General features: G+C 51.1%; 10 protein-coding genes across 16 annotated transcripts; 8 read left to right on the forward strand and 2 right to left on the reverse strand.

Annotated features, from left to right (window-relative positions):
* Positions 1-4486: 4486 nt before the first annotated feature.
* On the forward strand, positions 4487-9483 carry GINS3 (GINS complex subunit 3; the record flags this gene model as incomplete). The annotated part of the gene is made up of 3 exons (XM_084294657.1): positions 4487-4666; positions 4845-5078; positions 7973-9483. 3 exons carry the CDS (start codon positions 4487-4489, stop codon positions 8201-8203), a joined length of 645 nt encoding a protein of 214 aa, XP_084150783.1. The 3' UTR covers positions 8204-9483.
* Positions 9484-21806: 12323 nt separating this feature from the next.
* On the forward strand, positions 21807-38710 carry NDRG4 (NDRG family member 4; the record flags this gene model as incomplete). Of its 4 annotated transcripts, XM_084294628.1 has the most annotated exons (17): positions 21807-21902; positions 25835-25926; positions 26358-26402; positions 33555-33660; positions 34056-34176; positions 34363-34425; positions 34614-34674; positions 35004-35090; positions 35224-35280; positions 35620-35723; positions 36004-36060; positions 36148-36199; positions 36750-36797; positions 37039-37074; positions 37269-37320; positions 37790-37828; positions 38556-38710. In XM_084294628.1, 17 exons carry the CDS (start codon positions 21866-21868, stop codon positions 38708-38710), a joined length of 1212 nt encoding a protein of 403 aa, XP_084150754.1. The 4 variants fall into 4 exon arrangements, with proteins under 4 accessions (XP_084150754.1, XP_084150755.1, XP_084150756.1 ...); XM_084294629.1 differs by lacking the exon at positions 37790-37828; XM_084294630.1 differs by lacking the exons at positions 21807-21902; positions 25835-25926; positions 26358-26402 and adding an exon at positions 30579-30599.
* Positions 38711-45414: 6704 nt separating this feature from the next.
* On the reverse strand, positions 45415-47437 carry LOC311214135 (uncharacterized protein). Its single transcript, XM_084294585.1, has 5 exons — positions 47335-47437; positions 46779-46832; positions 46273-46377; positions 46073-46119; positions 45415-45863 (listed from the first exon to the last, which is right to left on the reverse strand). Exons 1-5 carry the CDS (start codon positions 47381-47383, stop codon positions 45753-45755), a joined length of 366 nt encoding a protein of 121 aa, XP_084150711.1. The 5' UTR covers positions 47384-47437; the 3' UTR covers positions 45415-45752.
* A 3261-nt stretch (positions 47438-50698) lies between these two features.
* On the forward strand, positions 50699-61911 carry GFOD2 (Gfo/Idh/MocA-like oxidoreductase domain containing 2). Of its 2 annotated transcripts, XM_084294909.1 has the most exons (3): positions 50699-50825; positions 53705-54048; positions 59706-61911. In XM_084294909.1, the coding sequence occupies exons 2-3, from the start codon at positions 53790-53792 to the stop codon at positions 60602-60604; spliced, it is 1158 nt and encodes a 385-aa protein (XP_084151035.1). In that variant the 5' UTR covers positions 50699-50825; positions 53705-53789; the 3' UTR covers positions 60605-61911. The 2 variants fall into 2 exon arrangements, with proteins under 2 accessions (XP_084151035.1, XP_084151036.1); XM_084294910.1 differs by lacking the exon at positions 50699-50825 and having other exon boundaries at positions 53864-53993.
* A 4789-nt stretch (positions 61912-66700) lies between these two features.
* ENKD1 (enkurin domain containing 1) lies at positions 66701-75640 on the forward strand. 3 transcript variants are annotated; one of them, XM_084294422.1, is made up of 11 exons: positions 66702-66745; positions 67737-67799; positions 68338-68456; positions 69000-69047; positions 70238-70338; positions 70651-70875; positions 71751-71923; positions 72713-72874; positions 73215-73384; positions 74166-74302; positions 74819-75640. In XM_084294422.1, exons 5-11 carry the CDS (start codon positions 70254-70256, stop codon positions 74977-74979), a joined length of 1113 nt encoding a protein of 370 aa, XP_084150548.1. In that variant the 5' UTR covers positions 66702-66745; positions 67737-67799; positions 68338-68456; positions 69000-69047; positions 70238-70253; the 3' UTR covers positions 74980-75640. The 3 variants fall into 3 exon arrangements, with proteins under 3 accessions (XP_084150547.1, XP_084150549.1, XP_084150548.1); XM_084294421.1 differs by lacking the exon at positions 68338-68456 and having other exon boundaries at positions 66701-66745; XM_084294423.1 differs by lacking the exons at positions 68338-68456; positions 70651-70875 and having other exon boundaries at positions 66701-66745.
* Positions 75641-77243: 1603 nt separating this feature from the next.
* Positions 77244-81575, reverse strand: PARD6A (par-6 family cell polarity regulator alpha; the record flags this gene model as incomplete). The annotated part of the gene is made up of 3 exons (XM_084294868.1): positions 77244-78031; positions 80688-80910; positions 81513-81575. 3 exons carry the CDS (start codon positions 81573-81575, stop codon positions 77244-77246), a joined length of 1074 nt encoding a protein of 357 aa, XP_084150994.1.
* A 1077-nt stretch (positions 81576-82652) lies between these two features.
* On the forward strand, positions 82653-88565 carry HERPUD1 (homocysteine inducible ER protein with ubiquitin like domain 1; the record flags this gene model as incomplete). The annotated part of the gene is made up of 8 exons (XM_084294563.1): positions 82653-82790; positions 83011-83088; positions 83174-83248; positions 84241-84362; positions 84689-84811; positions 85439-85786; positions 86888-86993; positions 87583-88565. The coding sequence occupies 8 exons, from the start codon at positions 82653-82655 to the stop codon at positions 87751-87753; spliced, it is 1161 nt and encodes a 386-aa protein (XP_084150689.1). The 3' UTR covers positions 87754-88565.
* Positions 88566-93306: 4741 nt separating this feature from the next.
* On the forward strand, positions 93307-101304 carry CETP (cholesteryl ester transfer protein; the record flags this gene model as incomplete). Its single annotated transcript, XM_084294582.1, has 16 exons — positions 93307-93463; positions 94222-94342; positions 95093-95227; positions 95752-95822; positions 96788-96875; positions 96976-97045; positions 97279-97339; positions 97980-98071; positions 98230-98409; positions 98843-98893; positions 99247-99414; positions 100298-100365; positions 100491-100533; positions 100618-100687; positions 101038-101123; positions 101230-101304. The coding sequence occupies 16 exons, from the start codon at positions 93307-93309 to the stop codon at positions 101302-101304; spliced, it is 1536 nt and encodes a 511-aa protein (XP_084150708.1).
* Positions 101305-103625: 2321 nt separating this feature from the next.
* On the forward strand, positions 103626-151839 carry NLRC5 (NLR family CARD domain containing 5). Its single transcript, XM_084294733.1, has 48 exons — positions 103626-103694; positions 108079-108269; positions 108736-109036; positions 110032-110094; positions 113047-113112; positions 114145-115900; positions 117853-117936; positions 118261-118344; positions 118425-118508; positions 119767-119856; positions 120698-120748; positions 121682-121747; positions 122807-122890; positions 123834-123917; positions 124311-124400; positions 124697-124759; positions 125795-125872; positions 126847-126930; positions 127723-127806; positions 129032-129121; positions 129248-129295; positions 129597-129671; positions 130714-130797; positions 131771-131854; positions 133199-133288; positions 133398-133460; positions 134436-134519; positions 134987-135070; positions 135638-135727; positions 136468-136533; positions 137158-137241; positions 137327-137410; positions 138030-138116; positions 138741-138821; positions 139405-139488; positions 139884-139967; positions 140640-140723; positions 141343-141426; positions 141519-141602; positions 142295-142378; positions 143110-143193; positions 144827-144910; positions 145068-145151; positions 146083-146166; positions 146344-146427; positions 147560-147643; positions 148680-148763; positions 149680-151839. Exons 2-48 carry the CDS (start codon positions 108264-108266, stop codon positions 149759-149761), a joined length of 5586 nt encoding a protein of 1861 aa, XP_084150859.1. The 5' UTR covers positions 103626-103694; positions 108079-108263; the 3' UTR covers positions 149762-151839.
* Positions 151840-154440: 2601 nt separating this feature from the next.
* On the forward strand, positions 154441-207599 carry CPNE2 (copine 2). Its single transcript, XM_084294599.1, has 16 exons — positions 154441-154510; positions 166567-166763; positions 174076-174255; positions 177767-177841; positions 180739-180810; positions 185669-185752; positions 187635-187724; positions 188061-188159; positions 190937-191023; positions 191298-191357; positions 193508-193641; positions 194181-194235; positions 198940-198991; positions 200369-200502; positions 204954-205190; positions 205809-207599. The coding sequence occupies exons 2-16, from the start codon at positions 166596-166598 to the stop codon at positions 205914-205916; spliced, it is 1635 nt and encodes a 544-aa protein (XP_084150725.1). The 5' UTR covers positions 154441-154510; positions 166567-166595; the 3' UTR covers positions 205917-207599.
* The last annotated feature ends 1260 nt before the right edge of the window (positions 207600-208859 follow it).

Consider the following 208859-nt stretch of genomic DNA (forward strand, 5'->3'; position numbering starts at 1 on the left):
GTGCCAATGGCAGAGGGGCTGGAGAGGTGTGGTAGCACTGGAAGCACAGTTCAAAAAGGACAGGCAGTTGAAAACTTGAAGCACAGGTGCCTGTGCCATCCTCTCCAGCTACTGATCTTGGGTCACTGGTGCAGAAAACACAGTGGATAAAGGAAACCAAACACACGAACAAAAATCCAGACACAAGAAACCACGAATTAAGGCAGTGGAAAAATTGTTGTTGCTTATGTTTGGGTAACTCACTGATTGCACAAAGTGAGATGATACAGATGGACTCTCCCTGCAATCTGGAGCTCAAGCTCTTAGATCCCAAGAAACAAGTAAAGTTGCCTTTGTTTTCAGCAACTCACTAAAAAAATTCTCTCCAGACAGAATAAGAGTGAGAACCTAAAATGAAGGAAAAAATTACCATCAAAGAAGACATTACCATATATAAGAAAATCTTAAAATTATACCTAATCGGATATTACAATTGCTTATTTTAGTCTGAAAGACAAAAGCTATTTTTTTTTCAGGGGTAAAATTTGCAAATTTAGCTCTAGCTTGCTTTACCTTGCTTTAGTTTGCTTTTAACAGAAATGCCCATAATAGCTGAGAAAAAAGCTCCCACCACCATTATTTCATTTAGAATGTAAGGCTCATAGAGCAACTCCCTCCCCCTCCTCCTATCTTCCTTTCCAACAAGTCATCAGATTCTACTTTTCATGTAATTTCTGCAAAGCAATTGCTTTTCTCTATGCACAAAGATCGATTCATTAGATCATATATATTTTTTTTTGTCTCTGGGCATTGAGTACCCTTTGTTCAATGGACTTAGACTGCATGCAGCTAAATTGGAAAGGCACTTTCTATTGTTTCCTTATGACATTTGCTGGGAATCGTGAGACAAAACAAAAAGAAAACTGCTGATGCTTAATGTTTGATACAGTAGAAAGGATTCATTGCCTTGCTCAGTTGCTTGTGTACCTTTCAGGTAGGAAAGGGTCTCCCTCTCAAGAACAAGCACAGCATTTTTCTTTCATCCGTATCATGTGAGTGTTCTACTTATAGCACCCACAGTCACCCGGAGACATCAAAAGTTGCAGAGATCTCACTCCTTTGGAACTGACTGCAGATACACAGTCCTGTCTGATTCCCTTAATTTCATAACTGCTGAAGGCAGGTATCACAATTACTGTTTTTCCACATTTCTACACAAAAACAATAATAAATTACCATCTAGGGAACTCCAAATGCAAGAAAAACTAACAATATTGGTGGTATTCCCATCTATGTCATAAAAAGTTTTAGCAATATTGCACTATTCCTTAAAACAAGAAACCTTCTTGAAATGCTTGCTGCTGATCTGAGTGTGACTTTTCACTTACCAGAAGAACAACACAGCAGTTAAAAATGCCTTGGAAATTGCTGAATCCACTCCCACATGATAACAGGAATTCATGCAGTGAACGACAGCCGGGAAAAAAATAATGAAAAGTTCTAGAACTGCTTCTATTTTCACTGTGGTTGTTAAAAATGCTGTTTGCAACAGCAACTATAGCATGCATTTTATCTTATCACTTCAGTGTTCCTTTTTAGTAGGTACTTAAAATTTTTGAAATTAATATTACCAGTTGGCCAGAGACCTTGCTGACATTGCTGACTTCTGTCTGGGAGATGCTGGCTAGAAGCTGGAAGCCAGAAATGCTGTTTTTACTTTCCCATAGGATATTCAGTAACCCTACATCCCTTTGCTTGTTCTGTGGCTGTTCTCCTACCCGCAACATGTGACACAATCCTTCTTCATTCCTCTAAGGAAGGAATGATACCCTGAGATGCAAATATTAATATATTCTTAATACAATTGCAAAGCAAGCAAGCAAACAAACAAACAAAAACAAACAAGCAAAAAACCACCTCTCACATTTGCAGACAAGCTGAACAGAAAACTGACTATCTTATTGGTTTAACCAATGATTTATGCCGCAACCACTTTTCCTTTAAAAATTAAAGTTGTCCTAAATTGCAGAATTTGCCTCTTCAGGAGTGGTACTTATTCATATGACTTAGCATTTAACTCTCTTACGGGTAATCCTACTGAAGCCAATTGGTTTACTTGAGTTATACGCCCGCATTTGCACAACAAAGGCTTGCAAAAGCTTGTATCAAAGATCCAATAGGCATTACTTGCAAATAAGAACTCCCACTGCCACAGGCAATTCAACTGATTAGGAAATGCAAATTTGTTCCCGAGTGGAAGTTCTAGGAGGGAAAGGAATGATACAAGCAGTATCAGAAAGAACAGGGATTTAGGGCAATGACACACGCCGTCATGTGTCTGTCAGCCAGACAGCACCAAAGAGGAAGCTCCGCTTAGAAGCGTGCACACCGCATGCCTGTGTGCTGCTTAGACATGCTGGATCCTTGGGCAGGATCCGTCAATGAGATTCTGGCTCACTGAAGCCAGCAGTTTCATCTGAGGCTCCCAACTTAAGACAGCCAGGAACCCTGCCAGCGCTTCTGATTGCTTGATAACAAGCACAAACAAGAAAGGCAAGTCATGCTGTAATCTCATACAGCAGCGAAGACCCTAAGGGATGGGGACAAAAGGCTCAGTATCAACCCCAGTTTGTGGCATGCTTTGGTCCATGATGTTTTTTCTTTCACTTTGACCTTAAAATGTAAGGTGAGGAGAAATCACAGGGAGTGGTACTTCCTGCTCCAGCCCTTCCCCTGCTGCTGCCATCAACATCCCCAGTTTTTCATTTGTCTTGCTTCATGTTCTTAACACTATTTAAATTACCCAAGAGGGCAGCATCAGCTGACTCTCTCACAGAGACACATGGTGTCATGACACGTCTCAGCAACTGTACAGATATCACAGGTTTCGGTTTTAACCATCACAGCTGAAACTTACTTCTGTAGTATTTTGCTTTGTTATTCCTCAGGTTTTGGAATTTGCCTTCCCCTCCTGCCTCTTTTATCTCCTCCACTGCTTTCTCTCAACTGTTTTCCTTTCTTCTTCTTACACACTTTCACTCCGTTCCTTACTCTGGTTATTAAAGGGTTCTGTTATTCTTTGTGTCTGTAAAGGTTCAGTGTCAGATCTGTTAGTGTAGCCTCATGAGATGAAAAGTTTTGACTTCATAGAAATGCAGCAGGAGGCTGAAGTCTCCAGTTTATAAATCCACAAGTACAAGGAGGCTCGGTTATGACACAGGCCATTCCTTTTCTTCCAGGGAGGTTCTGAAATCTTATGTATGAAAATATAATATGGTTTGGGATGTTGGGCTGATACGATATATTATTATAATAAGATTCATTCACAAGCATTCAGGGATAACAACCTGCTTAGTAACTTTCTCAGGATGAGAAGACAAATGTTATAAAAAGGGGTGATATAATTTTGGTTGTCAAACACCTGTAATTCTTTAAATTCTCATAAAAGAACAAGTCTTCAACTGATTTTATGAGTGCGAACATCTTTTCCTTTGTGTTATCTTTCAAATTTGCTCAGTAACTTAGGCTCTCCAGATCCCTGTGCCTTTACTATCACACACTACAGACTGAGATACAAAGAAACAATGATTTTCTTCTTTTGGCAGATGCCTGACTTCTGCAACCTATACAAACAGCAGGTTCTATATACATTATTCTTTCTTCTAGCTCACAGTGCAAGCTTTTATATTTAACGTAGCAATTTGTTCCATAAACCTGATTGAACAGGGAATGTTTTTACTAATCCAATTCGGCAAATTATAATTTTATCAGAACTGCCCTTTAGAAAGAGCTTTTGGAAATTGCTCTGTAACTCACTTGGAATATGTGCAGAGATGGAACAGTTTGTTTTTCAAAGAGAAAGACTTCATCTCTCATTAAAGCCCAACAACATAGTAAAACAATTGAGGTTGCTGACTCTAATTTAGTTGGTTTTCTCTACTGTAGATAAAAACTCAGCACCTTACAAGAAATGACCTTTATCAGTGAGCTTTCTTTTCAGGACCACGCACTGCTGTCAGGATTTAACGTGCCTGATAACGGGGAAAGGGACGTTCTAAAACCAGCTGTGTGGGGGCATCGCGTTTACAAACACGTGGCTTCTTCTGCTTTTTGGTCTCTGCTTCTTGTGCTCGTATAACAAACCATCAGCATTTAGATCGCCACAAACCCCTCACACCGCAGCTCACAAACAGCTGCTGTTTCTCTGTTGGCTTGCTCCATTTTTATAGCACACACTGCTACGGTACATAAAGAGTGTGTGAGTGATGGAAGTACATCATTGCAAATTCCCAGTCTCTGTGGATTGTGCTTTATTTTTCCCAGTAAAAGCTCAAATAGTACAAGATTCAATAAACTGCTACACGTTTGGTTTTGTGCCTCAGTCACTGCAGACGCCATTACGGTCCTGAGGCGCCAGGGGCGGGCTCGGCCGCCGCCGCAGTGCGCATGCGCGGCTGTCCGGGGGGCGGCCGCTGCTTCCCCAGCTCCGCCGCCTGCTGTGGCGGCCATGTCCGAGGCGTATTTCCCCGTGGGTCCCGGGCTGGGCCCGGAGGAGAACTTCTTGTCGCTGGACGACATCCTCATGTCGCAGGAGAAGCTGCCGGGCCGCGCCGAGAGCAGCCTGCCCCGCCTGGCCTTCGCGCTGGGCCAAGGCGCCGCCGGTGGCTCGGGAGACTCGATCCCGGAGGTGAGTTTGCGGCGGGGACTACAACTCCCGGCAGCCCCCGCGCGGGGTAGCCCATAGCGGGCGGTTGGCGTGGCGGCGCGGGGCACGCTGGGAAGTGGAGGCGCGGGCGTCCTGCAGGTTTTAACTGCTTTTTTAAAAATTATTTATTTATTTTTCTGCCTTTTTCCCACTTGCGCAGGGCTCAAAGCTGGAAATACCGATGTGGTTGGCTAAAGGGCTGCACGACAGCAAGAGGAGGATAATTTCGGTGGAGCTGCCGAAGATCTACAAGGAAGCCTGGAGGACGGTGTTCAGCGCTGACGCCAACGTGGTGGATTTGCACAAAATGGGGCCCTACTACTACAGCTTCGGCTCCCAGCTCCTCAACTTTGACAACCCGGAGAACCCCGAGATAGCTCAGACTATCCTGCTGGCGAGTATTAGAACCGAATCTTGAAATTTGGTTTTATGTTTTTCCATCTCCTTGTTCCCAGCGGCTCAGCGGTCTCCCAGAAAAATACCGTGTTTTAATCCAAGTGACTTATAAATTGGTTAGGGATTCCTAGATCTTGGTGTAGGACCCTTGTAGGCAACTACGCAGCCAGTGATGGCCTCGAGCTGCGCCAGGGGAGGTTTAGGTTGGAACTTAGGAGAAATTTCTTTACCAAAAGGGCTGTGTGGTGTTGGAACAGGCTGCCCAGGGAAGCGGTTGAGTCACCATCCTTGGAGGTCTTCAAGAAACGTGCAGATGTAGAACTTAGCAGCACTGTTCAGTGGTGGACTCCAGTACCAGGTTAAAGGTTGGACTAGGTGATATTGGAGGTTGTCTCCAATTGGAGTGGTTCTGTGGTTGTAGTGATGGCAGTGCAAGCCCCAGGTGTTCATCCAGGTGTGGAATTTTAGCTTGGAGTTTCCACACTGTAAATGTGTTTTTTCAGAAAATCCTGTAAATCAGGCGTAGTGAACATGCAATTTTAATTCTGCCTTGTGGCAAGGGTACAAATTAAATAATTTGCCTTCTATTGTTTTTATTTGTTCTAAACTGTTTTTGAAACTCTCTAATGATAAGACTTCACGCTGTCCTGGGCAATTGTTCCAGTGCCTCACTGTCCTAGTCTTAGGAGGTTTCCTAAACTAAACTACACTAAATCTATTCCACAGCAATACAAGCTCTGTTCTGTTTGTCTCACACAAAGTAAATGCTGAGGACAGATGATTCTTTCCCTTCCTGCATCAGGCTATTATGTATTTGAACACTAGTTTACTTCAAACTGGGATAAACAGTCCCCAATTCATTTGATACCTTATTGTGGGTCTTGCTTCCTGACCTCGGATCTGTGCACTGCTGGTGTTTTTCCAGCTGATCTGCTTCTGCTTTGACATGCAGTGTCCGGAACAGCACACGCTCTGCTGCTCAGGACCTGCCTTGTGCTCTTGAAAACAAAAAGATTACTCTGTGGGTTTTCTAGACCATGATGATCAAACACTCATTGTGTCACAGCATACTCATTTTTCTTAATAGTGTGACATTGACACGAGTTTGGTTTGCAGTCCACAGTGAGATGGTACAGACTGCGTATCCAGACAATCGTTCCTCATGCTGCATTCATACAGTTCTCCTTTCTGCTTTAATGTAGACCCTTGCGTTAATCCCAGCTGTATTATATCCTGTTTTCAGACCATGTTTCTGTTCTGTCAGGATCACTTGTGAATTACTGTTCTGCCCCACAATGTGCTTGCAGTCATCCCTCCTATTCCTGCATGTTGCTTGCTAATCTAATCGATACACGTTAGTGAGCTCATTAATGAAATTGTTAAATACTGCTTGGTTCCAGTTAGATCCCAGAAGAACTCCACTCAGTATGTTCTTTCTTCCTGACAGGAACTCTGAACAATTGTCTTTACCAGCCACCTCGGGGCAGTTTAGCTAACTCTTACAAGAATGCCCCCTGACTGGCATCCTGCCACAACAGGAAACTAACCCAGTCTGCCCAACTCTCTTGGCAAATCCATGCTGGCCGTTACACTTCTCTTTATTTTCTTGCAGAGTTTTATGCATTTTATTTATTTGTTCCAGTATGTTTCCAGGAATTGATGCTGATGAATTTATAATTCCTTGGCTCATCCTTCCTTCCTCCTTATCTCCCCTTTCTCCTTTAAAAAATAGATAACATCTTTGTGTGTTTCCGGACTTTTGCAAACTCTTCTCTGAGCATTTACTCTCACCCTGAGCTTTTAAAGGTAACCACTAACAGCTCTGAGCTTCCTTCAGCCAGCTCTCTTAAGTAGTCTGGGATGATTGCTGTTGGTTTTTCTTCCTCTCTCTTCCTCTTCCTTCCTTTCTTTCTATAAAAGCTGGTGCACAGATGCTTTCAAACACTGCTGCTTACTGGGAGTGGTCCATCAAAGGCTTGCTTTCTGCACTGAGGAGGTGACCACACCTTTCCTCATCTTTTCTCTTGCTTCTAATGTACATCTTAGCAAAAGACAGAGTTTAGCTTGGTATGATTTCACTCTGTTAAAAGTAAACAAGAGGGGAGTTGTGCTGTTGGATGTTAAAAAAGAGGAGGGGGAAAAAAAAAAAAAACACAAAAAACCCTCCCCCAAATATTCAAGAACTAGCAATAGAACATGTGAAAGAGCTATTTGGTGCTTACAAAGCCAAAGTGAGAGTTACAGAATAAATGTGTTTCTAAAACCCGCTACTGAAATACAGAAGTACAGTTTTCAAAGAGTTCTGACTTTTTTTCTCCTCCCTCCTTATATTTTGTGTATAAAATCTTTAAATCCATTTGGGTGTAAAATCTTTAAATATGTCTTTTTGCTTTTTAAAATATTATTAGAGATTTGAGGTTTTCTGTGTGTGTGTGTGCGTTTAGTGTTTTTCCAGCATGCTGAACGTGTTTCAGTGACTTTAGCATAACTTCTGGTCCATTCACAAGCTGCAGCTGGTAAGTTCCTACAACAGCTGCCATGGCGTGAGATCCATTCCACCTGCACTAGTCAGAAGAGATTGTAATTGTGTTATACCCTGTGGACTGCGCAAGCCTGTCACTAGAGAGCAGCCAAAACTGAGCCCATTTCAATTCCCACCCAGGGTATCAGATATTTCCTACACGAGCTGGGAGAGCAAATGGTTTATCTTCACACCCCAGGTTAACAGGTGCTGCGTGCAAACAGGCTGCAGCTGGCAGACCCCTCACCAGCTGCAGGCAGATGGGAAGAGCTTCCAGCTTCGGCTTCCCTGTCTTGAAAGCTCGCACCGCTAGAATTTGATCTGAAGGAGCCTCTGCTTTACCTGTCAGTAATTCTGCTTTTCTTCTTTAGACATTTATTAGCCGTTTTCGTCGTATCATGGACTCCTCTCAGAATGCTTACAACGAAGACACATCGATGCTGGTGGCTCGGCTGGATGAACTAGAGCGAGCCTTGTTTCGAGCTGGCCAGAAAGGGCTGAATGACTTCCAGTGCTGGGAAAAGGGACAAGCTTCACAAATCACAGTTTCCAGTCTGGTCCAGAATTATGGGAAAAGGAAGTTTACGGATATGGATGGTTGAAACCCTGAAGAACATGCAGCTGCAGTGAGAGACACTGAGAGGTTTACAGTCTGTCTGTCACAGAAAAGGAACATGAGTCAGCTTTGGGAAAGGACAGAATCCTTGTCCATTAATGGGAATTCTTCTCTCTAATGTCTTTGTATTAGTCTAGTGTGAGTTTGAAAGGCAGACAGCAAGAATATGAAAAATAGATTGCATCACATCACCTGATAGCTTTACAGCTTACTCATACCACTCCTGAGGATTTGCAGCTCTAGTGTTTAAGAGGCTGAAAGGATATGAGATGATTTTCTAAAAGGGTAATTGATATTTAGTATTCTTTATCCTCCAAATTGATATTTACAGTGTCAGATCTGTTTGGAAAAACATGTAATTCTGTGTATTTCTTCCTTCCCATTCCATCCTCCTAGGAACACGTTTCCAGCTTTCCCATTCTTTGTAGAGCCCCAGTGATGCAAAAAGCACATAGTACAAACCACATGGAGTTTTTCCCATGTCCTGTACATTGAGTTCTAACAGGTGCTCTCCATGAGGCAGGGATTCTTATCGCTGGGTTTTGTACACAGTGCCTTAGAGAACAGAGTGCTCAGAGCACTGTTACCCACCCAGCAAGGGCAGTGGCCGTGCAGTTCTCATGCTGTCTTGTTCTCTCTCTCCCTTTCAGAGCGAGTGAGTTGAGTTTCCTTATTTCTGGTCTGTCTGTAAAATGAGCCTAGAAAATGTCATTGCTGCAAGTAGGAGCAACTGCAGTTGGCACTTGCTAAACAGCCTGGTGGTTACCATCCTGCGTGCGTGTCCTCAAACCTCACATGAAGTCACATTTTTATGGGTGCTTCTGAGCATTTCTAGAAGGTGGCCTTTGGAGGAACCAGATCATACTGGTACAGAGTGCTCCCTGCTCCGGGAATTGCTGGGAGGTGGCAGCAATCTGACACAAAACCTTCAGGATTTGATGTGCCAAGTCTTGCAGGAGTTGTTTCTGTACTTGCAAATGTGCCTGGATATCAGATATTTCAAACTGGAGATCTCAAACACAGTGTGTGGTCATTCTGTGGGCCAGAGGAGTGAGAGCTCTGCCTGTGGAGGCTGCAAGAGGAGATGTGGAGCTTCACAAACACCTGGACACCTGCCTGAGCAGCGCAAGGCTGGCTGTCCTGCTGCAGGAGGCTGACTGGAACCTGTGCCTGACAGAGTACATCAAATATGGGCAAGACTGTTGCTGCACTTAATGGCACGTAGTAGCCTGGGCATTTTATTGTATCACTTGTGTTATTTTCTACTTCTGGATTATTATGCTGAATAAATATTTTTATACATTTTTCTTCATGTAACGTGTCCACTGTTAACTGTCCTGCAGCACTAAAACAAGTCACAGATAGGGAAGCGCAGGTCTGTGCAAAATGGTGGCCATGAGGGACATTGCAGTTCTGCTCGTATCATTCCTCTTTTTTAGGTAAGGTGGTTGGGAGCTGTATTCGGGCAGTCAGGCAGGAACAGAAGTTGTTACTCACTAACAAGGGCGTTAGGAGTTTGTTCAAGTCTTGACAGGGACACTGCCAGCCTGATACAAGCTATTGATTTTGCAAATCTACGTTTTTATGAAACAGGAGGTGGATGGAGGTGATTCCGTGTTACCTCAACTCCGCAGCAGAGCAGCGGGCAGCAGGTAGAGGTTGGCTGTCCCTGTGTTCACACCCTGCTGCTCCAAGTGTTGTAGCACAGGCTTCAAGCGATGTGTCAAAGCCCCAGTCAGTGCTTCAGCTGCAAGGGAAGCAAGTTCAACTCCATCTGTGATGAAAAGTATTCAAGATTCAGAAAGATTATTTTAAGAAGATGATGCCTTTGAGATTTAGTTGGTTTATACCCCCAATGAGTTCCTCGGTTTCTGGACTGGTTTTGGTAACTATCCAGACTCATTCTCCTGCATTTGTAAGAGCGTTTTTCTTTGTTCTTGCTGGGAACAAAGTCCAAGCAGATGGTTTACACTTGCCAATGTTTTGTGCAGCCAGTTTCAGAGTGGGGAGAAAAAAACCCTTTTCCTTGAAGTGGTCCTTAATGCCACTGGCTTTTTGTAAGTAGGCAATGTCACTTTTAGTAACCCCAAGTGGTTGGTAACAAACACCATAAGATTCTTTAAAAGAAAATATCTCATTTTTAAATATCTTTAAAAATATATATGATTTTAAATTGCCATATTTCATTAGTAGATCTGATGTTCTGTTTTTTTGTTTGTTTTAATTATTTTCTTACTTGCTGGAGTGCTTTATTCTGTCTGGAAATACTTTGTTGTAACTCTAGACACCCACTGCTTCTGAAAAGTCTTCAGCAAAACTAACAAAAAACTGCTCTGTAATTTTATGAACACAAACCATCCTTTGTGATTGCACAGCAGCAAGCTATGTTAGAGGAATTTAAACTTCTGTATTATCAGAATGGAACAATAAATCCCCATTACAGAGCCATACAAACGAGGTATGAAAAGAACTTCTAAGTGTCATTGCTTTCCATGTCCCTCAGGAGCTGCAAGGCTACTGAAGTTTATCACAAAACAGTTCACAGACAAATTTTACAGTATTGCCACAGTGGTTTTCATTGCTATTTAAACAGGTGACATTTGGGATGCTGGCTGTGGGGTGTTCCCATAAGAATGTTTCATTGGGTTTTGGTGACTGTTTCCAAAGACCTGTGACCCGCCACGGATCAGTCCTTTCCCGAGGTGAGGGTCAGTCCTGCCTGACCCATCCCAGGGGGAGGTTTGGCCAGCCAGGCCCTCAGAAGCTGCCTCTGCTGCCCAGCCGGCAGCCTCCCAGGGCAATCTGTGCCAGTGCTGGGCTGTGAGCCTGGTGAACAGAGGGAGCTCTGTGTGCGCTGACACTGCGCAGTACCGGGGCACTCGAGCTTCCCCAACTCCTGTTGGAATGGTCACTGAAGCTGAAAAGCTTTCTTCACTGAAGTTTCACATGAACTCTCAGCTGCTTTTATTTCTCTCCTCCGTGTACTCTTTCAAGCAGGTGACACAGCCATGGATGTTTGATGCCCAGCTAAAAGAAAAAAGAGCTTTGCAACTGTGCGTGTGCAAACTTTCTCACCTATCCAAATTGTTTCATAAAATGTTCACTTTTCTTCTTCGGCTCCCTTTGCCATGATATCTCAATTTGTCCCTTGGCTTCAATTTATTTTTAGTTGGTGGAAAGAAGCTGTCGATTGCGTCAGCCAGCACAGAAGCTATAGGTGTAGTCGTTCAGCCCAAGAGCATCCAGAAGTGGCAGTAAGAAATATTTCAAGAATGGGCACACTTGAACACCACATACTGTTTTTATCAGGGAGACAATGGCACCAAGCTGAGTTAAGAGCGTGAGCCTTTTTGACTTTGATCGGTGATTTTCCGGCCATTTTTGGTGACCAGCTTTTATAAGAGCTTTCAATCAAAATTTTAATTGAACCGCTTGCTAAACAGAGGGTGATGTAATCCAGCAAAGGGACAATGGTGAATGCTTTCTTCACACAGAGCTGCTTCTGTCCCCAGACGTGCTTTTTATGAAAACACATTGTCTGGTAGCACATCATATGGCTCAGGAAGTCGTGGCTTCATTTAAAAGTCCAGCTATCTATCTAGCACTGCCTCCCTGCCTGGCAGTGGGTGACTCAGAACTGCTCTGTGCCTCAGTTTCCTTGTCTGACAAATGAAGATAACGTTCCCTTATTGGAGTGTGTTTTCTCATCTGCCAGCCAGATTTTCACAGCTCTGCAGTGTGTGCCAGAGCTCAGATGGTTGCGTGATAAGTGCTTGACAGAGCTAAAAGATTCCCCTTTTCAGAAACCACCCTCTTTTCCTTGCTCAGTCAACTAAAGCCCTACTGCTAAGCTTCTTCAGGGCTGCCACGTACCTGATTAAATGTAAGGTAAGTCCTTTCCCTGCTCTCCAGCCTTCTCTCCTACCTAAGGAGCCAGTTGGCCCTGCAGGCGGGTGGCCAAGCTGAGCCTGTGTTTCTGCTCTGGTGCCGGATTGCTCCAACTCAGAACGACTTCTACCAGAGTCGATGGCAGCCTGATCACGAAACGCTGAGCTGAGCTGTCAGGGGGACGTCGCACGAACTGGAGGAAGGATGACAGGCTGCTGTGACTGCATCGTGCCACACGAGCGAGGAATGAGCGGCAGCTTACGGCTGATGGTTTGGCTTTGCAGGACTGGCTTTGGGAGCTGATCTCCAGTGGATATAGCATGTTTTTTTTTTCTTTTTTCTTTGTTTCATGCTGACCACGCAATGTGATTCAAATCTAATTCTGCTTTTGAAAGAAGCCGTGCCAGTTTGGGTTTATCGTGCCCTCTGTACCCATGTGCACAAATCATTTAATTTCTTCAGAACTAAGATGCTTCCACAACGAATCAGGGCAATGAAACTGGAAGGTTCACGCTTGTGTTCTTTGCTCAAGCAATGTTAATTCAGCCTGTGTTGGGTATGTGGTCGGGTTGAAGCTTTATGTGTGGTTGGTGTTATCCTGCTTCAGAGACACCAGCACAGCTAAAGTGTGCATTTGGGGTTTTCCCAGGAGTTGCTGGGGGAGTTTGGACAAACGACCATGAGGAGGCCGTGGCCTGGCAGGGCCTGTGTGCACTGCTCGTCAGTAACCAGGAGAGGGGGCACCGAGCTTAAGGCATTATTTTTATGGGAGTCCTACCAAAAGTGCTCCTTTCAGCGAAGGGAGTGAGAACCCTATTGACATTCTTGGCCTTGCAGGCCAAACCAGGTGTCCGAGTGACTTGCTGTTGCCCCTGCAAGGCAAAACCACGTCAGGTGAGGCTCAAACGGAGTTGGGGTTGCACCACCTTGTCCTCTGTTTGAGCATGCAACGAGCACGGACAGCGAGGTTGGCGCAGGATTGCCACGGAAGGAAGGAGGTGGTGAGAAAGCTGCCAAGAAAGAGCTGCGAACAGAGGAGGAGACGGACAGGCACTTGGCTGTGCCACCCGAGTCAATTTGAGGTGTGCTGGATGGTACCTGAGCAGGCGCAGGGCTCTGTGCGGGCAGGGCAGGGCAGCGTGGTGCCTCCTTGTTCCAAGGGGTCCTTCTGCCCTTCACCAGCATGTCAGGGTGTGACGGCGGGGTGCTCAGACCCTCAAACCACGAGGCTCCTTCCAGGCCGTGCATTGTTATGTGCTTTGTGGGGGACCTGTGGAGGGGCCTGGGGACGTGTGAGGAGGAGGCAGCAGCTACAGAGGGACCTCAGGGACTGGAAGAGAGCCCAGAGGGAGCTTGAGAGAAGGATGGGGATGAGAGGGAAGAAGACAGTGAGGACTCTTGGAAGGCTGTTGTGGAAAATTACAAGGGGCAGCACAGCCCCAGAAAGCCAAGGCATTTGTTCTGGTTTTCGAAACACTTCATTAATGTCATTGACAATACCAGCAGGTTCCTGAGATTAGCACGCTGCTATTTTTGAAGAGTTATTTCTAATGGCAGGCTGCCGAGCAGTGCCACTGGCCTTCGCAATCTTTCTATCTGGCCTGGCAGGACATGCTGTGGTCTTTCGCCTCTCGTTAGCCTCTGTGAAACCGAACAGCCCCAGCTCCTCACAGAGCACCCTGCGGCTGGAGGAAACGTGCTTCCTGCAGGATTTCTCACCCCATGCCAAGGCAGAAACCACTTGTCTGTGGACAGAAATCACTTTTTTTCTAGATAAGACTCAGGATGAGCAGGGTTCGGGGCGCAAGGAGCGTGTCCCAGCCACAGATGCCTTTTGCAGGGTGCAGTGCATGCTGCCTGGCCTCGCTGTCTGGCCAGGCCAGGTCTTGCTGCGTTAATTGCAAGCCCAGTTTCATGCTGGTGGAGGAGATGACAAACGTGGCTGTCTCAGTGCACCTTCCTGGGCTCCAGCAGCACATCCTGCATTTGCAGAGAAGCAGCTGGCGTTCCTTGGGGGGAGGTAAAGGTCCTCTGCTCAGCGTTGGCTCAGCCCCCTTGGAAAAACAGGCCCCGTGTGCCCCAGGTCCAACCCCTTTAATACCGGTGTTGTGATAGCAGAGCTATGCTTGAGCTGTGGGACTCAAACACGCCGTGTTCTGCCCTTGCCCCCTGTTCCAGGCTCAGGTTCTCTTTGACAAATGCATTAAAAGCATTTCACTTTTTATTAGCCTGTGACACAGAGGGGGGACCCCAAGGGTGAGGATTGCCTTAAAGCTTGGAACCTGCCTTCTGTTCATGCTGGGATCATGTAGGATCATAACAAATAGCTTCGGTGTAAGAACTCCCAGTTTGCCTGCAGATGAGTTTGAGAAACTGTGGCCCTGAAGACCATCCCAGGGTAAACCCTGCCAGATTGCTCAGAGCCTAGAAACAGTCTGTGTTAAGGGGATGCCTCTTGAAAACCGTGCCGATGCTGTTCCATCACGTTGTGACACTGATTAAAACAACAACCAAAGTGGCAAGAAGCAAACTGGAGTTGTAGGAGCCCAACCTGAGCTCCCAGCTCATAAGGCTGTGCCTATCTCCAGGCTTTCTTTTGGTCCCTCGAGGGCTCTGGGGTGCTCCCCAGGTAAAGCAGAAGCATGGGGAGGAATACAAAAATAGCTTTCAAACGCTCACCAACACTGTTACGCTGGACAAATAAGGCAAAATTGTCCCTGACTTCAGGACAAAAAAATTGCTGAATGCTAAAGATGCAGCATGGCTTTTTTGTTTTGTTTTTCCTTAGGCATTAGAGCAAAATGAGACTGAGGAAACAACCACACAACAGCACAGTCCCGTGGCTGGGGGGCTTGGCAGCAACGTGTGTGAGAACAGATAGCAAAGCAGATACAGAAATAAAGGCACCATCAAAACAGCCCTCAGAGGTTTGTCTTCCAGCCCACAGCCAGGCTGCACAGGCTTTGTTCCTCTTGTGGGGGGAGGACATTAATGGTGCTTCAGACAAAAGGGCAGCCTGTGCCTCCACGGAGCTCCTGGTGGAGCAGGCTGCTCAGATAAGCTGCGGAGGAAGGAGCAGAAGGCAGGAGGTGAGACATGCCCGAAACACCGATCAGGTGGGACCACAGCCCTGAGGAGCGCTGCTGCAAGCTGGGGTCTGTGGGTGGCTGCTCCTCGCACTGCGGGACCTTTCTCTGCAGGGTGGGTGTGTTTTGGAAGCAGGCTTCTGTCACGGCTGGGGTTTGAGATGAGTTTCTTGCTTTTGCCCTGCTTACAAGACCGGCAGTTTGGGTGTTTAACTGGCAGCCAGGGGTGGGTGGGAGCTGGCAGGTCCTGCTGCCAGGACACAGGCATCTTCTTCCCCGAGTGCTTTTCATGCTTGCGGGGGACTGAACACCCCATTTTCCCTCTGCAGCTGGAGTCAGGGAATGGAGGGCTGAAGGGAGCTGCGAACAGGCCCCAGCTGCCATGAACAGGGTGCATGTTTAATCGTGGAGGCTTCCAGAGGAGAATCCCTGCCCGCTTGTGCTGCTGGAGGTTGGGGAGCAGTGGTGGTGGAGTGGGGTGGAGCAGAGCCAGCCTCAACTTGCATTTTCCTGGGCAAGGCTGTGTCCCGTGCTGCTGCCCCTCTGACCCACCTGAGCCTGGGACGGGACAGAGGTGGCTGCCACCCACCGGACCCCTCACCCTGCCTCGGCCCTGGCCCTCTGGCCTGCAGCCAGCTCCCCCTGCCTCCGCCTTGAAAACCCACAAGCTGATTAAGCCCGGCGTGTTAATTGGCTGCGACAGCTCATTTTGTTGTCTTGTGTTTGGTTATTGACTGGGTGCGTGTGACCGGATTCGCAGCGAAGGTCAGTGCCAGGCTGGGCTGGAGCCTCCCTCCCCGCAGGAGGGTGCAGGGGATGGGTGAGAAGTAGGTTAGAAGGGGCACTGGGCCCTCACTGCTGACCACAACCCGTCCCAGGGCATGTCCCACATATTTAAAGCCCCAAAATGGGAGGATGCACAAGCAGGGTGACCGTCCCCAAACCCCAGTGAGTGATTTCATCTCGGTTTGGTTGCTTTCTTCTCTAAAGATCAGGATTAAAGTTAGCAGGGGCAGGGAGGGAGATGCGCACGGTCGTGTTGCAAGGTGATGGTGCCAAAATTAACCTGCTGCCCAAGGACAGCCCACGGTGCTGCCTTTGGCTGGCCCTCTGCCTCCCTCTTCAGCATCTGCTGGGTCCGTGGCCCAGATGCAGCACGACAAGACAGTGCATTAGTGAGGAACGGGATGAAATCGTTAGGACCAATGGATCCCCCAGAGCAAGAGGTATCGACCAGCCACAGGTCAAGGGGAAGGTCGAGGGCAGAGAGGCAGGCTGCAGGCACGGGGAGCTGAGTTGTTGGCTGCTCCTCTGAAGGCTTCCAGGCTAAGGAAGGAGCAGGGGCTGCGAGGGCTGCTCGAACCCCTCCAGGCACCTTGTGCTGCCAGAGCAAGGACTGACCGGGCTGGCAGCTGCTCTCGTGCTGCTCTGCCCCACCGCATCCCCCTCCTTGCCTCGAGACCCCAGCAGGGAGCCAATACCTGCCAAACCCCAGGTGAGTTCCCTGCCCGAGAGCAGCCAGCAGAGAGGCACTGCCTGGCTCCTGTGTCCCGAAACACCACTGGTGGCAATCAGGGAGCTGTGGAAACTTCAGGAGCAGTCAGGTCTTCCACTGCATCGCCACCCCTTACACCACCACAGCACCTCAGAGCCAGAGAAGCTGGGAGTGGCTTCCCAAAGAAGCCTTGGGAATGGCATTAGCCCACTCCCCGGGGGCAGGTAAGAGCAGGCATTGCTGTTCCATCACGATGAGCGCTGCGTAATTGGAAATGCTCATTAATGCTGCCTTTGAGAGCGTGCCAGTCTCTGGGCTCTGAGGAGAGAGACCCCGCTGCCTTCGCTCTACCTCTCGCCTGTCAGCTTGTTGGGCAATCGCCCTCGGAACAGCTCTGCTCTGCTCTGCTGACAGGTATTTATCTGGAGCCTGCCTTGGCTCCGAGCAGGGGCTGTCACACAGGCAGCACCACGGGGCTGGCACCGCTGCTGCCCCTCATGCGCAGGGAGGAGGGATGGAGGGGGAGGCAGAGCCTGGCTCCGAGCCCAAGGAGCTAGGGCCTGGGAAATGGCTCTTCCCGACGAGGCAGCTGTTTTCTCTCTGCATTTCGAGGAACCTCTGCCCCAAAACAATGTGCTTGCTGTGCTGAGCCACTTGGTGCCCAGGTTGCTCTGGGAGGCTTTCCCTGTTTCCCCCTGGAGCAGCCCCAGCTGTGAGGGGGTGTTGCACCCCCCATACTGCATGCAAAGCCCAGGCGAGATGGGTGAGTCCTGAGCTTTCCCTGTGTTTTAAAAAAGGAGTTCCTTGAGGTGGTTTGAGGCCTTGGACACACGACTCTTGTTCCCCAGGGACCCTGCATCCTCTGCCCAGCTGCAAGGCAGTGAGTGCTGGAGCAATGCAGGATCCCACAGGTGCTGCGGGGCTGGTGGATGACTGGGGACTCTGCCTCTCACCTTCTGCTTCCCTGGGAGTGTGTGTAACGCACCCCGGCTCACCAAACCCACACACTGCAGGGCCTAAACCTAGCATTTATGAAAGCACACTCACTGTGGACATGCTGAACTGCAGGGCCAGGTCCCTCCCTGCACAGATCAGCCTTGCTTTGCCATACACTGCGTGCTTGGCCACCCAACGCTGCTGGCGGAACCAGGCATCAGGTCCAGAGCCGTGCCTGTGTGGGTGCAAGGCTCAGAAACGAGCTGACAGCAAGGTCCTGGGGGCTGCTGCCCTCCTGGCTTCACCCCAGGGACATCACCCCTGGGTGCAGCTGACCCATGGGGATTCTCCTTGGCGGGTTGCCAGGTTTCTTGTTTTTCTGGCTTTTGATAAAAATCTTCCTGTTTTGCTGAAGAAGGGCTGCGAGGGCAGGAAGGGGCGGAGGGGACCCTGCTCTGAATGGAAAGAGAAACCTGAACGGGGCCCATCCCTGTCAGAGGGAGGCAGGAGGACATCTCACCGGGGCCCTTGGGCTGGGGCAGAGCTCGCAGGCAGGATGGAAAATTACTGCTGGCCACAGGCTGCAAGGCCAGGAGGCAGCCAGGGGGCTGGAGGGCTGCCAGCGCTGGCACATGCTTTGTGCTGAGGTCGGGGAGAAGACAGGGCACTACAAATCCCCATCCTGGGCTCACGGGCTGCGCTGCAGGGCTCTCCAAGGGCTCCCACGATTTGGGGGTCCGAGGCAGGGTTTGAGAGGGTCTCTTCTGATGTGCCTGAGACCCACGCGCTCCGCTGTCCTTCTGCTTCTCGTTAGTTTGGAGCCAGCGAGTCGTGGGCATCTCACTGCCCCGTGGATGCAATCCTGGGGTGGATGGCCCTGCCCCAGCTGGGCAGGATGGAGCCCATCACCTGCTGGTGTTCCAGCACTGCTGCTTCAATCCTCAGCCAGCCTGGGGGTCCCTCGGTGTGGCCATGGCTGCCGAAGGGCTGCTAGCCACAGCACATGGCCCCACACCCACAGAGCTGCTCGTGCTGTGGATTTAAGGGTGGCAATAAAAAGCATCACACTCACGCACAACCTGGGCTAAATTTAGCTCTGAGGCCCCTGCACATCGTCACAGCACTGCGTGTGCCTTGGGGCCGTACCCGGTCTCCGTTAAACCTCCCGACACAGGCACATTGAACGCACCGATCCTCCCCTAAATGCTGTGTGCAGACATCGTGCCCGCCTCAGGCTGCCTCTCTCCTGCCCCAAATCAGCCCGGCTGCAGGGCAGGGCCGATGAGGCAGCTCAGCTGCTGGGGATTTGTGCCGGACAGGCAGCCTCCAGCTGGGCAAGGCAGTGACCCTCAGGGAGGGAGGTGGCTGTGCTGGGAGCAGCAGCACTGGAAACACCTGAGCTTTCCCTAGCATTTTGCTTTGGTGCCAGCAGCCTGGTAGCACGCACATCTTAGCTCCCCTTTCCCCATCCACCAAGGAGCACCAGAAAGCCCTCAGGTGGGTGTTTCCAGCTTGCAACGATGCAGGATACAGGTGTAAAACCCACCCTCGCTCCTGCACGTAACCCTGGGCTGGAAGGGAGAACTGCAAGCCCAGGGGGTGCGGTGGGGTCAGCCCTGTCCTAGGGTAAATGCTGTGCCTATGAGCAGCTCGGGCTGGGGGACAGAAAGGGGCTGCTGCTTCTGCATCCACAAGGAAAGTCCTTGCTCCCCGTGCTGCTGCTGGCGTTGGCAGAGACGTGGAAAATTCCTCTGCTCTGCTGGTGGAGGAGTCGATCCATGCACAGCAGAAGGAGGGGGCTGCAAAATGATGCCAGCCAGGGTGTGTCCTTGGGAAGTGCACCAGCCAGCCGGGGCAGGGCACAGGATCACTGCAGGGAGCGCTCACGGCTCCTTTTGTTTCTGTGGACCCACCTGCTTCAGGGGGCTGAGGGCTGGGGCAAGGTCCCGGTGGCCAGCCCGTGGCTGGTGGGGCACCTCAGGACCATGGCACAGCCCAGCTGGGAGAGGCTGAGGGGCTCGGCTGTGGCAGCAGCTGCTGGGTACCCCTCTCCTGCCCCCCCTTCCATGGGGAACATCCCCAGCACAGCCCCGCTCTGTGGCACAAGCCTCCTTCGGCGTGGGGATGGGATGCCCCTCAACGAGCTGCAGCCCAACTTCAGCATCACCACCAGCAGCAATGCCCCAAAGGGCTCCTGGGTGCCCCAGCAGGAAAACAGCAGGAAATGTCACCATCTCCAGGCACCCAGCAAAGTGTGGGGAGTCTTTGTCCACAGCTGTGACCTCCCCGATGCCATCTCTGCAGCCAGACCTTGGTTTGACTGCCTGGTGTCACATGGCTGAGCTAAAAGCACGTGGAAAGCCATGTGGAAAATGCCACATTGACGGGCATTACAAACGCCATGGGAAGTAATGTGGAAAAATCCATGCTGTAAAGCTTCCTCGCTTCCCGTTAAGCACGCAATTCAGGGTGCAGGCGGTTTCTGAACCCCTGCATGGGGTTATACACCGCTGCCTCCACTTCAGTGCATGGAGAGCTTGTGCTCTTTCCACACCTGATTAATTGTGCAATTATTCCAGCCACGTGGCCCTGCTCCTTTGGCAGGGCAGCCATCTAAAACCTGTTATTTGATAAAGTCGGGCTGCTCGCAGAGATGAAAAATTCCTGGTGTGAAAACCATTTATTCCTGTAGAAATCCCTGGCGGTTGGAGAACGTTTAAAGTTGCGGTGTCAAAAGGACCTGAAACCAACCCCAGCTCATCCCTGCCCAGTTCAGAGGAAAACTCGTGGCTGCTGGGAGGGAGGATAAAAGGCAGCCCTGAAGGCGTGGAAGAGCTGATGCTCAGACAAGCATTAGCTGGCTCCTAGCTTGCACGGTCACCATGCTGCCTGACATCCCGTGCGTTTCCTCCCATCAGAGTGAGAAGGTGACAGCCTGGGATGCAGAGCTACTGGTGACTCAAAAGGAGAGGCTGAAATCAGCTGAGAGCTGGTTGCTGTCCAAAAAGCCCAGGACAAGCTGTTAGAACAGACGTACCAGGGATGGAGATGGCTGTGTGTCCCAGCAGCACGGCTCTCTGCAGCCCCTGGGCAGACGTCTGTGGGACGAGCCGTGCTCCTGACCCAGCCATGCAGGAGGAGGGCCTGTGCGTGGCCACTGGCCCCCACGGCTGGCCAGGGAGAGATGAGGCTGATGCTGGGATGCCTGGTTCCATGCGGGTGCTGGGAGTAGCCCGTGGGTACCTCCTGCAGCCCAGAGTTTATGTTTAGGAGCAAACTTGGATCACGGAAGGAAGGTGGCATTAGCAAGGCTCTGATCGAGCCCCTGGCACCTTGGGAGTCCCTGGCTCCTCCAGAAGCCTGGACAGTGCTGCAGTGCTGGTGGGTGAACCTCCTGCAGAGCCCAGTGGTCCCTGATGGGGCTGGATCACAGCCGGGGCAGAGGGAGGCAGCACCAGCTGCCTTGGACCCCATCTCCCCAGTCCCTGGCCATCGTGCCCTGCTGTGGGGGTGCCATTTCACAGCTCCCCCTCACCCCAGGAACTGCCGGGTCCCTCGGCCGTGGCTGTCAGGGCTCAGGGATTGTTCCCCAGCCTTGCCCATCGTTGTCCTGAGCTCCTGGGGACCCCCAGCTCTTTGTCACCCCTTGGTCTTATTCCCAGGCCTTCATGTCCCCACTCCCAGGGCCTCCCCAGACCTCTTGGCCATTGTGGCTCTATTCTGGGTATCTCTGCCGTTCAGATCCCCCTTGTCCAGGGATCCTCCCCAGTCCCCTTGAACACCACCATCCTGGGGACCTCTGGGCTGCTCCACCTTTACGGGGACTCTGAGCCCCCTTGGGCACGGCCCCATACCCGGGGGATCTCCCCAGGGACCCCCTGCACATCCTCCCCACCCCAGAGCCGCTCGGCACCCGCAGCCACCCCGGCCCCACTCCGGGTCCCCCCCGGCTCCCCGCAGGCCGCTGTGGGTTCCCCCCCACCCCCGCAGCTCTCCATCTCCCCTTTCGCTCCCCCCGTTCCCAGCCCGGACCCATTGTCCACCCGTTCCCAGCCCCGTTCCCGGCCCCATCCCCATCCCCGTCCCCTCCTCTCCGGCCCCGCTAAGGGGAGGAACCGGCCGGCCGGGGCCGTGCCCAGCCGCGCCCCTGCGCCGCCCCGTGCGCTCCGGCTCCGCCACCGGCACCGGCACCGGCACCGGCACCGGCTCCGCTCTCTCCCCACGCCGGGGCCGCCGGCCCGGCATGAAGGTGCTCCGGCACAAGATCGAGCTGCTGACAGGTACGGCCCGGCTCGGCCCGGCTCGGCCCGGGGGCTGCCGCATCCCCCGCTCCGGGGCTGGGCTCCACGCTGCGCCCTCGGGGGGCTCCGGTGGCCGCGGGGCGCTGGGGGCCGGCTGGGGAGGCCGGAGGGGCGAGGAGGGGGGAATGGGGCCGCTGGGGAGATGGGGCGGGGGGCTGAGGGGCTTCCAGCACCCGCCTGGCAGCCGGGCCCCCTCCCCAAGGGGGGCTGCTGGAGGGGCCGCGCACACGCGCGACGTTTTTGGGGTCCGGGAGGCGGCTCCTGGGCGAGGCGTGAGGTACCGGGGGGTACAGAAGGGGGCACGAGGGGCCTGTAGAAAGAGCCCCCAGCCTCGCCACCGCGGCCCCCAGCCTGGGGGGCGCAGCCCCGGCTCCCCAGGGCCGGCAGATGGGGGTCTGCGGGCTCCTGAACTCCCCCGGGCAGCCCCGCAGCCACCGGGCGGCGAGTGCGGGTGCTGGGCTGCGGGACTGTGCCCCGGGGGATGCGGAGGGCCGAGGGGTTCATCCTGCATCGGGGGGGACACGGGAGGTGGTGGGGGTCTCCTCAGCCCTGCTGCTCAGCAGGAGATGCCGGGGAACCGCTTCCCTGCCTGCAGTCCCCTTCCTCCCTCTCCCTGCCTCGCTGGAGGTGGTTTTTGTTTCGGTGCCTGGCACCCCTCAGCCCATGGGTGCCATGCTGGCATTGCCGGGGTGCCGCAGCCACCCCGGGCAGGACGCAGGGCTGCGATGGGGAAGCTCTCGTGGGGCCGGTGCATCATCCAAGGGTCCCCTGCCTTCTGGCTGCGTGCCGCCCGGTGTCAGACCCTGCCCGCAGCCTCGTCACGGTGATAATAATAATGATAACGGGCATGCGTTTCCTTGCCATAAGCTGGTTCTCCTCCAATAAGCAGCCATGGGGCTGCGGATCCCCGGGGAAGGTAAGCCAGCGTGGCTGTTTCCATCTGCAGGCACACAGGAGATGCCAAGGCAGAGCCCGTGGGGCTGTCTGCAAGAGCCCAGCCAGAGCTGGGTGCTGCTGGGCACGCCATTGCCCCACACCTGCCTCCTCTGTCCCTCACCCTTCCCCTTCCCACCACCAGCCATTCCCATTCCCTGCAGGACAAAGTTTTTCTTCCTTTCCTACTACTCAGTTTGAGCTCATCCCTGGGAGACGCAGGGGCAGGGCTGGGAGTTTGTGAGAGCTCGAGCTGGTGTGCTACAAGAGCCTGGGAGGTGTGGTTGCTGGCTCTGGGCACGTCTGGCCCGTTGCTAAAAGGAATTGCTTACACTGCTGCTCTGTGACAGCCTAGGGGGATTAGGGAGCACATGTTGCAGCACTGTCCTCAGAGGAGCGCCAGCTCGCTGAGGTCCTGGTGCTCGGCTCTTGTTTGGGTGTGCAAGTGAATAATAACATGCTTGGTTTGGGGTTAGGGAAGGAGACAGCTCCCAGCTGGGCCCAAGGCAGAGCAAGAGCACCTGGGGCAGCATGCTGGGGATGGGTGCTGCTGGGGAGCATCGGGATGAGCTGAAGGGAAAAGGGTTTGCAGCCAGCTGTGTTGGCATCTCCCAGGCCATCTCCATGTGGCGTTGCCAGCCCCAGTACCCCAGCATGTGGCGGGGGTGCTTGTGCCCCACAGTTTCACTGCAGAGCACCCCAGCCACCGCAGCACTGGGCCGACCCCTGCAGCCTCTCCACTGGGCTCACTGGGGCTGGCAGCGGGGCAGCTGAGGGCCTGTGGCTGATCTCACACCCTTGGCTTCCTCACCAGCCCTCTGCAGTGACGGTGACACTGTTCGCTGCCCCGCTTCTGCGCTCGGGGAGCAGGGGCGAGGGTGGCTGTGGGCTGGCCGCAGCAGCCAGGCCCCCGTGGCAGCCAGCAGCGTGGCTGTGATCCTGCGGGCGGGCTGCTGCACCCATGGGACGCCCTGTCACAGGACAGAGATCCCCTTCGGGGCTGGCCTTTACATCCCTGCTCTGCTCCCAGGCCCAGCACCGCTCTCGGTGGCTGTCCCTTGCGCGCTGGGGCTGCTGGTTGGTGCCCCTCATGGGCTGGGTTCCCCCCGCCACACAGGCAAGATCACGGGGCCTTTCCTCATTGCCTGGCCACCCTCCCTCCGATATCAGCTGCAGGCTTTAATTAACGAAGGCACTAACCACACGCTAAGTGCTGGCCCCACGCACCCCAGGGCTGTGGCTGTGCGGTGTGGCGGGGCGGTCAGCGTGTGACACGCCGCTCTCTTCCAGACCCAGCTGCTGGTGAGGCTGATTTTTCCCCAACTTTTTAACCCTCCCTTCCTGAGATCAGGCGCTGGGCTGCTAGGCTGGAGCCAGCACAGGCTCTGTGTCGTCTTGGCTGTGCTGGCGGGCTGCAGGAGCAGGCTGGCTCTGACATGAAGCTGCATTGCCAGCGGCAGCCTGGCAGCCCCCTGTCCCCGCTGCGGATGCCCCAGCGTGGTGGGACCCTTGCTGCTGGCCACGGGCACGAGGACTCCCAGCACTTGGAGCCGTGGCTATTCCAGGAGGCTCTGTGCTGGTGTTTCTCCCTCAAAACTCTTCTGGTTTGTTGGATGGCTCCAAAAGGGCAAGGCAAGGCGCGGTTTCTGCAGAGAGCAGCCAGGTGGCAGAGCTTGCTTGCTTTTCAACTGAAAACCCGATCGGATTAGGAAAAAAAAAAACCACAAACGGTTTTGGAGGGGAGCTCACAACCAGCTCCCATGTTCCGGGCAGCTGGGGCAGGGGTGAACGCGCCTTGTGATGCTCTCGCCCTGCATTTCTGCATCTCCAGCCTTGGCTGCTCAAGGCTGGGAGGTGGGCAAAGCGTGGAGGAGGCCTGGCTGAGACTGTGGAGGGAGCAGGAGCTGTGTCTGCTCGGTGCTGGCATAGCCCCATACTCTCCCCAGTATCCATGGGGAGCTGGCTGTTTGGAGCAGGAGCTCCTCTGGAGGCTTGGTGTCTGGAAAGAGGTAGCAGGAGCGGGGCGGGGGGGAAAGCTGTGAGGGTAAATGCTGGGGGGGCTGTGTCTGACTGAGCAGGGACACTGCCCTCGCTCTGGGACCTGCTGGTTGCCCACCCTGCGCATGCACAGGGGATTTGGGGTTGTCCTCACCCCTGTTCTCCCATGTGTCCGTCACCTTCCACGTGCAGCCAGCTATGTGAGCACCCCCTCGCTCCACTTTGCTTTCTGAGCTGGGCTCAGTTCTGGGGCTATTTTGGAGATGCCAGTGCCGGGGCGTGCAAACTCCTAGTGCCCTGGTCAGCAGGGCAGTCCCACGCCTCTGCTGAGCAAGGGCTCTGCAGTGAAGTCTGTTCCTGCGAGCCCTGGGGCTGAGCTGCCAGCTGGCCGGGACCTGCTCTGCAGGCGAGCAGGCTGTGGGGGTAAATCGTTGCAATAAAAGCTTCAGGCAGGCTCCCTGCTCCCTGCTGGGGCCATGCCAGCTGCTCAGAGCAGCCCTCTGCCTCCCTGCATGGCTGGGAAACCTCGCCCCTCGGTCTGGCTGTGCAGGGAGATCTCCCTCAGTCCTACCCTTCTCCGCCTGTGCCCTAAAACTAGCCAAAACCTGGACTTTTCTTACTCTGGTTGATGCTGGAAGCTGGAGTGTGAGTTGGCTAAGGGCTTGCAGGGGTGACCAGCATGGACAGACCAAGCTGCTCTCCCAGTTTGCCTGAGGCAGCCCTGGAGCCAAGTCTGTTCTCAACTGGGAGAACTGGACAGGAGTGGGAGCTGAGCTCCACCAGACGCTGCCAGCCCTCTGCCCGACTCCCAGCCCCCAGCAGGGGGACGAGGCAGCACACCAGGACCCTGGTGGACAGGGGGACTGAAGCTGATTTGGCTCTCTGGGAACCCTCTCCATGGGCAGAAAGGCTCAGGGAGGCCTAGGAGGCAGCGGGGGCAGGACCCTGCAGGGCACTGACATCTCCCTCCCCCCGGGCAGGGCTGCTGCTGCAGGAGATGACCATGGCAGGGCTGCACGAGCTGCGCTTTACGGAGGAGAAGCCACTGCTGCGGGGCCAGGACACCGAGCTGGTGAGTTGGGAGGCAGCTCTGGCTCTGGCCTCATGCATGGGGTGCTGGGAGGGGGGCGTTGTGGGGTGGTAATGCCGGGCGTGTGTTGGCACTGGGGTTTGTGGGGTGCGTGCGGTTATGCTGGCAATGGGTGCGGGTTTGCACGGATATTGGGTGCGTGTGTGTGTGAAGGGGAACGGCTTTTGTCTCGGTGTGATGACGTGGGGAGATTTTGCACACACGGTGCCACAGTGCTGGTGTAGCTAAGTGTGTCTGCACACATTTGGGTGCGTGCCCACGCGGCCACTTTGCACATGGGGGTGACCCCACAACCCTGTGCACCGCAGAGGGTCCTTGTAGTACCGGGGGGCTTTGCGTGCCAGCTGGGCAGAGGGAGTGTGAGGGGCAGCAGGGCAATGCCTCTGTCCCTAACAGCTGCCTTTCTCCCCCAGGAGAACTCAGAAGTCTTCCTTTCTACTGTGGACACAGACTGGAAGGTAGGACCGGCTGCGGGGAGGGGACAGGAGGTGCCTCGTGCCCCTGGGCTTGGGGACCCACAGGCCAGCGTGGTGGGTCAGTGCAGGGCACTGAGTGGGCCCTGGGGATGGGTGGTGTTGGCTGCACCGGCCCCAGCTTGCAGGTGGTGGCCGCTTGGTGTCCGTGCATGGGGCTGTGTGCCACGGCCCCTGTAGGGAGGGGACATGGCCACGGCTTTGCAGTCTGCCTGGCAGAGCCTCTGAGGATGCTGGCTGCTGCCCTTAGCGCTGGCACTCAGATGTGTCTGGTGGGCACTTGGCAACACTCCGGGGACAAAAGCTTTTTGAAAGAAGCAAAACCGAGCTGCTTCTCCAGCCCCTCTGCCATTGCCATGGTAATGGTTCCCTGGGCGATGCCAGCTCCCCGGTTACACGAGGGTGGCTGAAAGTCTCTTTCTCTTTCGGAGTGCCAGGGCACTGCCCGCCTCTCCTGGGGACCGGGGCCCCTCCACTCACCCAGCCCGTGAGCTGCTGCAGCCAGCCCTCGTCGCAGCAGCAGCCACACTGGGCAGCGCTGCACCAACTGGGGCTGCCGGGCAGAGGGAGGCTGGTAGCCGTGAGTCCCTGATGGTGGTCACTCTCTGCAGAGCCAAGCATCCAGCAGAGAGCTTTGCAATCAGCCTCCCACTGCCGTCTTGACCCTGGCACTGTGGGAGCAGAGCCAAGGTGCTGGGCTGCCCTGCCTCTGTTTCGCCTGTTGGAAAAGGGGATACGTGCTGTCAGGGGGCAGGTGGCTGTCCTCTCTCAGCTCCCTGTGAGCAGCAGGGCACAGCTGGACAGAGAGTAAAGAGCTTCACCGGGGTGCTGGGATATGCTGGTGTGATTCACAGAGAAGGTGGCAACGTTCTGGTGTCACCGCAGCAAGGGTGAGGCATGAGAAGGAGGTGGCGGTGCCAGGGGCATGGTGAATGGCACAGCCCTGCACCCTTGTTATATTGAAAAGTTAACTGGGAAAGGATAAAGGTGGGCCCAAGCCAGCTGGGCCCTGCGTCGTCTTGGTTCCTCTCCAACAGCCTGTGAGGGATGAGCTTCCCAGGCTGTGCTGGGACAGCTCTTGCTTTCCCCCAGCCTGGTGCTTTGCAGGCTGGGCCCCTGCAAAGGTTGGGGCAGACAGAGGCTGCCCTTCTTTGGGGAGATCTTACTCCATTTTCTAGTCTCATCCCCTTGGGGTTATTCATTCCAGCCCCCAGCTTAGGTCTTCGCTGTCCCTATTTTCCACCCCAGAACTAGTTGCTGTTGCAATGTTGAGATGCTCTCATCTGGCTCAGGGGCTTTGCCAGCACCATGGCCAAAACGTCTGGTGGAGAAGGGCAGCACAGGTGGCTGCTAATGATGTGTGGCCCTGTGCAGGCAGTCCCCAGAGGTACCCATGGCAGGGCAGCCATCACCCACCCCTGAAATCCCCAGGAGTAGGCATCCCTGGGCCTGCCAGTCTCTGTATTGGCTTCACCACGGTTCCAGGGTTATTTTTTGCAGTGCTGTGGGCTGGCTGGGTGCACATTGCTGTGCAATCCGCTCTGCTTGCTCTTCATGGCTGCAACTGCTTGTGCTCTCCTGTAGCAGGTTTTTCCCTTTCCCCAGCGTGCTCTCCTGAGGCACAACCAGTGGTGCTGGTGGGCTGCCCCTCCGGAGCTGGCTGTACTCTAACATGGGGCAGCTGCGGGGCTGTTCTCACAGAAGCCACCCCTCATTGCCACCAAAACCTTGCCACGTAAACCCAATACAGGGATACTTCCTGAACCCTGTCAGGGGTGGTGCCATGACCACTTTCCTGGGGAGCCTTTTCTGGTGCCCGGCCACACTCTCAGTGGAGAACCTTTTCTTATATTGGATCTGACCCTGCCCTGTCCCAGCTCCATGCCGTCCCCTCGGGTCCTGTCGCTGTCCCCAGAGAGCAGAGCTCAGCACCTGCCCCTCCGCTCCCTGTGAGGGAGCTGCAGGCCGCCATGAGGCCTCCCCTCTGCCTGCTCTGCCCTGGGCTGAACAAACCAAGGCACCTCAGCCGCTCCTACATCATTGTCCTCCACACCCTTCACCATCTTCATTGTGCTTCTTTGGCCACATATACTTTAATATCCTTCTTATATTTTGGTGCCCAAACCTGCACACAGCCCTCAAGGTGAGGCCACACCAGAGCAGAGCAGGACAATCTCTTCCCTCAGCAGCCAGCAGTGCCGTGCCTGAGGCACCCCAGGACACGACTGACCCTTTGGGCAGCAGGGCACACTGCTTCAGCTGGTTGTCGGCCAGAACCCCCAGATCCCTTTCCGTGGCCGTTCTCCAGCCTCTTATCCTCCAGCCTGTACATACAGCCAGGGTTGCCCCATCCCAGGTGCAGAATCTGGCACTTGCTCATTAAATTTGGTGTGGCTGGTGATTTCCCAGCCCTCTAGCCTGTCAAGATCTCTCAGCAAGCCCTCTGTGCCCTGAGGCAGTCAACACCTCCCAGCTGACTGGGACCTCTCTGTATTCCCAAGACGATTGCAGAGTAGTTGAGAGGAGTCTCACATCGGCCAGCTTTTTGAGTACCCTGCAATGAATCCCATGAGGCTGGTAGACTTATGTGCGTTCAGCTGGCAAAATGGCACACAGACCTGTGAATAGCTTTGTTTCTGTGGTGGAATTCACTCAGCACCTGGGCTTCCCCCTCTCATGTGGTCCTTCATTAGCAGAGGGGTCATCTCTGTGGGGTTAGTGTCAGAGAACCTGCAGGACAAAACACTGCAGGGGAAAGTTTCCTTGCTAGCCTGGTTTGTTGTCCCTCCTCTCTCCTTTGGGTGGAGGAAAGAGATGTTCCCAAGGTAAAGTGGCTCGGATCTGTTGTTCCACATCAGAGACTCAACGGGAGCAAGCATCACCAGTGGGTGATGCTGTGGATACACAGTGAAGCCTGGGCTTCTGTTGCTGGACCAGACTCGTGGGCAGATGGGTTGTCCTCTTGTGAAGCCTCTTGGAATCGTGGCAGAAACAAAGTGCACATGCACACGGAGGGACACATGCATGTGTGTGCATGTGCTGCATGCATTGGCCCAGGGATGGTGTCCTTCCCATCAGGGCTGCTGGGTTGTTGTTCCTCCTGGTTTATTTACCTGCCATCAGTGATGTCCAGGTTCAGGCTAAATTGAGTTCCATGTTCCCATTGTGTGCCAGCATCCTGCACCAGGCAAGGCTGGGGGGATTTATGTCAGTGCTAGCATGTCCCGTGACATGCTCCATGTCCACGCAAATGCACTGTGTGCACCCTTCATTGCATATGTGCATATTCCTGCCTTGAGTGCAGGCCTTATGTTCCCAGGTAAAGTAACGGGGCAGCATTCATCTGTGTTCTCACAGAGGCATGAGGTTCTGTATGTATGCAGCTCATTGTGCATCCGTGGGCACGCGTGCTGGCCTGTAACCTCGCGTGGGTTCAGTGTCAGGCACCTCATTTACTTGTCCAAAGGTTGCATGCACAGACACACGGGGCATGGACTCACACAGTTTTGCCTGGTCCCTGCGTGTCCGTGCTTGTATGTGTTCCTGTGCATGTGTGTGCACGGTGACGTGCATACACGGAAGCACCACCGGCAGTGCCTGTGGGTGTGTGTGCACTACTGCAGGGCTCTGGGCGGCTGCAGACCCGAGCATGACTCTGCGTGTTTGCGCGTGGCACAGAGCCATGTGTGCATGCATGCCTGGGTGTAGGTGTAGGGTGCTGGGCTCTGCCCTGATAATGCTGCGTGCGTTGGGGGGGTGTCAGCACAGCCCCTTCTGGGCGCCTGTACCTGGCTCAGGCTGCCAAAGGAGGGAAGATGGAGCGGGTACCGCGCGGCGCCAGGCGTTTTTCTTCATAAACAAGGGTATTTGGGGCCAATTGGAGCATGAATAATTCCCGTGGCAGCCAATGGCCGAGAGCCGGCTGCATCGCAGCACTCGCCTGCAATGGAGGCCAAACCTGCTGGGGCTGCGCCTTGCGCCGAGGGGGAAGGGAGAGGGAGGGCTTAGCGCAGGGCTGGGGCTCCGCTATAAATCGAGGCGAGGGGCTGAGCTAGCACAGAGCTCTGCTTCGCCCCAGCCTGCTGCAGCACCGTGCCCTGCGCCAGGACCCTGTGCACGGTCTGCCCTGCCTGCACATCCTTGCCTGCCCGGCTCCTCGCCATGCCTGAGTGCTGGGATGGGGTAGGTACCGCTGTCCCCGTGCTACCTTCCCTTCCTTGCGGGTTTTGCCCCAGTTTCTCTCCCACTGGCTGAGGCTGGGCGACTGCACCAAGCAGAGCTTGCTGCGCATCAGGCAGATGTTGGTGTGGGGGCAGCTGCCGCCGGGGAGCCCTTCCTCCCTTCCTTCCCCCAGCTACAGCACTGCTGCATCCCCGATGTGACGCAGGTTTTGGGGCTGCATTGTCCTTGAGCGTGTCCTCCCCAGGCCCGGCGGCGATGGTGCCCCAGGCCGTGCTGAGCCAGCGCAGTGCCTGCAGCTGCGGGCTGCACGGGGCTGGCTGTGGGCACCCAGGGCACAGCGGGGACAGGGGAGACGGGAGGACTATAGAGAGGTGACCTCCGGACGTTTTGGATGTCTGGGATATTTTCCAGCCTCCGCAGTGATTGCAACACCTGGTGGCAAAGGGCTGGTGTGGAGGGGTGGCACTGCAGTGCAGAGGAGGGGTGAGCAGGTGGGAGCACTGCAGTGGGCGAGTGAGAGCCTTGCAGTTCCCCAGCCCCACATGGGACTGGGCTCTCCCAGGCACCTATGGGTGCTGTGGCCCAGGATTGTCCATGCCCCCCTTCATCCTGGCTTCATCCCTTCCTCCCAGCCTCTCCCCTGAGCGAGAGCGAGTGTTCCTGCAGCAGAGGGCAGGGCTGTGGTACCCAGCGATGCTGCAGAGGCTGTGCCACAGCCAGGGATGTGCCTGGGCTCACGGGTGGGGGTCACAGCGCTAGGGAAGGAGCTGCCACCTTATTTTGGTATCACAGACTGAGCTGTAAGGGAACCACAGCTGTGTGGGTGGGAGGGAGGAAGCCCTGTGCTCAGGATCAGACCACAAGGACACCTCCTACACGGTCACCTTGGGCCAAGCCTTTCCTCTGCCTTGACCTCCCTGTCTGTTGCCTGCTCATCACCTGCAGAGGTGGGTGGGGAGAGAAGCAAAACCCAGCTCGACCCTGGGGAGCAGAAGGATGGCTGTGGCTGGCGGGTGGGGTGGGGGCACTCCTGGGGAGCTGAGCATCATCTCCAAGGAGCCCTTGAGCTGCCCTCGAGCGCCGTGTGCCCACGGGTATGGCTGCCCTTGGCGAGGGGAGGCACTGCAGGGAGGAGGACCCGTCCTCAGGCTGCTCCTCCCGCCTGCCGGAGGCCCGTGTCCTTCAGAGTCCTTGGTGGCGCGTCGTGGCCTGTGGGAGCACCCACGTGGGGGTGGAGGGCCCCGCTCTCCTCGCATCTTCCCATCCGCAGGGCTTGCCGGTGCCTGCAGTGAGGACCGCTCCGCATCAGGCACCGTGCCAGCATCCCCTGCCTGGCCCCACTCGGGACGTGATGCTCCCGAGCCTGCTGCATCCCAGCTTTGAGGTCACTGCCACCAGGCCAGCTGGCAGGCACGGGCATCAGGAGGGGACCCCTGTTATTTTGGGCAGCAGCCAGGCTCACAGCCTCAGTTTCCCTTGGGATGGTGGCCATGAAGGTGAGGCTGGAGCCTCAGGGTCCACAGCTGTCAGGGATTGAGCATCAGGATGCAGCTAGAGGAGCGTGACCTTGCAGGCCAGGGACAGCGGCACCGGTACGCACTGTGAGAAGCCCTGACGGCAGCATGTGGGGGCTGGAGGTCACCTGTGCCCTGAGACAGTGCCGTGACACTGAGCTCCTCCCTGCTCCCTCCTCCTCCTCAGCAGGGCTGGGTGGGGGTCAGAGGATGGACAGGTAGGAGCTGGCTCGGTGACAGCCCCCACTCCCACCCCCGTCCCCTGGAAGGCAGGGAAACTGAGGCATGGGGCAGTCCTGGTCCCTGTATGGGGCACAGCCGTTTCAGACCGATGGGTTCTGAGGTTATTTTCACTGTCATTTGCGGCTCAGGATGCGTCATTTCCTCGGGCGGTGTGTGAGGTCTGCCCTCAGCCTGTTTGCGCCACGCACGGTGAATCCAGGCCAGCTGGGCCGTGCTGCTCTCTCTCATCCTGTTGCCAGAACTCTCCTGGTCTCAGGTCCTCTAAGACCTCCTGTCCCACCCTGTGAGCCCATCCCATCCCAAACCTCTGTCCCTTGACACCATCCTGTGCTCCCACACCATGATACACCTCTCAAACCCTAAATCTTCCATCCTAAATTCCCATCCCAAGCACTCCATTTTTACTCCGTGCTCCCACACCACCCCAAACCTCCCTTCCCATCCTGCGATCCCTCTGTCCCATCTCAACCCTCCTGTGCCATCCCTGATGCCCCAACTTTCTCAGATCACCTTTCTGGGGCATGGCAGTACCTTTGCCAGTCACTGGCTCCTGGGCAGTGTCCCGTGCCTCAGTTTCCCTGTTGGAAGGGGTTTGCACAGACTGTTCACAGCCACTGCCAAGTCGGGGGATCCCGAGCTATCCATGTGGGTGAAATCTGCTTATGACCACACTGAAGGCAAGGGTGTAGCTGGCACATGGGTCCCATGAGAAGCCACAAAGAGGTGTTTGAGCCTGCAGAGGGACCGTCCAAGGGCTGCTATTAAATATGCAGATGCTATCAAATGGATATAGTTGCATCCAGCTTGGGAAAATCCCACCCTGGGGCGAGTCGGTGGAGGCCGGGAGTGTTTACAGGGGCTTGCTTGCTCTGCCCTCTGCTGCCAGCCAGGACCTGAGGCTGCCTGGAGCCTGGGGTTTTCCTGAGGCAGCTGCTCCCCTGCCTCCTGCGCACCCAGGGGCCCATCCTGTGCCAGGTCCCAGCCTGGGGGCTCTCAGCCCTGCTTGCTCCAGGCATGGGGCTGCAGGGGTGCATTGGAGGCATCGCTTCTCAGCCTTTTGGCTAAGATCAAGGGCAGTGTGTAGTGTACGGGGCTGTGTGTAGTGTACGGGGCTGTGTGTAGTGTAGGCAGGGATGGTGGGACAGGAGGAGGTGTCAGGGGCAGGGCCAGCGTCACCCCATCTCTCCTCGTCCCCCAGGAACACGACATCGAGACACCCTACGGGCTGCTGCACGTGGTCATTCGGGGCTCACCCAAGGGGAATCGCCCGGCCATCCTGACATACCACGACGTGGGCCTCAACCGTGAGTGCTGGCCTCCAGGAGGGTGGGGAGCAGGGCAGGGTAGGGGCAAGCCAGCAGCTGGGACATCAGCCAAGGGCCCTGGCTTGGTGTCAAGGTGCCGAGGGCTCCCTCATGATACGGAGGGTTTCTGTGGCATCCAAGAGAGCCGGGAGTCCCAAACTTCTCATCCTCCTGGCTGCGCCCGTCCCTCCCCACGTCTCCCATCCCCATAAGGGTCACAATCCTTGCTAACAGCGGCCACGGTCTCTGTGGAAGGGTACGGAAGGGCTTTGGTGGCACATCAGCTCCGGGACAAGGGGCAGTGGGACAGCAGTGACCCCTCTCCATGCTCCCCTGGCCCACCAGGCCCTCATGCCGGGGTGCTTGGTCTCTGATCGCTGCCTGCCCTTTGACAGACAAGCTCTGCTTCAACACCTTCTTCAACTACGAGGACATGCAGGAGATCACGAAGCACTTTGTGGTGTGCCACGTGGATGCGCCAGGACAACAGGCAGGAGCCTCGCAGTTCCCACAGGGGTAGGTGCCAGCCCTGGGGACATCCTGATGGGATGTCACCTCCCTGCCCACCGGGATGTCACTGCCCGGGCCATCACCTGCCTGTGGGCCCCTCAAAGCTGTGCCAAAGCCCAGGGCTGGTGGGTGAGCAGGCGGGTGGTGTTTCCCTGCCCCACATCCACCTCCCCGTGCCTCCCCATGCTGCAGGTACCAGTACCCGTCCATGGACCAGCTGGCTGCCATGTTACCCAGCGTGGTGCAGCATTTCGGGTGAGTCACCTCTCCTCCGAGGGGCTGGGAAGGACCTGGGGCTGGGCATGGGGCTGAAGGACTTACCCCGGGTAGCTGGCACCCTGCATGGCCTTTTGGGCCCCGTCCTGGTTGAAGGCAGAGGGGTGCCCCAGGGGAAGGTGTCCTGGAGCCCACCGTTTCCCCATCCGCGCCTCTCTGCTTTCCAGGTTCAAGTACGTGATCGGGATCGGCGTTGGGGCAGGAGCCTACGTGCTGGCCAAGTTTGCGGTGAGCCTGGGGCCGGGATGGAGTCACCTGGGCCTCCTGCCAGCCTGGGGCCTGGGGCAGAGCAGGAGCTGATGGCCTGGGCACGCCGTGCCGCTGCAAAGTCTCCTGGAGAGAGGGGCAGGCCAGGATGGCCGTGCTGTGGTCATGGGGCTGGGCAGTCCCGTGCCTGCTGCAGCTGAGCCGGGTCTCCTGTCCCACCACGTCAGCCCCCTTTGCCCAGGACTCCCGGGGATGTCCCTGGCCTGGCTGCGGTGCCCACGCGGTGGGCAGTGGTGCTGGTGGGCGCGTTGCCCCTTCCCGCTGAGCATCACCCCTCTTGCTTGGTGCAGCTCATCTTCCCTGACCTGGTTGAAGGGCTGGTCCTCATGAACATCGACCCCAACGGCAAAGGCTGGATTGACTGGGCAGCTGCCAAGGTGGGCACGGCCCCAAACCCCTCCAAGCCCTGGCGGCTCCCTGGGGCTCAGGGTCCCCATCCTGTGCCGCCCTGCGGGGCCAGGGCAGGAGCCAGCCACGGTGGGACAATAACTCCCCGTGTTCCCTCCACAGCTCTCGGGCCTCACCAGCACGCTGCCGGACACAGTCCTGTCCCACCTCTTCAGCCAGGTAAGGACTGCCTGCCCTGCCCTGTCCCCCACTGTGCCCCCTGCCCAGCATCCTGGCCACGTGGCTGTGCCCTGACCCCTGTGCTGGGTGCTGTGGTGCCACCAGACCTGACCCATACCTGGGGATGAGGTTGGAGAAGTCCTGTTCATGTGCCTCCTGCTTGATCCAGGGCTCAGCCCCAGCTGATGCCATGTGCAACCTGTGTCCTGCCCAGGCACACTGCCCACAGCATCCTCTTGCTCTGCTCAGTGGGCAAGGCACGGGCAGGCCTGGGAGAGCAGAAGGGCTCCACAGCACCTCGCAGCCTCTGCCCTGATTTTCTGTCCTCTGTTGGCGCAGGAGGAGCTGGTGAACAACACAGAGCTGGTGCAGAGTTACCGGCAGCAGATCGGCAGTGTGGTGAACCAGTTCAACCTCCAGCTATTCCTCAACATGTACAACAGGTGAGTGGCCCCAGGCAGCGTGGCCGCCTTTGCCATGCTGATGAACTGCAGCAGCGGTGTGCCTGTGGAGGGAGTTGCTGCTCCACTGAGTGCTGCATCCCATGGTGTGGGCTCTGCTCAGGGCACGGGGGTGCAGCAGGGATCGCAGGGTGCTGGGATGCTGGGGCTGAGAGACTCTTTCCAGAGCCATTCCCAGAGCAGTGCCCCGGCTCTGTGCTACGATGTCCGTGGCAGTGCCTGCCTAAGGGCTCACACTGGCTCTCTCCTTCTTCTCTGCCAGCCGCAGGGACCTGGACATCAACAGGCCTGGGACCGTGCCCAACGCCAAGACTCTGCGGTAAGAGTCGCTCTGGCACAGCACAGGGGATGCAGGGTGGCAGAGCCCAGCACCAGCCCTGACTGTGCCCTTTCCTCTCATTTCCAGCTGCCCCGTGATGCTGGTGGTGGGGGACAATGCTCCTGCTGAAGAAGGGGTGGTGAGTGAGGGTGTGGGACTGTGGTGCCTGCAGGGTGGCGCAGGGATGGTGCCCCTGTGTGGGCACGCTTGTGTGCACTGCTCAGACATGGAAACTGCCACATGCAGGAGCACTCCGTGCACCTAAAATGCTGCTCGCACACGTGTGTGCTCGCATGTGCCCACATGGTCAACATTTGCACAAATAGCTGCAAGTAGTGTACAGGTGGCCCTGCTTGTACACGTGTGTAACTGTGTGCACACTCCCCTCCAGCACATGTACGTGTGCGTATGTGCTTGTAGACACGTGGGCACACACGGATGCCTCATGAGACACCTCTCCCTCTCCAGCCCCTCACCTTGAGGTGGGGATGGTCCATCCTGCCCAGACACTGTGGAATTGGAAGGTCCCTTACGTCCCACAGCAGGCGGTGGTGGTGTCGGGGGGCTCAGGGCCCACCTAGTCCTGGATGTGCCACTCACAGTGTCAGGGATCAGTGGTGGAATCCGTGGGCAACTTCTGCCAGGCTCAGGGCACCCCAGGGTGCTCATACCGTCCCTCTCACCCACAGGTGGAGTGTAACTCCAAGCTGGATCCCACCAACACCACCTTCCTGAAGGTAAGCGGGTGGCAGGGGGGCAGCAGGGTGGCTCCCACTGCATGTGCAGTGCCCTGTCACCCTGTGCCCCAGCACTGCGGGGTGTCCCCGTCTCCCTGTCACAGGTTTGTCCTGGCTGTGAGGCTGGGGTGAGTGGGGAGAGCGGGGTGGCCTTGGCAGTAGCATCCTGCCAGTGGTGGACAGAGGACAGGGTGGGGGGAAGAGGCATCCCCCCAAACTAACCAGCGCCTTCTCTCTGCAGATGGCAGATTCTGGTGGGCTGCCCCAGGTCACACAGGTGAGCCTCCCCAGTTTCCTCAGTCAGCTGCGTGTACTGGGCCCTGAGGCACGGACTGGTGCTGTCCCTGGCTAGCAGGGAACGGGCTGACGTGGGCACAGGAGTCCGGCGTGGGGGATAGAGGAGGTGGCTTGGGCCTGGGTGGGGATCTCAGCCCTGCTGCTGCCTCAGCTCCTCCTGCTCTCTCCCCGCAGCCCGGCAAGCTGACTGAAGCCTTCAAGTACTTCCTGCAAGGCATGGGCTACAGTGAGTGCCAGGGCTGGGCACAGGGCTGGCCTGGGCGTGTGCGTGCACATGCGTGTGCGTGTGTGTGCAGCCCCTGCCGCAGAAGAGCCTGGCACCCGCGCGTGCCCTGCCGGAGGGCTGCGCGTGCATCGGTAGCGTTACACGTGTGGCTGCACAAGGTGCCCGTGCGTGTGCTCGGGGTGTGGAGCACGCAGTCTCTGCGTGTGCCAGGGCTGTGTGTGTAGGTGTGTGAGCAGGGTCTCTATGGATGTGTTCCTACATGTGTGTGTGTGGATGCGTGAGCAGGGGCTGTGTTTGCACAAGGATGTGGAGAGTTCCCGTGCGTGTGTGTGTGTGCAGGTCCATGTGCACACCTACAGGTCTGTGTACACACATTTGTGGGGCCAGGCGGGGACTCCTGGCCCCATGGAGCCACCGGCATGGCTGATGTTCTTTCTCTGCCCTCCCTGCCCCTGTCCTGCCCCGCCAGTCGCCCACCTGAAGGATCGGAGGCTGAGTGGAGGCACAGGTACCGCTCAGTGCTGCTCGGCCCGTGCCCACCACTGCATGGTGCCCTCCTGGCCCTGAGCCCCCCGTGGCAGGACACTCCTGCTGGCCGGTGTCCCCAAAGCTGCCCGGGCACCTTTGGGAGCAGTCTGGGTACAGAGCTGGCCCTTCCCAGCCAGGCATCTTCTGTCTCGCTCTGCTTTGCTCGAGATGATGGGCTGTCCCCACGCTCTGCCTCACACCCTGAGCCGGGGCTGAGAGCTGAGAAATGGCATTCAGAGAAGTATCCCCATGCAGGCACGGTCTCAGCAGCATGCCCACCGTGCCCTCTTCCAGCTGGACAGGAGCTGTGCCACCCTGCCTGGAGGAGGGCCTCACGTCCCCCAGCCACCCTGGGCAGCCAGGAGAGCTCCCATCCCCACTTACACCCTCTCTGGAGCACAGAGGCCTCTCGGGGCTTCCTCTGGCCTCCTTCCCGGTGGCCACCCGCCCAGGAGCTTTACCAGCTGTGCCTGGTTTGCAGCCTGCCCCAGGGCTCCCCATCCTGCCCCCCGTCCTGTCGTCAGCCTGGAGCTTCTCCTGTTGTAGCACTGCATGCCGCGAGCTTGTGCCGGGGGCCGTTTGCATTGGGGAGCGGGACCTGCGTCCCCACCAGCGGCTTTGCTTGCGTGAGGTAATGTCAGCTCTGTTTCCTTCTGGACCTCGGAGCAAGCCGAGCACCCAGGCCCTCTCTCTCTGTGCCCGTGCAGTGCCATCCGCCAGCATGACCCGCCTGGCACGCTCCCGCACAGCCTCCCTCACCAGCGCCAGCTCGGTGGATGGCGCCCGCCCACGTGCCTGTACCCACTCGGAGAGCACCGAGGCCATGGGGCAGATCAACCACACCATGGAGGTATCGTGCTGAGGCCCACGGCCGCCGCCGCCGTTTCCTCCAGAGCCATCTCCCATCCGTCAGCATCCCGCCAGCACTCACCCGCCCCGCAGACGACCTCTGCCAGGGCCCTCACTCCCTTGGGGTGGATTCATCTTCTTTGCTGTTGGCCTCCCCCCACATCGCTGGGCACCAGAGAAGGAGAGGGGCTTCGCCTTGTCACCTCCAAGCTCTGGGTCCTGGCTTCGCCCAGCAGTCCCACGTGGCTCTGCCTCAGTCCTCACCCTCCCCAGCACCGGCTTGGCCCTGGCTTGGGAGGGAGGGTGGTGGAGGGATGTGGCCGGGATGGGTGAGCAGGGTCGGGGTGGTGGGATGGGGGCAGGATGGTGGGATGGAATAGGACAGCCATACGTGGGCAGAACGGTGGGACACGGAGAGCACCCTGGAGGTAGGTTGGTGTGCCAAGGTGATCCGATGGCTGGCCAGGCTGGAAGGAAGCTGGGGCTGGGAATGGCACTGGCTCTGCCTGTGGCATGCCTGGGCGCTTGGTGGGGGGGTGGATTTGTCGGGTGCCTGCAGGGTTATCACTGCCCTCCCTGCGGCAGCAGCTCCCATTTGTTTCCCTGCTGCTATTCCTTGGGGACCACAGGGGATTCCCTGGCACAGACAAGCCCTGGCGCAAGGTGGCCGTCATGAGAAATCACACACCACACCAAGCCCTCACCCTGGCCACGCATCCCGAGGGCTGCCCCAGAGCAGGGGGAGAGGCCCTGTCTTGCTCTGCTCCAGGAGCCATCGGGGCAGAAGGGGGGTCACGGGCATCCCTTCCCCAGTCCTGCTGTTGTTACAAGAATGACGATCACTGCCTGTCACCAAAATCGCACCCAGGGGCAGGTAGTCCCTGCACCTTGGCTTGCCCATTCCCTGCCGCTCTGGCAGTCTCACTTCAGCTTGGGCTGAGGCCACCAGGGCTCGGAGGCTGCTGTGTCTGGGGACATTGTGAGGCAAAAGATCCCAGAATCCCTCCAGTTTCACCGCAGCCCACAGGTGTCCCCGCAGCAGAGCCATTAGCAATAAGATGAGACACCCCTCGCCCCAGGAAGCCCCCAGCACCCTCTGCCCTGCAGGGCGCCCCAGCCACAGCATGCGGCGTGACCCATGGGACATGAGGAGCATCCCCGTGTCTGGCTTTGTCCATGGGGGTGCACAGAGCAGGCCAGTCCACCCCACACGCCCCCATAGCCACTACAGTTCCTCCCACACTCTACCTGTGCACTGAGCAGGCCATCTCTCAAGGGCTTGGTTCCCCACGAGCTGCAGGGCCCCATCCAGCCACCGGCTGCGGGTGGATTTGACCTTGCTCTCGGCACGGAGAGCCCCGTCATCGTGTAACCCTGCCATCGGCTGCTGCCCCCAGCCCATCCCGGGCAGCAGAGCCCAGCTCTTCTTGTACGCAGGGTGAGGGAGCTCCCCGTTCTGGCAAGAGGGGCTTGGGACTGTTTGGGTAGCCCCTGCGCAGGGTGGCAGCAGAGACCCATTGAGGATCCACCAGGGGCCATCACCTGGGCGAGCAGCACCCCAGTGGGTGCAGGGACAGCGGCGCTGGGCTGTGCAGCCCCACGGGGAGCAGGTCCCACGCAGCACCCTTGAAACAGTCCCCCTGCAGGCCCTGGCCCCACACCTTGTTCCCCCTCCATCAAGGGCCTCCAGGGCTCCCAGCAGGTGTTCAGGGGCTCCTGGCCCTGAGGCCTGAACCCTGGTCAGCACCCCTATAACGAACGGCCACCCTGAACGTGGCCAGTGTCCCCATTTTCCCCCCATTTGTTCTGCCGTGTGCTTCCTTCTCGGTGTGACTCTGAAAGCTAAGTAGATCCTTTTTACTGTAGATACCGCTGTGATCACCTGTTTTCTCAGCGTGTCCTTCCAGATGATATATATATAAATGCCTATACATATTATATATATGGGGTTGTCCAGTCCCGGACCTTTTGGGTTTGTTCTCCACGTTTTCTCGTACAAGCGGTGCCGTGTGGTTCCCTTTGAGGTGGTCTGGTCATGCTTGCCTTTGGTTTCCCACCTGGGTTTTGTTGGTTGGTTCAGTTTTCCCTGTGGTTCGTTCCTTTGAGTTTTGTTGGTTTTCCTCTTTTCCTGGTCACAGCAGAATTTAATGGATTTCCCCCTTTCTCTGTCTGAGCGCAACCTGGTTTTGTCACAGTGGTGTCGAGGCCACAGTACTCACACAAGATGGCAATATGTAAACCAGATTTAACTAACCTGTCACTGTAGAGAGGATTTACTGTATCAAAATAATAATAATAAAGACAGCAAGAACCTGCTGTGCTCTTGTCATATGCTGGCCTAACAGCAGGGGGAAACACGTCCAAGCTCTTCCCAGCACGGCCTGTGGAGATGTGGTGTGCAAGGAGGACAAGACGACCACCATGGCCACTGACCTGCACCCAGGTGGTCCACCACTGTGGTAGGGGCACGTTTGGGCTGGGGGCTGCACAACTGGGCTAGGGGAGCCAGGGAGCACATGGAGGGGAACTGAGGACTCCAAGGTGCACATGGAGGGGAGCAGTGGGGTGCTTTGGCATCACGGCAACGGTAGGCCCCATATTTTTGGGGTGGATGGAGACTAAAAGTCACCAGCTGTGTCCCAATAAAACTGGATCCAAGGAGTGCCCACTGGGGAAGGGAAGACCCATGGCTGCGTGTGTCTGGAGATGGGTCACTAGGGGTCCATAGGACAGCCATCGTCCCTGTCCTGCTCCAGACCCCATCAAGATCTGAACTTCCCAGGCCTCCCCCTGCCCACGTGCATGATCCTCTCCTGGGGAAGGATCCCCTCCCTGTGTCCTAGCCTTCATCTCTGCTCTGGGGAGACAGCGTCTGCTTTGTATTAAGCTTATCCAGACTGGTCCCAGACCCAGAGCATGGTCCACTGCATGGTCCATGGTTGCCTGCGGTGCAGGAAGAACCCAAACGTGGGGTGGGAATCCAAAGCCATGGGACTAAGCTGAGATCTGAGCCAGCAGCCTGGGAGCCTTTCTTGGCTGGCTGGGATGGAGGTGTCTGCTCATCTCCCTGCTTTTGGTTCTACTTTGGGCCTGCTCCAGCCTTGGGTCTTCCCCCTTGCTGCTCTCTCTTGCACATGAAGCTCCGCTTGGGAATTTCTGGACTTCTGGATTAAGATTAAAAAGTTGAGAGGTAAAGGAGGTATAGGGGACCTTATAGTGGGTGTCTGCTGCATGCCACCGTACTGGACCTCATGGGGGACTTGAACCACCCTGAGATCTGTTGGAGGGACAAGACAGCAGGACATAAGCAATCGAGGAAGTTCCTGGAATGCGTTGATGAGAGCTTCCTTCTCCAAGTGATAGAAGAGCCCATGAGGAGAGGTGGTCTGCTGGACCTCATGCTCACCAAAAATGAAGGGGTTGATGGCAGTCTGAAGGTATGACACACCAGGACAGGGTTGTCCAGGGTTTCTTTCAGATGTGGGGACTAACCAAGCAATTGACCAAAGGAAGCATAAATCAAATTAAAAACAGGGAGGAAAAAAATGTTGCAGGTAAAGGAAAAGGGGATGGAAAACAAGAGTTGTGAGGAGCCACTGAGGGCACTGGGGTTGTTTAATCTGGAGAAGAGGAGGCTGAGGGGAGACCTCATGGCTCTCTGCAACTCCCTGGAAGGAGGTTGCAGTGAGGAGGGCTTCAGTTTCTTTTCTCAGGTACAAGTGACAGGACATGAGGAAACGGTCTCAAGTTGCGCCAGGGAAGATTTAGATTGGACATTAGGAAGAATTTCTTCACAGAGAGGACGGTCAAGCATTGGAATGGGCTTCCCAGGGAAGTGGTGGGTTTCCCATCCCAGGAGGTATTTAAGAGACACGTGGCCATGGCATCAAGGGACGTGGTTTAGTGATGAGACTTGGTAGGTCAGGTTGGCTGTTGGACGTGATGACCTTGAAGGTCTTTTCCAACCTAGAGGATTCTATGATACTATGTTGGTAGCTTCCTTGGCCTGGGTAATTTTTCTCCCTCTTCTCCTTCTTCTGAACCTTCTGGTGTCTCCTCTTCTCTTTCTTCACTACACCTTCCTCTTTGATCTTCTTCCCCTAATTCTCTTCTGTTTTCTCTCTTCTTATGTGCTAGCCTTTCTCTTCTTATTCTTGCCAGCCATGTGTACTACTGTCCTCCTACTCCTCACCACATCTTCTACCCTCGCTCTTCTCCATCCTTTTCTGTTTCTTCTCTTCTGCTCTTTGGTTTTATTTTCTTTTTCCCTTTGCTTTTTTTCTGGATTCTCTCACTGCAGTTTGGCTCCCTTCCCTGCTTTATCCCATGTGGTCTCCCACTGCCCTTCCTATTCCTGGTAATGGAGAGTCTGCAGAGGCCAAGCCTCTGTTGTGTCTTCTTCAGGCCCCGAGGGTTGTGTTTTGTGGTTGGGGATGAGGAAAGTGACTGGTTCTTGTGGAGCAGCTGATGGGAATGTCGGTCCTCATAGCCTGGGTTATGGTCTCCCTAACGCCCCCACCACCGGTATGGCTGGGGTGGAGGTTTGGGAGAGACCTTTAGTTGCATCTCATGCATCCAGCATGACTACAGCTTTGCTCAAGACCTTGTATCCTGCTGAACTCTTTCTGCTGGAGATTTTACTGAGGAAAGTGTAGTAACCATGGTTACAGCAACTGCAAAGCTGAGTAATACCAGGGTGAACCAATTCAGCGGTGCCCACGTGCCCAAAATCACCATTGCCAGCTGCAGATGTGATGAAGGACCCCATGCATTAGGGATAAAAACTGTCAGCTTGGTCCAATGAGAAACAGGCATTGTTGTGAGACTAGCAAGGTGCAACTCTGACCTTGCAATGACACATACTGCTTGTTCAGCAATATGTGGAATCTAACTAGAACACCCCAAACCCAAGTGCTGGTCTTCACAAAACAACCTTCACCAAGGATGGTGGAAGCTGAGTGGCTCCTCTGTCACCAGAGTCCCCAGCCACTCACTGGTACAATTCTGACTAAAAAATAATGGGAGAAGCAGCACTTTCAGATCCCTTTCCCAGTATGACTCAAGCTCCCTCTGTGCAGGGAGCAAAGACAGCGGTGCAAGGAGGAAGTCCTTCTGCTCCTGGTCCTGAAACCCGGCCTACTAAGCACGGATGTCTCACCCACCAGGCTTGAGAGTACATGGCTTGGATGTGGGTCCCAGGGAGCCAGAGGGAACCATGGGGCAGGCTCCCAGACACCAACAAGCAGGAGGGGACAGGGAGGCAGCAATTACATGCATGGGGAACATTGCATTTGTTATCACTTGGTCTCTACACAGGCACTTGTGCACTTGCTAAATCACCTGTGATAACATCTTTCTGAGAACTGAAATTCTGGCACTCAGCTCCGGACATGCATACTTCACATCTCTAAAAATAGCCAATCTACAAAGACGTTTCCCCACGCTTCCTGTACGCCCTTGCAAAAGACCCAAAGATCTCAAGAAATTATCTCAGCCAGTTCCTTACGTGCTCATGGGTAACTTCACCACTTGCTCACTACTCTCATTGTTTCTTTTCTGGTTCTGGCTTGCTGCTGGGTGTCCTTCCTAAAAACGGTGTAACAGGTCTGATCCCACTAACCTCAGGTGCAGGGCAGGATGCAAAGATAGTGCTGTGAATGCTTCCACTTCCCTCTGGTTGTGTGTTTATGATTTCTTCTTCTTGGTGAAACAACAAATCAAACCTTTCCTCTTCCTTCCTCTTGTGTCTTTTGTGCAGTGACACAAATACAGAGCCTTTTGCACCACTTGTTAGTTCTAACTCATTTTGTACCTTAGCTTTCTGATTCTACCTCAACAATTCAGCAGTTGTGTTATTCTGCCCACGTCATCGGTATTTCTCCTGTCTTTGTGGCCATTTTGTTCATCTGTGGGATGTTAAGGAGGTCCTCTGCAGCCCTTTTTGCCTCCTCTGAAGCCTCCCCTCTTGCCTCTCCAGCGTGGCCAGTAGACCCCTCGCTGTCCTCTTGCTGGGCTTCATCCCCTCCAGGCTCCCTGCCTGCCCCAGCAGGAGGGAGCAGGGTGGCTGGTGCTGCATTTCGTACCTCCCCACGTAATTTCTGCCTTCTCCTCAAGCTGCAGCACTCCCAGCAATCCTCCTCTTCCTCCAGGTCTATGAGTGTCCAGGAGGAGGCTGGTGAGGAGGTTCTGTGGTTGGTGGAGCCTATTTGTGCCCCTCATTCCCTGGCTATCTCAATGCCTTTATTAGCGTCCCTCCCCACTCCCTGGCAATTCCTCCAGTGCTTCAGCTCAGTCCCCACCAGCAGTAGTAGGTAAATGGCAACACTGACAGCAAAAAACTTCATCTTTTATTTTTATTTTTTTCAGATTAAAGACAGTATTGACAAATATATATGTGTCAATTCCCGGTATAAAGCAAATCACTTCAGCTATAGCCACATTGGACCTCTGCAAAGCAAACTAGTCCTTTCTGTCCCTGCTTCTTGTGTTGCAAGCGAGTGAATCAGACAAGGGTGAAATTCGTCACAGAAGATGCCTGCTCTGGACATAGCAAGGAAATTTAGAAAACTGCTTCAGGGCTTTCACAGCGCATACATCACCCAGTGCTGGCAGGAGAGCTTCCTAGAGGGCCACTTGCTCCAGCCCTAATGGGACACTGAGTGCTTCCCAGGCTGGGGCAGCCACACGGTGCCTGCTGCTGCTACTGAGGCACGGCACAAGTTGCTAGAAGCGGTCACCAGCAATAAGCTGCTGCGGCCTTTCTGTGGGAACACAAGGGGGACCTGTCCCAGCTGGAGAGCTAGCTTCTACCTGGGAATGTAAAGTATATGTACAGCCAGCTGGGGGGAAACAGAAGGTTTTGTGGTTTTGTTGGCCAAGATGGCACTGCCTTAGAGCAGTGGTTTCAGATTGTGAAAACCAGATCCCTGGTTTTCAGGGGTTGCAGCTGTGGCAAGCATGTGACAAGCTGTTTGTCCCTCCCTTCGCTCTCACTTGCCCTGTCCCCAGCAGGAGAACCTTCCCTTTGCATCAGCAGCACCGGCATTCTCAGCTCGCTACTTCTGTTGTGATTTTATCTCAGCGTAAACAACTTCTGAGGCAGCAGCAGGTTTTGTCTCCGTCTTTTCAAACTTCAGCTTCGCGTACATCACCTCCTCGTTTTGAGGCTGCAGAGGAAGACAGCAGTGAGCAGGCCTTTGGCTGTCAGTTCTGTACATATCCAGATACTGGCACAAGTTATTTCCCACTGACCAAACACTGTACGGGAGGCCCTGGCTTGCTCAGAAACTGTTGCTCTGAAGCCCTTTAAAGGGGCATTCAACTGCTTTTTGTTAGAGAGAACAGAGCAACGCATGAAAAGCTCTCCTCAGCTTACCGTGCTGAGCTGACTCATCTCTTCCACATGCTTGCTTTCAGATTTTCCTGAAAAAGAAAATGTCGTTGACTATCGTTAATTTTAATGCAGAAAACACCTGCACAGCAGGCGTCTCCCACGTCTCAGTTCATCCAGAGGTTGTGAGACAGCGCTCACCAGCTCCCACTGGAGATGGTGGTGTAGCCCAGGCTCAGCCTTACCTTTAGCATTCCTTTGGTTCCTTCTGCACAAACACATCAGAACACAAATCAGGAAGAAAAGCGACAAAACCACTGACCCAGGGATGATACATGTGTGGATGATTCCTGTGCAGCAAGCACAGAATGCACGTGAGCTGCTGTCCCCACACCGCAGCTTGCAGCCCCGCAGCAGGAGAGCTCCCAGAGCACCCCGCTGGCTCACGGTCTGCACCCCAAAACACCCACCAGCCTTGCTGACAAAGCCTTGCTGGGGAAGGTCCCCAGAACCTCATCCAAAAGGCTCTGCCAGCTGGGGGCCGTGCGCGGCAGCCCCTTCCCCACATCGCTGGTGCTCGTGGCCTGAGACTGGCTGGTGCCCACACCAATTTGCCAGCAGCTCAGACAGGAGAGAACAGCAGGAGCCATTCCCCACCTTTCTGCCCCTCTTTCTCCCTAAGAACTCCTGCAACCCCCTCATAGCTGCGGACAGTTCAGGCTCCAGCACCTTCGGGGCCGTGGTGCCTCACCTTCATAGGTCTTATTCTCAGGGCTGCTGGTCGGAGACGTCTCAGGGCCCGATTCTGGAAGGCAGAGACACAAGTGAACGCCCACATGGAGGCAGCAGGTGCTATGCTCATTGCTCTGCTTTCGGCGGGGACTCCTGCAGTGTCAGATCAAAAACTGCAGAGGACCTGGGGAGACACCTGCTCCTCCTGCAGCCTAGGCAGAAGGGTCTGCAGGAACCTGCAGCAGGAGGTGCTGCCAAAGCCCTGGGCTCAGTCCCTGTTGTTTTCCAGAGCCACGTGCATTGGGACCGAGGGCTGGCTGTAGGGAAGCTGTCAGCCATAGGGAAGCAGAGATAATGTAGTAGTTGTCCCGTCCCGTCCCCCCCCAAGCCTCCATGACTTCATTCCATCCTCCAAAGCTCACTCTGGCAAGGAGCTTCTGGAGTAGCTTAAAAATTGCTCCTGAACCTCAGAGCTGAAGTCACTTCCCACCTACCAAGCGAGGCCCCCTCTCTGTCTCTGCCTCACCCCTTCCCCTCTGTGCTGCCGTGGGTGTTGGTGGCCTTGTGGCTCTTACCCTGCTGGGTCTTGTTGGTTCCATCTTCCACCCCAGATGTGTTGCTCATCTCACACGTGCATGTTGCTGTTTTTGTTTCATTCACACTTCCAACGGCAGAATGTTTTTCCTCATATAACATACGTATCTCAACTATCTCTACCTTCTCCGTCATGTTTTTGATCCACTCTACAAACTGTTTCACTTTCTGGTCAGTGCAGTTTGACACCATCTGGAACAGACACTGCAAGTGGAGCTCTGACACATTGATTCTCATTGATGCTTGATGCTGTTGAGTGAGTCCTGCAGAAAAAGAAACACGGAGGGCTGGCTTTGTGTTAATACCCACTTCCTGCATGTGAAGCCCTGAGGATGCCAGCTGCCCCCCTTCCCAGGCATCAGGCTTAGGGACATCTCCAATTCTTTCTTCCCCTGCCTGTTTTCACAGAACAGGATCAGAGAATCACTTTGGGTTGGAAGAGACCTTAAAGACCATCCAGTTCCAACCCCCTGTCGTGGGCAGGGATGCCACCCACTAGATCAGGTTGCCCAGGGCCTCGTCCAGCCTGGTGTTGAAAAGCACCAGGGATGGGAAAAAAAAAAAAAAAAAAAAAAAAAAAAAAAAAAAAAAGAAAAAAAAGCACCGAGTACCTCAGCCTTTTCCATATCCTTTTCACTGTGTCTTCTGCCTCTCTCTCACATGAGTTAACTCAATCTCCTTTAGCTTTACTTTTTCTCTCAACGTACTTACAAAAATTCATTCTCTCTGCCCCTTCATGTTCCTCACAAGTTGGAACTCCAGGTGGCATTTGGCTTTTCTAACACTTCCTGGGTGTGTTCAGGCAGTGTGTCTGCGTTCTCCCAGGCAGTCTGTCCTTGTTTCCACCTTTGGTGGACTCTTGTTTGGGATGAGTTACGAGCACACTGTTTATCCATGCTGATGTCTTCTGCATTATGTAAGGTGTTTCCTACTTGAAAGAGCTTTCAATTTCCTGCTCTGAAGACAAGGCTGTTCTGAAGCCTGGCGACCAAAACTGGGGCCCTGCAGGCAGCTCCTGGAGCCTATGCCCAGGCAATGGCAGGGGGGCACTGCCAGGCTCCTGGGGAGGTGCTGGTGCAAAAGGGGTGGTAGATGCTGCAGGAAGAGCAGAGCCCAGAGCAGATGGCAAAGCTCTGTCCCAAACCTCTTGCAGGTGCATCACCCACACACAGGGTTCAGAGAGCGGGCAACTTTCCTGCAGGCACTGGGAGGGACTGGTGACAGCCCTGCGATGCCCTCCAGCTGCCCACAGGCCACGGTCCCCAGTGCTGGTACTGCCCCTCATCCTCATCCTCCTCATCCTCACACCCCTCCCCAAAGCGAGGACTCACCTGCAGGCAGCCAGGCGAGGAGCAGCAGGGGCAGAAAGGCTCTCAGCAGCAGGGTGCTCATGTCTCCTTCCTCGGGCAGCTCTCCAGAAAGCCTCCCAGTGCTCGGGGCGGAGGGGCTGGGGCCACGTCTTTTCCTGCGGCACCGGGGCGGTTGCTCTGCACCGCTCACCCGTGCTGTGCAGGCAGTTCCTCTTGCACACCAGGGCTTACCCTCTCCTCAGTTCCCTCACTTCAGGCTGATGTTATCTCCTCTCTTTGCTGCTTGATTCCATCTCAGCTCAGCCACGCGCTCTGGGCTCTGACGCAGCACACCACACCCATGTGTGTTGGTGCTTCCATGCTCTTTCCTATCCCACCCTGGTGGCTCAGTCACCAGCACAGGTGGGTGAAGTGGGTCCCCATGGGTACAGGGGAAAGGGCTTCCCAATTTCCCTTGCCCCTGGAGCCCTTTTCACAGCGGGGGACAGACCCCTCTGAGGAAGCAGTGCTCCCGCTGCTGGGGGACCAGGCGTGTGTTGGCCCTGCCAACCCCAAAACACTGCGGCCACTCTGTGCACGGTTTGACATGGGGATGGGTTGACCGGATGTCACCGGCTGCCCACACGTGGGCTGCCAGCACAAGCTTCTGCCTGGCCACGACAATGCTTTCTGGGTGGCCTCTCGTGCTACCCGGCTGCCTCTGGCTGCAGGGATGCCAGGACAAGATCCCTGGGGCACCACGATTGCCCCTCTCCTCCCCAGAGCTGCTCCCTGCTCCCGAGTGCCAAGAAAGCCTGCAGCTGCAGAAGAGCAAGAGCAGGCACTGCCGAGTGGCCATGAGGAAGAGTATCCACAGCATAGGTATCCTGCACAGCCCAGCTGCCTTTCGGGGTGTGTTGCTGAGAATCCCAGCTGGGTCTTGGGAGAAATCATTGGCATGGATGCTGGAGCAGCCTGCCTTGCCTCTGGACATGAAATGGTCAGGGCTGGATCTCTCCGCACCGATAGCATTTTTTGTGACCCTTGGGTCCTGACTGATGCTGAGTGCTGCTGCAAAAGTGGACGCCAGCGACTCGGTGTGATGTGTGACAGAGCCCACTCAGCAACACGCCTCTATCATCTGAGCTGGTGTTGCGTTCATGGGCAGAGCCTGCAGCACCTTTTCACAGTCGGTGTTTGTGTTTTCTACCGCCAGCTTTTGTAGCAAGGCATCTTTTGCTTCCCAATCGGCAACCTGCTCCTCTAGCGCATCGTGAAGCCGATCAATAACCTGCACGTACGGCTCGGACAGCCCTTGCTGGACCTCTGTAAAGGGCTGTGCAGGGTCTGCAGTCTCTGGAATTGTTAGCACTGCCTGGAGGGCCAGGGTCAGGGTCAGCCAGAGGGTGCCTGGAGCTAGAGGTGCCTGAAGGCATGGATCTGCCATTGGGTCTGTGCCCAGCAGGTGAGGTATAATGACCCCAAAAAGTGGATCCCCCAGCTGCCTTTCTGAATTTCGGAGCACTGCGTGTTTGCTCCACTCTCTCCATTTCTGTTCCCATAATAACTTTTGTGTCAGAGTTAATATCATCATCACCACTTGTCATACATCACAGGGGCTTAAAAGCTCATGGCATTCTCCAGCAGGGACTGCGTAAGTGGGGCTGACAACCCGTAAGCGGTCACCACCTTATGTAGTTCTTTAATAAGATCCCAATGAAAGGGTTTCCAGTCATTCTGCCCACGATCCCCAACTTGGACTGGAAAATCGAGCCCTGTGGGCCCCCTCCCTCTTTTATTGCTTCTCTCTGAAGTTGTTTCCAACGATCCCGGGGCTCACAGGGACGCGGCCTGGCCGGGCAGCTCCCAGCCTCGCTGCCTTCACCCCTGTGCCCGCCCAGCCTCAGCCCAGCCGCCGCGCCGCCCTCCGATTGGTTGCTGGCGCTGCCCATCAGCAATAGACCCTCCCCCTCCCTCGAATCCCGCCTCACGATTGGCCGCGCCTCCCTGAACCTCCGAAGGCGCTCGGGGCGCCGCCATTTCAAGAGCCCGTGCCCGCCCCGGCTCCTGAGGAGGCGGCGGGGCCGGTCAGGGCGTCGCCGCCGCCGGGAGCGAGCAGCGGCCGCCGCCGGGATGGAGGCGAGGCGGTGCCGCCGGGCCCCTCGGCGAAACTCCGGCGGCAGGTAAGGGCCGGGGGGGACCCTCAGGGGCTGGGAGCCGCGGTGCCCGTCGCATTTTCCGTCACGGAACCCCGGGGCCTCGGGCACGCCGCGGGGTTGAGCGGGGCCGTGAGGCGCTGAGGGGCGGCTCGCCTCAGCCGGGCTGTGCCTCTTGTTGCAGCCTGGCTGCCCCTCGTTTCCATGCGAGGGCTCTCAGGAAAGCGTTGCCCACTCCCATGACTGGGGATACTGGTGTGCGAGGGCTCTTCTTTCCAGAAAGATTGGCCTCTAAAAGGCTTTTTATGATTTTCATGACTGATCCCCTCAGGCTCCGTAGAAGCTTTCAGGCTTGCTGTGACCTGGTGTAAATGGCACCAGGCTTCTGGCTGGCGCTGAGGGTGCTGCTCGCAGTCAGGCCTCTTTCCTGTGGCCAGGAGCGCTGCCACATGCTCCGGCTGCAGCCTGCTGTCAGGATGGGACCGGCTGACCTCCTGGGGACACCCGGCCCCGTGTGCCCCCTCATACCACTGCCACTCTGCGTGCCCAGACCTCAGTGAGACCCTCGGAGAGACCACTCAGGCTTCCCAGGCCTCCAGCCGGCACGTGCTGGCCTCCGCTCCAAGTCATGTTTCCAGATCAGTCAAGCTACAGAGGGACAGCACTGCGTTTTCCCTCTCCAAACAGCACAGCTAGACTGTGCTGGCCACGAGCCTGAGGAAGAGCGTGCAAAAAACAGGGCGAGGACATGCTGAAGCCCCTCTCCATCTCTTGTGCTCTGCTACTTACTGCACTTGGTATGACCTGTGTGTATTTCACACCCCTTGAGGCGTGCCTTGAGCTTGTCTGGCCTCCCTTTGACTCCTCATTAATGGTTAATCATGGCTTTATTACCATCCATGACATCCTGCAGCGATGGCTTTTTTGGGTGGAGGAATCTTTGCTCGCTCAGGTCTTCCTTGCATAGATGTTGCGTGCTTTTTGTCACCTTTTTCTGAGTCTTTTTTTCAGCTCTGCTTTTTTTTTTTTTTTTTCTTCTTGGATGAGAAGCATCAGAGAGGTTTGCAGTGTTTCCAAGAAAGGTGCTTTGGGGACTTCTGCAGGGTGACAGCGCTGTTCTCCTGGGGCTTCTGTGTGTTCTTAGTGGATGTAAAGACAGCTGCCTCTTGCGGCAGCAGTGGCTGCATCCTGACGCAGTGGGGTTTGGACTCCACTCCAACTCCAGCTGTGCAACCCACATCTTCACGTGCTGGGAGTGTGACTGCATTGTGACAAGTTACTGCTGAGGCTGGGTTTGCTAAACATTGATGACACCGGGCTTTTGCCATGGTGCTAGTGGTGAGCAGGTGTCCTTGTCTGGTACCATCCGGAGCTGGTCTCTGTGGAAGTAAAGCACGGGGATTTGTGGTTGTGTCAGTATCTGTTAGCAACAGTGATGCAGCAGCGCGTTTTGGGAATACGACATTTCCAAAATCTGAAAATGAATTCCACCTCCCTGAGATTTTTGAAGAGGTAGTTGGATGGGAAACAGGAAAAAAAATAAAGCTTAGAATAAGCAAGTGTTACGGAAGTCAGCTTATCTGTTGGGTGTGTTACGTGCTGCAATGTGCTCTTAATAGCATTCTGAAAGATTTCATCCTCTTCTAAAGTCTTGCACTGCTGTGTAAATTTGCCATTGCTGAGTGTGGCTGTACAACCTGGTGCAAGCATGCACGTACCTGGTCTGTGTTCTGCATTGTTCAGTTCATGTCTGTTCAAAAGAACGTGGTGCTCACTGTGAGTGGTTTTTCTTCTAGCCTGTAAACCCCCGAATCTGTATGTGGGGGGCTTCAACGTGTATCTTTGCATTTTGTCCAGTGGCAGGATCTTATTCTTCTTCACATTATTTATAAAAGCCTGACTAGAAGCCGTATTTCCCGTCAGTACGTTACCATTTCATGCAGAATGATAAATACTGTCTAGATCGTCTCAGTTCTGTCCTTATTTGTGTGTGCCTCTAATTGTTGAATAACAGGGAGTTAATTTCAAATGGCAGGCAGCAACGGTACGACAAACCTAACATCACACTGAACATGGAAAAACATACGGAATTAATTCAGTGAATATTTCATGAGATGACTTACAGCATCTGTAAATATTTGTCACGAATATAAAATCAAGCAAACTTTCCGTAGAAGAAATGGCTCGCTGCCGGGGTGCAGGAGGTAGGGTTCCCAAAGGTATGACACGTCGAGGGCCTCTGACATCCTGGGTTAGCGCCACAACCATGCGAGGAAATTCAGCCAGATGTGGTCAGTGCAGTCCTGAGACACTGGCAAGCAAGGATCAGAAGGGATTTATTTACCAGGAAATACTTGCAAGAACAAAAGTGTGACTTAACCAAATGAATGCGAGCTTTCCTCACAGGACGTGTTTTCTAGATCACCTCTGTAGTGGCTTAACTACCTGCCGTAAGTTTAAGCTCCCAGTAGCTGCTTTCAGTTCGTATATTTGGGTAGGAAGAAAGACGTGTGCACCCACAAGCTTGCTACACTTTCCCCCCAGTATCTGTTTGTCTAACAGAAGGTACCACCTCATCTCTCAACCCCTTATCTCGTTTAGGGGCTTGCGTCATCACGACGTGTGCTCCTGTGTGAGCATTTCCTGCATTTCGAGGCTCAGGAGGGCCCCGTGACTTGTCAGGCTGCTTGCTATCCATCCTTCCTGCCTTCTGCAACAGGGCTCTTTGGCTTGTCCCTTAAAACTATTTCTCCAAATATTACAAGGTGTTTTTACATGTAATTTTTTTTTCTTCAGGAGAATTTTTTAAAATTTTGAAGGATAAATGCCAGCAGTCAGGCTATACATGCCTTTGACTTCAAAATACAGTTTTTGTTTGCATTGACTTGTAACTTTCTGTGTTTTAGGAACTGTGGATGGAGCGGAAAGCTGAGGAGCTGAGCACTTCCTTGGAGGCGCACGTGTTAACCCTGATGCTTGAATGAACGCAGAATGAAAATGCTTCCTGGAGTGGGTGTGTTTGGGACTGGCAGCACCGCCCGGGTCCTGGTCCCCTTGCTGCGAGCAGAAGGCTTCTCTATTGAAGCACTCTGGGGAAAGACTGAAGAGGAAGCAAAGCAGCTGGCAGAAGAAATGAATATCTCCTTCTACACGAGTCGGACTGATGATGTCTTGCTGCACCAGGACGTAGATTTGGTTTGCATCAATATCCCTCCACCCCTAACCCGGCAAATTGCTGTGAAAGCTCTAGGTACCTTTTCGTTTTTAGAGTTGGACCAAAAATTCATAACTAATTGGCAGATTGAAATCTGAAGCTCTGCACGATTCTGGTTGTAGCAGGGTGCAAGTATGGTACTAAAGGTTTTGCTTGGAATTGGTAGCACCATCTGCAAGAAAGGTTACCTAGATTTTTATTTCTTTTCAGAATTATAGCATTGAAAATCTTGAATCAATTGGGCTAAAATTCTCCATGTATTCTTCAGGCTGAACTTGCAGTGGGGAGATTTTTATTAAAGTAAGCTACTTCCAAAAACATGCTGAAGTAGAAAAATCTTGTTCCCATTTGGGGAACAAAAACCAAAACAACACCAACCTTGTTGTTTAATTCATTTCAGATCTTCCCGTGCCTTGGAATGGGAACCTGAAATTTGTTGTGGGGAGAGGGGGAAGGGAGGGGAGATTTTCATCTCTGCTTGTTCCTCCACAGAACCAAACTTGAAAGGTAAAAGCCTTTGAATAAAAACTGTGTGTACACGCTCAGCAGGACTGTGTGAGTTAAGACCCAAATCCTCTGCGGATGCTGTGCTCAGCATGCGTGCCGTGCCCCTTGCCACCTCTTGGTGATAATTTTCTCAGTGTCTGTAACAGGCTGCTGTGGTCCAGGGTGCAGGCTTGCTGGAGGAATCCTTCACCTGGCGTGGAGGAGAGGGTAGGTGACAGCTGGGGACAGCAGGAGGAATGCAGCCAGGTGAGCTGGGCGAGAGCGGCTGCGAGAGAAGGGAGAATGGGCAGGAGGCAGCCGCCCGGGCACCCCGGCGTTCCTGGTTCTGCAGGGCACAGCTTTGTAGTGCTAATGTGCCTTCACCTCACCCAGCGTGGGGTGTGCTTGTGTGTAATTCCGTAAATAACGAGTGTGAGATTTTTATTGTGTTTACAGCAGATCCCTGTGAGATAATTTCAGGATGGGTAATATCTCAAACCATGCAGGCGAGGGCGGTTTGTTGTTCTTAGCCTCTTTGCTCCGCAGTAATTTGTTTTGGAAGTAAACAACTCCTTACACATTTGCAATGCCATAATGCTGCTTAGATATGCAGAGAGAGATCTTAGGTTTTTTTGAGTGTTAGATTTCTTTCTTTACAAAGAACTACTGTTCTCTGAATATAAGGTATTTTAATTTTTGAACATTTGAACTGTAAGTTAGAATTTATCTTTAAATATGCTAGAAATTCCTTTAAATGGTAGTAAGCATTTCAGTAGTTCTCTTGGCTCTTGATGGTCAAGCATGAAGTGTGCTAAAAGGAGAGGGTGGCACCTTCTCTGGTGGATTTTTAACTAAAATGAATAGAGAGTCTTTGAAAGCTGACATTGAACGGTGGAGGCAAGGTGGTTAAAGCTGCTGCAGAAGTACAGAGGTGAGGTGTGTGCTTGACTGCAAGTATAGAGAAGTTGGAAAGTTGGAAGAGCGAGGGAAATCACTGGGTGAAGTTGTAAAGGGCTATTTATTCTTTGCTTCTGTTTCCCAAAATATTCTGATCTGCAAAGTGATGCAGGCAGCTCAGAGCAGTATGATTCTGGCCAAGTCTTTCAGCTTTCCCGGTAGGTTAGTGGCAGCAGTGTTTGTGTATCTGCTACCAAGGATGTTGTGGCGTATTTTTAGCAGATGTTGGATAGCTGGCTATGATTCAGTGCTCTGGAGGAACAAAAAGTGAGGGGAGTGCAGGTGGCAAGTGTGTTTTTTCTGAACATTCAGGCTGATGCAGTGATATTTGCAATTGGAAAATCCTTGGCTGCAAATTGTGATAATAGATGAATAGCTTGATGTTTCACTAGCTGAGACTGGGCTTTGGGAGAGATCAGATGTGGTACAGTGGGAAGTCTTTTATTCAAAAGAGGAAAAGAATGTACACTTTTATTACTTATTCGTATACTTTTATTTATAATTTAAAAATGTGCTTAGTTTTTTAGTACTAGCAGAATGGAGAGAGAGAGACCCGGTGTTTCCTGCCTGTGCTATTTGTTTAAGTTCCTTACTGACAGGCATCCAGAAAGAAGCCTCGGTACAGCCTTGGCATGACAGAGATGAAGTTGTAACGCTGGATTGAGTTCATGAACCAGACATAACAGATCAAAGCCTAGAGCGTAATTCAAATTAAGATGAGTGTAATCTTAGGGTTTATCTCACTAACAGGTAAAGCAAGAAGCTATTCTAAAATTTGTGCTTCCTTTGATCTCAGGGGAACTAAATTAACTTCACAAAATGCCTGTTCTGTGGTTGATGTCCCACAGCTGACATGCATCCACCTCTGTGTGAGGTGTGCCCGGCGCCGAGTTACTGGCTGGCTCGGGCTGTGGAGCGTGAGGTGTGAGTGAAGTGAAGGTTGGGGAGGCAGAGAAGTCCTCAGAGGAGGATTTCCTTAAGACTTTAAAGGTAATGCTGCTGCACGTGCTGAGCCCAGCTTTCAAGCAGATGTCTTGTGGAGTGGCGACAGAGGAACTTCTTACTAGTCCAAGGAAGCTTGCCAAAGTAGCTTGCTTGGCCCCCTGATTTTGCAGAGTCCATACAAATTACAGCATGTGTATGTTAATTGTGGAGGAAGGAGTCGGGATGGGCTCTATCACGGCCTTGTGTTGTGACAAATGCAGATTTCCTGCTCTTGAACAGGATGAACGAGCGTGCTGTGAGGGCTCTTTGCATATTGTGCTTCCCATGTTTGTCAGGAGTAGCAGGGAGGTCCTCTCCAGCCATATGCAAACGGGACGTGAAATGAAGGAATGCATTTGGGAGTGAGCATCCATTCACTGGGAGGCTCCTGAAGCCAACAAGCTTGAACCAGATGGTTATTTGTGAAGAATCCTCAGACGCTCCCAGCTGCTTGTGATGGACACAGAGATGATCTGGTATGCTTCAGCAGTGTTTAGGTGTACGTGGTCCTAGGTGCAACCTCAGGTTTCTTACATTATGCAGGGGAATCAAGAGCTGGGGCTTCCGTTTGGTGGAACGGGCACAGTTACACGAGCTAAGTAGGTTTAGTAGTTTGAGTCAATGCTGTAATTCATCCGGAGACAGATGGGGCTGAGGACTGCAGGTGTTGGATGGGCAGTGGTGAATACAGCAGCCAGGCAAGAAGCAAGGAAGCAGAGCTGCAGAGCAGTGGCTGTCATCGTGAGGCTCTGTCCCAGCCCAGGCACACTGCAGGGATGCTGCCCTGCACAGGTGCCCCTCCTTGTCACATTCCCGGGGACACAAAGGGGCTTCTCAGTGGGGTGCTGGGCCACTGTGTTTAGTGTCCTTCTCCTGAGTTCAATGTGTCAGGCTGCAGCCCCTCCAGAGCTGCCTCTTTAAGGTTTGTGCTTCACTTCTCCCATTTTTAATAAATATTCCCCTCCAAGAGGGTGTCCTCCCTCCTTCTTGGCCTGACTGCCACCCTCCCTGCTAGGGCGCCCTGGTGTTGCCATCCCCTGCTCCTGCTCATGGCTCTGGGCAGCCTCGATCAGGCAGAGTGGGTTTTCTGTGCTTGTGCTTTGTTATTCCCAGCTGTAAAATACTTTGAGTATGGCAGGTTTGGGATCTGGTGTGGCTAAGCAGCTGCTAGAGAAGCAGAGACCCTGTGGCTGATGGGCTGTGTGGATCTGGCTTGAGATGTAAGATTGCTTTAGGAGACAATGCTCTATTTTATTCTGCTGTCCAGGAAGTGTCCCACCAAGAAATGCTTTCTGAGGAAGCTTACAGGGCTCGCGGAGGCACGGAGCTGGTAACGCAGGGAGCGTTGGCTGAGAAATGGCTTCCAGGACACAAAGGAACACTGGATTCTTTCAGCGGAGCAGGACAGGGCAGAAGTGAAGAGCAAGAACTAGAAGAAAGGCCCTGCCGCAAAGAGGGTGGAGAAGTGAAAGTTTCAACGTTCACTTGGTTTTGCAGCCTGAGTTGGCTGCTGCATTAAATTATGTGCCAGAGGGTGGAGGGTTTGCACAAGGGGGAGCAGCACTGGCTGCAGAGCTGTACCCCCAGCATATGCAGCTTGAAAGTTGCTTCCATTGTACGTTTCCTTTGAGAATTACATGATTTGTTTAGGATGCTGTCAAGATCCTCTTACTTTGACTTTTTTCATCTGTATCTTGATGTAACCTGGCTTGAGATGAATGCCATTTAAAGGTACAGCATAACGAGAAGGCGGGTAACCCCAGCACTGAAATATCTCAAGAGGAGCTCAGCCAGCCCTGGGGAACATTGAACAGAGAGCGGTGCAGGGACTGGTACGGGAGAGTCAGAAGTGGTCCCTGAAATGGGTTTGCTGGTGGGCAGCCAGGAGCACTTGGCAGGCTGAGAGACAGCATCAGGGGAGCGTGACCCTGCCCTTCTCTGCCCATTAAAGCTTCTGCTGACTCTGTGTTCAGGTGCTTTCTTTGGAAGAGGCCACTAAAAATTGTAGTTTTGTTTTCTGAGTGGATTTTGATTTTATTTACTACAAATACATGTTCAGAGCTTCCTTTCCCACTAGTTGTCCCAGGCTGAGCGGGGCAGAGCGATGCATTGCAGGAGCTTGCTGGCCCCTGGACCACTTGGCTGTTCCTGCACCAAGTCTCGCTTGGTGCAGCCAGGAGGTGGAGTGCTCAGTGCAGCAGCTGCTGCTGTGCGGGATCTGGCTTCTCCCAGTAGGCAGGAGTCTGATTTAAACGCTTGTGCTGCTGTCACCTCACCCTGCAGATGACAGAAGCGAGGAGCGTGGTCCAGGAGGAGCTTTAGGTGAGGCACCTGCTGCCGTGTGTTCCCTGTGAGAAACTGCAGTATGACTAGGCTGAGCTTCAGGCCTGACATCCTGAGTTAATGTCTGGAAACTTCTAGGTGTATCCCTAGATACTACATTGAAAAATGCTGTGGAGTATTTTCCCTATACGCCTGTTCTGATAAAAGTAAAGCATGCTGCGAGAGAAGAGTGAGAATGGGGGAAGAGGGAGTACCAACAGAACACTGGGTGTAGGCGTTTGGTTGAATCTTCCATTGAGATGCTCTTTTGGATCATCAGCTTATTTATACCTTTTATCTAAAATAAAGACTATCCACACTGATTCAGGCTGGGCACAAAATAAAGCACGTTACTAATAACCAAAACCACAGCAGGTCATCTTGCGAGTGCTGCTTCACTTGGGTAACTCATGCAGTCGCCTTTGCAGTCTAATTGTACACGTAGCTTGTACGTGCAGACCAAAATGTTTCACTTTACAAAACATTATTTCCAATTTTTTTATGCTGTACACAGGCCACCAGGTACCTTGTATTTCTATCAATCTATTACAAATAATAAATTCGTAGTGATGATGAAATTCAAAATCAAATCTCCCCTTCACTCACTTTTTCCCTGCAGAGTGCATAGATCTCCTCCGTGATTTTTTTCCCTTCTGGCTGTACAGGCATTCAAATAGTTGTATAGCTACAACACTCAATGGGCATGAAAACATGACACGGTTCATCTCTCATGATATGGAAATGCTCTGTGTTTATTTAGAGCTTCTCTCTGTGGGAGTTTGTCAGCTCTGCGATGAAAGCATCTTGGAAGGATTCTTATTTTAGTTCCTGAACCTTTGCCTTTGAGAGCCTGACTCTTAAAAGCTCTACTGATAAACGCTGGGGCCTTGCATCATGTTTTGCTCATGAGTGCTATGTTATTTTTTGGTGTGTTTGTGCTGCAGGAATAGGGAAGAACGTGATCTGTGAGAAAGCTGCTACCTCTGTGGATGCCTTCAGGATGGTCACAGCTGCCAGATACTACCCCAAGCTGATGAGCATCGTAGGCAACGTCCTCCGTTTCTTGCCCGTCTTTGTGAAGATGAAGCAGTTGATAGAAGAACACTACGTGGGCAGCGTGATGATCTGTGATGTACGAGTTTACGGGGGGAGCCTGCTCAGCCACAAGTACAACTGGATCTGTGACGAGCTAATGGGAGGAGGCGGTCTGCATACGATGGGGACGTACATCATTGACCTTCTGACCCACCTCATCAACAGGCGAGCAGAGAAAGTCCACGGTCTGCTCAAGACTTTTGTGAAGCAGAACACGGCTATCAGTGGGATCCGCCATGTAACTAGTGATGACTTCTGCTTCTTCCAGATGCTGATGAGTGAGGGTGTCTGTTGTACTGTGACTCTCAACTTCAACATGCCCGGGTCCTTCATTCATGAAGTCATGGTTGTTGGGTCCGCCGGTCGCCTCATAGCTCGTGGCACGGACTTGTATGGGCAGAAGAACACTGCACTCCAAGAGGAATTACTGTTTACGGACTCTCTGACTGTCAACAAAGGCCTTTTGGACAAGGGGTTTAAAGACATCCCGCTGCTCTACCTGAAAGGAATGGTATACATGGCGCAAGCCTTGCGCAAGTCTTTCCAAGACCAGGAGGATCGTCGGACGTGGGATCACAAACCTGTCTCGATGGCAGCCTCTTTCGAAGACGGTCTCTACATGCAAAGTGTCGTAGAGGCCATCAAGAAATCCAGCAGGTCAGGGGAGTGGGAGGCTGTGGAGGTCATGACCGAGGAGCCAGATGCCAATCAGAACCTTTGCGAGGCGCTTCAGAGGAATAACTTATGAACATTCCTGCTTTGGAAAATAGGACAATTGATACTTTGGGCTGTAACTGTACAAATCCTCCCTGTTTTTAAGATATGTAGATTCTTATTTAATAACGTTTCTTGTTTTTTTCTTTAAACATGTAAAATATGCCATGTTCCGATGGAAACGGTTCTGATTTAAATTGTTTAAAGAGTTTTAAATATTTCCGTTTTTTGTAAATGTTTAATTTTTGTCTTGGAGACTTAGGAAAACTTGAATTGCCCTTTGCACTTGCAGTAGCTGAAGTGAAGCATGGATCTCTGCCATTGCATGGCTTGGAAGTGGGACACAGCCCCTCTTGCACAGGTCGCTTATTTTAACAGTTTTAACAGGAGATTAAGTAGAGCAAGATCAGGGAGCATCTGTTGTTCAGATGCCTTTGCCTTCTCTTGGAGATGGATTTAGTTTCACTCCTCAGTTGGTAAAATTTTATTAAAGAGTTTAGTGATGTAACACGTCTCTAAACTCACATAGGACAGAGTAGAAGAACAGAATAAAGCTTGTAAAATAAGGATCAGCCTTTGGCTTTCTGCACATGTCAAATGTTTTTCAAAGTAATTTAAGCTGGTATTTTATTTAAATGATGCTATGAATTCCCTGTTGACGGTGTCTTGGCAGTTATGAGGAAAATCTTTGGGAAGTCTGTGATGATATGTGTTATTCTTCCATATCTGCAAACATTTTCTTTCTACTCAAGAGACTGACTGCATCCAGCAGGTGTTTTTTTTTTTTTTTTTTTTTGGCATAAGCTCTGTTTCCATCGGTTGTGTTTACTGCCCAGCAGCACCAGGACCATGACTGTGGGGCCACATTGTGATTTCTGTGACTGTTATTAAATGCCTCACAGGCAAGGCACCTTTCCACAACCTTCCAGGGATCTGCAGATGGAAGTAAGGAGGTATCGCCTACCTCTTGCAGCTCCTGTGTGCTGACTGGGAAACTGTCACACTACACACACGCTGATACCTGAAGAGAATGGGGACTGAACTGTCATGAGCAAGTCTGCTTTGAATCTCAAACACTGGATATTAACTCTCTGGTCCTGCCCACCCTTGCACCCTCCTGCAGCTTGTGCCCGGTGGAGATATCTGTTGGCAGATCATGGGTGGAAGTTCATTCCATTTGAGAAGTATTTTTTCTCCAAAGCAGGTATGTGGAAGGAATAGTCCATTTTTACTACATTTATTTTGTGTACTTGAAAGCTTTTTTAATGTATTATTTCCCACTAAGTTGTAACTGTGTATTTATGTATGTTAACATGCAAACCACTGTTTCATAAGCTGGTCCTTCCTGAGAAGAATCTTACTTGTTTTCTACAAAAATAAAAAGTTGTTTGAGGGCATTCTTCAGGCAGCTGTGTGCTTGTGTTCGATTTGGACAAGCTGAAGCCATCACAGTAAATGTCACAGCTGGGGCTAATTACCTGTTGAGTCATTCCCTGCCCCTGTGCTGCCAGCTGGGCAACCTGGGTGTGATAGAGTAGGAGATAACTCTGTGCTGTCCCTGCCAAGGTACTTGTCATCCATTTATCACCAAGGGAAAGTAAGTCCTACCAGAAAGTCTGTTTTCCACCTCATTGCTCTTTTCTTCAGACTACAGCTGTTGAGTAGCTGATTTTGGAGATACTCCTGTTTATCTTGGGTTTCCCACGTCAACTTTTGTGATTAATGGGATCTTTATTTTCTGCCTAACTGGTTGCAGGAAGTTCTGGAAGATGCAAACTAAGAAGCAAAATCCCCGTGGTAAGGATAGGACCATTCTCTAGCCAGTGTATAAATGAGGTATTTACCTTCAACTATTTATTTACTTTCAACACACTTTAACATGATGTATCAGTCCCTTTTAAAGGTTAGGAACTTGGCTGGTTCTGTGCTCTGAACAATCTCATCTCTGCTCTAAGCTGGATGAAGAAAGTGGCACTGTTTTCAGCTCTAGCAGGTGGGCCAGTGAACGCTGTGTCTCCCCACAAACCCTCCTTTCCTGCTAGAAGGCCATAGCTCTGAGCATCCACTGTCTGTGTGCTATGTAAAGCAGGTGAGTAATGTCTCCTGAGCTCACCTGGGACAGTCACTGCCTGCATTCAGATAGAAAGCTCTGGCTTCTTTCATGCCAGTTCTGGATCTGTTCTAAAGCTGTTGTCCCTGAACTGAGCAGCTTCCTTTGTGCTACTGTCAAGCATCTGCCCAGGGCAGAAAATCCTCAAGTATGACTCCTGTAGGAGAAGAAAGCACTGAGTATGTCCTGTTAGGCCTTGATCCCAGTGGAGGAAGGGGGATGCCAAGGCTCCTGGGTGAGCAGGAGCACATCCTGTAGCCTGGCTACAGCCTGCAAGAAGCCGTCCTGCACAGGGGGGAATGGTGCCAAAGGAGCACTGCTTTGGATAAGGTGGGTTCCTGCTGTGGGGTCTAGATTCTCCTATGCAATCCTTGTTTGTCTAAGGCCAATGTGGTGGAAACACCTGCTAATTAACACTATGCACAGAGCTAATGCCTATTCAAGAGGCTTTAGCTGGCCAGCATGAGCGATGCTTCCTGCTGTTGCCCCTTAGCATCTACCTGGGTCTGCTGCAGTGCAAGCACGTCGCGTTTCTCAGCTGGATCTGAAGGGTGAGGCTGTGCTAGATGTTGCCCTGCACCTACATTAAGCCTGTTGCCATGATGGACAGCTCACGCCCTAACTTTCTGTCTTGAAAATCAGTGCAAGGGGTGTGGTGGGATGGGGCCGTGTTCTGCTGTCTGCTGGGATGAGAAGTGGTGATGCAGGGTGATCCCCAACAGCACGGGACATGGCTGGCCCCTGGCTCCTGCTTTTCATAAGTAAGGAAGAAATTATGACGCATGCATCCTAACAGCAAGCAGGTATATTTTATAATAAAAATTGTGGTGCTATTCCCCCACTCCTCAGGTAAATCATCTTCTCTGCAACCAGGAGAAAAAAAAGCAAACCAAACATGAGTGAGGTACTGATCACCACCCTCCAGGCCAGGCTGTAGTGGTAACACAGGAGGCAGACAGCTTGTGAGGATATTTATCCTAAGGAAAGAGTGGTGACACCAGGTAGGCCGTGTAGCCGAGTATCTTCTCAATATCAACCTGCCTGGGTTTGTCATCCAGTGCTTGAGCTGGGACCTCCAGAGCGCTGCTGGCCCAGGTCCCTGCAAGAGGAGGGAGTGGATCAACAGCCTGGCTGCTTCTTTCAAATAAAGCAGATGGCCTGAATCACACCAGCTCTTCTCCCTCTCTTTTCCTTATTTATAGCTGGTCACTGACAGCCCAGAGCAGCAGGACCGCAGAGCCTGGCTGCTGCTGGGTCTGCGAGCAGCAGCGTAGCTGAGGTTAGGAGGGACTGAGCATTTGGGGATTTATAGGAGAGCTGTGTCTGACCCTGCTGCTTTGGGCCCCTGGGAAGCCCCAGAGTGGCACATGAAGGACAAAGCCTCCGTTTCAGGGGAGGTGAGCTGTGGGGACCTGCAGGTCTCTGGTCGCTGGCAGGACAAAGCCAGCTCCCCTCTCCCAGGCCTTCTCAGCCTTTCACCCTCTCCCTGCCTCTCTGTCTGACCTGCCAGCAGGTCATTCCCTTCCTTGGTGGCCTGCTTGGCTTGGGGTCCGCGTTGCCTGGCACTGTACCTTGTGGGTTACGCATGAGAGAGGCCACAAAAGGGCTGTCAGTAAGATGAGTTCTCGATCCTTGGCTCAGCCAGTGTGTTAGTGGCAGATGCTGCTGGGAGCCAAATGCTGCAGAACAATGAACAGAAAGCTCATTTTGTTAATATATACCCCATTCTGGTGCTCTCTCCTGCATCCATGGAAGGCCTACAGCTGCTTAGTGGTGCTGCAGAGCAGCATGGGCTTTGGAGAGGGAGCAAGCTGATGGATCCAACTTGTGCTAACAAAAGTCCCCAGGCAGGAGCTGTGCACCAAGGGGGAGGCAATGCCCTGTAACATCTCAGCAGTGTGCAGACTGTGACCTGCAGCAGGCTGTGCTGTGTTGCCCAAAGCTGGGGATCAACAGCAGAGCAGCAGCCTCTCCTTTGCAGCTATTCGAGCTCACACAAGCGCTCTGCCACAAGGAGCAGGCATACGAGCTGCTAACCCAGCGGGACTCCAAATAAACCAACAAGCACACTGAACCTTGTGGGAGCTCTCCTTCCAGCTCCGGACCAGTTGCTGTCCCTGCCGGCCCTAGGGTTTCCCCTTTTTCTTCTGATGGGCACATCAGCTCCGGCATGTCGAAGTTGATGTACTGGTACAAGGGCCGCAGGCGAGGCAGTCGTCCTGGAGATGTACAAGAAGAGACCAGCACTGACAACCGCTCCCTGCCAGGGCTTTGCTGTAGCTCAGAGGCAGCACTAGTCCTGGGAGGAGAGGGAAGATGATTGCCCCTGCCAGGACAGGATCCAGGGACTGCAGAGGAAGGCATATGCCCTCTAGCCAGGGCTGCCTGGTGGGGTACAAGCCAGGGATCTCTGGCCACATCCCAGGGACAAAATAACAGCTGGAGGGAAGAATGAGGGCAAGTCCGCCTGAGCATCACAGTGCCCAGCTGAAAATTCACCAGTGGCAGAGCCCCTGTCATCACCTGGCCCACAGGGACGTTTCCAGCTCTGGGAGCAGCATACAGGCTGGGGGCCACGCTGACCTACTAAGGATTAAGCCTTAGCAGGGCATTTATCCTGAGACAACTCGGTTAAAATCACCTAAAGCACGTGAGCTGCCAGCCCAGACCGCACAGACACAGACACCCACTGTGCTCACCCAGTGCGTCCCGGGATGCGACCTTTCTGCACGGCTGCAGGCTGCTCCTGCTTCTCCTTTTCTTGCTTTTCTTCTGCTTGGCAGAGGGGCCAGCGTTACCCCTGGGGGCGCCCGGCTCCGTGGCAGTGGGATTCACCCTCTGGAAATCGGTGTGCTGCAGCACAAGGGCAAAGGCTGTGCTCTGCACCAGGGGACAAAGGTTGTTCCCGTGTCAAACACGGCATTGCCCTCACCTCCAAGGCTTTGATGTCCGGGCTCTCCAGGGCTGCTGACAGCTCGGCCGGGATGCCTCCAGGCTCACGGCCTCTGCTCTGCTGCCCCGCAGGGCTGCCCACCGCGGCTGGAGGCTCCATCACGGACACCAACCAGCATCTGTGTGGAGACCAACGTCTGTAAAAACTCACCCCAATCTGTGGTGCTCTGTGGTGCCCGCCACACAGGCCTCTTGTAGGGATGAGCTGGATGTCCTGACACATTAAGGACCGTCCCTTTCTTCTCTAGCCTCCTTCCTGAATTAACTCCTGGTTTACCTTTTAAACAGCCAGACAATCTCCGTTTTGTCATTTCCACGGATTGTCCGTGACCCTGAGAGGCAGCAGGCGCTATCACCTGCCCTGATGAGCAGTGCACCTCAACAGTGCCCCTCGCCACTGCTCCTGCCTGCTCCCTCTGCCATTTCCAGCCACAAAATCCCACATGAGCAGCCCCATGCCCAGAAGGCAGCACAGGGAGGAGCAGTGCAGGCGATGGCTGGGACCTCGGAAGGTGGCAGAAGCCAGTTGTCAGTGTTTTAAGCCATGGTAACCCATGAGCAGTGGTAATTGAGGCCCATCCTTCTTGTGAAGTCTCACCCGAGCCCTGGGCTTGGCTTGGCTCTGGATTTGGTTTTGAAGGTGCCAGTTGGGAAAGAGATTCTGGAAGGCACCGGGGGGGCCGTTACACCCTGCGGGGACACAACAGCTGCCCGCATAAACCAAGAGGTGGAAAAAACAGACGGGGATGAGGCAGAGCTGGGCTGAGCAGGCTGGCTGCGGCAGTCCCAGGTGGCAGAACAAGAGATGGCGTCGGGATTTGTGTGCTGGGAGGTTCAGGACCCCAGGGACACTGCAGGGCTGGGAGGTGGGGGTCTGCGACAGCCCCAAGCTGGGCTCCACCGAGCCTGAACACATCAGCAGCAAAACCATGGAAGGGAAGCTCTCCAGCCACCAAAAAGCACGGGAAAGCTGTGATTATGGGGGAGCACATCCCCGCCACGCAGCCTGCCCTCCTGAGGCACCAAAGCCGCCCCCGGGTCCCTCCCGGCCCGCCCCTGCCGGCGGAAGCGGCCGTTGCCGGGATGGCGGCGGCTCCGTGCGGCCCGGGCCGGGTGCGTGCGGCCGGGAGGGGCCCGGGGGCGGCGGGGAGCGGCGTGGAGAGGCCCCGGGGCCCCGGGGCGGGTGTGCAGCCGGGGAGCCGCTCGGCTGAGGCACCGGGAGCGGCTCCGGGGAAGCCCCCGGGGGGTGCCTGGCGGCCCCGGAGCGCTGCGGGTTTGCCACGCTCCGGGGGTGGGTGCTGGGGCTGCGCGGTTCCCGCTGCGCCCTTCCCTCGTGTGTGGGGGACAAAAAGGGCCAAAAAGTGGTTTTCTGGGCTGCCCAGGTGTTGTGCAGAGGAGGTTGGTCTCGTGGCATGAGGCCCCCGTTGCATGGCGAGTGGCAGTACCTGGCCCCCTTTGTTTTCAGAGACGGGTTTGGAGACCTGCGGGTGGGGTGGAACTGGTTGTTAACTGAGGGAGCTGTGTTGGGAATAGCATTAAAAGGGGAGAATTAATCTTTCCCCTTGCAATTCGCAGCGAGTAGCAAGGGGAAGGTGTTGGCACAGACCTGGGTAGGCTTACGGGACATAAATGTACATTAAGCATCGCCTGGCCTCCAGGGGTGGGGGAAGCTGCCCAGTTCAACCCTGCCCTTCTCTTCTGTCTTCGTTTCCCTTTTTCCCCTTCATGTCAAATACGTTCATGCTGGGTGCTGGACCTGCTCATCCTGGAAGCAAGGAAAGGCTTCGACCCTTGGCTGAAGGAGGGGCAAATTCAGTCCCTCTTACTCTGAAGTGTTTGCTCCTGTGACCACATTTCCTGACCCCTTGTTTTACCTTGGAGTTCCTGTGCTAGGTATCTGCTCAGGGCTGTGTGCCACTGGTTTTAGCACAGCCTTGGGGCCCGGAGGTCATTCCAGTGTTTCTGTCCATTTCAGCCAGAAGTGGATGGAGGAAATAAACAGCCAAGAGCAGCTGAATTGAGGCTAGCCCTTTGATTTATTTCTGACAAATTGCTCTGCTTATCACAGTTCATTGAGGGATTTTTCTTTCTGTCCTTTTTGCAGAGGTGACTTGTAGAAGCATCAAGCTGGTTTCAGCTCTGCGTGTGGCAGGAGCTTCCTGGCCAGGTGAGTACCCACTGAGCTCTTGAACTCTCTGAGAAGAGGTAGGGCTGGAGACTGCATTTTCCTGACTCCCAGGTCAGGATTAAGTTGTAGTCCTGGAGGGAAAGGGAGGGAAGCCAGCTGGGCTCAGACAGGATGAGTAAGGAATGCTGTATTCGCTTGGTTACTTTGGAAACTGGTGACACCTCCTCTGTAGCCATGCTGACTTCAGGTGAGCCCTGTGGCTAGGAGCAGCGTTGCTGCTTCCCTGGCTTGCTCTGCAGTCTGGCACTGGGTTAAGAAGTTGCACTCACGAATTTGTTTACCTGGACTTAATTGGACTGAGTTTGTGGAGTCTGCCTACATTCCCGAGAGGCCCTAGCCTGTGTAGAGGCTCTAAATAGTGTCTTTCTAGTGGCAACAGGTCAGATATTTTTGCTGTTTCAGTTTCCAACACACTGATAGGGATGCTTTTCTGCGTGCAAATCAGTTTGGCTGAGCCAGCTGTCAGGTCACAGCTAAAAAGGATTGGTCCTGTTTTGTCCTCTGTGTTCATACGTAGATGTTCCTGCTGCTTCCCTTGTGCTTGCCCCAGTGCTTCTCTGATCCCCTTGTGGAGGCAACAGCCAGCTTACATTTGGGCAGAAGTAAAACAGACCGAAAACTAAAACAGCAAAAGAAGTGAGTTGTTTTTGCAGGTGTAGTGAGTTAAGTCGGCTCAGCTCAGGACCATCTCAGCTACAAGAGATGAAGCAAAAGGGTGGGAGCAGCAGTGGAGGAGGTCTGCACATCCCCTGCTGGCAGAGGGAGCTGCTTGGTTCTCAGCTCTGTTCGGATGTGCCCATGGTCAGCAGGAGCAGGGCAGCCACATAGAAAGTCTGTGCTTGGGAGCTGGAGGCTTGGCTGCTTTGTCCTGGGGCCAGGTGACACGGATGCTGGTGGCTTGTGTCCTGCATGGGTGGGTGCGCTGGAGGTGCCTGGATGGGCAAAACACTTGCTATTGTAATAAGGCTGTCTGATCTTGCAAGATCCAAATCCAGAGGCGATGTGACTTGCAAATCAGGGAGTGGGTGTCATTTGCAAATTCCCTGCAGCAGGGCAGGGTGCTGTTGGGATGTGAAATGTGACTTGTTTTAAGGTATAAATGAGCCTTCCATCCCCCACCTCCCATCAGCTTGCCTTTCCGCCTTCAATCCCCCGCACTAATTGTCTGCTCTGTTACAGGTCCTGATTCCAGTCTGTCATTCTGTGTGTAAATCACTGTGTTTGAAGGTGAGTTCAGATCGAGATCAGATGTGAGTTTCAAGGCCAGTAGTTATTCTGGAGTAATCTCTTGGTAAACAGATCCTCTAGAATGAGAGAGCCTGTTCTGGCTTAGTTGGATTCATTTTAAAGGATATTAAACAATCAGAAAACAATTTTTTATTGCAGTCTGAGAGTCTGTGTCTGAAGCTCTTCAGAAATAGCTTTTCCAGCGTAGCTGGGCACAAACAAGCCACTGGACATGCTTACTGGTGTGCAGTAGTCAGCATTGCTTACATTGCCTCTGCAGTTGTGTCTGGCAGATAAGTAATAGCTTTTTGCTAATGGGTCTCATGTCAACAAGGGTGATTTAACAGGGAAGACGGCAGTGCATTAGTTGCTATGACTCAGGCTCACTCAGCCTTGTACTGATCATTTATTGGTTTATAAATTAAACTGAAGATGCTGTGTCCCATCAGTGCTGGCATGCTGAGGATACTAAATAGGGGCTCTTTCAGCGGAGTTGTCTCTGAAATCTTTAAATTACTGTCTCAGGAGTCAGGCTCTGCAGGCTGTAACCCCAGCTCTTACAGCAATGACTCCAGTCAAGCTGACATGGCTCCTGTCAAAATTGTGGCATGACTCCAATGACTTATTGAGCTCTAGTGGCATCATCCAAAACACCATCAGCCTGTGCCTGTCCGTGCAGCATCTCAATTTGAATCCTCATATTCTGAGCAAGGAGCAAGTCCCTCAAGTTTATCTTCTACAGGGAAAAGGGGCTATCTGAAAGATCTCAGTGGGCAAGGAAATAGGTGTTGGCTGCTGCCTGCCAATCTACCTTGTGTTTGGTGTGCACTAAAGGCACACGGGGCAGTTAGAAGAGCTTGGCTCATGCTTGTGTATGTATATCAGATTGTCCTGTATAGAAGAGCAGTCAGGAGAGATTTTCCATGCTGAAGATACCGGTGTTACAACAACCACAGACATTTCAGGATCAATGCTGGTTAGTCCCACGATAGTGACAGTGCTGCTCTATCCCTTGCCTCACATGCATGGAGTCCGTTTGGGGTTGTTTTCTACTTGCAGGTCATCTGTGCAGCTGGGTTTGAGCTGTCTAAGGGAGGTCAGAAATTCACATATAGATTAAATGCAGCTTTGCAGTGGCTCCATGAGCCCTCTTCAGATCCATTCTCAGTGACGGTTGGTTTCTGTTGCAGAGACAGAGAGAGCAGAATGTGTGAAGGGCCATCCAAGATTTCTGGGCCCATTCCTCCAGATCCTACACTCTTTCCAAGCTGCTATAGACGCCCTTTCTCAGGTGAGTCCTCAAGTGCTGTGTTATGGATGTGCATTTTTGGACTTTAGCATGATGCAGCTTGCCCATTTTCTGTCCTTATTCTTTATTGTGTTCAATAGTCTTGGCCTCTAACCCACACCAATGCAAGGTGCTTCTGCTGCCTCACCAGTGAAAGTGAGGTGCTCTGTGCAGCTGGTTGAGAGATGGGAAAACATGAGGCAGGGTTGGAGGGGGACCTTCAGCATTGCTTGCAGGCTGCAGTTGAAGAAAAACATGAGGTAAAATCCTGATAATCTGCTTCTCTCCTTCCCTCTCCTCCTTCTTTCTGCGTAGCTCGAGGGAGGCTGGAAGGAAATGCTCAGAAACTGGATTTTAACTCTGCCCCCCTGGACCTAGCTCTCAACTCACATCATGCTTTGAGCAGTGCCCGCCAGCTCCAGCCAGCCCCTCGCATTCGGCCCAGTGGAAAGGATTTTCTGGAGAAGGGGCAGAAGGGGACGCTCAGCCTCCTGCTGCAGCTCGAGGGGCTCTCTCTTGGTGGGGGGCTGCCAGTGAAGAGTAAGTACAGCCGAGCCCTTGCTGGCATGACCTGCACTTGGAGCCAGGGATGATGCACCAGGGATTTGGGTGGATTCCTCAGCTCTGCTGCCCAAGGAGAGCTCGAGCTTCACAGGGCCAGTCACCTTATCTCCTGGTACCCCTGGGCCATTGCCTGTGCTGCCGTGGCCTCCCTCAGTCCAGCCTGGCCAAGGTCTGCAGTGGGAAGAAGGGCTGCAGGCAGACACTGTTTAATTTGGACTGAGCAGCCAGTCGTGGATGAGAGACTGCTGAGAGATGCTAGAAACAAATCCATATTTCCTAGTTTGTTACTAGCAAACTTTGCTGCTAGTTTGCTACTAGCTGGTTTTGAAATCTCAGTGTATGGAATATGTTTAGCCCAGGGAATTCCTTGTTACTGAAGCCAGGCAGGATTCAGGAAGATGGCTCATACATGTGGCTACTGAGGACGCAAAAGGGGTTCCCTTCTCCAGCGAAAACACCTAGAGTAAATTCAGAGGTCCAGAAAGGAGGTAAAGCTGAGCGCTGGCTGTCACTTAATTGGCTTCGTGTCCTGGTGCTGCCCCAAGCTCTACCTGGTGCCAGCGTGGTGTTTGCCAGCTGGTGGCTACCGCAAGTGCTGTGCCAAAACGGGAGGGGAATGCAAGAGGATTTGGTTGGGCCAGTTGAGATCTTCCCAGAACAGGGTCAGCACAGGAGCTGTGTCTAACACTGGAAAAATGCACAGATTGTCTAGTCTGCAGGAAGGGGGAGAGCTTGTTGTTTCTGCGGGCAGCTTTGGAGATGGAGCTGTCAGCTCTGGTGCCATGCTCCAAGAGTCCATATACACTGGCAGTGTTTGAGGGCTGAAGGCTGCATCTCCCCTTGCTGTGCAGGGAAAGAGTCCAAGGATCATGAGAAGGAAAATGTGAGGCGAATAAAGGAGATTCAGAAGAAGTGCAAAGAGAAGGAGCGAGCCCGGGAGCACAGCCAGCCCAAGCCTGTGAAAGCTCTGTGGAAATCCCAGAAATATGAGAATGTGGAGTCAAAGGTGAAGGCCAGACTGCAGGTGGGTACCCAATGAGCTCTTTTTATGGAGGTGGGATGTCGTCTTCTGGGAGTTCAAGTTCTCTACTGCTGCCAGCAAGGGAGACTGGCGTGTCTCTCTCTCATGGTTTTGGCTGGGATAGAGTTGATTTTCTTCATAGAGGCTTGTATGGTGCTGTGTTTTGGATCTTTGGTGAAAACAGTGGTGATAACACACGAATGCTTTTAGCTATTGCTGAGCAGTGCTTATACAGAGACTTTTCTGCTTCTTGTGCTGCCTGGCCAGCAAGGGGGCTGGGAGTGCATAAGAAGCTGAGAGGGCACACAGCCGGGACAGCTGACCCCGGCTGGCCAGAGGGATGTCCCACACCATGTGGCATCATGATCAGCAATAAAAGCTGGGATAGAGAAGGTGGGGGTGATGGTGTTTTTCTTCCCAAGGAAAGATAATGTGTGATGATCCCTGCTTTACTGGAAGTGGCTGAACACCTGCCTGCTGATGGGAAGTAGCAAATTAATTCCTTGTTTTGCTTTGCTTGTGTGTGTGGCTTTCTAGTAAAATGTATTTATCTCAACCCATGAGTTCTTGCACTTCTACCATTCTGGATTTGTTGCCATAAGCAGCCTGGTTTGGCCTTTGCTGGCTGTGATTCGTGTACGGATTGCCTTCTCCCAAGAGCTTCTGCCAAATTGTGGAAGGAAGAGCATGTTATCAGTTGTCAACCGGAAACTCATGGCTGAGCTTGTGGTTGACCACAGCAACTTTGCTCCAGCCTCCCTCCAGTAGCTTGTCTCTTCTCGCCTTTCCCAGGAGAGCTCCCCGCCTCCAAATCCAGAGACTTTGAAGTTCCTGAGGGCGTATTCTCGCTGTGGCCCTGGAATCAAGCCATGCAGACCACTTTCCCCAGACCTTGCCAGAATGAAAGCAGGTGCAGGCACAGAGGCTCCGGAGGCACTCGGTGCTGAAACCAAGGTGAGTTGCGAGCTACCTATGGGCTCCCAGGGGTTTCTGTCACTTGTGCAGTGCTCCTGCTTTGTACACTTCATGTGGGGTCAGCTTTAGGACTTCAAAAAGGCGTTGTTTAGGTTTTGGGTTTTTTTTTGGTGCCTGCCTTCTCAAACCATGGCCATAGCTACTGCCTGTCCATGGCTCTGCCTCCTGAGATGGCACAGACAGGGTGTGGCCATCCTGTAGTTTAGCATCTCATGCAAGTGATTCTGTGATACCTGTTTGCTTTCTCCCTTATGGGGACAAGGGCAGCTCCCTGTGTGTGCTGAGCCAGCTTCTGCTGCCTCCCCCTTTCTCCTTTCAGCTGCAGGTGGAGGGCAGCAGCATCGACTTCATTAAGCACAACGCCCGCAATGCCAAGCGGGCCCCGCTGCGGCGCTCCCAGTCCCTGCAGGCGATGGCTGAGCTGCTGGAACAGAGGCACCGGGAGCAGGAGGAGTACAACGCCAAGCAAAAGGGCCACGTCCCCCAGTAGTATGTATGCCCCTGGCTGGTCTGTGAGACTTCCTGCCATGAGCCCACCTCCCAGTTTCTGTGTGGACAGAGGCCTGGGGACCAGGGACCATTCTCTCGCCATATGCTGGCAGTGCGATTGATTATGGCCTGGGGGAATAAATACAAAACTTTCTGAATTTTTCATTTAACAAGTATCCCGTGGCCGATGTGACTGGACTTGGAAAGAATTTTGTCTCCTTCTTCTTTGCTGGTAACTTGCTGGCCACTGGTACAATGATGCTAACTTGGATGCTCTGTGTGCTCTGAGAAATGTGCTCCTGCCCCTTTGCAGGCCTTGCTTCACGTCATCTTCAGTGTTAAAGGGTTGTTTTCAGAGGCAGATAGTTTGGTTTGCTTTGCAAGCATTCATCCTGCCTTGGACCCAGAGTCTAAGGAGCAACCAAGTAGTGACTTTCAGTTCTGGGGCCCCCAATACCTCCTGGGTGACCCTTTTTTAGGACTGGCCCCTGTAGGAGCCCTATGGTTGTTGGCTGTGTCTGCCCTTCTCTGCCAGCATCCACTTTGTCCAACTTCATTCCATCATTGGCCCACGGGTGTTTTGATAGGACTCCATGTTCGGGACCAGGAGCGAGGAGCAGAAGCCCTGAGCATATTCCAGCAGAGGGGTGTGGGTGCTGCCAGCCTTTGCTTTGCTAGTCCTCTGGCAGCAACACGGAGACCAGCGGGGTTCAAAGGGCTCGATCCTTGGGCAGTCGTTCTTGCCAGATGTGCTGACGTGGGCTTTCATTTGCCTTGACAGCCTGCTGGAGAGGAAGGAGCTGTGGCGCAGACAGATGGAGGAGCAGCTGCGAAGCCTGCCGGATCCTGACACGCCACCTGGCCACACCATGATGCCGGAGGGCCAGCGGCTGGAGACGCTCAGCAACCTGAAGCAGAGTAAGAGGAAAAGAAGCGGGGATTCCAGCTCAGGAAAATAGTTAGGATTAGGGGAAAGCAGAGTTCTGGGGTGCTGGCTTGCCACCTGATTTCCTGCCACTTGGAGAGATGCTGAAATAAGGCACATTTCTGGGATTGATCTGTGTGTGTGGAAGGAGCCATCTCCTTCAGCTTGGTGGGAAGTGCAGGTTACAAGGCTGGCTCCCTGGAGCAGGCTTGGCCCAGGGGACCTCAGCTTAGGGTTTCTATTGCTGTTAAAATGAAAGAAAAGTTTTGTTGGAAGGCCGGAGACCTTCAGAGGTCTCTAGGCCAACCCTTGCTCAAAGCAGGGGTTTCTCAGAACTGTGGCTTTGGTCCTCATCCAGTTGTTTTTTGAAGCCAGGGATGGGTGTTCTCTCAAGGTCTTTGTTCCACTGCTGCCACTGTTTCATGACTGAAAATGAGGGTATAGCATTAGGAAAAAGACAAATTCCTTTCCTCTTCCACTCATCCAGATTTATTTATTTTTCTTTCCAGGCCAGGAGCAGCTGATAAAGGACCTGGTGATGCTGCCAGTGCGTGCAGACACCCTCAGCATTCAGAAGAGGCGGGTAGAGCTTGAGAGGAAGCTCTCCCAGATAGAGGAGGCCCTCAAAATTTTTTCAAGGCCCAAGGTCTTCATCAAGCTGGACTCCTGAGCTGTTGGGGCTAGGTGTGTTGTGCTGCTCTGTGCAAGCATCCTTCGTCCCTGGGACTCCCCTGAGAGTTTGGGAGGGAAGGAGAAAAACACAGGTTCAGGACTTAGGGCCCACAGGGGTGCCCATACTGTGTTGAAATGTGGTTGACACCTCTTGCTCTTGCTTCCAGTGCTGTGTCTCTGCCAGGAAAAAGGGAGGGAGATGAGCTCATTTGCTCTGTTGTGCAGCGTGGAGGAACAGTTGCCTCTGTGCTGCTTGACTTCTCACAGAGATCAGCTGTCTGCTCTGAATCCGTGGCACATATCTCATCACCTCTTCTTTTCCCATCTCTATAAACTCATAGGAGGTCTCCCATGCTCTGCAGTTTATTGTCCCTCTCTTCCTCTGAGGTCATGGCTCATTCTGGGCACTTGCAGACTTGGCTGCACAGAGCAGCCCAACCAGCAGAGCCTTGCACTGCGTGGCTGCCACGTGTACCCAGGGCCTCTGTGCTGACCCATCCCCAGCACGCAGCCCGTGCCTCTGCACTCTCTGACCTGCTGGATGCGCTCAGCAGCTCAAAGACAGCCAAGAGGAACAAAACTCCAGTCCCTCTTACCCATGAAGAGCTGGAGTGGCAGCAGGACGATCTGGTAGGGTGTCTGGAGAAATTTTTGCTGTCTGTGGGGCAGGAGGTGCTCCAATAAAGCATTGGTTTCCCTCCGCTGGTGTGTGTGCAGCTCCCAGTGGGCTCAGCAGAGCCTGAGGGGTGGTGATGGGCGGCAGAAACCAGCAGCATGGATGTGGTAAAATCAGGGGGAGGCCTCCTCACCCTCACCATCCACTGCCCCATGGGGAGATCAGCAGGCCTATGCGGGGATCCTGCTGCATGAAGCGTAGGAAGATTTGGGGTAGAAGGGATTGCTGGAGGGCTCTAGTCCACCTCCTTCCCCAGGAAGGGACAGCTCCAAGGGTGCGGGCCTTGTCCAGCTGGGTTTGGAACATCCCCAGCCATGGGGTTGCCACCACCACTGCAGGGGGTGGGGAGTGAATGCTGTATGCAGCTGCCTTGTTGCAGGGGGTGGCTCGATCCCTGAGCAGGATTTGGGGCTTGTTGGGGCAGTGGGATGTTGCAGGGCAGCCTTGCCCTGTGTCCGCAGCCCTGCAGAGCCCTGGGCTGTCGGGGCTGTTGCTTCTGCCAAGCCCCAAGAAAGCTTTCAGCGCCTGGGGGCTGGAGGAGGCAGGGTGCCAGCTGGAAAATGGCCTCGTGCTCCCATGGGGCTGCTCCTCAGGGCATCGCTGCCGCGAGGCTGAGCTGGCTGGATGAGGGCTGTGCTTAAAGCAGCCCTGGCCCTGCTGTGGGTAGCCCAGGGGCCGTGTGTGCCAGCCCCTGTGCACTTCCCTGCTGTAAACAAGCCTGGCCTAACCAGCTCTGCTGTCTGGCTTGCTGTCTTGCCCGTCTAGGGCCTTGCTCAGTGGCCACAGGGAGCTGCTTCCAGCTCAGCCCTCGCAATCCCAGGGCGCTGAAGGTCCTCCTCCTCCTCCTCCTCCTCCTCCCTAGCTGCTGCTAGACCAACACAGCAGCTTCCCCACAGCATCCCCAACATGGCTGGGGCCTCCTGAGCTCGGGGCTGGAGGAGGATGGAGCTGTGCCATCCCCCACAGTAATTACTGGGGCTGGGGGCGACCCATGTCCCTGCAGGCATCACCAGGGGACAGTGAGGGGACAAGGTGGGGATGTGGCCGCAGCAGGCTGGGAGGACCAGGTGAGGAGGACCAGCGGGACAGAGGGGCGCAGGGAGGTGATGTGCCCCAGCGTCCTTCCAAAACTCCCCACCATGGCCCTTGCCAGGGCCACCCAAGCAGCAGCAATGCCACAGCGCATACCAGGAGGTTCTGTAGGGTTATTGCTGTCCTGGAGGGGGGAGCAGCACCTCAGGGTGTTTGGGGCCTGGTGCTGACCCCTGCGGAGACGCCAACGATGGACAAGCGAGGTGCTTTCTATAAAAGGTTTTACTGTCCGTTGCAATATATTACTCAGTGATGCGTATTCTGATAAAACAAATAAAAAACCCACTCCTTCAGAAGAAGTGGGGTGGGAGGCGGGGTGCTCAGGTAGGGAGCACCCGGCGGGAGCAGCTGCTGCCGTGGGGACCCAGGGCAGGGGCAGAGGGCAGGGGCAGCCCCACTCAGCCCCCGCCATCCCCCAGGTGCCCACAACCAGTCCGGCCGTGCCAAAACCCGGCCGGCTTTGTAAGGGGCAGCACGGGAGCACGGCCCCGTGGCTATAGGGTGAGCAGGGTGCCGTCCTCCCGCACGCTGCCCCGGCCGGGGCTGCCGTCGTGGCTGCCCAGGGACTGCAGGGAGCCCTGCGAGCTGTGTGGGGACGGGCTGGGCAGCAGGGGTCCGTCCGCGGGGCCCCCGTTGGGGCAGCCCCCGGGGATGTAGTGTGGCGCGCTGTCGCTCTCGATGACCAGGTCGCCCTCCTCGTCGCTTTCGGCCGTGCTGTAGTTGCTCAGGTACTGCGAGGCCGGGCTGGGGGTTTGCTGGCTGGGGGTGCTGTCCGTCGACATGCCCGAGCTGCCCGAGGCCTTGCTGCTGCGGATGACGTTGTTGCGCTGGTTGGCCGGCTTGACGGTGATGATGAGGTTGTGGCTGTTGGCCACCATCATGTCCGTCACCTGGTCCAGGGACTTGCCGGCCACGTCGATGCCGTTGACCTCCAGGATCTCATCGCTCACCGCCAGCAGCCCCGTGCTCTCCGCCAAGCCGCCCTTCACCAGGCGGGAGATGAAGATGCCGGGCACCTTCTCCACCCCTTGCGGGGCCACGCGCACGCTGACGCCGTCGCGGATGTAGAAGCCCAGCGGCTTGTCGGAGCCGTGCTTGTGGAGCCGCACGCGGCGGTGTGTCTCTGGCAGGATGTCCACGTCGATGATGGAGGAGATCTGACGGAAATCCTGAGGCATGCCGATGAGGAGGTGAGGCTTGGCCCGGTAGTGCGCGGGGCGCAGCAGGCCCTTCTTCTTCCGCTGCAGGGAGTTGGAGGCGAAGACGCCGGCATCGGACTCCGCTGCGGGAAACAAAGGGGACGTAGTAAGGCAGTGCCCGGCCAGCTGGCACCGTGACCTCCTGGGGACACAGGTAACCGCATGTCCTTGGCCCCAGGTGCCTGAGGAATGGGCAGGAGAAGCTCCCTGCTCCCCTCTCACCAGTTTTTACCCCCCCCAGATCGTTGCCCCCGGCTCTTCCCACAGCTTGTCTCCTCCAGGCCCGTCTCCTCTCCCGGGATTACCCAGCGTACACACAGCCGGGATTAGTGGGATCGAGGCAGTGATTCAGCCTTAATCACGCTTTAAGGCAAACTCTGCAGCTTAACACTGGAGCTGCTGGCTCTAACAGCCCAGGAGCTGGTGCCCTGCCCTGGTTTGGCTTTGGGGAGAGGGAAGCCAGGCGTCAGCTCTCCCAGTATGACCGGGGGATGTGACAGCATCCAAGTCCCCTGTCCTTGTTGGAACCACAACGCTCTCTCTTGTTTCATCACCACCAGACAGGGGTTGGCTCCATCCCCCTCAACCATGCCCTACATGACCACCCTGTGGGTCCCAGCTCCACCACGTCCCCCCTTGGCCATGTCCTGTGGGTGCCAGGGAACATCCCCTGGGCCCTCTCTGGTTTCTCCCCATCCATTTTCATGGGGCAGCCCAGATCTGCATGCTGCGTTGCCAGCACGTCCCTCCAGCTCTGCTCAGGGGGTGACAGCATCCTCAAGCTGCTGGCCACGCTCTTCCTCCTCGCCAGGCCCATGAAATGCTTCATTTGCCAGGAGAGCAATTGCTGGCTTGGATTCAGCCTGGCCCCAGCAGCACCCACCCCAGCCAAGCAGCCCCAGCCCACGGCGGTGGCCAGCACTGCAGCAAAGCACCCCGCTCCAAAACCATCTCCAGAAGGTGCTAATGGGAACAGAGAGCCTGGCCCCGGTGACACAGCAAGGGGAAGGGAGCAGAAACCCCGTGCCACCCAGGTGCAGCACCCACGGAGGGGGGTACCATGCCCCAGGTGCCCCCCAGCAGCACCCAGACCCCGTTCCAGCCACACGGGCACTGGGGACACCCCGCACCCAGGGGACACGGGGTTTCTCCCAGGACAAGCCAGCCTGCCAGGGCTCCTGGGTTATAAATATCTCACTGCCTGGCTTATTTTTAGCTCGGGGAAGGGCGGCGGAGGCTTTCCCACAGCTATTTCAGCATGCAGCTCCTCTCCGAGGGGTGCGGAGCAGCCACACCGGGCAGGTCAGCACCCTGCAGGCAAGCCCTGGGGACGCGCTGGGCTGTGTCCTGCCCTTCCAGCCCGCCCCGGGCCATGCCTAGCCGGGGAGGGGAGCTGTCCCCAGCCAGGCTGACGGCACTGCTGGGACATCTCCACCACCTCTGCGCGTGAGTCTGGCCCAGGAGGCACCCGAAGGGGTGACGGCTCTCTTGCAGCGTTTGCTTTTTGAGCCCCTGCTGCGGGACTGGCTGCTCCCGAGCCCCCCAGCGTGCACACACACACATACACGTATGTGCACACGCGTGTGCATGCTTCCCACACTCAACATGTGAAAGAGGCTCTGCAGCCGCCTTCCCCACCAACCTGGACTGGTTTGACTACAGCCCAGCCCTGGGATGACCTGGATCCATTTTAAATCAGCTGTGACTCACCCGGGGCTTGCTCCCAGCCTCTCCACATCCCTCCCGCAGCCCCTCTGCCGCGGGCACAGCCGGGAGCCAGAGCCTGTGGCACTGCCTCCCTGCCCTCCTCATCGCACTGCCCATGGTGCATGGCCACGGACACCCGCTCCCTGCACTGTGCCAGCTCAGCATGCTCACCCACAGACCCTCACGGACTTTTCCCAGCAGGAGAGGCAGCTCTGGAAGAGGAGTGATGCTCCCACGGAGCACCCCATGGGCTCTGCTCCAACCCAGTCACCAGCCTGGATGGCCTCTGCTGGCCGCGTGCCATATTGCCGTGTGGGAAACAAGTTTAGGGCATCCACCACCAGCAAGGGTCCAAGAAAACCCGGCTCAGCGGCAGGGGCAGGCTGCTGAGACCCAGCACAGCGTCACCCCTCGCCCAGGGGCTTTGCACCAGCAGCATGAGCGAGAGCCAGCGGGGTGCTCCAGGCGCTGCGCCAGGGACGCGGGGACTTTTGGAGCAGGCTCCACCTTCGTGCACTTCTGCTTAATGCTAAAAAGCCTCGGTGCTATTAACTGAGCAGGACGGGACCTCACAAGGAGGGCTTGTGTCCGTCTCCCTGGCAAAGAGGTGACATACCCGAGGCATTTGTCACCGGGAGGCTCTCCAGGTGTGCGCTCCTGCAGCCAGGAAGGGGGCGAGCCCCTTCCCCTTGCAAAGCCCCCGGTGGTGCCCCAAGAGCCCTGACAACACATTGGTTCCCCACCTTGGGGCAGGGAGACGGATGGGCTCCGGCAGCAGCTGCTGTGTTTTCAGGGAGCCCGCCCAAGCCCAGCTGGAAATGCAACCTCAAAGGGGCAAAGCACAAGGATCCCTTTGCGGTCCGGGCTGGGTGGCAGCGGTGTCACCTCCTCCCGAGCCATCCACCAAAGCAGTGGCAGGAGGGAACAGAGCCAGCCCCGTGGCCAGCACGAGAACCATGGGCTGCCGTTCGCCCTGCTCATCTCTTTTCACGGAGGGGACGGATCCAGCGCCCTTCTCCGGCTGCTACTGACCCTTTTTCTGGATGATGACCCTGAGGAGGGGGTTGGCGGAGGACAGGGCCTTGTGGTAGTTGTCGTCATTGTTGATGGGCAGCAGGTCGCCGTGCACGTCCGTGTAGCCCAGCAGCACGTCCACGCGGGGGATCTGGTGCACGCTCTGCAGCAGGCGGTAGAAGTCCTGGAAGGTGCCCACGCTGGAGCGCTTGATGGCGAAACGGCGAAACTCGGCGTCGAACTGTGGGGCAGGAGGAGGAAGAGGAGGGAAAGGCGCTCGCAGGCTGGAGGAAGGCTCAGCGGGACCCTCCGCCTGTCATTAACGGGGCGCTAATTTGGGGACAGGGCAATGGCAGAGCCCCTATCGCCACGGGGGGACCGGGACACCGGGAGGCCGTGCCCGTGACATGTGTGCTGCTGTAGCACACCGCGAGCAGCAGCGTTAATTAATTACCGCCTCCTTTGGTCACGACAAACGAGAAGCCGATTAATTAAGGGAGGCAGCGGGAGGGATGGCCCCGCACCTGCGGGACGGGGGCACCGGGGGGAGGAAAGCACCGGGGCTGCGGGACCGGCTGCGCCCGGCAAAGCCCCGCGATGCGGCGGGACCGGGGGACCCGGGCGCGTCCCGGGGATGCTCCCACCGCCTGCACCGGCGGCTCCGGCCCCGCACGGGGATTCCGCGGCGGCCGCGCCGCTGCAGCACCGGGAGCATCACGGCCGGGCTCCCGCACCGCCACCCGCTGCGCGCTGCTGCCCCCAACGCGCGGCACCAGCACCAACAACACCGGTACCGGCACCGGCAGCAGCAGCAGCAGTACCGGCACCGGTACTGGCGCTTACCTTGCTCTTGACCTCGATGACGGGCTCCGCGGAGCGCGCCGGGGTGCGGTGGTGCTTGGCCATGCTGCGCCGCCACCGCTCCCGCGGCCACGGGGGGATTTTCAGCGGCCGTGACGTCAGCCGGCAGCCGGCCGGGCGGCGCCGCGCCATTGGCCGAGGCGGGGCGCGGGGGCGGGGCGCGGCGCGCGGCCGGGGCGGGGGGAGCGGGGCGCTGACAACGTCGCCATGGCAACGGCACGGGGCACGGGGCGAGGCCCGGACCCGGACCCGGGCCCGGGGAGAGGGGCCCCGGGGGGTGGGGGTCCCGGCCCCGTGAGCCCGGCCCCGTGCCCCCAGAGCTGCCCCCCGTTGATCTTTGCCCCCGCACGGCCCCCTCGGGCACCGCTCCGGTAATTAATTGGCGATTTCAGCCCCCGGTTTGACTCTGAGCTTGACTTTTATTTATTTATTCATTCATTCATTCATTTATTCATTTATTCATTCATTTATTCATTTATTTATTCACTTATTTATTTATCTATTTGCTTATTTATTCATTTATTTATCCCTATTTGTTATCAGGCTACCCGCGCTGAGGTCAGGCGGCTAATCCCGGTGACCGCAGGGCTGACGTTGACGCAGCCGCCCGGTGACGGAGGCCGCTCGGCCGCCCTCCAGCTCGGATTTAGGGGCTAAACCGGAGCTAATTGCCGGGAGCTCATTGAGGTAAAGGCCGCGCGCCGGCCGCGCTCCCGTCCCGAGCGCTGCCCCTGCACCCGCGGCCACGGAGCAAGCCCCGAGATGAGGCGGCGGGGCCGGGGCCGGTGCTCGTTGGCGCTCCGGGAGCCGCCGCCTTTCCCCTCCTTGGAGGCGCACGGAGCCCCCCGGCCCCGCTCCGTGCCCCCGGGGCCCTCGCCCCGGTCTCGCCCCCACGGCCCCGCCGCGCGCCCCCCACGGGCGGGGAGGGGAGGGGCGGGAGGAGCGGTCGCCATGGCAACGCGGCGCTCCGCCCCCTCCTCTCCCTCCCATTGGCCCACGTGTCCTCCTCTCCCCTCTTCTCAGCCAATCGACTGCGGCCAACGAGCCGGGGAAGGAGGGCGGGGCGAGGCGGGAGGGTATAAAAGGGGCGGGCGGCGGCGGGCGCCGCCTTAGGTGCGCGTCATGGCGGAGCGGCCGAGGGTCTCGCTGCTGGTGCGCAGCCCCGCGCGGCGCCACCCCGACCTGCGCCTCAGCGCCGAGCCCGCGTGGACCGTGCGGCGCCTCAAGGCCGAGCTGCGCCGCATCGTGCCCGGGGAGCCGGTGAGGGTCTGAGGGCCGTGGGGGGGGGGAGGACGCTCGGCTGACGCAAGGCCCGGGCGCGGTTGCGGCGGGCCCTGCTCCCGTCAGGGCCCTGCGGTGACCGGGGCCGGCCCCTGTTAATTGTTAACGCCGCGGGGGTGCTGCTGGCGTGGGGCTGCGGTCAGCGGCTTCCAGCTCGGCCGAGCAAAAAAATGATCTTGTTTTTCCTTCTTATTCCAAGCCCGAGGAGGAGCAGAAGCTGATTTATTGTGGGAAGCTGCTGCTCGATCACCAGCATCTCGAGGACTTCCTGCCAAAGGTACAAAAATATTTTATTTTTTGCTGCGCTGAGGTGTGCCAAGTGTGTCACAAGAGATTCAATTTTCCATGTACTTATTTTTTAGCAGGAGGAGTTGCATGCTCTTCATTTGGTGTACAACCTCAAGGCTCCCGTGAATGTGCAAGAAACCAGTTCAGAGGTACTAAGCTAATGCCCTGCTTTGAGTCTCTGGCTGTATAAGTTTGTTGATATTGCAGGTGTTTCCTGCTAATGCGTTGGCAGTATTGCTGGTGATTAGATTGGTTTCGAGTGTGAGAATGTATTTGGATTAAGCTCAAAAATAACCTGTGGTTTGTTGGTAAAGATCAGGATTGCACCTGTTAAGAAATGTCTCAATTGTAGTCTAGCTGTAACAATAGTGCTTAGAGGGAAACTGCTTTTTGGTAAACTCTGTTTTGTTAAGTAGAATGTGACCTGTCATATCCTGGTCTCTTGTAAGGAGGCTTTTCATGGGCAGAAGATATAGTTAATAGAAATAGAATTAATAGAAACAGAAAATAGTTCTGATTGCTCTATTAATGTGTGGGGAAGGAAGACTGTTAGTTGAAGACACTCTTAACTGTTCATGACTCTTCCTATAGAGGAAGGTCAAGATAAACATTAGTAATTGATCTGAGTACTTGGAGTCTTAAGTGCAAATGTGGAAACTTATTTTTATTTTCAAGTATCTTGAAGTGTTTGTTGCCCAATATAGACATTTGAACTTACCTTACCCATGTTTGGAGCTTGCCAGTTGTGAGTCACCCTTTGTCTGAATATTACACAGATGTATCACTGCAGAACAGCTCTTGAATTACATCTGTGTACAGCAAATGTGTAAGCAAGCAGAAACTCTAGTAGCTAAAATTGAAGTGCACTTCTTCAGTGCACTTCTGACAGTTTTTTTTCCAGTTCTTTAATCCCCAGAGGGGACTTGACTGTTGGCAAAAACCGAAAATACACAGTAATACACAGTAAATACGGTATTGCAATGGCACCTGGAGGCACCTGGTGCAGAAAGTGCATGAACTGCGTAACGGTGCTTCTAAATTAAGAGCTGTGTTCGGTGTGAGGTAGCCTTTTTGCATAAGATGTTAATAGTAATTCATCACTAGAATAGTAATTCATCACTAACTGTGTTGATGTCTCTAGGTTAAAACTGGTCAGCCAAGGCTAATGTCAGAAGCTAGTCAAGAACCAGCTGCATCTTCCTCAGATGGCGGAAGACAGAGATGTTCTTCGGGTGGACAGGCTTCAGCGGAAGCCAATACTAGGTGAATACATCACTAAGATCTTTAAAACATTGACCTTTCTGGGGCGGACTAGCCCCTTAATGCCATGTCTCAAGGCAAGGACAATGGAACATAGGCCAAAGGTCATCAGGGTGTATAAGCTTTAGTGGGCATGGAAGAAGTCAAAGGAAAATGCCCTACTGTTAGATGGAAATCTTCCTTTTATTCATTTGGGTAGAGAGAGATGGCTATAATGCATGAGGAAGAATTCATTTTGTTTCAGTGCATGAAATGGTAAAAGCTATTTACACGTGTCCTGTAATAACTGTCTCGTGCAGTATTTGTTAACAAGTGTTTCTTTTGAACAGACCTGAAACACCTCTGAATCCTTTCCAGACTGTGGCCCCAGGGTTTTCTGCTTATACGACCTATAGCATGCTTCAGATGTCCTGGCTTCAGCAGATTTATGCAAGACAATATTACATGCAATAGTAAGTCTTTGTGAAGCTACTAGTAAAAAACAGAAACTGTAATACAAGGAAATGGAGAACTTCTTGTAGTCCTTCCTCTTTTGGTTTAGTATGGTCAGACTTTTTCTGTTGTACTTTGCACTCTGTGGTGTGGAAATGCAGCTCTGTCATCTGGTGCTTGGCTTATTCTTTAGGCTAGTGATTTGAATCTTGCAAATGGCAGATCTCTGCCTGCCTTCACTGGGAGCAGGCATCTCTAGAGTAAATCTAATTCTGCTGATAAGCCTTAGCTCCTTACAAACTTTTTTGACATTTTAAATTATCCTCCAAACTGGAAATCCTTGGCGCATGTAAGACAATCGTGGCAGCCTTCCAGAATACTTCAGATTGCTCCAGAAAATTTTCTTTTGAAGTGTTGAAGTTGCTAAAGTGAAGGTGTGTGGTTTGATTTGAAGTCGTCTTGTAACTGTTTGTCATAGGCAGAGCCCAAACTTGTGTTTTTAACCCATGGAGTCTCTGTACTTACTTGCCACTTTTGTGTGACCTGACTTTGTAGTTCTGTACTCTGAAGATGGACAAGCTTTCGGTGTCTGTTTCACACAATGGGATTTGAGTTAAGCCTTACTCTTTCTGCTTTCTGGTTTTCAGTTTGGCCTCCACTGCTGCATCTGCTGACCAGTCTCACCCACGACGTTCTCAGGAGATACCAGTGGCACAAGTGACACCCCCAGCTCCTCTCCCAGATCCGTTTCCTGCACAAAATCAACCTGGAAACCAGAATGCTGCTCCACAGGTTAATGCAGCAGCCAACCAGAACTTAAGGATGAATGCCCAAGGGGGGCCCCTCATGGAAGAAGAGGAGGAGGGTGGCAATCGGGATTGGTTGGACTGGCTCTACTCTGCAACGCTGTTCTATGTTTTTGTCAACATCATCTATTTCTACTCCAGTATCAGCAGATTCCTCCTGGTTATGGGCGGCACTGTGCTGATGTATCTGTAAGTGCATGGTGTTGATCTCTAGCATTGTCAGAAATGTTTCAGAGAAGTGCTGTGCTCTGCAGGGTGGTGTGAGCTTTCTGGTCTTTGAGCCTAGAGAACTCTTACACCTAGAGAAGATGAACTGCATGTCTCATCCTGGTGTTTAGCAACAATACAACTTCGGCCTATGGGTTCCAAGAAGAATGAATAGGTGGTAGTGGAGCCTCTCGCCCCTCTTCTGTACTATAGCTGTTGTAGTTGACTTGCCTTTTTAGAAAACTGTTGGAAACAAAGAAAAGGTTTTTCTGCTGTGTTGCGTTTCAGAAGAAAAGACAAAAGCAAATGAAATTCAGTGCCCTAAGTTGCTTTTGAGCCTCTAGAGGGGGAAGAAACTTGGGATAAATCTTTTACAAGTAAAATAAAGATAACAGGCCCTCTGAAATGTTTGGGATGTCTGAGAGATGATCTGTCCCCCTTGTACATTTTTACCACCAGTGAGACAAGCGATCTAGACCTACAGGCAGGATTTCAGAGGCCTATCAGTTGAGACTGGAGCAGATCAAATGCTCAGCTCTTCCAATCTGTATGCAGGTTTGGAGGGGGAAGATGGATTGCAACATTACAAGTCCTTAAATTTACTGTTGATAATCCTAAAATGCAACTTTAAACAACTTAGTTTGGGTTACAAGCTATAGTCACTGTAGAGATGCTAATTTTTTAAGTGGGTCTGCATGGCCTGCTGTGTTTTGGTAAGATGGTGCCATTTCTCCTGTTCTTTGTGCCCTTTAGGATCAGAGAAGGTACCCAGGGGTACACATAACGTGTTAAGATGCAGGTTCCAGTTCTGTACCTGTAGCAGCATCTTCCAGCAGGCTTAGTCCTGATTAAACCTAGGTGTAGTTCTGCTTATTTTGAATGCTAGCAGGTGTTCAGCTGTGTCATCCTATTCCATGGCTTGCCTGCTATTAGGAGACTTTAAAATATTTCCCAGGTCAGGGCAAAAATGTTGAATTTGCTGTCTGCAGTGATTAGAGCAGTCAGGTGTTACTGAACTGTCTTGGTGTAACAGGAAGGAGTAGTGGTTAGCCACTATTAATACAAATGTGTTGGCTTCCCCAGGCATCATGTTGGATGGTTTCCATTTAGACAGCGACCGGTTCAGCCCCTCCCAGATAACGTTCCTCCTCAAGCTGCTGTAAACCAGGACCAGAACAATAACTTACAGGTATCGTCTTCTGCTTTTTTTCTAAAATAGCAACATAGAAACCCTGTGAAGTTTCACTTCTAGTTTTGTAATTACAATTTAGTACTAAAAATGACTAACTTTTGTGGAGAAGCATCTTCTGTGGCTGAATAGTTGCCAGCGTGCTGCTTTTGGTGTAGTTCATTCTACAGAATATTGCAGGCTGCATGCTGTTTTCTAGTTACTTGTTTTTTGGGGTGTTATGGTGGAAAATGGCCTGCCAAAGACCATGCGAATTCTGTAACTGGAGACTGATGGCACATGAGTCCTACATTTACGGTTGACACTTGTGGCTGATGTCACTGTTCACAAAGATGTAAATGCATACATAGTTCACCTGATCTGGTGCTTGTGTCTGTCCCAAGCAGTCCTCCTGGACATACAGCATGAGTTAGCTGCAGCATAGTGTGCAGCTTGCTCTTCTGACTTTGTGGTTGTTGGGAGATACTTTGGTACAGAAGTACTGCATGGGTCTCATATTCTGACAGTGAAATACATGTAACAACTGTGCTGGCTACCTGATTCTTCTAATGCATTTCTGCAACGACTTACTGAATATTCTCTATTTCAGCAGGGAGGAAATGTGGACAGAGCAGATGACAATGAAGCGGCACCTGATGAGGGCCAAGCTTTACCAGAACTGCAGCAGGCCAACCCTTCGTTTATGAGCACAGCATGGGTTTTTTTCAAGACTTTCTTTGCATCCCTCCTTCCAGAAGGGCCTAGGGTGACCCGCAATTGACACCTGCCTGCTTGTCTGAAATGTCATTGGGCTTTAGTCTCCCTGAGTGAAATGGATAAGAACTCCGGCACAAGTGCAAATGTGTGGCATTTCTCTGGCCTTCACTGATGAATCAAACTTCTCCAAGAAGCCTTAAGTTGTGGCACAGAGATGAGATGATTCTTCTCATTCCAAAGAACTTTCTGTAGCATTTAGTAGAAACCTACATAGAAGCTTGGCATTGTAAACTTGTGCACTAAATGCACAGGCTCTAAGCAGGTGTGCGAAAATGTTAGGGAAGCAAATTGCTTCTTCTGTGCAATGTGATTCCTGTTGGAATGTTTCAAATGCTATTTAAATTACACTGAGTGTAGTATCTTGAAACAAATTGCTAGATATGCATTAGCAGGTTTTTAGGAAGAATCTATTGTTAAATTGCTTCAACAATATTTTAAACTTCATGTAAATATTTTCCTATGAAAGATGTATTGTGCAATTTCCTTGGCAAAGTGGGGGGACTGTGAGACAGTGACCTCCTGATAAGCAATTATTTCAGTGGAGCTGCAGTCTAAATACTAAGCTGCCAAATTCAGATACTTTAATCTTGAGACGTAATTATCCCCTACTTCCAAATCATGGGAGAAGAGTAAGTGCATTCAACTTTATTTAGCAAGAACTTATGCAAGATGTAAGCGTACCGTTTTCAGATGTAAAGTTAAAGCAGTCTAAAACCTATGTTCAACTTAGTTGGCTCTGGAATGAAAAATGAATCTTTTGTATTTGATTTTCCTTTTGATTTCTGATATGGTTAAGGGCTTTGATTCAATAAAAAATTGCAGGCACGTCTGTACTTGTATATGCTCATTGTGGGCTCTTTTTATTGAAAAACGATTAATTAATTAAGGTAAAAATATGCTTGCAGAAATGTCAACTCCTTAGCTGTGTTCAGCAGCCTTCAGTACTCATTGCCCTGGATAGCTCACTTGCTTGTTGGAAGCTGTTGGCACAAAGGCCATGGGCATCTTGAAGCAGGCAGTACTGTGGGTGTCTGGAAAGTCTGGTGTCTGACCTCTTGAGTCCGGTGGGTGACTGGTGTCTTTGCAATGCGTGATTTTGGTTCAGGGATTTAACTCCTCAAGGTATGCTGTGTCCAGGGACAGTATTCATGCAGCTTCATGTTTTTCCTTGGAGCAAGTTGGTAAAACTGTTTAAGGCTAAAGTGTCAGGGTTCACGTGCATGAGTTTCTGCAAATAGCCTAGCAACCTGGACAGCTCCATCTTCCGCTTCAGGTCATCCTGGTGTTAAGTACAGTTCGGAGTCACCAACTGTAGCAAGTTGAATGTTAGCAGTTTTTTGGCTTGGAAGAAAACCTGTTCAAAGCATTATCAAGTAGCTTTTCTGCCACTGGAGACCTGGGTGGGGAGGAAGGGTAGCACCAGGTGCTAAAAGTTAGCAATAAAGCTGCCTGTACATACTTAGAACTAAGTAATTTGAGAACTGAGTTTTGTTACTTAAGGTGTATATTCTTGCATAAGCCTTCGAGGCATTTTCCCCCTTTCTTTCTCTGCTTGTGGTGAATTGACCTGTGCTCAGCATTTTTTTTTGCAGATTATGGATTTTTTTTTTCTGCTAGATTTATCTTAATTATCATTTGAGTATCTCCAAGTGCCTAAATCAACTGACATGTTGATTTTAATGTTGATTTTAGAGCCTAAACTCAAAAGAAAAGGCTACTTCTCGGCAATGAAACTGTTTTGGTAGCGTGGTGTAGGCAAGCCTCCAGTGCTGGGTTATTTTTGAAACACCTAATACAACAATTTTCAGAGGTATAGAGGGGCCACAAACATTGAGATCTGTAAGCAGTGACTGCAAGGAGGAGGATAGGTATGCCAGCTGTGGGTGAGACAGCAAACCCCAGCTGTAAATTAGTTGAAGTTAGAAATTAGGCAAAGATGAACATTGTATCCTCCACAATAAGGCTGAAAAGTCTAAGAGATATGAAGTTTTCTGGGAACTGATTAAGTATTAATGTGGTCCTGTGCTGGGATGAGAAGAGCGGATGGTTCTTTCTGAGGCTATTTGCTTTCGGCAGCTTCAAGGATACGGGTTTAGGAAGCTGGATTGGGAGAGCAAGTTTGTCTTGGCTCACACTTCCAGCTGAATGAACCAGCTGCTGTTTTACATCATGCTTGCAAGCACAACTGCAATGCGTGTTCAGATGTGGGCAAGCTTTGCAGTTCCTCAAAACCAGGCTGGTTGTGCAGGTGGTGACTGTCCACAGGGTGGCAAAGTGAGCAGCAGAATAAAACCAGCTTCCCTGGTGCTCAGCGACAAAGCCTGGAGTGTGGTGGCTCTGGAGACAAAGAGGAATGTCACCTGTGTGCCTGCAGCAGGTGGAGACATCCCAATGGCTGTGCAGTTCCCCATCAGTGTTACAACCTCCCGTTGCTTTTTGCCCAGGGATGTACCTCTCGCTGTTTGAGGCCAGTGGGATTTGAGGAGCTGGAGCTTAGGGCTGTGGGGCCAGCTGGAGGCCATCCTGTGGCCATTTCCCCACTGTCACAAGCATGCTGACTGCCCCTCATCACCTCATCCCAGCCTCTCTGGTCTGTAAGAAGAGCTTCTGAAATGTTTGCTAGTCTGTCTGGTTATTAAATGTTGTATAAAATAAGCCTGGTCTATAGCCAGGCTTACAAACTTGTGTTGTAAGTGAGGAGCTTGAAGTGAGCTGATGCTCTGCCTGCCAGGGAGGATTGAGCAAATGCTGGAGGATGATGATTCCAGGCATGTTTTGTGATTGCTTCTTGACATGTTGCAGAGAAACCACCCGGATTTCTTATATTAGCACTGAAACTTGTGTCTGATTCCTTTCTCAGCCTAGGTTTGGCAGGGCAGAGTCAGTGCTGAGAGACAGCTGGCTGCTCTTGCAGCCTTCAACCCAGCTGTCCTCAGCCTCGGCTACCTGGGTGCCAGCGTTTGCTTTATGGAGATCTTTGTGGGTGGTGCTGGCAGGAGAAAGTAGGTGGACTTTGGTACAATTTCATGGAAGGCATTCAAGTCTTCATGGTTCAGAAAGTATTAAAGGTTGTTTACCTCCCAGGTGATGGTTTATCTCAATTCACAAATGGGTTTGTGGTTTTATTTCCTGTGTAATGTTCCAGCCTGTTGTGGTACCAATTTGACTAAGTTTTTGAAGCTGAATCTCTCCAACCAAAGACTCCTGCTGCCGGGGACTGACCACAACCCTGGATAATGCAAAAGATGCACAACCACAGCCTCCAAGGGCTGGTGCTGGACACTTTTTGTCCTTTACCTACCCGGTGCTGGATCTGTGTCAGGCAGGAGCAGCTGGGCTTGTGCTTTCCCTCGGGCCATCCTGGGGCTGAGCTGCTGGAGGTGGTGCTGGAACCCGTCTTGCTGACAGCGCAGAGCGTGGCCAGGCTACCTGGAAGGCTATCTCAGGAAGCAGCTGCAGGGTAACACCAAGCATTCAGGTCAATGCAGTGTAAAGATTAACGGCACCACCACAAACCCCTGGATATTGCAGGGGGGGGAAAAACAACCCCAGCGTACAGCCCCCAGCCAGGTGGTGAGTGCACAGCTTCCAGAGAAAACCTTAGGCAGCAAATACTTATCAAAAACATCTTCCACCGTTCCCTTTGCAAGCACTAGAGCGGCAGCTTGGGAGCTTAACCTTTCTTCGGGTTTTTAAACCTGCCCTGCCTGATGCTAGCACAGTGTGGCCTTGTGTAGAGGGCAGGCAGGCTGCTCTGTTCTCCCTGTGCTGGCCTCTGCTCTGGTTACTCCAGGGCAGTGATGCTCATGGCACCGCCACACGCAGCGTGCTTCTGCTGCTGTGGGTGGAAATTGGCTTTTCCCTTCCTGCTGGAGGTCAATGCCCAGCAGTAGCCCCCTGTCCTTGCCTGTCCTCGCTGCAGGAGCCATCGGTTAAGGAGGCTGCAAATGCCTCGGTTACCAGGACCAGCATCTTGGGGCTGGCTCCTTGCTCTTACACACCCTGGGCAGCAGCCCCTGTACCCAAACGCCTGCTTTTTGCAGTTCCTTTTTTGCTGGTAGTGGCTCCTGCCCTGGGTGGAGGGGTGGCTGCTCTGCTCCCACTTACTGTGACTGACTGCATGGCTCCTGCTGTAGGTGTGGAGCAGCAGGGCCTTCCTCTGCCAAAAGCTCAGCCGAGGGTGCAGGCAGTGTGCTGCTGTCACCTCCGACAGCTGAAATCACCTCTGATGGTTTAAGTGTCTCGATGCTGAAGGATTTTGCCACAGTGTGGCTGGAGGAACCCCCCTGTGCCAGCCTTGGCCGCTGTCCTGGTGTCCCCCAGAGCTGCTGTGGAGGCCGTGAGCTGAAGGACAGAAGCCAGAGTCACAGCAGGAGGAAAGTCTCTTGAATCAAAATGACATGTGAGCATGGGAGCTCACCTTGTGATGGGTCCGTGCCTGGTGCAGCTTTGGTTCCCTGTTTATAACACGGTGGCGGGGAGCCTGTCCCAGGCCGCTGTGCTCCTGGGCTGCTCGGTGACCGCGAGTGCCTCCGGCAGGGTACCCAAGGCCGTTCACTTTCTCAACTCAGGAAGAAAACAAAGTGGCAGGGCGGGGGCCGCCGGACAGCAGGGCTCCCCGGAGGAAACGTGCTCACCCGCTGCGGGAGGACGAGGTGTCCGCCAGGGAGAGGAGGGAGGCCGGTGCCTCGCCTCGCCTCGCCTCACCCAGGGGTGCTGACTGCTCCCAGCATCGCTGAGGTCTCGCCTTCCCTTTGCCATCCATCCTGTGGGGAAGCTCCTTTGTGGGAGTCTTACTGGGGAAACAACCAGGCTCTTTTTTTTTTGGCCCTGGATCTCGTTTTGTGGTTGGCCCCAGCACCACAACGAGGTTCGGAGTCCGTGGTGTGCAGGGTGTGGGTGTGCGCAAGGAGCAGATTTGAATGTGGGTTTCTGAAGTTTCCTAAATAGCAGCTGAGGAGCCAGGTACAAGATTCATCCTTACCTGGAAGGCAGCAAACCAGAGGCAGTCCACAAATCCTTCCGAGAGGCAGAAAGCCTCAGCCCTGTGCTCACAGAGCACTGCAGGGATGTGGTCTCAGCACAGCGTGCCTCGATTTCCCCACTGTGTGCCTAAAATCAGGGGGTGGCTGATGATACAGGCTGGTGTCTTTCCAAGAGTGCTTTGCTAAGGCGTTGCTGCGGGAATACAAAACGTGGAATGCTTCTGTGCCAAGAGCAAACGATGAACTGAGCGTGGGGCAGCTCCCTTGGCTTCATCCCACCCCAGCTCCCTACCCAGCCTTCCCCACCACCCCGATGCAGTGTCCCCCGAGCTCTGCAGTCTTGGCAGGAGAGCCACGTCCTGCAGCCCAAGCGCCAGCTGCGGGAGGAAGGCAACGTGCGACTTGACGGGGGCTGAGGAAGCTATAGGCAGATTAGGAAATGTGTGATGAGTTTTGATAACCAGAGGAAGCAGGTCATGTCCTGCTTTGAACGAGCTCCGCTTGGAGGTATGAAAGCAGCCTTGGCCAGGCGAGAATCAGTCACTTCTCAGCGCTCTCTGCTCTGTCTGGGGATGCTCTGGGCTGGCAGGATGAGGCTGGGATCTTCTGGGATCTTCGTCGGGATCTTGCTAGTGCTCGTCCACACAGCAGCAGCCTGTGAGTTTGGGCCAGTCCCTGACAGAGCCACGGGGATCGTCTGCAGGATGACCAAACCCGCGGCGTTGCTGTGTAAGTGCCCGCCGTGCGGGACTGTGTTTTGCCTCTCCGTCAGAAGGTAGAGCCAGGTGAGGGGATTTCTCGCTTCCCTGGCTCTCGTGGAAACTGCTCTTCTGGCAAGGTGCTGCTACCTGCCTGGGAGGTAGGGATGGTGCCCAGGCTGGTGGGACGGAAGATCTGGAGCTAACCAGTGATGGACTTTTTGCCTCACGGGAATCTTGTCTCTTGGGGATCAGTCTGCAGAAGGGGAGAAGTGAGGTTTCACTGCTGTTTTTTTCTTTTTTTCTTTTCTTTTTTTCCCCCTTTGTTTATTCGTTGTTGCTGTTTTTTCAAGGGCTTGGGGGCTCTGTGGGTGGGGGAAGAATTTCTGCAAAAGGTGGACTCAGCTCTATCCCATCCTCTCTGATGATAGTGCATGAATAAGAGTGGGTATTTCTGGAAGGAAAAATGCCTGCCCAAAACTTGTCCCTTAGCTATGTGCCCAAGGCTGGTACAGGCTGGATAATTTTAGGAAAATGGGCGCAGAAAGTTCAGTCTCAGAAGCTTTTCTTTGGAGCCCCAGCAGCTGCCGGTAATCTCTGCAAGCAGCAACAGAACAAAGCCCAAGGGTAAAGTCAATGGCTGGTGCAGCACAAAGAGAAGAACAGCTTTGACCTTGCCAAAATCTGCCCTGATGGCACAGATGTGGCGTGTGCTTTAATCCCAGGTGCAGACCTGATTCTGCAGCTCAAAGGGACTGCACTTTGGCTATCTTTGCTCTTTTCTTCCACCGACAGTGAACCAGGAAACAGCACAGGTCATTCAAGCAGCCTTCAGGAATGCCAACTTCCCAAACATCACCGGGGAAAGGTCCGTGCGGCTCCTCGGCAAGGTGGCTTACGGGCTAAGCAAGTGAGTATCGCTGAGCCCCTGGGCTGGGGCACCGTGGGCTGGTGGAGGGCAGGGAATGTTGGCCTGGGAAGGGAGCTTTGGTTCAGTAATTATGTGAGAAAGCAAAGACAGAGATGCACTTTCTTATCTAGGCCTTTCAGACAAGTCATTTGCACGTGAAGGTTTAGGCTGTTCGTGCGTTTTTTGAGAGCTTTTCCAGCTCCCTGGGAGGACAGCGAGGAAGCAGAGAAGAGCAGGTCTCTGAAAAGCAGGACAGGGAGTGCAGTCCCGGGGCTGGAAGGGGCTGTCCAGCTCTCAGGGCTGTTGTCGATAGGTGGTGCCAAGGGCTCGTCCTTGCTGGAACACCCCTCAGCACAGGACCTGCTCCGCGACAAGGACAGCTGGGTTTCACCGTGTTACCAACAGGGGGATTATTTGGAAATGACTAATGCAATGATGCAAACACGGGGTAGATTTCCTGCTGTAACTGCTACTGAAAAAAAAAAAGAGCACTACAATAAAATAGAGTTTTTTACAAAGCACGCAGCTGTGTGTTCCCAGCTTCAAGCGTTCAAGTGATCCCTAGATGTGTATGGAAGTGTGTAGCAGGGGAGGAGCCGTGCACCGAGGCTGAGCTCCCTGGTGCTTCCCAGAGCTGGCACAAATCCCACAGAAACCTCAGGAGCAAACCTGGTGCACCCAGTCATAAAAAGTGCCCACAGGGAACAATTCATTTTTGTTTGTTTTTTTTTTTTTTTTGGTCATTTTTAGCATCCAGGTCAACGATTTGTCCATCGAGCAGAGTGAGGTGGAGCTCAAGGAGAACGATGCCATCGACATTGCCATTAAAAATGTGACGGCCGTTTTCAAGGGCACCCTGACCTACGGCTATGCTGGGGCCTGGTTGTAAGTACCTGGGGGCTGAGCACCGCAGGATCCTGCCACTGCCCCCAGGCTGAGGCAGCCCACAGTGTGGGTGAAGGTAGAGGGGCTGTGCTCCTCTGGCTCCCTTACAAAGGGAGCCTGAGCAAGGCAGTATGTTATATGCCAGCAGTGCTGCTTGCCCCCATCGCTCTTTTTCTCATGTCACTTTTTGCCTCTCTGTCCTCACCGTTGCCTCTTGCACGAGATGAAAAGGCTAAAATGTACCAGCTGACTTTTTTCCCTCCCCATCGTTGCTCTGTAAATGTCATCTGCGTGCAGTACAAATGGTTTTAATGTTCCTGTTCTCTTAAGTGGTTGCTTGCAATGGTTTAAAGCCAGATTATTTGAGGTGGGCTGCTGCGTGCCAGGGTTTTGCACACCGTGGTGCAAGGAACAATGTAAAAGGTGCTGCGAAAGAAACCTGCCCTGTGGCTAGAGTGCAGTCAGGAAAAGCTGCTCCCACATGCGTGTGCCATTGATGAATGTCCTCTTTTCTGCCCCTACAGTCTACAGCTTTTTCATTCAGTTGATTTTGAAATCGAGTCTTCCATCGACCTGCAGATAAACATTAAACTGAGTAAGTAACAGCTGGGGACCACGAGCCATAGGGACCTTTGCACAGTTGTTTCCACCCAAGCAGGCGCTGGCTCCATGCACCTCAGTGGGGACCAGGTGGCACCTGCCTCTGCCACCCTGCACACCGGGCTGGAGCCAAGCTGGCCCTCAAAATGTTCGTAATCCTAACAGCCTGAGAGGAGGGAGCTGGTACAAACCATTTCAGCAAGGTAATGCTGGGATGCACCAGCAGAAAGTGAAGGACTGCCTGGCCTTCTGGAGTGCCTTCAGGATCAGCCGTTCATCTCCTGCAGTTCAGGATGACTTGGAAAATAAAACACATATTGGGATGTTTCAAATGAGTTTGCCAAATTATAGCTTTGTTGCAGGAGGCGTGCACATCTGTGCAGTCTGCTTTTTCAGATGTCCCTAGGTCAGGCCCAAGGAGTGCTCGGGAATGAAGTGTTGTCTTTGGGAAGGTTGATAGTACAGGGCTTCCACCAAGGGGAACAGGCAATCCATACTCCTCCACCTCCCATAAGGAGTGAGAGGGATTTGGATTGCTACATGTGCATCAAAATGTGTTTTCCTGTCTCTGGTAAACTCCTGGGGAAAGCAGCATGAAGCCACACATATTGCAACATATTGCAATTTCCAAACTTTTTTGTGATATGACTTAACCTGCCCCCTGCCCCCTGGTTGTGGGCAGCATGCAGCTGGCCAGGTCCTGCCGAGTGATGTTAGGACACAACCGAGTCCCCGACTGCATGACTTGGCTGGACTCTAAGAGCTGTGAGCAGAAGCCTCCCTCTGCGTGCAAAGTATCCCCACCTGCCCCTGCTCTGCAGCGTCCCAGATCTTTTGGAAACCTCCAGCAGGAGGTGCAGGGAGCTCTGACAGCCCTCCTGCAGCTCCAGGTCAGCGCTGTCTCGGCACTGTCCCTGGAGTATGCCAGCTACCTCTCTTCTTTTTCCTTATCCCATGCAGTGTGCCAGGAGGACCAGGTGGCTGCTGATGCTTCAGACTGCTACCTGTCGTTCCACAAACTGACACTTCACCTCCAAGGAGACAAGGAGTGAGTCTGGTCCCCTCCAGAACAGGGCCTTGGGTGCTCAGCCACGGGTCCTGCTGCGGGACCCGGGGCTGTCCCTGACCACGCTCCCTGTCTCCCGCAGGCCGGGCTGGTTGAAGCAGCTCTTCACAGATTTCATCTCCTTCACTTTGAAGTTTGTTCTCAAGAGAGAGGTAATATGGAGGAAAGGTTGGTTTGTGCCACGTGTTCCTCTGTTCATATATGCCTGCAAGATAACATCAACACGCTTAATGACAAATAAGAAAGGCAAAAAGGCTGTGCTGATGGTGCAGACCCTGCCTGCCAGCCCCCAGCTCTGCCTCACCTGTCCAGAGACCCCCTCCTGGCAAAGGTGCCCCTCCAAATCCACCTTCCCCCTCAGTTTTTCTTTTCTTTCCTCTTGTAGGTGTGCAATGAGATCAATTATGTTGCCCGGGTGCTGGCCAATTATGTCCATGACCTAGCAGGTAACTGTCCTTGTTTTTCTGCTTGCTTTCTTTACACGTAGCTCTTAATATCCGAGCCCCAGCAGGGCAGTAACCACATCCACCAAAAAAATATATTGAAAGTCTGTATGGGATGCCAACTCCCAGACAGCAGCAAAATAAACCTTGGCTATCTTATGCTATGATTTCCTACATCAGGTTGATGTTATGGGTGATTGCACTGGTCCAAAGACATGTTTCAGTTCCTAATGTATTTCTCCTTCATTATTTAATGATGGCAGATGCAGAATAGCTGCAGGACTGATGTTAGTTCGAATAGGAACATGCTTTGGAAACCAGGGCTGAGATACTGCAGCATCTTTATCGACCTGCAGAAGATTTTTTGACAGTTCCTAGTCCCAAATGTCACAGAAAAGGGGCAAAGTATAAAACTGAGTAACTATCTCTGTGTCCCAGTGGCAAAACTAAACCACAGTGAGCAGTGGAAGGATCAGCACTAGCATTTAGAGGAGTGGGACCCCCATCCACCCATCCCATCCTTGTGCACATTCCTCTTATAACTCCCCAGCCACCTTCTGCAGCAAGCCCCAAAAGAAAATGTTGCAAGTTCTGCTTACAGTTGGTATTTCTGATGTGAGCTTGTTGTGTTTTATTCTGGCAGCAAATTTTGTCCGGGATGAGGATATCAGACTTGATATCTCCCTTGCATCAGATCCTTTAATAAAAGCAAATTACCTCGAATCACACCACAAGGTAAAGTATCCCAGGCTGCTCAGACAGAAGGTTTTCTGCTCGTGGTGTTAGCTGGAGGGCTGGGAAGGGCTGGCTCCTCGCTGCAGGCAGTGCTTCTGTACTGCAGCCAAGGGTATCTGCAGCAGGGGCAGATACCTTCTCCTTGCTTTCTTTTAAAGGGCCTTGTCATGTACAAGAACTACTCTGATGTCTTCAGTGACTCTGTTTTCTCCCCATCACTGCTCTCCGAGTCCCGAATGCTCTACTTCTGGCTGTCCGAACACATCCTCAACTCCCTGGCTTCAGCAGCTTTCCTAGATGAACGCCTGGTGATGAACATCAGTGGGAAGAAGTTGCAGGTGACTTTCAGGGGTGGTTCCCTCCTTACCATTGCATAGCATTGTATTTTGGGGGGAGAGTAAAAATTCTCTGAACTTCAGGTTTTGGTGAGAGCCGATTTTTGTAGATTGAAATCCACAGTCAGTCTCTACACGTGGACCTGATCAGAAACGGGTACCTTCTTAGCTGCAGGCTACCAGGTAGTGCTCTCCCTTAGAGTGATAACATCGGATGATAGAAAACTTCTCTTCTGAGTTGTAAAGTGACATGAATTTATGTAGGAGTACTGAGGTAGAGAGGGGGTGAATTCAGGAGAAACCATTCCTCTGGACATGCTGCAAGCCACACATCCATGCTCTGCCCCATCCAGGCTGGGCTGGGGCTAACCATAACCTCCTCTTCCATTTTTTATTTTATTTTTTTTAACAACCTGTTTCTGGTTTGTTTCTGAAGGCACTGTTTGAAATTGAAGACACTGAAGTACAGCAGAAGGCGGTGCAGTTGGTAACTTTTGATTCTATTCAGAGCATTTTGTCAAGCAAAAAACTTTTCAAATTGATTCATTTAAACTGTAACATCTCGTGTCCTTCCCACAACAATTTATGAGTCTTGGCTGATGGTGAAATGAGGGGTTGACAGAGAAGTTGTGCTTTTTGAGGATTTCTCCACCCTCCGTGTTGACAGAGCTTCACTGAAACCCATCTGAGTTGTTGGGCTTAGAACAAGTGGAGTGGGAGTTGGGAACCATAAAGCGCGTGTAGATGTGTTTTAGATGTGTAGATGTGTGGCAAGGTTTTACGAAATTGGGAAGCAGCATGGCAAAAATCTTACTCCTCTCTTGCTCTTTATTTGACCAGATTTTTCAAGGCACCTCCTATAATGATTCTGTGGCCAAGGTGTGGAGTCTCACCCATCCCGAAATCTCTCTCCAGCCTGAGGGGACAGTTGTGAAGTCCTTGGTAGCAGTGGAGATCAACATCTTTCCCCCAGGAGAAGAGTCCCTGATGGTTCTGTACATGGAGAAGGTCTGTTCTTGCTTCTCCTGACTGTGAAGACCTTTGGAAAAGCTCCGTCCTGAGTCTGTACCATGCTGGGTGCTTGGGGATAGCAACAACTAGGAACACTTTGGGCAGGGGTGGTGGCTAACCCATGGGAAGTGGAGAAGGCGTACCAATTTCTTTCAGCACAGCAGTCTCTTCCTGTGACATTTGGGGCTGGGAATGATGATAGTGACCCTGTTGGCTCAGCGTCTCTATTAGACCAGCCCACTGTTGGTATGCAAGGTGGTAAGTGCAGCACCACAAAGCCCTGGTGTGTCCCTATTAAACACCACATCAGAAACTCCTCTAACTGTGGTATTTTAGGAGAGAATGAAAGCATGAAAGCACCATGGGAATCTATTTATTTTCTGAAGTCTCCTAGCTTCCCAGTTCTATCTCTAGCCCCTGCCTAGAGGATGGTTGCCTCTGAAAGAGAAAATACAGCTGTGAAGGATGCAAAGCTTTTCCTCTGTGTGCCTGTGTGAAAGTTCCTGGTTACACTGGTTTACCCCAAAGTGCTTTATACTGAATATAAGGCGGTAGAAAAAAATGCCAACACCCTTGCTGTAATTGTAACATGACAATAAGACAGCATGGCTTGTGCAGCCTTGTGATTATGGGCTGGCATGGGCACTGAACGCTGCACAAAAGCAAATCAATGTCTGAGGGTAGACCAGACTCTTTTTGAGGAGTTGTGGCACACAAATGGAGAAGGAAAACATAGACCTCCCCTGGTGATATCTGGAGGTGAAGCCAGAAGGATGATAAGCTCTGGCTTATAGCAAGTAAACCAGAAATTCCAGATAAGACCTCTCAGCTGCAAGGCACGTGGAGCTACATCTAAACTTCACTGTTCATCTCTGTGCAGGAAATCACAGTCACTATACAAGCTGCCTATGCAGAAAAGAAACTCATTTTGCAGCCTGTGGATTCCAGGTCAGTACTGAGGTTTCCTGAGTGTTCCATTCCTCCTTTTAGCCCATGTCTGAAAGCAGCACAAAAACATTTCTGCAGCTCTTCTTAACCTTTTTTTTTTTTGCCCTTTTTTCCCTCCCCTTCAGGATAGAATTTAAAGTTTTTAAATGGGCAGCTGATCCAAGTGAGGTAAGTCCTAAGCAAGTATTCTTTAGGACATTTGTTGCTAAACTACAACTTGATTTTTTTTTGTATCAATTTTATGACTTTCAGAATGACCAGTCCATAAGAAACTTCCTGCAGAAAATGATCTCAGTTGTCGGGATCCCAGAAGTGATTTCAAGTGAGTTTTCTCTTCAAGGAAGTGCCAACATACTTTGTAAAGCATCTATCATCAGATCTTCTAAACCCGTGTACTGCAAAAGTCCAGTAATAATCCTTACTGCCTGGGGTACTTGAGGAACATTTCACATCAGTGGTGCAAGTTTCTGTTACATTCACATGGGAAATAGGAAAAATTTCACCTTTGTAAATGGGTGGGATACAGGAAAATCAGTTTTCCATCAGGCTGAAGGTCATGGGGCGTTGGGGCACAATTAACTTTTGGCAACAGACAGACAAGGTCACAGTACATAATGAGCAGCAAGCCAGGAGAGCTGTAACCATAACTGGATGGTTGTACTGATTCCACAGGGATTGAACCAGCTTTGACCTCACTGATGAACAGCAAAGGGCTTCATTTATTTGAGATCAGAAATCCTGAGATCATCACAAGAAAGGTAAGCAGAGTTCTGGCTCTAACCCTTTGTGGGAGTGTGGTAGTAATAATATAATAGTCATATGTGTAATACTTGAATAATACTTTTTTCTCTCCCCTTTTTTTAGGGATACCTAATTGTACAACTTGACTTTAGCTTCCCAAATCATTTGCTGCTTGACTTTCTTCAGAAAGGATTTTAGAACTGGTCTCTTCTTGAAGGAGCGTAGGAAATTGTGTACAAACAGTGATTGCATGTGAAATGATTAAAAGACAAGCTGACTTAAATCAGCTTCTGCTGATTTTTTTTCTTTTCCCGAGAAATGCTCCAGTTTCTGTGCAGTTGTATATCCACTAAGCAAAGATCTTGAAGTCTGCACCTCCACACATGTTGCTGTTTAAGGATCCTTCAGGATCTTTAAAGGAGATTCTGAGGAGCTTACAAGTAAGAGTTGAATTCTTAAAGGCCATTGGCACTGGGTTAGCACTCAGAGAAGCCAGCAGAAACAGGCTTTACCAATCATTTGGTATCTCTCGTTACACTTTAGAAACCTAGCATCTTTTGTGCTGATTCTGTGTTTGTGTTTTTTTTTTTTTTTTTTTTTTTTGGCTCAACTATGAGCCAAAGAGTTCATGATTTTGGCATACTTCAGCCATTCACATGACATTACCAAACTGTAAGTAAGCTCAGAAGCAGTGATATTACAAGACCTGGGTATAGCTGAAGACAGTGGAATGTGAATTTGGAGAGCAGTTTAATAAGAGATCTCATGTCCTGGCTACTTTCTTTACAGAGTTCAAAACATGGTGTAGAGTTCTGGGCAAATCATGTTCATGTTGTGGGGGTACTGGCCAAGCAAACTTAACAAAAGTAATAAAAACAGTAAGGAAGCCAAAGAGATTATAAGAGAAATTATAAGTATCTATTCAGACAGCAGGTTCCTGTTTCTTTCTACTATAATGCAATCTTTAAGCTGAAGTGGCTCAGTCATTTTCCTGTACCGATTCATGCTTCCTTTCTTTAAAATTCATCTTATTATTAGGAAGACAGCTCAAATGACAAATACAAGAATGTAATGATCATATTAACAAAGACAGAGGAAGACTTTATCTTGTTCCAGCCTAGTGTGGGAAAGGAGGCCAGGATATCTTCCATGTACCAATTTTATAGTTTGGTCCATGGCACCCACAAGAGGTTATCATAGAATCATAGAACAGCTTGGGTTGGAAAGGCCATTAATGACCATTCACTTCCAACCCCCCTGCCATAGGCAGGGATGCCATCCACTAGATCAGGTTGCCCAGGGCCTCATCCAACCTGGCCTTGAATATCTCCAGGGATGGAGCATCCACAGCTTCTCTAGGCAGCCTGTGCCAGTTCCTCACCAGGTAAAGGATGTTGATTTTGCAGGTTTTAGCTAATACAGTTGTATGATGTGTATCAACCACAAGGACAGGACTGAGACAGGGACTATGCTGTCAGGATGACCCTAAAGACATGGGAGGAAAAGGCTGCATGCACACAGGTAATAGAACCAGCAAGAACTGGATTGGACTTTTTAAGTCTGTCAGAGAAAGGAAGGGTCAGAAGTTTAGCAGCAAGGAGGATTTCTGGCCTTCATCAAAAGACCACCAGAGTAAAAAGACCACCAGAGTAGGCTGGATGACCACCCAAGGACTCTATGTGTATGTGAACAGGGGTAGGAACCTATGTTAATGAGTCTGTGGAGATGTAATGAATATGCAGGAGACACGAAATGAAATGAAATGAAAATGTTTATATATATGTATATATGCCATTGACATAAGCACACTGCCAGTAACCCTGTGTGTGTTAGGCAGAGCGATCTGCCACGCACCTGGTGCTGTAATAAAGAATACCTGCTTAATTACTTTGGTTATTGAGATTTCAATGTGTCACCAGTAGAGGTGGCAACTTTCCACCTCCCTCCACCCTGCCCACTGCCTCTGCTGGCAGGTTTGGTGCTGGCCAAAGGCTGGTGGTCCGTGCTCCCAGCTTTCCAGAGGTGATGTTTCCCCACTCTCCATGACCAGGGGGAAAAAATTCTGACAAGCTGGAGCCACCTGCTCTTCTTGAATGACAACCCATTAGAGTGACAAGTACTAATGGAAAATAAATGGTTGAAAAGACACTTTTTTTGGAGGTGCCTCGCTCTGCTGCGGTGTGCCAGCTGGGGATATGGGGTGTGAGGGCTGAGCCCAAACAGCCAACCTAAGCAGAGAGCAGGCACTCCAGTGCTGAGGGAAGGAGCCTGAAGCACCCAGACCTCCTTCGCACCACACGGTGGTCGCCGGTGAGGGCTGCGGCCCCTCGCCGCCAGCCCCTCCGCAAAATGGCGGTCCCACGCCGCCGGGGGCTTAGGGGAGCCCGGCCGCGGGCTGGCCGTGAGGGCAGCACCGAGAGCCGCGCGTCGCCGGGGCCGGCCCTGGCGGGGAGCCGCAGCGGCAGCCCCACGTGCTTTCCTGGAAAAGCCTGAGCCCCGCAGCTTTCGCTTTCGGACGGCCGCGGTGGGGCAGCCCGGAGCTCACGGCGCGATGCGAGCCGGCCGGGCAATGCAGGGCAGGCGGCCGGGTGAGTGCTGCGGGAGGGCGGCCCCGGGAGGGACGGGGGGGCTCGCTGGGGTGCTGGATTGCTCTCCCTTTCTTATGGCTATGTGGGGTCCTGGGTGAGGTATCTGCGCCCCTCGTGTGCGGCAGCGTCGTGGCACGGATGTGAGGGCGGAGGTGGTGTGCTTGGTGGGTAGCTGTGGTGTCAAGCTGGGGAAGGGCGAGGGGCTGGTGCCCACTGTGGCTCCCAGCCCGGCTCCTCGCGGCGTTGGCCATACGGAGCAGGGGCGAGTGTCGGGGCGCAGACGTCCTCCAGCAACTCCTGGGCCTTTGTCCTGTCGCAGCATTGTCCGGAAAGGTGTCGGGGCAGAGCTCTTGGCCGGCCGCGGGGAGCCCGGTGCAGCCCCAGCTCATTCCTGGTGGTCTGGGGGCTTGGGGGCCTGGGCTGGCCCCCGGCTTTCCCCTCTCCAAACTCAAGGTCGGACCTGCTGCTAGAAATGTCTTTTGTGCTCGGGTCCTGCCAACCCCTTTGGGCCAAGCTTCCTTGGAGTACATTGTGAGAAGTGTGTCAGAAGGTGATTCATTCAGTAAGCACTGAAATCGGTTACTTCAGTCAAAAAGAAACAACACAATTGCTGCCGTTTTTACAAGCCAGAGCAACGTATCAGAGAAACACGAGAGGAGGAATTTTTAAGCACATAACTGCCAGTTTGCAGGACGAAGGTTTGGTCCCCTTGCACTGCATGGCTGCTCTGCGTGCTGGCAGTCCTGCTGCAGCTGCTGGCCAGGCTGGCACCAGCCACATTTTGTGGGTATTGCTGTGGGGCAGAGAAGGGAGATGGGGCCGTGCACTACCCAGGCTGGCTTTCTTGGGCACGTAGAGGGATTTTTATAGTACCTTGTTTGTCACCATACACGTGGCCAGATCTGTCTCTCTCTGTGCACACTCAGAAACATGGAATTTTTCTTCAAAACATCCATTCTCACATATTATATTCTCACTTAAACCTGGTCCAAAGGAAATACAGGTCACTTTTTTTTCTCTTAGGTACGATGCAAATGTTAAATAAATATTTTTTCCTTATGCCAGAATAATCAGACTAATTTGCTTAAAAAAAATATCTCTATTGTAAGAGCCTTAACCAAACCAAGTGAGAGCTTACTCCAGTGAGAACGTTTGCCCTCAAATCCAGTTTGTTTGGAGCAATCCCTAAATATTTTACCTAAATTATCATCCAGCTGTAGATTTTAGAATAGGATAACAATCCTCGGTTGTTTTTGTTGGATATTTTGCATCATCTGTTGTTTTTTTTTTTTTTTTTTTTTTTTATATCACAGTTGAGAAGAGGTGGGGTTGGGGAATTCCTGTCTCTTTACTTTCATTTTGTACTCTGTCTGTTACTCACCAAGTTCCAAAAGACACTGAAAGACATTGTGCGTTGTGAGAGCAGTGAATTCAAGGCAGTGGACATTGTCCCCCAGCTCCCTTGTTTTTTGATTCCCCCTTGATTTTCGGTGCTGCTGCTGCTGCTCCATTTCTGGGCTTTTGGTAAGTAGCACAAGCTACTCAGGGCACGCAAGAAGTTAGTAGATTTGCAACAGGGAGCTTCACATTTCAGTTTTATTTGTTGTATCTGGGAATGGTGTGAATGCCAAGGTGCGTGGGGGGGTATTTTTGCATTGCGTTTTAGTGGGGTTTCTGCTGATGCATTGTTTTCTGGCTCTTGGGAGGATAGTTTTGTACTCCATACCGAGCTGAGAGGCATTTTACTGCAGGTTGCTGCCCATCTTTTCTGGTGGTCTGGTGATAGTGGTAGAGCTGTGTGGTATAGTATTGGCTTTCATCAGGCTTTTCAGGGTTGTTTTGTCCTTCAGTATGAGTCTATTGTTAATTCATGTGTCTGCTCTGCTTGAATGATTTACAGTTGTCATTGGTGTTAAGGTCTGTTTTTTATTTTATTTTTTAATATGTTGTTAATAAGCAGATAGTTTTCCATCGTATTGGGAATAAAGTCAGGGCATTGCTGTCTACAGATTTCTAGTTTTTGGCCAGAGAACACATAAAATGACAGTCACTAGTGTTAGCTGGTCAGGCTACTGGATTTTAAGTTTGCTGTGCAGGAAGCCCTGTCATTTTACAGTTTGTTTCAAGTTTCAAGTCACGATTTAAATGTGAAGCATTTATATTTTGTCTTTTTAAGCTTTCCAGTTGAGACATGGTTTCCTTTGTATGTTCTAAGTTATAGGAAAAGTGTTCTTGGTATAATCGATAGTGTAAAATAAGTTTCACAGTAAAACATTTTGAACGAAAACTTGCAGGGTCATTTCTAGCAATATTAACGGTTCTTCCATTTTTGGCATCACAGAAATAGTCCAGGAAGAGCGTTGGTTCTAGCTAAGCTCAAGTTTCCTGCCATTTCATCAGGATTTTTTTGTTGTTGCTTTCATTTTTCATTAGAATATGAATGGCAGGCATTTAGGGTATTTTTACAAATCGGTATGTTTGCCCCCATTTTGATGGATCCCAGAGCCTCCTCACATTTTATGTAACACATCTCGAAAGCATGAGCTGGAATGGGAACCGAGATAGTCTTTTTTTTCGGTGATGCTGCATTATCACATTTTACGAGGATATGCACAACAGCCAACCAGTGTCACAGGTGTGACTTGAAGAGTCAGAAATAAGCAAAAGAGCACACAGTATCGTCGGCTCTGCTCTTACCAGGTGTCTGCTTGGCTTTCGGAGCAGAGGAATGGAAGAGACCAGCTAGAGCTTTCCCACTTTCTTAAACTTGAGCGGGGCGAATGTCTTGAGCACTTCGATCTCGCGTGCGCCAGCCTGGAGCCCTGCTCTTTGCTCCTGGGTGCACGCCATGCCCAGCAGCGAGCTGGGAGGTGATGTTCTCCCCGTGCCACGTCCCCAGGGAGCGGCAGGGCTCTGGCACCAGCGTAACTCCCCGATGAATTCAGTTCTTCCCGATGGAAAGAGAGGAGACTCTCCCACCAGAGTAGAGTGCCTTTCTGTCTTCCCCTTCTCTTTGAGTTCCCTGCTCTGCTGCACAGAAATCTCCCACTTTGCCCCTTGGCTGGGTCAAGAAGAAGGCAAAAATAAAGAGCCTGAAACCTGTGGCTTACATTTAACGAAGACACCAGCGTGATCAGAGCGGAGGGCTGAACGCTGGCTAAGGTGGGCTCCCCGGCACGGCTCCCACCTGGTGGTGATGAGGCGCCTGCTTGCTGCTGGGTTGCCCAAGAAGCGACGCCAGGGAATGGCATCGCACGCACCGTGTTGGATTGATGAGGTAAATATTCTGAACTAGGTTGGCCGCTGTCCCGTCCCCACTCCTCTGCGTACCCACTTAAACGCAGACCTCCTGGGAGACACCACTGCTTGTTTTTGGGGCCTTCTCTCAAACCCAGATTTTTGCATGTGCAGAGCGGAAGGAGGATGCTCATCGTGTCAGTGGCTAGAAGCTTTGACTCACTTTCTTTGTTTTGCTGTCCTCAGCCCGGAAACAGTTGCACATGAAGACTCCTTGGGGCTCACGGGAGATGCAGGGCTCCTTGCACAAGGGACATCTATCAGATCTGTCAGTGTGATGGTGCGAGACTGGGCATGGGCCAGTGTCTCATTTGCCCTGACCCAGAGGATGTTCGGCAACTGGGGGTATTTTTCCACACCAAACATATTAATGTGCAGCAGTCTCGGACCTGGAGGGACTATCCCTTCCAGATAGCCAGGGAGTCAGCGGGGCTTCTGCTTCTCGGCCATTCTGCAAAGATGGTGCTGGTACTTGCAGTTGGAGCTGGCTTTAGACTTCAGTGTAGGCAGCTTTCCTGGCAGCAGGTTGCTGGGCATAGTGCAGTGGCATGGTCCTGAAGGTGCCTTAGCCTGTGCCGGGGTGTTTGGAGGCACGCAGATGGTAATCTCTTTCCGCATTCCTTTCCCTGCAGTTGCAGTGGCTGGACTTCAGCCAGTGCCATCCCCAGTGCAGGGACAAACAGCTCCCTTTGCTGGCTCTGCTGAGAGGCCTGGGGATGGCACAGGAGATGGTTTCAGCCCCCTGCACCTGAAATGCTCTTGAGAGAGCTGCGTAGCCTCAGAAATCAGCTTTTCACAAGCGTTCTGGTGTGACCACCTGACTTGAGCAAGCTGTTGCTGCCCTGCGTCACCTTCTGTGGAGGGGCTGACAGCAGCAGGTTGACAGAGATGACCAGCTCCAGTCAGGATAGTAAATCCTGAAATGTTCAGACGTCATGGTCACTGTGGGTTTGGGCTGAGGTTGCAACCCAGAGATGGAAAGCTCCACAGCTATCTCGGGATTAAGACAGACTTTCTAGATTAGTGACCTGTGTGATTGCCTGTGCCTTTTCATATCTACAGACTGACCTCTTGTTATTTCTCCTAGGCATCCCCACCAAGTCAGGCTACAGTGTACAGGCACACACCATGCAGTGGGGTGACGCTGTGTGCTGAAACCCTGCCGCTAACGGATCACTCCTTTGGCATGGTATGAAGCAGAAACCACCTTTGTATTTGAATATGCTGCTGGACTGCACATAGGACAGCTGGAAGGAGGCTGACCACACAGCAATGCAGGTAGGAGAATGTTTATGCATGGCTTTGCTGCTGGAAGGAACAGGAAGAGGTTGGTCACAATGTCACCAAGGCAGAAGTGTTGTTTATCCCCATAAAATGAGTAACAAGAATGACTTCCTGAGCCCTCTGTGCTGGGAGACACCTGGCTCTTAGAGTCAGATCACTGCATCAATACAGGTGTCAACAGAGCTTCTCCCTGGCTGCCTCCAGAGAGACCAACTCTTGTTATTTGGCTCTGACCCTTGAAATACCACAGTGCGCAGGCAAACACTGAGCCCTACCTCACGTCTGGGCTAGGATTTTCCACGTAACACCATCAGGCTAAGGCAGATAAGAAACCCTAGGTGGACCAAGGGGGTAGACAAAGCCAGCAAGGGCCATGCTGGCTGAATAACAGCAGGACCGTGTGGGTGAGCATCTCTTGTTCCCACGCCCATTACTACCCTTTCTGCTTTCATCCCCCTAGCCCCTACTCCAGACTGATGATCTCAATCTGGAAGCAGCCATAGCAAGCATCCGCCCCCAGCTGGTGGAGTTCCTCAGTCACCATCAAGACTGGCTGCTCACGACCTCCCAGCACTTCCTCCCAGGGGCCACGCTGAGGGACTTGGATGGCATCACCGACCACAGAGAAAAAGTCTCAGAGCTCCTTGACCTGCTGGAGAAAGATGGCCCTGACACCTGGAAGCAGTTTGTGCAGCACCTCTGCATGGAGCGCGACCTCCCCCTGGAGCTGGAGATACTGCTTATGAGTTCTGCAGAAGAAGGTAATGGTGCTCAGCCAGCTTTCTTTGTCTTCAGACAGAAACAGCACCTTGGCCCTCCTGAAGCCACCAGACAAGGCTAGGCAGTGATACTGCCAGTGCCTTTGCTTATGCACTCAGTGCTTCATCAGTGAGAGGTGACAGCCCCTCTGTGCTGCCCCAGCTGGCTCATGTCAAGCTTTTCATCCACCAGAACCCCCAAGTCCTTCTGTGCAGGGCTGCTCTCAATGAGTTCTTCTCCCAGCCTGTCCTCCAGTCTGGGATTGCTCCCACCCAGGTGCAGCACCTTGCTCTTGGACTTGTTGAACCAAAATACCAGAGTACTGACCTGCACTCCCAATTGGGAAATGCTGGAAATGAGGTGAAAGGAGCTCGTGTACAAAGGCTTCCCGTCTGATTTTTGGGGAGCCATGCTTCGAGACGTGATTTTGTCTGAACTGGTGTTATGCAGACTCCTGCTTAGTTTGAGCAAGATCTCCCTCTGAAGTTTTGTTGCTGTATTCTGTGGGGCTGCAGATGCTGAGTGGAGGTTCCTGGCAGCTTGAACCTCCTTCTTGCAATACACGTGTGCAGCTGTGCAGTGAGGCAGAAAGGGGTCCTTGGCTGGGCTGCCAACTGACTTCACTGAGGGTTTCATCGCAGAAACACCTCCTTTGCAGGATCAGGGATGAGTAGGGCTTCCATTTTTGGCTGCAGTGTGGGTTTAGATCAGCCAAAGATGCTCACACTCCACGTTTGCATATATCATACAGAAGAGCTGTTTCACACCTCCCGTGAAAGTAGAGGTTAACTGTATTTTGGGGCAAACTGTGAGGAGATCAGCCAGGGAGCATGAAACCTGGCTGTGTTGCATCAGCCTTTATACTGAGTCTTGTTATAAACCGCTCTATGTGTTGCAAGCTGCTTGCTGTTTGATTTCATCAGGTCAGCAGCACCTCAGATCTCAGAAGCAGGATGCTGATTATAATTGTGTTTAATTTCCAATCCAACTCCTTTAGGTAACTTGAGCCAGAAACAAGAAGCACGCGTAGATGTGAGTGCCAGGTCTTCTGTGTCAAAAGGTAAGGCTGCAACAAACCACAGCACTGGCAAGGTGTGGGGAAACCACTGCAACTTCAGGTTTTATTTTTGTTTTGTTGCTTTTCAGATGAACCTCCCCTGCTTCATTTTCTTTCCCTGTGTTTCAGAAAAGCCTTGTTAGCACTGACTCTGCTAAGGAACACCCTCAGTTTCTCTAGCTGAGGGAATCTCCCTCTCACCTTCCAAAACCCCTACTTTTTGCTTCTATACTGTGATTGGCTCAGTGATAGGTGGAGGAGGTTGGTTTGGCTTTTAAAGAAAGCTCAGACGGACAATCTAGAGTTGATTCACCAGAAACCATTCTAGGAGTGTGAGTATCCAAGCTTAAAAGAATAGGTAGTAGTAGTTCTAGGGCTTGTTTCAGGGATGAATAGTACCTATGACTCTTAGCCTTAGTGCTCGGCCTTCTAACTCTGCAGATAATGAAATGAGGGATTTGTTTTCAAGATCCCTCCTCTTCCCCTAGTGCTTTGCAGTGACATCAGTCACTGAATGTCAGACAAAAGCCTTTGGTGCGATGTGAAGATGCTGAAGGTGTGGGCCACTATGGAGCGATATCCCTGGTCCTTCATTTAACAGCTACTGGAAGAACTGGAGGCTGCTAAATTCTGAGTTGCCACCTCAGTCACCAGTTTTTCAGCTTCCAGAACTGAAAGACCAGCCCAGGCCCTCTCCAAGTGAAGAATCTCACAGAAGAGAGACAGAATGGACGTTATTCTAACATACAGCTGTCCAAGCGGGTAAACAGAGGAGACTGCAGCAAAAAGAACCCAGGCCATCCACCGATTCAGATTTACGCAGAAAGCTGCCATCAGGTTTCTGTGTTCTGCAAAGTGTGTTGAGAGAAAACAAAGCAGCAGGAAACGAAGCCTTGTGTTCTGCAGGCTGCAGTGCAGAGAAGCCACTGAGCCATCACCCTGGCAGTGCAAAGAGCAAAGTGCAAGCCTTGGGTCCTCTAGAGGTGCTTAACATTGCTGTCAGGGAGTGGGTTTGGTGCCGGATTGCCCAATGGTGAAAAATAGGCAATTTGAAGGAAAAGATGCTCTTAGTTTTGCAGGGAGTGCTCCTGTTCCTGCTGTGTGAATTTGGGCACTCACGCTCACAGCAGCAGGAGCTTGTTGCAGAGCTGGCTGTCTTTCTTGCTGAGGTTTGCCAGTGTTCTCAGTAACTTAGAACTTGCACCTTGCGTTTCCTGCTCCTCGCCAGACAGAGGTAGGCTTTTAGCACTGCACTTCCTGAGCAGTGATCACTTCCTGGCTTGTCCAGCTCTGCTGGCATTACTCATTTTAATCCTTATCTCCCAACCTGCCCTTTGCAATTCCAACCATTTGTATGGTCACAGAGATGCTTGTGCCTCTCCTTTTTATAGGCTGTTGATCTCAGCAGTTGCTGGTGGAATAGAAATCTGAAAATAGTGCTGAAAGGTATTGGGACTAATTAAGAAAGGTAGGATTTATCCCTCTCTCAGCTCTCCACATTCTCTGTATCTGAGAGAGCTGCATAAACAATTAGAGAATTAACCAGGAAATCTGTGGGCTGTGAGTTCTTCAGAAATAACTGTTCCCTTGGGATAACAGAGCTGTTTTTGTGCATTCCTGCATTCAAAGCAGATGCATCTTCTGGCCTACGAAAAGACTCACCAGCGAGGTTGGTGTGGTCAGCCTTGGGAAATGCCAGGCAGCTTTTCATGACAGCTCTTTCCCCCAGTGCTCCCTGCTGGTACAGTGCACCACTCCTAGGAGTGTTTAAGGGAAGGTTGGACCTGCTGCTTAGGGACATGGATTAGTGGGTGACATTGGTAGAAGGGTGATGGTTAGACCAGATGATCTTGAAGGTCTTTTCCAACAATAATGATTCTATGATCTCTGTCTCAAATCTGCCAGGCTTCTTCCGTATGCTCAGAATCACTTTGTCCATGCCCTATGTAACTTTCCTGTGCTCATGGTGTAAATCTTTGATTAGGCTGTCTGCAGACCTTAATGTTTTATCTACTTATGTGTCCTACCTTGAACCCAGAATTGAACGCACCTCTTTTTTTCTTCTCTCTTTTTTTTTTTTTTTTTTTGTTTCATTACAGCATCTGTGGTGCCAATAGGGTCACTTCCTAGAATGCTTTTTGACAGGTTGTTATGATACTTCTTAGCTAAGGTTCTGTTGTGGTTTAGCATTTACATATCTCAGCAAATGGGAATTGATCTAAACATCGTTTACTAAACATCACACATCTTGCAAAATATGCCTTTTAATATGCACATTGTTTCCTGTTGAACTTCAAAGTCAGGTTTCCCCAAGCAACTTGTACCACTGCATCTCCTTACTTCTGACGTCCCAGCTGTTTTTAACTGAGAACGATAAGATTTGGTTACTAACTGCTCTGTGAAGTGCAGTCAATGTTCCAGTGTCAGATAAATGTTGAATCCTTGTATCTAATCATGTGTTCCTTATGGAGGAGCAAGGCCCTGCTTAAGTTCTCTGCAAAAACACTCAAGTAGGTTGAATAGGAAAGTAGTAAATCACACTGGGGTAGGCAAGATTGATGTTATCCCCTGGGAAAGCCTATATAAACTGAAGTGTTGGAATGAATTGCCTAGAGAGCTCAGGGGGCTCCATTACTGAAGGTCAGTAAACCAGCCCAGACCCCTACATCACCCCTGAGAGCTGTAGAGTATCCAGGCTTGTACAAGGGGATGGTTTGGCCTCTTGAGGACCAGCCCCAGCTGATTTTCTATAGCTAGATGCATGTCTGCATTTACTTCGACAATTGCAAAAACTGTTTTGTAAACTCAGCCTGAATTTGCAAATAGTTTTGTCTCTCCGATTTTGCTTTTTTGTTTTTAGCTCCCTGAATGCTTTGCTGGAGTGTTTTGCCCAGCTCTAAATAAGTTGACATTGGAAGTGCTGTTTTGACGTATTTCTGACTTTTCACGTTTTAGGATTTGCTCGCCGCCGCCGTAGCAGCAGCTCCATCAGTGATAAGGATGCTAAACAGAAACGCCTGGGTATGTAGATATTCCAGAAGTAGAACAATGGTGTGGTTCCCTCCATGGAAGAACCTGTTAAACTTCTTTGCAAAAGCACTCAAAAAATCAACTTCCTGCATTGAGGGAAAATTTTGTTCAGTGACTGCATAAACTCAACGCAACAGGCTATAAGATGTATGGACAGTGGGACCTAGCAAATAACAAGAAACATCCACGTCCATTTCAGAGGTGTATTAAATCTACCTGAGGAGAAGAGATGTGTATAGCATATGCCATCTCCCTTAAAGCCTGATATGCCTATAAAGCGTTCAGCTGTTGGTCATCCCTTTATTATTATTTTTAAGCCAAATCAGGAGACATAGTTTAATTTAAATACAATTTAAATCCCACGGTTTGTCTAGCATGTTAAAAATGTGTATGGTTTCTTAGGAGAACAGCAACACATGTTTGTGTGTGTATACAAGCACAGCTGGTTGCTTGTGCTGAATGGGAACTGCTGCTTTGTTATTGCTCTGCTGCCTGGCTGGAGGTGCTGATGTGCTTTTGCAGCATCATTTAAGTGCATGTATGTTGGAAATGAAGTGGCCTTGGAAGTAGGTCTCAGTAGAGAGGCAGGGGAACAAAGAGAGATCCTGTTACAGAATCTTAAAAACACAGCCTCACAGCACGGGAAGTGTCTGTTGTGACATGCAGAAAGTTGAGCAAGTGTGGCACAAGGCCAGCATGGGCAAGCAGAGGGCTGGTGAACAGCCCACATATGCATAAACATCAATAACTAATTCTCATCTTAAAGAGATAAGACTTAGTGTTTATATGAAGCTATTTCACATTGTTCCCGAATTTTCTCCCTGCTTCATCAGCCCCTGTGCAAAAATACGCAAAATTCCGTGTTATTTTTATGCTTTCAAAATTGGTCATCTCTACCTCTAGCTCTGTGGAGCAGCCTCTGATCAGAGTGCTGTTTCTCTTTAAGCGGCAATATTTTTGATCTGTCACAGCTCAGAACTACCTAACTTTTTCACCCTCAACTCACCCTGTCTTCTCTCTCAGATTCAGCTGAAAATTATCGGCACCTTCTCATTGATACAGTCCGTCAGAGATACGGAAGCAGGAGAGCAGCAGGAGCAGCAGCACAGGAACAAATGCAGCCACTGGCTTTCAACCAAGCCTTTGTCAATCTTGTTATTCGACAAAGCAAAGCCTCCCGATTAAAAGAGAGAACAGATAAACCCAGAGAAGATCTGCCCAGTGCCCCTGAACCAGAAGAATGTGTGGATACAGCCATGAGAGTGTCAGATCTGTTTAGTAGCGTGGTCCGATCGGGTACAACTAAGTTGATCTTTTTGTTTGGTAGACCGGGTACAGGCAAGACCATGCTGATGCACAGGATTTGTCAGAAATGGGCAGAAGGTGTCTTACATCAGTTTCTCTTCACTTTCCTTTTTGAGTTTCGACAGCTGAATTTATTAAAAAGAAAATTGACTCTGAAGGAGCTTTTGTTTGACCTGTTTCTCCAGCCAGAAGAGAGCCCCGATGCAGTGTTCCAGCACCTCCTGGAAAATGCACAGCATACATTAATCATCTTTGACGGGCTGGATGAGTTCACAGGTAGCATGGACATGTCATCCACTTCTAAGGAAGGCCCGACACTTCCCTCTCGTATGTCCATATCCGAGCTCTTTGCAGACCTTTGTCATGGGAAGCTCCTTCCTGGTTGCACAGTGTTGGTTACCAGCCGACCTAAGAGACTACCAGACTTCTTATTAAACACAGTAGATGTTCTAGCAGAAGTTTGGGGATTTGATCACAAGAAGGTTGAAGAATATGTCAGCCACTATTTTCATCATCATTCATTCAAAGAACAAGCCATTGCTCACCTGAAGAACAACACTAAGCTCCTCAGCATGTGTCTGATCCCTGCTCTGTGTTATGTTGTCTGCATCTGCTTGGAGTATTTGCTTCTTAAACATCAGATGAGTGTAGAGCTTCCTCAGACTATGACACAGTTTTATATAAAAATGCTTCTCATCTTCATAAACAAACAGCAGGGAGAGCATGCAGTTGATGAGGAAACTCAGCTGAACTGTAACAAGAAGGCCATTTTGGGTCTCTGTGATCTTGCACTGAAAGGCCTGGAAGATAAGAAGCTTGTATTTTATGTCAGTGATATTCCAGAAGACGTGAAAGAATTTGCTTCCTTGCATGGTCTGCTGACTGTCTTTGAGGTGAAGACGAGTGGCGCTCACCCAGAGGCTGGTTATGCCTTTGTGCACTTGAGCTTGCAGGAGTTTTTTGCCGCACTGTGTCTCATGATAAACAAGAGGGTGGACAAGAGCTACCTGAAGAAGAAATTCTCTTTGAAGTCAAAGTGGACTTTAAAGAATGAAGCAAAGACTGAGTTCATAGAGAGTTTTCACATCTTCCTCTCAGGCCTGTCATCGAAAGAGTGTAGGACGTTTCTCATGTTGCTAGCTGAACAAAATGAGGCGTGGGTGCAGGATAAGCAAGATGCAATCCTGCAGTCTCTCAAGAAACTGGCAGCCACTCATCTGACAGGGCCCAAAGTCATTGAGCTCTGCCATTGCACGTTTGAAACTCAAGACCTCAAAGTAGCGCAGCACATTGGGAGCCTACTGAATTTCAAGTACGAGTTTAAAAACTTCAGACTGACACCTCTCGACATGTCGGCTCTGGTTTTCGTCATCAACTCGGGCCAGGATTTGACTCATTTGGATTTTGCAGGATGCCTCATGGACGCTGGCTGTTTGGAGGTTCTGGCCAGCTGTAAAAACGTGGAGCATTTGAGGTAAATGTACTGCATGCCCGTGTGTTGGTACATGGAAAGGCTGAGGGGCTGGAAGGGCAAACCTAGTGTTTATGTTTTAAAAGGGAGGGAAAGAAGGTGTGAGAAGTTCTGATCTGAACAGCATAAGTTTGATACTGAAGAAATTTAGTAAATAATGTATTTCTGAGTGATTGGTGGATATTAAGGTGATCAATCCATTACGGCTGCTTTTTGTTTGTTTCTTTGTTTTGACTAAACCAATCAAAGAACAGGGTAGTTAGCCTAATAGGGAGAAAATTATAGGTATTTCCTGACATTAGAAAGGTAGGATGAAACTTGAAAGCAAACTTGTAAGAGAAACTTTAAAGAGAAACTTGTGACCTAAGTGAAGTCATAGAATCACAGAATCAAATCACCAGAAACCAGATGAACAGATCACAACTGCATCCTGAATACTCTGTCAGTGCTCTGCCATAATGCTGGAGGGACTTTCCAAGGACAGTCTCTTAGGATAGCGTTGTGGGATGGGTCTCTTTCTGTATTTCTATGAATAACTCAGAGGAATATATCTGGAATTTACTCACGGGGAGCAGCCAGGGTGCGCACTCCTGATGAGCTGACATGCTGTGGGAAGGCTCTGAGGAGCACGGCTGGCTGCCAGGAGGTTTGCCTGGTGAGAGCAGCAAGAATCACTGGCAGGGGATCGCATCTGGGCTGTGGGAAACGGCTGCAGGGAATAGCATTGTCTGCTCCCAAGTGAAAACTGCTATTTTTGGATATTGATATCATTGCAAAAAATGGCAGTAATTGAGTGTTTTCTGTCTCCACTAAGGAGAATAGGAAATACTCTTTAATTTACTGTTAGGAAAGCTGTCTGATGATACATCCCAGCTCTAAATGGCTGACACAGGCCACAGGGCAGTGTGCAGATCTCCTGCTCTCACAGAGCAGATTAGGCTGACTCCTGAGCTTGGCTGGGCTGTTACCTTCCATTAGGAGAAATGAACAGGGTTTGGGGCGGGTTTCTTCCACAGCTCATAAACTCTCAAGCCTGTGCCTGATTAAGGTTACAGTCTGCTTGATGCAAATGCTCTGAGTGCTGTTTCAGCTGCATGTTGCTTGTCTAAAGGAGCAGTGTTGCCTCAGGTGTGTTACCAGGGACCTCAGGCCATGTCTTCAGTCAATAAGGAGAGTGATGTTCCACCACACCTCTGCAACTTGTTCCTGAGCCCTTCTGGTTTCAGAGAAGTTGGTGGAGGCACGCAGGCAGCAGGGCCAGGGATGGGATTCTGCTCCCAGGGCTCCCTACATGCTGTGGGAGATGTGACTCAGGCTGCTGTGCGCTAACACATCCTGTAATCAGTACATCCTGAAGCTGGTTCGTAGGAGCACTTCTGTGACTAAAAGCTTACCTGTTTATCTGTTTAATTTTTCCAACATCGGTTACTTCTATAAAAGAGGTACTTTTCCTTCAGACTTTGCCTTTTATATTCTGGAAAACTCTGGCTAGTTTGCTACCCAAACTTTTACAGCATCTGTACTGAAGTCAACCCTTTTGTAACTCAGGAACTCTTTGCTCAGGAGCTTTTAGATATTCTCAGTCTGCACGAGCTTGGTTTGTCCCCATGTGACCATGAGCAGAACCTGGCCTTGGTCCCATGATCAGATCTCCATGATTCATACTCCGTTGGGACATGCGATTGTGCTTCCTCTTGGTGTCTGTGGCAGCAGCTACACATAATGCCACTGTGCCAAAGGGCCTTCTCTCCTTTAGGTACTTGCAGTTGATGTACAAGTTTCATGTTGTGTTTTTTTTTTTTTCTCCAAACAGATGCTGCAAGAAAGCGAATAACACAACAATGGTTATAAAATACATTCAACACATACAGTTTGTCGTATTTTAACCTGCTTTGTGGGCTAGCTGATTTTGTTCTTTGTTGTGCTTACCTTTTTCCCTTTTCTTTACGTTTTAGCTTTCGAAGTAGGAGATTTGGTGATGACTTCGCTGCTGCTCTTTCAAAGAGCTTACGAGAAATGGGGAGCCTGAAGAAACTAGAGTAAGTCTTTGCTTGTAAGGTTAGAGCCTCCCCTGCTGTGTTTCTGGCTGGCAGGTTAATCACTCAAGGATGCAGAGCCATGCAGAACAGCACAGATATGCGTGGCTTTTGTTTTATACTGCCACCTAATATCAAGAGGAAGATTGCATTGTCCTGGTTAAAGAGCAGCAGGAAGTCGGTTGTAGGTGGCAGAGTTGGGCTGCATCTGCTCTGTGTTGGTGTGCTAAAAGTGCAGCACAGGCACACAGCTGAGACAGGCTTGGCACACACTGCATAGATGCTAGTCTTCCTTCTTCTTGATATGAACAATTCTTCCTTTTTCAGGTTGACAGGTGGGAACATCACAGCTGAGGGGCTGACTAACTTGGTCCAGGCTTCTTCACAGTGCCTCCAGCTCGAGGAAATAAAGTAAGTTTTTTGTGACAATGTGGCTGAAATCAATTGCTCATTCCCTGGGGCCTGCGATATTAATGAGAATCTGTGTGCAGCTTGCAGGACAATCGGATACGAGATCTAGAGGTAAAGAGGGTGTTGGACCTGTTTTCCAGAATGGAAAAGCTAAAGAAAGTAGAGTAAGTAAAAATGCAATTAACCTATTAAAAATGGTAGCCACTATGAAGCCAAGCATAGCATCAGAGAGAGTTTAAGTCCTCATCAGAGTGGAGCTGTAAAGATGTCTTTGTAAGGGTTGATACTTGCTCATAGAGATGTTGCTGGAAGACATGGAGGACAATAATCTGGGACACAAATACTGTAATGCAGGTAGGGCTATGCTGGAGGTCTGGCTTGGAATGAGGTAGGCTCAGCTTTCACAGCCAGTTCTTACCCATCTGTTTTAAAATAATGTCTAGGGAGTCCTGGCACCACTGACACATCTCCAGAAATTACAAGCCATGTTCAGCTTGATGCCTGGCATGACTTTTTCCTCTTCTCCCTCCTCACCTCTCTTCCCCTTGGTCAGGCTTAGATGGAGATTTCTCAGCTCAGTGTAAGAGAGAACAGCTCCATCCTTGTCTTCCTAAGCTTTTGTTTAGCTGTCTCGTCCCATGTGGAGGCCCCACTTAACCTCCTGTAAGATCATAGTGCTGAATGAGAGGGACTGACCAGCAGAGACCAGCATCTTTTCAGGTGGAGATAACCATCTGAAAACCCTCAGCGAAGCAACGTACGATATAGAACAGTTAGAAAGTCGGTGCGATTTGTAAGTCACATTCGCTCGCACATTTCTGTTACACACAGACAGTGTTATTGTTAGGGATGACTCCTTTGAGGTCCAAAGGAATGGTGCCCTGTGGTCCTGAGAACATGTAGAGGATCTGTAGAAGCAAGACCTTGCGTTTCATGTTTAGTGAGTTGCAACAAGTAATGAAACAGCATAAATGTACAATTAAAGAATACATCCTCAGATGCTGCTAGTATTGTGGTTTCAGGGATGTTTTATGTCTGAAGGTTTAGACCATGCTATAATATGCCCTACATAATTGAATTATTTGTTATAATAGGATTTAATTGTACTGTGTAGTCATGCAGTTATGAAGTACAACCCCTACATTTTGGACCAAAGATAGTTAATGGTTCTTTTATTGCACATAGCAGAAGGGTGTCTGATGCTATATGAGAGCATGGGAGCTATAGCTTGCGGAGAAAACTATGATGTGATTATGCTTTTGTTGGGTCAAAATGCAAAATTCTAAAGTTTTAGAGAAACCTCATAACTAAAAGAATGTGTACTTTGGGGTATTTGGGGTGTGTGGCAGAGAGCATTTGTGTAATGAATAACCATGCTGTTGGGTCCAGCATCTGAGATTGTATTCTTCCTGATATTCACAGTCTGAGCAACAACAATCTTTCCTTGAATGCTGTTCTCATTTTGGCAAAGGAAGTCGTCACGTGTCAAAATGCTACAGAACTGCACGTCAGGTACCAGTACATGAGAGCTGTTACAAAACAAATACGTTGTCTCTTTCAGTGATGACTTTATAAATAAATGGACACAGCTTACTTGTTTGTTAATCAAAATCAATAAAGCATGACTTTTATTCCTTTGTTTTCTGTGTGAAACAAAATTTGATTATACGATAGACTTCCTGTTTGTATTTTTAATAGGTTTCTTTGTCTATAAATTGATTTGCAAGTGTAATATTTTTCATATACAACAGAATCTAAACTTGCTTTTAAGCTCTGCAATATCTCAACCAGGAAATTCTTTATCAGCTAGAATAAATTCACTACAAACCAGCTAAGCTTACCAAAAAGGTGTGGATTTAAGTAGCAGTGTCTATGTGTTCTTTAGATTACAGGTTTTGGTGCTTTCATAGGTCCAGAATAACATAGAAAGGGGAGATTTTTTAAGTCCTAGCGTATGTGCTTAGACTGTAAGTTTACTAGGCCAAGTTAATCGTTGGTGTAACTCAGGGGAAGCTACAGTGCATACAACATTTATTTTTCCTGCTGGGTTGGAGTTTCTGCAGAACCTCTTTCCAACAAATTGCTGGCCTCAACAAAAAAATCCCCACCCATTTCTCCTTAATCATGTTACTCTTTTGTGTGTACTGCAGCCCTAGTTCAACATATGGGGTATCCTGCTGCCTTCTAGCCCCGTGGCCGCTTTTTGACTTGCCTGTGGAAATGTGCTGGTATGGCAGATGCTGAGGCCCTCTGTAGCATACAGGCAACAGCTTTAGTCCTTACTGAGCACCACTACAAAAGAAATGGCATCCTTCCACCTGCGTCCTAACATTGGCTTTGATCTCATTTTCAGGAAGGACATTGTGATAATAAATTTTTCTGGCACGTCTGGAAAAGTTCAAAGGTAAGAAACTGTATGTGGTATTATGCTTTTCGCTTCTTTTTTTTTTTTTTCCCCCAATTACGCTGGTTTAAACCATCAGCTTGGTGTCACTGTAAACCACTCTAGGAACAGAACTGATTGCCTCTGCTCTTGCATCTGGCAGAGCTGGAGCCACCTGAGCAAGGAGAAAGGTAAACAAAATCACTGGCCTTTGCACAGACCTGTTAGCCAGTTCCACAAAGGCAGAGCCGTAGCTCCTGCATAAGCTTGAAGTGCCGTCTTCCTATTGCATAACTGCTGATGCTGAAACCAACGGGCAACTGAACGTGAGGATAAACAAAAGGAAAACTTTGCCATTTTCTGGCTGGCTCTTATGTTCTCTCTGCTTGTGCATCCATTTGAGGGAAGGGTAAATTTGACCGTAATTAAGAATCTGCAAGACAGTCTTGTGTTCTGTGATAGGGAGCTCCTTTTGCCCTGTATTGTGCAGTCCTAGAGAGACCTCACAGTATTTCACACGTGTATGTGAACTGGCTTAGCCTGGCTCTGAGTCAGCTAGGAACTGCTCCTGCTCAGATGTCTGAACAGCCTTGTGCTGTTGTAGGCAGCCTGGTGCCCGTGGGTGTGTTTATCTGTTTCTCTGGTGGCACAAACCCCCGTGCAGGCAAAACATCCTGCATCTTAGTAGTGCCTTTGCATGGGAGCTGAGTTACCCAGTTGATTCAAATACAGTGAAATCCTATGTGGACACCCCCTGTGCTGGACTGCTCCCATCTCCTGATGGGGATGTTCTGTCTCTTGAAAATCATTTAACCTTGCTTGGAAGGGTTGGGCGGGTCACAGACCTTGTGTTTTTTTTTTTCCAGAAAGCTTACAGAAAATACTAACCAGCTCCCATGTCCTCAGATATTCTATGAAGGCATACTAAAGACCAAATATTTTGCTTGTTTGTAGATCTTTGGATTTGAGATGGGAAGAAAACAAGGAATGTGTGATTCCAACTAGACATATGAAGTTATGGTAAGAGAAAGCATTGAAATTCCTGCTCATTAATGTGATTTGCAGATGACAGGTACTACAGAAGAACAAGAATAGGAGCCGTGTTGGTGATTAAGGAAGGAGATACAAGAAAATATTTTAAATAAACCTGATTCAGTAAATAAAACTAAAAATCTCTGTCTAGCCAAACTAACAGCCCTGAAGGGGCAGAGTTGCCTTGATAATTCCCAACTTGCCCCGTGTTATCAAAGGCATGAGCCATGTAGTTTTCTGTCTTCTCTGTGAGACAGCAGAATACCAGCTTTCTCAGAACGGGACTCAGGTATACTGCCCAAGCATGCTAGAGCTAAGAAACGGCTCTCTCATGCCTCCTGCTCTTGCCCTCACTGTTCTGTGTAACACAAGCAATCACATCCATCTCTTCCACGTGGATGGAATGGTGGTGCTGGGCAGTTCCAATGCAAGACACTGCACTCAGCACTTTCCAAGCATGGCCCTCTGCACTCCTTCTGTAGCAAGGGGTACAGAGGGACGGAGCAATGTGCCCAGAATGGTGTGGCAGAGCAGGGACTAAAAACTGCCTCTCTTGACACTGATTCTTTGTGTCTTCATCTGGAGAGAGATGCCAGAAATGCCTGGGTCCCACTTCCTCCTCCCTGCTTGTTATAGGCTGAGAGAGTTAGGGTTTTCTGGCCTCGAGAAGAGAAGGCTCTGGGGAGACCTTATGGCAGCCCTGCAGTACCAAAAGGGGGCATACAGGAAAGCTGGGGAGGGACTCTTTCAGCGAATGCAGCGATAGGACAAGGTGTGATGGTTTTAAACTAAAAGAGGGTAGATTTAGCTTAGATGTAAGGAAGAAATTCTTTACTATAAGGGTGGTGAGGCACTGGAACAGGTTGCCAGGAGAAGCCGTGGATGCCCCACGTGTTCAAGTGTTCAAGGCCAGGTTGAATGGGGCTTGGAGCAATCTGATCTAGTGGAAGTTGTCCCTGCCCATGGCAGGGGTTTGGGATTAGATGATCTTTAAGGTTCCTTGCAACCCAAACCATTCTATGATTCTTTAACCCTTTCTGTTCACAGCTTACGGGATCGCAGCCTGTCTTTGCAGCATGCAAAGGAGATTGTGTCCATTCTCCGGAGCTGCCCCCATCTCTCTGAAGTGGAGTAAGTGCCTCCTTTCTTTCTTCTTGTGTCACTGTGGGCAGGAGACAGGTAACAGCGGATTTAGATGTAGAGGGCAGTGTGTCGTGGGGTCTGACCCCAAGGAAGGATCCCAGCACTGTGCGTTATGTCTGGTGAGATCCTGATTAGGGGTTTTTGGTGAGGTTCTGCAGGAGATGAATGCTGAACAACTTTCAGTTCCTGTTACAACTGCAGCCTCTGGCTCCCTGGGGCTGTAGCCAGTGATGACAGTGGCAGAGCAGACCCTGCTAATGAAGGAACACTGCATGCTGGAGGCAACACCAAGCTGTATTCTCTGAGCCAGTAAAGGGACACAGATGGCTTCTGTGTTGTTCCTTTTGTTTTTTTAAGGCTGTCCAGCTCTGCTGGGAGAAGTGAGAGGAGAGTTCCACTTCGTAACCTACCCACTGCAATGAGCATCATCCCTACAGTTCCTTATTGTGTATACGAGGCCAACTGATTCTGGCTGTAAACTCTCCTTCTAGCCTGTCTGCACTGGAAAATGCAGAAATATCTGTTGCAAGACAGTTCACTCCAGACTGGGTCTTAAATTCAGCTACACCCTAAACCCCAGTTTTCCAGCTCACTGATTTGAAACTGGAGTCTTTGTTATCCAGTTTTCCTTCCTTCCTTGCTTCCTTCCAGGAGGATAGTAAAAACTCATTCAGTTGGTTTCTTGCTTTGCACTTCCACTTAGGTGTTTCTAAAGATGTTTCTGGGGCTAAAGCATGTGTTATGTTTCTCTAGGGATAAAACTCTTGGTCTGGAGTTATTTCAGTGCAGAGGGAAACAGGGGAGATTGCTCTGGGACAGAAGAACAGTCCAGGCAAAAGAGCGATTGTAACAAAGGGAAAGCATGCAGATTTTAACAGCTTTGCTACTTATACTGTTCAAAGCAGTCCCCGCTAACTGGAAAATGTCTCAGTTTATCAGGTAACAAGCTTGGAGATGAAGGCTGCAGTTGCCTGCTGGAAAGCCTCCCTTGGATATCAATTTCAAAGCAGCTGGAGTAAGTGTTGCCCTTTTTTTCTTGAGCCTTGACTGTACAGAGATGCTGAGCAGGGGTCCAGGAGGCAAAAACCTCACCCAGACAGACATAGCTCTGAGCACTATAAGGATGAGACTCATCCCATGAGGCTGTTCAGGGTGAAGTTGGGCATTTGCTTAAAGCATTTTACTCAGAAACAGATCTAAATGCATCTGAAGTGCTGAAGTGCCCTTTAATTAAAACGCTTTCTCAGAAGAAGCGGTAATCCAGTGACTTTTGTTCCATGCCACTTCTGAAGTGCAATGAGTTCAAGCACACAGCACACTCACGACCACTTCCACAAGGACAGTCCTCCATGTGCTTGCTGCGTGTGTGATTTCAGTAACCAGATATTTGCCTTTTTCTTTTTCTTAGCCTCAGTCACAACCTCCTCTCTATTAATGGCATTTACAGTCTGTTGAAGTCAGTAAATACCTGCCAGAAGACAATGGAGGTAGAAGTCAGGTATGTATGTCTTGAAGAATCCTGTTTGAGGTTAATCCCAAAGTACAAGTCTGAGAGTTAAGTTCTAGGATTTTTGAGTCACCTCAGAATAGGGGTGGGTGAAGAACATGTGCAAAGGAGATATACACATGGTGATGCATAGCTGTAAGCAGACTCTTTCTGAGCCATCATCCAGAATTTGAGAGGGTGCAGATACTAAAATACATTGCAAAACAGATCACCAAAATGAATCATTCATAAAATAATTAATTTAAATATCTAGAATGTGACATTGATTGCTTTTCTTCTTCACTTAGCCTTTGTCATAAGACTGCAGTCCTGAGGTTTACAGAAGACAGAGAATTTGCTTCCCCTCACAGGTAGAGTATGTGTGGAGAAATGTGTTGTGTTTTTTTTTCTCAGCATCTCATTTAGTTCTTATATCTTGTTTACGTACCAAGGGTAACAGTTCACCTCACTTTCCCCCTTCCCCTGGAATCTAAAATTAGTACTCTCTCCTGGTTTTCTTAGCCAGAAAGTTGGCTACTAACTTCTATAATGTATGATTATGTTTTATGTCTCTAGAGGACATTTCAACCCAGGATCCTAAGCAAAACAGGCTGTTTAACGACAGCCATGCTCTCTAATAATAGCAAACAATAAAAAACAAACAAAAACACAAGCAAGCCCCACACCTCCAAGCAAAAATCCCAACAGATTCACAGATCTCTGTGTGTATAAAACTATTTAGTTCAGTACACTGTGCATTCCCTATCATGGTACTCATAAATCAAAATGAATTTGGAATTTTGTTTTTCACCTTAGAAAACTGTGAGTAAAAACAGCTCAGTCCAGATGTTTTAATTGAGAGGGGTTTGTTGTTGCTCTTGGAGCCCTAGGTTCATTTATTTATTCCCTTGTTCTCCATGAATGGAGTCCACTTAAAATAGCATTTTCCATGATACCTGAGTCCCACCTTTCATCTGGGGAGGAACTGGGAGGCAACCCAGTTGTTATGGTTATGCTTGGAAAAGAAGGACAGCCTGGGTGAGACATGTGACCTGTGACTCCTTTAAGGCACCAGATGACATTTCAAACTCAGATAATTTGGAATCTGGATGTTGCATTTATTTATGAACAGTAGGGTTTTTTGCACAGACATGGACTCTTTGCAGAAAACATGTTTAGGCAAAAGCTGAATGTTCCATCAGATTCTAGCTTAGATGGGAAATCTGTCTTGTTCCCCTTCTTCCAAGTGGTCCACACTCTCACATATTTGGATAATTACTGAAAGAAAGAAAAGGCTGCTATTGGCAAGACACTGGTGAGGGTAGATCCAGGTAAACCCCAGAGATCTGCCAAATTACTGAAGCATTAGTGTTTTACTCTTGTCTGTTTTTGTGCACACTTACTAGGGAAGAGCCTTTGTACCCTACTGATGACCAACAAGTTGGAGAGGAAAAACAAACACCTACTCTCTCAAAAAAAATAAGGTATTGTGGCAAATGTTCATTGTATTTCATTTATTTCCTACATCTGGATCCTTTAGCTGATGAAAGCTGCATCTCCCGAGTTTGAATGATGAATCACAAGAGATCTGGTAAAATCAAACATTTGTCTCTGTGCTCACAGTCCTCTATTAATACCTGAGGGGACAATTTAAAGAGGATGGGGCCAAGCTCTTCTCAGTGGTGGCTAGTGATAGGACAAGGGGTAATGGGTATAAATTGAACTACAGGAGGTTTCATCACCATATGAGGAAGAACTATGGTTCGGGTGACAGACCACTGGAACACTCTGCCCAGAGAGGTTGTGGAGTCTCCTTCTTTGGAAATACTGAAAACCCACCTGGATGTGATCCTGTGTAACACCCTTTAGGCGACCCTGCTTGAGGAGGGAGATTGGACTAGACAATTTCTGGAGGTCCCTTCCAACCTCAACCATTCTGTGATTGTGGAATGTAGTCTCTCATTCACAGAACTGGTATGATGATTGTGCAGTTACTGCATCAGCTCCTACACGGTAGTCAGGAGAGCTGGCGGTGGCAGAGCTTGTGGCACTAGAGGAATTTGCTGCTGTTCTTTGGAGAAATGCATCCTAAGATGGACCCTTGTTCAAATGCATATCTGATCATACTCTGACCCCAGCATGCATGTCTGTTTTGTAGCCTGCGGAGGAAGATGAAGAGGTTGTGCCTGAAGCCTTCTATCCAGGATTTGGGGACCTGTTTTTTTTTTCTGTTGTTGTTGTTGTGACGCATTTTTCCTTCACTTTGTTGTGTCTCTTTATTCTGTTTTTGAAGATGAGCTGAAAGTACAGATTATCAGTTGTTGCTGACAAAAAAAAAAAAAAGGCAAGAAATTTAATTGCTATCCTCATTTTTTCTCTGGCTTTCTGAAGGGATGAAGTTTACGATCTTGTTTGCAATCCTGAAGGCCTGGACTATTGATTTCTTGTTTTCTCCTAGACTGACAGACTGTTATTTTCAAGCCAGTGACCTGGAGAAGCTTTGTGCAGTCCTGAAGGAATGTAGCAGCATCTCCGAGCTGGAGTGAGTCCTTCATAACTTACGGTCTTTATCTGCATTTTGCAGGGATATTATGAAAATGGCATTTGTCTGTGCCAGAGTATTGTACAGAGCATGTGGTAGAGAGAAAGGCCTATCAAAGACATAGCCTTACGTGAGCTAGTATCCTTTGCCAAGAAGGCATGCAGTTCTAGTGCTCCCTTAGGGTAAAGGTCACAGCTTAGAAATCCAGAAAGGGGCTATTTGATCACATAGCCTTACTCCAGGTGTTACAAAAACTGTAAAATCAAGGACCAGCAGAGGCGTGTAGTCTGTTTAACACAGCCTAAGGGCTGGCTATTCCCATAGGCCTGGCAACCAGTGAAAGAAACTTTGAGGTTTTGCTCTTCATAAGCAATCATATCTCTTGATTTAAATGAACCATAGCTCTTATAATCCTTAAGTGTTCCTTCTCCAGGATTAACCCATCCTCTATCTAACAGCTTCTCTGTTGGGCTTGTCCAGAATGATCTTTTCTCAGAGCTGTGACCTCCTGGTCCCTGGTAACTGCATTAAAAAGCCCTGTCAGTGTACTTGGCAGATGTGAGAAAAGGATGAGCCTCGAGCTGGGTTTCTGGCTGTCTTGTGCTGGTTAGTGCCAGTCTGTAGTTTCCTTGTAGGCTTTAGTTGTAAACAGAGAGGGGCACTGCTCATGATATTTGTATTAGGGTGCCAGTGTTCTGCTTTCAGAGCTTTTGTTACTAAGAGCTGATTTTATACATTTTTTTGTTTGTTTGTTTTCTCTATGAAAATTAAATGCCTTTCTTTAAATCCTAGCTTATCAAATAATTCTCTGGGAGACGAGGGACTTTCACGGCTGTTTCAGTTCCTCCCAAATTTGAAAATGTTAAGGTCACTCAAGTGAGTAGCTCACATTTCTCCTTACTCGTGGATGTGGTTTTATGGGAGTATTGATAGTGGAAGCACAATGACATTCAGGAAGGGCTGTGAGGATCAAGTGATGTTATAGTATGTGTTTGTTGAGGGTGGTAGACCCACTGAGCTCTCTGGTCTTTTCCCACCTTTAGTCCAGACCAGATTGACTCCACTTGAAGCTTGACCAAGATCAGTGCCTGAAAGGCTGCGTACTCTGTCCTCCATGAAGGAGACGGGTGGTTTTGTCTGCAGGTGTCACACCTGGTTTCTAAAACAGGCTGAGATCTTTAGCAGGCCACTGAATTTTTCCTCTCTCTCTTCTGCATCAGGAGAAAGAGCAGTCCTTCCTGTCATGTGGTGGGCATCTTTGGATAAGAGATGCTGAGCAGCTCCAGCTTCAGCAGTGAAGTCTGAATTCAACCACAATGGTGGATTGCATTAATCTGAGCCTTCTACCTGGCACTGCCATTGCAAGTGCACCGTGCAGGACTCTGCTTTAAAGTGTATACTTTGTGTATACATTCTGCTTTATTGTGCCTATTTGATTAATTGAACTGCTCTCAAACCAAGACCATTCCATTTACTTCTGTGCAATAAAACACACTGCTGTTATCTGTTCTTTTTATTTCCTTGCAGCATCGTGCAAGATGCCCACTGTCACACTAGATACTGTAATAAACCTAATAGACCTGACCATGATCTTAGTTACTGTGGGTTTTGTACTGCTACAATTGCAGTTACATCCAAAGAGTTATTATTGCCTTGCATCAATATCTTAAAACACAAGGAATTTAATTTAAACATAAGAAAAAAATTGTGTATGGAGCATGATCTAGCACTGGGTCAGGTTGCCCAGAGAGACTGTGGATTCTTCATCTTTGGAGATATCCAAAACCCAGCTAGACAATGTCCTGAGAAATCTGCTCTATTTGACTCTGCTCTGAACAGTAGGGTTGGAGTAGGTCATCTCCAGAGGTCCCTTGCAGTCTCAATTATTCTGTGATTCTCTGAACTCTAAAAGCGAGGGATGAATTTAACGAACACTGGAGTGAGTCTTGCCTGCAGAACTTGGAAGTTCAAAGCACAAGCAGGAAGGTGACAGAGAAGCAGGCTCTGAGAGTGTTGGACAAGGAACTCTATTATCAGTTGACACACCATAAATCATAGTAGTTCTGCTTGCCACAGCTGATTTCATCTCTTCCTCTTGTAGGCTTGATAACAACCGGATCTCCCTGAACTCTGTATTTTGCTTAGCTCAGTCCTTATCTACACTGGAACGCATTAAAATAATGAACCTCAGGTATGACCAAGAGTACTTTTCCTGTGTTTTTGTGCTATTTAAGACCTCAAGCCCTGGTTTTCAGGGAGTGATACAGGAGCACTTGTCTTCAAACTCCATCCTTATTATGCTCTTTTCTGGTTACAGCTTAGGACACATGCAGGTGGTTCATCTAACCTTCTGGGAAAGAATCAGGTAAAATCATACCCATTGATCCATCTAAGCCCGATGTGTGAGTCCCTGAGATGTGCCAAGTAAAGGTTCATTTGTCTCCAAACTCCAGCGGGGGTGGTGGGAGCAGGATGGTCTTTTAGGGCTGATTGACAGCAGCTTGAGTCCGTAGAGCAGCCAGTAGTATCCTACTGCTTGTCAGAGCTGCAGTCATCTTGCTCCTGGGCCAGAGCATGAGGCCATTGCCACCACCTCACCCCCTTCTGCAGCTACATGGGAGCAATGGCATCAGCACAAATGATTGAGGAAACTGTTCTTTCCCCAGGGACAGAAGTACCAGCAGATTGAGAAGAAATTTCCTGGTGCATCCCAAGCACATAGAAAATGGACAATGCTTTCGGTATGGTGGTTCTGGCTTTCTCATGTCACCCGGGAACATAGGGTCTGTATCTGTAGAGTAGTGTGTGGACCAGACCTGTGCCTCCAGCTGTGTCTTCTCAGAGGGTTCTCCTGTGCCCTGCCTGCCTTCAGGGGCAGACTCCACTCTCATGGGAAACAGCCTTTTCTTTCCACTGCTTGTATGTCACTGATTCACCAGATGCAGAAATGGGGCTGGGAGGGGAAGATAGCATCTTTTCCACATGGAGTCACCTCTGTGGATAAGGTCTGTCTTTAACATCTCCTTCTTCCACCCCCCTTCTCTGCTGAAATTGGTTAGGAAGGCCAGTCTCCAAAATAACACACAGTTAAAAGGGATGAGGTAATTTGGCAAAACCAAACAAATTGGGCTAGCTGGTGTCAACCCAAACCAACGGGTGTTCATGCTGTGGAGCCACTAGAGGGTCACAGTCATATCCCAGAGGCAGCTGGGTGAATAACATACCCTCTTTGGATAGACTTGGGATGCTACAAGTGCATACGTGAAAACAAATAGTGTCTTTTGCTTGGCCATGCTGTGCAGGGGAAACTTCTACCCCTAAATAATGGTATACAGACCAGGCTGGCTACTGCGTTCATCCCATGGAGGCCTGCCAGCTTGTCACTCAGGGAGGTTTCTTCAGTTTCTTTCTTGGAGAAGGAGATAGGAGACACCTCGTTGATGAGCCTTGTTCTGGGAGAACTAAGACAATGCTGAGCAGGTGAAGATGATGTCCAGTATCCAGAGTCAATTGATGTGTTTGTATCAGAGTAACACCCAAAGTGATAGAGTATTTTGGTGCCTTGGTTCTCTTAAATCAGCTCAGAGCTGGTAAAATCCTCTGTTTGACACAGGTTTCGACTTCTCAGTCCTAGCTTGTGGGTAGCAAAATATATGTAGGGAAAATAAGAGAGTTGCTAAGGGCCTTGTCCTGAGGCTTGAGGCTCTGGGATATGAGGGGAGTGTCACCATACCACCATGGTCATGTGAAATGTTTAGCTCCTGAGTGCTTTGTTTGCTTCAGTCTCAGGGACTGCACGATGGGTCCTGAGGACGTGACCAGGCTGTGCCAGATACTGGTTCATTGTACCCAGCTGACAGAAATCGAGTAAGTTTCATGCACTCAGAAACCTTGTCTGTCTGTCTGTCTGTCTCTCCAGCCCACAGATACAGATTCAGTGATCAGTTTAACAGCTAATGTAAATCAGCTGTCCTTGGTGGAGCTGTACCCACATCTCTACAGCTGAAGAGCAGGCAGAGGAGGTCAGGGCCTGCATAACAGGGTGTGAAGAATGGGCCAGTGAGGTCTTTTTCTTCAGGTGGAGTCCATTGCAGGACAGGAGATCATCATCTCCTGGCAGGGCTGCATCCTTGGGCAGCTAGCTGGAAAACAGCTTTTAGAGCAGGCCTTGTGCAGTGTAATGGATCTCTGAGTAGGCCTTCCACAACCTCCTAGAAAACCCTCAAGGCTTCACCCAAAAATGTAGGTAAACCCACACCTTCCACTGTCCTTTCTGTTTCAGTTTGGCCTTTCCTAAGCCTGTCTGTATGTAAACGCCCCAGAATACTTATGGAACCTCACAGTCTTCCTCAGTTATATGGCTAGACATACATTAGTCTCTGCTTCTTGAGGCCCAGACTTGTGGTACAGCCAGAGCAAGAGCACATGGCCCAGTAAGCCACAACCATCTCCTGAAGAGCTGGTCACTCCAGGCACCAAGAAAATTGGATGAATAACATTGAGAATGAAAACTGAGGAATAACAAATAAAAATAACCAGTACATAACAGTAATACCAGTACTGCATGCAGAAAATACATCAATAGCACCATTTTATGAACTTACAATAATAGAAAAGTAAAGCTTTTAAAACTTGTTTTAGAAGGTAGAGATCTTACACTTACAAGGATTAGCCTATAAGGACTCATATCACTCAACTTCCACAGCATTCCAGGACAAGTGTTTTTTGGTATTTGCCCTTAATGCCCACTTGTGCATATTCACATCCATGTAGGTCTTACAGAAATCCTTACAAGTTGTCTGAGTTTCCCCTGTAAGCTGTTTTCTTCCTTGTTTTACAGTCTGTCTGGAAATTCACTGAGTGACCAGAGCATTGAGAGATTGCTGATCTTCCTGCCATACCTCTGTCATTTAACGCTACTGAGGTAACGTTTGGGGTCCTTGCTTTGACAGCTGCCATGAAACAATCATTTGAAAAGTGCTGATAGCACAGCAGATTTTAGGAGCCTTAATCAGAAACTGTAGATTAACAAGCTAGGTAAAGAAAATGCAGGCTCACCCAGGAACTCTTTCACACTGATACCTGTCTTATTTTGAGAAACAAAGCAGCACTGAACCTTTTTTATTCCGTGATAAATATTAAAAAAAGGATAGAAGGACAAATACCTGCCTTAGGCCCTGCATCCCTGATAACCCTCACTTCAGCTGTCTCATGGAATGTGACTTCCAGCATCCATAATAGATTTAGGACTTGTCAGTTGACACACACTGACAGCTGTGGTGGTTTTACCTTGCTGGGCAGCTGAGCTCTGCCACAACTGCTCTCTCACTCCCCCTCCTTAGAAGAAGAGAGTGTGCTGGAAAGAAAAAAAAAACAAACACAAGTCACACAAGTTGAGATAAGAATAATTTCTTTCCCCTTTCCCATCTTTTATTGCTGAGTGTGACACCATATTATATGGAATATCCCTTTGGTTGGTTTAGGTCAGCTGCCCTGGTGATGTTCCCACCCCACCTCTTGCACATCCCCAGCCTGTGGGCTCCTGGGGGAAGTTGGAGGGAGTCCTGATGCTGTGCCAGTATTGCTCAGTGATAGACACAGCACTGGTGTGGTACCAGTGCTATTCTAGCTACACGTGCAGAGCACTGCACTGTGTGGGGAAAGTTAACTCCATCCCATCCAAACCCAGTACAACAGCACACCACAGAGAGCACCTGTGTGTGTGGTCAGCACCTTTCAGCTCTGCCCCTGTAGGGATCTGGCATCCAGCCACACTTGGGACCAGAAGTGTTTCCTGGCAGCATATTGGCCATTTAAGCTTGGAATTTAGGTTGGAGAGGTGCTGTCAGGGGCTAGGGCAGTCTTACCATGTGGATAAAAAGCCCAGAAGGATCTTCGCCATCTCCTGCTAGTGGTTGTAGCATGGAGGAGCTGCAGCGGCTGAATTTGCTCACTCAGGAGGTTCTTTCCAGTCTGGAGTCTCCCTAGTCCAATTGGCCACCCTTCACCACCTGAAGAGGAGGTGTTTAGTGAATGTCCTTGGTCTGTACTCCCTTTTTAGTTAAAGGAACCTAAAAGAGACCCTACTTTTGTCAAAAGAATGCTGGGTTCCCATGCTCAAAACCTTAGATCCTTGCTCAGCGGTACTGAATTAAATGGACTGGATCCAGGCTTTTGCATCACACTGTTGGGAAAATTGGACCATGCGTATAGAAAACATTCTTCCTGGACCTGATTTCATTCTTTTTTTCTTTCCTTTCCTTTTCAGTATTAAGAACAGCACATTTTCACCACGTTGCGCTATCTTATTCACCAACTCTATCGGTCTCTGTGAGCGGATCAGAAAGGTAGAAGTTCGGTAAGACACTCAGATTACTTGGAGCCTAGCAGTTCAGCTTTAAAGAAATTACAAAGCTTGCCTTCTTTGAAGACCATTGCTGAAGGATTGTCTTTTCTCTTTGCTTCAGGTCAAATCAAAATGCTTTTTTGCATTTAGGAACGAGCACACACAGCCAGAAGACATCCTGCAGGTACTGGCATAAAACAATTATAATTTGCTTGTTTTGATTAGGCTTGAAACATTAGTGCAACATTTGAGATGTACCAGGATAGCAGAGGACCATACCTTTCTTGAGTGGTAACTGGGCCATTCCTGGTCATATCATAGAATCGTGGAATGTATGGGCTGGAAGGGACCTTAAAGATCATCTGATTCCAAACCTCTGCTGTGGGCAGGGACACCTTCCACTAGACCAGGTTGCTCTAAGTCTTCCAGGAATGGGGCATCCATGGCTTCTCTGGGCAACCTGTTCCAGTGCCTCACCACCCTCATAGGAAAAAACTTCTTCCTTACATTTAATCTAAATCTCGTTTAGTTTAAAGCCATTACCCCTTGTTCTATCACATCCTGATAAAGAATTCCTCTCCATCCTCAGTAGACCCAAATTCTGCTGTGCAAGCAACTGATTTGAGCCCTAACCACCACCATTTTCCCAAATGTCAGTCTCAAATTCTGGGTAATAGACACTCCAGAAAATCATTTGTGTGATGTATATGTGTTATCACAGAATCACAGAATTGTCTAGTTTGGAAGAAACCTCAAGATCATCGAATCCAACCTCTGACCTAACACTAACCAGTCCTCCACTAAACCATGTCGCTAAGATATGGTTTGGTGTTATGGTTATGTGTTTGCTTCCTCTCTGGGAGCAATGTTTGCAGGGTGCCCCTGTAAAGAAGACTGTAACAGTAGAAGACTGACAGCTAAGCAGTGCATAGATGGGAAAAATGTGAAGAGATCTGCTTCCCACCTGCAGTGTAGGGTTTGTCATTACCAACCTCATGGAGGTGTTTCAAACATTGGCAAGCTAAGGGCATTCAGTTCACCTCAGTAAACGTTTCACAGACACTGCTGTAAAAAAGCAACTGCTGATGGGCAGCTGTCAGTGTTCAGGCTGAACCTGATGGCTGAACGTGCTTTAACTCTCTTCCTGTCTCTTGTGCAGCCTGACAGACTGTGCTATCAGTCAAGGGCAGATAGAGGAGCTCTGCGGAGTCCTGGAGCAGCATGGGCGGCTGGCAGAAGTAGAGTAAGTGGGGCTTGGGTTGTCACCATGACCTTGAGTAGAAGTCACTGAGGGAGAGCTGGGTCAGCGTGGCTCAGCATTGCCCTGGGTTTCCCAGCTTCTCTGCCTGTTCATGTGTGCTTCTTTAGGCTGTTTAGAAATTGATTTAGAAATTGATTAGTAATCACGCAGCTCCTTTATATATATTAAAGAGGACTTGAGATGGAATTGGACAGTATCCTTGGGATTGTGACTGTGGTCATTTTGAGTTATTGGCTACTTTGTTTGAGCTCTTCTCTCAGACTGTGCTTGGAGCTCTTCGTTTGAGCTTGCTCTGGAGCCCATGCATGAAGTATTTTTTTTTTTTAGGGCAGTAGTTTGTATCAGACAGACCTTTAGAGGCTGAGCTGAGTCCTTTGAAGCTTCTCAGAGGAACATTGCTGCTTAAAAGGCTGAGTTTTGTTTTTCCACCTTGTTCTTTTGCCTTTCAGTCTCTCCAGGAATCAGCTAGGGGATGAAGGCCTGAGGTTCCTCTTGGACCACTTGCATCGAGTGCATGTTACCTGTTCCCTCAAGTAAGAAAACGCACTGTGAATCTGTGGGCTCAGGGAAGCTCTTGAGCTGTTCCCTGAGCACAGTGCCCCAGTGGAGCAGAAGGTGCCCTAATGGAAAAGTGCTCATGTAATCCCTCCTGAAGCTGGTTATCATGCTTCTTGCCCAGTCCTGCCATAGGAGGTAAGGTCTGAGTGAGTCATGAGCACAACTCAAGACCTTTCTAGGCCAGGGCAACTCACGGGTTGATCTAAAAGCTGCTGAAGTAAGTAAAAGTCTTTCTATTAGCATCAGGGCCCCTGAGGCCCTGAGAGTGACAGCATGACAGAAGTTGATGTAGTCCCCTGAGTCTTCAGGACATTGTCCTCTCTGAGTGCAACATGCAAGTTGGCTGTCACCCAAGTTATCAGTGCTTTGTCTTGGAGGGGTTTCATGCATTTAGCACCAGCTAGAGGGGACCAGCACCCCACAAACTGCTCTGCTTTTAATGCCAACTTGAATTTTGAACTTCAATTTTGCCTCTCTGGCTAAGGAACTTGGGGACAACCCTGATTCTTACCACCTGAAAAACCTTTCTTTTCTTTTTGCAGTCTCAGCCATAATAGAATTTCTCAGGATGGAGTTCTGCATCTCATAAATGCCTTTGCCACATCTGGAAATGTCACTGAAGTTCTGGTCAGGTATGTGTCTCCTTACTCTTCCCTGCATTTTTCCTCTTAATTGTCCTGGACTTTGTGGTCTTTAGGTAATAATTACAAGGACCATGTTCTGAGCTAACTTTATGTATATGTGCATGCAAAGCTTTTGCTTATGTCTGTTTCTCCAGCAAATAAGACCCATTGGCTCTGTGCTTGTGCTGGCAAGAACTGCTTTTTCTCACAGATTAAAGTCAAAAAGACCCAGCTTTGTGACATTAATGCTGCACTTCATGCACTTCATGCTGCACTTCAGCACTTATCATTGTTTATGTTTATGTGGAGCAGCTGGTCCCTTGTGAACCAAATTTAACCATGGTCACTTTCATTCATTCATTTCATTTCATTCATGCTGTTAAATGTAGGTGCCAAATCTCTTGGCTGAGTCATTTTCAAGAAGCTCATTTTTCTGTTTCAGCTCTCCCCAGAGCTTGGCAGAGGAGCAGAGAGTGCAGGGACAGCAGGAGGCAGACAAAAGCAGAGCAGATTAGGATTGCTTCTGCAACCGCTAGTGCTGGTTTATGCCAGTTTAGCATTAGTGAAACCTTGTCGAAATATTCCCCTGGGTTGATTTATCATACTGAGAGGTGAGCTGGCCTAGGTCACTGTGTCACTGCTGTGCTGTGTTGCTTTGTGCAGTTGAATGTACTGCTAAATTCTGACCACAGGGAAAATAATCGTTTTCTCTCCAAATCATCTACTCGCATGTCTTCTTCTCTGTGCAGTTTGTGCTCCAAAGCAACTTTACTCATGAAACTGACAAGCAGAGATGACCCAAGAAAGATTTTGAGGTAAACAATACAGACTTTTTCTTTGGTGATTTATTTGACAAAAACGCTGTCTTGTTTGTTTAGGGAGAGTCCCGCATCCCCTTCTCTTATTGCTTCCCAATGACTGTTCCTCATCTCCATAGCCTGCTGAAGGTGTCACACAGCCTCGTCTGCCTTCACAGCTCTTATTCAGTTGTCACCTTGGTTGTTAGATTGGGGTGAGACCCAGCTATCCCACCCCACTGCATGCTTTGCTTTCTCCAGTGAAGGAAGCAAGGAGTGTGCATCAGAAAGGACCTATGGTGCCCTCTGGGAAGGTCTCTTGTCTGGATGACCACAATCTTAGGGTGTTCTGTGGTGTGTATGTGCTTGGTGTCACTACAGTCAGTGGGTTCAGTCACAGGACAGGGTGCTACAAAAAGCTGCACCATTAGGATGCATGTTATGGAGGTCCCTGTGTCAGAACATGCAACAGATATTTTTGAAGTGTTGCCAGAATTGTTTTGGAAGTCCTGTGAGGCATTTGAGGTTTTGGTATGATCCTTCTTTGTATGTGAGTAATGGTTGTGCTACCTGAGATTTCTGGGTCAGAAAGTCCGAATTGTTCATAAGGAACTAAGACCATTCTCTTTTGCATCCTTTCAGCCTCACAGAGTGCAACTTTCAGCCAGAGCACTTGGAAAACCTATGGCTAGTCCTGGAAAAGTGCACCAGTCTGACAGAATACATGTGAGTTAATGGCTGATGAAAAACCTGCTTGGACCCACTGGGCTTGTTTGCAAGCTGTTCATTATAATGATCTTTTTTTTTCTAGATCCTCAAATAACAACCTGACAGTGCATGCTGCAGAGAGGCTTTTACATTCATTGAGGAAAACTTCAGGTCCTCTAAAAATCAGGTACAGTGTCCCTGTGCTGTTTTAGATATTAATATGGAGCTGGTCTGATAATCTAAGATGTGCTTTCATCAAAAGTAACAGTGAACTGTACTTCTTCAAGAGGCAGGTAGTGTTTGCCTGAGAAATTCCCATGAATGACTCGAAGTTGTTGGTATTTCAGCTTTATCTCCTTGATTCATTACTAAGCATCATGTAAAGCTGTGGCCATAAACTGTGCAGTCTTTGTAGACTTTTACCTGCCTTACAAAGAAGGGCTCTAATTCTGTGTGAACACTTTCATACCGTGGTCTTAACCAAACCTCACTAGAGCATCCTACAGTTCAGCTGGATAAAAATGTTCTTTACTTCTCCCAAAATGTTTTTTTTTTTAGAGCCACAAGGGCCAGGCTCCTTCTCATTGCTGTCAGTGGTAGGCATACAGAAGAGAAGTTTGCATCCTCTTCCACAGGGGCTGCTTCTCCTTTGTTCTCCGTTTGCATCCTATTTCCTATGTAGACATTACTTTGATGAGCAAAGAGTCCCTGCTGTGTATATTAGACTGCTGAGCACTCAGCTGACGGAGGCAGAGAAGGATCTGTGCATGTGAATAAAGCAGAGCTGTCTGTTTTGTGCTTTACAGCATAAAAGAGCCATGGGTATGTAAAAAAAGTGTCACAAACCTTCTTGAGCTGGCTGTCCAGGCCTGTGGAAACATTACTGCGATCACGTAAGTAGCACCTCAAGTTCTGGTATCTTTTAGATATTTTAAGTTAGCCTGGGACTTGTAAAGAAACAGTATTGAAGCCAGCACTTCAGCTTACTCTTGTTCTCTATGCTCTGACTCTAGTGCATTTGTAAGCCATTAACCACCTTAAGTTGACTTAGACCCAAATGCCTGGAAGGTTGAAGTTCTTACAAAGTTTGTGGTCACACAGCTTAGAGGTTCAGTGGAAAGGAGACCCTGTTCTTGGTCTCCCTTGGGAGAGAGGATGCCCAGGTATGTAGTCTGTATTGGGCACAGAGAATTCATGCAGCAGAGGTGTGCTCTCCCCATAGCAGAAAAAGCTGCTGACCGAGCTTGTGCTGTACTTGAACATCAAAGGATTCAGTCACAGAACAGGGCCATAGGAAGCAGCTCTGTGACCTATGCTGCCCGTGGACTGGCTCATCTACAATTAGAGGCTGTTTTTTTTTAGTTTAAACATTGCAAACCTGTTCAGAAATGTATGGTTGGCATTCACATAGCAGCATAGTCTTGTCCCATCCCGTGCTCTGTTTTTCTTCTTTAAAACATCATTTACTCCCTCAAGCGTGCACAGGTTTCTGATGTTCTCTAATCTCTATCTTCCAGGGTATGTAAAGATAAAAGCCTCTTCCAATTAGGCGTAAGGTTCCCGTGCTGCCTGGAGAAGGTGGAATCAGTCGTTAGCAGGTGAGAAAGCATCTATTTGTCATTTTCCACTTGTTCTGCTGTTCACCATGGGATGAAAAACATCTTCGGAGTGTCTGAGGCTCTCATCTCCATACGTTCAGTTTCAGAACACCTCTGTGGTTTCAGAACACCTCTGTGGTGTTCTGAAAGGCAGAGGAACCTTATTCGTGCACATGTGATTTGCAGGACACCCATACTGGAACTACCTAAGGCTATAAAAATCTTCCTATCTTCCCTGCAGGACCAGGGGTGCTTGCTCAGAAGACTTGAGCACTTCAGAGACCATTACAACATGCTGGCTTCTGCATGAACTCATAGAGAAAGAACAGCATCAGTGTCTTCTTCCCTTTGTGTAGCTGAAGAAGGCAGCACTGATCTTGTGCTGTTGGGGAGGGCTGTGTTTCACTGTGCTAGACTGTGGTGTAGACAAGACACAGGAGAGTCTGGAGATGGCATTTCCCAAGCCCCGATCTGTTCCTAAGCTTGGCCATAAAGGGCACCAGCTACTGCAGTGGGAAGGCTGTGTATAGCAATGGGAATTGCTGATCATCACTGTTAACTTGTGTGTGTTTGTAACCTGCAGATTGAATCTGCATGAGCCAGAAATCAAGCGTGCCTGCTTCTATCAAAGGGTTCTTGAAAAATGCATCCAGCTTCAGGAACTAAGGTGAGTTGCCAGGCATCACAGATGATTTTTGGGGGAAGAGAGTAGCTTTTCTTTTTCTGCTTGTGAGGGCACACAGTGGGTCGGGGAGAGGCCAGTGCAAGGTAACAGTCCCTACCCTCTGGATCCCCTACCTTGAGTGTTTGAATGGAAAACAGAAAAGACCCATAAACCTAATGGTTTCCTGGGGTATCCCATGAAGGCATCTAAATCTCCCCTGTAACCAACTAATCTGTGCTCTCCCATCATGACTGGGAGCTACACTGGGACCTTGTCAAGTGTCAATATCTTGACAATTCTTGAGTGTCCCAGCACTGGGGTGCTTTAGCTGTAGGCTTGGTACAAACCTTTTGTCACCAGTGGATCATCAGCTCAGATCTGTTGTTCTGTTCTTGCAGATGGTCTCATGTTGAGCTCCACGATGATGACACAAAAATTCTAGTCACAGTTTTGCTACCTCTTCCAAAGCTGAAGAAGTTTGAGTATGTCCCCATCTGTGGTCGCTTCTTTATGCTTTATGGTTTGCTCAGCCCTGTGCCTCTGACCCTGATGCTCTCTGAATCGCTTTGTCTGGAATATGGCCATGAGCTTTGTGATCTCTGCTGCGCTATGTCTAGCTTGTGAACTCAACAGCTCTGTATAGCCTGTGTTGTAGGTGGTTGTAGAGCCATCACTTGCATGTTTCGAGGTTTTCCTCTTTTCCTTTTGGCAAATGAAAGTGACTTGAGATGGAGACCTTGGCTTTTGTTTACGTTGTACATAATTTTATACTGCCCTACTATGTAAAAGATTTTTCTGGTATGAGTATCACTCAGTCCTTTTCACAGCCCTCTTCAACTGTCAGCTGCAAGTTCATAAATGAGAGGCAAGCTTATAAAGGGTACCTCTGTCCAGTAGAATGCTGGGGGGATTGGTTAGCCCAGAGGCGGTCTGCACATGTATATCCTGAGTCTTAGAGATCTCTCTGAACTACCCACTCCTATAGTCCCGTACACTGGAGATGTGAAATTCTCTCCAAACTCATTGGTCCCTGATACTGGTCCCTCTGCTGGCCAGTTTGGAATGGGACGGCAGGCCTGTCAGTGAAGAGGTAAACTGCCCTTTTTCACTGTCCTGAGTGAAAAAGACCTTATCTAATCTTTGCTATTTCGCAGGCTGACCTCTTGCAGTATTATGCCAACTGGGATTGATTACTTGATCACAGGCTTGCAGAAGTGCCAGGCCATTGAAGAGCTCAGGTGAGTGTACCAGGCTGTCCAGTGTCTGCCAGGTCTTTCTCAAAGCTTTAGTTAAACTCTCCTGTTTGTACTATGTACAGACGTAGTTTTCCTTATGGCTAGAGGACTTCAGATAGGGAAAAAGCAACAACACCTTTTTATTTGCAATGAAGGATGGATAGGAGAAACAGAGATCAGTGGTCTGGGGCAAGGAATGTTGAGTGAAGAAATCAAGTGTTTTGGTAGCTGGTATTTGCTGGGAGGCAGTGATTCCAGTGTGGCAGTTCCAGAGCTAACAGTTTGCTCCTGAAGGATGATCTGGTGGCCTGCATGCAGAAGTGGCTTTTCCAGGCACCTACATGTGAGGCATCATTCTGTTACAAAGCGCCCCTGGACCACAAGGGCTTTGCCATATTGTGCGCACGGTGGCACCCTGCTCCAGAGGTTTAGGATTCTTGGTGTTTTATGAGCATCCAAAAGCATCCAGTAGAATTGCTTTAGGGAACAAAATTGAAAACTACTCACAAGGATTAGAATACACTCCCATTTCTCTTCGCCCTTGTACTGCTCTCTTCTGTTCTAAATGCTTTCATAGCTGCCCGTGGGTAATTAGTTGTTCCTGTGTAATTTTGTCGTTTAGCCTGGGCCACATGAAACTCAGTGATGCTGCTATTCCTATGCTTGTGCTGGGCCTCTGTAAAATGCCATCTCTGAAAAGGCTAATGTAAGTATGTGACTGCAGCTCACCTCTAGCCCATCTTCTGATATTGAATAACATGAGCTTAATGTCCTTTCTCCTGGGGATGTCCTTTCCAGCTTGAACCATAACAGTATCGGTAATGATGGTTGCTCCAGACTCGCAGAAGCCTTGAGGAACATGCACGGCATGGAAGAAATCAAGTAAGTTCTGTCTTACAATCTCACATCAGCAGAGTGGTGACCCCTAGTGACAACATTTGGAGAGATCCAGATGTGCTCATACACGACATAGTGAAAGCAGAGAGGTTACAAAACGCTCATGTATGAGGTAGCTGCGGTTTGAGATAAATCAGAGCCTGATGTTGGGAAGGTGAGAGTTTGGTCTAATGTCATTCTGCTGCAGTTACATAGAAAATGTATTAAATTGAGCATCTGGGTTTAAATATTTTCTGAAAACCCTGTTTAGAAGAGGGCCGGAGTCCACCTTTTCTCCTGAGAGAACCTCAAACCAAGCAGTTCCCTGTTCTGAAAATATCTGAATCTAGAGCCAATCCCAGGCTTGCTCTGCTTTTTTGACCCCCTTCTTTCTACCAGGTCCTGTTCCTCCTCTACCGTAGTGGTTTGGAAGATTACAACCAGCTGTGTTTTGGGATTCTGGCTGAAGTAATTTTCCACCCATTAACAAGATTTAGCGATTTTGATTGCTGTTTGTAATTTTTAATGCCTCATTAACAGCTTCAAGTCTTTCATGAGAGAGTTAAGACAAGCAGCTCTTTTATTCTCCTGTCAAAGTCAGAGCTATAATCCAGCAGATGGGAGACATTAAATAAGATGTCATACTGTGATGCTTGGGATTTTCCTTTGCAACACAGCCTTTTTTCTCCTCTTTAAAGTCTAGCCCACAACAAGATTGGAGATCCAGGCCTGATAAATATAGCCACTGTCCTGCTGGAAATGCAAAACCTGAAGAGAATCGAGTGAGTCACTTTGTTTGCAGTGATTTTGGGATATTGCTGCAGTTGGTGGGAAAGCCTGTGTGGGAAGCCTTCAGTACTTGTTGGCCTTTGCTTGAACAGAGAGTTGTGTCCTTGTGTCCTGGAAAGTAAATACACAAGCTCATGGGGAATCTTACAAGTCTCAGATCTATGCAGCGTTCTCCCTTGGGCTGTGTAAGGTTCCCAGAGTGGTGTCCACCAGTGTTGCTACACTGCTTTTCTTTTCCTGGTGGAAGTAGAGGTGAAATTGAAGATTCATCAGGGCTGTCTTCAGACTGATATGGCTTCTACTGTGTTCAGACAAGGCTCTCAGAGACGTGGATTCAAACAGTCTTTCCTAAGAGGGAACAGATATGAGAGCAACCAGGTTGTATTTTAGGCTCAGCTCTGGAGTATGCCTTGAACTTTTTTGAAAGTAAAAACCTTATAATGACTTGAACAACAACCAGGAATTCCAAATTCCCTCTGGAAGAGAAAAAACTGCTCCTTCCTCCCAGTGTCTGCCGAGGCAGGAGAGACTCGGTAGGTGAGATAAACACATGACAAATCCCCAGGCCATTTTCCAGAGATTTATGGGGATATACCACTGCAGCCCCAGGTAGCCCATCACTGCAGTGATCCAGGTCTTCCCTTACACCAGATCACAATGAAGTATCTTAAGCGGGTACATTCTGGTTCTTGTTCAGTCACTGAATCTTTCATGCTTATTTTAGCCTTTCAGGGAATAGTTCTAGTCCTGCTGGAGGGGAAAAGCTGATGGAAGCTCTTGCCTGTTGCAAGCACATCGAGGAGTTACTGTAAGTATGTAATTTCCAATGTACCATCAGGAGGTAGGGCGAACAGCAAGGCATAGAAACCAAATCTATTCTGTCTCCAGTAAAGCTAAAGTCAATTTTAGTATTGATTCTTGTGAAAGCAGGGTAAAAACTCACAGTTGAATAGGACAGGAATGTGTGGTGCTGGCTGTTTGGGGATTTCATGTTCACTGCAATATCTTGGAGATTCCCAAGAACTGTACAAACTGTATCAGTGGAGAAGAGCTGGATCTGCAGTTTGACAGCAAGTATCATAGGCATATGGACTGTGCAGTGCGTTTTTTGCCTAAGAAATCAGCTTTAATCTCTATGGCTACAAAAATGGATGGAAGATGACAGATAAAGGCTTTTATCAGCCATATTTATTGTCAGTCATTCCATTTCAGACCACTTTATAGAACAAATATACCCTGACATATTAAACAAATAAGAAAATTTAAACAGAACAAATCAGAAGAAACTATTCTGTTCCAATTAAAATGCTGAAGCTATTAAAATAACTTTCAGATTACAACATTCTGGACTAAGGACACATTACAAAGTGCAATTTCGGTATAATTCCAGCTCAGGACAGCTGTGGTGGTTTTACTCGGGTGGGCAGCCAAGTTCCACCTGGCCGCTGTCTCAATCCCCTTCTTGAAGGGGGAGAAAATACAACACAAAGGGCTCAAGGGTTGAGATAAGGACAAGGAGATCACTCAACAAGTATCGTGACAGGCAAAAGAGACTCAGCATGGGGAGATTAGAGAAATTTATTACCTATTACTAACAAGCTAGAGAAGCGAGAAACGAAGGAAAGAAACCAAAAATGCCTTCCCCCCTTCTGCCCTCTTCTACCTCCTCCCTCTGAGTGGCACAAGGGAACAGGGGAATGGGGGTTGCAGTCAGTCTGTAGCACTTTGTCTCTGCTGTTCCTTCTCGGTCACTCTCTGCCCCTGCTCCCCGTGGGGTCCCTCCTTATCTAAAATGCGGCAGCTTCTAGATTTTTCTCACAGAAGCCACCCCTATGGCTTCCTGCTACCAAAACCTTGCCACATAAACCCACTACAACAGCCCAGTTAGTAAAGGAGATCAGCGTAGTCCTGAGAAGTGTAAGTCAATGGATGCAGGAGGAAATGACGTTTCCAAAATGTGGAATTGCATCTTGCTCTGATGGCTTGCAGACAGACAGGATGGCACCTTCTGCTGCCAGGGACTGATCGAATCTCTCCACATGTTGGTGGGCAGCAGTCTCTCCTATGCTTGCCTAGATAGTGAGATGAGGAAGGTTGGCTGCAGACAAGTCTTACAGCATAGATGAGGAACAGAAAATAGGAGTTGTTTAACTTTCTGGCTGTCGTACCATTAAGGTGATATCCAGAAGCATCACCACAGTGTGAGTACAGCATATTTTACTTCACTATTTAACTTCTGCTGTAGGATTACAAAACTTCATTGTTATTTCTGCCCACCCTCGGTGTCCTTTGGATTGCGGACATTAGCTCCTTTCAGTGCAGTCCCATGCACATGTGGGTGAGGAATGGGGGTCACGGATATGGGTTGGTGACAGATGGGTGAGGAATGAGGCCCCGTATCTCACTGCCAGTAAGTAACATTTTGTTTCTGCCCCTTCCAGACTATCAAGGAATGTTTTTGGAGATGGGGTAGCAGTGAAACTTGCCCTCTGTCTGCCTCACATGAGCAGCCTGAAGATCCTGCAGTAAGTATCAGCCTCTACTCAAGGAAAGCAGGATGTCCTGGGAACATGTGAGATGATTAAAAAGATGTTGCACCTTTCTTCTTGGCAAGTTACATACGAGCTTTTGTTACAGTTTTATTCTAAAATAATCCTCAAATGCTTGTGTTTCTTTTGCTAGCTTACAGAAAAATAACATTGGGCCAACAGGAGGGACAGAGCTGGCCAGAGCCCTGGTGGCATGCGGGCTGTTGGAAGAGATAAGGTAAGTCATGGCAGGACTACTCGGGGTGGTGCCAAATGTATGGACTGGTATCAAACTGCAGGTGGGAGGTGTTTCAGCTCTCTGGCCTGGGGCTGTTATCTAGGCTCTTTCCCTGCGCAGAATGGTCCCGTGGAAGGCCACTCCTCCACCCCTCCTAGACCTGTTTCTTCGGGTGAGAGGAAACGTTGTTTGAAGTTCTGCTGGGCCTTTTGTAGCTATGTGCCTTTAAACTATTTTCTGCAGTAACCTGAGGACTGATAGAGCTTCTAAATATGAAACTGAAAGAACGGAGGCGATATGAATTAACTACTCCACCTGCATCCTTGATGCCACAGTTCTTTGTTATCTGTATATGGTTAAATAACAAAATTAATTAAGATGTGGGTAATTTGAGTGTGAGATATGGTAGAGCAGGGTAGGTATTGCCATGGCTCATGCTGGTAAACAGGAATGGAGCAGCACACCCTGGTGAAGGCTGGAAAGCAGTTACTGCTGCTCCTGAGCTTTTGAGACCCATGTCTTCTTCCCATTCTCCCTTTGACGTACAAGCTTACCGTCATTTCCTCGAGAGGCACGCCAGTCACTAACTGTAGTATAACCTCTTGTTTCCAGTTTCACGTGCATCTCATGATGTGCTGCAGATGTGTCTATCTCAGCCACAGGTATAACCTGCATTACTCCCTGCAATAAATTAACTGGTGAATGGATTTAGGTTTGTAAGGTAGAGCAAGGCTGTCATTCCCATTTTACCAAGCAGGGAACTGACCCTGAGTTGACATGTCTGGCCTGTCGTTGCTGTCTAGAGTCCTCACTTAGTCTGGGTACTAGTAACTGATTTACTAATACACCTAGTTGCATGTTGGTGGTGGGTCTTCTCTGACAGCAGCTGCTTTCTCTGCTGCCACTTAAAGCTTCTCCATTATTCTTACAGTTTATCAGAAAATGACCTCGGGGAAGGGAGTATCCATGCCCTGTCTGAGGGACTGCCACGCTTGGAACACCTCCGGAAGATTGAGTGAGTACCAGGACACTGAATGCTCCTGGGGCAGATTGTGGTTGGCTTTCTTTGTAGCATCACAGCAGATGGTGCTGGTGTTGTATTCCCACCAGTTCTGAAACCAGCACTTTGTGCTCTCTTTTTTTTTTTTTTTTTTGTTTTGTTTTTATTTTGTTTCTTTCTCCCCTGCTTCAGCTTGAAACTCTGTGGAATCACTGACGATTCTTCAAAATCACTTTCTTGCGCCTTCCAACAATGCCCTGCCATGGAGGAAATAATGTGAGTATGGAAGTGGATGGGGAGGTCCTGCAACATGCTGGTGACGCTTGTATTGATGTCTGCTCTTACTGTTACCTGCAGAACACTTCTGATCCTGCTACACATTTATTGATGCTTACCACTACGGTACTTTTTAGTGATAAATTTGCTAGTGATTTATCAACTGACTAAATTCAATGCAAAAAATCACAGGTATAGCTTGCACTTTATTGGAAGTGAAGTGCGAAGAGCTGAACAGAATATGGAGGAAAACACTTATCTTCAAACTTTTCCCATTATCCTTTGTCTTCTAGCATCTGCTCCGAGGGGCAGGACAAATTCCTTGTCTTGTTCTTCATGGCCAAGTCTTGTCTCCATTTTTAAAAAAGATGGCCACAGCTGGCTCTCAGAGCAGAGCAGGAGCTTTTCTATGTAATTGTAGAGACTGAGAGCTCAAAGCAAAATAAATTCAGCCTGCAGATGAGCAGGTGGTACCACCAACTCCTAGAAGTCACTCCTCTACCAGGCTCTCCAGACATCTTTGCTGTGGCCAGCTGGGTGACACTTGACTCTCATGCTATTCTGATGTGCCGCAGTTCTGCAAGTATTTGTGAAAGGTTTGAATAAAGTGGTGCATGGGTCATAAGCCCACCAGACTTTCCCCTTCCTCCCCCAGAAGGTATTTGTGTGGAGATCACAGGATTTTATTACCAGTCCCAAGAGAGGTGAATTCTGGTGCTAACACCACATAATCTAGTGGAATAATAGGAGGAGTAAAGCAGTATGCATGACAGTATGCTGACACCCGTGAAATCCCAGAACAGTCCATGAAGTTATTTGGTAGAGGGCCCCTATTCTTGGACTGGATTCTGTCTTGCCTTTCTTTTTTTGGGTCCTACACGCCATACAGAAATTCTGGAGTTCCAGAGTGTTGTATCACACACGGAAATATGTGGTGAAACTGAGGAAACCCCTCAAAATTAATCTTTGTAGAGTAGGGGAACTTTTACGTACCATGATAAGACAGTAATAACCTCTTGTAAATGGTCAAGTCTGTGAGAGGCTTGTAGCATAGCACTAATGTTGTTCCCCTTGTGTTCACCGTTGGTTGGGTTTGGCTGACTCACCTGCTGGGGTTTCTTGTCTATCTTAGATTGTCTTGGAATTCCCTTGGGGATGGAGGAGCCCAGGAGCTGGCCAGTGCCCTCCCAGGGATGGAAAAGCTGAAGATGTTAGAGTGAGTACAGCCCCAAGAGCAACACCAGGAAGACCGGTATTTGTGTCATTGAGCCTTCAACTACAGTACTCCTGTGGGATGTATGCTAGGAACAACAGACAGACAGACATGCTTCTGCAATTCAAATACAGAATTCAGATGCTGACTTAGCCTGCTGTATACACTGGGACAGTCTTGCTTGGGTGATACACAGAGAAAGTGCTGTTGAAGCACCTCTTGCTTAATTTAGGGTATTTTCTGGCTGTGGAGATATCTGAGAAGAATCTAGTCTGCCCAGGCCTCCTGTTCGAGTCCTGAAAGACAAAATGGTATCTCTGGGGCATGAGTCATATCATTCAATAGCCTCAGGTGAGCTTCTTGGAGGCTTTTATTTCTCTTCAGTGCTTTGGGTGGTCTAGATAGTTACCATGCTCAGAGAGCCTGCAGCTCTTGCGCTGGAACTGTGGTGCAACCAGCAGCTGGGTTTGATGGTACCTGTTCACATGCTGGCCAAGTGGCATCACAGCCCTATTCCATGGGAGAGATTTGTCTCCTGCTCAAGAACTGTTCTTGGAGCTTTCTTCCCCCTGGTCATCCTCAACACATGGTCTGTGTCTTCCATCTCTCAGCTATATAGAAATAATAGCTTGTGGATCACTGGATCAGGACCGAGTCTTGTTTGTCCTGGGCAGGGAAACTACCCGGTAGAGGTGTCCTGGCTGTTTTACAGGTACAAGCAGTAAGGTTGTTTTTGAGGTAGGAAAAATTATTTCTAGCATTTTTTGGCACCAAGCTCATGGTGGGATCTGTTAGAGCACCCCATAGGCAAGGGAGCTCTTACAAGGCCTGTTGCTAGTAGGAGGTCATGGGGAGCAGTACATGCTTCTTGTATAAATAGGGCCATGGGCATCAAGGTGAAGATGATGTTGGTTGTGAAGCATTGCTGCCCTTGTACAAAAGTGTGGCTTCTGGGACAGGAGAAGGAGTCAGTGATTGTTCTGCTGTTTTCTGCTCTTAATGTCATTTTGCTTTTTAAAACATTTTGCTTTTAAAATAGTCTGGAGAAAAATCGCATTGGTGCCCGTGGAGCCGTGAAGCTGTCAGAGGAACTTGTCAAGTGCCCGGAAATTCAGTTCATAAGGTGAGCAGGTATCACAGGGGGTTGTGGCTGCACGTTGGGTCAAAAGGACTGCAAGGCTTTATATGAGGCAATAATAATGACCCACTTGTGTAATTCCCCTGTAAGTTTTCTTTCTCCAGTTATGTCTGGTTTCACTTCCAAAATATTTCCCTGCCCTGTCCCAACCTCTGTCCTGGGATCCATATCTTGCAGATACTCGCTCTTTGTCATTGCTTCTCCAAACCATGCGTATCAAACTCCACTAGAAGCCTCTTGTGAGAGACACCCATTCATCCATCACTCAATGGAAAAGTCACTCTTCTCAGAGTGCCTCTGATAATTTTTGGTAACACAGGTCCCAAAGTCAAGTATCTGCTCATATCTAAGCTGTGTCTTTGACCCAAAACCAGCTTCTGTCTTCCCCAGCAGTGAGAGCACCCGCAGAGCAACCACTGAGAAGTATGTCTGGTTCCAGCTGGAGCTTGGGGCCCCCGTGTTCTTGCTCAGCGTGGTGCAGCACAGCACGCAGCCCCTCTGGCTCCATGGAGCACTCTGCTCCACAAGTTAAGGGCCTGGTCCAGGCAGCGTTGGGGTAGACTCCAACAAATGAGGCAGATGAAGGAGGGTGTCGCACATAATCCAAGTTGCTTGTGTAACTCAGATTTTCTTTCCCTTCTTGAAATCCCAGTGGCCTGAGGACCTTTCAAAGCCGTAATCTTTCTCCCAGGATAGTTCAGTGAGTCCGTTTCAGGAGGCAGGAAGCTGCTGGGTTGCTGCTGTGTCGCTAAGATACAGCCACACCTTGCTCTTGTCTCACCGTCAGACCGGCTTTGATAAAAACCTAAAGCTGCCTCTTTGAGTCAGCCACTGTGTTGGGCATGCCACCTCCTGGCCCACCACGCCAAACCCTACAGTAACACGCTTGCTGTCATTACAGGCTGTGGGAGAATCTGGTGCCCAAAGGCCTCGCTGCAGATTTGACAAGCCAAGACCCAAGACTGTGTTTCTCCTTCTACTAGCAAAGAAAAGACATTACCTGACTAGGAGTTGCTTTCCGTTTTCCATTGACCTCAAAAATTGCACTAAAAAAAAAAAGGAGATTCTGAAGAACGCAGGAAACCAAAATTCCTCCAGCTAAAGACTGTAATTATAACGTCTTCTTTCGTTGCACTGAACCAAGTGTGAGCACTTACGTGTGTTTTGTTTCTTGTAAGCTTTTACTGTACAGAAGAACAAAAAGACTAAAGAATTGCTGCTGAGCAGGCAACGTTCTTCGTGTACCAACACTGAATCTCTCTTCAGGATGATGAGATGCATCTGCTCATGCTTTCAGAAAACCAGCAGAATATTTCATTATCTTTAATCAAGATTACAACACCTACAGGATGTTCCAATAAAAGAACGAACATCCTCCAGGAGAGGATGTAACATTTTTACAAAACTGTAAACTGTTGATGCTGTTACAAATGCACTGGAACAAGCTGTTTGAAAATTGTATATAGCTCTGTGTGAAATACCTCTATGATTTTTAAGAAGAAGAAGAAAAAAAAATATTTGCTTCGTAGTGGGCTTCTCTGCATGCAGGAATTGTCTCAGTGTCATAGTAAAATCTTCAGAACTTTGGTGATTTCAAATCATTGTCCAACAATGATCAATGTTTGTGCTGCAATAACACAGCCTGCTATTGCCATAAATTTCAGTGAGAAAACTTGAAGTACTAAAGTGTAAAGCAATTTGTAAGAAAACTGACTATTATATGTGAGAAGATATGCACCACTGCCTACTTTCCTGTGGGGTTTTCCAGAGCTTTGTTGGATTTTTGGATGGCTGCTTCACTAGTGGCTTCCCTTTGAGGTGAAGGGAAGGATAAATTAGCTTGAAATGCCGCAATTTAGACTACATAATGGATTCTTCAAGCTTGTGCATTGCCTGGCCGTGAATGCTGCTGAACTGGAGGGAGAAGATCCCAAGCACTGAGTTTTCTGCTCTGCAGAGGAGACAAACCATGGCAGCTCCTTGCATGTGCAGAATGCCAGTTTGTGTTGCAGGAGAGCATGTCATTCTCATTATTTATTAACTTGTGTTATAAAGTTTTCTTATGTGCTTGTACTGTAAATATTTAATCTTTGTGGTATGTGGGCAGCCAGTGGGTGTTCCTCCTGGAGGAGGAACTGTCCTTATTTAAAGATCAGCATCGAGGTCTGAGAGATACCAATGCTGTTGTATAGAGGTAGGACCCGTTTTGTAGAGAATGCGCTCTGAAAATGCTTTAAAAAACACAACAGACAAAAAAGGTGGTGAAATTCCTTATTAGGCCATAATTCATTAAAGTAATCAAGTATCTGAGATTTAAACACTGGAATTTAAGATTAGGCTTTTTCCAAATGTGGCCTGTATTTTCGTTTTGCTTTTTCATATCTAATTTGCAGATGCAAATCTTTGTAGTGCCCGTGAGAGGAACAGTGCGGTGCAACAGGCGCTGTGACCACAGGCAGAGAGGTGCCTCAGTGCAGTTCGTTCCTCACAGCTTTCGAGGTGAGCAGTGTTAACTGGGCTCTGCTCTGCCCCTGGTCTCCCAGGACTTCTGTTGGAAATGCAACAAGGTGGACAGACTTTTACAGTCCACCCTGGTCCAGGCTGTGATTTGAAAAGCCATTTTATCCTGCATTTTCAACATCGTTTTAGAAGGACTGAGTACTGCGCCTCATAAATAATGAGGTTTACTCTGTATGGAGAATAAAATCACTGGGGTGGTACTCCTTAATGCACCTCGTGATGGCCATTTTGTAATCTTCAGTAGCAGCCACCGCCAGAGCCTTTTGCTGTTACCACACTCCCATGCAACAGCAGGGACAGACAGTGATATTCACTGTCAAACAGAGGTTTGTCCAGCTCTATGGTGTCATCTCCTTGATGCATTCCTGCCTTTAAATTTGTTCTTGTGTCATGATAATTTATTTGCCTCTTTTACTGGTGTGAAATGTACTTCCTTGCATATTGTTTTTCCTCCTGTTTTGATGGGAAAAATAAATGTGCTCTGAGTAATTAAGAAAGCCACTTTGATAAGTGCTTGACTTTTCAGTTCTGTTTTTTTTTTTTTTTTCTGTGTCTGGGATGCTAACCTCAGATGGCTGCCTTTGCACAGGGATCTCTTGGGTTGAATCATATTGTTGGATTGTTCTTCCTTGCAGTGAAATGCAGTATTTAAAAATAAATGAAATCTGTGATTATCCTCCGCCGTTCCCCTGACTCCTGAAGTTAGGAAGCAAGCACTGTATGCCATGAGGTTTGTAGTGACATGAAGCATGCTAAGAACATCAGTGCAGCATTCCTCTTGACTTTAGGCATTAAAGAGTGTCTGTGAAATCCCAATGCACCCCTGCAGTTCCCACGTTCATTCGAAAATTCAAGATTAGCTCCGACTCCTGATGGGCATCATCGCATCATCTCTTCCAGAACACCAGGTGTCAGCAAAACCCCAGGCATGAGACGCAGTTGTCTGCAGCCCAGGTATCCCTGGCCCAAACCAAGTAATTGGGCTGAATTTCAGTGCATGGGCCCTCCCTGGTGTGCCCAAACACAAGGTTGCATGTTCTCTGTGCCTAGCTGGCTTCGTTTGCTGGATTAGGCCTTTAAGTATTCTACTTAGCTGAGGCTTTGTGGAAATGTCACTGCATTTAGAGAAATTGAGGTCTGGGTTGAGTTATGTGTGAAGCAGAATAATAAAATTGGTCCTGAATTTGTTTCTTACACTGAATAGCTGGAGCCATCAGGCTGCCCTTCCCCAGCGTGCTTCCCATTGTCACTGCGATGCTGATTTCCGTATTCTCAGCTTGCAGCCACGTCTGAAAAGTTTCCAGGGGGAACCTGGAGGCTTCATCCAATACCAAGGGGTAGCGTTAGCCTTACGGCATGCAGGAAGACATGAGAGGCTGTGGGGGATCGCGCGAGATGGCTGAGTACTGGAATGATTCCCAAATAGATGGTAATTAACGTGGGCCACTTTCAGAGCTGTCACTATGAGGTTTCACATTTATCATGGTCCAAAAATGGAAATCTGTCGGGACTTCCGCACACCCCTATTGTTTCAGGCTGCCTGCAGCCTGCAGAAGACAATGAACGCGCCAGTCAGGACTGGTTCCACGCACAGAAGGGATTTTGCCCCCTGAGACCAGATCTTTAGAAATAAAAACACTGCTGTAAACAAACATACTGCTGGAGGGTGGTGAGGAGCCCAGACTCTGTGCTGTGGAATAGATGGAGCAGGGCCGAGCCGGGCTTTTGCATGCAATGGCTGCTGTTTCGTAGAGCTGGAAATGCAGCTGCAGTTTCCCCTCTGATAAAACCAGCTCTGAACCCACTGGGACTCCAAGGTGTTGTGTTGGATGGGAGAGGAAAAAAAAAACAAAAACAAAAAAAAAAAAAACACTGCTATGTTGGCATTCATGCAGCATTGGCTTCTTGTCCCTCCAGTGATACTTGGGGACAGTGGCATGGAGGTGACAGGGCAGCCCCAGCACAAGGCCCATTTCTTGCGCAGATCCCAGATACCAGCTGAACGCCTATTTCGGGCACAGCCTCCTTCCTTCCTGCGCTAGCTTCTGGCTGGGCTAACACAGAAAGAAGGATTTTGCTCCTAAAAACCTGTGTTTGGGCTCAGCTTTTGTTCGGATGTGCCCCCAAAAGGCACGCTGCCTGGGCAGAGCAGGAGCATCCTGCATGCCCCTGCTCTGCTGCTGGGCTGGGGGTGGCCAGGCAGCCAGGAAGGGCATGAAGCTGGGGAAGGGAGGGACACCATCAGTGGGGAAATCTGCCTTAGTGCCTTAAAATTAATCTGACTTTAAGCAATCAAGCTGCAGGAGAGGGGAAAGCTGGTGAGGGGGACACTGGGACTTGCTCTTGTTGGCTGTGGTCTTTAGAAGTATGAACAGAAGCTGCACTAAAGGGCCCTATACAAATAAAGGTGACTCCTTTCATCTGAAGCCTCAGAGGGATGCTTGCAGCCTGATTACCCCATCTCCACCTCAGAAATGGGGCAGGGTCCGGTCCCAGTGAGGCAGGGCCGACCCGGTGTCCGTCAGAAGCGAGGGGTGCTGCTCCCACACAGTTGTGTTTTCCTCATGGGTATTTAACATGGGAAGTCCTCTGCCAGCCTTCCCCCTGCTTTTCTCTGAAAGCTTTTCCAGCTGCGTTTGCAGGGCGAATGGCCACGAAACACACCCAAAGGGGAAAACTTCGAGCGGGTCCTGCTTCTCCTACTGGAACGCGTTCCCTTGGCGAGAGGCGTTATTGCAACGAGAGCCTTTACTGCAACGTATGCGCGGAGCGGAACGCTCCCTTGGAGCTGGGTTAGCTCCAGAGAAGGACTTTGGGGAATGAGGACAGCAGAAAACACCCCCAAAACACCCAGAAGACGATGCAGCACCCCGGATGCCAACGAAGGCGGTGCTCGACGTCCTGCCTCAGCGCCGCGAGCCCCGAACCGGGCGGGCACCCTGAGGGACCCTAAGACACCCTGAGGCACCTTGAGGGACCCTGAGGGACCCCGCCTGCCTCACGGGCCCAACTGCGCCCCTTCCCCGCCCGGGTCAGGATAAGAAGGAGAAGGAGGAGGAGGAGGAGGAAGGGGTGGGGGTGGCGCTGCCGCCCCCGGTCCCCGCCCGCGGGCCGCGCCCCCCGAAGGCGGTGGCGGGCGGCGGGCAGCGGCCATGGCGAGGCGCTGAGCCCGCGCCCCGCGGGAGCTGCTCGGCCCGGGCCGGCCCGCGGCGGTGAGCACGGGGCAGGGGGCGCTGAGGGAGGGCAGGGGGCGAGGGGCGGCAGCGGGGAGGGGAAGGGAGGGGAGGTGACAGCCCTCGGGGCAGGGCGGGGACGCCCATCCCGCAGCCTTCGCGTTCCCCTTTCCCCTTCCCCGCCTGTTGCTCGAGCCCACCCCCGGCCCCGGCCGCTCCCGAAGTCGGCAGCCCGGGGAGCGCCGAGCCCCGCCGGGGGGGAGCCCGGGTTAGGGGACGAAGGCAGCGGGCAGAAGGGCAGGGGTGGAGCGGGAGGAGAGCAGAGCTCCGGGCAGGACCACCACGGAGGGGCTGCACCCCTGCTGCTGCCTCTCCAAGCCCCCAAGGGGCTGGGGAGGTCCCCGTGAACCCGAGCTCGGGGCTCGGAGCCTCCTGGAGGTGCTCCCGTGGGGCTGGGGGCAGGAGCAGGCTGGTGCGGGCGCTGTGCTTGTCCCGCAGCGCTGCCCCGGCTCCTGCCTCCTTCTGTCTGCCTCTGCCGGGGGTCCCCGGCCATGTGCAGGCGTCCCCGAGCGCAGGGAGCCACGGGGGGCTTGCTGGTAGGAAGGATGGAGTCAGGGATTTCGAGCAGTAGGGCTGGTACTGGGGCTTTCTTACACGCTGTGTGGTGTCGCCGTGCTTTTCGGGGGTCAGAAATGTTTCATCGTGGGTCCGGCATCGCCTTGGAGTGAGCCCTGTCGGGGGGACAGGGAGCAGAGCGATGAGGAGGGCTGGGAACAAAAGCTCGGGGTGCAGGGAGAGGGTCCTCGCTGGAGACCTGAGGAGGAAGAGGGTGTTTTCATGGAGTAGCCTCCGGGAAGCGATGCGTTTGCTTCGGTTACAGCTGCGTGACAGCCTGGGATGCACGTCTTCTGATGAGGTTCATTTTTGTTTCTCTGCTGCAACATCTGCCACTGCTTCCAGGGCATCCCAGCCAGGACAGTGTGGAGGGAAGGTGCCAGGCAAAGTGGCACAGGAGGTCCCCAGCGCTTGTTGTGGGAGGTGAGAGGTCCTGGAGCTGCCTTCTGAGGCTGTCATGGAGCTGTGGCTCCGTGGGCATGGGCAGGGGGGTCGGGGCTGGCGTCCTCAAGTCCAGCCGTGGAGCTGCTCCCTCCCCACTGCCTGTCTGAGCTCAGCTGGGTGGTCCAGAGGGAAACGAGATCACCAAGGGCCACATCACTGCACCGCCCGGGGGTGTCCTTGTTCCCAGGGAGGGGACAGAGCCGAGGACCTCGCACCGGTTGCTCGCAGCATCTTTCATTCAAGAACCCGTTGCTCCCGGGGTTTGTGGGCACCATGAGCAGGGCACTGGCCCTGTGCACCCAGGTTTCCACCACAGAAAAACCCTTCTGGGTCTCGGCTGCTCGAGCTGCTGGTGAGGATGCTCTTTGTGCCGTGGGGATGTTTCTGCATGCTGTGAGCCTAGCGTTCCCCAGCAGTCCAGCACAGCATCGTCTTCCAGCTCTCTCACCCCAAAAGAGAGGAGCTGTGCGGTGCTGGAGCAGCTGCTGGCTCCCCCGTGATCACCAGTCTGCCCAGCTGTGCACTGGAATTGTATGGGTTTTGTCTGCCTTTTAGGGCTTTTGGGAGTCTCAGCATGGAGTATGAATGGTCTGTGACCAATAACCCACCTTCTTACTTCTGTTAAACCCGGTGGAAAGAATTTCCCACTGACTTCAGTGGAAACCTCTGCGGGCAGTGTGTGCCTCTGGGGAAAGCTGCTGGGCATCGGCTGTGTGACCGTGAAGCGGGGCTTGTTCTCCTGGAGCTGTCAGAGCGCCGAGGACATAATGCTGGCTTAATTGGTGGAAGAGCAGCACTGGCAGCCTCCTGTCCCAGCTCAGGGTTGCCAGCCCTCATAAGGAGCTCATTATTTGAGAGCTTTGGATTTCATGCAAAGGCAGAAGAAAAGGTAAATTTTGGCACTGGGGAGTGGGCAGGTGTTTGAAACTGTGTTCCTGGCAGGAGCCGAACAACAAAACGGCATGAAAAAACCAAACATATCCCTCCCCCCACCCCCCCCCCCCCCCCAAAAAAAAAAAAAAAAAAAAAAAAAAGCACAGCGTTATGGCTTGTCTTAAAACCTCTGTAAAATATTTGTTGAGGGACCTGAGTCGTCATTTTATCTTGAGCTCAGTCTCCTGGCTGCTGGTGTTGTTCTATCCAGGCAGGTTGTTTGTTTTGATCACAGGAGCAAGGGAGAAAGTAATTCCCAGGAACTCAGGTGAGTTAGGAGGCCATGTGCTGTAGTCATAACAATGTCTTTAAAGCACCAGAAAAATAAGCAAATGTAGCCTTCAGTAACAGTGACTGCACTTTTTATTCGCGTGCTGCCTTTTCCTGTGGCTTTGGGTTTGGGAACTGGCAGATTTTCTGCCTCTTTCCAGCATCCAACAGGAAAAAGCTCAAGTCTAAAATAGGCACTGCCCCCCCAGCCCCAGGTTTTCCATGACCAGGCAATTCCAGGCGGTGAGGATTTAAGAAGGAACATCAGACATTGAGAGGCTTATTTTAAAAATCCAAAGAGCTGGGAACATGCGTTTTGCTGTTAAACGGCAAGACCAGTGCTGTGCAACCATGTAAAGCAAATTTTATATTCCCTCCAGCAATTTTTAAAGCTGTTGGAAAGGAGCTGAGAATTTATCAGGCTTAACTCTCATTATAAGCGGCGTTCAGGGTTTTGTGTCCCTGTCAAACAAATCCACATCAGGGCGAAGCTTTGTGCGTCAAGTGCCAGCCTGGCAGCATCTCTGCTGTGAAGCAGGCAGATGAAATGTAATAATTCCAAAAAAAAAATGGATTTTCACGATGAGCATGCAGCTTCACCTGTGTGCAGCGTCAGGGTGAGCTCCAGCCCGGGGGAACATCACTGGTGCTGTCACCAAAGCGAGGACTTGGGGTGCTCTTTGCTTTGCTTGCTGGTGGAACCCAGTACATGCGGTGCTGGTGGGCATCTGCATCCCTCTGCTGCTCAACTGGTTTGTACCCAGCTCCTCGGAGTTGTTACGAGTTGTTGGACGGACAGACACTAAATGTCATTCAGCAGAGGGAAGGATGAGCTCTTGCTGCCCCTCCTGCACCCAGAGCATTTCTTTCCTTGGTGTCAGTGTGGCAGCGCGAGCAAGCGTTGCACAAAACTTAATTAATGCTTATTTATAGGATCAGGGAAGAGGCTTTGAAGTTCTGGCTGCTCAGCAAACACCCAGTGCTGGCACTGGCCTGCAGTGGCATTGGTAAATGCTTAAAGGTGTTTCTCATTACTGAAGTAATGCTTTTTTCCCTCACCCGTGATGCATGGTATTGGCTAGAAATAGGAATTCAGCTGAAATTCAGAAAGCCAGATATTTGGTTTTAATACATTAGATAAACCTTTAATAAGTCAAATAGCAAATACATGCTAGGTATGCTGGGTATAGAAGGAAAAAGTAATTTCACCCCCAGATATTTATAAGGGGTGAGAAAATTCAGAAGCAGTGGCTGGAAGTTAAAACCTGCCCACAGTCCCCAGCACGCTGTGTCTGAGAGGAGAATCATGGGGTTCGTGGTTTATGTTTGCTCCTCTGTAGACGGAGCTTATGGAGGGTTTGACGCTAGCTCCAGGATTCATGGTGACATCACAATATTTTCTGCCCTAAATCACAGATTTTCCGAAATTGAGCCCAAGGGGAAGGCTGTATTCAAGCAGCAATATGTGGTTGTTGTGGTGTGTCTAAGCCAAACGTGCTTGCAGATGGCTGGACCCAATTCCAGTTGCCATTGCGGTGTGTTCGTGGTGGAGGATGATGCTCTCGTGATCCCGTCTTGCCCTGCCTCTCGCTTCCCCCTCTCCATCCCTGAGCAGCATCCCTCTGCTGCCGTGCTGGGAGCCGGTGGCTGATCTGTGAGCAGTTACTGAGCACTGAGTGTGCAGCGAGCTGTGGGTGCCTGGTGCCAGCTGGGGCTGGGCTGCCTCCTGCTCCCAGCCATCGCAACCTGCTTTTTTTCTCTCAGGTTTAGAGGAAATGCTTTTTTTTTTTTTTTTTTTTTTGTCTTTTCCCAGCGTGTGATTTTTCTGAGCGCTCTTCCGAACACGCTAGGTCTCTGCGTGGTCTCTGTGAAGCATGGCACTGGCAATAAAGCCGCTTCCCTCTGCCTGCCACCGCAGGGGTGGAGGAGCAAGCCTTGCTTCTGCCTGCCAGGACGAAGCCTGCTGCTTCCCACCAGGTGAGTGCCGTGCATACACGCTGCCACTGCTGGGAGCGCAGCGCTCGTGCTGTCCCTGTGCTCGTCGTGGCGGGTGACTTCCTTCCAGGAGGCGAGGTTTTGCCCAGCCCGGTCGCTTTGGGGATGAGGTGCTGGGCGATGACGCCTTTAGACTTCATCCAGAGCAGGCTGGAGAGCAAACCTTGCTGCCCTTTGCTCCCGAGTGCTGGGATGGACTCTGCTCAAGGGTCAGGGCAGGGCGGGTGGCGTTGCAGGCTGCCTGCTGGCTGGGGGCATGTTTTCCTTCACACGCCCAGCTTAGCAAAAACTCTGCTTTCTGTGGGTACGGGACCTCTGCGAGGACGTGGGTCCTGTCCTGCAGTCCTGCAGCAGGGGTGATGGAGGTGCCAGGAGAAGCAGGCTGCTGCTGGCGTGTCTCAGCTCCCAGCTGGGCTTCTCAGTCGCTTTTTAGGTGCTTATGGCTGAAGCTGAGCCTGACTATGCTTGCAGGGATGGGAACATCGCTCCCACCTGCCCAGCTTGCTCAAAGCATCCCCTGACTGTTGCTGGCCCTCCTCACCATCCTGCATCCCAAACGGCAGCGGGGTGCTGCGCATTGCGAGCCAGCTGGTGACCAAAGGCAGGGCTGGCAGCGTCCCCTCTTCTCCAGGCAGGTCCCCGGGACTGCTGCCAGCTCGGGATGGGGCTTGCAGCCTGGGTGACCTGTGCTCTGGGGTGGGTTGTAGCCCACATGCCACCCCTGGCAGGAGAGCACTTTCTCCCTCAGCTTCCTGTGCTTTGTCCTCCTGCGGGAGGCTTTTTGGCTGCTGTGAGCTGCCCTCGCCCATCGCTGGGAGCAGCTCGGTGCTTCTTCCCCTCAGCAGCACGTGCCCTCGGGGCTGGAGAGGCTGGACGGGGCTCTTTGGGACAGAAAGGCAAAACCTGAGCTTGTCAAAGCTGCGATGCTGGTTAGTGAATTCTACCCCGTTATCCCTCCAGTTGCTCTCTGGACACAGCCTCTCTTGCTGGGTTTAGCTCTCCCTGCGTGGTCTGCTGGGCACGTGCCTCTGGGGACTACGGCCTTGTGCTCAAGTCCATGTGCATTGTCCTGTTTCCATGCACGGAACTTCTGCAGGCAGAACTAGGCAGAACCCAGCTTTGACCCTTGAAATTAGAGAGTGCTGGCATTCGTGGCTGCAACCACGGTCACCTCTGTGGCTGCTCTGGTGCCAGCCCTGTGCCCCGCAGCGCCCTGGCGTGTGGGGTGACGCCCCCCCTTGCCGGGCATGGTGCAGTTGGCTCAGCTGGTGAGCATCAGGAAATCTGCAGTGAGAATTAGTTCGCCCGAGCGTTAGCTTGCCCCTTAGGGTTTCCATCCCTCTGATGGCCACGGCTGTTTTTTGGTGTGCTGTGCTCTGCGTTTCAGCTCACCCAGCTGGCCCACCTTCGGGGTGCCGCATCTTCAGGGTCCGCTGTGGCCTCAGCTTCTGGGGATGGCCCAGGGCAGGGAGCAGGAGCGGTTCTGCAGGCACAGAGGTGCTCTCTCGGCCAGCCCTGACCTCACTGTGCAGTGGGATTTGCACCCCTGGGGACCGAGGAGCCCATGCTGCACGTGCAGTGAGGGCTGCCAAAAGCCACCGTGCACATTCGATCATTTCAGAGCAACCCAACCACAAAAAAAGGTGTTTGAACCCTTTCCGATTCAGCCTCTCCCTGGTAGCTCCTGGAGACAAAAAGCGGTGCCAGGACACATCTGCATTCGGAGCATGGGCTGCAAACCTGCGAGGGCCAGTGGGCTTTTCATTTAAGAGCTGACACTGGAGAGGAGCTGGACGTTTTGGGTGGCTTGTCCTGCCTGGATTTGGGGTCTGTGCATGGCATGAAGGAGGCAGGAGGAGGACTTCAGTCTGCCTGCCGTGCAGCACCTCGGGGCTAAGTCAACATCAAAACTCCAGTGATGGCTTCACCTTTCTGTGCTCTGAAGGTGAGCTGGGACAGTGCAAGTGAAGGCTGACTTCAGGAAGCAAGGCAGTCCCTGGAGATTGAGGGAAGCCAAATTTTCTGTGGCTCCTGTGCCCGGTGGCCAGGCTCTGTGCTGTCCAAGAAGAGCTGAGGTTGTGTTGTGGTTTTCCCTGGCTAAAATCTGCCTGGAAAGTCTGTTTGGAAAGTACTCTAGGGAGAGGGTTTTGGGGAAGAAGTGATGTAAATAGATAAACTGTGACCACATAAGCTTTGTTTCTTTAGAAAGCCTCTCCAGGGGGCTGTGGGGCAGCTCCTGGTGCGGTCAGCCTGTCACATCACACCGCGGCGAGGAACTGCTGAGCGAGGGCAGGCAAAGGAGAAGGGAGAGAGGTGAGATTCACCCAGGGTCACACTGGAATCAGCACTGAGGTGGCCCCAGGCCGCTGGCCATCGTCACAGCTTGCTCGAGACGGGATTTTTTGCAACAGCAGTGTGAGAAAACCTGCCGTCAGCACAAGCAGCAATTACCTGGCCAGGCAGCGTTCGGGATGGTTTCCATCGGGAAGGGCTTATTTGGGAGATGACACATTTATGTCATCTTGAAACCTTTTTTTTCTGCTGTGTCAGGCCCCTTGTGCTTCCCTGGTGGGCTGGGTTGAGGTTTGCATTTCCAGAGGTGCTGGTCTGGGGCTGCCTGCCTGCCTCTGTGCTGCCGATCCGCAGGGCTGGAGGTCCGGTGCTCCCAGCAGGGGCGTCCGCAGCAGAGGTATTTGCAGAAGAGCCTTGCTGCCGACTGGAGAGGTCAGTGCTGTGGGTTTTCCCATGCTCTTCTTCCTCCCTCTGCTCTCCTGCTGCCTCTCCTGCCTGTAAACTCAGAGGTGTCCTCGTATGAGCCCAGAATTACCTGTTTGGTTGCCAATAATCCTGTTTTCCAAAAGAGGAACGTGCTTCTGCCACTGACTGGAGTGGAGCAGCCTGCATGGGTAAACTGAGTCACGGGTGGCTTCTGTGAAGCCTCATAGAAATCAGTGATCTTCCCAAAGGAGGGGGGTGGGGAGGCTTCCAAGAGGGACCCAGAGGGACTGTCCATGAGTCTGGTACTTTTGGGGCTGTTTCAAATATATCTTGTGTGTTCTCTGTGAAGTTTGTTGATTTTTAGATTAAAGGAGAGGAAATCACTGGAGTTTGAGGGTACTGCTAACATTACAAAAGCCCCCCAAAATGTTTTGCTTAAAATGCCGTGAAAAAGGTGGATTGAGGTACACAAACCCAAATTCTGGCTGCGGCGTCACCTTGAGACCTGCAGAAATGCTCTGCACGCCCGCAGCCTTTATGCTGTCCCCAGTGTAAGCCCTGCTCGCCCTTCATCCCAGTGCCGAGGAGTTATTGTTCTTCTGCTTCCCTGAAACTACGCATCTGTTTCCTGTAGTAATGCAAACTCTGACCTGGTGTGATGGTGAGAGAGGGTTTTTTTTTCCTTTCTCTTTTTTTTCTTGTTTTCTTCTCCTGTTCGTGCTTAAAACCACCTTACCCTGGCCATTGTGGCGTGCTTCTCTCCCGGAGGAGGGAGGAGAGGATGCGTGCATCGCCCTGGGGCTCCCCTTTCTCTTCTGGGTGGCTTCAGCGCTTGCTGAGCACCAAATCCCTTGCTACAGGGCGCTGTGGACACAGAGCAGCCTTGGGGGGACACAGTCACATAGGGAAAAAGCACTTAAAGATTGTCAAGTGCAGAGATGTGTCCATCTCAGGAGGTCCTTGAGGCGTGAATTGCTGGGACCGTGTGATCTGAGCGTACCTCTCCACCCTTCCCTTCTGAGGGCTCTTCTTCAAGCACCTGCTGTGGCCAGTATCAGATGTTGCAGGAACACCCTTCCCGTGTTCCCGGGGTGCAGCGTGGAGCTGGGGAGCTGGGACGGGGCAGATGCACGCCCCCGCTGGGGCTGGACCCGCGCTGCTGGGAGCCGGGCAGCCGCAGGCTGGCGTGCCTTTCAGCAGGAAGCCACGTGGCAGCGCGATAAGCACGAACCTGGCAGCTGTGATTATATGTTAGGAGAATATTTGGCTGTGGATGCCAAGTGAGTCGGAGGACTTAATTTAGGGCAGCGAATGCAGAGAGACGAGAACAAAAAAATAAAAAAAAAAAGGAGGAGAGACTGGAATGTATAACGATGGAGAGCTGGCTCTGCTGCCAGCCCCGCTTCCCCCGAGTTCAAAGCATCCCATTGCCCCGGGGGAGGTACTGGATGTGTGCCATCGCCCAGCCCAGAGGTACGAGCTGCAGGGTGGCCAAGACCCATTTCTTCCCAATGTGCTTCTGCCCAGAGACTGCTCCTGGGGCTGGACGCTGAGCGAATGGGCTGGTTGTGATGCTGGGACACGCAGATGTGTCCGTGCCCTATTACGGCATCACGGATGCTTTTGGCCTCCTGCCTCATCTCTCAGTGTTACTGTTGGCGTTTCCGTGGGTACATGGTGAATTGTTTGGGGAGCTTACCTAGCTGAGAAAAAGACTCTTTTATATGGGTTGGTTGTCAGGTGAATCCATCCCCTGGCCTGGTTTGCAAGCACACAGCTGCTGTGCCTGCAGAGGAAGAGGAGCAGCCCCGCAGGGCATGGGAAGCTTGGCCAAGGGGAAAGCTCCACGTCCCTCTTGCTGACTCTTTGGCCTTGGTGAGAGATGCTCTCAGGAGCTTCGTGGGCCCAAAGCTCAGCCACGCGCTGACCTGAGGGTGAGGTGCTTGGAGTGCAGCTGGGGACATTTAGGATGGGACCCCTCTGCTGTGCCCCAGCACCACGGTGTTGGCAAAGGGCATGGGGTGCAGCCACCTGGGTGTATCCAGAGGGACTGGAGCTGGTGGGTGATGTGAGAGGTCCACCCGTCTCTTGGGCATCTCCATCCTCGGTGGAGAGCTGGCCTCTGAGGGCCAGATGGATCAGCAGCTCCTTGGTGGAAAAATCACCTTTATCAGGGCTGTGCGGAAAGGGCTGGTGGCATCGCCCTGCTGCCTTTTGCCTTGCTGGTAGTTGCATGGCTGGGCACCTGTGTAATGATACCAGGATCCCACGGTCCATGGGTGGAGGGGAGGAAGAGGCCAGTGTCCCAGTCCCTGATTTTGGGCACCTGGGCTGGGAGCAGGTCCCAGTCAGCACTGGCCACCTCTCCTCTTCTCTGTGGATGCTTCGACTGTGAGCTTCCCGTGCTGCCGGCGCTCTTGGAGGCTCAGCAGGGGCTGGAGTGCAAGCGATGCTCAGCATGCTCAGAGGATGTTTTAGTGCCAGTCAGCCCTGGGAAAAAAAGCTTTTTCCACTGAGTCATTTGCTGCTTCTGTTTTGTGTGAGGCAGCGTCGAGATCTGGGGGGAAGGGGAGATGGAAAAACCCAACCCAGATCTCCCACTCCAGCAGGACCCCATCCACATCAGCATAACTGCACAGTTTGCTTTTTGGAGGGAGTAGCAGGCAGATCGCAGCATAAATAGAACAGGACTGGCTATTTTAAGACATCAATTGCATGATCTGTGTATTAAAAAATAAATAAATTTGTTTCAGCCACAACTGGCAGTGTGGGCTTGGAGAGGAGCAAGTAGGTAGTGCCTGCAGGCAGCAAGGGCTCCAAGGTGGAGGGGCCAGGAGTACTTCTTCCACCTAATTCTGAAGCCAGTTTAAGAAGACAGTGGGTATTTCTCCTTGGGGTTGCAGCAGATTAGGGTTCCTCACGTACACTGTTTGATTTCTTGTTGCTGGGAATTGGGAACGATGGTGCTAGATGGAGCTGTTCTGGAGGGGAGCAAGTTCTGTGTGGGGCTGGGGCTTGGTGGCTGTTCTGGAGAAGGGATGGACACGTGCGTGCACAACCAGGGATGGAGCTGTCTTCTTCTGGAGAGGTTTCTGGGTTCCTCTGGAGCTGAAACGGTTGTGCCACTCCTGCCTCTTCCATGTCAGCTGGATGAGCAATGGGTTGTGATAGAGCTTGTACCACTGGGAGTTGAAGCCAGGCTGCTGTTCAGCAGAAATCTTAGCAGACAGGGCAGGAAGGCTTAGCCTGGTAAGGGAGAGCTGTTTTCCTCCTCTGTGGGACTCCACGGCAGGGCTGTGGCACGTGAGGCTGGGTGCTCAGTGACATCCCTGCTCCCTCTCTGTCAGCAGCAGCGCCTGCTGATACTTGTGCCCAGGGAGAATAAACAAATAATATTAATTGGGGTTTCAATGCCAAACAGCAGCAGATGGCTTATCAGGGGGAAGGAAGGTGTTGTTTGAGGTTTTGAGATAAAGCAGATGAGCCAGGAACACTCTTGACGACGAGGGCTATGGAGAAAAAGTATTGAACCAGCTGACGGGCAGAGCTCTCTTTCCAATAGCAACCCCAGCCACAAGCATTTATGAATATAACTTAATCTGACAATGCTACGACCTCACTTTTTTTCCCTTCCCTTTTCTCCCTTCTCTTTTTTCTGTTGAAGGCATCTTATGTTTTTCACAAGTGGACTGCACGTCAGAAAGCGAACCTGTCAAGTGGGAGGTATATGGGGTTGTCATATTAATAATGGTATAAAGCTCCCATTTATCTCAGTGGAGTAGCTTTGATTGCATACTTTTGGTAAGCTCTTATAACAAATGAGTTTTTATCGAGGTCCTGTAACTCATCCTGTGCACCAGGTCATACGGTTGTCATATTGGCCTGGCTCTTCGGTCAGCCAGCAAATGCTGCTTTGTCATTGCTGCCAGAGCCCCTGCCACCGGCCTGGTGAAAGGCTGGGAGCAGCACTGAGCCAGAACCCACGGTCAGAGTTTCCCTTCACCTCACTGAGCCTCAAGATCTCACCCCTTTCTTTATGATGATTTGGGGCAGAGCTCAAGTCTGGCCATCGTGATTTGAGACAAACCCATCCATCAGCAGGGACGGCCTGGGAGTGCAGGGCTGCTGCCGTGGGACTGCTGGATCAGCTCAAGGGCAGTCCAGGTGCTCCCGTGGGTCAGCTCACAGGACCCACATGTGGGAGCAAATCCTGCACTTCGAGACTTGTTACAGCTCCCCAGCCATTCCGAAAGTGCCAAATGATGACCAATTTTCATGTTGAAAAGTATAATGGAAGTGTAATTTCTCCCCACAAAAGACAAATCACGCTGGAGAAAGAGGCTGGGAACACTTCCCGTGCTGGGATTTGAAACTATAATTTGGAGATGTCAGCAGGGGACCTGGCAGGGTACTCGGTGGCGTGGCTGTGACCTCCAAACACCCCAAGTCATGTTTCGCACCACCCTGCACAGTCAGCTCCCTCCTGTGCTGGGAGGCCTTCCTAAGCAGCCCCCAGGGTTTGTGTACCCAAGGTGTGGGTACGTGCCTGAGGCTGGCCGTGCACCCCTGGGTGGCTCCGATAACGCGGAGGTGAGGCAGGCAGGAGGGGACACCTTCTGTGATGCGGTATGGTGAATTTGTTCCAGCACAGGCTGGTTGGACGAGTTCAGTCTCCTCTCCTCCTAGTATTTGTCCATACTTGCTGGTCCTTCCACCTTCTCCTCTCTCCAGCAGAGGTGAGATGTCACAAAACCAAGGCCGTCTGTAGGCAGAGGCGATGGCCGTGATAGCCGTGCTGGGTTTGCTGCCTTCTGCCAGCTCTGCTGCTGTGCCCAAGATGCTGCCTCGCTTCCTCCTGCTCTTTTGGGGGCTAAAAAGAAGTTGCCACCTTTCCTTGAAAACCTGTTATTTGTGGAGTAAAGCCATGACAGGATTTTGTTGTTCTGCTGAGCTCCCACTCAGGAAGCCTGGTACGGCGCCCGTGTGGGGGTGACGACCAGGCAGGGCAGCTGCTTGACTGCCAGGAAAGCCTTGTAAATGATTTTGCATCCAGCACTTTGTGTGGCTGCCTGCCTTTCTGCTTGCCCTGAGGTCTTTCTCCTTTCTCTCATGTCCCACAGACTGCCTGGGGTTGCTGCTGCTGGAGTCCATGGCGTACACCGGGACTCCCTCGCCAGCGGGGCCTATCGGCTCCCAGTACTGCGTCTGCAAGGTCGAGCTGTCCGTCTGCGGCCAAAACCTTCTGGACAGGGATGTCACTTCCAAATCCGACCCCTTCTGTGTCCTGTTCATGGAAGTCAATGGAAAATGGGTGGAGGTAAGTCCTGAAGCTGCGTGGATTTCTGCCTCCTGTGGTTTGCCGCTGCTGCTGTCTTCAAATGACACTCGTATTTTGGGCACAAGGACAAACCTGGATTCCTAACCAGAGCAGAGACTCTGTGTTGCTCATGGTTGGATCAAGCTGAATTAACATGTCTTTCAGCATCTTTATCTTTTCCTTCCCTCTGTGCCAGAGCCTGGCATAGGAGTCCTGCGATAAGGGCTCTTGTGAGGTGCTTTTTGCAAGACATAAATTCATAAGGGTGAGCTTGCACTGAGGTCTGTGCAAGCTTTTAAGCTCCCTGAGGTTCTGCAGGTCCTGTTCCTCATCACATTATATCTTGACCGGGACATGCCTGATTTCCAGATGCTCTTCCCTGCAGTATCAGTGTGTGTAACCCTTGAAGTTACAGTAGAGTGAGGAGTTGGATTTGTGCTTTTCTACACTGAACCAGGAGCTTCATGGCAGCTTGGGGAGCTGCGCATGAGCTGCTGGGTTAGCGTGATGGGTGAGCACATGTGCAAAAGGCATTTCAGTGCTCTCAGCACGAAGCATGTAGACGTGCTACAGGAAAGGAGGCAGTACTGAAGTTGCGCCTTTGGAGGAATCTCCTCTGTGAGGCTGGTCCTCGTTCCTCTGTTGAACTGACCTTTCCTGGCAGAGGTAGAAACCTCTCAGTCGTCCCAAGGCTGTGCATAGGTGCCTGGTTTTACAAATGTTCCTTACCAGTTTGTGCTGCCAGGTGTAATGACAGGCTAAACTTAATTGCAAACCTCAAAATATCAACTCAGGCACGTGGTGGGCCTGAAGTGATCTTGCCATGTGTGAACTAGTCCCAGTCACTTCCCAGTGCGCAGTAAGCTGGGAGCACTTCAGATCTGGATGTCTGCAATGCTAATCCCAAGGGACAGTTAGATATGTGAGGTCCTGCTTGGAACCAGGCATATTTAGGGCTGAGACAAGATGAGCTGTTTCTTGGATAGGTCACAGGTAAAGTTGTTCCTTGGGCTTCTCTTGGAGAGTTGTTCTTCTAGGGAACAGGAATGTACTGGGTGAAGGTCTGGCAGGCCAGTCCTGTGGTGCAGAGCAGTCCAGGGCTGCTTGTTAGGAATACCTCCAAAAATCATATCAAGGTCAACAGGCCTTGCTGTGGGCATTCAGCAGGCCTCAGTACAGGCTTTCAATGGGCTGAGAGGGCAGGACGTGGGAGAGGAAGGAGAACATTGTGAGCTGGGTGCACAAGGAGGTATGGATCAGTTCTGATGCAGACAGGCAGCAACCAGATGGCAAATCTGGAGTGAATGGGAAAACTTTACAGACATTCTTCTGATGTTTCCAGCCCTCCACTTCTGCAGGATGAGGCTGCTGCTAATGGGGTTAATGGAGTGAGAGGGAATTTACCCTCTGGCTGTCTGAATTATTTCATAGCATAAATGAAATGGCCTGATCCCCAAAGTTTGCTTCCTAGCAATCCACCAGCAGAGGATGTGATATCCCCCTCCTGCTGGAAGTAGCACTGGAGTACACACCCCACTGCAAGCCACTTTGGGGACTGCACTTGTGCATGTTGATGCACTGTGGTTCATCCAGAGATGCTCAAACTGGCTTTAAAATTGGCTGGTAGTGACCAAGGTTGCTGCCAGCAGTGTTACTGCAGTGGCAAGAGGTTTCACTCAGGGAGGTCTCCCTTTTGGCTACAGAGGGATAGGTTCTGGGCCAAAATGCCTGCAGAAAAAATAAAAATAAAAATCACAGAATCACAGAATTATCTAGGTTGGAAGAGACCTCAAGATCATCGAGTCCAACCTCTGACCTAACACTAACACGCTAAAAAACATATGTGGGTTTTATTTTATAAGTGTGATTGCAGTTAGATGGTATAAAGCTTTTTTTTCGGTGTGTCCGTGAGGAAGCAGATAAGCAGCACATTGAGATGTGATGGATGGGTGCAAGTAGTGGTGTTGGATACAGACCTGGTCAGCACAGCACAGAATGAGCAGCCAAGGGGTATTAAATCACCAAACTGCAACAAAAATGTCCCAATTCCCAGGTGGTCTAATTTTTCTGATATCTGAACTAATGAACTAGTGCCAAGGAGCTGATGAATCGAGGTGCATTGGCTAAGGTGTCCTACAGCTGATCTCGATGTCAGCAGGGAGGGTGTGGGGGCAGACCTTGCCTTTGCCATGGTCTGTAATTAATTTTGCTCATCAGGTTGGATGAGACTAATGAGCTTTCCCATCTTGATAGGTGTCATCTCTTTGACCTAGTTGTGCTTTTCAGGAATTCCTCTTTTGCTGTCAGCAATGTCTCAGTCCAGCAGTTTTGATTCCAAGGCTTCTTTTGCAATACAAATATGTGGTTTTGCTCTTTTTCTCCCCTTCCTCTGCTATTTTTAGCTTCTTCATAATTGACAAGATAGGTGCTGGACGCCAGCCTTGAATGGCAGATTGCTCAATGCTCTGCTGCTGTTTCAGTGCAGGTCAGCATGTGGCCCGAGCTGGAGATATGTGGAGCTCTCCAGTGGGAACGGCTGCTCCTGGTGTCCATGTGCAGGGGATGTGGCCCCGAGCCTCCAGCACGCTGTGGGAATGGCCAGCACCCAAACCCTTGTGCCCCCACAGCCTCCTGTGCCCCCATGGTGTGGTTGCAGTGCACAGCAACAGGACCTGAGGGAATGGCATGGAGGTGTGACAGGGGAGGTTCGGATCCAATATCAGGAAAAGGTTCTTCACTGGAGGGTGGTTGGGCACTGGAACAGGCTCCCCATGGCAGTGGTCATGGCACCAAGCCTGCTGTCTAAAGTGTTGTCTCGAATAGCAAAGCTGAAGTACAGGGGATGGACAGGGACAGGCCACAACGTGCTCAGCAGCATGCCCTCATCCCATAGCATGTGCTGGCAAGCACTGACACTGCAGGTGCCTCCTCTGCACTGGGGAGAGTGACATGAGTGACGCGTTGTGGCCTTGTTTAGAACAAGGGCCTCCAGGATCCTCCCAGCCATCGTCATGCCAGCACCCGTACCTGGGTAGTGGGGCTGCAGTGCCTGCAAATGCCGACAGCAGGGGTTCTGTTCTTCTGGCTGTCATTTTTGTTCCCAAATACAATTATTTTGTCTCGCTGAGCTTAAGAAGAATTAAAAAAAATATATTAATGAATCAGCCTTGGAGAGGGGGTGGTGGAGGGAGGGAGGAACAAAAAGCACAGGCCCAGAAGTGACATAACGATGGGTAATGTGTCAGCCTTCTGCCTGGTGTTGTCGGCTGGCAGGAGCCAGGAAAGACCTGGCCCATGACTCAGCTGTGCCCTTGCTTTTGTGCCAGCCTGAGTCATCCCTCCTTCCCGAGCCTCGGTGTGGTGGCACTGGGCACCCCTCATCTCCTCTGTTGCTGAATCTCAGAGGGGTATGGAGGCCGTCAGCTGCCAGCCTGTTGGCCTGGGGCTCCTAGGGTATCTTTGGAGGGGAGGACGGCAGTATGGCATGGAGTCTTTGCTCCCAAATGTTCCATCCCATGTTCCCTGCCCCTCAGGAGAGCATCTCCCAAGTGCTGGGGATGCCTGAACATCTCCAGCAAACCTCTCCTTGGAAACTGGAGGGCTCTTCAGCTGCGTTCATTTAACGCAAGGGTTACAATTAGAGAAACTCTCCCAGATGTGTGCTTGTTTTGTAGAGCTGAGACTCTTGGCTGAACAGAAATCTTCAGTTAGCCTGGTTGCTAACTGAAGGCTCTTAAAAACCCTTGTGCTTTTCTGCTCCTGGGTTGCAAAGCCACTTCTGCTCTTTGCAGGGCACACAAACGTGTGAGTGTCCAGGCGAGAAGGAGGAGGCGGGAGCCCGTGGCCTGGTTGCCTCCTGGTGGATGTTGTGTGAAAAGCCCTTGTGCACGATGGTTGCCAGCAGGGTGGAAGGTAAAGAGCTGTACCAAACTGAAGACTGAAATATGTGCAAGGAAGCTGCTGAAGCTTGTGACTTTTTTGTGCTTCACACAGTAAGGAGGCAGTTAAACACTTGGTCAGCTGGGTGTTGACAGAAGCCTCCTCACTCTGCAAGGGTGAACTCTCAACATGCTCACTGTGTTCCTCTTCCCCTTCCCTGGCCCACCCATTCCTGGTAAAGCTGGAGATGAGACCTCAAGTTACCTCCTTCAAAGCTTCACCTGGTGCCCAGGAGCTGGTTTTAATGGGGAAGGCTGCTCTTCCCTCTCTGCTGCCTGCAGGACTGTTGCGGCACAGCCTCAGAGGTGGTGCCACAGCCCAGCCTTGAACACGGCTCGTGATCAGCCATGTTTCTGTAGCTCTTCCTTAGCAGCTTGGGCCAGGGAGTGGGCACCTGGCATTGCTGTAATGCACGTGTCCTCAGACCCTTGATGAGGTTGCCCAGAGAAACGGATGCCTCAGCACTGGAAGCGTTTAAAGCTGAGTTGAATGGGGTTTTGAGCAACCTGATGTAGTGAAAGATGTCCCTGGCCATGGCAGGGAGTTGGACTCGGGGATCTTTAAGTGTCCCTTCCAACCCAAACCTGTCTGTCATTCTCCAGTCTCCCAGCCTGGATGTCCCCTTCCACCCAGCCCAGCAGTCTTCGTCGGGCTGCTGTATCCCTGCTGGTGTGGCAGCGTGTAAGAGTATTTGAGCAGTAGTAAGTGTCTGATTGCACTGTGGAGGTGCTCTTGAAGTTCCTGCTCTTTCTATATTCTTTTCTTCTCCATTTGCACTCAGAAAAAGGCTATTTTTGTTTCAGTGTGAGGCACAGCTTTTCTTGCAGAGACCTGGGCTCTTTGTATCTTTGGGTGCTCCACAACTCTACAGCACCCCAAAACGGCACGCCACTTGCCTCCAGCCTTGCCATGGATGCATTTTGGATAATGGCAGGGTGGGAAGAAGCACAGGCAGTCTGCTGTCCCCTTCTCAGCTATCCATTATCCCAAAGGGGAAGCAGCTGCCTCTCGAGCTCACTTTTCATCCTGATTTGACTTGGTCCCTGGCTTCCCAGTAGCTTGGGGAACATGAAAGGAGCTAAAATCCATCTCTGATGGACTTAATCTCATATGCTAGCCTCAAAAGGGGATTTGTATATGTTGTGCTTGTTTGGACAAGTGCAGCACTCATGGATGGCCACTGCTCCTGGTCCACCAGAAGCGTCTCTCTGAGCAGATGTTTGGGTCCCGCAGCACAGGCGGTGGCAGAGAGGGAAGGATCTGTGTGAATTGCATTGCTCTGACTGGTGTACAACCCGCTTATGTTGATTTATTTGATTTCCATCTCCCCAGAGGGTGAGGCAGGTGGCTATTTTGAGAATACAGCATTTACTTGAGTCTTTTCCTGGCAATTAAGACAGACTAAGTGACCAACTTTAAAAATACTGCGATAGTTGGTATATATAGCAAACTTACCACATTTCCACTCAGTCCCTCCAAAATCTCTCCTCTATGCTGAATGAGTTCCATTGGGACTCAGAGGTATGTGTTTTCATTTTATGCTTTTTCTGTCGTGGAGTACTTATTTCTGGCTCTGCTGCTCTGGCAGGCGTCCATCCGTCCTGCAGTCCACGGGTGCCAGTGCAGGAGCTGCTTTCTGTGGAGGTGTTGCCCTGGGACCTGGGTTGCGTCAGGCAGCTCAGCCTTCTCCGCTGGGTGTGTGGACTGCAGGATGAGAAGTGGTGCTGGCCAGGGCTGCAGGATGCTGCTGGTGGATGTGATGGTTTTCCTTGGAGCGAGCAGCACCAAGGGAACAGCCCGGTGAGCTGTGGTAGAGCTGAGCTGGAGGAGAGGAAGGAGCATCTCTCCTTGTCCTGGTGGGTGCTTTAAGTGGCTTGGGGGAAGGAGAAGGGCAGATTTCCATGTTCTGGCAAAATATTCAAAGTGTTGTGTGGAAGGACAGACCCAGCATGAGGAGATAAATGTGAGGTTTAGTTTGCTCTCTGCTCTGATCAGCTCCCACAACTCATGCCACAGATGTGAATTCCTTCTAAGCACAGCACTTCTTTCACAGGGAGCGTGTATAGGTGGGACGAGACCTTCTGGCTCCAGGAGACCTTCAGCAGTGACCCCATGGGAGGGCAACCAGCTCTACCCACCCCACTCCATCCATAGGATGCTGCGTCCTAAGGTGTCTCCTCTACACCTGCTTTGTGAGGGTTCAGGGAGGCGGCACCTGAAGCCTCCTGGCCATGCACGTGTGAGGGCTGGGGGCAGAGGAATGGATCCAAGATGAGAAGTACCCCTCGGTCCCACTTTGCATCCCACCTGAGATCCCGTCTCACAGCTGAGCAGGGGCACTGCTCATCTGCAGGAGGTGCAGCAACAGCTAATGCCAGCTCAGAGGCTCCCAAAGTGCTTCAAAGTGGTGTGTTTTTGATAAAATCACGCTGGAGAGCGTATGCCTTTCTTTCTGTTCAACAGCCCCAGTAACCTTATCCTGGAATAGTGGTGTGAAATGGAAGAAAGGCCAAGGCAGCCAGCTCTGTCAGGGCCTGCCCTGTCCCAGCTTGGTCCTGCAGGATACCCTCCATGAAATCCCTGCCACCTCTCATCTTCTAAAAGCTATCTGCAGCCGTCTCTCCTTACAAAGCTCTCTTGCTGGAAGGTTATCCTTGGAAACATCTGTGAGCTTCCATATGCAGCTCCATTGCTTCATCTTTTGTGCTCTTCCCAGGCATCTGGGGATATCATTTCTTCCAGCTTGCTTACCTGCCTGGGAATCAAAACTGTGCTGGTCCAGCAGGCAGCTGGAGCTTCTCTGCAGGTCCCTGTCACCCTGGTACTCAGTTACTGAGGATGAAAAGCAGTGCTTTGAGTTAAATATTTTAGCGTCAGCAGATCTGAGATGCTCCAGGTCATGCTCTGCTGGCTGGGCTCATGCCCTGTGGGTGAGGGCAGTCTGGCCCTTGGCTGCTCACAGAATGTAGGAAGCCAATGGGCTGGTCGTGGCCACCTTTGTGCTGGTTCAGGAGGATTTGGGGGGCATCAGAGGAGGGCATTGCACCCATCAGCCTTCCTCCCACTTCTTCCTCTGCAGGGTGCATCCTGGTCATCTCCCTCTGGAAGGTTGTCTCTGAGGGCAGTGCCAAGTGTTTCTCATGGCAGTGGGCGGACATGGACATGAAGTCCGCGTGTCATATGGTTAATTATGTGTCTCAGGCTTGCAGGGTGTCCAAGCCAGGGTTGCTGTATTACTGCAACTCCTGCTGCCGCCAAAACACCTGAGAAGGTGCAGGAGGTGCAGGTTATCCTCCACCTGAAGTCAGAAGAGACATTGCAGGGACAAAGATGTGAGGTACAGATGTCTAAATGCCCCCTTTTTTCTTTGCAGCTCGACCGGACAGAGACAGCAGTGAATAACCTCAACCCAGCTTTCTCCAAGAAATTCATAGTCGACTACCACTTTGAAGAAGTGCAGAAGCTCAAATTTGCCCTGTTTGACCAGGACAAGTCAAGCATGCAGCTGTACGAGCATGACTTCCTGGGTGAATTTTCCTGCACGCTGGGCATGGTGAGTCTCTGATGTTCTTTCCCTGCCGCTCACTGTCCTCCAGCAAAGGGACCCCAAATCACAACAGCTGCAGGCAAGCTGGGGAGACAGAGATGCTTCTCTTCTCTACTATGAAGTTTGTTGGGTCCTTCCTGGCAAATAAAAAATTAAAAATATAAAAATTTGATTGCTTGTTGCACATTTTAGGTCAAAGTGTTCCATTTCAGGGCCATTGGTTACTTGCTCAAGTCTCAGCTGGTCATAGTATGGGCTTCTGCTGTTGACCGCAGAGAGAAATCAGATCCCTGGGAAAGGTGTGTGAGGGTGTTTGCACCCAGTTACCTTGGTCACCTGCACTGGAAGGTGTTGGAGATAACTGTTTCTTACCAAGGGTTAATAGTAACAGCCCTGATCACCAGCTGGGATTTGGACTTGGGAAACTTCCATATGTTTAAAGTTAGGATACATTGCAGTCTACCTTCATATCTATTTTTTTTTTTTTTTTTTTTTTGCAAAGCTTTTGTAATAAAAATTACTGCTTTTTTTCTGTTTGAGAAGAAAGCATTCAGAAAACACAACCTTGGCGTTGTGAAGGAAATCATATCTCCTCTGTAGCATGTTGGTGCAGCAATGTTGTCTTTGTGTTCTTGTGGAAGAGCTTTCAGGACACACGCTGTTTATAAGTCTTTGGAAGGTCTTTGCATTCATGAGCCCAGACTCAGAATTACCAGCTAAATTCTCCAAACTTCTTTGTCTTCTGAGCATGCTCTGACTCAGAGGTGAGAAATGAGGGAGATTTTTCCGTTCTTTTTTAGCCTCCAGCTGCCTGGGGCTGCTGTGGTACCTGGCATGAACGTAGGGGCTGGGAGAAGCTGCCTCTTGTATGCTCGGTGCTGGGGGAAGCAGGCACTGCAGTAGGTGCGTTGGCACGGACAGCCAGCCCGAGGTGTCCAGGAAGGCTTATGAACGTGGTTGCTTTATTACACAGACTAATCTGGCACCAGATATGCCAAAGGGAGCTGAATAACTTTGTTATTGCCAGCTAAAGAACTTGTCAGAAGATCACTGACATTTACGGTCTGAGGTTTAACGTCGGTGTTTTTGGAAGAGCTCTGTGATGACCTAATTCTGATCCTGCAGAAATTAAGAAACAGCCCGGGCTGGTGCTCAGTGATAAAGGCCAAACCATGCAGCATTCATTTTCCTGTTGTTAGAATGCAGCCACCCCTGGTGTGGGACAGTTCAGCAGCGCTCATTGCGAGGGCCACAGTCTTGATGAACACTGCAAAAGGAGAAGAACTTAAGGACATAAGGAAACAGAGCTGGAACCTCACCGTTACTAATCCTACCTCTGCAGAAGTCCACAGAAGGAGAGAATCATCATCCATACGCACTGGGGAAGAGGGTGGAGGAGTCAGCCCCCTCTCTTCCTGCATGTGAGGTCTCCTAGAGGAGCCTAACTGCGTCTGGTGCTTTAAAAGGTGATGAGCTCGGTGCACCCCTCCGCTGGGGCAACAAAGGCAGATCTGCATGGCCCCACTGGCAGTGTGAGGTTCTGGCTCTAGTTGCATGCTGCCCAGCTCTCTTGAAATCATTTTGTGTCCTTTTCACCAAGAAGAGAACTCTGAACTTCTGTGACCTCACGGAAGTATTTGTGCTCTGCGGAAGAGAACTTGCCTTATGCACGTGCCCAGATTTTGATGAATTTTTGTGGCAGTTCTCATAAGTGATACATGAACTTCTTAGCGACCTGTAGTCCACAATGGGACACCAGCTTGGAACAGAGGGATCTTCTCACATTCCCATTTTCCCTGAAAGCCTCTGCCTGAAACATTTTTGTCTTCTCCCTGTGACCAGTGCAGCATCCCTGCATGGCAGAGCCCAGGGCAGAGGGGGGTGTGGGGAACCACAAGGATCTGGGAAGGAGAGGGGTGAAACAGGGAGGACTTGGGCTTGTGGGTTCAGCCACGCTGCTGTGGGGTTTCTGAAGTCTGTTTTTTATCTGGTGAGATGTTTTCCTAAGCCCACCTGTTTTTGAGGCACGTGCAGCTGTTAGAAGGGAAGGAGAGCAGTCTTGGGCAGCAGTAACCTGCCTCTGATGAACTGCACAATGAGCACCTGACTTTCCAGTTTTGAGTTTGCATCAGAGCCCTGTCAGATCAGCTGGATTGTTTTACTGCAGCTAATTAGGTCTGTGGCGAGATTTAAAAGGATGTTTGGATTGCTTGGGGGCCTGTAATGACCTCTGTGGCTGAGTGAAACCTTAGGAGGGATCAAATTGCAGGCTGCTTGGTGTCCATGGTAGCTTCTTGCCAGGGTTGCAAAGAAATCTTATGCCACAGCAAGGCACAAGCATCTAGCTATGTTATATGGTGATTCGTGTATGTTTTTGGAGCAAAAGCACCAGGATATGGCTGGATTGACGATTCCACCATAACTTGAGGAGCTCCAGTGCTGCTAGCCATGATGGGAAGGGGTTTTGTCTCAAAATTGCAAAAAAGGGAGGGGAAAAAAAGCATTTCTGGAGAGCTATAGGAAGAATCCAAGTGTGGCTGAGTCACCTGGATGGTGGTAGCAAGAAGCTAAGCCATTTCATTCATTCATTTTTATTTATCTATTGCTGACTGTGGTATAGGACCAAGGTGGGGCTGCACTTTTTAAATTGTAACCCATAGATTTTGAAGGGGGCCCTGGTAGGTGTGGGAGAAGACCATGGCTGGTTCCAGCAGGTTGCAGTTTGTTGTATGGGGGTCTGCATCCCATGTGAAAGACTTACAGGGTCCCCAAATCTGAAGACACCTAAAAGTCATTGAGCTGGGAAAATCGCAAGGGGTTTAATTCAGCTCCCAGAAGCTTCTTACAAGGCAGAGCTGAAGGGGGAAATGCCTGGGGGGGTGTGGGCACCACCCCCTGTGCCTTGCTGTGCAGCCCGTAAGTTTAGGAGGATGCTCGGGGAGAGCATCTGGCTTGTATCGTGGTTTCTCCATGGAAACATGCCCTGGAAGCAAGTTGCTGGCAGGGATCATGTTAGCTGAAAAAAGATTCCGTTTGTGGCTGAAGGGAGTGTTTAATGCAGTGTTTGAAAGGATGAGTTGTGATTGTGCTTGGGACAAATCACAGTAGGTCTGGCTTGGTGAGATCTCACTGATTCGCACCGCGCAAGCACCTGGTCTGTGGGTTAAACAGGGGGGTTGGCATTGCAGGGGCTGCTCCAGCCTCTTGTGCTGCTGCTGCTCCACACTGTTCAAAGGCCACCTAATGCGCTATGGACTCGGTGGTGTTTTGGGGTTGCTGCATCCCAGTCTGTGCCATGGGGCTCTTTTGACCTGGGAAGAGCCAAGCTTCATTCAGGTGCCTCCAGTGATGGTGGCAGCATTGACAACATCATGGTCATCTCTGAACGTGACATCTTATTTTTTTATTGCTGTGAATGCTTAATGTGAATTAACCAACATGAGCAATGATCAGTTGCTTATGAGTCTGCTTTTGATCACTCGTACAATCATGACTTTGTTTTCTTTGTCTTCTCTAGATTGTCTCCAGCAAGAAAATAACAAGAACTCTCCTTCTGGGGAATGGCAAGCCAGCTGGGAAAGGGATGATAACGGTACAGTAACTCATTTACCTTACCTACAGAGTGTTTAAATACACGTTATAAACCAGGGATGATGCAAGACTCTGAGGGGCCCAGGATGCTGCAGTTTGTGCCACAAACTTTTTTTCTTTCATCTCCCACTTTCCTGCCCACCTCTGGTCTGTTTGGAGGATGAGGTATTTGGGCCAGGGACCATCTCATCCAGTCTCTGTCTGGTGTCCAGCTCTGTGAGACTTTGATCTGTATTTTGGTCTCTGTGCACTAAAATAAAAATAAATAAATCTGGAGAAGTACAAAGTAAATAGATATCGTTGTTTATTATCTTGTACATAATGCCTGTTCAGACCTCCCCATAGCAGATGGAGGTAAAAGGGCTGAATTCTTTGCTGACAATCAATGGTTTTGTTTGTAGGCAGATGATAGGAGTTATGCCGTTAGCAACAAGTCTCATAGCAACAGCCTCTGCTCCTGCTGCAGACCCCTTCGGGCAGTGGCATTCCCACTGCAGATCTATTTAGTGATTTATTTATTTATTTGTTTGAAGAAAAGGCTAAATTTAGGCTCATTTCCCTTATGCCACGTCTCCCATCATTTTCGTTTGCTTCTTCATCACAGTTTTTGTTAGACTTGCAGCAGAGCAGCAAAGGCATGGAAGAAAAGGCCAGCCAAGAGTTAAAGCACAGTCAGGGTTTAAAAGCACTGAAAGGATTTAAAAGCAGTTTGAAAGACCAGGAACTGGCTGCTGCAAGGGCATCTCCACTGCTGTTTGCTCTAGAGACTGGGAAGATGCTATTAGCTTTTCTCTCTTAATTGCTGCAGTTAATTTTTAAATGCAAGAGGGAAAGCCACAGCAAAGCTCTTATGGTACCCACTGCCAGTGTGCCTTCCTCAGGAGTGGGCTCTTGCCACCCCGTGCTTGAATGGGAGAGACTGGAGCAGATGGAAAGTTCCCAATCACGTTCAAAGTTGCCCACTTTAAAGAAGGAACCTTCTGATCTGTCCATTAATGCATCATTACAATGAAGGGGTCTGAGATGTCTGCTTCGTTTTGCGCCATTGGTATAAATCTTTGATTATTTTTAATTATTTATTTATTTTTGCCTCTGCTAAAACCAGGTGATGCAAACAGGCTGTGGTGGCTGGTATGTGCTGGAAGGACCTTGTCCTCGTAGCCTGGCACCATGCTGGAGAGCTTTTTTCAAATTTCCATTTTTTTAAATGCTGCACACAAATGTCATTGAGGGGTGAATGCAACAATAGTACCTTGGCTTGATTACTGGGATTGAGTGAGGGTCCTGAGGTTTAAATAGTTGGGAAAAATCCCAAAGCATGTCACTGTGCTTATAGGAATTGTTATCAAGGTCTGTCCACCAGACAAAGTAGTGGGGATGTTCTTATTGTCCAAGGGGAGATGCCACAGCGTACCCATTTGTTCTGCACAGCCTGGCTTTTCCTTGGCCTCTGATGATCCCCAAAAAGCAGGGACTCCACACTGGGTCTGCTTTTGATGGGAGTGTCATCTGCAAAGGGCAACCTCCATCTGCTTCCCTACAGCTCTGATCCCTTAAATATGCGCACCCTCCAAGGACTGGGTGGAAGAGAAGACCGATGCTCTGGCTCTGTTAAAGTGAATGGAGAACAATCTGCCTTTCTGCAAACAATGTCCTTAAAGAAATCCAACCCAACAGTCAGCCTTCTGAATACAACGCCCTTAAGGAAATACAAACTTATTGGGTGTGTGGGAAAGAGAGCCCCTTTTGGAGCCTGCCCCGAGCTTCTTGTGCTCATGGCATCTCACGGGGCTGAGGCTGGCTGGTGTGGGAGCAGCACATCCCTGCCCTGATCCACGCGGAGTCACCTTCCCCTCCTCAGCTGGGAACTTGAGGCTGTGCCTGCAGAGCTGTGTCCTCGTGTGGGGCAGGGGGAATTCTGGTGGCAAGCAGATCCTCCAGGGACTGAGCAGAGTGGTCTCTGCTGGGCAGGCTGTGATTCCAGGGCCGTGACTGCCTCCTCGGCTCCTCACGTTCCCCACCTCCCATTAGTGTGAATAACCCTCTGATTGCTCATTCTGAAGAAAATTGTCCCCTTGATTTCACTGCGTTTTTGTAAAGGCCCAGCTGTAATTATGCTGCGTGGCCAGTGAAGGACAGCCTCCCTGAGATCCAGTGCAGGCAGCGCCCCGGGGAGGGGAAAATGTCCTCACTGTGCTCCTGGGGGGTCCCCAGCTCCTCAGGCTGGGGGTGCTGAGGGACACGGGCACAGCCACGGCTCAGGTCCATGGGGAGGAGAAGGGGGACAGGAGGCAGGAGGTGGAGAGCAGATGTTCAGTCAGGACAGAGCCTTGGGAAGAAACTGAAATGATTCAGAAAACGGCTGCTAACAGAAATGAATAAACGTGTGGGGTTTTTTGGTTTTTGTGTGTTCTTTTTTTTTTTTTTTTTTTTTTTTTTGTTATAAACATTCCCTTTCTTAAAATACCAAGAGACTCATTAGACCGTGTTCCAGACAAAACCAGCCCACTGGTCTTTGGCAGTCAAAGCCATTTTGTTGAAGCATGTGTGAGATAAGTGCCTTAAGCTGAAGTAAGCCAGGCTGCGCTTGTGCCTGCTGTAGATAGCAGGAGCCACGGTGGGGTCTCCATCCTTGGGCCATCTCTTGCTGGAGTCTTCATTGTGGGTGATGGTGCAAGGATATGGTGCCACCAGGATTACCCCGAGGGCAGAGACATGGGCACACCATGGTGTGTGTGATCTTCATTAGATCTTCAAAAGCTCAGGAATGGGTTTTGTAGGAGTTGCACAGTTATCTCCAGCATGTGTGTCCTCACGTGCTGGATTCTTCTCTGGCTTTTGGCTTGCTGTTCACTGACTTCACGCTGAAAATGAACACAGCTTCCCTTTGTCTTTCAGATAGCTGCCCAAGAGCTCTCTGACAACAGGGTGATTACTCTGAGCATGGCTGGCAGGAAACTGGATAAAAAGGTGAGTGGTGGTGTGTCGGAGGGTGCAAATGTTAAACTTCTGTCCTTCGTAGGCTGAGGGATCTGAGGAGACCTCTCCTTATGGGCATGGGGGTGTCAGAAAGTAGTCCCACAGCAGAAAGCAGGAGGCTGGGACTGAAGGTCTGGAGTCAAGTCCTGGCTGTGCCACTTGCTGCAGGGTAAGCCTGTGCCTCAGTTTCTGTGTTGCCATCATTTCACCTTCTTTGTGATGCACATTTAAATGGAAAGTTTCTGTGTGACACAGGGCCTGTGTCTTAGATAGTGTTTTAAGCTGAACTTATTACTTTACTGCCTGCTCTTTGGAAGTATCTCCTGACTGCTCTGACAGTTTTGATACCCATCAAATCAATAAGTGCTCCTGGCCTGTTGCCTTTAGTCCTCCTCAAAATTGAATGAATGTTTGTTTATATATCAAACAGTAGGGCCCATCTTTTCCAAGGAAGAAGCACTGACCTCATGGAGGTAGATAACGCAGGTGTTGGCTTTGGGTATGACACACAGGAAACTGTAAGCCTTTCTGAGCAGAGCAATCTGACCTTATTTACCAGGCAACCAGAGCAATTCTTCTTAAACCAGTTCTGTTGCTAAGCAATCGATGGGACTTCTTTTTTTCCCTCTTCGTAGTGGGAAAAATGCAGAGCTTGCATTGTTGGCGGGATGGCCCTTGGTTTTCAAACCACGGTAAAGCAAGTATTTAGGCAGAAGGGCATTTGCTGGGGCAGAAACTTTGGGTTGTTCAGTCCCGTTGTCCAAACCAGATGGATGCCCAGTTTATCTGAGTGTTTTTCCAAGCTATTGGGAGTGGCTGTTTTCTCTCCTTCCTACTTACCCTATGTAGTACTCTGCAGTGCAAGGAGCCAGATGCCCCTGCTTGAGGAATCCTCAAGTAAATTCATTTCCTAAGTGGGCTGAAAAATGTCACTGAGCTGGTGGCTTCCTATGAGATTTGGCTGAGAGTCAACCCCATGCATGTCAATGAAGAAATCTCTGTTGCAACAGTTTTCTTCCCGTGAAAAAGCCTCTGTTGTCTTTCAGAGCCAGGGATGAGATTTCATGGCAGGTTTGGTGCCATTCCTTCATGCTTCAGGGTCTCTTTGTGGCCATGGCCATTACGAAGAGCAGGGCCAAGGACCTGGGTCTTCACACAGCCTCCTTGCAGCACTGAAACTTCAGGCATATGTGCACTTCTCATATTGTCAATTTAATTGGTGGCATCACTTGCTCTTTTGGCAGGGGTTGCCTTTCTAACCTGGTTTCCAACCAGGTCCCTCTCCAGCTTCTTCAGATAGGGTAATATACGTCTGCCCTTCAGACCCATGGTCAAAAGACAAAAGTTCATCATCTGCCTGCAACACTGAAGGCAGTTTGTGATGTAGATGTGTTTGCACAGGAGTAAGGACTGCTAATAATTCCTTTCTGGGTCTCACTCCAGTTTATCAATAGACGTCAGCAAAAAGCTCCTTCCTCTGCTTCACCTCGGTGCCCACCTGACATTACCAAGAGCTGGATGGGCTTTCTTTGCTGGTGCCTATAGCACACAGCAGCATTGCAATGCTCAAAGTCCCAGTAATGGGCAAAGGATGTTGATGCCACTTTAGAACAGAAATGAAAATGATCTCGACGTGGAAAAGGAAATTGGACAAATCTCAATTTATTTTTAAGGAAATCCTGACATTTTCCATGATGTGGAAACCCAACTTTTCAGCCAGCTCTCTCCTCAGTGGCAGCACCCAATTTCCATCAGTCTCTCAGATCGGAAGCCCAGGTCTTTATCAGCATGAGTGAAGTTTTAAAAACCCTTCCCAGGCTGCAGTGAGCTTAGCTTCCCTTTCCCATCCTGCTCCCACTGGTCTTTCCTGCCCAGCGGTGTGTGATGAGGCCATGCATGCCCTGTTGAAGTTGTACAGGGAGCAGAAAGCCCTGGAGGCAGCGCTGCCCTGCACTGTGCTGCAGGGAAAGTGGCCTGGTGACCCATGAAATAAATCTTCCAAACAGCCACTGCCCTCATGCTAACTGTACCTTATGCTGCCTGTGCAAAACCCCAGCCCTGGCTTTTCAGGCTCGTGGTCTTGCTGAGAGAGCTTGGAAGGAGGTACGTTGTGTTGTGGTGCAGGGGATAAGTGTGTGTGAGAATGGCAGAAGCCTTCAAAATACAGTCCTGGACTGAAAGGAGCTGCTATTTGGCTGTAGAGAACTTGCTGATGTGGATGAGAACTTACTGGTTGTGGATGAAATGCCACCGTGAGAGCTGCGTTAAACAAGTATATAAGAAAGAACGGAGAAGCAGCAGCCAAGAAAAAACATGGGGATAAGGGACCAGACTGCAGCTGAGAGCATGGCACCCTGCGTGTGGCGGGGGCTGGAGGTCTCATGGGATTTCATCTTGCTGCATCTCAGCTGAACATCCCTTACCAGCAGCCATGCTGCAAACCAGACCTGTGTGCAGTGACCAACCTGGCCCCAGGACCTCTCTCAGGCCAAGGGCAAGTTCTCCCTGTCACACCCCCCTGGTTTGGCCAGGTGATGCTCCCTGCCTCGCTTTAAACAGCGAAGCTTCACAGTGGGAAAATACCAGCAGCAGAATCAGCCTGAGGCTTTTGTGCTTTGTGTGAGATTACTTCTTGGTAGAGTTTTAAGAGGAAGAAATTTGCAGAAGAGAAGGCATTTGTACCCAGGCTCAGCCCTGGTGATTCCCAGTCCTGTGGCCATTCATGACAGCACAGCTGTGGGGGCAAGAATAATTTTGCAGCATGGCTGTGGGAGGGCAAGTGCTGCAAGCCAGGACTGGTGCTGGAAGCTGTGTTTTGGGGAGCTGCATCCTGAGGAACCTGCATCTCTGCCCTCCTTGGCTGCGGTGAGCAAGACCCAGTTTGGATGATGTAGGTGCTTGGACCAGCTTGCAGATCGATCTGGTCTGCTGAGCTCTTTCAGTTGCTCAGTTTCTGTCTCCTGCCAGGCTTGCGTGGGTGAGATGTTGGTGGCTTTGACATTTTAAAATAGCAGTCCACAATCTTGTGGCTTGGAGGCATCTCCCACCCCGCTTCGAAAGGAGCAAGGCTGCCTGGGCTTGCAGACTGGGTTTTGCTGCTCCTGGCGCTGTGGGTAGGACCCCAGCGGGCATCCTCCCCTGCTCCCTGCTGCCATCTGAGCTGAAGCCTCCACCACCTCCCGTGGGCTCAGTGCCAAAGAAACCGCTTTGGGCTGCAGGTTAAGCCAGCGCAGGCAGGGACAGGGTCTAGGAGAATGGGTATGTATCAGTGGTTCTTTAATTCATCAGTGAAGCTTTGAAGCACCGAGTTCAGGCTCTGGCTAAGCATGCACGGAACTGCACCATAACCAATTCCTCTGCAGAAAGAATGGCTTGTTCTGCTTTCCTGCAAAAACGGTAGGAGAAAAATAGCATTGGAGCGCCTCCCTTCAAGCTTTTGCTCTTTGCTATTGACTTGCAGCAAATAATATAAAATAAAATGAAAGCAGTCATCAGAGGTGGCTGTGAGTTTTGACTACAGCACGTTACAGTTTCTCCAAGCCAAAATGCTTTGCAGTGATTTACATTTCCAGCTGGCTTTGGAAACAGGATTTGGATAGAAATGCTAACGGGTTTTCCTCTGGGGCTGTGCTTGAGCCTGCAGCCACACCAGCTGCTGCCTCCTGGGATGGGACCCCCCTGTGTCCAGGTGTACCCTCAGCCCTCTGCATCCCTTCTCCATCACCTGGAAGCCCAGAGGGTCCCTGCCAAAACCCATAGGAAGAAGTTCCTCCAACTGTTTCAGGATTCAGGCAGCCACCTCCATCTGGGAGAAAACCCAGCTGAAACGGCTGTAGTTCTCAGTAAATAGGAAATAATTTGGAATATTTTGGGTTGGGTTCACTTTTAGCCACATCCTAGTTGTTTTTTTTCTGAATGGGAACAAAGTTCTGCTTGCAAGCGCTGGGGCTCCTCTCATGAGTGCTGCCTGCGCCGCCCGCTTGTGCTGCTCTTGGATCTCTGCCCGCCAACAGAAGTTGCCCCCATGCAGATGCCCAGCGGGGAAGTGTGCTTGTGTTTCTCCTACACCAGCAGCCCTTTATCAGGGGAATATCTAAGGAGGTGCTGGCAGGAAAGCAAACACACGCTGGCTGAAGTCTGCGTATCTCAGAGGGTGTTGCATGATCTCTGTCAACACCCGTGCAGCTTACTCCTTAAAGATTTGCTCTGCTCATGCCTTCCTGCTGTGTGTAGGAGGGTTCCCCCTCCTACACCCCCGACACTTGTGCACTTCATAATTGCGTTTTTGCTTTGAAGCTCTGGATGTTTTTCTAACCCAAACACAGCTGCCTCCCAGCTGGGGCTGTTTTCCAGGGCACTGGTGCCCAGAGAGCGTGCCAGGGATGGGCTCCCGTGAGCAAAGTCCCACGGGCACGCTCCTGGGCACGGAGCTGCCCACTGCAGGAATGCCAAGACACTGCGTGAACTTCGACAGGATCTGCATATCCAGAGCACAAACATTTGTGGAATTGGCATCCCCATGGACCACTCACGCTGGGGATGCAGAGGGAGGCTGGAAGGCACACCCAGCCCTCCCCTCCCTGCGATGGGACCTCTCCTGAGCACTTTGGTACTCAGTCAGCATTGTGTGTACAGCTCGTACAGAAATAACCATTGTTATTTCTTGGCTGCAAGAGTTTGTAAAGGTTTTTGCAGTGTTGCTGTGCTGGGGAAGACAGAGGTGGGTGTTTAAGGAGATTCTTCAAACTGGCCTATGCGCACGCTTTTTGACTGGTTTACAGAAAAAATGATGGGGGAGGAGTTCTCTCTTGCAAATCCCTGTGTAACCTGTCCTGTTGTTCTTCCCCAGGATCTGTTTGGAAAGTCAGACCCCTTCTTGGAGTTTTATAAACCCGGTGACGATGGGAAGTGGATGCTGGTACACAGAACAGAGGTAAGCACTACTCCAGCCTGAGCTTCTGAAACACCACAATCCTGAAATCAACTTCTTTTACCCTTTATGGCATTATCTCATAAATCACTGATAAAGTTGTGTGGGATCCTGGGAGTGTCCTTTAAGGGTCTTGCTAGGTTTTCTTTAAGTGATGGGGCAGGGAAGGAGATGTTGCCTGCCTTACAGGTGCTCCAGCAGCCTCCTCCTACTAGCCAAGCATAAAGCATTGCCCTCGTGCCAGACAAGCAGCTTCATGTTTTGAGACCAGGTGCAAAGAAAGGTTTCTTCTTCTTGCAGCTTCGGGTGTATGAACGTAATCAGCTGTTAGCCTGAGGCTGCCGTTTGTCATGCCAGAAGGGAGGTGTCTGTCTGGGAAGGATTAGTGCTCTCATTACAGCCTGTTATTTAAGAGAAGGTGCGAACGCCCAGCTGGGTGCTTGCGGTGGAGGAGCAGGATCCTCCTGCACGCCCACCCTTGGGACCTGGCGGCTGGCAGCATATGGGCACCACATCCCGTGCCTGCCTCCCTGTGTGGGCTTCCTGCTCTCCCAGCCTCCTGGAGGAGGTGTTTACAAATTCTCTACTAAACTGTGCTCGCAGTGTCAGGTTTGTTCCCGGTCTGCCTGTAAAATAAAAGCCTGTTGCAAGCCCTGCGTGGTTATTTGCTATCTCTGTCCTGCAGCAGCAGGGACAGACCTGCTCCTCACCTGGTTGAGCAGAAACCTGAAGGCTTTGGAGAGAGCAGAGGGCTGCTCTCACCTGCTGGCAAAGCTTCCTGCATGTGTCTGGCATACTGGGGCTGTGTGTTTGTTCCATAACACAAACACATGCCTCAGCAAGGAGCCTGGCATCGCCTTGTCTCTGCCTGACGCATGTCCCTGCGCTTCCTTAGCTCCAGCTGCAGAGCAACAAGGTCCTGTACAGGCAGGTCCCCTGCTCCAGCTGCCCCCATGTGTGCTTTGGCACAGAGCAAGGTTGCTCTGTGGTCTTCCTTTTTTTTTTCCCCTTTTCCTTTGAGCCAGGCTGCCTCTGCAATACTGTACTGTGGGCACAGCCCTGCAGAGCAAGGAGATGAGGTGTTGAGTACAGCCTGTGCAAAGGCATGTCTTGGGAGAGGAAGGGGCTGGAGGGTTTTTCCATCATAGTAGTGGCCTTTGCACCTCTTCATCAGGCATCTGACTTGGATCACAGTGTATAAATCACCTGCCTGTCTCTTCCACCCTTGCAGTTGTTGTTACAATTCATGTTCCCCGCTTTTCCCCATTAAAAATGTATTAAAACAGCTTCATGGTGCAAATATTGTTGCTGGTGCTTCAATAACTGCTGTCCTGAAAAGTCTGCCAAGCCTGTATTTCTGGGCACCTCTGAGCTTTGTGCCCCTGAAATTCACATGAATCTTTCTTTTTGAGCAAGGCACCTTTGTGAAGGTGACTTTTCACGTGCCCTTCAAGCATCTCTGATGTCTACAGCACATGCAGTTTGCTAGCACGCCCGGTTTCCACCGAGCAGTTGCATTCTCTTAGTAAATGTCAAAAAGCATCAATTCCATTTCTCCAGCTCAGGCAGCAGATGTGACAGAGAGGAGGCGAGATCCGGGCGTGCCAAGGGCCGTTCAGCTTTCCTGGCTGGCTGTGCTGTCCCACTGCTCTGTCTCCTCAGTGGACAGACCCTGGGTGGGTGCAGTGGTGGCAACCAACAGTCAGCAACGGCTGGGGTGAGGGATGCAGAGTCAGGTTTAGAAGCCCACTGGTTCTAAAGTTTGAGATGTGGCTTTCTGCAGCTCATGTGGGACAGAGTCAGGGTCTCTTGGGAATGTCTCCTGCTTTTTGCCTGTCTCCTGTTTCACTCACTGTAACCACATCCCTCCATCCCCACCCTGCAGGTGATCAAGTACACGCTGGACCCCGTCTGGAAGCCGTTCACTGTGCCTTTAGTGTCACTCTGTGATGGGGACGTGGAGAAGCTGATAAAGGTAATGGCCGCATTTTTGGCATGTGTCATGATGGGATCCATTGTTAAACGTCTAAAACCCCATGGGTTGCTTATTAAAAGAACAATAACAACAACAAAAGCAACAAAACCCCAAAAACAAAACAGAAAAAATCTCCCTTGGAGGTCTCCAAAGCAGGGGAGGAGGGAACCTTAAATGTCCCTGCAGAGGTGAGAACATTGGAGGGCTGTGGCTGTCTTGTGCCGCAGCACGGAGGAAGAGGATGCCAGCCCGTGGGCAGAGCAGGGGGACTCCGTGCCCTCGTAGCAGGGGTGTATTCACTGCGTCTGAGGCTGGCTCGTGCTCCTTCTGCCGCAGGTCATGTGTTACGACTACGACAGTGATGGGGGACATGACTTCATCGGGGAGTTTCAGACCTCAGTGGCCAGGATGTGTGAAGCCCAGGATGCCTTTCCAGTAAGTGCCATCACGTTTTATGGGCAGAACAAGGCAGCGACAGCAGAGGGGCAGCTCCTTGGAGGTAGATTTTGCTGCTTGCACCGAGACCGTCAGCCTGTTCTGGGGTCCAGGGAGGCTCAGAGGAGTGGAGAAACCTATTTATTCTCCCACCGACACCATGAATAACTCAGGCCACTGTTGTAGCTGAGCTATCTGAGTTACAGAGCATGAAGGCAGTCTTGTCTGAAAATCTGAGATACCTGAAGCAGCATCTGTGGCTTGGGGGATGCCCTGTGATTTGGGGGGCCAGAGTGAGAGGGGGTTCCTGCCTTAGCAGCACTGCACACTGTGCAGGGGAGATTTTGTCTGCTGCAGGGACAGCCTGGCCCCAGGAGGCAGGGACAGCTGCCAGGGGTTTTGTGGCAAAAAGCTGTCTCCATCTTCCCGGTGAAATGCTGGCCAGCAGCCTCTGCAGATGCCACCTGATTCAAGGCATGTCATGCAGGGTTCTGAATAGACGGTGTTTTCCACTGCAGTCATAGCTAGGACTACAGAAATAGGAGGTCTTGGCTGGGAAGTAGGTATATGTAAAATAACGCACAGTATAATTAGAAAAGTTAATTAGTTTTCTGGGAAAAGTAATGGCTGGGACACTGAGGCACAGAGGCATGAAGTGTCCTGTCCGAGACCACACGAGCTGATGGAGCCAGAGCAAATTTTTGAATTTGAGAGGATTTGGGAGCCGTTTTTTCACTGTACGTGCCACCTGCAGCCTAGCAATAAAATCTTTTCTCGCCATTGGACCCTGGGAGACGCTGGTCACAGCAGAGTTAAGCTCTCCTTGCTGCGTGCTTGTGCCGCCGTGCCTCTGTGCACGTGCCCGAGCGTGTGGCGTGGGTGCAGCTGGGGACGTGGGGACGAGCTCCTTCTCTCTGCCTCTTCCCCTTGGGTGGCTCGGCTGTTGCTGCCTCTCTTGTGTAACTCCCAGTGCCTCCGGGGGCAGCATCTGGGCAGCGATGAAGGCTGCGTGGGGAAAGGCCAGGCGCCCTCCATCCCCGCTCCATCTGCGCCCCTGCTGACGCTGCTGCGCTGGGCTGAGCTGCCAGGGCCTCTGGCAGAGGAAGCTGCTTCCAAAGCAAGCAGCCACTGCTCGTCAGCACTGGGTACCGCACTCCAGCACCCCTTCTCCCCGAGGCGGCTCCTTGTGAGCTGTCTCATCCTTTCATCTGGCCACACTGATGGGGGTAAATATGGAAACAGGAGCAGAGGGATGCTCTTGCTGCAGACAAGGCACTGCACGTTTGCAGATGGGAATAAGAAGAGAGCTCGCGTCCCCTCCGCTGCCGTACCCTCCCTCTATTTCTGCCGATAGTGGCCAGGGCAGGCTGCATTAGACAGTAGCTATCACCCCTCCTGCCTCAAGGCTTTTCTGTCTTCCTAGTTTTCCCCTTGTTGTGCCTGGAAAATGCCTCTGGCTCCAAGCTGCTGTAGCCCCAGGCAGTTGCAGGCTGTGGCTGACTCCAGGACAGAGGGTTGGTGAGGACCTCCTTGCTGAGGACCTCCAATACTGGGATGGTTCTGTGGTCAGGAGGCAGCAGCAAAATGCCTGTATTTATTGTAGGGAGTTGAATGGATTGCAGGGAGCCATGAATTCTCAGCTCTGAGATATGGAGGGAAAAATGCTGTTTGCAGTGTGCACATTGTCAGCTTCTTTCAGACCCACTCTCCAGGCTGAGGTCTCCTGCTCTACTGAATCCCCCAGGGCCTGGCCACTTCCCCTGTCAGCTGGTGCTGCTCCTACTGTAGGCTTGTCAGCAGCATTCAGTTACTTGATTTCTGCCCTAGAGGGTTTTTTTTTTTGTTTGTTTGTTTTGTTAATGTTAGTTCTTGTTGGTTTTTTTCTTGGGCATGCTGGTATTTGACCTATGCTGCGACATGAGATGGCTGAAATACTCAGCCAAATATGCCTTTATTTATACACGCTGCCGGAGCTGCAGTGCATCAGGCAGCTGAGTTTTGAGCCTGTTTGTAAGAGGCTCCGTCTGCTTTTCCCGACTGGCTGGAAGCTGCCCAGCAGTGCTTCTTCTCTCCCCATCCCTTGCAGTCCCATCCCTTCGCTGGTCACACATTCCCCTGCATGGTGGCAGTCCCTGGCCTGCCTGTGGTGCTGGGGTTTGGTGGTTACATCCAGGCTCCATCCATCACTGCCATGAATCTCCGTACACGCTGAGAGTAGATGGAGAAGGACAGATCCAGGGCACCTGCCCTGGTGCTGAAGACACCCAGCACCTGCTTGGAGCCCGTCCCTTCTCTGGGCCCTGGCTGCGGGGGCTGCAGGGGTTCCTCTGCGACAGGCACCGGTGGGGCGGTTGCTGTGGATGTCAGATGTTGGGGGCTCACCTACTTCTGTCCCTGTGCACACATTTTCCTTTCCTTTCCTTCCCCAAAGGCCTCCTAAGACACACAGTGCTGGGCTTTGGGTGACGGCTCCTCTCTGCCCCTGCTGCAGGTGACTCCCACCTTAGAGTGGTCGTTTGCTGCTGTTAACCCACCCCCAGAAAGGAAAATCCCCTTCCCACAGGGATCCTGTGCCTCGGTTTTCTTTGCTAAAAAGCAGCAGCTCACTGTAGTTCATTCATGTGAGCACTTTGAAACACACGGAGGGAAGGAGCCTGGCAGGATATGGCCGCTGCAGAAGGGGAAGTGGTTTGCAGCATCACCATCATGTAGCATTTGCGTCCACCTGGGACAGCCCAGCACTGCTTTCACACCAGCGTCCATCTCCTGTCTTACAGCTAGAACTAGAGTGCATTAACCCGAAAAAGCAAAAGAAGAAGAAGAATTACAAGAACTCTGGGATCATCATTGTCAAGTCCTGCAAGGTGAGCACAACGCTGGGATGTTTCATTCTGCTCCTTGGCAGGGACTTTATATTGCACTGAGCTCCCCCATCCCTTCTGTTTCCAGTGCTCTTGCATTTCCAAGTGTGCATCTTATAGAGCATGAACAAAAGGGCAATTTTCTTTCTACTTGGGCTTCTCTCCCCTTAGAGCACAATTTGCACCCCTGTGCAAATTGTCTCTCTTGTGCCGGGTCAAGTCTTTTTCCTGCAATGGTGAGGATTGCTGAAACACGCTTCTTTTTGCTTTCTTTCAGATAACCAGAGATTTCTCCTTCCTAGACTATATCCTGGGAGGCTGCCAGCTGATGTTCACTGTAAGGACTTCTGCTGCTCTTTTTCCAGTAGTGGTAACAAATAGGTCATGGTCAAAACTGTGAAGGGAGGTGCTGCAGGAGGCTCTGCCAAGGCAGGCGTGAAATAAAGCGCACAGGAAGCTGCCCTTGAGCCAGGCGAACCACAGAGCCGAATCCTGCTGGCTTGGCTGGGTGTGGTTTCACAGCAAGGATGAGCTGCCTCGTTTCGCTGTTAAGCCATGTGGCTTTGGGGTACCACGATGCTCAAGGTGCATCACGGCCTGCTGGTGCTCAGGAATATTGCTGAAGATCAGAGTCCTACAAAGTTCTCACCAAGTTGTACCAACATATTTCCCCATTACTGGTTTTAACTAGCATCCAGATTTTTGAGCAAGGTCTCCATATTTTGAACCCTGCTCAGAGGCTTTGGGCTGTTAGCGAGACACTGTGTCTTTATTTTTTTTTTTTTTGAGTTCCACCCTCACTTGATCTGGAACCACGATGGTTTGTCAGGAGTAGTTAAATGAGGACGTTAACAACCCCAAGTGAAACCACCACAAAAAAAAAGTGCTCTTGTTTTTTTTTTTTTTTTACCCCACTAGCTTTCTAATTTCTGAAAACTTTCCTGATTCAGTATCCAGAGTGCTCTGGGCACGCACAGTAATTTCAATTTTTATTTTGTTGTCTTGTCTCAAAACATGGTGGGGAGAGGAGGAGGAGGAGGAAGAGTTGCCATAGAAACAGGAACAAGTGTGAGAGCTCTTTATGTGCCATTCTGCTGCTGTGAACCGAGGTCTCCGTGCTGAAGAGTGAATAGAAAGGGAAAATCATTAAGTTTATTGGTAGCACAGAGCTCTTGCGTAAATTAGTCTGAATGCTGAAATTGCCCCTCCCTGTTTTAAGATCTGCTGGTAACGGGGGCACTGGGTTTCTCCCCTTCCCAAGGCATCTGTTTGGATCTTTGCCCTCCTGGGTGGGTTTTGATGTGTTGAGCAGTGCGTGCAGTGAGGTCCTGGTACACCCGCAGGGACAAAGCTGCTGCATGCACCCTTGCCGTTTGGGAAGGCAGCTGGTGTCAGGAAGTGCCTCAGTTTCCCTCTTGTTCTCTGTTTTATTGAAAGCAGCACTTTCCATTCCTCCAGCTGCACCAGGGCAGGTGTTAGGGCAGTGAGCTGTGACTCTAACGTGCCTGCTGAAGAAGTCAGGTTTTACCAGGCTTTTTTTCATGTTCCTCTGCCTCCATCCTGCTGGGACGAGCACAGGGAGGGCAGTGGCTGCTGGGACCATTCCCAGCCCCACAAGCAGAGCAGCAGCTGCCCCAGTACCGAAGGAGATGTCTCATCTTCCCCAGCCCTGGCTTGGACCCAGCCGTCCGCGGCTGCAAGCCCAGGAGCTGAGTCTTCCCTCTCTCGTTACAGATACGGAGCAAAATCCAGTGCAAATCCCCTGAGCTCAATTTAGCCACCATGGTTATTTATATTTTTTTTTCCTATTTGCTCTACAAACAAGGCAAACGCAGTTACACCGTCTGCTCGTCTCTTCCTCGCTCTTTCCTCCAAGTCATTTCAAATCTGGTGGCTCGTTACCTCACCGCATTTGACCAGATTTAACTGGGTCCGAGATCTCGGATACGCATTCCTACATGTGTCTTTAAATAGCATGGAGGAGGGAGAAATACGAGTGCTTTGCTGACAAAGCAGCATCTCAGCCTGCATTGCACCCAGGGGAAGCACCGTGTACAGCAGCTGCAGGGAAAGTCCCCCTCAGGGTTGCTTTGAGATCCAACAAATCCCAGGCAGCCCTGGCCACTTCGGTGTCCATGGGGCTATTTGTTCCCTGAGCTTAGTGCCCAGGAGATGGGCAATGACAGTCCCAGGCATGAGCCCTAGAAGTGGTGGAGGCTTGCTTCAGGAGCAGGAGCTGCTCTGGGACACCTTGTCTGGGATGCTTGATGGTGAAAAGATCAGGTATCACAGTGGATTGCTTTGTCTACCCGGGTATTTCTTTTAGGGAAGAGCTGAATTTTGTTAAACTTTCTGAAGTTTGAGGTTTAGGTTGTGATGGGGCTGTGTCTGAACCTCATACAGTCCATTTGCAGTAGAGAATCAGTAGCTGTGTGTGTAGTGGTGACCAGTAACAGAGGGTGGCTCTGTGCTTCTCTCGCACCTCAGGTTGGGATTGACTTCACAGCCTCCAACGGGAACCCGCGAGACCCCTCCTCTTTGCACTATATCAACCCCATGGGAACAAACGAATACCTGTCAGCTATCTGGGCTGTCGGGCAGATCATCCAGGACTACGACTCGTAAGCACTGTGCCCTTTGGGCTCCCCTCTTGTTTTCCATACATTTCCCTGGTTCCCCAAAGGGAACCAGCAGCTTTTCACCTGCTTCCATGGCTTGACTTCCCACCCCCAAAGCAGGCGTAAATATTGCCTTGCTTTTGAAAAGCTCCTTAAGAGAAAATTGCCTCACACATCGAGACGCAGACGCTGTGAGGAGGAGAGCATGTAAGGACAGTTTCTCCTCTCTCCCCATCACCACTGTCGAGCATGATGATGTTCAAGCAGCTGCGGCGCATCCTCCGCTCGGTGCGGCTGGTGACCACTCACCCGCTGTGTTAGCACAAAGGCAGATGTCCCCAGCTCGCTGACATTTGCTGCTGGCTGCTGCTTTGTCCCAGCCACATTTTTAGCCTCCAGAGTTGGCTGCACAGCAGGTGCTTTCACTGGAGCTGGCGGGATGGGGAGGCTGTTGGTTTGCAGAGGAGCGTGCCTTCAGCAAAAGCCGCGCGAGCATCCTTTGTGCACGTGTTCGCCAGTATGTTTTCTTCTTCTCTTTTCAGAGACAAAATGTTTCCTGCTCTGGGATTCGGTGCCCAGCTCCCACCGGACTGGAAGGTAACGTGCAACAGCAATCCACGTGTTTGAAACATGTTTGTCCTGAGGGCAGGAGCAGAGCTGGAGCAGCAGCAGGGTGCAGGCTACACTCAGGCTCGCAGGGAGAGATGTGGCAGTGCAGGTGGGCAGTGAGGCAGGGATGGAGCACAGGCAGCCAGGCCCTCCGAGCCAGGCTGGAGCTAAGGCAGCAGCTCCCTGGCACTGGCGGGCAGTCAGCTGTTGATCATTTTGCTGGCAGGAGGTGCCCAGAGCCACCGCTGACCCCCTCTGTGGGGAGTTCCTTTCCTCTGACACTTTCCCAACACCTTTCTTCAGCCCCAGAGCCCACTCATCTTCTCCTTTGTGTCTGCAGAGCGCTTCGCACTGCAGAGCCCTGGTACTTCATGGGGTGCTGGGTGCAGTGGGGCACACGGAGGGGTGGCTTTGGGCAGCTCCAGCTGTCCCCAGGTGTGATGTACGGCCTTGGTTTTCCCACAACGCAGCTGAAAAGCTGCTCTGGGACACAGCAGTGTTTCCCCTACTGGCTGGGTCTTTTGACTGCTCTTGGTGCATGTTACTTCTGCTTGTTGCTGAGAAGTCCCCAGCTCGTGGTGCAGTGCTGGGGTTGATCCAAGAGCCTTTTTTTTTTGTCTCCTTTGCGGCAGGAGGGGAGCACTGCTCCGGGCTGAGCAGAGCAGGGCACGTACATCACAAGCAGCTGGGCAGAGGGGAGCTCTGCGCTGCCGGCCTTTGGGGCTGGGGATGTTTTCCCCCTCAGGCCTGCTCAACACCTCCTGCTCCTGCATCCCACATCTTCCCCAGGGAGAAGGACCATTGTGGGGGTCACTTTTAATCCATGCAGAGGCCCCACAGCACCGGTCCAGCACCTCTCATCACAGCCACCAGCACGGTGGCTCCCACCCAACCACCACCTTTCTTCGCACCCTCGGCTGGCTGTGACCGCAGGGCAGATCCCAGCAGCTCTCGTGTTTTCACCATCTCAACCCAGGCTCTCGGATCTCCCAGCAGCCCAAAGCCCTGCAACTCAAGCGGGAGCTGTTACTGGTTGCCACTCACGAGAGGCCATCCTTCCCTGCACAAACTGGAGCTGATTCATCCCCCTCGGCCGTGAAATGCCTCTGGTCTGTCATTTCACCAGTTTCTGCGGGAAAATCTTGGTGAGCAGCTTCCAAGGAACAACAGTTGTCAGCTGTCAACTGGGGATTTATTGTTTGTGGGGAGAAATGGAAATGGAAAACGCAGACGGGCTGGAAGGAGCCTGGCAACCTAGGCTGCAGTGTGCAGGGGGAATGGGTCGGTCATCTCACCGAGTGTCCTGCTGGGTGGAAACTGCGCTGCTGGGCTGCAGCCCTGGGCATGAGCAGGGCCTGGGGCATTAGGTGAAGCTGTAAGGCAGGGGGAAGGACCCTGAGCAAGGCAGGGAGAGCAGGTCTGTGCCCCACAGGGACTTCTGGTTGCTGCCTGTGAGCCCGTGAGCCTGGAAATTGTCTGTCCCGTCAGGAACTCATCTCACATTCGCAGTGGAGGCTGTCGGCACCGGGGCCAGGCACAGCTGCCCCAGCAGCCTGGCTCGGGGACAACATTTACCTGCCTTGTGTTGGGGACAGCCTCCCCAGTGCCCGTCCCTCCAGTCCCTGGCTCGTTCAGCCTCTGGGCCCCACATGCCTCCCCTCTTGGCTCTGCTCCGTCCCCATTGCCTTGTCTGGGACGCGTGTCCCAGGGGTAAACTCACACATTTGGGGATTTTGGCAGATGAGGCTCATGGGGTACCATCGAAGCCCAAATTGCTGCTCTCGTTGAAACACAAGATTGGTGTTCGGCAAGCACTCGGTGGGAGCTCTGCAGCTGATCCCCTGGGGTCACAGCACCTTGTCCTGGCAGCGGGTACAACTCGGCCGTGCTGACCGATGGGCGCTGTACACAACAGGCGAGGGTAAAAATGGGGAAGATCATTAGAGATAAGAGTCGTATAAATCGCGCTTTGTTCCCGTTGCGCTCTTGTTGCCATGGCACTGCCAAATGCTTTCAAAGAACCGGTCGGAGTGAGATATTTTGCACACAAAAGTCTCGTTGGAAATGTCAAAGAACATCTTGCAATGTAACAGCTCTGTAAAGAGCCTCGAGCAATTTCCCAGTAGGAAGCAGGAGAAGGAAGCAGATGGGTTTTGGTTGCTGTGGGATGAGGCAAAGGCAAGGAGGCCCTGGAGGGGCTGATGCTTAAAATCAGAGCCCCACCGGCTGCCCTGTTCTCCTCCTGCCTGGGCTTGGGCACATCCGCGGTTCCTGGTGAGAAAAGATGGAGCAGAAGAGGGCACAGCTGGGCTGCAGGTGCACATCTCACCCTTTGGAGCTGCTGCAAAGAGTTTCTTCCTGTTGGGAAAGGTCCCCCTGTTGTTGGTGACCTGTGGGCTCTGTATGTGTTTAATTGTGATCCGCAGGAACTAGCCTACAAAGTATTGAGCTGAATAGGGAATGAGTTTTTTGGGTGGGGGGGGTTGTTGTTTTCAAGCTGTCTTGTTGAATTTTCTAGCAGAGATATATATAATCTGTAAAAACTCCAGAGGAGGTTTGGAAACATTTCTGCCATGCAGGGAGTCTGCTCTGTAGATAATGCAGCAAAAAGTGAGGAAAGCAGCCCCAAACCATTTCGTTGGTGCTTAAGAGAAAGAGAAAACCCTCTTTTTCAGTTGCAAAACATGGAAATATTTTTTGCTTACCTGGTCTATAAATACCTATATGACAGAATTTTGAACGTCTTCTAAAAAAAATACAGTGGGCCCTTTATAACTGAAAATCCACAAATCTGAAGTAGGACATATTGCCCAAAATTAAGGCTTCCACCAGAAATGGTGTGTGAAAAACAAGTCATGCATTTGAGAACATGTCTCTAGCACTCGAGTTACTTATTGGCATGAATGGGAGCGTTGCTGGTTCTGCTCAACAGGCATGGAGATACCCAAGCAGGCTGTTAACATTGGCTGGTACGGCAGCTCATCAGCTTTGCAGCGCAGAAGAGTTTTAGTCTGACCTACTTTTGTTTGTTTGTTGTTTCCCACCCCGTGGTGCCTTGCAAAAATAGTTTCTGCTGCTTTCAACACAATGCCCAGTATAATTGGAAAGTCTGAATCAGATGCGTGCTGCTTTCCAGTCTCGGGAGGACTTGGGCTTCACACGGTGCTGTAGAGGACATTCATTCTGCCAGCGTTATGAGTACGCATGTCCTGAAGCAATCCCCTGGCTGAGAACCTCAACAAACCACCACCCTTGTGAGAGGAAGAAAATAATCCTTGTTTTGTAACTCCAGCACGAACAGAGTGAGAGCTTTTTGTTTGGGAGTCCTTGAGCCAGTAGGCTGAAATCCCAAATCATGCCTTCAACGTCCAGAGGTGCTGAAAGAAGGAGCTGCGTGTCCTCGGTGCTGCTGAGAGTCCGTTCACTCCTTAATGTGCCTGAAATGCAGGTGGTAGCAGCGTGAGGAATGCCTAAACCCCCTGATCTGATGATTCTTCCCCAAGCAAACAGCTGACCCACACCAACCCCGGCAAGGTTTCTGCTGGAGCTCAGGAGTCCTGAGCCTCTTTTGCACCTCAGTCACTGAACCACGCTTGTCTTTGGTGGCAGCGATGGGTTCAGAGTGACCATTCCCCATTTTTTTTTGTGGTTTCTGTCTGCAGGCTCTTTCCATGGAGGGCTCCATGATTTCCAGTCAGTGCTGCTGTTTGGTTCCTCTGGCTGGGCTGATGCACCAAGCCAGGGTGTGCTGGGCTATCTGCTGTCACCAGTGTCCCGCAGGACCTCCTCCTAAGAGCATCTCCCTCAGCTTGGGAGGAGGTGATGGAAAACCTGGAGGCTCTCGCACCTGCATTGGACAAAGGATGGTTTCATGGTCGATGAAAACCAACCCAGTCTGTGCTGGGCCTTGCTGTGTTCATGTCACCTCTCCCGTGTGTTCCTGTCACCTCTCCTGTGCTGCCTTTCACCCCTGTGACAACCCAGGTCATGAAGCTGGGCATCTGCTGGCTTTGTCACTGCAGCTGATGTGCCAGCTCAGGTCTTCAAGCCAGCTTGCTCTGCGGCTGCCTGAGTGCTGGGGTGGGCACAGGGAAAGAGGCAGGAGGTTCTGCTGGGAGGGCTGGCACCTGCACAGGATGAGGGACAGGGTGCTGGCAGCACCTGAAAGGTGCCAATCCTGCATTCAGAGGCCAAATGAGCAGTTTGTAGGGCTCTTCCTTCAGTGCAGGGCAAAAGGTCCTCCCTCCCACTCTGCCGTGTCACTTGCCAGGAGGTGGAGAGCCAGGTTGCTGCCAGAACTGGGGTTGCCTGTGATGTTAATTGAGATTTTATAACATGCAATAGGATGAAGTCATTTTTCCTAGTGAACAGTGAGCAGCCAGCGGGGAAGCCAAGCGGAGAAACCTGCTGTCACAGCTGTAAAGGAACTGATGGGATAATCTGAGGTGGATCCACGATGGGGTGTGGAGGCTCACAGGAACCAGTCCATCCTCAGATATTACTCAGTCCTGACCACGTTCATCTGCTCTGCTCCTGGTTTTGTTGCAAAGGGCTGGGAAGCATTGCTGGCCCCTCAGGATGAACTCTACCACATCTGCAGCACTTGTGTGACTGCTGCGTTGGCTAAACTGGCAGAGAGCATCCTGTTCTGCACTCATCACCGTGTTAATTCAGGTCTTTTCTTCTCCACAGGTATCCCACGAGTTTGCCATTAACTTCAATCCCACCAACCCGTTCTGTTCAGGTGAGCACCTGCCAGCCCTTTATGTGCCTTCAGCGTCTTCTGCCTTTCCTCTGCATTTCTCTGGTAACGTGTCTCAGGAGTTTTTCGAGGTCTGTTCAGAGACAGCCTCTAACGGTGAAGCAGAGTAAGTAATAAGGGTGCACTCAACAGAAAGCAGAGAAAATTTGGGGGTGTGTAGGAGGTCCCAGGGTAAAATGCAACTGGATTCAGACAGCGTAAAAATACGCCTTCGTTCTGCTGTCTGATGTGTCCTACCAGCCGTCTGCTCCTACAGCAAGCCCGTGAGAAACACAAGGGCTGTTTAGCAGATGGGGAATTCGGACTTAACGCTTCTGTATCTCATTTAGCAACTGCAAGCTGATCGTAGTCATTGTGAAATTGTTGCTCAGATCATAAATGGTAAGGGCTACCATGAACTGCGAAAGCTGTCCGGGTTGACCTCTGCTTCACCCCAGCAAAACTGGAGCTCAGTCAGCTTCCAGACTCATTCACTAGTCACTAGGTTATGAAGGCTTGTTATGAGCAGCTGCTTATCTGCTGTATTTGCTTCATTAAATCGCTCTCCAGTAGCTGTGAGGCTTTCTGTTTGACCTGATTTATTACAGGGTGCAGAGGCCACAGTCGTGCAGCTCTGACAGTGACGATTCCTTCCCAAATAATTGATTATCAGCTGATTAATCGCAGGATTGCTCATTTGTTTAGTTACACACAGATGCACCTTTTCAGGAGATTATTTTCTGGGGAAACTGAGGCCAGGAAGGGAGGAGTGATGTGGCCAGACACCACCCAGCTGTCCACACGACGGGCAGGCAACCTGCTAGCATGCAGGCAGTTGTGGAGTCAGGGCTGAAAGGCTGTGGGAACAATGTGTAAACCATGCATCAGCACTCGGTCTGGTGTCATAGCACAGCACCTGAAAATGGGCTGGTGCCATGGTAGGACAGCAGAAGTCTCTGATGACTTACAGGTCTGAGTGGTGCTTTCCAAACACAGCTTGGGTGCTCTGAGGGTGGTTCTGGGGCATTTCGGCTTCTGCACTACCTCCTCTGCCCTGTGTCTGCCTGCTTTTGGTTATGCTCAGAGACCCCAAGTTGCTTTTTGCTCCTCCTTTTTGCCTGATTTTGAGTTTTTTTGCAGAAACAAGGCCTCTCTTATAAGAGAAGGTCTGAGGATCTGCTACTGCAAAGCTCTGCTTTTAGAACATTTGAGGAGAGAGAGATGGAACTTGATGAGCTGGATGAGTTTTGGGGAAAAAATATTTCTAAGTTCAACCCCCACAGTCCTACTAGCCTGGCGTGCTTGGAGTGTGGTATTGGGCTTGTGGCTGGCCTGCACTGTTGCGTGTTGTGACGTCTGGCTTCTCTGTTTTCCCTGCAGGCGTGGAGGGCATTGTCCAAGCATACTCGGCCTGCCTGCCGCACATCCGCTTCTACGGACCCACCAACTTCTCCCCCATCGTCAACCACGTGGCCCGGTTTGCAGCTCAGGCAACCCAGCAGGAGGCTGCGTCCGTAAGTCCATAAATCCGGCTTTTCTCACGCTGCCGCGTTGCGTGGCCGCCTTGGGCTGGCATTTCAAAGCCAGTCCTTGGGTTCGGTGTCCCGAGCAGTGCGAGGTGGCTGAAGTGCCAGGTGGAGAGGACGCAGCAGAGGATTTAACCCACCCAGACCCCGTGGCCAGCAGCACTGCTCTATGCTCTCTGCTGTTCTGCTGCCACCACAGCAGTGCCCAGGCCAGGCACTGCCCTCGCCTTTGGGACTGCAGGGTAGCTGGCCCCGTGCTGTGTGTTCCTGTCCCCTGCTTTCACGTCAGGAGAGTTGAGGCTGCAGGAAAGCCACAAGGCTGTGGGAGAGGTGGTGCAGAGCCGGGCTCAGCCCTGGCAATTTGTAGGAGAAAGTGCCTTGCTCAGGTTTAACAACTCCAACGTGTTGCCAGGTGGGAGGAACAGCCATGAGGGTGGCGGGTTGTGTCTGCCTGAGCATCTCCTGGCTGCTGTGGTGTCACAGCTGATCTTCCTTCCCCAGCGACATGACAAGTTCGGCAGACAAAGCTGGCTTGCGAGACCAGACTATTTAGGGGAGCCGGGATGAAAGCTGCCTGCGAACAATTGTGGGAAGAGCTCCCCACCCCTCGTGGCTGACATGCATCTGCTGTTTCTTTGCCCCATGCTGGTGAATGGAAAGGACTTGAAGGAAAGTTAAAACTAACCCTGTCTGTGAAGCCCAGCCGTGGGCTCTCAGCTGGCTGTTGTCACTTCAGACAGACAATGTCGAGTTGTTGCAGATGCTTCTTAGGAAAAAAAAACAATGCAAAAAGTCTTTAACAGTCAACAGAACTGCAGCTGTAGAAAATCAGAAATTACTGGGGAGAGAATTGAGACAAGGGAGGGAAATGCCATGAGGTGGGCAGCCCTCGGATTGATACAAATGTCCTGAGCTCAGTGTGAAATGTTGGTCCCCTTGTCTCAGAAAGGATCCGGGAGCCTTGGAAATGATAGCAAGAGAGGTGGCCAGAACATTCAGAGGCGTGGAGCAGCTCCCGTGTGAGAAGTGGCAAGGCTGAGACCTTGGAGCAGGTTCCAAAATCTGGCTTTTGTGTGGTGTGGCACTGACAGGACTGTCGTGGGGACCACGAGGGGATTAGGTTGGTGGTGGGTGGTGCTGACGTAGTGCAGACGGGAAACGAGAGCAACCGGGCTGAGGTTCAGAGAGTGTCCTCAAACCTTTGGCTTACATCGCTTCAACACGAGCAATCGGCGGGAGGAAGATCCTCTTGGATAAAACACCTCCCCCTGCTCTGTGAGGAGATCTGGGGAGATCTGATGGTGCACACCCAGGCTGTCAAACCAAGGAGAGCACCAGCCCCAGGGTTTCCTCTCTGGGAGGAAACACAGCACGACCAGCCCACAGACAGCTTGCCTGAGCTGTGCCATGCCATAGGGTGTTATCTTTATTCTGCAGCCAAATCCCAGCCTTGTCCTGGGAGGAGACCTTTGTGCTTTTCCCACTTGGATGACGTTGGGTGGCTCGCTTTTATCGCTGCTTTTCACACCAGTTGGAAAAACCGTGGGCTCCGAGCCAGGGCTGGGGTTCCCGCGCGGCCACTCCAGCCGCTCGTCGGGCCTTGAAGTTGCAGTTAATTAGCCCAGCAGACTGCTCGCATCCATATGTCAAAAATATGCTCGTTAGCACAGGGGCCCCCTCCTACCAGGCTGCGAGGCGGCAGCAGCGCGGTGTTAGGAGGCAGAGGCTGCAGCGGGGTTGTGGTTTGGAGACCTCCTGCCGGGGGCTCTGGCCTGCCACTGGTGGCTGAGGAGCCTTCCTGAGGGCATGGGGAGCCGGGTTTCGCTCAGAGCCAGCTCAGCTGGGGCATCGTCCTGTGTGCAGACAGAGCTGGCTGGGGTTGAAAGCTTTCCTGAACGCAGCCTCTCTGAGAGGGCTCATTCTTCTGCCTTGCCTTCTGTGTTGTTGCTCTTCCCAGCTCCAGACACAAGGCATTGCTACCCTATTGTCTCTTTTTTTTGTTTGCTTTCTTCATTAAAGGAAGCCACTTCCTGCTGCTGCCGTTTCGAGGGGGTCCTGTTGCTGCCCACCGCCCCCTCCGTTATCCTAACACCTTCTTGGAGCCTCCTTTTCCATCTGCCTCCCTTTGAGACCTCCTCCCGGGAAGGCCGTGGGCTGCCAGTCCCCACGTCCATGCCCGGCACTTGCGGTGGGAAGGTCCAAATTGGGTTGAATTCAGTACACATCCAGGTGGCTCCTCAGCGTTCATTTTCTCTGCTTGTGTCAGTGGGGGAGGGAGAAGCCCACAGGCCTCGCAGCGAGCCGAGGCACTAATCATATGCAAATTGCACCCCTCCGCTGGCACTAATAGTTTAATCAAGGGAGATTTTAAATAATGTGCACCAAAGTAACAGCTCCGTCAGAGGCTGGAGACGGCTCTTTTTTGGAAGCACAAAGCGTGATTGATCAGGGACCTTGCTCCCCCGGGGGCCTTCTCCTCATCCAGCTGGTCTCAGCTGTGTGCAGCAGCACCACCCTCGGCGGTGCCAGCAGCAGCCCCATGGCGTGGGGACAATGGGGACAATGGGGACAGCAGCCCCGCAAAGACCTCCCGTGGGCTGGTGAGCCGCCACGAGGTTGTCTTCTGCGTGGTGGCCAGGCAGGAGGCACAGTGAGTGGGCCCTCACCTGGATCTGCACGCTTTGTCCTCCTGCTCTCACCTAATGTGGCCTTTCTGGACAGGCTGATTTTCTGCTCCCTAGCGGGTTATTCTGATATTGTCATAATTCATCTGGAGTGCGTCCAGACGATGCTCCAGCGCAGTGCCTGCTGGGGCCTTGCTTGTGCAGATGCTCCCCAGCCAGCTCGCTCTGCTGCAGAACCTCCGGGCTTTTAAGATGATCCCCAGCATCATCTCCTTGGCCTCTGAAATATGCAGTGAGAAACATTTGGTGAGCTCTGTTCTCTCTTTTCCTGCATACTTTCTAGTGTGCTTTTCTCTGATCCTGTTATGGATTTCACACACACACCAAAAAAAAAAAAAAAAGAATCAGAGAGAGAGCTTTCTTGTTTTATTCTTTGACCATGCTCAGAGGCCAAATTTGCACTCATTTACTCAGACGAAAAAGCAGGAGGAGGAAGGATGGAATAAGCTGGATTTTTGCCCATTATCAGTGGCTGTCTTTTAAATTTTACTTTCTCCCATTCAGATTCACAAACAGGGTCAGGCCCAGCTGCTTGTCCTGCTTCCAGTGGCGACCAGTGCTGGCCAGGAGTATGAGAAAATGCTGGCATTTAATACCAAAAAAATCCGTTGATGCTAGTTCTGGAATCCAGATACTTCATTCCTGTATAAATCTTCCCCTAGAAAACACTTCATTTTTCCCCCAGCTGAATTTTTGCCCTGTTTCAGATCCCTGCTTCCCAGGACATGTCCAGTGTCCAGCTGGCACCCCCAGCCTGTGATGCTGGGGGCAGGGAGCTGGTCCTGCTGCTGTGGCACACACACAAATCAGAAGCAATGCCACAAACCCACCCTCATTTGTGCTTGGAGCATCGTGCTTGCTTTAGCACAAGAGAGCGTTGAGGGAAGAAAGCACTTAGGGAAAATTTCGGGAGACAAGATGTGGGCTGGAGAAAAAAAACAAGAAAATGGGCTTTGGACTGTGTTTCTTCTGCTTTTCTAGGACGTCGTCACTGGTGGTTTTCAGAGGAAATGGAAAGAATGAGGAGAGGAACAAAGAGCTTTAATGCTCCTAAGTGCTTGTTTTTCCTCATTTCTCCACCACACGCAAGATGTGTAATGTGCCAAAATTGAACCATTACTTTCCCCTGAGGGGGAGGAGATGGAGGAGCCTTCTCAGGGGTCCGCGTGCTGCAGATTTGCTGTGCTGTGTCCAGCAGGACTGTCTGTCCGTCCGTCTGTCCATCCGCTCCCTCAGCTCTGCAGGGCACAGCAGCAAACTGGGCATGGGCTGAGTGGGGAGGAAGAGACTGCATCTGCCAGCCGGACTTGTGTCAGGACTTGTGACACCGAAGCTCTGCAAAAGTTGGAGCTTTTTCCATCGCTAAGTAGAGTAAATGAGTCAGTGAGACCTCCAGCAGGAGGTTCAATTAGATTATGGATGCTTAGATCACATTAGGTGAGATTCAGTGGTCTGCACCAGCAGGCGCTGCAGGGAGCCCTCCCTCCTCCATGCCAGGTCCTTGCTGCGGCCACCTCCCAGTGGAGCACACGCAGGCAGTGCTGCCACGCGTCTTTCTATGGGAGGGGTGCTTTGTTGTGTGGATTTTGTCCTTCAAAATCTGAAGGAAATGGGATCACCTGAGGTTTCTGGGTGCTGCTAGAAGGGGGCGACACCCACAGCGAGTGCTCCCAAATCCCTCGGGTCGATGCGTTCCCCTGACGCGGGCTGCCTGCAACCCCGCTGAGCTCTGACCCTCTGCTCCCCTCTCCGCAGCAATACTTCATCCTCCTCATCATCACGGACGGGGTCATCAGCGACATGGACGAGACGCGCCACGCCGTGGTGCAGGCTTCCAAGCTGCCCATGTCCATCATCATCGTCGGGGTGGGCAACGCCGACTTTGCTGCCATGGAGTTCCTGGACGGGGACAGCCGGGTGCTGCGCTCCCACACGGGCGAGGAGGCCGTGCGCGACATCGTCCAGTTCGTGCCCTTCCGGGATTTCCGCAATGTGAGTCCGTGCCCCTGCCCTGTGCCGTCCCCACCGCGGTGTGCTGCTGGCAGGAGGCCGTGGGAGCCCCGTGCAGATGAGGGGATGGGGGCAGAAGCCTGGTCTCACATTTCGGGGGGTGTCTTTGGTCAGCCTGAGGTAGTGAGAGATGTCCCATGGCAGGGGGGGCGGACAGGGTGATCTTCAAGGGTCCCTTCCAAGCTGAACTGTTGTGTGGTTCTCACCTTGGAAGTGAGGCAACCCCAGCAGATGCTGAAAGGTTTGGGAGCCATTCAAGGGGCAGCCGGAGGCAAAAGGGTGAGCACTTGGCACGCTCCCACTGGGCTCTGCCATCTCCCAAGCTGCCTGCTTTGCCCTAGCTCTAAACCCCACATCCCATGGAGACACACTGCCACTAACCGCCTGAATCAGCGCTGCAAGACACGCAGGGGCAGCAGCCAGAATTATCTCCTGGACGGCAGACATAGCACACAGAATACTCCCAGGTGTACAAAGTGCTGACTGTCACAGAGCTTCAAGGGGGTATTAAGCCTCTCCTGCGTGGCAGAGCTTGGCAAGCCCTTGCCCAGTCCCTGTAGCCATCTTATGTTGGTGTTTCTTTTTGCTTTTTGCCTGCAGGCCCCCAAGGAAACACTGGCCAAAGCTGTGCTGGCAGAGCTGCCCCAGCAAGTTGTGCAGTACTTCAAGCACCAAAATCTGCCCCCCATCAACTCGGAGCCTGCGTAGCGCCGTGCCTGGCGGCGCCATCTGCATGTTGCTGAAGTCTGTTGGTGCCACCGAGAGCGCATGTGCCACATGCTTTTAAATGAAGAATACCCTCCCTGAAACACACGGTTTTGTACTTTTTAATTTAATTGTTAAGTTCTTAAAACTCATCCCAGAGAAGCATCTGGATTCATTTTGTACAGTCCCAGCCTGAGGTAACACCAAGAGGCCAGCCGTGCCCTGGTCCTGCTCTGTTGAGTCACTTTTCAGTATTGAATGTACTTTGTATAATTTTAGTGGAACAGGATACAATTTTTACAATCAAAACTTGCTTTTTCCAAGCAATGAAATGCTTAATATATTATTATTATTATCATTCAATGAACTGGTCATTGTATAGGTCATGTATCTTTGCTGTACCTGTACCTCTGTCATGCTCTATGTTCATTTTTATACTGTGTACATGTTATATTTGTTATACTCAGGTTAATAAAGAAACTTGGACATTTAAAAGAGTGTCTCCCATCTGGACTGGTCTGGGAGCACCTTCCAAGGCCCAGAGGCCAGCGGTTTGGGTACTTGGGAGATCCTGGTCCCACAGCCCTCGCTCTTTGCAACCAGGATATTGGCGGCACTGTCCCTGCGAGGGACTGGGGACAGGTGAGCAGCATGGTGTGGTTTGCAGCCTCACAGGTGATGGTCCTTCCTCACTACCCATGGTTTAAGGCCAGCTGTAATTCTTTTTTTTTTTTTTTTTTTTTTCAGCCACAGTTCTCTCAAAAGCCACAAACACTCCTGAGAGCCAAAAAAATAAAGCAAGAAACCTGATGGGCACACCAATAGCAAACAGGGCTGCTCCTCTGGGAGCTTTCACAGCCCCAGTGATGCAGCAATAAGTGATGGGGCTGCTCCTGCACCTCAGCGCAGGCAATGACCCAGCAGCACCACTCACCCCACGCTCAATGTTTTCACTCGCTGTGCCCCAGGATCGCCCCCATGCTATTAACAACGTGGGACCCTGCAGCACCTGGATTGATTCACCAAGGGTGGAGGTGACCTGCAATGTCCTGGGGGAGGCAGAGTCCCCCCCACCTCCCTGTCAGCACTCAGTGCCTGAGCCAAGGTGTGCCTGGAGAAACTGCAGTGACCCTGCAAACTGCAATGGGGTATGGGAGGTCTGCCAGGTCAGAAGCTCACCCTGCTGCACAGAAGATGGGTTGTGGTAGTGCACAAAGAGAGAAATCCTGCTCCAAGCAGTTCCTTTGAGCTACCGAAAGCCTTGTGCCATCTTCAGTGCTAATTGTCGCTTTGTTCTGCTGTTAATTAGATTGGAGCCCTTTGAAGTTCACAGGTTAAAAAGTTGAATATAGCGCAGGCATGGCCAGTGATTCAACCTTATTTCAGACTCAAGTAGATGACTTCCATTCTCCCTAAACCCCTTCCACCTCCAACTGAGTGAAGACTGGAGCCAATCCGTGTGTGTGTGAGCATGAGGCCCCATGCCAGCCTCAGCCTTGAGGGGAGGGGTGTTCTGCCTGGTGAAATATTTGCTTTGCAAAGCTCTCTAGAAGGAGGAAAAAAAAAAACTGACATCAACCCTCTTCCAAATGGGGAAGCAGTATTTGAATGGTGACTTATTTAAAAATAACACTGTACACAGCTCAGCTGCCGGCCATGCAGGCTCTGAAACACTCAGCTTCCAGATCAAAGTCTGTAACCCTGGAAAAATATTTTCATAAGAAAACCTTGAATACAGCTGCACTAGCTAGTAAGCTCCTCTGCTAGTAGCATGTTTGTGAGGGTTTGTCATTTTTTTAACACCTCTCTGAAGCATTTAACAACGAACACAGACAACAAGCAGTTTATGAAGCTGTTCCTGGAGAAGAGATGAAGCACACACTACACGGTCATGCCTAAGAGAAGAAAAATCCTTAAAAAGTATCGTAAGTCCCCCATGAAACGATGGAGCTACTGGATTCCTTCCCCAGCATGCCGGCTCCAGGGCAGAGTTACTGCCACAGCTGCTACTTCCAGTTTGTCTCTGTGCTATCTGTCCCTTGCACGCTCCAAGCGCCAGCTATCTCGGAGTGCACTTAGGTATTATAACACAAACTTCCAACTGTCAGAAGGTGAATGGGCCCGACGGACTCACTGTCTCGCTGGGACTGCTCTGCAGTTTGCCCAGATGGGCCAGGCCACAAGAACAGCTTGGTGGAGGCAACTCAGGCTCAAAGGTTGGTGCTTCCCAAGTGCTGCATTCCTGCTCTTCTAGGAACAAGAGGAAAAAGGGTTCTCTCATGCTGGCTTTTACTGAATTACGTCCCCTCTTGGTCATGTAGGGTCCAGCACGACCACCAGCACCCCTTTCCTGCTCACACCTGCAGTCCCTGTGGACCACCACATCTGCGCACAACTGGCTGCCAAATCCCACTCCATATTTCCACCTGAATCTAACAGCTTGGAGAGCAGCTGTACAAAAAAAAACAAAACAAAAACAAAAAAAAAAAAAAAAAAAAAAAAAAAAAAAAAAAAAAAAAAACAAACAAACAAACAAAAAAAAAAACCCACAACATTTATGAAAATGGCCCCAGAATGCTCAGACAGGGCAGGCTGTTCTGACTTTCTAGAGACATTATCTGTCTAGCTTAACACCAGGCACAGACACCTCCCCCTCTCACTCCAGCTACACAAGGCTCTTGCACATGCAACTTTGAACAGGCTTTTTTCGGTGCACCGCTTCCATTTCACTCTGTCGTTAAGTGTGATGAAAGTCAGAGGCATCAAAAGATCTAGGTATTTTCCACATAGAAGTACCATAATTATAGTAGCTAGGAAAGGTAACAGCAATTCTAGAGCAAACAAAAGAGGTGCCCAAAACAACAAGGAATTATTATTTTACACTCCTGATTGAGGGACAGTATTGCAATCAGGAGGAGTATTTGGCTAAGGGTAGCTTGAGCATGA

Source organism: Netta rufina, assembly GCF_964035555.1.
Source record: "Netta rufina genome assembly, chromosome: 13".
Taxonomy (NCBI): domain Eukaryota; kingdom Metazoa; phylum Chordata; class Aves; order Anseriformes; family Anatidae; genus Netta; species Netta rufina.

Excerpts from the sequence above, each read along its gene's own strand:
- LOC311214135 (XM_084294585.1), bottom strand. The coding sequence starts at position 47,383 with ATGAGCAACACATCTGGGGTGGAAGATGGAACCAACAAGACCCAGCAG. Across the intron at positions 46,833-47,334 it reads AACCAACAAGACCCAGCAGG|AATCGGGCCCTGAGACGTCT; the intron begins GTAAGAGCCACA and ends TCTGCCTTCCAG. Across the intron at positions 46,120-46,272 it reads GAACCAAAGGAATGCTAAAG|GAAAATCTGAAAGCAAGCAT; the intron begins GTAAGGCTGAGC and ends TTTCTTTTTCAG.
- GFOD2 (XM_084294909.1), top strand. The coding sequence starts at position 53,790 with ATGAAAATGCTTCCTGGAGTGGGTGTGTTTGGGACTGGCAGCACCGCC. Across the intron at positions 54,049-59,705 it reads AATTGCTGTGAAAGCTCTAG|GAATAGGGAAGAACGTGATC; the intron begins GTACCTTTTCGT and ends TTTGTGCTGCAG.
- ENKD1 (XM_084294421.1), top strand. The coding sequence starts at position 70,254 with ATGTGTGAAGGGCCATCCAAGATTTCTGGGCCCATTCCTCCAGATCCT. Across the intron at positions 71,924-72,712 it reads AGGTGAAGGCCAGACTGCAG|GAGAGCTCCCCGCCTCCAAA; the intron begins GTGGGTACCCAA and ends CGCCTTTCCCAG. Across the intron at positions 72,875-73,214 it reads CACTCGGTGCTGAAACCAAG|CTGCAGGTGGAGGGCAGCAG; the intron begins GTGAGTTGCGAG and ends TTCTCCTTTCAG.
- NLRC5 (XM_084294733.1), top strand. Across the intron at positions 124,401-124,696 it reads ACAATGGAGGTAGAAGTCAG|CCTTTGTCATAAGACTGCAG; the intron begins GTATGTATGTCT and ends TTCTTCACTTAG. Across the intron at positions 137,242-137,326 it reads ACCAGTCTGACAGAATACAT|ATCCTCAAATAACAACCTGA; the intron begins GTGAGTTAATGG and ends TTTTTTTTCTAG.
- CPNE2 (XM_084294599.1), top strand. The coding sequence starts at position 166,596 with ATGGCGTACACCGGGACTCCCTCGCCAGCGGGGCCTATCGGCTCCCAG. Across the intron at positions 188,160-190,936 it reads AAGCCCAGGATGCCTTTCCA|CTAGAACTAGAGTGCATTAA; the intron begins GTAAGTGCCATC and ends CCTGTCTTACAG. Across the intron at positions 193,642-194,180 it reads ATCATCCAGGACTACGACTC|AGACAAAATGTTTCCTGCTC; the intron begins GTAAGCACTGTG and ends TTCTCTTTTCAG.